The 279434-nt window shown below is 45.5% G+C and overlaps 1 protein-coding gene and 3 long non-coding RNA genes across 5 annotated transcripts; 1 reads left to right on the forward strand and 3 right to left on the reverse strand.

Annotated features, from left to right (window-relative positions):
* Positions 1 to 11138: 11138 nt before the first annotated feature.
* On the reverse strand, positions 11139 to 95825 carry LOC138663343 (uncharacterized). The gene is made up of 4 exons (XR_011318167.1): positions 95765 to 95825; positions 87587 to 87684; positions 87297 to 87387; positions 11139 to 14286 (listed from the first exon to the last, which is right to left on the reverse strand). It is a non-coding gene; the product is annotated as an uncharacterized lncRNA (long non-coding RNA).
* Positions 95826 to 105393: 9568 nt separating this feature from the next.
* LOC138663347 (oocyte zinc finger protein XlCOF6-like) lies at positions 105394 to 160403 on the reverse strand. 2 transcript variants are annotated; one of them, XM_069749527.1, is made up of 7 exons: positions 160185 to 160403; positions 158108 to 158257; positions 157799 to 157978; positions 157593 to 157716; positions 157412 to 157509; positions 134527 to 134617; positions 105394 to 108035 (listed from the first exon to the last, which is right to left on the reverse strand). In XM_069749527.1, the coding sequence occupies exons 2-7, from the start codon at positions 158183 to 158185 to the stop codon at positions 106435 to 106437; spliced, it is 2172 nt and encodes a 723-aa protein (XP_069605628.1). In that variant the 5' UTR covers positions 158186 to 158257; positions 160185 to 160403; the 3' UTR covers positions 105394 to 106434. The 2 variants fall into 2 exon arrangements, with proteins under 2 accessions (XP_069605628.1, XP_069605629.1); XM_069749528.1 differs by lacking the exons at positions 157412 to 157509; positions 157593 to 157716; positions 157799 to 157978; positions 158108 to 158257; positions 160185 to 160403 and adding an exon at positions 150995 to 156137.
* Positions 160404 to 180608: 20205 nt separating this feature from the next.
* Positions 180609 to 184120, reverse strand: LOC138663362 (uncharacterized). Its single transcript, XR_011318175.1, has 2 exons — positions 184019 to 184120; positions 180609 to 181786 (listed from the first exon to the last, which is right to left on the reverse strand). It is a non-coding gene; the product is annotated as an uncharacterized lncRNA (long non-coding RNA).
* Positions 184114 to 188622, forward strand: LOC138663361 (uncharacterized). Its single transcript, XR_011318174.1, has 2 exons — positions 184114 to 184245; positions 187445 to 188622. It is a non-coding gene; the product is annotated as an uncharacterized lncRNA (long non-coding RNA).
* Positions 188623 to 279434: the final 90812 nt, after the last annotated feature.

A 279434-nucleotide genomic window follows, 5' to 3' on the forward strand; every position in this document is an offset into this window, starting at 1 on the left:
CTTTTTCATATTAAGGCTAGCTCTCTCAAGAGCCACTTTGGTCTCACTCCAAATCGTAGAGAATTCCCGGGACAAGAAATCCGCTGCCGGTACCCCCGAGGAAAGAGAAATAGGAAGAGGAATGTTCGGATGTTGACCATAGACTACAAAAAAGGGGGTTTTGGAGGAAGACTCGCTGGGAAGATTGTTATATGAGAATTCGGCCCAGGGGAGAAGAGAGACCCAGTCATCTTGGTGTGCATTGGAGAAATGTCGCAGATATGTAGTCAGGACTTGATTAACTCGCTCCACTTGTCCGTTGGACTGAGGGTGATAGGCGGAAGAAAAGTCCAAGTTAACCTTTAATAGACTGCAGAGAGCTCTCCAAAAACGTGAGGTAAATTGTACTCCACGGTCTGAGACGATATGATGAGGAAAACCATGAAGACGGAAGACTTGGTGTAAACAGATCTTTGCCAACTCAGGAGCGGAAGGCAGACCAGGTAATGCGATGAAGTGAGCCATCTTGGAGAACCGATCTACAACAACCAAGATGACAGAGCAATTCGAGGAACAAGGTAGATCAGTGATGAAGTCCATAGCTATATGACTCCAAGGAACGGAAGGCACAGGCAGAGGATGCAGGAGACCGGAAGGAAGCTGCCTAGGGACTTTATTTTTTGCACAAGAAGGACAAGAAGCGATGAATTTGGTGACGTCTTGTCGGAGAGATGGCCACCAGTAATGCCGAGAGATTAGAGAAAGTGTCTTCTTGACTCCTACGTGACCTGCAATTTTGGAGGAGTGACCCCAACGTAAAACTCTCTCCTTGTCTTGGTTAGCCACAAGAGTCTTGCCAGGAGGAGTTGAAATCACTCTAAGAGGAGCAAGAGTGACGATCTTCGCAGGATCAATGATGTGAGCCGGAGAATCCTCTAGGTCCAGAGGCTGAAAGGATCTTGAAAGAGCATCTGCTTTGACATTCTTATTTCCGGGTCGGAAATGAAGTTCAAATTCGAATCGTCCGAAGAATAAAGACCATCTGGCCTGTCGTGGATTTAGTCTTTGGGCAGACTGAATATAGGCCAGATTCTTGTGGTCTGTGTAAATGGTGAATGGATGAAGAGCCCCCTCAAGGAGATAACGCCATTCCTCCAAGGCTAGCTTGATAGCCAAAAGTTCTTTATCTCCAATAGAGTAGTTACGCTCAGGAGCGGAAAAGGTTTTAGAAAAAAAACCACAGGTCACCAAACGTCCGGACGAGGATCTTTGCAAAAGTACAGCACCAGCTCCAATAGAGGATGCGTCGACCTCAAGGACAAACGGTCTATTAGCATCAGGACGATGAAGCACAGGGGCCGTAGCGAAGCTTTGTTTAAGAGACAGAAAGGACTCTTCAGCCTCAGGGGTCCAAAGACTGGAGTTGACTCCCTTGCGAACTAGAGCAGAGATAGGCTTGGTCATGGAAGAAAAATGAGGAATAAATTGTCTATAGTAGTTGGCAAAGCCAAGAAAACGTTGGATTGCTTTTGTTCCAAGAGGACGAGGCCAATTCAGGACAGCAGAAACCTTCTCTGGATCCATCTCTAAGCCAGATCTTGAGACAATATATCCCAGGAAGGGAAGAGAAGATTGTTCAAAGACGCACTTCTCAATCTTAGCGAACAGATGATTCTCTCTTAGCCTTTGCAGAACACGACGGACATCTCGCCTGTGAGTGGAGAGATCCGGAGAAAAGATGAGAATGTCGTCAAGGTAAACTACGACCGAGGAGTAGATAAGATCCCGAAATACATCGTTCACAAATTCCTGGAAAACCGCGGGGGCGTTGCAGAGACCAAACGGCATAACCAAGTACTCGTAGTGACCGTCACGAGTATTGAAGGCAGTCTTCCACTCATCGCCTGCACGAATACGAACCAAATTATATGCGCCACGTAGATCTAATTTGGTAAAAATTTGCGCACCCCGAAGACGGTCGAAGAGTTCCGGAATGAGTGGCAGAGGATATTTGTTCTTCACCGTGATGTTGTTTAGGCCTCGATAATCAATGCAGGGACGGAGAGAACCGTCTTTCTTCTTCACGAAAAAAAACCCTGCTCCGGCCGGAGAAGAAGACTTGCGAATGAATCCTTTAGCAAGATTTTCTTGAATGTACTCAGACATAGCTTGAGTCTCAGCAGGAGAGAGAGGATAGATCCTGCCCCTGGGCGGGTTAGTTCCAGGCACGAGATCTATGGGACAATCATAGAGCCGGTGAGGCGGAAGACCCTCAGCCTCCTTCTTGTTGAAGACATCAGAATAAGCGCTGTAGACACAGGGTAAGGCGGGAAAAGAAGAGGAAGGAGAAGAATTAGAGGAAGATCCCACAGGACGCACCGGCAGCAGACAACGTTCCCGACAAAGCTCACCCCAGCGCAAGATATTACCATTGCGCCAATCTAAAATGGGCTCGTGGTTCCGTAACCAAGGAAGACCTAAGAGCATAGGATGAGACAGACCCGCTAAAACATAAAATGCAATTCTCTCCTTGTGTAGAGCCCCAACCTGAAGTTCCACCTCAAGTGTTACTTGAGTAATGGTCTCCTGTAGCGGTTTACCATCCACAGATGCAAGAATCACAGGAGCCTCTAAGGTTTTGACTGGAACGGAGAATTTCAAAACCTCCTCCAACCTAATAAAATTCCCTGCTGCGCCCGAATCCACATACGCATCCAGAGAAATGCCTTTGCCCGCAATATGCAAAAGAACGGACAAAGTAAGGGGTTGAGAGGGATCACACACACCTAGGGAGGCCTCTCTTACCTGACCTAGGCGGAGGAGTTTTCCGGACGTTCAGGGCAAGAGCGTAATAAATGAGCAGCACTCCCGCAGTAAAAGCATAACCCCTGAGTGCGCCTCTCTTTACGACGTTGTTCGGACATCTTAAGACGGTCCACTTGCATAGGTTCCGGTGCGGACGCCTGAGAGGAGGTTCTAGGCTGAGGACTGAGTGGCTTACGGGTGGCAGAAGAAGGACGAAGAGACCTCCGCTCACGGGCGCGTTCTTGGAACCGAAGGTCAATACGGGTAGCTAAGGAAATTAATTCCTCCAAAACAGTAGGGGTGTCCCGACCGGCTAACTCATCTTTTATGCGCCCAGAGAGGCCCCGCCAAAAAGCACCCACCAACGCCTCATTGTTCCAGCCCAAGTCAGAGGAGAGTGTGCGGAACTGAATAGCGTACTGGCCTACGGATAACGACCCCTGATGGAGAAAAAATAGAGCTTCAGTTGTAGAGGCCAGACGTCCAGGTTCGTCAAAGACAAGACGGAAAGTCTCCAAAAATTCAGACAACCGGGAGACTAGAGGATCGTCTCGCTCCCAGAGTGGATTAACCCAAGCCAAGGCGTCACCCTCCAGATGGGAAATCAAAAACGCAACTTTGGACCGATCCGTCGGGTAATGCTGGGGCAGAAGCTCAAAGTGAAGACGGCATTGGTTTAGAAATCCTCGGCAGGACTTAGGATCCCCATTGTACCGAGGCGGTTTAGCCAAGCGGGGTGGAGGGTGGGACGCAGGAGCAGACGTAGAAGCGGCTGTCTGGATGGAAAGCAGCCGATCGTCAATAGAAGACATATAACTAAGTATATGGGCCTGGGTGTCACGCTGCTGAGCTAACTCTTGCTGTAAGCCAACGAGTAGAGCGGCGTTGCCAGGATCGGAGGACTGGAGCGTGGACAAACGAGAATCCATAGCTTTCATAAAAGACATCATGCGGGACTGATTCTCTCGCAAAAAGAGTAGCTCTTTCTGCGCAGCAGAGGCCCCAGCGGGGTCCATGGCCTTTGCTTACTGTAAGTACTCGGGCAGAAATCCGAGAGTGGACCCTCTGGGTCGTGACTCTAGAGCCCCCGGGGGTCGAGCGGACCAGATGGAATCACCCCCTATACAGGGAGTGTTAGGAGCAGGACCTCGGGGGAATGGAGACACAACAGCTAGAGCCAAAGGGGCGACCCAAGAAAAAGAAGGAAACCAAAGGCTATAAGGATGGCAGGGAATAATAGGAAAACAAGACTTAACTGAAAATGACTGGAACACGGAACGGCAGAACACAGCAGGAACACGGACTGGCAGGACTCAGCAGGAACACGGACTGGCAGGATACAGCAGGAACACGGACTGGCAGGATACAGCAGGAACACGGACTGGCAGTATACAACAGGAACACGGACTGGCAGGATACAGCAGGAACACGGACTGGCAGGATACAGCAGGAACACGGACAGGCAGGACACAGCAGGAACACGGACTGGCAGGATACAGCAGGAACACGGACAGGCAGGACACAGCAGGAACACGGACAGGCAAGACACAGCAGGAACACGGGCTGGCAGGACACTAAGACAAAGTAAAGACTGGGCTGAGAGAAGACACTGGTGCAGGGGAGCCTAGGGCATAGGGACACTGACGGCAGACAGTGCACCTACAAAGCAAAGGCGTCTTACCTAGGGAGACGCCGGGAAGAAATACCCGATGGGCGCCGCCATGTTGGGGCGGAGCCACCGGGTCGCGACCTCCCAGAAGGCTCTGCGATGGAGGAGACGCGACCGCGCATGCGCAGAGGGACCGGACGAGCGAAGGAGGAAGCAGAGCGGTGCTGGACAGGATCGCGAGTGCGCCGAGGGATGGGAGAAGCCGGGTAAGTATGCGCAGCGTGCGCAGCGTACGTAACATGCAAGAGCAAATATATACAGTCAGGAGTAACATAGTAACATAGTAACATAGTTAGTAAGGCCGAAAAAAGACATTTGTCCATCCAGTTCAGCCTATATTCCATCATAATAAATCCCCAGATCTACGTCCTTCTACAGAACCTAATAATTGTATGATACAATATTGTTCTGCTCCAGGAAGACATCCAGGCCTCTCTTGAACCCCTCGACTGAGTTCGCCATCACCACCTCCTCAGGCAAGCAATTCCAGATTCTCACTGCCCTAACAGTAAAGAATCCTCTTCTATGTTGGTGGAAAAACCTTCTCTCCTCCAGACGCAAAGAATGCCCCCTTGTGCCCGTCACCTTCCTTGGTATAAACAGATCCTCAGTGAGATATTTGTATTGTCCCCTTATATACTTATACATGGTTATTAGATCGCCCCTCAGTCGTCTTTTTTCTAGACTAAATAATCCTAATTTTGCTAATCTATCTGGGTATTGTAGTTCTATTGTGTAGTGCAAAGATAGGGTATAGATAGGTTGCAATTACCGTGTTATGTAGCATGTGACCACAGGAAGGCGCTGATGGATCACAGGTCCAAATCTTAGTTACAGGCTTTCCGCGCTTGGTCAGCTAATGTCTCCTCTGGCCATCAGAAAAACTAAAGGTACCATCACACTAAGCGACGCTGCAGCGATACTGACAACGATGTCGATCGCTGCAGCGTCGCTGTTTGGTCGCTGGAGAGCTGTCACACAGACAGCTCTGCAGCGACCAACGATCCCGAAGTCCCCTGGTAACCAGGGTAAACATTGGGTTACTAAGCGCAGGGCCGCGCTTAGTAACCCGATGTTTACCCTGGTTACCAGCGTAAACGTAAAAAACAAAAACAAACACTACATACTTACATTCTGGCGTCTGTCCTCTCCGGCGCTCTGCTTCTCTGCACTGAGCGCCGGCCAGAAAGCAGAGCGGTGACGTCTGTTGTGAATTCTGTGGCTGAATTCACTCCTGTGGTCACAAGTGGTACTGCAGCTTCTGAGCTTCCTCCCTCAGGTGTTCTGGTGAGCTCGTTAACTGCTTCATTACTTAACTCCGCCTGATGCTGCTATCCTTGCTCCTTGTCAATGTTTCAGTGTTGGATCTGAGCTTCTCCTGATTGTTCCTGTGACCTGCTGCTCTGTATAGCTAAGTGCCTTTTGCTTTTTTGTTGCTTTTTTTCTGTCCAGCTTGTCTTTTGTTTTGCTGGAAGCTCTGAGACGCAAAGGGTGTACCGCCGTGCCGTTAGTTCGGCACGGTGGGTTTTTTTTGCCCCCTTTGCGTGGTTTTGCTTTAGGGTTTTTTGTAGACTGCAAAGTTCGCTTTACTGTCCTCGCTCTGTCCTAGAATATCGGGCCCCACTTTGCTGAATCTATTTCATCCCTACGTTTTGTCTTTTCATCTTACTCACAGTCATTATATGTGGGGGGCTGCCTTTTCCTTTGGGGAATTTCTCTGGGGCAAGTCAGGCCTATTTTTCTATCTTCAGGCTAGCTAGTTTCTTAGGCTGTGCCGAGTTGCCTAGGTAGTTGTTAGGCGCAATCCACAGCCGCTTTTAGTTGTGTTTAGGATAGGATCAGGTGTGCAGTCTACAGAGTTTCCACGTCTCAGAGCTCGTTCTTGTATTTTTGGGTATTTGTCAGATCACTGTGTGCGCTCTGATCGCTAAGCACACTGTGTTTCTGGATTGCCTTCATAACACCTGTCATTAGCAAACATAACAGACGTCACCGCTGTGCTGTGCTTTCCGGCCGCTGCGCTTACACAGTGCAGAGAAGCAGAGCACCGGAGAGGACAGACGCCAGAATGTAAGTATGTAGTGTTTTTTTTTTTACATTTACGCTGGTAACCAGGGTAAACATCGGGTTACTAAGCGCGGCCCTGCGCTTAGTAACCCGATGTTTACCCTGGTTACCAGTGTGTGACGCCGATTCAGCGATGTCGGCGGGAGGTCAAGCGACGAAATAAAGTTCTGGACTTTCTGCGCCGACCAACGATGGCACAGCAGGATCCAGATCGCTGCTGCATATCAAACTCAACGATATCACTAGCCAGGACGCTGCAACATCACGGATCGCTAGCGATATCGTTCAGTGTGACGTTACCTTAAGTCCAAAATGAGGGGCTGCCTTATTTCTCCTAGGCTGCTACCTCACACATTTGCTCCCACCCCTGGGTGGTGCAGCCTCTCTTCTCCCATCTCTGAGAACATGATTTTCTGTCCAGAACCGTGGCTGGCCCATAACTTTGCGGCCAAAGCTCTGAATGGGTTGGTTGTACCGCCACTAGATTCCGCTGGATGTTATCTGTGCAGAGACTAAATTTGCCTACCGTATGTAATTCCTGTTAGCTATGCTTTATATCTCCATAATCCAGAGTGCTACATGTGGCTAAATAATATGGGCACATGGGGAAAGGAACGATGATTTGGATTATGTGCTTGGCTAGTCTCAGAGATATTGCATTCTGCTATTATAAATCATTTTCCAAATTCAATACCTCAGAGCTTGCTGCGACTTGTTGTACCATGTGCTTAGCTGGCTTGCAGCTGCAGAATATTTCACACCATTCTGTCAAGAGCTTCCAAGAGCTTGAATTAATTAAAGGTAAACAATGATCCTGGGGAATGAATGCCAAGGGTGGGGGCACATTTTAGGAGTGGAGAAACATTTAATTTGTCCCTCACAGTCTTCCATAGTGTATTGCAGTCCCTCTGTGGAGACATTGGGGTCAGCGGGTGCTCTAGACCGCTAACCGAAATCGCATGGACCAGAGCTCATCCCGCTGAATGCCCGCTCTCTTTTTACCATGTGCATAATACTACTCAGACAACACAGGATGAGGATAAAACAATGTGGCAATTCTTTATTGAACCACAAAACAGGCAAATAACACATAGATAAGTATTATGAATTTTCGTGCTGATACACCTGGGTAAAATTGAAAAATAACTGGTGAACAGTGTGAGCTAGCTTTGGGCCTTGTACCTGTTCACACTAGTCAGTACAAAGAGGACCCATAAGACAGTATAACATATAGAATGATCTGTGGGCAGTGTGGATAAAGGGGGGAAATGAACAGGATTAAAATACTGTAGACCTTACGCCTATTCACACTAGTTTAATTGTGAAAGATGCCCAGTAAAGGTACCTTCACACTCAGCGACGCTGCAGCGATACCGACAACGATGTCGATCGCTGCAGCGTCGCTGTTTGGTCGCTGGAGAGCTGTCACACAGACAGCTCTCCAGCGACCAATGATCCCGAAGTCCCCTGGTCAGCCGGTCAGCCGGAAAGCAGAGCGGTGACGTCACCGCTCTGCTTTCCGGCCGGTGCTCACGTAGTACACACCTGCGCAAGGCAAGATTGCCAATATTGCGGCCAGCATGCAGCCAGCGGGTAAGGAAAGGGTGAATGAAACACCTGAAAACTCCGCCCATATGACCGAAAACCGGTCCCGCCAAATTCAGGTGACAGGTTCCCTTTAAGAACTTGAATCCTTTGGTCGGACTTTACTTTATCGGTGTTTTTTATTTAATAAATGCTTTTTTGTATTTTGCAGACAGTAGTTTTTCGAATTTTGCATGTAATTAGGAATTCCTGTCAATATTTCCAGATTTTGTACAATACTTTTATTGCTCTGATCTATATATTTACATAGTTCTTTATTGTGTATAATTGCACAACTTTTTCTTGTGGAAATAAGGGTTAATGAATACAGCCCTTTTATCTAACAGTACCTACCAGTATTTATATGCACAACTAACTTTTAGGGTATGTGCACACGTTCTGGTTTTTTCGTGTTTTTTTTCGCAATAAAAACGCATACATAAGCATCCTATAATTTAGAATGCATTCTGCAATTTTTGCGCACATGATGCATTTTTTCCACACAAAAAAACGCATCGCGGTAAAAAAAGCAGCATGTTCATTAATTTTGCGGATTTTTTTCGTTTTTTCGGCTATATAATGCAATGGGGAAAAAACGCATCAAAAACGCACAAAATACGCATCAAAAACTCATAAAAAAGCATGCGGATTTCTGGCAGAAATGTCCGGTTTTTGTCAGGAAATTTCTGCTAGAAATACTAACGTGTGCACATACCCTTACAATTAAACATGTGTGAATAGGCACATCCTACAGATCATTCTATATGTTATACTATCTTATGTGTCCTCTTTGTACTGACTGGTGTGAACAGGTACAAGGCCCTAAGCTTGCTCACACTGTTCACCAGTCAATTTTCAATTTTACCAAGGTGTATCAGCGCGAATATTCATAATACTTATTTAGTTTTCCGGTAATTGTTTTATTCGCTGCAGATAAAACCTTAACACTTGCGCCACTATTTTCATTTTATACTTCTAAATAACACATAGAACAGTACCAGCAAAATACCCAAGATGGTGCAAATTACAGTCTCACCCACTGACTTGCTAGGATAAGAGCAGCTGTGACTTCAGAGCTTCCAGGGCCAACTACCTCGACCTCTCCCTCAGACAGGGAGGAGGTAATGACAAGCTGATGAAGCTGACAGTCTATTGAGGTACAAGGCCAGGTGCCGGGAAGGTCACAACCTGGCTTCTCCGAACATCTCCATGGAGCCAGGTGACCGGTGAGTCCCATTCCTGGCTTTCACAAATGTATCCATGGGCCTCCAGTGACCGGTGGGTCCAAATCCTGACTACCCCAAATGTATTCATGGGTTCAGTGATGGTCAGTGAAGCAGATGTATATTCTTTTAGCTGGGGCCTGGCTGGAATCCTGTAGAATGTCAGATCTGTGTCACTCGTGATAGAGCCACGATCTGGCAGCTATCCTGTAAAGTGTTCCTAGCTGTGGTAAATATAAAGAGTCTCTGGTTCTTTGGATCTCTCGGCTGTCTGGATGCATATTGTTAGAGGCATATCCCACGTATATAGCTCACAATTGTTGTCTTTCAAGCCAGCATCCAGAGGTCAAGAGGAAGACATGATGAGGTTAACTGGTATCGTTTGACCATTTAATCTATTTGCATAGTTCTTATTCCTTTGTTTTGTAAGTCAACAAGCCACAAGACCCACACAATGGTCATTCAATAAATAAAGCAAACATCCATTGTTCAATGACCCTGCATCAGTGTCTTGCAAAGAAAGCAGACAATAAGTTGTAGGAGCTGATGTAAGAGGCAAACATTAGCCATTTAAAATGATCAAAAATCAACGTTTAAGACTCATGACAACAGTGTATGGTTTTTGACCAACTGAAGAATAGCATAAATTCAAAAGTCGTCATATAGATAACAGTCTATTCCTCCTGGCTTACTGAAAATAGACATCTGGTTAATTAAAATAAAATGCTGTGTCATCACACTTTCATTTAAATTTTTGCTAGACCTTGCACTTAGTGCATAGACTTTATGAGTATAGAAGTCCCACTTCCTAACAATTTTAAAAGAATGTTTATGAGACCCTCCTTTATGTCTAATACAGGGTGTATCAGAGTCCCTCTTTCTTCTAATTCTTGGAAGTTCTTGCATTGTCTGCATAGGATTTGTGATTTTCAGAGTCCCTTCATAAAGTAAAAAGGATGTGTCTCACTATGTCACACACCACATGTCCAGATAAGGCTAGGTTCACATTGCGCTAGGTGAGTCCGTCTAACGGACACGTTTTTAAGTAGTAATAACGCAATGTAATGCACATACAAACGCGCCCATAGACTTGCATTGTCTGACACATCATGACGCATGCCAAAATTGGCATGCGTTTGTCACATAACGTTTTTTTCTGACGGACCTTGGAACGCGGCTTGCAGCGTTTTCGGGTCCGGCCAAGTTAACGCAATACTAACGGAAGCGTTAATTCTGCCATAGAAGGCTATGGCAAACGCAGCCAGACGCAAATCATGAAAAATTTCCAACTAGAACCATACGTTTTAATAGCGTTTGAGGGTGGTCCATGTGGTCATGTGACAGGTCATGTGACAGGAAATATGATTGCGGCCATTAAAGGAGGAATATCCCATTGCACACATTTTTCCTGAGGCCTGCTGCACGTGAGAAAGTGTCTTGCAAGACATCACAGGAAATGTAAGTACATTACTATATATTATATATCTCAGTATACATCATGGAAGTCTGTATTGTCCGTCAGATGTGTGTGTACTAATGTATTGCTTTGTTGCACGCAGATGTCGGATAGTGATGGAAGCAGCAGCGTGTCCGCGGTGTTTTCATCGCAATCGGTAGGCTTGCACTTTTAAAACCCACAGTAATGTTGTGTGAAACTCTAGTGTATTGAGCTAAGCACGTGTATAAAAAAATCATGTTTTTATTGCACATAGGAGTCTTCGGAGCCCGAGGCTGCTAGCCCCCCACCCCCCCCCCCAAAAAAAAAAAAAAGGCTAAACCCACAAAGGTACATGGCACACATTTTTAGTTTTGCAGGCATAAATTTATTGATCCAACAAATGTAATTTTTTTTTCCTTTTAAATACACAATAGGTTGTGGCACACGGAAGACACAAGAGAAAGAAGGTTCCTCGCCGTCTGTCGTCGCCACAACTGCCAGTGGTAAACATAAAACTAGAATTTTTCTATCCAAAATTCATCTACAATCTATATATTCACTTTCTATCTACTATATCTATAAACTATCTATCCACTATCTATCTTGCTCTCTCTATCTATGTATCCATCTATCTATGTATCTATCTATTGCTCTATCTATCTATGTATCTATCTATGTATCTATGTTTCTATCTATCTGTCTATGTATTAATCTATCTATCTATCTATCAATATATCTATCTATCGCTCTATCTATATATGTATCTATCCATGTATGTATCTATTTATCGCTCTATCTATCTGGTTATCTATCTATGTATCTCTGTATCTATCAGTCTAGCCATCGAGAGAAATTGAACCTTTCAACATAACGCTTTGTTTTTAAATAGTCCAAGTCAGTGACAAAAAAAACAAAAGGATTGTGGTTGACGAAGAGCCGTTGACCATTCACAACGAGACACTGATCAACCTTGTGGAAGCCAACCCCTCCATATGGGACCAAAGTGACAGCTCCCACCATGACATCGTGAAGAACCGCAAGTTGTGGGATCAAATTATATGTCACTTTGATCCCTGATACATGGAGAAGTCATCAACCTCTAAGAAAAAAATTGGTAAATATTGGTGACGTTAAATTACAAAATGTAAAGAATGCAGTCAAATTTTTTTTTTACATGCTAAAAATCTTAAAAAACTAAAAAACAAAAAATTAACTTTATCTATTCTATCTATCTACTATCTACCTATCCACTTGTTGTCTACTATCTATCTCTCAACTCTCAACTATCTATACACTATTTCTCTATCATCTATCTAATATCTATCATCTATCTAATAAGTACTATCTATCAACTATATATCTACTATCTATATATCAACTATCTTAACTATCCACAATTTTTCAACTATCAATATATCTATGAACTATCTATCTACTATTTAATATATATATATTTTTTTATGTTTTATTTTTTAAAAATTTAAAGCCGATGCTGTCCATACCCGTTGGAAATCGATCAGGGATCGCTTTGTCCGTGACTATCGCAACAGTCAGAATGCACCAAGCGGATCAGGTGGCAAACGGGTGACCCCATATGTGCATTACGAGCAATTGCTCTTTCTGCAGAAAACATTGTCTCAGCGCTCGTAAGTACAAATTGGTGTGTGTGCGAGAAAAAATTGTGTAAAGAAAAAAAATTAAATATTTTTTTGTGTTACAGCACGATATGCAGTACCGCTGCGCCTACACAGGCAGAGGAACTGGAGCCATCTCCACTGGAACCAAGCCAGCAGACGGGCGCTGAAGATGTGTCTGGCATCAGCGAGCCACGATCTGTGGAGAGAAACACTGTTGCTGCTGGTGTGAGTGCCCGGTTGCAATCTCAGCATGGACGCAAGCGAGCATCACAAAAAGATGTAGCTGATGCCAATAATGTCGATGGACTCCAACGGGTAGAGGACATGTGTCGTACTGAACTAAAAGACCTGAGGCGGGAAATTACCGACTTGCAATCCCGCGAGTCTGTATATTCTGCAAATGAGTGGAAGCTCCTTTTTTTGTCCTATGTGCCTGTTGCTCAAAATATCCCGGCACATAGAAACCTTCTGTTTAGGCAAAGACTAAATGAGCTTCTTGAGGAATTTGTGGGCCCCCATGAACCCGCTCCATCGAGAACAAGAAGCATGGACATGCCAGCCTACAACCCTCAATACAGAGGTCGGGGTGAAACGAGCATGGAACATCAGAGACAAAGTAGCAGTCCAGCATACAGTTGGGCAAACAATATGCCCGAACAATACCAAAGTCTATAGTACTGTTCACTGTCCCCAGCCAGGTGCAATTACTGCGTTTCAAGTTTTGTTGGTTATTTTTTTTTTGCACCCAATTTTGTGTGTATGTTTTTTTACATCCCTATGGGATATCGTATGTACATGTCTAGCAACAGTTTGTTTTGAAAAATTACTAAACATTTAGTAAACTGTTCAAAATTTAAGTTTCTTGTATGACTTTAACTTTTAACACAACATAATAACATGAATAACTTTTTACACGACATAAGGTTATGGGAACTAAAACAAACAAAAAAAGCCCCACACATTTAAGCAAAACATCTGGCTACAACTTCAGACTTCAATTTCACACGTGTCTGTCTTGCCAGGGAACATGGCCATCATGTGTGAAGTAATGTGCAAATTGATCACAAATCCTCATTATTTGAGCTGTAGACCGAACAGCACTCGATTCAATGCTAATGAGGTTCAACTCACATTCATTGGGGTCAACCACCTGGGGTTCATGTCTAGCAACAAAATTGTGCAGACAGATGCATGCCTTCACTACACGGTCCACATTTTCCGGTTGCAGTTGCATGCAAGTCAGTAAAATTCTCCACTTTAATGTCAAAATCCCAAAGGCACACTCCACATAACGTCTTGCCCGGCTCAAGCGATAATTAAAAATGCTCCTTGTGGAGTCTAGACTACGGCTGGAGTACAGCTTGAGGAGATTTTGGCCGAGTTGGAACGCCTCATCACCAACCAAAACATTGTGCAAACTTGGGTCTTCGGTCCCCGGCAGAGGTCGTGATGAGGGTATGTTAAAATTGTTACTGTACATACAAACATCTCCCCATGTTGGAGTCTCTGAAGACTCTGGAATCGTTTGTTCGGCCATACGCACCAATATCCACAGCAACAAAACGGTTCCTGGCATCCGCAATCGCCATCAATACTATGGAAAAATATTTTTTATAGTTGTAGTACAGCGATCCACTATGCGTTGGTTTCTGAATACGAATGTGCTTGCCGTCCACGGCACCAATACAATTGGGGAAATTAGCCACATCCTCGAACTGTTGGGAAATCGCTAGCCACATTTCTGATGTCGGTATTGGTAGCACAAGTGGTTGCAAGTTGTTCCAAATGGCATCACAGGTTTTCAGAACCAGTTAGGAAATTGTTGACTTCCCAAGTCTAAATTGGTAATGCAGTGACGCAAAAGATTCTCCGGTAGCCAGATATCTGTCGGCATTCATAAAGAAAAAAAAAATCGTTTAGGATTTTTAAAGACAACTAAAAGACTAGTTACAATAGAATATACAATTGCTAAACATTATGCCCCACGATAGATGACTACCTAGATCTAGTCTTTGTCAATAGAATGTTAAAAAATGTATAATTATCTCACAGTCACTACTAAACGTTGCTCCGCACAGATGCTTTCACGGAAAGTGCTACGATGATGATGTATCTCATCCTTCACATGTGAGAGCAGAACATCAAAGGTCTCAATGGACATCCGTAGATAGCGTTGGAATTTGAAGGGATGATTCCGAAGCTGAACATACAGGGTGTGAAAGGCACCATATGTATTCCGCAAGAAATTCACTTCGTGGATCCAATATCTCCTTTGCGAACTACGCTTTCTCTGCCCAAGTCGCAACCGCATCAAGCGAAATCGAACGAGCTCAGACACAAACATCTTGCTAGCAGAAGTTCACTCAATGCTTTCAAAATGGAGAATGAGTCTGCACCCACACCAGACACTGACAAAAGGAGAAAAAAAAAAAAAAAAACTTTATTGACAGTGACAAACGCAGACAAACGGATACTTCGCGAACGGACATCAAAATGAGAAAAACGCGGTCACATACGTTAACACAAGCATTAACGTGACGCCGATTTTTCGACAATTTTGCACCTTTTCTGTACATGCGTTTAACAGATCTGTTTAACGCCATGTACTTGACGCAATGTGAACCTAGCCTAAGGCTGGTTTTACACTTGCGTTTTGATCTGCAGCGTTTTAAACGCATCTGCAAGTGCAGGAAAAAACGCATGTAAATGCGTACAAACGCAGCGTTTTTTTTAGACGCATGCGTTAACGCATGCATCTAAAAAAATGCAGCGTTTGAATGCGTTTACATGCGTTTTTTCTTGCGTTTGCTTTTTTTGTGCAAGAGAAATTTCACAAGAGCAAAAACAAGATAACCAGACACCACCAATGGGACTAGAGAGGGCGTATATGATGCGCTCTCTATATATAGACCCTAGGGCTACTAAAATTTTAACAGCTTGCTATTGTATCCTGTGTCATGATGGATCTTCGCATGGAGAGCTTTTATTTCAACCTGGATTTCAGCTTCAAGATGTTTCTTGCCTGTGCTTTTGCTTGGGAGCAAGACCGAAACCGCAAAAGATGGAGGAGACAACGTAGGCGTTTTTGGAGGCACCCCATTATTGAAGTGCGTGAGAGCCGTGGAGCCTATCACACGCTCTATGCCGAGCTGAATGCCAACCCGGACAAATTCCAGGAGTACACGAGAATGTCGCAAGAATCGTTCCGGGATTTGCTGTCTTGTGTCCAAGGAGCCATACGGCGACAGGACACCCAGCTCCGTAGAGCGATTCCACCCAAGGAACGTCTGCTGGTGACATTAAGGTACGTTCAAAATCTAAACCAATGACAGTCCAAATTTTGGTTATTCTGACATGTATTTTTTGTGTATTTTCCTCTTCTTTTTTAAACCACACCATAAAAAGAGTAGATTGTAATGTTGTTTTTTGTTTGTGTTTTTCTTCTAGATTTCTTGCCACAGGGGGGAGTTTATCTTCCCTCCACTTCCAATACCGGCTTGGAATATCCACCCTGTCCGGATTAGTTGTGGACACCTGTCGGGCTTTATGGAATGTACTCCGTGATGAGTTTATACCACTACCCACCGCGGACATGTGGCGTGAAATTGCAGAAAAATTCTGGAATGTGTGTGATTTCCCCAACTGTTTATGAGTGGTGGATGGAAAGCACATCCGCATTATCAAACCTGCCAGAACCGGATCGGAGTTTTTCAACTACAAAAAATATTTTTCTGTAGTGCTCATGGCAATAGCTGATGCGGACTGTCGCTTCATCGCCGTGGACATTGGAGCTTTTGGCCGTGGCAACGATTCCCAGACTTTCAAGAGCTCGGATATGGGCCGGCGTGTGTATGGCAACAATTTTAATTTTCCCCTTCCACAGCCTCTCCCCAACACTCAAGGCCCACCGCTGCCATTTGTTATGGTTGGGGATGAGGCCTTCCAGATGTGTGAAAATCTACTGAAGCCCTATTCCAGTCGGGACTTGGACCACACTAGAAGGATCTTCAACTACAGACTGACCAGGGCCCGAAAAACAGTAGAGTGTACTTTTGGCATTCTGGTCGCTAAATGGCGCATTCTTGCATCAGCCATAAATCTAAAAGTGGAAAAAGTTGACGAGGTGGTCAAAGCCTGTGTGGTTCTCCACAATTACATAATTACTAAGGAGCGACCCCACATTGAATTGGATGAACCAGTTGCACACCCACTGCCTGATTTCCAGCATCACCCGCTGCGGTCAACTGCAGCCATTGGTCTCATGCGGGACCAATTTGCTGCCTATTTTGATTCTGATATTGGATGGGTGTCATGGCAGGACAATGTTGTGTAAATGTCCTGTTGTATCTTTATCTGTACCAGTATGTTTCTACATTGAAAATAATATTTCACATTAATAAACTTTAGTGTTGGTTGTGTTGACCGTGTCTCCTATCTTTTTCCTCTCCAAACCAAGGTTGTCCAAAAACGGGCAGTATTAGATCTGTATTTAATATCATTTTTTGTAACCCAAAACCAGGAGTGGGTGATACAGGCAGAGGTGCTAGTTATTATGTTAATATCATAATTGACCTCTAATTGTTCCACTCCTTGTTGTGGTTTACAAATACTGATATAAAACACTGGCCACATACTGCTAGTAATGGCAGCCATGTTGCTTTATTGGTAAGCTTGTTGACGTCATTGCGTCATGATTCTATTCTCATGTATCCATTGGACATAAAATGGAGAGACAATCACTGTCACGCTATCTATACTCATCAAGTCAGGTGTCAGAAATAATGAATTCATGATAAACATATACAGGCTCATGAATTCACTATTTCTGACACCAGGGCAGGTGAGCATAGATATGTAGCGTGTGACAACCATTGTCCCCTAATTTGCTGTGTAATAGATTATGTATAAAGAAGAGAAAATGGTGATTATACAAGGCAGTTATCTATTCAACAGGTCAGGTGTCATAACTTATGAGTTTTTGGACACCTGACCTGTTTAGTAGAGGGCTGCACTGTATTTCCACCATTTTCTCTTCATACTGCCACACTAGGCATATACAAAAAGAGATTATGGAGATACATGTTCTATTTTTTGGGCCACCTCATATCTGTATACTAAAGACACACATATAGCTGCAGTCTTGTATTTTTAACTACTGGAGATATGTTGTGGCCCAAAGAATACGTGTGTGGCGAAGTTTCTTGGCGCACGGTGTGTGTTGCCAGCGGCGATAGACACAATAAACCAAACATAATTGGGGCAAATCAAACTTATTTTAGTTTGTTAAAGTCAAAAACTTATTTTTTTGTACCGCGCCGGCTTGGGGTAGTGATGTAAACGGGGGGTGTGAAGAACTGAGGCCTGGCTAACCGTGGACGACGCAGAGGTGGCAGGAGAAGGGGCAATAAAACTAGAAGGGTCTGGAAGTTCGAGGATGGGGCTTGACACATGAGAGGCTTGAGACGCACTGGAAGGGTGAGACAAAACTGACAATACAGACACATCGGTAGGTGAAGGGGGAGGAATACTAAGAGTTTTTTTTTCTGAGTTTTTTCTGGGTTTTGCCAGGTAGAGGGACGTTGAGGTGGGCTCATATGCTGTAGCGTGGTGGCGGGTGACCCGTCAGGGTCCGGCTGCATTAGCTCACAGTCCATAGCGCTTGTCGAGTGCTCGGCCATGCCAGAGTCCTGCTGCGTCGTGGTGGGGGGGTACATAAATCCCTGCCAGGGTCCTGCTGCATCGTGGTGGGGGCGGTCCTGAAAGCCATGCCTGGGTCCTGCTGCATCGTGGTGGGGACGGTCCTGAAAGCCACGCCTGGGTCCTGCTGCATCGTGGTGGGGGCGGTCCTGAAAGCCACACCTGGATCCTGCTGCATCGTGGTGGGGGCGGTCCTGAAAGCCACGCCTGGTTCCTGCTGCATCGTGGTGGGGCCGGTCCTAAAAGCCACGCCAGGGTCCTGCAGCATCGTGGTGGGGCCGGTCCTAAAAGCCACGCCAGGGTCCTGCTGCATCGTGGTGTCAGTGGAGGAGGTCCAAGCCGGAGCAGTGGTTGTCACAGTGGCGGTGGGATGTCCAACTGCACTCGTCATGGTGTTGGCGCTGTAGTGGAGTCCGCCTGTGGAAGGAATTGAGGTGGCCGTGCAGTGGTATGCAGCAGAGGTCGGCATTGAGGTTAATCGTGACAGTGACGGCACAGTTGGATATGCCGCCACTGTCTGCTGTAAATACCGACTCTGCTGCATAGCCTGCACAAAAGCAGCATTGCAGGCCTGCATCACACTGAGCTGGAGATCAGGGGTAAGGTGTTCCGACATGCCCTGCTCAATTTGGTTAAAAAAATGATGAGCTGGCCTCTGGAGGTCGGCTTTCACTTGATCAAGGCTTTTGGTGACCTCCTGGATACGGCAATTCAAGAGGTTATGAGAAACATCCATTCGGTCACCTAAAGCCTTGATTGCTTCGTGTAAAACCGAGCTCAAGTGCAAAAACTCAGGCATGAGTGACCTGTCCGAAGCCCTCTGTCACTGCCGGGATGAGCCCAAAAAAAAGAGTGCAGTGGAAGAGGACTGCGAAAGGGGAAGACCTGATGGGCCAGCTCCCTGGTGTCCAGTTATTGTGGAAGGCCCACCTGCTGCTGCGCTGCTGGATGGCTGGGACGGGTCCGTGGCTGCCGGATGAAGGACCGCTCCAGAACCTGGGCCGACAGTCGTGCTGTGTGTGCTGTGAAAAAAGGAAACAGAAAATTAATACCAAAAAATAACCAGACGCTAAATCCTGTGGAATTTTAAAATACAGATTATGTCAATACAATACAACAGAAAGCATGTGAGAAAAACTTACGTTCTCTGGACAAGGACCGGTCTTAAAAATGACAGCACGCGATGATATTTGTACGGTCTGATCCTTGCTCCTGAACCACTTGCAGCACGACTCTCTTGGCGCATGTCCTTGTTGAAGCGGTCCTTCATGGAACGCCAACGTGTTTTTACTTTGTCCACTGTTAAAAAAAAAACACATTATGGTCAGGAAATGGACTTTTGGCCGTGCAAAGACAACTGTGTGTGATGAGAGAAACTCCGAAGAGTTTCTTTCATCACACACAGTCAAGAGAGCACGGCCAAGTTCTCTGCTGCTTCACACTGCAGTGCAATACTTACCAAAAGCACTACGGACCCGTGGCGGGGCGTTATCCCACCCATCTCACAACGCTTCGGCCACCTCATTCCGTAAACGGCGGAGCGTGCTGTTCATCGAATGCAGTGGATCCCGGCTGTCCCACAACGGAACTCGCTCCTGGACCAGTGTTATTAGGAGGTCGTTGTCGATAAGGTCATCGTCCCGTCGTCAAACCTAAAAATTAAAGAAAATCATTACAGTTTGCTCAATCACATAAGGAAAAGAAAGAGAACAGATGCTGAGAAATGGCATAAATACGAAAGTCAACATACAAAAGGATTCTAGAAGAAAAATTTAAAGAAATACGAGTGTAAAGGAAGGAAGATTCAAGAATATTACAATGAGGACAGTCAGCCTTGTATACATACCCGCTGCCGTCTTCCCACCGGAGCTTGACTCCGCTGCTCCTGCCCGGTCTGTGCCTCAGTAGAAGTGCTCTAAAAAAAATAAAATTCAAATTGTCACATGTGTCGATGTGACGGTGAATACTTACCAAGCTGAAGAGGCAAATACTCACCTCACTGACATGCTCCACTTCCGACTGACGTGGCTGATATTCCTCATCAGATGAAGACTGCGCAGAAGACATTCTGATGCATGTAGAAAGAAAGAAATGGAAGAAATTAGGACATGTAGAGCCAAAAAATAGAAAATAAAGGCATTGGTTAGGATATACTCACATTGATCTGGGTCTTGTCCTCCAAAATGCGTCCTGCCAGTGTCTTGTCTTCTTGAGAGTCTGATGAGAAGTGTCCTGAAACTTTCCCCAACCTCCCTTTTATCACCTTGATGGTAGGGGGTGGCTTATCAGTGTCTAGACATGGTTATCTTAATTAAAACGCATGCGTTCAAAAACGCATGCAAACGCATGTACGTAAAAACGCATGCGTTTCCATAGACTCCAATGCATTTTTTAGACGCAAATTAAACGCAAACGAACGCATGCGTTTTTATGCATCAAAAAAAGCCTCTGAAAATTACTACATGTTGCATTTCTGCGACTTAACGCATGCAGCAAAAAAACGCATGCGTCGTTAAACGCGGCCAAACGCGCACAAAAAAAAACGCGTTTTTAATGTTAAACATAGGAAAAATAACGCATGTATTTTTTTGCGGTATAAACGCTGCAGATCAAAACGCAAGTGTGAAACCAGCCTAAGGTTTTTTTCACCATGGAAAGCAATGAGAAAATGGAAAAATGCAGCAAAGAGGCTACGTGTAAACACAAACTAAAGGGTGAAGGAAGCTTATTTTTTCTCTTTTTTAAATTGCCTTATATACAAGAAAGAATGTTTTTACTTGTAAAACACATTTTATTTTCGTAATTCAAATGCTGAACCAGCAAATCACAATGGCGCTAGTCACAATGTGCCTGAAGGCAAAGCAGGAGGCAATCCGACGACAGGTGTGGTGTGTAAAACTGCTTTAGAACCGATAAATACATGAACAGTAAAATATCGATTGCTGTGCTGAGAGCAGTGGCGTAGGAAGGGGGGTGCGGGGGGGCGGTCCGCCCCGGGCGGCACAATGCGGGGGGCGGCCGGCGCTGCAGGAGAAGAAAAAAAAAAAAAAAAAGACGCCCCTTTAAATCTTCGGGCGGCGCCGTCCGCCGCCACGACCAGGGCCAGCTCCCCCCACCACCGGACCCCGCCCCCCGCTCTATACTCACCTCTCCTGGTTCCTGCGGCGCCGGCAGCTGCAGCGTCCTCTGACTCTGCGACGTCTCAGAGCAGAGGGCGCGATGACGTCACTACTGTGCGCGCCGCTCTGCCTCTCTGTCCTGAGCGTCGCAGAGCCGGAGAGACGCTGACTGGCTGCACCGGACCTGCGCTAGGAACGGGAGAGGTGAGGATTTTACTTTTTTTTTTTTTTTCTTTATGTCTGACTGTCTGGGGCTGGGGCAATGCTGGACACACTGGGGCAATACTGGAGACCATGGGGCAGATTGCTGGACACACTGGGGCAATACATGAGACCATGGGGCAGATTGCTGGACACACTGGGGCAATACATGAGACCATGGGGCAGATTGCTGGACACACTGGGGCAATACAGGAGACTATGGGGCAGATTGCTGGACACACTGGGGCAATACTGGAGACCATGGGGCAGATTGCTGGACACACTGGGGCAATACAGGAGACCATGTGACAGAATGCTGGACACACTGGGGCAATACAGGAGACCATGGGGCAGATTGCTGGACACACTGGGGCAATACAGGAGACCATGTGGCAGAATGCTGGACACACTGGGGCAATACAGGAGACCATGGGGCAGATTGCTGGACACACTGGGGCAATACAGGAGACCATGGGGCAGATTGCTGGACACACTGGGGCAATACAGGAGACCATGGGGCAGAATGCTGGACACACTGGGGCAATACAGGAGACCATGGGGCAGATTGCTGGACACACTGGGGCAATACTGGAGACCATGGGGCAGAATGCTGGACACACTGGGGAAATACTGGAGACCATGGGGCAGAATGCTGGACACACTGGGGCAATACAGGAGACTATGGGGCAGATTGCTGGACACACTGAATACTGGAGACCATGGGGCAGATTTCAGGACACATTGAGGCAATGCTGGAGACCCTGGGCAGACTTCTGGACATACTGGGGCAATACTGGAGACCATGGGGCAGATTGCTGGACACACCGGGGCAATACTGGAGACCATGGGGCAGAATGCTGGACACACTGGGGCAATACAGGAGACCATGGGGCAGATTGCTGGATACACCGGGGCAATACTGGAGACCATGGGGCAGAATGCTGGACACACTGGGGCAATACAGGAGACCATGGGGCAGATTGCTGGACACACTGGGGCAATACTGGAGACCCTGGGGCAGATTTCTGGACACATTGAGGCAATGCTGGAGACCCTGGGGCAGACTTCTGGACACACTGGGGCAATGCTGGACACTGGGGCAGATTGCTGGACACACTGGGGGTAATATGCTGGACACACTGGGGCAATGCTGGACACTGGGGGTAATATGCTGGACACACTGGGGCAGACTGCTGGACACACTGGGGAAAGGCTGGACACTGGGGCAGATTGCTGGACACACTGGGGGCAGTGCTGGACATACTGGGGCAGATTGCTGGACACACTGGGGGTAATATGCTGGACACACTGGGGCAGATTGCTGGACAACATGGGGGTAATATGCTGGACACACTGGGGCAGATTGCTGGACAACATGGGGGTAATATGCTGGACACACTGGGGGCAGGACTTGAGGCATGGGCAGAATGTAGATACGGGGCATGATTGGAGACACGGGGCAGGATTGGATCATGGGGCAGGACGGATACGATGGAGGCTGGTGGGGCAGGATGTGGAGATCATATGGGGTAGAATGGATACTCATGAGGGCAGGATGCGAGAACATATGGCTGGAGCCAGGAATGAGAAACGGGGCCAGGGTGGGGAATATTATTACCATAGGGGCTAATTAAGGGATATTATTACTGCAGTGATGTATTTATTTTATTTTTTGAGTATACTGTTTTAAATGGGGGGGGCGGTCCTGTTACTGTGCAGAGTGACACTATATCACCTTTTTTTCTTCATGTGATGTAATGTAGAAGTTGTGAAAAATTAAGTAATGTGTTCTGCAAGCGGAGCTCGAGATAACTGTGTTATTTCCTGCAGAAACGAGTCCTGGCTGGAAGGAATGATGGCGGTCTGTGCTGGATGAAAGATGAAGGACTTCACCTAGAGACGTCACTGGTGAGTCAGTGTTACCTATACACTGACACTATACACTGTATACTATATAGAGGTCCTGTGTATAATGTCACCAGTGATCTCTGTATTACCTCTACACAGACACTGCATACTAAGTACAGATCTCCTGTGAATACTGGCACTTATGGTGATAGTATTGTGGTTTTTTTTATTACTGATCAGTATTGTAGTATTCAGTCACTATGTGGTGGTAATATGTGGTCTGGAAATGGTGTTGTGGTATTTGTCCCTTGTATGTAGTATTATTCGGTCACTATGTGGCCTGGTCATGGTGTGGTGGTATTAAGTCACAGGTGTGGCATGTGGGGGTGACACCATTAGGCCCAGTTTAAGTTCTACAAAACAGGAAAACCGTTTTTGGTAACCTTTGAGTGTATTGAGCCGGGGGGGGGAGGGGGCGCCAAACTCGGGAACAGCCCCGGGCGGCAAAAGCTCTAGCTACGCCTCTGGCTGAGAGGCACTTACAGGTGCACGTGTGGTCCTGTAAAGGGTGGTTGGACTTGTGTGGTAGTTTCCTGCCCAATGTCCACTTGTATCAGATGCGGGAGCGTCCTCCCAAAGCTGCAACACCCGGTGAAAACGCTGGTGTTCACAGCGGTTAGCCTCAGCCGATGGCGCCGCTGTAGGAGTAGCGTGGTGAGCGGGGGTGTCACGATATGGTATGAAATATCATAAGTAGTTCTCTTGCTAGCCTGCGTGGGCTAAGCCCCCCTTCTTGGAGTGATACTGCAACAGTTTGTAGCTGCAAATTCCTGGCTTTCCTTCTCAGAGAGTGTGGGGGTTAGGAGAGCCAAAAGTATTTACGACCGGCATTTCCTGTGTAAGATCTTGTTCAGCTATAAGTGAAGTAGAAACTTTGAGGATCCATGAAAGATTCTTTGTTTAGTTTTTGTTAGATATTAGGCAAACGATTTAAGCTAGAAATACGAAAATATATATTCTTATTCTCACTCGGTGTATCTACCCACCCCTTGAAACACGGGCTTCTAACTCCATCTGGTAAAGAAGTATGGATTTCTCTGTAAATATGTATCCCAGATAGGACATATTTGATCTCATTAGAATGCTCACGTTAATCCGAGATGAATGATGGATTTGTTAGGACTATAACATGTTTTGTAGCGGAGTTATCGAAATTAGATATACATTAGAAAAAATGAGTTGACTGAAGAGGTAGGAGGGACGAGGTGATCCAACCCCTTTCTGGGATGTTACAGGCTTAAGCTATAACTGTCTGCACACATCCCCAGCTTCCTTCTTGTCCTATTTTCCTGGAAGAGCTGAGTACATCCCATGAGCTGGGACGTATGGAAAACTGCCCTAGCCTGGTTGCCTGTCATGCTTTGAACATGTGAGTGTTACTTTTTCTCATTTATTCCCTTTATGTTATAATTACCCTTGTACATATTTGCAATTGTCTCATTTGTAACATCTTTATAAAATACTAGCTGAAGAGCCCGGCGTTGCCTGGGCATAGTAAATATCTGTGGTTAGTTATAGCACCTCACTTCTCTTATTTTCCCATCACGCCTCTCATTTTCCCAATCACATCTTTCATTTTCCCCCTCACATCTCTCATTTTCTCTCTCACATCTCTCATTTTCCCCCTCACTCCTCTCATTCCCCCCTAACACTTGTCATTTCAACCTCACATTTGTCATTTTCTGATCACTCCATTATTTTTCCTCACTCCTCTCATTTTGCACTCACACCTTTTCATTTTCACCTCACACCTCTCATTTTCACCTCATCACCTCAGTATATACATGGTTGTCATCTCCCTTATATATAGTATACATCTGTATGTCATCTCCTGTATATAGTATATACCTGTATGTCATCTCCCCTGTATATATTATATACCTGCTGTGTGTCATCTCCCCTATATATAGTATATACCTGAATGTCATCTCCTCCTGTATATAGTATATACCTGTGTGTCATCTCCCCTGTATATAGTATATATCTGTGTCATCTCCTCCTGTATATAGTATATACCTGCATGTCATCTTCTATATATAGCATATACCTGTATGTCATCTCCTCCTGTATATAGTATATACCTGTAGGTCATCTGCTCCTGTATATAGTATATACCTGTAGGTCATCTGCTCCTGTATATAGTATATACCTGTGTCATCGCCTCCTGTATATAGTATATACCTGTATGTCATCTCCTCCTGTATATATATGTACCTGTATGTCATCTCCTCCTCTATATAGTATATACCTGTGTGTCATCTCTCCTGTATATAGTATATATCTGTGTGTCATCTCCCCTGTATATAGTATATACCTGTGTGTCATCTCCTCCTGTATATAGTATATACCTGTAGGTCATCTCCTCCTGTATATAGTATATACCTGTAGGTCATCTGCTCCTGTATATAGTATATACCTGTAGGTCATCTCCTCCTGTATATAGTATATACCTGTGTGTCATCTCCTCCTGTATATAGTATATACCTGTGTGTCATCTCCTCCTGTATATAGTATGTACCTGTATGTCATCTCCTCTATATAGTATATACCTGTGTGTCATCTCCCCTGTATATAGTATATACCTGTAGGTCATCTCCTCCTGTATATAGTATATACCTGTAGGTCATCTGCTCCTGTATATAGTATATACATAGTTAGTAAGGCCGAAAAAAGACATTTGTCCATCCAGTTCAGCCTATATTCCATCATAATAAATACCCAGATCTACGTCCTTCTACAGAACCTAATAATTGTATGATACAATATTGTTCTGCTCCAGGAAGACATCCAGGCCTCTCTTGAACCCCTCGACTGAGTTCGCCATCACCACCTCCTCAGGCAAGCAATTCCAGATTCTCACTGCCCTAACAGTAAAGAATCCTCTTCTATGTTGGTGGAAAAACCTTCTCTCCTCCAGACGCAAAGAATGCCCCCTTGTGCCCGTCACCTTCCTTGGTATAAACAGATCCTCAGCGAGATATTTGTATTGTCCCCTTATATACTTATACATGGTTATTAGATCGCCCCTCATTCGTCTTTTTTCTAGACTAAATAATCCTAATTTCGCTAATCTATCTGGGTATTGTAGTTCTCCCATCCCCTTTATTAATTTTGTTGCCCTCCTTTGTACTCTCTCTAGTTCCATTATATCCTTCCTGAGCACCGGTGCCCAAAACTGGACACAGTACTCCATGTGCGGTCTAACTAGGGATTTGTACAGAGGCAGTATAATGCTCTCATCATGTGTATCCAGACCTCTTTTAATGCACCCCATGATCCTGTTTGCCTTGGCAGCTGCTGCCTGGCACTGGCTGCTCCAGGTAAGTTTATCATTAACTAGGATCCCCAAGTCCTTCTCCCTGTCAGATTTACCCAGTGGTTTCCCGTTCAGTGTGTAATGGTGATATTGATTCCCTCTTCCCATGTGTATAACCTTACATTTATCATTGTTAAACCTCATCTGCCACCTTTCAGCCCAAGTTTCCAACTTATCCAGATCCATCTGTAGCAGAATACTATCTTCTCTTGTATTAACTGCTTTACATAGTTTTGTATCATCTGCAAATATCGATATTTTACTGTGTAAACCTTCTACCAGATCATTAATGAATATGTTGAAGAGAACAGGTCCCAATACTGACCCCTGCGGTACCCCACTGGTCACAGCGACCCAGTTAGAGACTATACCATTTATAACCACCCTCTGCTTTCTATCACTAAGCCAGTTACTAACCCATTTACACACATTTTCCCCCAGACCAAGCATTCTCATTTTGTGTACCAACCTCTTGTGCGGCACGGTATCAAACGCTTTGGAAAAATCGAGATATACCACGTCCAATGACTCACCGTGGTCCAGCCTATAGCTTACCTCTTCATAAAAACTGATTAGATTGGTTTGACAGGAGCGATTTCTCATAAACCCATGCTGATATGGAGTTAAACAGTTATTCTCATTGAGATAATCCAGAATAACATCCCTCAGAAACCCTTCAAATATTTTACCAACAATAGAGGTTAGACTTACTGGCCTATAATTTCCAGGTTCACTTTTAGAGCCCTTTTTGAATATTGGCACCACATTTGCTATGCGCCAGTCCTGCGGAACAGACCCTGTCGCTATAGAGTCACTAAAAATAAGAAATAATGGTTTATCTATTACATTACTTAGTTCTCTTAGTACTCGTGGGTGTATGCCATCCGGACCCGGAGATTTATCTATTTCAATCTTATTTAGCCGGTTTCGCACCTCTTCTTGGGTTAGATTGGTGACCCTTAATATAGGGTTTTCATTGTTTCTTGGGATTTCACCTAGCATTTCATTTTCCACCGTGAATACCGTGGAGAAGAAGGTGTTTAATATGTTAGCTTTTTCCTCGTCATCTACAACCATTCTTTCCTCACTATTTTTTAAGGGCCTACATTTTCAGTTTTTATTCTTTTACTATTGATATAGTTGAAGAACAGTTTGGGATTAGTTTTACTCTCCTTAGCAATGTGCTTCTCTGTTTCCTTTTTGGCAGCTTTAATTAGTTTTTTAGATAAAGTATTTTTCTCCCTATAGTTTTTTAGAGCTTCAATGGTGCCATCCTGCTTTAGTAGTGCAAATGCTTTCTTTTTACTGTTAATTGCCTGTCTTACTTCTTTGTTTAGCCACATTGGGTTTTTCCTATTTCTAGTCCTTTTATTCCCACAAGGTATAAACCGCTTACACTGCCTATTTAGGATGTTCTTAAACATTTCCCATTTATTATCTGTATTCTTATTTCTGAGGATATTGTCCCAGTCTACCAGATTAAGGGCATCTCTAAGCTGTTCAAACTTTGCCTTCCTAAAGTTCAATGTTTTTGTGACTCCCTGACAAGTCCCCCTAGTGAAAGACAGGTGAAACTGTACAATATTGTGGTCGCTATTTCCTAGATGCCCGACCACCTGCAGATTTGTTATTCTGTCAGGTCTATTAGATAGTATTAGGTCTAAAAGTGCTGCTCCTCTGGTTGGATTCTGCACCAATTGTGAAAGATAATTTTTCTTGGTTATTAGCAGAAACCTGTTGCCTTTATGGGTTTCACAGGTTTCTGTTTCCCAGTTAATATCCGGGTAGTTAAAGTCCCCCATAACCAGGACCTCATTATGGGTTGCAGCTTCATCTATCTGCTTTAGAAGTAGACTTTCCATGCTTTCTGTTATATTTGGGGGTTTGTAACAGACCCCAATGAGAATTTTGTTACCATTTTTCCCTCCATGAATTTCAACCCATATGGACTCGACATCCTCATTCCCTTCGCTAATATCCTCCCTTAAAGTGGACTTTAGACAAGACTTTACATAGAGACAAACCCCTCCTCCTCTCCGATTTTTACGATCCTTTCTAAACAGACTGTAACCCTGTAAGTTAACTGCCCAGTCATAGCTTTCATCTAACCATGTCTCGGTTATTCCCACTATGTCAAAGTTACCTGTAGATATTTCTGCTTCTAGTTCTTCCATCTTGTTTGTCAGGCTTCTGGCGTTTGCGAGCATGCAGTTTAGAGGATTTTGTTTTGTTCCAATCTCCTCACTGTGGATTGTTTTAGAAATGTTCTTACCTCCCTTCAGAGTATGTTTTCCTGGGTCGTCTTTGTTCGAGTCTAATGTTTTTCTTCCCGTCCCCTCTTCTTCTAGTTTAACGCCCTCCTGATGAGTGTAGCGAGTCTTCTGGCGAATGTGTGTTTCCCAGGTTTGTTGAGGTGTAGTCCGTCTCTGGCGAGGAGTCCATCATACCAATAATTCACACCGTGGTCCAGGAATCCAAATCCTTGTTGTCTGCACCATCGTCTTAGCCAGTTGTTTGCATCAAGGATCCTGTTCCATCTCCTGGTGCCATGCCCGTCTACTGGAAGGATAGATACCTGTGTGTCATCTCCTCCTGTATATAGTATATACCTGTGTGTCATCTCCTCCTGTATATAGTATGTACCTGTATGTCATCTCCTCCTCTATATAGTATATACCTGTGTGTCATCTCTCCTGTATATAGTATATATCTGTGTGTCATCTCCTCCTGTATATAGTATATACCTGTGTGTCATCTCCTCCTGTATTAGACCTCGTTCACACGTTATTTGCTCAGTATTTTTACCTCAGTATTTGTAAGCTAAATTGGCAGCCTGATAAATCCCCAGCCAACAGGAAGCCCTCCCCCTGGCAGTATATATTAGCTCACACATACACATAATAGACAGGTCATGTGACTGACAGCTGCCGTATTTCCTATATGGTACATTTGTTGTAGTTTGTCTGCTTATTAATCAGATTTTTATTTTTGAAGGATAAGACCAGACTTGTGTGTGTTTTAGGGCGAGTTTCGTTTGTCAAGTTGTGTGTGTTGAGTTGCGTGTGGCGACATGCATGTAGCGACTTTTGTGAGATGAGTTTTGAGTGGCAACATGCGTGTAGCAACTTTTTGTGTGTCGAGTTGCATGTGACAGGTTAGTGTAGCAACTTGTGTGCAGCAAGTTTTGCGCATGGTGAGTTTTGCGCGTGGCGAGTTTTGTGTGGTGCCTTTTGAGTATGTGCAAGATTTGTGTGAGGCAAATTTTGCATGTGGCAATTTTTCCGCGTGTGCAAGTTTTGCGTGTGGCGAGTTTTCCATGAGGTGAGTTTTGCACTTGTGGCGAGTTTTGCAAGAGCCTAGTTTTTGCATGTGGCGAGTTCTGCGCGTGGCGAGTTTTGAGCGGCGACTTTTGTGTTTCGACTTTTATGTGGCGAGGTTGGAGAATGTGTGGTGAAATGTGTGCTGAGGGTGATATGTGTTCAAGCACGTGGTAGTGTGTGGCACATTTTGTGTGTGTGTTCATATCTCCGTGTGTGGTGAGTATCCCATGTCGGGGCCCCACCTTAGCAACTGTACGGTATATACTCTTTGGTGCCATCGCTCTCACTCTTTACATCCCCCTTGTTCACATCTGGCAGCTGTCAATTTGCCTCCAACACTTTTCCTTTCATTTTTTCCCATTATGTAAATAGGGGCAAAATTGTTTGGTGAATTGGAAAGCACGGGGTTAAAATTTCACCTCACAACATAGCCTATGACGCTCTCGGGGTCCAGACGTGTGACTGTGCAAAATTTTGTGGCTGTAGCTTCGACACCTCCAACACTTTTCCTTTCACTTTTTTCCCCATTATGTAGATAGGGGCAAAATTGTTTGGTGAATTGGAAAGCACGGGGTTAAAATTTCACCTCACAACATAGCCTATGACGCTCTCAGGGTCCGGACGTGTGACTGTGCAAAATTTTGTTTCTGTAGCTGCGACGCCTCCAACACTTTTCCTTTAACTTTTTCCCCATTATGTAGATAGGGGCAAAATTGTTTGGTGAATTGGAAAGCGCAGGGTTAAAATTTCACCTCACAATATAGCCTATGACGCTCTCGGGGTCCAGACGTGTGACTGTGCAAAATTTTGTGGCTGTAGCTGCGACGGTGCAGATGCCAATCCCGGACATACATACACACATACACACATTCAGCTTTATATATTAGATTTTTGATAAAGCACTGCCTAATTGTTATGGAATATAATATTTAATATTAGATCGTTCTCCTGTTCTAAACCGTACCCTAAGTCTTCTGAAGAGAAATACGCTACTGTTACTGTTGTGTTGGGTTAGCTTCGGACCCATGTAATCGAAGCTGGTGGCAGCGATAGTGTGCTGACTGTTGAGTTATGCGGTAGCGACTGCGGCGTTGATAATTATTGTCCTTGCCTGAGTGGGAGTAGTTATCGCGTCGCTGCAGCGTGCCCAATAGCCAGTACATAGCAGGCAGCCTTTCTGGTGACTAATTACCCAGGGTGCAGTACCTAATCTGACCTGAGAGTAAGGGGGGCGCCAGAGAGCTGCAACCTAGAATAAGCCCCTGCTGTAAACTAAGTGGTCAATAGCCTTGTGTGTGTTTTCTCATCACATTGCTAGCAGTGGAGGGATAACTAAGATAAGCCCCCCTGCACATGGGATAGTTGTCTGTTGGCCCAAAGTCACCCCGAATCGTGACAATTGGGGCCAGCGGTCAGGGGAATCCTGACAGGGGGCGTGACTGATCAGTGACGTCACCTGTCCTTTAATGACGGACATGTGTAGGGGCCAATCCTCCTGAACATTTTATTTACGCTTTTGGATGTTTTGTTGTCACTCCTTAAAAGTGGCATAATACTCCGACAACATTGATCCCAAAAGTGACCTGAGAGTCAGAGATGCATCCAGCCATCTTCCCCATGCTGTTCTCATTCCAATTTAGCAGTTTTCATCCATTTCAGCAATTTTCCTGCCCCCTCAGTCTTCCTGGAAAAGTCTGCTGAGCATGCAACCTGTTGACTCAAATATCGAGCACTCAAGTATTTTAGTGCTCGCTCATCGCTAATAATGACTGCTATCTGTGTGGGATTTTTGATGTTTAAAAGGGTTATCAACTACTTGGACAACCCCTTCTTATTCCTCATGATTGGTCTATTTAACCCCTTAAGAACCTGGGTTATTTCCGTTTTTGAGTTTCCGTTTTTTGCTCCCCTTCACACAGCCATAGCTTTTTTATTTTTCCGTCAATATAGCCATGTGAGGGCTTGTTTTTTGCAGGACAAGTTGTACTTTTGAAAGGAACCATTTATTTTACCATACCATGTAAGGGAAAATGGGAAAAAAATCCAAATGCGGTGAAATTGCAAGAAAAGTGCAATTCCACAACAGTTTATTTATTTTTTTACTTTTTTACCATGTTCACTAAAAGCTAAAACTGTCCTGACATTATGATTCTCCTGGTCATTACAAGCTCACAGACACTAAACTTTATTTAAGTGGGGAAAAAAAATTCCAAAGTTTGTAAAAAAAAAGTTGCCATTTTCCAAGACCCATAGCCTCTCCATTTTTCGGGACCTGGGGCTGGATTAGGGCTTATTTTTTGCGCAGTGGTCTGACGTTTTTATTGTTACCATTTTGGTGTAGATACAATCTTTTGATTTCCCGTTAATACATTTTTGCATTTTATTGCAATGTTGCAGCGACCAAAAAAAACATAATCCTGGTGTTTCAATTTTTTTTCTCGTTACACCGTTTACCGATTGGATACATTCTTTTTATATATATTGATAGAGCAGGCGATTCTGAATGCGGTGATCCCAAATATGTGTATATTTGTTGTCTTTTTTATTACTTTTTTGTTTTTGAATGGGGCGAGAGGGGGTGATTTGAACTTTTATACTTTTAAAAACATTTTTTTTATTATCTACTTGCTTCAATAGTCCCCATGGGAGACTAGAAGCTGCACTTTTCTGATTGCTTCTGCTACATAGAGCAGGGCTGCAGCTCTGCTCTATGTAGCAGATATGCTCACTTGCCATGAGCGCCAACCGATGGGCGATGCTCATAGCTTTACGGCTATGACAACCACAGGAGTCTCCTGCTGACCACGGGTTGTCATGCCAACCCATTGGCGACCCATGGTCATGTGGGAGGACGCTATCCTTCATTGGAAGTTAAGGGGTTAAAATAAAAATATTTATAGTCACCTCACATGCTGGATTGGCTTCTCCCCTGTGTGGATTCTATGATGTTTAACAAGTTGTGATTTCTTCACAAAACGTTTTCCACATTATGAACAGGAAAAGGCTTCTGCCCTGTGTGGGTTCTCTGGTGTTTATTAAGATACGATTTACGGATAAAGCATTTCCCACATTTTGAACATGAAAAAGGCTTCTCTCCTGTGTGGGTTCTCTGGTGTCTAACAAGGAGATATTTCTCTACAAAATATTTCTCACATTCTGAACAGGAAAAAAGCTTCTCCCCTGCGTGGGTGCTCTGGTGTTTATCAAGATCCGATTTCCGGATAAAGCATTTCCCACATTTTGAACAGGAAAAAGGCTTCTGCCCTGTGTGGGTTCTCTGGTGTCTAACAAGATCTGATTTCGCCACAAAACATTTTCCACATTCTGAACAGAAAAAAGGCTTTTCTCCTGTGTGGATTCTTTGGTGTTTATCAAGATGATATTTCAAATTAAAACATTTCCCACATTCTGAACATGAAAAGGACTTCCTTACTTTAGGAGCAGTTTGCTTTTTAATGCCTCTTTTGGGTCTTTGATTTTCCTTAGTAGTCGGTACTGAATCAGATGACAGATCTTTGCTGTGAAGGGATGATAGTATATCTGGAGTAATAGCATTTACTTCAATTGTATCCTGTGAGATCTCAAGATCATCTGATTTTAAAATTGAAGATGTCAGCTGTCCCTCTGATCTCCAGGTACAGTCATCTGTCATAAAACCAATTATTTTTCAATAAAATATCCTTGATCTTTATATTTTTGAACATTTCTCCTAAAACGGTCTGGAAAAATGGTAAGGTGGCTTATATACGCGAGTATTTTTTTTGTGCTGAAATCACTCCCCTCAGCTTATACTCGAGTGAGGTGTCCAGAACATGGAGGGGGAGAGGCCGCGCCGGAGCAGCGGGTCACAGAGGTAGGACCCGGCTGCTGCAGCTAACTCCAGTGCCCACTGCTAAAAAGAAATGAATATCCATTTCTCTGTAAAAGCTCACGCAGTGTCAGCTGCAGCAGCCGGTCCTGCAGCTGCCGGGAGGTCACGTGTGCTGCTACTTAACAAAGATGAATATTCAGAATGAGGGTATGCGTCCACGTTCAGGATTGCATCAGGATTTGATCAGGATTTAACGCATGTAAAATCTGCACCAAATCTGCACCTGAGGTCACTGGCAGGTTACCTGCGTTTTTCATGCGTTTTTTTCATGCGGATTTGTGTGTTTTTGTAAGCTCAATAAAGATATACCAAAAAAAAAGGGTGATGTCATTTCTTGTCCAACCTCTTCATTTACATACTCCATTGAAGAATAATGTTTACACACACAGACAGATAGATGATAGATAACAGATAAATAGATGATAGATACAATAGATCTATCTATTTTCTATCTATCTATCTATAAATATATCTATCGATAGATACACTGTATCTATAGATAGATATATCGATAGATAGATAAATAGATGATAGATAATAGATAGATACGATAGATAATACCAAGCCCGATGTTTAGTATATCTATCGATATATCTATCTATAAATATATCTATAGATAGATTATCCATCTATCTATCTATATAATCATCTAAGGGTTACTTCCGTCTGTTTGTCTGTCTTTCTGTCTAACGGAAATCCCGAGTCGCTGATTGGTCGCGGCCGGATGTCCGGCCACGAATTGGCCCCTCCCTACTCCCCATCCCGGACCAACTTTTTTACTATTGATGCTGGCTATGCAGCATCAATAGTAAAAAGATATAATGGTAAAAGTAATAAAAAATCATGCTATTCTGACCTTCCGTCGCCTCCGCAGCTTTCTAGCTCCTCCCGATGCTCTCGGCAGCTTCCGTTCCCAGAAATGCATTGCGAAATTACACAGATGACTTAGCGGTCTCTGGCAAAGAGAGCCAAGTCATCTGGGTAATTTCGCAATGCATCTCTCGGAACGGAAGTTGCCGGCCGCATCGTGAGGAGCGGGACAGCTTCGTTGGACAACGGAAGGTGAGTATATAACTATTTTTAAATTATTTTTGTGGGCTGTGTTATTTACTACGTGGCTGCTATATACTACGTGGCTGTGTTATATACTACGTGACTGTGCTATATACTACGCGGCCGGCCGCGACTAATCAGCGATATTGGCATGGAATTTAACCCCCACTCACAGCGCGACGTACATACACACATACATATTCTAGAATACCCAATGCGTTAGAATCGAGCCACCATCTAGTATATGTATAATCATCTAAGGGTCTGTTTGAGAATAATGGAAATCCCGCGTTGCTGATTGGTCGCTGAAGGCTGGCGCGACCAATCAGCGATAGGTGCAGTCCGGCCGTGAATTGGGGCGGGATTTAAACCACTCTTCGCTGATTGGTCACGGCCGGCCGGCTGTGACCAATCAGCGATATTGCAGCGGGATTTAAACACCACTTCGTAAATAAACTACATACATATTCTAGAATACCCGATGCGTTAAAATCAGGCCACCATCTAGTAGATATATAATAGCAAGGCCGATGTTTATGAATGAAAGTTTAATTTAAAAAAAAAAAAAAAATTGGAAAAAAAATGGCGTGGGCTCCTGCGCAATTTTCTGCGTCATAGGGGGAAAGCCGATGGCCGGGGGCCAATATTTGTAGCCTGGGAATGGGGTAATACCCATGGCCCCTCCGAGGCTATGAATATCAGCCCACAGCTGTCTACGTAGCCTTTACTGGCTATAAAGATAGGGGGACCCCCCCAAAAAAAAAGATCTGTAAGATGCGCCAATTCTGGCACTTAGCCCCTCTCTTCCCACGCCCGTGTAGCGGTGGGATATGGGGTAATAAGGGGTTAATGTCACCTTGCTATTGTAAGGTGACATTAAGCTGGGTTAATAATGGAGAGGCGTCAATATGACGCCTATCCATTATTAATCCTAGCGTAGTGAAAGAGTTAAAAACAAAAGATACAGCTTGAAAAAAGTATTTTAATATTCTTCATATAACCATACTTGATCACCTGCAAAAAATTAAAAATAATAAACCGTATACTCCCTGTCCGACACAGTCCAATTAATAACGAGTATCCCACGACGATCTCCCCTATAGAACAGTGACATCGGGTGATGTCACTGCTCTATAGGACCTCCAGTGACACACTGACAGGAGACAATGGCATCGCCGCTTTGTAAATAGACATGCTGCGTTCTGAAAAGACATGCCGCATGTCCGTTTACGCGGGTCTGCCGCCTGCGTGTTTTACCACATAGAGGAGACGAGATTTCATGAAATCCCCTCCACTATGCTGTAACATCTGGACGCTGCGTGTTTGACGCTGCGGCTCTACGCAGCGTCAAACACGCAGCATTTCCTGAACGTGGAAACATACCCTGAAGTAGCGGCACACATTACCACCTGGCGTTTGACGCTGTGTGCGCTACTTAATATTTACTGCCCCACACACATAGTTCCGGCATTGGGAGCGGTGAGTATTCCGGAAGCTGTGCTCTGCTTGTGAGCAGCGCATGACATCTCTGCCATGCAATGCAAACAAGCATAAAGCAGCTGCTGGCATCGAGACAAGATGCTGCGAGGGAGTGCAGGAAGGTAAGTGTAATAGTTTATTTGTTTTATGATGGGGGCCAATCATACAAGGAAAGGGATGGGGCCGTGCATACAAGGATAGGGATGGGGCCGTGCATACAAGGATAGGGATGGGGCCGTGCACACAAGGATAGGGATGGGGTCGTGCATACAAGGATAGGGATGGACTGGTGCATACAAGGATAGGGATAGACTGGTGCATACAAGGATAGGGATAGACTGGTGCATACAAGGATAGGGATGGGGCCGTGCATACAAGGATAGGGATGGGGCCGTGCATACAAGGATAGGGATGGACTGGTGCATACCAGGATAGGGATAGACTGGTGCATACAAGGATAGGGATGGGGCCGTGCATACAAGGATAGGGATGGACTGGTGCATACAAGGATAGGGATGGGGCCGTGCATACAAGGTTAGGGATGGGGCCGTGCATACAAGGATAGGGATGGGGCCATGCATACAAGGATAGGGATGGGGCCGTGCATACAAGGATAGGGATGGGGCCGTGCATACAAGGATAGGGATGGGGCCGTGCATACAAGGATAGGGATGGGGCCGTGCATACAAGGATAGGGATGGACTGGTGCATACAAGGATAGGGATGGGGCCGTGCATACAAGGATAGGGATGGAGCTGTGCATACAAGGATAGGGATGGGGCCGTGCATACAAGGATAGGGATGGGGCCATGCATACAAGGATAGGGATGGGGCCGTGCATACAAGGATAGGGATGGGGCCGTGCATACAAGGATAGGGATGGGGCCGTGCATACAAGGATAGGGATGGGGCCGTGCATACAAGGATAGGGATGGGGCCATGCATACAAGGATAGGGATGGGGCCGTGCATACAAGGATAGGGATGGAGCTGTGCATACAAGGATAGGGATGGGGCCGTGCATACAAGGTTAGGGATGGGGCCGTGCATACAAGGATAGGGATGGGGCCATGCATACAAGGATAGGGATGGGGCCGTGCATACAAGGATAGGGATGGGGCCGTGCATACAAGGATAGGGATGGGGCCATGCATACAAGGATAGGGATGGGGCCGTGCATACAAGGATAGGGATGGGGCCGTGCATACAAGGATAGGGATGGACTGGTGCATACAAGGTTAGGGATGGGGCCGTGCATACAAGGATAGGGATGGAGCTGTGCATACAAGGATAGGGATAGACTGGTGTATACAAGGATAGGGATGGAGCCGTGCATACAAGGATAGGGATGGACTGGTGCATACAAGGATAGGGATGCACTGGTGCATACAAGGATAGGGATGGGGCCGTGCATACAAGCATAGGGCTGGGGCCGTGTATACAAGGATAGGGATGGGGCCTTGCATACAAGGATAGGGATGGGGCCGTTCATACAAGGATAGGGATGGGGCCGTGCATACAAGGATAGGGATGGGGCCGTGCATACAAGGATAGGGATGGGGCCGTGCATACAATGATAGGGATGGACTGGTGCATACAAGGATAGGGATGGGGCCGTGCATACAAGGATAGGGATGGACTGGTGTATACAAGGATAGGGATGGGGCCCTGTATGCAAGGATAGGGATGGGGCCGTGCATACAAGGATAGGGATGGACTGGTGCATACAAGGATAGGGATGGGGCCGTGCATACAAGGATAGGGATGGGGGCCGTGCATACAAGGATAGGGATGGGGCCGTGCATACAAGGATAGGGATGGGGCCGTACATACAAGGATAGGGATGGGGCCATGTATACAAGGATAGGGATCGACAGGTGCATACAAGGATAGGGATGGGGCCGTACATACAAGGATGGGGCAGTGCATACAAGGATAGGGATGGGGCCGTACATACAAGCATAGGGATGGCGCCGTGCATACAAGGATAGGTATGGGGCCGTGCATATAGGGATGGGGTCATGCATACAAGCATAGGGATGGGGGCCAATCATACCAGGATAGGGATAAGGAGCCTTGCATACAAGAATAGAGATGAGGAGCCTTGCATACAAGGATAGGGATGAGGAGCCACGCATACAAGAATAGGGATGGGGGGACAATGCATACCCGGCTTATACTTGAGTCAATAAGTTTCCCACTTTTTTTTAGGTAAAATTAGTTGCCTCGGCTTATACTCGGGTCGGCTTATACTCGAGTATATACGGTATGTAAAAATAGCTTTATTGATTTATTCTCATTTGCACAAGGAAAGACTAGAAGCAATGGGATGAAACTGAAGTGGAGGAGACACAGATGGATATTAGAAAAAAACCTTTTGACAGTGAGGGTGATCAATGAGTGGAACAGGCTGCCACAAGAGGTGGTGAGTTCTTCTTCAATGGAAGTGTTCAAATAACAATATGACTTTTATAAACCAATCCATCTATATCTACTTTCACAAAGTCAAATCTTCCCGTCACTTCTGAGCCTTTCAGTGTGCCCAAATCAAAATTAGGACCCATGTAGTTGTCATTATTATTGTGAGAAGAACCCACTTAATTTACGGTGTGTGTCTCTTGGAGCGCAATCTGGGCACTATGTGGTGAGTAATAAAATGGTATATTCGAAGTTTTCACTCTCCAACATCCACTGCATGCTAATTTTTGGAAAGTGGCTGTGGAGTCAAAATAGTCACTACTATAGACTAATTCACTGAAGGTTAATGTAGCACCCCAGGAAACCGGTTGCTACAGTGATGTTGCTTTTCTTCTTCCGGGGAAAGTAATGTCATGATCAGAGGCAAGAAGGTTCACTTCACCAGGTAAGCCACCCACATGCAACAAATTCTGAATCCAGGCCAGGAGGGGGAGCTCAAGACCCGGATTCAGGGGAACATCCTCCAGCTATATGTATCCTGACCTGTAGGAGGAGTTAGTTGGAAAGGAACACTGAAGTGGAAGGACATCTAGGAGAGCCGCAGAGCAGGAGAGAGGTCTGACAGTCACGAGGGAGCTGCAGCCTCTGGAAAGGAGAAAGAACCTGGAGGGTTGGATATGGAGTACCTGGAGAGGAAAGGAGCAAAGGAGAGGAACAGAGCTCAGAGGGGAACTGTGACCGGGCACCCTCAAAGCCGAAGCGCAGGAACCAGGTACCGGGAGCCCGAGGCTTTTGTGGAACTCTAGGACACAGAGCAGGACCGGAGGGCCAGGAACTGTATGTAATTGGCCCACATCTCGCCTGAGACGCAGCAGCACCTAAGGAGCCCGGGGCGTGATAGAGTCCCTGTAAAAAAGCTCGAGTTGCCCTTCGTGCAGGTACCTGTCCCAGGACTAGGGGAACCTGGAGTACACTGTAGGAAACTTCAGGCAGCAGGGAATTCATCTTCAAGACGCGCTAGAGGAAAGGCTCACAGACCTCACATGGAGAAGGGGACCCTCCACTGCTTCTGAGCTGGCCATACCACCACCCATGCCTGGTGCCCTGGCTGTGGCCAGCCAACTGCAGTAAACCAGGTAAAGACTTACAACTTGTGTCCTATCTTATTCACCGGCACATACCATTCACGCCTTACATCTTAGGACCCTGCTTCACCTGTGGGAAGTGTAACATCAGTGCTGCCACAACATCCCCCATAGGACTCCTTTAATGCAGCATCGGTCCCACTATTGACCAAACTCCAAAGGTGGAGTCACGACAGACTTTAAACACTTTTCCCTTAACCCCTTTCTGCCAATGGACGTACTATTCCGTCCATGTGGGGTGGGCCCTACTTCCCAAGGACGGAATAGTACGTCCAGCGCGATCGGCCGCGCTCACAGGGGGAGCGCGGCCGATCGCGGCCGGGTGTCAGCTGCCTATCGCAGCTGACATCCGGCACTATGTGCCATGAGCGGTCACGGAACGCCCCCGACACATTAACATCCGGCACACCGCGATCAAACATGATCGCGGTGCGCCGGCGGTACAGCGAAGCATCGCGCAGGGAGTGGGCTCCCTGCGGGCTTCCCTGAGCCCCCCGCAGCAACGCGATGTGATCGCGTTGCTGCGAGGGTCTCCTCACCTCCCTCCCTGCTCCAGATCCGGATCCAATATGGCCGCAGCATCCGGGTCCTGCAGGGAGGGAGGTGGCTTCACAGAGCATGCTCAGAGCAGGCACTGTGAAGCCTGCAGTGCTGCAAGTCAGATCGTTGATCTGACAGAGTGCTGTGCACACTGTCAGATCACCGATCTGTGATGTCCCCACCTGGGACAAAGTAAAAAAGTTAAAAAAAAAAATTTCCACACATGTAAAAAAAAAATAAAAAAAAAATTCTTAAATAATGAAAAAAATATATATATTATTCCCATAAATTCATTTCTTTATCTAAATAAAAAAAACAAACAATAGAAGTACACATATTTAGTATCGCCGCGTCCGTAACGACCCCACCTATAAAACTATATCACTAGTTAACCCTTTCAGTAAACACCGTAAGAAAAAAAAAAAACGAGGCAAAAAACAACGCTTTATTATCATACCGCCGAACAAAAAGTGGAATAACACGCGATCAAAAAGACAGATATAAATAACCATGGTACCGCTGAAAGCGTCATATTGTCCCGCAAAAAAAGAGCCGCCATACAGCATCATCAGCAAAAAAATAAAAAAGTTATAGTCCTGAGAATAAAGCGATGCAAAAATAATCATTTTTTCTATAAAATAGTTTTTATCGTATAAAAGCGCCAAAACATAAAAAAAGGATATAAATGAGGTATCGCTGTAATCGTACTGACCCGAAGAATAAAACTGCTTTATCCATTTTACCAAACGCGGAACAGTATAAACACCTCCCCCAAAAGAAATTCATGAATAGCTGGTTTTTGGTCATTCTGCCTCACAAAAATTGGAATAAAAAGTGATCAAAAAATGACATGTGCCCGAAAATGTTACCAATAAAAACATCAACTCGTCCCGCAAAAAACAAGACCTCACATGACTCTGTGGACCAAAATATGGAAAAATTATAGCTCTCAAAATGTGGTAACGCAAAAAATATTTTTTGCAATAAAAAGCATCTTTTAGTGTGTGACGGCTGCCAATCATAAAAATCCGCTAAAAAACCCGCTATAAAAGTAAATCAAACCCCCCTTCATAACCCCCTTAGTTAGGGAAAAATTAAAAAATTTTAAAAATGTATTTATTTCCATTCTCCCATTAGGGCTAGGGTTAGGGCTAGGGTTAGGGCTAGGATTAGGGTTAGGGCTAGGGTTAGGGTTAGGGCTAGGGTTAAGGCTACAGTTAGGGTTGGGGCTAAAGTTAGGGTTGGGGCTAAAGTTAGGGTTTGGATTACATTTACGGTTGGAAATAGGGTTGGGATTCGGGTTAGGGGTGTGTCTGGGTTAGAGGTGTGGTTAGGGTTACCGTTGGGATTAGGGTTAGGGGTGTGTTTGGATTATGGTTTCAGTTATAATTGGGGGGTTTCCACTGTTTAGGCACATCAGGGGCTCTCCAAACGCTACATGGCGTCCGATCTCAATTCCAGCCAATTCTGCGTTGAAAAAGTAAAACAGTGCTCCTTCCCTTCCGAGCTCTCCCGTGTGCTCAAACAAGGGTTTACCCCAACATATGGAATATCAGCATACTCAGGACAAATTGGACAACAACTTTTGGGGTCCAATTTCTCCTGTTACCCTTGGGAAAATACAAAACTGGGGGCTAAAAAATAATTTTTGTGGGAAAAAAAATGATTTTTTTATTTTCATGGCTCTGCGTTATAAACTGTAGTGAAACACTTGGGGGTTCAAACTTCTCACAACACATCTAGATAAGTTCCTTGTGGGGTCTAGTTTCCAATATTGGGTCACTTGTGGGGGGTTTCTACTGTTTAGGGACATATGGGGCTCTGCAAAGGCAATGTGACGCCTGCAGACCAATCCATCTAAGTCTGCATTCCAAATAATGCTCCTTCCCTTCCAAGCTCTGCCATGCACTCAAACGGTGGTTCTCCCCACATATCGGGTATCAGCGTACTCAGGACAAATTGGACAACAATATTTAGTGTCCAATTTCTCCTGTTACCCTTGGAAAAATACAAAACTGGGGGCTAAAAAATAATTTTTGTGGAAAAAAAATATTTTTTATTTGCGCGGCTCTGCATTATAAACTGTAGTGAAACACTTGGGAGTTCAAAGCTCTCACATCATATCTAGATGAGTTCCTTAGGGGGTCTACTTTCCAAAATGGTGTCACTTGTGGGGGGTTTCTACTGTTTAGGTACATTAGGGGCTCTGCAAACGCAATGTGACGTCTGCAGACCATTCCATCTAAGTTTGCATTCCAAATGGCGCTCCTTCCCTTCCGAGCCCTCCCATGTGCCCAAACGGTGGTTCCCCCCCCCCAGATATGGGGTATCAGCGCACTCAGGACAAATTGGACAACAACTTTTGGGGTCCAATTTCTCCTGTTACCCTTGGGAAAATACAAAACTGGGGGCTAAAAAATAATTTTTGTGGGAAAAAAAAGGATTTTTTATTTTCACGGCTCTGCGATATAAACTGTAGTGAAACACTTGGGGGTTCAAAGTTCTCACAACACATCTAGATAAGTTCCTTGGGGGGTCTAGTTTCCAATATGGGGTCACTTGTGGGGGTTTCTACTGTTTAGGTACATATGGGGCTCTGCAAACGCAATGTGACGCCTGCAGACCAATCCATCTAAGTCTGCATTCCAAATGATGCTCCTTCCCTTTCGAGCTCTCCCATGCGCTCAAACGGTGGTCCCCCCCCACATATCGGGTATCAGCGTACTCAGGACAAATTGGACAACAATATTTAGGGTCCAATTTCTCCTGTTACCCGTGGAAAAATACAAAACTGGGGGCTAAAAAATAATTTTTGTGGAAAAAAAAAGTTTTTTATTTGCGCGGCTCTGCGTTATAAACTGTAGTGAAACACTTGGGGGTTCAAAGCTCTCACATCATATCTAGATGAGTTCCTTAGGGGGTCTACTTTCCAAAATGGTGTCACTTGTGGGGGGTTTCTACTGTTTAGGTACATTAGGGGCTCTGCAAACGCAATGTGACGCCTGCAGACCATTCCATCTAAGTCTGCATTCCAAATGGCGCTCCTTCCCTTCCGAGCCCTCCCATGTGCCCAAACGGTGGTTCCCCCCCCCCACATATGGGGTATCAGCGCACTCAGGACAAATTGGACAACAACTTTTGGGGTCCAATTTCTCCTGTTACCCTCGGGAAAATACAAAACTGGGGGCTAAAAAATAATTTTTGTGGGAAAAAATTTTTGTTTTATTTTTACGGCTCTGCATTATAAACTTCTATGAAGCCCTTGGTGGGTCAAAGTGCTCACCACACATCTAGATAAGTTCCTTAGGGGGTCTACTTTCCAAAATGGTGTCAATTGTGGGGGCTTCCATGTTTAGGCACATCAGGGATCTCCAAACGCAACATGGCGTCCCATCTCAATTCCTGTCAATTTTGCATTGAAAAGTCAAACGGCGCTCCTTCCCTTCCGAGCTCTCCCATGCGCCCAAACAGTGGTTTACTCCCACATATGGGGTATCAGCGTACTCAGGACAAATTGTGCAACAACTTTTGGGGTCCAATTTCTTCTCTTACACTTGGGAAAATAAAAAATTGTGGGCGAAAAGATAATTTTTGTGAAAAAATATGATTTTTTAGTTTTACGGTTCTGCATTATAAACTTCTGTGCAGCACTTGGTGGGTCAAAGTGCTCACCACACCTCTAGATAAGTTCCTTAGGGGGACTACTTTCCAAAATGGTTTCGCTTGTGGGGGGTTTCAATGTTTAGGCACATCAGTGGCTCTCCAAACGCAACATGGCATCCCATCTCAATTCCAGTCAATTTTGCATTGAAAAGTCAAATGGCGCTCCTTCGCTTCCGAGCTCTGTCATGCGCCCAAACAGTGGTTTACCCCCACATGTCGGGTATCGGCGTACTCAGGACAAATTGTACAACAACGTTTGGGGTCCATTTTCTCCTGTTACCCTTGGTAAAATAAAACAAATTGGAGCTGAAGTAAATTTTTTGTGAAAAAAAGTTAAATGTTCATTTTTATTTAAACATTCCAAAAATTCCTGTGAAACATCTGAAGGGTTAATAAACTTCTTGAATGTGGTTTTGAGCACCTTGAGGGGTGCAGTTTTTAGAATGGGGTCACACTTGGGTATTTTCTATCATATAGACCCCTCAAAATGACTTCAAATGAGATGTGGTCCCTAAAAAAAATGGTGTTGTAAAAATGAGAAATTGCTGGTCAACTTTTAACCCTTATAACTCCCTACCGAAAAAATTTTTGGTTCCAAAATTGTGCTGATGTAAAGTAGACATGTGGGAAATGTTACTTATTAAGTATTTTGTGTGACATATCTCTGTGATTTAATTTCATAAAAATTCAAAGTTGGAAAATTGCTACATTTTCAACATTTTTGCCAAATTTCCGTTTTTTTTTCACAAATAAACGCAGGTAATATCAAAGAAATTTTACCACTATCATGAAGTACAATATGTCTCGAAAAAACAGTGTCAGAATCACCGGGATCCGTTGAAGCGTTCCAGAGTTATAACCTCATAAAGGGACAGTGGTCAGAATTGTAAAAATTGGCCCGGTCCATAACGTGCAAACGACCCTTGGGGGTAAAGGGGTTAAAAGACCGTTCCCCTTTAACGTTGAGGCCCAGGGCCATGGACCGGGTCGCAGCTACCATGACATTCCCCCTCGAGACCTGACCTGGTACCGAGTACCCCACTGCCCTGGGGGCGACTCATTATCATTTCCAAAATGGAGTCACTTTCTGAGGTTTTCTACTGCTCTGGTTTTCTGCATTTTGTCATATTAAGGCTTGTGAAAATGGTGTGTACCATCTCGCCTGGGATCCGCACCTGCCACCTCTACTTATGTCACCAGGCATGGCCTCATTCATTCTGTAGGCAGCACTGGAGATGGAAGAGATATCGGAACCAGAAGCTCTGGATGGTGCAGGCTCTGTTCAGCCACTTAGATTAGGGTTGCTGTGAACTGTAGTACCATCCAGTCAGGCATTATGGGTGTGTGTGTTGTCCATCTGGAGTAATCTGCTTCCTGCTTTCGCCAATTGGAAAGCACCCCACCCTACTAAAGATCAAAGCAAATTTCAGGAAGATGCCAGATACAGCCTTGTTCTCCTCTGGTTCAGTCCTTTCTGTGCTCAGCTGCTGTGACCCCTTAGTGACTAATCTTGCTTCTTATGATTTTGTATTTTCTCTGCCCTCGTGGATCTGACCCAACTTCGTCATCTCACCTCACTCCACAGAACAGCAGGTAACACCATGGCCCAAGCCTAGGGATCCCTGTGTAAGAACAGATCCATGTAAAGAATGTTGAGCAAGGCAATCCTTGGGATCTGCAAAGCTAAGTAGATAGTGCCAAGCCTGATTGTGGGAGCCATATTTTGAGCTGCCAGGTAACCAATACATTTTGTCTGGAATCTATTCCAACAAGATATGCATTAAAATAGCTAAATAGTGCTCCTTCCCTTCTTAACCCTGCCATGTGCCCAGACAGTAGTGTACGACCGTACAACCGTATACAGGGTATTGTTGGATTCAAGAGAGGTTGGAAAATAATTTGTGAGGTCCATTTGTTTCCTATTATCCTTTGTGAAGAATTCCAAAGTTCTCACCACAAAAAACGACATGTCAGATGTGAAAAATGGGAGTATGTTGGGCAGTAACTACTGTAGTCAAAAACTGTGACTATGGACAATAACACATCTATCAAAATGTTCAAACTCAGCAGTCTTCATCAGTAAAATATGAGTAGTGGTATAAACTCTCTGGAATAATTAGAGTATGGTGCTCGGTGGCTCTTGGCAATCTAAACTATCGTAAGGGCCAATATTTTCTATAAGATGAGTTTCAAGAAAAAATATTAGACATTTAAAGAGAACTTCTTATAATACTGCAGAGCTGGGGCATCTTCAATTTAGATCTCGCACATTTGGAAGAGGTAATGGAGACTTTAAAAAAAAAAAAAAAATACCAGGGAGTGGGGTGAATCTATGAAACCAGGGCTCGAGTCATGCCAACACATCTTCTGCAGGCGTGAATAAATGTACCGTATATACTCGAGTATAAGACGAGATTTTCAGCCCATTTTTTGGGGCTGAAAGTCCCCCTCTCGGCTCATACTCGAGTCATACCCAGGGGTCGGCAGGTGAGGGGGAGCGGGGGCTGTGTAATAATACTCACCTACTCCTGGCGCAGTCCCTGCTTCTTCCAGCGCTGCAGCTTCTTCCTGTATGAGCGGTCACATAGCACCGCTCATTACAGAAATGAATATGCGGCTCCACCTCCCATAGAGGTGGAGCCGCATATTCATTACTGTATATGAGCGGTAACGGTGACCGCTCAATACAGGAAGAAGATGCAGCGGTGGAAGAAGCAGGGACACAGCGCCAGGAGCAGGTGAGTATACGGGGAGGGGGAGCGCAGCGCGATATTTACCTCTCCTCGGTCCGGTGCGGCTCCGTCTTCAGGGTCCTCTGGCAGTGACGCTCAAGTCAGAGGGCGCGGTGACGTAGTCAGTGCGCGCACTTTGCTGAACGTCAGTGCCGAAGACGGAGCCGCACGAGGAGCAGGTAAATATTGCCAGTGCCGGGGTCCTGAGCGAAGAGAGCGGAGTATGTGATTTTTTCTTTTTAATGGCAGCAAAAGCAAATTGGGCAAGTGGCTGTGCGGAGCATCTTATGCGGCCATAACACTTGTGCAGCACTATAAGGGGCAAGTGACTGTGCGGAGCATCTTATGGGGCCATAACACTTGTGCAGCACTATAAGGGGCAAGTGACTGTACAGAGAATCTTATGGGGCCATAACACTTGTGCAGCATTATATGGGGCAAGTGGCTGTGCGGAGCATCTTATGGGGCCATAACACTTGTGCAGCACTATATGGGGCAAGTGACTGTGCGGAGCATCTTATGGGGCCATAACACTTGTGCAGCACTATATGGGGCAAGTGACTGTGCGGAGCATCTTATGGGGCCATAACGATTGTGCAGCACTATAAGGGACAAGTGACTGTACGGAGCATCTTATGGGGCCATAACACTTGTGCAGCACCATAAGGGGCAAGTGGCTGTGCGGAGCATCTTATGGGGCCATAACACTTGTGCAGCACTATAAGGGGCAAGTGACTGTACGGAGAATCTTATGGGGCCATAACACTTGTGCAGCATTATATGGGGCAAGTGGCTGTGCGGAGCATCTTATGGGGCCATAACACTTGTGCAGCACTATATGGGGCAAGTGGCTGTGCGGAGCATCTTATGGGGCCATAACACTTGTGCAGCACTATAAGGGGCAAGTGGCTGTGCGGAGCATCTGTATGGGGCCATAACACTTGTGCAGCACTATATGGGGCAAGTGACTGTGCAGAGCATCTTATGGGGCCATAACGCTTGTGCAGCACTATAAGGGGCAAGTGGCTGTGCGGAGCATCTTATGGGGCCATAACACTTGTGCAGCACTATATGGGGCAAGTGACTGTACGGAGCATCTTATGGGGCCATAACGCTTGTGCAGCACTATAAGGGGCAAGTGGCTGTGCGGAGCATCTTATGGGGCCATAACACTTGTGCAGCACTATATGGGGCAAGTGACTGTACGGAGCATCTTATGGGGCCATAACGCTTGTGCAGCACTATATAGGGCAAATATCTCTATGGAGCATCTTATGGGGCCCTTATTACCCTTTATGCAGGATTATATGGGGCATATTTTAATATGGAGCATCTAATGGGGCCCATCAAACTTTATGGAGCATTATATGGGGCTCCTGATTCAATATGGATATTCAAAAACACGTAACCTACTGATGTCTCAATTAATTTTACTTTTATTGGTATCTATTTTTACTTTTGAAATTCACCGGTAGCTGCTGCATTTTCCACCCCAGGCTTATACTCGAGTCATTAAGTTTTCCCAGTTTTTTGTGGCAAAATTAGGGGGGTCGGCTTATACTCGGGTCGGCTTATACTCGAGTATATACGGTCAGCGTCGGACTGGAGTACCTTGGGCCCACCAGAGAAAAATCATTCTTGGGGCCCACCACGCAGTTTAAAAATACCACCCAGGATAGATCCTACATACTACACCACACAGGAGAGCTGACAGATCCTCTATATACTACACCACACGGGAGAGCTGACAGATCCTCTATATACTACACCACACAGGAGAGCTGACAGATCCTCTATATACTACACCACACAGGAGAGCTGACAGATCCCCTATATACTACACCACACAGGAGAGCTGACAGATCCTCTATATACTACACCACACAGGAGAGCTGACAGATCCTCTATATACTACACCACACAGGAGAGCTGACAGATCCTCTATATACTACACCACACAGGAGAGCTGACAGATCCTCTATATACTACACCACACAGGAGAGCAGACAGATCCTCTATATACTACACCACACAGGAGAGCTGACAGATCCTCTATATACTACACCACACAGGAGAGCTGACAGATCCTCTATATACTACACCACAAGGGAGAGCTAACAGATCCTCTATATACTACACCACACAGGAGAGCTGACAGATCCTCTATATACTACACCACACGGGAGAGCTGACAGATCCTCTATATACTACACCACACAGGAGAGCATACAGATCCTCTATATACTACACCACACAGAAGAGCAGACAGATCCTCTATATACTACACCACACAGGAGAGCTGACAGATCCTCTATATACTACACCACACAGGAGAGCTGACAGATCCTCTATATACTACACCACACAGGAGAGCAGACAGATCCTCTATCTACTACACCACACAGGAGAGCTGACAGATCCTCTATATACTACACCACATGGGAGAGCTGACAGATTTTCTATATACTACACCACACAGGAGAGGGGACAGATCCTCTGTATACTACATCACACAGGAGAGCTGACAGATCCTCTATATACTACACCTCACAGGAGAGCTGTCAGATCCTCTATATACTACACCACACACGAGAGCTAACAGATCCTCTATATACTACACCACACAGGAGAGATGACAGATCCTCTATATACTACACCACACAGGAGAGCTGACAGATCCTCTATATACTACACCACACAGGAGAGAAGGCAGAACCTCTATATACTACACCACACAGGAGAGCTGACAGATCCTCTATATACTACACCACACAGGAGAGCTGACAGATCCTCTATATACTACACCACACAGGAGAGCTGACAGATCCTCTATATACTACACCACACAGGAGAGCTGACAGATCCTCTATATACTACACCACACAGGAGAGCATACAGATCCTCTATATACTACACCACACAGAAGAGCAGACAGATCCTCTATATACTACACCACACAGGAGAGCAGACAGATCCTCTATGTACTACACCACACAGGAGAGCTGACAGATCCTCTATATACTACATCACACAGGAGAGCTGACAGATCCTCTATATACTACACCTCACAGGAGAGCTGTCAGATCCTCTATATACTACACCACACACGAGAGCTAACAGATCCTCTATATACTACACCACACAGGAGAGATGACAGATCCTCTATATACTACACCACACAGGAGAGCTGACAGATCCTCTATATACTACACCACACAGGAGAGAAGGCAGAACCTCTATATACTACACCACACAGGAGAGCTGACAGATCCTCTATATACTACACCACACAGGAGAGCTGACAGATCCTCTATATACTACACCACACAGGAGAGCTGACAGATCCTCTATATACTACACCACACAGGAGAGCTGACAGATCCTCTATATACTACACCACACAGGAGAGCAGACAGATCCTCTATATACTACACCACACAGGAGAGCTGACAGATCCTCTATATACTACACCACACAGGAGAGCTGACAGATCCTCTATATACTACACCCCAAGGGAGAGCTAACAGATCCTCTATATACTACACCACACAGGAGAGCTGACAGATCCTCTATATACTACACCACACGGGAGAGCTGACAGATCCTCTATATACTACACCACACAGGAGAGCATACAGATCCTCTATATACTACACCACACAGAAGAGCAGACAGATCCTCTATATACTACACCACACAGGAGAGCTGACAGATCCTCTATATACTACACCACACAGGAGAGCTGACAGATCCTCTATATACTACACCACACAGGAGAGCAGACAGATCCTCTATATACTACACCACACAGGAGAGCTGACAGATCCTCTATATACTACACCACACAGGAGAGCTGACAGATCCTCTATATACTACACCACACGGGAGAGCTGACAGATCCTCTATACACTACACCACACGGGAGAGCTGACAGATCCTTTATATACTACACCACACAGGAGAGCTGACAGATCCTCTGTATACTACACCACACAGGAGAGCTGACAGATCCTCTATATACTACACCTCACAGGAGAGCTGTCAGATCCTCTATATACTACATCACACGGGAGAGCTGACAGGTCCTCTATATACTACACCAAACAAGAGAGCTGACAGATCCTCTATATACTACACCACACAGGAGAGCAGACAGATCCTCTATATACTACACCACACAGGAGAGCTGTCAGATCCTCTATATACTACACCACACAGGAGAGCTGACAGATCCTCTATATACTACACCACACAGGAGAGCTGACAGATCCTCTATATACTACACCACACAGGAGAGGGGACAGATCCTCTGTATACTACATCACACAGGAGAGCTGACAGATCCTCTATATACTACACCTCACAGGAGAGCTGACAGATCCTCTATATGCTACACCACACAAGAGAGCTGACAGATCCTCTATATACTACACCACACAGGAGAGCTGACAGATCCTCTATATGCTACACCACACAAGAGAGCTGACAGATCCTCTATATACTACATCACACGGGAGAGCTGACAGGTCCTCTATATACTACACCAAACAGGAGAGCTGACAGATCCTCTATATACTACACCACACGGGAGAGCTGACAGATTCTCTATATACTACACCACACAGGAGAGCTGACAGATCCTCTATATACTACACCGCACAGGAGAGCTGACAGATCCTCTATATACTACACCACACGGGAGAGCTGACAGATTTTCTATATACTACACCACACAGGAGAGGGGACAGATCCTCTGTATACTACATCACACAGGAGAGCTGACAGATCCTCTATATACTACACCTCACAGGAGAGCTGTCAGATCCTCTATATACTACACCACACACGAGAGCTAACAGATCCTCTATATACTACACCACACAGGAGAGCTGACAGATCCTCTATATACTACACCACACAGGAGAGATGACAGATCCTCTATATACTACACCACACAGGAGAGCTGACAGATCCTCTATATACTACACCACACAGGAGAGCTGACAGATCCTCTATATACTACACCACACGGGAGAGCTGACAGATCCTCTATATACTACACCACACAGGAGAGCTGACAGATCCTCTATATACTACACCACACAGGAGAGATGACAGATCCTCTATATACTACACCACACAGGAGAGCTGTCAGATCCTCTATATACTACACCACACAGGAGAGCTGACAGATCCTCTATATACTACACCACACGGGAGAGCTGACAGATCCTCTATATACTACACCACACAGGAGAGGGGACAGATCCTCTGTATACTACATCACACAGGAGAGCTGACAGATCCTCTATATACTAAACCTCACAGGAGAGCTGTCAGATCCTCTATATACTACATCACACGGGAGAGCTGACAGGTCCTCTATATACTACACCACACAGGAGAGCTGACAGATCCCCTATATACTACACCACATTGGAGAGCTGACATCCTCTATATACTACACCACACGGGAGAGCTGACAGATCCTCTATATACAACACCACACAGGAGAGCAGACAGATCCTCTATATACTACACCACACAGGAGAGCTGACAGATCCCCTATATACTACACCACACAGGAGAACTGACAGATCCTATATATACTACACCACACGGGAGAGCTGACAGATCCTCTATATACTACACCACACAGGAGAGCTGACAGATCCTCTATATACTACACCTCACAGGAGAGCTGACAGATCCCCTATATACTACACCACACGGGAGAGCTGACAGATCCTCTATATACACCACACAAGAGAGCTGACAGATCCTTTATATACTACACCACACAGGAGAGCAGACAGATCCTCTATATACTACACCACACAGGAGAGCTGACAGATCCTCTATATACTACACCACACAGGAGAGCTGACAGATCCCCTATATACTACACCACACAGGAGAGCTGACAGATCCCCTATATACTACACCACACGGGAGAGCTGACATCCTCTATATACTACACCACACGGGAGAACTGACAGATCCTCTATATACTACACCACACAGGAGAGCTGACAGATCCTCTATATACTACACCACACGGGAGAGCTGACAGATCCTCTATATACTACACCACACAGGAGAGCTGACAGATCCTCTATATACTACACCATACAGGAGAGCTGACAGATCCTCTATATACTACACCACACGGGAGAGCTGACAGATCCACTATATACTACACCACACAGGAGAGCTGACAGATCCTCTATATACTACACCTCACAGGAGAACTGACAGATCCTCTACATACTACACCACACAGGAGAGCTGACAGATCCTCTATATGCTACACCATACAAGAGAGCTGACAGATCCTCTATATACTTCACCACACAGGAGAGCAGACAGATCCTCTATATACTACACCACACAGGAGAGCTAACAGATCCCCTATATACTACACCACACAGGAGAACTGACAGATCCTATATATACTACACCACACGGGAGAGCTGACAGATCCTCTATATACTACACCACACAGGAGAGCTGACAGATCCCCTATATACTACACCACACAGGAGAACTGACAGATCCTCTATATACTACACCACACAGGAGAGCAGACAGATCCTCTATATACTACACCACACAAGAGAGCTGACAGATCCTCTATATACTACACTAAACAGGAGAGCTGACAGATCCTCTATATACTACACCACACAGGAGAGCTGACAGATCCTCTATATACTACACCACACAGGAGAGCTGACAGATCCTCTCTATACTACACCACACGGGAGAGCTGACAGATCCTCTATATACTACACCACACAGGAGAGCAGACAGATCCTCTATATGCTACACCACACAAGAGAGCTGACAGATCCTCTATATACTACACTAAACAGGAGAGCTCACAGATCCTCTATATACTACACCACACAGGAGAGCTGACAGATCCTCTATATACTACACCACACAGGAGAGCAGACAGATCCTCTATATGCTACACCACACAAGAGAGCTGACAGATCCTCTATATACTACACTAAACAGGAGAGCTGACAGATCCTCTATATACTACACCACACAGGAGAGCTGACAGATCCTCTATATACTACACCACACAGGAGAGCTGACAGATCCTCTCTATACTACACCACACGGGAGAGCTGACAGATCCTCTATATGCTACACCACACAAGAGAGCTGACAGATCCTCTATATGCTACACCACACAAGAGAGCTGACAGATCCTCTATATACTACACCACACAGGAGAGCAGACAGATCCTCTATATGCTACACCACACAAGAGAGCTGACAGATCCTCTATATACTACACTAAACAGGAGAGCTCACAGATCCTCTATATACTACACCACACAGGAGAGCTGACAGATCCTCTATATACTACACCACACAGGAGAGCCGACAGAGCCTCTATATACTACACCACACAGGAGAGCTGACAGATCCTCTATATACTACACCACACGGGAGAGATGACAGATCCTCTATATACTACACCACACTGGAAAGCTGACAGATCCCCTATATACTACACCACACGGGAGAGCTGTCAGATCCTCTATATACACCACACAAGACAGCTGACAGATCCTCTATATACTACACTACACAGGAGAGCTGACTGATCCTCTATATACTACACCACACAGGAGAGCTGACAGATCATCTATATACTACACCACACAGGAGAGCAGACAGATCCTCTATATACTACACCACACGGGAGAGATGACAGATCCTCTATATACTACACCACACAGGAGAGATGACAGATCCTCTATATACTACACCACACAGGAGAGCTGACAGATCCTCTATATACTACACCACACAGGAGAGCTGACAGATCCTCTATATACTACACCACACAGGAGAGCTGACAGATCCTCTATATACTACACCACACAGGATAGCTGACAGATCCTCTATATACTACACTACACAGGAGAGCTGACAGATCCTCTATATACTACACTATACAGGAGAGCTGACAGATCCCCTATATACTACACCACACGGGAGAGCTGTCAGATCCTCTATATACTACACCACACAAGAGAGCTGACAGATCCTCTATATACTACACCACACAGGAGAGCAGACAGATCCTCTATATACTACACCACACAGGAGAGCAGACAGATCCTCTATATACTACACCACACAGGAGAGCTGACAGATCCTCTATATGCTACACCACACAAGAGAGCTGACAGATCCTCTATATACTACACCACACAGGAGAGCTGACAGATCCTCTATATGCTACACCACACAAGAGAGCTGACAGATCCTCTATATACTACACCACACAGGAGAGCAGACAGATCCTCTATATACTACACCACACAGGAGAGCAGACAGATCCTCTATATACTACACCACACAGGAGAGCTGACAGATCCTCTATATGATACACCACACAAGAGAGCTGACAGATCCTCTATATACTACACCACACGGTAGAGCTGACAGATCCTCTATATACTACACCACACAGGAGAGCTGACAGATCCTCTATATACTACACCACACAGGAGAGCAGACAGATCCTCTATATACTACACCACACACGAGAGCTGACAGATCCTCTACATACTACACCACACACAGCCACACAGGAGAGCAGACAGATCCTCTATATACTACACCACACAGGAGAGCTGACAGATCCCCTATATACTACACCACACAGGAGAGCTGACAGATCCTATATATACTACACCACACGGGAGAGCTGACAGATCCTCTATATACTACACCACACAGGAGAGCTGACAGATCCTCTATATACTACACCACACAGGAGAGCAGACAGATCCTCTATATACTACACCACACAGGAGAGCTGAAAGATCCCCTATATACTACACCACACAGGAGAGCTGACAGATCCTATATATACTACACCACACGGGAGAGCTGACAGATCCTCTATATACTACACCACACAGGAGAGCAGACAGATCCTCTATATACTACACCACACAGGAGAGCTGACAGATCCTCTATATACTACACCACACAGGAGAGCAGACAGATCCTCTATATACTACACCAAACAGGAGAGCTGACAGATCCTCTATATACTACACCACACGGGAGAGCTGACAGATCCTCTATATACTACACCACACGGGAGAGCTGACAGATCCTCTATATACTACACCACACGGGAGAGCTGACAGATCCTCTATATACTACACCACACAGGAGAGCTGACAGATCCCCTATATACTACACCACACAGGAGAGCTGACAGATCCTCTATATACTACACCACACAGGAGAGCCGACGGATCCTCTATATACTACACCACACAGGAGAGCAGTCAGATCCTCTATATACACCACACAAGAGAGCTGACAGATCCTCTATATACTACACCACACAGGACAGCAGACAGATCCTCTATATACTACACCACACAGGAGAGCTGACAGATCCTCTATATACTACACCACACGGGAGAGCTGACAGATCCTCTATATACTACACCACACGGGAGAGCTGACAGATCCTCTATATACTACACCACACAGGAGAGCTGACAAATCCTCTATATACTACACCACACAGTAGAGCTGACAGATCCTCTATATACTACACCACACAGGAGAGCTGACAGATCCTCTATATACTACACCATACAGGAGAGCTGACAGATCCCCTATATACTACACCACCCGGGAGAGCTGACAGATCCTCTATATACACCACACAAGAGAGCTGACAGATCCTCTATATACTACACCACACAGGAGAGCAGACAGATCCTCTATATACTACACCACACAGGAGAGCTGACAGATCCTCTATATACTACACCACACAGGAGAGCAGACAGATCCTCTATATACTACACCACACAGGAGAGCAGACAGATCCTCTATATACTACACCACACAGGAGAGCTGACAGATCCTCTATATACTACACCACACGGGAGAGCTGACAGATCCTCTATATACTACACCACACAGGAGAGCAGACAGATCCTCTATATACTACACCACACAGGAGAGCTGACAGATCCTCTATATACTACACCACACAGGAGAGCTGACAGATCCTCTATATACTACACCACACGGGAGAGCGGACAGATCCTCTATATACTACACCACACAGGAGAGCTGACAGATCCTCTATATACTACACCACACAGGAGAGCTGACAGATCCTCTATATACTACACCACACGGGAGAGATGACAGATCCTCTATATACTACACCACACGGGAGAGCTGACAGATCCTCTATATACTACACCACACAGGAGAGCAGACAGATCTTCTATATACTACACCACACAGGAGAGCTGACAGATCCTCTATATACTACACCACACAGGAGAGCTGACAGATCCTCTATATACTACACCACACAGGAGAGCTAACAGATCCTCTATATACTACACCACATAGAAGAGCTGACAGATCCTCTATATACTACACCACACAGGAGAGCTGACAGATTCTCTATATACTACACCACACGGGAGAGCTGACAGACCCTCTATATACTACACCACACAGGAGAGCTGACAGATCCTCTATATACTACACCACACAGGAAACTGAGAGATCCTCTATATACTACACTACACAGGAGAGCTGACAGATCCTCTATATACTACACCACACAGGAGAGATGACAGATCCTCTATATACTACACCACATAGGAGAGCTGACAGATCCTCTATATACTACACCACACAGTAGAGCTGACAGATCCTCTATATACTACACCACACAGGACAGATGACAGATCCTCTATATACTACAACCCACAGGAGAGCTGACAGATCCTCTATATACTACACCACACAGGAGAGCTGACAGATCCTCTATATACTACACTACACAGGAGAGCTGACAGATCCTCTATATACTACACCACACAGGAGAGCTGACAGATCCTCTATATACTACACTACACAGGAGAGCTGACAGATCCTCTATATACCACACCACATAGGAGAGCTGACAGATCCCCTATATACTACACCACACGGGAGAGCTGTCAGATCCTCTATATACTACACCACACAAGAGAGCTGACAGATCCTCTATATACTACACCACACAGGAGAGCTGACAGATCCACTATATACTACACCACACAGGAGAGCTGACAGATCCCCTATATACTACACGGGAGAGCTGACATATCCTCTATATGCTACACCACACAAGAGAGCTGACAGATCCTCTATATACTACACCACACACAGCCACACAGGAGAGCAGACAGATCCTCTATATACTACACCACACAGGAGAGCTGACAGATCCCCTATATACTACACCACACGGGAGAGCTGACAGATCCTCTATATACACCACACAAGAGAGCTGACAGATCCTCTATATACCACACCACACAGGAGAGCTGACAGATCCTCTATATACTACACCACACAGGAGAGCTGACAGATCCCCTATATACTACACCACACAGGAGAGCTGACAGATCCCCTATATACTACACCACACAGGAGAGCTGACAGATCCTCTATATACTACACCACACAGGAGAGCTGACAGATCCCCTATATACTACACCACACAGGAGAGCTGATAGATCCTATATATACTACACCACACGGGAGAGCTGACATCCTCTATATACTACACCACACGGGAGAACTGACAGATCCTCTATATACAACACCACACAGGAGAGCTGACAGATCCTCTATATGCTACACCACACAAGAGAGCTGACAGATCCTCTATATACTACACCACACAGGAGAGCTGACAGATCCTCTATATATTACACCACACAGGAGAGCTGACAGTTCCCCTATATACTACACCACACAGGAGAACTGACAGATCCTCTATATACTACACCACACGGGAGAGCTGACAGATCCTCTATATACTACACCACACATGAGAGCTGACAGATCCTCTATATACTACACCACACAGGAGAGCTGACAGATCCTCTATATACTACACCACACAGGAGAGATGACAGATCCTCTATATACTACACCTCACAGGAGAGCTGACAGATCCTCTATATGCTACACCACACAAGAGAGCTGACAGATCCTCTATATACTACACCACACAGGAGAGCAGACAGATCCTCTATATAATACACCACACAGGAGAGCTGACAGATCCGCTATATACTACACCACACAGGAGAACTCACAGATCCTGTATATAATACACCACACACGAGAGCTGACAGGTCCTCTATATACTACACCACACAGGAGAGCTGACAGATCCTCTATATACACCACACATAAGAGCTGACAGATCCTCTATATACTACACCACACAGGAGAGCAGACAGATCCTCTATATACTACACCACACAAGAGAGCTGACAGATCCCCTATATACTACACCACACGGGAGAGCTGACAGATCCTCTATATACACCACACAGGAGAGCTGACAGATCCTCTATATACTACACCACACAGGAGAGCTGACAGATCCTCTATATACTACACCACACAGGAGAGCAGTCAGATCCTCTATATACACCACACAAGAGAGCTGACAGATCCTCTATATACTACACCACACAGGAGAGCTGACAGATCCTCTATATACTACACCACACAGGAGAGCTGACAGATCCTCTATATGCTACACCACACAGGAGAGCAGAGAGATCCTCTATATACTACACCACACAGGAGAACTGACAGATCCTATATATACTACACCACACGGGAGAGCTGACAGATCCTCTATATACTACACCACACACGAGAGCTGACAGATCCTCTATATACTACACCACACAGGAGAGCTGACAGATCCCCTATATACTACACCACACATGAGAGCTGACAGATCCTCCATATACTACACCACACAGGAGAGCAGAGAGATCCTCTATATACTACACCACACAGGAGAACTGACAGATCCTATATATACTACACCACACGGGAGAGCTGACAGATCCTCTATATACTACACCACACACGAGAGCTGACAGATCCTCTATATACTACACCACACAGGAGAGCTGACAGATCCCCTATATACTACACCACACAGGAGAGCTGACAGATCCTCTATATGCTACACCACACAGGAGAGCTGTCAGATCCTCTATATACTACACCACACACACGAGAGCTGACAGGTCCTCTATATACTACACCACACGGGAGAGCTGACAGATCCTCTATATACTACACCACACAGGAGAGCTGTCAGATCCTCTATATACACCACACAAGAGAGCTGACAGTTCCCCTATATACTACACCACTCAGGAGAGCTGACAGATCCTATATATACTACACCACACAGGAGAGCTGAAAGATCCTCTATATACTACACCACACAGGAGAGCTGTTGGAATAAGTTTAAATGCAACAACTCCATTCCTGTTGTAGTCTGCATTGAATGTCTATGAGTGTTCATTTGTCAGCTATGCTGTGATTGTTAAAGTTTGTACAAAAAGGTCAGAGGACTCTCACTGATTGCATCATTCTGCTGCTGTTTCCTTCACAGAGAGACATGTGTTACATGGACTAGATTATATCGGTAGTTACTGTCAAAGCTTTCTTATTTTGTTCCAGTTCAAGCTGCATATATTAAACACAGTTTGCCTTACGTTGGATTCTGCTGCTTATATGAAGTAACACGCGCTGCTGTGGTAATACTCCGGCTAACAGGTTATGGGCCCAGCCACCGGAAAGTAAATGGTAAAAAGCCCAGTCACCGGAATAAGCAGCGAGCCAAGCGCAGACAGCACAGAGGAACCCCCGGAATACAAGGACACCGGAACGCAAAGGTACCGCAGTGTACAGAGCACCGGACAGCGCAGCTTAAAGGGCCAGTAACAAAAAAAAAAAAAAGGTACAAGAGACAAGAATGTCTACAGAAAGGAATGCAGTGAAGTACACAGTGCCAAGTCTCACAAATCACAATTACAGCTCCTGGAAATTCAAGGTAAAGATGTTACTTATAAGAGAGGGTACATGGAAATGTATTGAACAGCCTGTGCCTGACCCAGTACCGGGTGATTGGCTAGAGACTGATCAGAAAGCACAAAGCACTATTTCCCTCAGCATAGATGATAACCAGATTGTACATGTATGCAAATGTGATACTGCAAAGAAAATGTGGGAAGAATTACAGAAAGTGCATGAAAGGTCAAATCTCAGCAATAAGCTATATCTTATGAGAAAGCTGTATCAGTCTAAATTAAGTGATGGCCAGCATATGCAGGACTATATCAGAAACACCCTAGAGATTGTGGAGCGCCTAAGGGGTATTGGTGAAGAAATTAAAGATTTTCATGTTGCTGCATTACTATTAAGTGGTCTTCCAGAAAGTTATGACACGCTTGTGACTGCATTAGATGCCAGACCAGATGATGAACTCACACTAGAATATGTGAAAGGGAAACTTGCAGATGAATACAAGAGAAAGTCAGAGACTATTAGCAATAATATATGCAAAGCAGAAGCAGCATTAAAGACACAGTACTTTTCTAAAGCTCAGAGTCATTTAAAGGAAACTCGTGAATGTTTTGTCTGTAAAAAGCCTGGTCACCTTAAAGCAGACTGCAGAGTGTGGAAAGCAAGAATGAATCAGTTTAAAAAGCAGGACAGTCATCAAAAGGTTAAAACAGCTGTAAAGAAGGAAGATGCATGTATTGCGACTGCATTTGGGGTCAGCACAAGCCCATATGCAAACCATGTTTGGTGTATTGACTCTGGAGCGACTGCTCACATGACACGTGATAAAGATTTCTTCATTAATCTAGATGAAAGCAAGTCTGAAAAGGTAATTTTAGCTAATGGTCACTATATGACATCAGAAGGAATAGGAGATGGTTATCTCCATTGTCAAGTTCAATCCTCAGCACAAGTCAGAAAAATCCCAGTTAAAGACGTGCTGTATGTTCCCAAACTTGAAAGTAACCTTTTATCTGTAAAGAAGCTTGCACAACAGGGAAATATAGTTACATTTAAGGATGACAGATGCATCATTTCAAAGAAGGGTCATACCCTTGCCGAAGGAAAAATCAAAGATGAACTTTATCAGCTGAAATGCAATGAAACTGTTTACAGTGCTAGACAAGATTTTCATAAGGACTGTATTCATGTGTGGCACAGACGCCTAGGCCACAGAGATCCAGAAGCAGTAAAGAAACTAGCTCAACTTGCAAATGGTATTGCAATCAACCAGTGTAATCAAACAATGAAGTGCACAAGTTGCCTAAAAGGGAAAATGTCCAGAAAATCGTTTCCTAAAGTAAGCACTACTAAATCTGCACAGATACTGGATTTGATACATACAGATGTGTGTGGTCCAATGAGTGTTCTTACTCCCAGCAAGAAGAGATATTTTCTCACATTCATTGATGATTATTCCAGATATACTGTTACTTACCTACTTCAAAGTAAAGATGAAGTTCCACAGAAACTTGAAGAATATCTTGCTGCAGTTCTTAACAAATTTGGAAGAATACCAAAGGTACTGCGAGCAGATAATGGAACTGAATATACAAGTGGTAAAGTGCAAACCATCCTGAAAAAGAATGGAATCGTGTTCCAGACAACCGTTCCATACAACCCAGAGCAGAATGGCACAGCAGAGAGAAAGAACCGAACTCTTTGTGAAAGTGGAAGAAGTATGCTATTTGATGGAAACCTACCTACAACATATTGGGGAGAAGCCATCATGACTGCTACCTATCTTCAAAATCGACTGCCAAGTAAAGCTACAAGTAAAACTCCATATGAGCTATGGAACTGTGAGAAGCCCAACCTGAAGCATCTCAGGATATTCGGAAGCAAAACTTTTGTGCATGTTCCCAAAGAAAAACGTTCTAAGTGGGAATCTCATGCAAAGGAAGGAGTTCTTGTGGGGTACAGTGAAACTCAGAAAGGATACAGAATCCTGCACCCACAGACCAACACAGTAACAATCAGCAGAGATGTAGTGATTGATGAAAACTCAGTATCGCTCAAATTTCATGAGGTTACGCAAATAATTCAACCTAAGGAACAAGAATTTCAGTCAGTGATTCCAGACATTGAAGAGAATCTCAAAGAAAATACTGAAGTCTGGATATGCTCTGAAAGTACTGAAAAGGAAACAGAAGAACCAAGCCAACCTCAGGAGATCAGAAGATCAGGAAGATCAAATAAAGGAATTCCAGCTAAACGCCTTTCTTATATGGTCAGATCAATTCCAGAAGAAGAGCCACAGTCATGGCAGGAAATGCAAAAACTGCCTATTCATAAGAAGCAAAAATGGATAAAAGCTGCTGATGAAGAAATGGAATCCCTTCATAAGCTCAAAACATGGGAGCTCACAGAGCTACCTCAAGGCAAGAAAGCAATTGGATGTAAGTGGGTCTTTAAGAACAAATATGACTCCGAAGGTAATGTTCACCGTTTTAAAGCAAGATTGGTCGCAAAAGGATATTCACAAAAATATGGTGAAGATTATGATGCTACTTTTGCTCCAGTTGCCAAGCAAACTACATTCAGAACTTTATTATCCATAGCTGCTGTTCAGCAGATGAAAGTAAGACATTTTGACATCAAAACAGCCTTTCTACATGGAGACATTGAAGAAGAGCTGTACATGACTCAACCAGAAGGCTATGTTAAAAGGGGTAAAGAGAACCTTGTTTGCAGAATGCAAAAATCTCTCTACGGCCTTAAGCAATCAGCAAGAGCATGGAACACTAAGATGAACAAAGTGTTAATCGACGAAGGATTTAAAAGGTCTCAAGCGGATCCATGTTTGTATACAAAAGGTGTATCACAAGATTGGATGTATGTTATTCTATATGTGGATGATGTAATAATAGCGCATCAAGAAGAGAGAGAAATTTCAAAACTAGGTCAAATTCTGAACAAGCATTTCGAGACCAAGGACCTTGGAGATGTGACATACTATTTGGGAATCCAAATCCAGAGAGAGGAAGATGGAAGTTTTCTTCTTAATCAAAATTCTAAAATCTCCACAGTTCTAAACCAGTTTGGAATGTCAGAAGCCAAAGGCATATCAACTCCAATGGATCCATCTTACCTAAAATTGGAAGGAGAAGAAGATCTGCTACCCACAAATGACAGTTACAGACAAGCAGTGGGGGCACTTCTATACATAGCAACCACAACCCGTCCAGATATCTCAGCCACAGTGGGAATTCTCTGCCGACGTGTAAGCAAGCCACGCCAAAGAGATTGGAATGCAATTAAGAGACTTCTTCAGTATCTTAAGGCAACCCAAGAGTTAAGTCTAAAGATTTCTGCATCAGGAGATCTAATTCTCAGAGGATATGTAGATGCAGATTGGGCTGGAGACTCAAGTGATCGAAGATCAACAAGTGGTTACTTGTTCAAGTTAGGACACACTTCAATCTCATGGTCCAGTAGAAAACAAGTGTCAGTTGCATTGTCTTCTACAGAAGCAGAATATACATCAGCTGCTCATGCAAGTCAAGAGTTAATTTGGTTGAAGCAACTTTTGGAAGAATTCGGCAAACCACTAGCTGAACCAACTGTTATCTATGAGGACAACCAAGGATGTATCAAGCTCGCCAGCAGTGAAAGGATAAGTGCAAGAACAAAGCACATTGATGTTAAACATCATCACTTGCGTGACTTAGTAGAGCGTGAAGTTCTAAAGTTCGTTTACTGTGAATCTGACAAGATGTTAGCAGATGTTTTGACAAAGCCATTGTCAAGAGCCAAGTTTGAAGAATTCAGAACTGCAATGGGACTAACAGGATAAGCAGTTGTTGAGTGGGGGTGTTGGAATAAGTTTAAATGCAACAACTCCATTCCTGTTGTAGTCTGCATTGAATGTCTATGAGTGTTCATTTGTCAGCTATGCTGTGATTGTTAAAGTTTGTACAAAAAGGTCAGAGGACTCTCACTGATTGCATCATTCTGCTGCTGTTTCCTTCACAGAGAGACATGTGTTACATGGACTAGATTATATCGGTAGTTACTGTCAAAGCTTTCTTATTTTGTTCCAGTTCAAGCTGCATATATTAAACACAGTTTGCCTTACGTTGGATTCTGCTGCTTATATGAAGTAACACGCGCTGCTGTGGTAATACTCCGGCTAACAAGAGCAGACAGATCCTCTATATACTACACCACACAGGAGAGCTGACAGATCCTCTATACACTACACCACACAGGAGAGCTGACAGATCCTCTATATACTACACCACACGGGAGAGCTGACAGATCCTCTATATACTACACCACACGGGAGAGCTGACAGAGCCTCAATATACTACACCACACACAGCCACACAGGAGAGCAGACAGATCCTCTATATACTACACCACACACGAGAGCTGACAGATCCTCTATATACTACACCACACAGGACAGATGACAGATCCTCTATATACTACACCACACAGGAGAGCTGACAGATCCTCTATATACTACACCACACAGGAGAGCTGACAGATCCTCTATATACTACACCACACAGGAGAGCTGACAGATCCTCTATATACTACACTACACAGGAGAGCTGACAGATCCTCAATATACTACACCACACAGGAGAGCGGACAGATCCTCTATATACTACACCACACAGGAGAGATGACAGATCCTCTATATACTACACCACACAGGAGAGCTGACAGATCCTCTATATACTACACCACACAGGAGAGCTGACAGATCCTCTATATACTACACTACACAGGAGAGCGGACAGATCCTCTATATACTACACCACACAGGAGAGCTGACAGATCCTCTATATACTACACTACACAGGAGAGCTGACAGATCCTCTATATACTACACCACACAGGAGAGCTGACAGATCCTCTATATACTACACCACACAGGAGAACTGACAGATCCTCTATATACTACACCATACAGGAGAGCTGAGAGATCCCCTATATACTACACCACACGGGAGAGCTGTCAGATCCTCTATATACACCACACAAGAGAGCTGACAGATCCTCTATAAACTACACCACACAGGAGAGCAGACAGATCTTCTATATACTACACCCCACGGGAGAGCTGACAGATCCTCTATATACTACACCACACAGGAGAGCTGACAGATCCTCTATATACTACACCACACAGGAGAGCTGACAGATCCTCTATATACTACACCACACAGGAGAGCTGACAGATCCTTTATATACTACACCACACCACACGGGAGAGCCGACAGATCCTCTATATACTACACCACACGGGAGAGCTGACAGATCCTCTATATACTACACCACACAGGAGAGCTGACAGATCCTCTATATACTACACCACACAGGAGAGCTGACAGATCCTCTATATACTACACCACACAGGAGAGCTGACAGATCCCCTATATACTACACCACACAGGAGAGCTGACAGATCCTCTATATACTACACCACACAGGAGAGCTGTCAGATCCTCTATATACTACACCACACACGAGAGCTGACAGGTCCTCTATATACTACACCACACGGGAGAGCTGACAGATCCTCTATATACTACACCACACAGGAGAGCTGTCAGATCCTCTATATACACCACACAAGAGAGCTGACAGATCCTCTATATACTACACCACACAGGAGAGCTGACAGTTCCCCTATATACTACACCACTCAGGAGAGCTGACAGATCCTATATATACTACACCACACAGGAGAGCTGACAGATCCCCTATATACTACACCACACAGGAGAGCTGACAGATCCTCTATATACTACACCACACAGGAGAGCTGTCAGATCCTCTATATACTACACCACACACGAGAGCTGACAGATCCTCTATATACTACACCACACGGGAGAGCTGACAGATCCTCTATATACTACACCACACAGGAGAGCTGTCAGATCCTCTATATACACCACACAAGAGAGCTGACAGATCCTCTATATACTACACCACACAGGAGAGCTGACAGTTCCCCTATATACTACACCACTCAGGAGAGCTGACAGATCCTATATATACTACACCACACAGGAGAGCTGACAGATCCTCTATATACTACACCACACAGGAGAGCAGACAGCTCCTCTATATACTACACCACACAGGAGAGCTGACAGATCCTCTATATACTACACCACACAGGAGAGCTGACAGATCCTCTATATACTACACCACACGGGAGAGCTGACAGATCCTCTATATACTACACCACACGGGAGAGCTGACAGATCCTCTATATACTACACCACACACGAGAGCTGACAGATCCTCTATATACTACACCACACAGGAGAGCTGACAGATCCTCTATATACTACACCACACAGGAGAGCTGACAGATCCTCTATATACTACACCACACAGGAGAGCTGACAGATCCTCTATATACTACACCACACAGGAGAGCTGACAGATCCTCTGTATACTACACTACACAGGAGAGCTGACAGATCCTCAATATACTACACCACACAGGAGAGCGGACAGATCCTCTATATACTACACCACACAGGAGAGCTGACAGATCCTCTATATACTACACCACACAGGAGAGCTGACAGATCCTCTGTATACTACACTACACAGGAGAGCTGACAGATCCTCAATATACTACACCACACAGGAGAGCGGACAGATCCTCTATATACTACACCACACAGGAGAGCTGACAGATCCTCTATATACTACACCACACAGGAGAGCTGACAGATCCTCTATATACTACACCACACAGGAGAGCTGACAGATCCTCTATATACACCACACAGGAGAGCTGACAGATCCTCTATATACTACACTACACAGGAGAGCTGACAGATCCTCTATATACTACACCACACAGGAGAGCTGACAGATCCTCTATATACTACACCACATAGGAGAGCTGACAGATCCTCTATATACTACACCATACAGGAGAGCTGACAGATCCTCTATATACTACACCATACAGGAGAGCTGAGAGATCCCCTATATACTACACCACACGGGAGAGCTGTCAGATCCTCTATATACACCACACAAGAGAGCTGACAGATCCTCTATATACTACACCACACAGGAGAGCAGACAGATCTTCTATATACTACACCACACGGGAGAGCTGTCAGATCCTCTATATAAACCACACAAGAGAGCTGACAGATCCTCTATAAACTATACCACACAGGAGAGCAGACAGATCTTCTATATACTACACCCCACGGGAGAGCTGACAGATCCTCTATATACTACACCACACAGGAGAGCTGACAGATCCTCTATATACTACACCACACAGGAGAGCTGACAGATCCTCTATATACTACACCCAGGCGCGGACTGGCCCAGGTAGCAGGAATGCATATGCCCCCCGGGCCGGTGCCTAAGCAGCTGCACAGGGCCGCTGGAGGATTAGCAGTAGCAGTGATTGCAAGACATAGCGCCACCTGTAGTGCGCGGTGGCGTCATCCCGCCAGCAGCCGACATGTAGGCTGCAGGGGTATGTGAGGAGCAGGCTCCTGTGCGGCGCTGCCACTCTGAGGGAGAGAGCCAGCAGCAATCAAGATGAAAGGTCAGACTCAGCATACCGGCCTGTGTGTGCATGGAGCTCCAGCTTCTCCTGCTCTTATCTGTTATCCCGGCAGAGAAGGAGAGACGGGGGAGGTGCTGGACAGTGCAGAGCTGTGAGCAGGAGAAACTGAAGAGCTGCACATGGACATCAGCCGCCCCTGCACCACAGAGGAGAGTGTGTGATGTGTGTATGAGCCTGGTATCTGGTGTGTTGTGTATGTGATGGCTGCATGCATGTGTGTGATGGCTGCATGCATGTGTGTGATGGCTGCATGCATGTGTGTGATGGCTGCATGCATGTGTGTGATGGCTGCATGTGTGTGATGGTTGCATGCATGCATGCATGTGTGTGTGATGGCTGCATGCATGTGTGTGATGGCTGCATGCATGTGTGTGATGGCTGCATGCATGTGTGTGATGGCTGCATGCATGTGTGTGATGGCTGCATGCATGCGTGTGATGTCTGCGTGAACAGGGGCGGATTATAAGAGGGTCAATATAGGCGGTAGCCCAGGGCCAAGTGGTGGGGGGGTGGGGGCCTGGGCTACCGCACAGATTGCCCGCCACCATCAGGGCATTACTGCCTGTGCCCTGACTGGCGTATCATATATGGGCCCGGTTGGCAGAGAGAGGGGGCCCGCATCGGGCCCCGTCTCATCTGCTCACCGGGCCCCTACCGGCGCTGTGGCGGTTTCCTATTGACGTGCGGGCGCGTGCCCGCACGTCAATAGTTAACAACAACAGCCGCCAGCCAATTGGAGGCTGGCAGCTGAAGTCGGCCGCAGGTGCACGCGCAGCGCACACGTCGCTGGCGTCTGACGTCATTGTGAGTCGCCGGCGAATGCGCGCTGCTGGAGGGAGCTCGCCGCCTGGAGCGCTGGTAAGGTGAGAACTCAGTTTTTTGATTGCTGGACACACTGGGGCAATGCTGGACACACTGGAGCAGATTGCTGGACACACTGGGGGTAATATGCTGGACACACTGGGGCAGATTGCTAGACATACTGGGGCAGATTGCTGGACACACTGGGGGCAATGCTGGACACTGGGGCAGATTGCTGGACACTGGGGCAGATTGCTGGACACTGGGGCAATATGATGGACATACTGGGGCAGATTGCTGGACACACTGGGGGTAATATGCTGGACACACTGGAGCAGATTGCTGGACACACTGGGGCAGATTGCTGGACACACTGGGGCAATATGCTGGACACACTGGAGCAGATTGCTGGACACACTGGGGGTAATATGCTGGACACACTGGGGCAGATTGCTGGACACACTGGGGGCAATGCTGGACACTGGGGCAGATTGCTGGACACACTGGGGCAGATTGCTGGACATACTGGGGCAGATTGCTGGACACACTGGGGGTAATATGCTGGACACACTGGGGCAGATTGCTGGACATACTGGGGCAGATTGCTGGACACACTGGGGCAGATTGCTGGACACACTGGGGCAGATTGCTGGACACTGGGGCAGATTGCTGGACACTGGGGCAATATGATGGACATACTGGGGCAGATTGCTGGACACACTGGGGGTAATATGCTGGACACGCTGGGGCAGATTGCTGGACACACTGGGGCAGATTGCTGGACACACTGGGGCAGATTGCTGGACACACTGGGGCAGATTGCTGGACACTGGGGCAGATTGCTGGACACTGGGGCAATATGATGGACATACTGGGGCAGATTGCTGGACACACTGGGGGTAATATGCTGGACACGCTGGGGCAGATTGCTGGACATACTGGGGCAGATTGCTGGACACACTGGGGCAGATTGCTGGACACACTGGGGCAGATTGCTGGACACACTGGGGCAGATTGCTGGACACTGGGGCAATATGATGGACATACTGGGGCAGATTGCTGGACACACTGGGGGTAATATGCTGGACACACTGGGGCAGATTGCTGGACATACTGGGGCAGATTGCTGGACACACTGGGGCAGATTGCTGGACACACTGGGGCAGATTGCTGGACACTGGGGCAGATTGCTGGACACTGGGGCAATATGATGGACATACTGGGGCAGATTGCTGGACACACTGGGTAATATGCTGGAAACGCTGGGGCAGATTGCTGGACATACTGGGGCAGATTGCTGGACACACTGGGGCAGATTGCTGGACACACTGGGGCAGATTGCTGGACACACTGGGGCAGATTGCTGGACACTGGGGCAATATGATGGACATACTGGGGCAGATTGCTGGACACACTGGGGGTAATATGCTGGACACGCTGGGGCAGATTGCTGGACATACTGGGGCAGATTGCTGGACACACTGGGGCAGATTGCTGGACACACTGGGGCAGATTGCTGGACACTGGGGCAGATTGCTGGACACTGGGGCAATATGATGGACATACTGGGGCAGATTGCTGGACACACTGGGGGTAATATGCTGGACACACTGGGGCAGATTGCTGGACACACTGGGGCAGATTGCTGGACACACTGGGGGTAATATGCTGGACACGCTGGGGCAGATTGCTGGACACACTGGGGGTAATATGCTGGACACACTGGGGCAGATTGCTGGACACTGGGGGTAATATGCTGGACACGCTGGGGCAGATTGCTGGACACACTGGGGGTAATATGCTGGACACACTGGGGCAGATTGCTGGACACACTGGGGCAGATTGCTGGACACTGGGGAAGATTGCTGGACACTGGGGCAGATTGCTGGACACTGGGGCAATATGATGGACATACTGGGGCAGATTGCTGGACACACTGGGGGTAATATGCTGGACACGCTGGGGCAGATTGCTGGACACACTGGGGGTAATATGCTGGACACGCTGGGGCAGATTGCTGGACACACTGGGGGTAATATGCTGGACACACTGGGGCAGATTGCTGGACACACTGGGGCAGATTGCTGGACACTGGGGCAGATTGCTGGACACACTGGGGCAGATTGCTGGACACACTGGGGCAATATGCTGGACATACTGGGGCAGATTGCTGGACACACTGGGGCTGATTGCTGGACACACTGGGGCTGATTGCTGGACACACTGGGGGTAATATGCTGGACACACTGGGGCTGATTGCTGGACACACTGGGGCAGATTGCTGGACACACTGGGGCAGATTGCTGGACACACTGGGGCAATATGCTGGACATACTGGGGCAGATTGCTGGACACACTGGGGCAGATTGCTGGACACAGTGGGGGCAATGCTGGACACACTGGGGGTAATATGCTGGACACACTGGGGGTAATATGCTGGACAGACTGGGGGTAATATGCTGGACACACTGGGGGTAATATGCTGGACACACTGGGGCAGATTGCTGGACACACTGGGGCAGATTGCTGGACACACTGGGGCATATTGCTGGACACACTGGGGCATATTGCTGGACACTGGGGCAATATGCTGGACACACTGGGGTTAATATGCTGGACACACTGGGGGTAATATGCTGGACACACTGGGGGCAGGACTGGAGGCATGGGCAGAATGTAGATACGGGGCATGATTGGAGACATGGGGCAGAATGAAAGACATGGGGCAGGATTGGATTATGGGGCAGGATGGGGAGATCATATGGAGTAGAATGGATACTCATGAGGGCAGGATGCGAGAACATATGTCTGGAGCCAGGAATTAGATATACGGGGCCAGGATGGGGATTATTACCATAGGGGCTAATTAAGGGATATTATTACTGCAGTGATGTATTTATTTTATTTTTTTTAGTATACTGTTTTAAATGGGGGGGGGAGGCAGGCCTGTTACTGTGCAGAGTGACACTATGTCGCCTTTTTTTCTTCATGTGGTGTTGTGTAGAAGTTGTGAAAAATTAAGTAATGTGTTCTGCAAGCGGAGCTCGAGATAACTGTGTTATTTCTTGCAGAAACGAGTCCTGGCTGGAAGAAATGATGGCAGTCTGTGCTGGATGAAAGATGAAGGAGTTCACCTAGAGACATCACTGGTGAGTCAGTGTTACCTATACACTGACACTATACACTGTATACTATATACAGAGGTCCTGTGTACAATGTCACCAGTGATCACTGTATAACCTACACATTATATACAGAGCTCCTGTGTATAATGTCACCAGTGATCACTGTATTACCTATACATTATATACAGAGCTCCTGTGTATAATGTCACCAGTGATCACTGTATTACCTATACATTATATACAGAGCTCCTGTGTATAATACCACCAGTGATCACTGTATTACCTATAAATTATATACAGAGGTCATGTGTACAATGTCACCAATGATCTCTGTATTACCTCTACACAGACACTGCATACTAAGTACAGATCTCCTGTGAATACTGGCACTTATGGTGATAGTATTATGTTTTTTTGTTTTTTTTATTACTGATCAGTATTGTACTATTCAGTCACTATGTGGTGGTAATATGTGGTCTGGAAATGGTGTTGTGGTATTTGTCCCTTGTGTGTGCTATTTGGTCACCAAGTGGTGGTAATATGTGGTCTTGACATGCTGCGGTGGTATTTGTTCCTTGTATGTGATATTATTCGATCACTGTGGTTGTAATTTGTGGTCTGGTCATGGTGCAGTGGTATTTGTTCCTTGTATGTGATATTGGTCAAAATATTCCTAAATTGTATTGCATATTTTAACAAAAATTTAATAGGTTACAGTAGAGTAGGGCCCGGCCCTTTTTCTGGAATAATCTGGTTCAGGTATATCGTGACCCCCGTCACATGACCCCCGTCACATGACCGAGGGGGCCCACAGTGTCTGAACAGCCCGGGGCCCTGGCTACCGTTAATCCACCCCTGGCTGCCTGTGTGTGTGATGGCTGCATGTGTGTGATGCATTTGTGTCAGTTGCGTGTGTGTGTGATGGCTGCGTGTGTGATGCATTTGTGTCAGAGCTGCGTGTGTGTGAGCTGCATGCGTGTGTGTGAGCTGCGTGCGTGTGTGTGAGCTGCGTGCGTGTATGTCATTATATAGTGGGGCTGTGTGTGTGTGTGTGTGTCATTTTACAGTGGTGCCGTGCGTGTCATACATTATGGCTGTGCGTATGTGTCATTATACAGTGGGGCTGTGTGTGTATGTGTCATTGGTGCATTCACTCTGTGTCATTCTATGTGACTGTAGACTTGTGCATCTCACATTGCTCGCAGAGCTGTGGTTATTTGGCATGTGTCTGGCTGCAAGTTTGTAATTGGCATACATGCGGTCACATGCCGACAAGACTTGCATGGCGAATGCAACTGTATTGAACAAGGCCCAAAACCGTCTAGTCGAAATGTGGCTGGGAATATATATATTGCATGATTGTGGTCACAAGACCACCTGTTGCCGGCACCAGAGAATCCTCATAACGCACAGTGCGCACGATATGAGGATTCACACATAGTGACTGTAGACATGTAGCATTATATCCGACAACCCCTTTAAGGATGAGCCGCTCCTCATGGGCCACTGCTGTGTGCTTGCCCCCCAGGCCAAAATTTGCCAGTCAGCCCCTGACTACACCACACAGGAGAGCTGACAGATCCTCTATATACTACACCACACAGGAGAGCTGACAGATCCTTTATATACTACACCACACCACACGGGAGAGCCGACAGATCCTCTATATACTACACCACACGGGAGAGCCGACAGATCCTCTATATACTACACCACACAGGAGAGCTGACAGATCCTCTATATACTACACCACACAGGAGAGCTGACAGATCCTCTATATACTACACTACACAGGAGAGCTGACAGATCCTCTATATACTACACCACACAGGAGAACTGACAGATCCTCTATATACTACACCATACAGGAGAGCTGAGAGATCCCCTATATACTACACCACACGGGAGAGCTGTCAGATCCTCTATATACACCACACAAGAGAGCTGACAGATCCTCTATAACCTACACCACACAGGAGAGCTGACAGATCCTCTATATACTACACCACACAGGAGAGCTGACAGATCCTCTATATACTACACCACACAGGAGAGCTGACAGATCCTCTATATACTACACTACACAGGAGAGCTGACAGATCCTCTATATACTACACCACACAGGAGAGCTGACAGATCCTCTATATACTACACCACACAGGAGAACTGACAGATCCTCTATATACTACACCATACAGGAGAGCTGAGAGATCCCCTATATACTACACCACACGGGAGAGCTGTCAGATCCTCTATATACACCACACAAGAGAGCTGACAGATCCTCTATAACCTACACCACACAGGAGAGCAGACAGATCTTCTATATACTACACCCCATGGGAGAGCTGACAGATCCTCTATATACTACACCACACAGGAGAGCTGACAGATCCTCTATATACTACACCACACAGGAGAGCTGACAGATCCTCTATATACTACACCACACAGGAGAGCTGACAGATCCTTTATATACTACACCACACCACACGGGAGAGCCGACAGATCCTCTATATACTACACCACACGGGAGAGCTGACAGATCCTCTATATACTACACCACACAGGAGAGCTGACAGATCCTCTATATACTACACCACACAGGAGAGCTGACAGATCCTCTATATACTACACCACACAGGAGAGCTGACAGATCCCCTATATACTACACCACACAGGAGAGCTGACAGATCCTCTATATACTACACCACACAGGAGAGCTGTCAGATCCTCTATATACTACACCACACACGAGAGCTGACAGGTCCTCTATATACTACACCACACGGGAGAGCTGACAGATCCTCTATATACTACACCACACAGGAGAGCTGTCAGATCCTCTATATACACCACACAAGAGAGCTGACAGATCCTCTATATACTACACCACACAGGAGAGCTGACAGTTCCCCTATATACTACACCACTCAGGAGAGCTGACAGATCCTATATATACTACACCACACAGGAGAGCTGACAGATCCCCTATATACTACACCACACAGGAGAGCTGACAGATCCTCTATATACTACACCACACAGGAGAGCTGTCAGATCCTCTATATACTACACCACACACGAGAGCTGACAGATCCTCTATATACTACACCACACGGGAGAGCTGACAGATCCTCTATATACTACACCACACAGGAGAGCTGTCAGATCCTCTATATACACCACACAAGAGAGCTGACAGATCCTCTATATACTACACCACACAGGAGAGCTGACAGTTCCCCTATATACTACACCACTCAGGAGAGCTGACAGATCCTATATATACTACACCACACAGGAGAGCTGACAGATCCTCTATATACTACACCACACAGGAGAGCAGACAGCTCCTCTATATACTACACCACACAGGAGAGCTGACAGATCCTCTATATACTACACCACACAGGAGAGCTGACAGATCCTCTATATACTACACCACACAGGAGAGCTGACAGATCCTCTATATACTACACTACACAGGAGAGCTGACAGATCCTCAATATACTACACCACACAGGAGAGCGGACAGATCCTCTATATACTACACCACACAGGAGAGCTGACAGATCCTCTATATACTACACCACACAGGAGAGCTGACAGATCCTCTATATACTACACCACACAGGAGAGCAGACAGATCCTCTATATACTACACCACACAGGTGAGCTGACAGATCCTCTATATACTACACCACACGGGAGAGCTGACAGATCCTCTATATACTACACCACACAGGAGAGCTGACAGATCCTCTATATACTACACCACACAGGAGAGCTGACAGATCCTCTATATACTACACCACACAGGAGAGCTGACAGATCCTCTATATACTACACCACATAGGAGAGCTGACAGATCCTCTATATACTACACCACACGGGAGAGCTGACAGATCCTCTATATACTACACCACACAGGAGAGCTGACAGATCCTTTATATACTACACCACACCACACGGGAGAGCCGACAGATCCTCTATATACTACACCACACGGGAGAGCCGACAGATCCTCTATATACTACACCACACAGGAGAGCTGACAGATCCTCCATATACTACACCACACAGGAGAGCTGAAAGATCCTCTATATACTACACCACACAGGAGAGCTGAAAGATCCTCTATATACTACACCACACAGGATAGATCCTCTATATACTACACCACACAGGAGAGCTGACAGATCCTCTATATACTACACCACACAGGAGAGCTGACAGATCATCTATATACTACACCACACAGGAGAGCTGACAGATCCTCTATAAACTACACCACACAGGAGAGCTGACAGATCCTCTATATAATATACCACACAGGAGAGCTAACAGATCCTCTATATACTACACCACACAGGAGAGCTGAAAGATCCTCTATATACTACACCACACAGGATAGATCCTCTATATACTACACCACACAGGAGAGCTGACAGATCCTCTATATACTACACCACACAGGAGAGCTGACAGATCCTCTATATACTACACCACACAGGAGAGCTGACAGATCCTCTATATACTACACCACACAGGAGAGCTGACAGATCCTCTATATACTACACCACACAGGAGAACTTACAGATCCTCTGTATACTACACCACACAGGAGAGCTGACAGATCCTCTATATACTACACGACACAGGAGAGCTGACAGATCCTCTATATACTACACCACACGGGAGAGCTGACAGATCCTCTATATAATATACCACACGGGAGAGCTGACAGATCCTCTATATAGTAACATAGTAACATAGTTAGTAAGGCCGAAAAAAGACATTTGTCCATCCAGTTCAGCCTATATTCCATCATAATAAATACCCAGATCTACGTCCTTCTACAGAACCTAATAATTGTATGATACAATATTGTTCTTCTCCAGGAAGACATCCAGGCCTCTCTTGAACCCCTCGACTGAGTTCGCCATCACCACCTCCTCAGGCAAGCAATTCCAGATTCTCACTGCCCTAACAGTAAAGAATCCTCTTCTATGTTGGTGGAAAAACCTTCTCTCCTCCAGACGCAAAGAATGCCCCCTTGTGCCCGTCACCTTCCTTGGTATAAACAGATCCTCAGCGAGATATTTGTATTGTCCCCTTATATACTTATACATGGTTATTAGATCGCCCCTCAGTCGTCTTTTTTCTAGACTAAATAATCCTAATTTCGCTAATCTATCTGGGTATTGTAGTTCTCCCATCCCCTTTATTAATTTTGTTGCCCTCCTTTGTACTCTCTCTAGTTCCATTATATCCTTCCTGAGCACCGGTGCCCAAAACTGGACACAGTACTCCATGTGCGGTCTAACTAGGGATTTGTACAGAGGCAGTATAATGCTCTCATCATGTGTATCCAGACCTCTTTTAATGCACCCCATGATCCTGTTTGCCTTGGCAGCTGCTGCCTGGCACTGGCTGCTCCAGGTAAGTTTATCATTAACTAGGATCCCCAAGTCCTTCTCCCTGTCAGATTTACCCAGTGGTTTCCCGTTCAGTGTGTAATGGTGATATTGATTCCTTCTTCCCATGTGTATAACCTTACATTTATCATTGTTAAACCTCATCTGCCACCTTTCAGCCCAAGTTTCCAACTTATCCAGATCCATCTGTAGCAGAATACTATCTTCTCTTGTATTAACTGCTTTACATAGTTTTGTATCATCTGCAAATATCGATATTTTACTGTGTAAACCTTCTACCAGATCATTAATGAATATGTTGAAGAGAACAGGTCCCAATACCGACCCCTGCGGTACCCCACTGGTCACAGCGACCCAGTTAGAGACTATACCATTTATAACCACCCTCTGCTTTCTATCACTAAGCCAGTTACTAACCCATTTACACACATTTTCCCCCAGACCAAGCATTCTCATTTTGTGTACCAACCTCTTGTGCGGCACGGTATCAAATGCTTTGGAAAAATCGAGATATACCACGTCCAATGACTCACCGTGGTCCAGCCTATAGCTTACCTCTTCATAAAAACTGATTAGATTGGTTTGACAGGAGCGATTTCTCATAAACCCATGCTGATATGGAGTTAAACAGTTATTCTCATTGAGATAATCCAGAATAACATCCCTCAGAAACCCTTCAAATATTTTACCAACAATAGAGGTTAGACTTACTGGCCTATAATTTCCAGGTTCACTTTTAGAGCCCTTTTTGAATATTGGCACCACATTTGCTATGCGCCAGTCCTGCGGAACAGACCCTGTCGCTATAGAGTCACTAAAAATAAGAAATAATGGTTTATCTATTACATTACTTAGTTCTCTTAGTACTCGCGGGTGTATGCCATCCGGACCCGGAGATTTATCTATTTTAATCTTATTTAGCCGGTTTCGCACCTCTTCTTGGGTTAGATTGGTGACCCTTAATATAGGGTTTTCATTGTTTCTTGAGATTTCACCTAGCATTTCATTTTCCACCGTGAATACCGTGGAGAAGAAGGTGTTTAATATGTTAGCTTTTTCCTCGTCATCTACAACCATTCTTTCCTCACTATTTTTTAAGGGGCCTACATTTTCAGTTTTTATTCTTTTACTATTGATATAGTTGAAGAACAGTTTGGGATTAGTTTTACTCTCCTTAGCAATGTGCTTCTCTGTTTCCTTTTTGGCAGCTTTAATTAGTTTTTTAGATAAAGTATTTTTCTCCCTATAGTTTTTTAGAGCTTCAATGGTGCCATCCTGCTTTAGTAGTGCAAATGCTTTCTTTTTACTGTTAATTGCCTGTCTTACTTCTTTGTTTAGCCACATTGGGTTTTTCCTATTTCTAGTTCTTTTATTCCCACAAGGTATAAACCGCTTACACTGCCTATTTAGGATGTTCGTAAACATTTCCCATTTATTATCTGTATTCTCATTTCTGAGGATATTGTCCCAGTCTACCAGATTAAGGGCATCTCTAAGCTGTTCAAACTTTGCCTTCCTAAAGTTCAATGTTTTTGTGACTCCCTGACAAGTCCCCCTAGTGAAAGACAGGTGAAACTGCACAATATTGTGGTCGCTATTTCCTAAATGCCCAACCACCTGCAGATTTGTTATTCTGTCAGGTCTATTAGATAGTATTAGGTCTAAAAGTGCTGCTCCTCTGGTTGGATTCTGCACCAATTGTGAAAGATAATTTTTCTTGGTTATTAGCAGAAACCTGTTGCCTTTATGGGTTTCACAGGTTTCTGTTTCCCAGTTAATATCCGGGTAGTTAAAGTCCCCCATAACCAGGACCTCATTATGGGTTGCAGCTTCATCTATCTGCTTTAGAAGTAGACTTGCCATGCTTTCTGTTATATTTGGGGGTTTGTAACAGACCCCAATGAGAATTTTGTTACCATTTTTCCCTCCATGAATTTCGACCCATATGGACTCGACATCCTCATTTCCTTCGCTAATATCCTCCCTTAAAGTGGACTTTAGACAAGACTTTACATAGAGACAAACCCCTCCTCCTCTCCGATTTTTACGATCCTTTCTAAACAGACTGTAACCTTGTAAGTTAACTGCCCAGTCATAGCTTTCATCTAACCATGTCTCGGTTATTCCCACTATGTCAAAGTTACCTGTAGATATTTCTGCTTCTAGTTCTTCCATCTTGTTTGTCAGGCTTCTGGCGTTTGCGAGCATGCAGTTTAGAGGATTTTGTTTTGTTCCAATCTCCTCACTGTGGATTGTTTTAGAAATGTTCTTACCTCCCTTCTGAGTATGTTTTCCTGGGTCGTCTTTGTTCGAGTCTAATGTTTTTCTTCCCGTCCCCTCTTCTTCTAGTTTAACGCCCTCCTGATGAGTGTAGCGAGTCTTCTGGCGAATGTGTGTTTCCCAGGTTTGTTGAGGTGTAGTCCGTCTCTGGCGAGGAGTCCATCATACCAGTAATTCACACCGTGGTCCAGGAATCCAAATCCTTGTTGTCTGCACCATTGTCTTAGCCAGTTGTTTGCATCAAGGATCCTGTTCCATCTCCTGGTGCCATGCCCGTCTACTGGAAGGATAGAAGAAAAAACTACCTGTGCATCCAGTTCCTTTACTTTCTTCCCCAACTCTTCAAAGTCCTTGCAGATTGTCGGTAGGTCCTTCCTTGCCGTGTCATTGGTGCCAACATGTATCAGAAGAAATATACTACACCACACAGGAGAGCTGATAGATCCTCTATATACTACACCACACGGGAGAGCTGACAGATCCTCTATATACTACACCACACAGGAGAGCTGACAGATCCTCTATATACTACACCACACAGGAGAGCTGACAGATCCTCTATATACTACACCACACGGGAGAGCTGACAGATCCCCTATATACTACACCACACAGGAGAGCTGACAGATCCTCTATATACTACACCACACAGGAGAGCTGACAGATCCTCTATATACTACACCACACAGGAGAGCTGACAGATCCTCTATATACTACACCACACAGGAGAGCTGACAGATCCTCTATATACTACACCACACAGGAGAGCTGACAGATCCTCTACATACTACACCACACAGGAGAGCTGACAGATCCTCTATATACTACACTACACAGGAGAGCCGACAGATCCTCTATATACTACACCACACAGGAGAGCTGAAAGATCCTCTATATACTACACCACACAGGATAGATCCTCTATATACTACACCACACAGGAGAGCTGACAGATCCTCTATATACTACACCACACAGGAGAGCAGACAGATCCTCTATATACTACACCACACAGGAGAGCTGACAGATCCTCTATATACTACACCACACAGGAGAGCTGACAGATCCTCTATATACTACACCACACAGGAGAGCAGACAGATCCTCTATATACTACACCACACAGGAGAGCTGATAGATCCTCTATATACTACACCACACAGGAGAGCTGATAGATCCTCTATATACTACACCACACAGGAGAGCTGATAGATCCTCTATATACTACACCACACAGGAGAGCAGACAGATCCTCTATATACTACACCACACAGGAGAGCTGACAGATCCTCTATATACTACACCATACAGGAGAGCTGACAGATCCTCTATATACTACACCACACAGGAGAGCGGACAGATCCTCTATATACTACACCACACAGGAGAGCAGACAGATCCTCTATATACTACACCACACAGGAGAGCTGACAGATCCTCTATATACTACACCACACAGGAGAGCAGACAGATCCTCTATATACTACACCACACAGGAGAGCTGATAGATCCTCTATATACTACACCACACAGGAGAGCTGATAGATCCTCTATATACTACACCACACAGGAGAGCTGACAGATCCTCTATATACTACACCATACAGGAGAGCAGACAGATCCTCTATATACTACACCACACAGGAGAGCTGATAGATCCTCTATATACTACACCACACAGGAGAGCTGATAGATCCTCTATATACTACACCACACAGGAGAGCTGATAGATCCTCTATATACTACACCATACAGGAGAGCTGACAGATCCTCTATATACTACACCACACAGGAGAGCTGACAGATCCTCTATATACTACACCACACAGGAGAGCAGTAATGTAAGTCCAGTGTGTGTAGTAAAATACTTACCGGTGGCCATATTCCACTGCAATGAAGACACAAGCAACGACACAGCGGCAGAAGACGGTGACTGCTGCATATTTTATTACACACAGGGAAGCTTTCTGTTGGGGGCGAGACATTGTTTTTATTAGTACGATTTTGGGATAGATGTAATGTTTTCATCATTTGTTATAGCTTTTTTTGTGGAATTGTGGCGAACAGAAAAAAGGACATTTGGCATTTGTTTCTTTTTACGGTGTTTTCTGATCAAGTTAATTGTTTTTATAGATTGATCGATCGGACTTTTCTGAACCTAGCAATACCAAATATTTGTTGTTTTTTTATTTTTAAAATATATTTATTTTCAATGGGATAAAAAGGTTGATTTGAACTTTTAGGAATTTTTTTATTTTCTTTTTACCTTTCACTGGTACAGTTAGCCCCCTTAGGCTATGTGCACACGTTGCGGATTCTTTGCGGATCCGCAGCATTTTATGCAGTGCAGAAACGCTGCAGATCCGCAATTGATTTATAGTACAATGTAAATCAATGAGAAAAAAAAAGGCTGTGCACACTTTGCGGAAAATCCGCTGCAGAAACGCTGCGGTTTAAAAGAAGTAGCATGTCACTTCTTTTTTGTGAACCTTCAGCGTTTTTGTACCCATTCCATTATAGAAAACATCAGGGGTAAAAACCGCAGCAAATCCGCAAGAAAACCGCAGCAAAAACGCACAAAAAACGCTGCGGAACCGCACAAAAAAATGCGACAAATCCGCAGGTGTGTTTTCTGCCAGGAGAGGCAGAATCTGTACCAGAAATTCCTAAGCCTAATCCGTAACATGTGCACATAGCCTTAGAGGACATGAAGATGCAATCTTGCGATCGCATGTGCTATTATATATAGTGATGCCACAGCATCCCTGCATATAGAAGAAATTATGGTCTCTTTTAAAGGGAACCTGTCACCCCATTTTTCAGTATGAGATAAAAATACTGTTAAATAGGGCCTGAGCTGTGCGTTACAATAGTGTATTTTGTGTACCCTGATTCCCCACCTATGGTGCCGAAATACCTTACCAAAGTCGCCGTTTTCGCCTGTCAATCAGGCTGGTCTGGTCAGATGGGCGTGGTGACATCGCTGTTTCTTCCCCCAGATCTTGCATATCTTTCCGTTGGTGGCGTAGTGGTTTGCGCATGCCCAACAGGCAAATCCACTGCGCAGGTGAAGAAAAAACGCGCGATCGGCGCTATTTCCCTGGTGATCGGTGGGGGCAGCCATCTTCATGAGGCCGCGCGTGCGCAGATGGAGTCCTCTGCTGCCCGGGGCTTCAGGAAAATGGCCGCGCGGCCTCATTAAGATGTCTGCCCCCACCAATCACCAGGGAAGTAGCGCCGATCGCGCATTTTTTCTTCACCTGCGCAGTGGATTCAGCAGTTGGGCATGCGCAAACCACTACGCCAGCAATGGAAAGATATGCAAGATCTGGGGGAAGAAACAGCAATGTCACCATGCCCATATGACCTGACCAGCCTGATTGACAGGCGAAAACGGCGACTTTGGTAAGGTATTTCGGCACCATAGGTGGGGAATCAGGGTACACAAAATACACTATTGTAACGCACAGCCCAGGCCCTATTTAACAGTATTTTTATCTCATACTGAAAAATGGGGTGACAGGTTCCCTTTAAAGCTCGGCTACAGGAAGAAGACCCCTGGCTGTCATTAAAACCCATCGGCGACCCACGATCACCTCATGGGCACCAATGGGTGAGAGAATGATACGCACGCATGCTGGCATGTGTTATATGCTGCAGTCAGAGATTGACACTGGCATTTAACACGCGCCATACATGTAAGGCAGATGTCGTAAAGGTGTTAATCACCTGAGGACCCCCTTCACCACTGTGTCACCCAATATCCTATGGGCCCCCTCCCCCACTGTTTCACCTCTATTTTCCTGTGGCCCCCTCCCCCACTATTTTCCCTCTAATTTCCTATGGGCCCCCTCCCCCACTGTGTCACCCAATATCCTATGGGCCCCCTCCCCCACTGTTTCACCTCTATTTTCCTGTGGCCCCCTCCCCCACTATTTCCCCTCTAATTTCCTATGGGCCTGCTCAGAGAGTGAAAGGGGAGCCACAGTAAGGCTACGTGCGCACGATGCAGATTTTGCTGCAGATCCGCAGCGTTTCCGCTGCAGATCCGCAGCGTTTCCGCAGCTGCGGGTCAGCAGGAGTTTCCCATGAGTTTACAGTACCATGTAAACCTATGGGAAACCAAAAACGCTGTGCCCATGCTGCGGAAAAAAACGCGCAGAACACAGCGGTTTATATTCCGCAGCATGTCACTTCTTTCTGCGTTTTCTGCAGTGGTTTTACAACTGCCCTTATGGAAAACCGCAGTGGAAAACGCAGAAAAAACGCAGTAAATCCACAATAAATCCGCAGCGGTTTTCCACTGCGGATTTATCAAATCTGCTGCAGAAAAATCCGCAGTGGACCCAGAATACGTGTGCACATACCCTAAAATAGAGGTAGGGGAGGGGGCCCACAAGAAAATTAGAATATCACTGTGGGCCCCCTCCCCTGTGTCACCTATAGGATGCATGGGGCCCCCTCCCCTAACTGCCTCTGTGGCCGGAGATCTACTCAGGGTGCCGGCATCATAGAGTTATGTACTTACGGTCACACGGACTGCAGCCATCAGACTCCCTCTGCTCCAATGCCATGCCGTGTACTGCTTGGGTAGTAGGACTCCTGACCAATCACAGCACAGCTCCTTGCCTGAGCTGTGCTGTGAGCTCACACAAAGAAAACTAACGCTGATTGGCTGAATTGCAACCAATCAGCGTTTACACTGCTGCGCAGGGCTTTGTAAAAGAGGAGCAGAGATCATACCCAGCACAGGAGACAGGTGACAGCGGGGTCAGCTGCTGTGTGCGGGTCTCCTCTCAGCCTCACAGTCAGCTGTTCCTCTGACTGTGGTGGCTGAAGTGAGGGTCGGCACTCTGCACACACAGCTCTCCTGGCAGAGGAATGGCAGCGGCAGCAGGTGATGTGAAGGAGCTGCTCCTGCACTTCCCATCGCCTGTGCAGTCTGCCAGCCGGTGCCGGCTATATAATAAAGTGCGCACTGATGGTGCACCCTACGAGCATGCAGGGCAGGCACACATGAAGGAGGCAGGAGCTGGGGGCGGGGCCCACCGGAGGATTCTCCGGTGTCCCGGAGCCCCAGTCCGACCCTGTATACGGTATATTACAGACATGAACCACGCACAGCTTAGAGATACATCATGGCACAGGTGTAATGCTTTTTATGTAGTTTATCACAATCCTCCTTGAAATCAGCTAGTTTTTAATACAAATTGAAAAGTCAGGAGAAAGGGAAACTCTGCTGTATTTGTACAGAAATTCACACTCGGCCTCACTGCACATTTAACCCCTTCATGACCGGGGGATTTTTCGTTTTTCCGTGTTCGTTTTTCGCTCCCCTCCTTCCCAGAGCCATAACTTTTTTATTTTTCCGTCAATTTGGCCATGTGAGGGCTTATTTTTTGCGGGACCAGTTGTACTTTTGAACGACATCATTGGTTTTAGCATGTCGTGTACTAGAAAACGGGAAAAAAATTCCAAGTGCGGTGAAATTGCAAAAAAAGTGCAATCCCACATTGGTTTTTTGTTTGGCTTTTTTGCTAGGTTCACTAAATGCTAAAAATGACCTGCCATTATGATTCTCCAGGTCAGTACGAGTTCATAGACACCTAACATGACTAGGTTATTTTTTATCTAAGTGGTGAAAAAAAATTCCAAACTTTGCTAAAAAAAAAAAAAAAAAAAAAAAAAAATTGTGCCATTTTCCGATACTCGTAGCGTCTCCATTTTTCATCATCTGGGGTCGGTTGAGGGCTTATTTTTTGCGTGCCGAGATGACGTTTTTAATGATAGCATTTTGGTGCAGATACGTTCTTTTGATCGCCCCTTATTGCATTTTAATGCAATGTCACGGCGACCAAAAAAACGTAATTTTGGCATTTCGAATTTTTTTCCCGCTACGCTGTTTAGCGATCAGGTTAATACTTTTTTTTAATTGATAGATCGGGCGATTCTGAGCGTGGTGATACCAAATATGCGTAGATTTGATATTTTTTTTATTGATTTATTTTGATTGGGGCGAAAGGGGGGTGATTTAAACTTTTATGTTGTTTTTATTTTTTTCACATTTTTTTAAACTTTTTTTCTTAACTTTTGCCATGCTTCAATAGCCTCCATGGGAGGCTAGAAGCTGGCACAGCATGATCGGCTCTGCTACATAGCAGGAATCTGCTGATCGCTGCTATGTAGCAGAAATGGAGGTGTGCTGTGAGCGCCGACCACAGGGTGGCGCTCACAGCCACCGCTCATCAGTAACCATAGAGGTCTCTGGGACCTCTATGGCTACAATATACAAGCATCGTCGACCCCCGATCATGTGACGGGGGTCGGCGATGACGTCATTTCCGGCCGCCCGGCCGGAAGCGGTAGTTAAATGCCGCTGTCTGCGTTTGACAGCGGCATTTAACTAGTTAATAGGTGCGGGCAGATCGCGATTCTGCCCGCACCTATTGCGGGCACATGTCAGCTGTTCAAAACAGCTGCGGATGGAAATAAGACACCCCAGGCTGGAGAATAGTACAGTCGGGCATCAGCTCAATAGGATCATCCTCAGGGCGGTTCTGGGATCTACGACTGGGGCTGGAGTCAGTAAGATGGAACTCCCAGGCACCTTTGCAAGATGGAATCGGACAAGGGGCTGACAGGGAGCTGGTGATGCAGGAAGTATGGAAGGACACGGATTGTCCACAGAGATGGCATGGATTACCAGGAGAGAAGGAGAGGTTATAGAGGAAATGGAGTCTGCCCAGAAGGCAGGGAAAGTGCAAGAGATGATGCTTTGTGTGAAATGTGCTGCAAAAGTGATGGGTGCCCATTTTATCAGTAAAGTTGAACTGTTTGAAAAGGACTGTGACGCTGCAGTGTTTTATGGAACCTGGAATCCTGGAGCTGGAGTGAAAGAGACCGAGGGAACTCCAGCAAATGAAATGAGTACTCTGCTGCACACATCACACACACAAACAGAAAGGACTCTGTATTTCATCTGCGGGGCGCCAGGGTGTGGAAACACTACAGCTCATTGCCACGACTATCACCCTGGCCGCCTTACACCTGCAGGTTGTAAGAGCTATACAAAAGGGTTTTCACAATTTCACAAAGCCATTTAAATATTTTCGGATGGAGGAGAATGTTATGCCCTATCGGCAAAATGGGGATCACATGATTGTGCCACATCCGAACTACACCATTGATAAAGCAGCCACAGCCGGTGACTGAGAAGAATCTGTGACTTCTTTGTAGTTAGTGGTCACTACTCACCTGGGTAGTCATATATAGGAATCTCCTCTTTACACCGCTCATCACCCCTCACATATGTCTCTGTAATATTAATATAGGGCAGATCTTCACCCTGAAACAAATATTGTAAAAGTCACAGACAGATGGAGAAAGTCACATCAATAATCAGCTCTAATCCTGCCATCTCCACCGTTCTCATGACACCAGTATGAAACATATAATACTGGTGGATAACACAAGACTGAGCACAAGATCTTCACAGCTGTCTACACATCATGGGGGAGATCTCATGACACCTTCTCTCCATCTACCTGATGATCCTGAGGAACATTGGGATCTTCTTGTTTACAGTCCTGTGGAAGAAGAGGACGGGGACATCTCTCGGGTGTTGTCCTCTTACTGGATAGATCTGGAGGAAACACACACAGGGACTGAATTCATTCCTTACATACAGATAATACAGATAATTATAGGCCGTGTGTATTTAATCCTATTTCCTGGTGATGTGAAGGGTTGGGGAATGTCCATCATGACGTCCTTGTACGCATCTTTGTGTCCTTCTAAATACTCCCACTCCTCCATGGAGAAATAGACGGCGACATCCTGACACCTTATAGGAACCTGACACATACAATGATACCGTCATCCCCCAGGGGTTCTCTGTCTTGGTGTTGCTTCTCTGATATTCCAAATGGATGATGTTTAAAATTCTCTTGATGATGTAAATATACTATATGTAGTTAATCTTTATATATTCATAATCATTATATGTATTTAATCCTTATATGTACTTATTAAGCTTTGTATGTTAAGTACATAAATGAAAGTGTACGCATTCATACTATTCAATTATACTATTCCTTGAATTTTGTAATTTGCAATAAAATTGCGTTGTATTGCAAGTATTAGCCTTCTTTAAAGCCGTATCTGAACCTTAGTGTCAAAAACGTGGCAAATAAAATTGCCAAATTCTCCTGTAAACCATCATACCATTAAAAATACAAGTTGATTTTAATGGGCCCATCCAGTATGTGGGTTACAAGGCGTAATGGGGTGCATATGACTATGCAGTAGGGCTGGCCTTCCTGCCAATGTGTAAAGCAAAGGAGTACGGATGTACAAAATGAATATTGTGAAGTGGACTTTCATGGGCCCATCAAGTATGTGGGTTCCAAGGCGTAATGGGATGCATATGACTGACTATATAGAAGGGCTGGCCTTCCTGCCAATGTGTAAAACAAAGGAGTATGGATGTACAAAATGAATATTGTGAAGTGGATTTTCATGGGCCCATCAAGTATGTGGGTTCCAAGGCGTAATGGGATGCATATGATTATGCAGCAGGGCTGGCATTCCTGCCAATGTGTAAAACAAAGGAGTACGGGAGTACACAATGAATATTGTGAAGTGGATTTCATGGGCCCATCCAGTATGTGGGTTCCAAGGCATAATGGGGTGCATATGACTATGCAGCAGGGCTGGCCTTCCTGCCAATGTGTAAAACAAAGAAGAATGGAGTACAAAATGAATATTGTGAAGTGGATTTCATGGGCCCATCCAGTATGTGGGTTCCAAGGCATAATGGGGTGCATATGACTATGCAGCAGGGCTGGCCTTCCTGACAATGTGTAAAACAAAGAAGTATGGAGTACAAAATGCATATTGCGAAGTGGTTTTCATGGGCCCATCCAGTATATGGGTTCCAAGGCGTAATGGGGTGCATATGACTGACTTTGCAGCAGGGCTGGCTTTGCTGCCAATGTGTAAAAAAAAAAGGAGTACGGGAGAACAAAATGAATATTGTGAAGTGAATTTGCATGGGCCCATCCAGTGTGTGGGTTCAAAGTCATATTGGGGTGCATATGAATTGATAGCAGGGCTGGCCTTGCAGTCAATGCAACATTTTTTCAGGAGGCCCTCCTGGACATCTTATGACAGGGGTATTGTGGAGCGTTGTAATTCTTGGCAGTCCATCCACTCACAGCATAGGCTACAACAGCTTAGGAGACCCACTGTTTAATAATGGCCCTTTAGGAAGATTAATGCTGCCTGATGCACCAGTAAAAATATGCTCTGTGACTTTAAGGCTAAAGGTACCTTCACACATAACGATATTGTTAACGATATCGTTGCTTTTTGTGACGTAGCAACGATATCGTTAATGAAATCGTTATGTGTGACAGCGACCAACGATCAGGCCCCTGCTGGGAGATCGTTGGTCGCTGAATAAAGTCCAGAACTTTATTTCGTCGCTGGACTCCCTGGAGACATCGCTGGATCGGCGTGTGTGACACCGATCCAGCGATGTCTTCACTGGTAACCAGGGTAAACATCGGGTAACTAAGCGCAGGGCCGCGCTTAGTAACCCGATGTTTACCCTGGTTACCATGCTAAAAGTAAAAAAAACAAACAGTACATACTTACCTACAGCTGTCTGTCCTCCAGCGCTGCGCTCTGCACTCCTCCTGTACTGGCTGTGAGCCGGAAAGCAGAGCGGTGACGTCACCGCTCTGCTTTCCGGCTCCCAGACAGTACAGGAGGAGAGCAGAGAAGCAGAGCGCAGCGCTGGAGGACAGACGGCTGTAGGTAAGTATGTACTGTTTGTTTTTTTTTACTTTTAGCATGGTAACCAGGGTAAACATCGGGTTACTAAGCGCGGCCCTGCGCTTAGTTACCCGATGTTTACCCTGGTTACCGGCATCGTTGGTCGCTGGAGAGCGGTCTGTGTGACAGCTCTCCAGCGACCAAACAGCGACGCTGCAGCGATTCGGATCGTTGTCGGTATCGCTGCAGCGTCGCTAAATGTGAAGGGGCCTTAACCGCACACGTTGCAGTATTGCTGTGGAAATTTCCGCGGCAATTCCGCAACTCCTGCCGCGGGTATATCGCATGCAGAATTGGCATGCGCTTTCCCGATAAACACTAGCGTTTTGCAAGCGTAGTTAGCTTGCAGAATGCTAGCGTTTTCCAAGCGATCAGTAGCATCGCTTGGAAAAGTGACTGACAGGTTGGTCACACTTGTCAAACATAGTGTTTGACAAGTGTGACCAACTTTTTACTATTGATGCTGCCTATGCAGCATCAATAATAAAAAGATCTAATGTTAAAAATAATTAAAAAAATAATAAATCGTGATATTCTCACCTTCTGGCGTCCCCGACAGCTGTTCCCTCTCTCTTTTTTAAACTAAAAAATAATTATATTCTCACCTTCCAGCGTCCCCAGCATGACGTAGCGGTCTCGCGAGCCCGTACGTCATCACAGGTCATTTTTGCAATGCATTACTGGGACCGGAGCATCGCGAGGAGCAGGAAGCCTGCCGGGGGGATACTGGAAGGTGAGAATATCATTATTTTTTATTTCAATTATTTTTTTTAACAATTATATGGTACCTAGGGCCTGGAGGAGAGTCTCCTGTCCTCCACCCTGGTTACCAACCGCACATGATCCGCTTACTTCCCACATGGTGTGCATAGCCACATGCGGAAATTAAGCTGATCAATGCATTCCTATGTAGGTGCGGAATCCCCACGATTCCGCACAAGGAATGAACATGCTGCGTTTTTTTCCGGAATGTGATTCCGCTGCGGAAAAAAAGCATGTGCACAAAAAATGCGGAATGCATTCTAATAATAGGATGCTTAATGTATGCGTTTTTTCGCGGCTTTATCGCGTTTTTAATAGCGAAAAAACGCAAAAATTCCTAAACGTGTGCACACAGCCTAAGACTCCCTCCATAAATGAAACAAGAAGGGTCTGCTTATGTGTCACATACGACATGGGCAGCTAGGGTTGTTAAATGTTACAATGACATTTTCTAGTGAATGTATTTGTAGTGGTTGAAAGCAATGTTAAAGTTGAAAAACGCTTCAAAAACGCTGCGTCTAAACTAAGCCCAAGTAGGGGAGGAAATTTGTGGTCTGGGGTTAATTATTTGGCCTTACAGGCAAGTCATTAACTTACAAAGGATGTGCCTTAACATATTTCCTAGCAAAATCCGTTTTGGTTTCGTTTTAGTGTGTTTTTTGTGTCACCAAGAAAAATGGCATGAATCTCAGAAAAAATTGTTTAAAGCTGTGAACTAGGAGTCAGGAATGCTGCCAGGGGGGATCCCCATGATGTCCATGTGTCATTTGAGCAGTGTTTCCATCATTTTCAGATGTTTTTAGACCTTAAAAGGACCCCCGGGGGGAATCGCGGTAAAAATACTCGGGTCTCCCATAGACTTACTTTGGGCTCGTTGCTCGGGTCGAATACCCAAGTATTCCAATTTGCTCAACCAGAGCAACGAGCACCCGAGCATTTTAGTGCTCGCTCATCACTAATAATGTGCTGTCAGTAAATAGAATGGCAAGGGAATGTATAATGGGTGCTGGGCCTAATATGTATGGAGATAAACATGAAAAAGGACACATTATACATGTAGAGGGGGAGTGGTGAAGAATGTGTTTCCTCTATGAGCAACCTATTAATGTGTGTGAATATTAGCGGTGAGCTGTAAAGTGTTAAAGTGTGGATAAACACTTAAGGAAAATGAAAATATGGTGGGTTGTGGCTTGAGCTCTGGCAATGTAGGAGGCAGAAGGTCTGAGCTCCCAGCCTGGCATCTTAAAAGCGACTCACAAAGCCTACAAGAATATTATCTAACTGACTCTTCCTGATCCAGAACAGTTTCTCATCGTGCCTGGACCATTTTGATACCAAAATCGGGGGTTTTGGACAAATAAATCAGAAGACACAGTGTTTTAAAATCTGAGGACAACAGCGGTGCAGGAGAGGCGGAGGGATCCTCTCTTTCATCATTTAATCTTTCTGGAGTGCTTCTGCGCCATAGTGCCAGCGTTACCCACACAGAGGACACACAAGACGGACTTCCCCGAATCAAGGGACCCACAGCAACCTCTTAAGGTGAGGCACAATGGGAATGGGATAACCGCGGCAGGTCTGCAACTCACTGGGCTGTGCTTACCTCGAGGTGCAGAAAGTAGATCCAGCCGCATCCAGGCGCCATCTTGCAACAGACCCAGGCTCAGACGTGACAGCAGCTCTTGGCGCTCCTCGCATCTAGTTGCAGCATGACAAAGAAGAGACTGCAGAGTCTGCCAGTGAGCCTCTTGTGAGGAGCCCTGTGGTCAGTGACTGATCCAGTGTTGCCCACTGGGACCCATCAAGGAGCGGTGCAAAGAATCCAGCAGCGGCCTACCCTAAAGTACAAGGGAACCCTCCCAGCAGGACTAACCAAGGGACGGTGTAGGGAAGGCCCTAAGCATAACAGAATAAAGGGGGGCTTGGTGCTGCTCAGTGCTGACAGGGAGGATACGCCTATAAACCAATAGCCCTGCATTTCCTCCTATAATATTCACACAACACCCTGTTTGGGATGACAGTCAGATAATCACTGAAGCAATTTAACCTATATACCGGAGGCAACAGTACTGTATTGAGCGCCTAGGTTACATGGAGAAGTGGAGTAGTGTAAATCTGGATTTGGATACAAAATTATTTCCAAAACTTTAAACATCCCAAGGAGCACTGTGCAAGCGATCATATTGAAATGGAAAGAGTATCATACCACTGCAAATCTACCAAGACCCAGCCGTCCCTCTAAGCTTTCATCTCAAACAAGGAGAAGACTAATCAGAGATGCAGCCAAGAGGCCCATGATCACTCTGGCCTTTATGGAAGAGTGACAAGAAGAAAGCCATTTCTCAAAGATATCCATAAAAAGTGTCGTTTAAAGTTTGCAACAAGCCACGTGGGAGACACACCAAATATGTGGAAGAAGGTGCTCTAGTCAGATGAAACCAAAATTGAACTTTTTGGCAACAATGCCAAATGATATGTTTGGCATATAGGCAACACAGCTCATCACCCAGAACACACCATCCCCACTGTCAAACAAGGTGGTGGCAGCATCATGGTTTGGGCCTGCTTTTCTTCAGCAGGTACAGGGAAGATGGTTAAAATTGATGGGAAGATGGATGGAGCCAAATACAGGACCATTCTTCAAGAAAACCTGTTGGAGTCTGCAAAAGACCTGAGACTGGGACTGAGATTTGTCTTCCAACAAGACAATGATCCCAAATATAAAGCAAAATCTTCAATGGAATGGTTCACAAATAAACATATCCAGGTGTTAGAATGGCCAAGTCAAAGTCCAGACCTCAATCCAATCGAGAATCTGTGGAAAGAGCTGAAAACTGCTGTTCAAAAATGATCTCCATCAACCCTCACTAAGCTCGAGCTGTTTGCCAAGGAAGAATGGGCAAGAATTTCAGTCTCTCGATGTACAAAATTGATAGAGACATACCCCAATCGACTTGCAGCTGTAATCACAGCAAAAGGTGGCGCAACAAAGTATTAAGTTAAAGGGGCCGAATAATATTGCACGCCCCACTTTGTTTTTGAATTTCCACAAAAATTTAAAATAACCAATAAATTTCGTCCAACTTCACAATTGTGTTCCACTTGTTGTTGATTCTTCACCAAAAATTTGCATTTGGTATCTTTATGTTTGAAGCATGATATGTGAGAAAAGGTCGAAATGTTCCAGGGGGCCGAATACTTTTGGAAGGCACTGTACTTTATCAAGGACAATGTTAGCACTAAAAACGTATATGTGAAGAGGTGGGAGTCCGACCTTGGTACAGACTTGCGAACTGAACAATGGGACAGCGCTATAAAAAAACACATGCCAGTCAAACATATCTATGGCGTTCCAGGAGTCCTACTTTAAAATAATGACAAGATGATATCTGACAGCCATCAGATTGTCACATATAAACCAGGAACACTCTCCCTTATGTTGGAGAGACTGCGGACAACGGGGTACTCTCTTTCACTTATTTTGGGGTTGTCCAATAATAAAAAATCTCTGGTTCCAGGTATCGCACCATATTAACTCCTTTTCTGAAAACTTTGTGATCACCCCTCAAAGGGCGCTTCTTTCCCTCGACATGGAGCAATTTGACCCCTCGGTTAGAAATGTCATCATACAGATCCTTCTAGTTGTCAAAAATGCATTGGCACTCTGGTGGAAAAAACCCAAAAGATCCAAATTCTCAGATATTTTGGACAAAATTCACCAACATAGCGCTGTGGAATGGAGATTTGCGGCTAACAATAGCAGTGTTTACAAACATTTTAAGAAATGGAAGATCTGGAACAGCAAATTTAAGGTTTAAAATTGCCATTTGGTGCCTCTTTCCTCAAAATTGTATACTTTTAAGTATGACATCTACGTACAACATTCTTCAAATTGCAAATCAGTATTTGTTAGAGACTGTTATTAGGCTTCTCTAATTTTATTGATCCCTTCCTCTGTCTACTGTTAACCCTTCCCTACCCTCATTTCCCTAATCCCAGTTTTTAATACAAAACCAAATAAAAATATTTTAAAAAGAAAACTGAAAATATGGGACTAGTTTATGCAATGTTACTGTGCAAAAAGGGAAATAATAAAAGTGCAGATGTGCTGCTAAGTATTAAACTAATGATTATCCCAATTGTAGAAGATGTTTTTTGCTGTTATTGTGAACAGTTAAGTAAGTTAAAGATTAAATGATGTCTTAGGGTATGTGCACACATTGCGGATTCTCTGCGGATCCGCAGAGTTTTTTACAGTGCAGAAACACTGCAGATCCGCAATTGATTTACAGTACAATGTAAATCAATGTGAAAAAAAATGCTGTGTACACTTTGCAGAAAATCCGCTGCGGAAACGCTGCGGTTTAAAAGTAGTAGCATGTCACTTCTTTTTTTATGAATCTGCAGCGTTTTTGTACCCATTCCATTATAGAAAACTGCAGGGGTAAAAAACGCAGCAAATCCGCAAGAAAACCGCAGCCAAAACGCACAAAAAACGCTGCGGAACCGCACAAAAAATGCGACAAATCCGCAGGTGCGTTTTCTGCCAGGAGAGGCAGAATCCGCACCAGAAATTCCTAAGCCTAATCCACATCGTGTGCACATACCCTAAAAGGACTAAAGTTAAAGACGACAGATTTCCTTTGTATTTTAGAGATATATATATATTTGCATTTTTTACATTTTGAAAAGTACAAAAAGGAAAAGGCGGTGATGAAAATGTTTGGGCAACGCTTGGAGATGTGTGCGCTCAGATAACTTTGACCCAGGTTTCACACCTTAATTAACCTGTTAGGGTTATGGCTTGTTCACTATCATTGTTAGGAAAGGTCAGGTGATGCAAATTTACCAACTTTGTAAAAACCCGGCCTCCTCCAACCTTGTGCCAAAAAACAGCAGCCATGGGCTCTAAGCAGCTGCCGAGCTCTGACAATGGTGGAGGCCACAAAGCAGGAGAAGGATAGAAGAAGATAACAAAGTGTTTACAAGTTGCCCTTTCCTCAGTCCTAAATGTAATTAAGAAATAGCAGTTACCAGGAACAGTGGAGGTCAAGATAAGGTCTGGAAGACCAAGCAATATATTTCTAATATTAATGCGCCAGTAATGGGGAATCTCCACATACCTTCACCTGCAGAGCCGCACACCACATATATGGGTAAACCCACATATATGGCTGCTCTGTGTGCACAGGACCTGTGATGAGGTCACAGGAGGGGAGGAGTCACGGTCACATGATCAGGGGTCTCAGTGTATGCAGGACTCTGCTGTGCTGGTTGTCATGGTGCTGGATGAGGGGAAGTTTATGTGTGGGGTCAGGAGGGGTTTACAGTGTGGATGTATCTGAGCCGTGTGTGTACGAGGTGTACGGAGCAGAGCCGTGTGTGTACGGAGCGGAGCCATGTGTCATATATGGAGTGAAGCCGCCTGTGTCCAGGGTGTGTTGAGTGGAGCTGTGTGTGTGCAGGGTGTACGGTGCGGAGCCGTGCGTGTACTGTATGTACAGAGCAGAGTTGTTTGTGTATGGACAGGAGCCATGTTTGTACAGAGCGAAGCTGTGTGTCTACGACATGTACTGAGCAGAGCTGTGTGTATGAGGTGTATGGAGCGGAGCCGTGTGTGTACGAGGTGTATGGAGCGGAGCCGTGTGTGTATGAGGTGTATGGAGCTGAGCTTTGTTCGTTTAATAAGTAGATTTTTTTTATAAAACAATGATTGGATCCATTAGAAAAATGAAGAAAAGTTCATAGCACACAAAAATATGTATGAGATTATAGAAGAGAAAACAAGCATTCATTGGTTCTTACATATGGTCTTGAGGTTGTTGTGGTCAGTGTTGGAGGTTCTCAAGGTATGAGAGCTCTGTCTGAACAGGAGTTAGGTCGGCGTATGTACTATTTTGACCCATAGACTTACATTGGTTGCTCTTTTTCCTGTCTCTTAACCACATATGGCGATTTACCGCTATATTCATATCCTCTACCATATTAGAACAACACTAGTAACTTATGGAATATGATTTTTAATTATTTGTACATTACCTCATTTTGAAATACTTAAGCCTATAGCCTATGACCTTTAGGAACCATTTACTATCTCTAAATAGCCACATATTGACAGTTCTGACAAAAGCCCTATAGTTCTGACAGAGAACAGATGTATCTACCAAAGTCCTCAGAATAACTCAGTCGCCCACTAACCAGAGTTAGACTTAACTGCATGTTAAGTAATCTATATTTTTCATTATTGAAATAGATATTTTGCATTCCCCCTGATTATGATTTGAGAAGTATTATAATCAATCCTAAACTTATTCTCTCACCATTCATATCACATTCATTCTTTATTCTGAAAACTTTGTATCAACCCCAAAATCGAAGGTGAGCTAAGCCCACCGGCATCAGGGGCTTATCTACAGCATTCTGTAATGCTGTAGATAAGCCCCCTTTGTATCCTGAAAGATGAGAAAAAGAGGTTAGATTATACACACCTGGGCGGGCGGTCCGATCTGATGGGCGTCGCGGTCCGGGGCCTCCCATCTTCTTACGATGACGCCATCTTCTTGTCTTCATGCTGCGGCTCCGGCGCAGGCGTACTTTGTCTTCCCTGTTGAGGGCAGAGCAAAGTACTGCAGCGCCCAGGAGCTGGGCCTCTCTGACCTTTCCCGGCGCCTGCGCACTGCAGTATTTTGCTCTGCCCTCACAGGAAGACAAAGTACGCCTGTGCCAGAGCCGCAGCGTGAAGACAAGAAGAGGACATCATCTTAAGAAGATGGGAGGCCCCGGAAAGGACAGTGACGCCCATCGCACCAGACCACAGCGGGACCACCCCTGGGTGAGTATAATATAACCTCTTTTTTTATCTTTCAGGTTAAATCGGGGGCTTATCTACAGCATTACAGAATGCTGTAGATAAGACCCTGATGCCGGTGGCCTTAGCTCACCTTCGATTTTGGGGGTGACAGGTTCCCTTTAACAAACCCTTGTCTTTCTTTATCTCATTTGTCCACATATCCCAAGGAAAATTATTTGTGACAAACTGAACTGTATCGGGAGGATTTTCAGATTTCTTGTGCCTGTTGATGTAATATTTATACTTCCTTCCTTTTTTGAGAGTTTTCACATTTTCCGCAATACAATGTAAACCTATTGTCAGACTTTCAGCATGTACACAAGATGAAAAGAATGCAGAAACAACTTCTTTTTCTTACATAACAGGGAAACAAATTTTGTTAGCGCTTTCTGGTGTCACCAAGTCATGGATCGTGTGTACATTCTCCACTCTGGCATGTCATGAGGTATGATTATGGAAACATGAATAATTAATGACTTTATCCTGTCCAGGTAGACACATTACCTTAGAAACATTTAAGCATGACTAAATGTCTAATTGTTCAGTGTTTGTGCCATCAAATGCAAAATCCGTGTCCTGTAATTGATAATATAGCAATTGTGCATGACTAACAGGAATTCCCAGAACAGTTATAGGAACCAGGGTTTCTTCTCTTCCCGACAACCATTGTTCTATTCCCATGTTAATGAGATGTGATTGACACTGGGGATATATAGAAGTTAGACATGATAAAAGTCCATATCATAGTCATAAACACTCCATCTCGAAATAAAGGTTTAGATTGGAATTGATTGATTTGGAAAGGAGTAGATGGTTGAAACCTTGTCTACTGCTGATAATCCATTTCACATCTTTACATTGTTTGTAGTTATTTTTACTTAAAACGCAACATTGGTAAAGTCCAGAATCCTAAGGAGGTGGATTATCTACAGAAAAAATAATATTCTTATTCAACCAACTCACATTACCGGATTCACCTCTGTGTATAACATTTATTGGACCATTTGAAAAACTTCCCAAAATAATCTATCTATCTATGATCCATGTTAATGGAGATTCTCAAGGTAACTCTAACCTTGTGTTGCATTTTAATAATAAAGGAGACATATTTTCTTGACTATGTATTGCTTGTGGTGTAACCCTTACTTCTGGAGCTAGAGTATTTGTTACTGTAAAAACTACAGATACCTGTACTTGTACTGGTTCTCTGTAAGTTCAATATTTTTACCCAATCTTCATCTCCTTCTGTAACAGAAAGTAATGAAGGATTCAAAATTTTCCCAAAAGTTGTGTCATTAACCAAATATCTGTTTTGGATCTTACATCTTTCCGTTTTGTGATCACATCATTTGTAATATCACCTGAGCACACAGCTTTTTCTTCACCTCTTACCTCTATATTCCAGTATAACACATCTGAAGGATTACATTTCCATGTGCCTATCTTATTATTGTGTACGATAATCTCCTTGTAACTGTATAAACCCATCTTAGGTCCTGTGGTAGCATGTAATATTATGTCAGTGTCATGTATGAAGTGTAGTTCAATATAGCATTTTACACCATAACCCATGCAAGTGTTTCCGGTAATATTTACTGAATCGTCCAGTATTTCTTTATCTATTAGGTCTTGTAGACTAGATCCTCTTGGTTTCTGTGAATGTAGAGTTCTTTTGAAAGGTTCATTAATTTCACAAATATTCGTTCCATGATATAAAATATCTTCTGCATAGATCACAGTTGAAATAGTACAAAGTAGCAGAAATTTAATTCCCATCAGAGAGTAGCTTTTCCTGGGAAATGTCTTCTCCTGAAGGATTGATGTTGAATCCCTTCCATCAAGGACATGCTGTTTCATATTCCAGCTCCTATTAGAATCCATTTCTTCCTAAAAGAAATGCAGTATCATTATTTTGCAACATACAATTTGCATTGATCGACATGTACCCACACTCTTTGTTGTCTGCAGGTATTTTTAACAACATTAGATGCTTGTTGTACAAGAATCATACCTTGTCCCATGGTTTCGATTATCTCAAAGGGACCTTCCCAGTTACTTTCCCAAGGTCCACTCATCCTGAAAGTTTTAATCAACACTAGAGCCCCTTTCTTGAATTTGGATTCATATGGTGGCTCCATTCTCTGCATTCTTGATGCAACATGTGGAAGAATAGTTTTCCGGCAACAATTGCAACCATTTGGACCTTGCAACAGCATCTTTTTGAGGTGTGAACAAAAATGGTTCAAGTGGAAAAATCAATGGCATTTTGTTCCTGTCATTAGTTCAAAAGGAGTAAATTGAGTTGTGGAAGAAGTTGTTCCTCTCACACTCAACAGTACCAAAGGTACGGCATCGACCCAAGTATTGCCTTTGTCCAATAACATTTTGGCAATTCTGGATTTTATTGGTCTATTCATCCTTTCCACAATAACAGCAGACTGTGAATGGTAAGGTACAAGGAATTGTTGTTGTTCGCCTAGAATAGTACAAACTGCTTGCATGATTTTTCCTGTAAAGTGACTTCCTCGATCAGAGGAGATCATTCTTGGGATCCCCAATTACAAAAGACATGATAAACTAATGCTCTAACTGTAGACAAAGCATCATCTTTCCTGACAGGTAATATTTCAACCCATTTAGAAAAAACATCTACTACAACCAATGCATACTTGAGACCATTTTTACCTGATGGTAACGATCCAATGTAGTCGATTTGTAACATAGACCATGGACCGTCTGTAGGTGAGGTTCGGAGTAGTGGCGGTTTCTGTCCTTTTGGTCTTGGATACATTTGGGCAAAAATGAGACATAATTGAACAATACGTTATACAGTCTCTTCCCAGTAAAATATCTCTCCGAGAATGCCTAACAATTTCTGTTGACCCATGATTATATTTTCTGAACTCAACCTGTAGATGTTTTGGTACAACAGGACGCAACTCCCCGTTTAAGTCATGGCACAAAACCCCGTTTTCAAAAACAAAGGGAGGTTCTGGATCAACCCGGGAAGCAACAAGAGATGTGTCTTTTTCTTGTTCTTCCACAAAAGAAGTGATATGTGTGTCTGTTCTTTGAACTGCTAAAATCTCAAAAGTTTCAGGGTGAAAGAGGCGTAGCTAGAGCTTTTGCTGCCCGGGGCTGTTCCCGAGTTTGCCCCATTCCCCCCCCCCCCCCTCCGGCTCAATACACACAAAGGTTACCAAAAATAGTCAGGACAACACGCACAGAAACAAAACTCTTTATTGTTTAACTGGCGACATGCACGCTGTTTAACTGGCGATGACAGCGACATGCACGCTGGGACTGACGTCAGCTGCCAGCCTCAGATTGGCTGGCGGCTGTTAACTATTGACGTGCGGGTGCGGGCCCGCACGTGAATAGCGTTAAAGGGAACCTGTCACCCCATTTTTTCAAGATGAGATAAAAATAGCGTTAAATAGGGGCAGAGCTGTGCTTTACAGTAGTGTATTTTTTGTGCCTTTATTCCCCACCTATGCTGCCGAAATACCTTTGTAAAGTCGCCATTTTGGGCTGTCACTCACGCTGGTCTGGTAATATGGGCGTGCTGACATCGCTGTTTCTCCCCCAGATCTTGCTCATCTTTCCGTTGGTGGCGTCGTGGTTTGCGCTTGCTCATCAGCCGAATCCACTGCGCAGCTGAAGAAAAAGAGCGCGATTTGCGCTATACAATGGATTATCGTTGACGGCGGCCATCTTCCGGAGGCCGCGCGTGCGCAGATGGTAGTGCTCGGCTTCCCGGGGCTTCAGGAAAATGGCCACGGGATGCCGCGCGTGCACAGATGGAGATCGCAGTGGCCATTTTCCTGAAGCCGAGATGCAAACTCGGCTTCAGGAAAATGGCCGCCGCGATCTCCATCTGCGCACGCGCGGCATTCCGCGGCCATTTTCCTGACTCCCCGGGAAGCCGAGCACTACCATCTGCGCATGCGCGGCCTCCGGAAGATGGCCACCGCCAGCGATAATCCATTGTATAGCGCAAATCGCGCTTTTCTTCAGCCAGCGCCGGCCGCAGCCCGGTGACCCACCCCCCGCATTGTGCTGCCCGGGGCGGCCCGCCACCCCGCACCCCCCTTCCTACGCCACTGGGGTGAAACACTTCTTTTTCTGTCAGGGCTGCCTCTTTGGCTAAAGTATCTGTGGTTGCATTTCCAACAGATAATTCATCAGATTTTTTTATGGGCAGGGACTTTGACAATAGCAAAACCATTAGGGTTTTTTGATGCTATTTCAAAAATTGTTTTCAGTGTGTCACTATGTACAAGAGTCTTATTAGAAGAATCTACATAACCTCTTTTCCTCAAACTGGCAACTTGTGTACCTGTCTGATTCTGCTCTCAAGAATTTTCTGCACTGCCATTTTAAGTGCCCAGGTATACCACAAAAATAACAATGGATATTGTTCCTTTGTGTAGTATTTTTACCTCTATGATCAATATAATCTCTGTTCTTGGATGCTACTGTGGGTCTAGGTTTCAGCTGATTTCTTTCTCATGAACTACAGCTATTTTAGTCAAAAACTGTTGTTTCTTGCAATGATGGATGAGCACTAGCCAATTGCTCTGAGGCAGGCTCTAAATATTTGAACTTTTTTTTTACAAAAAATCTGATCATGGATGTTGGCTCCGGTTGAGGCCTAAGATTCATCACCATCCTAAAGGCCTGTTCAAATTTTACCAAAAATGCAAATGGGTCAACATTAATATTAGTTCGTACATTTTCCAGGACATCAATTGTAGGAGTGGCTTCACCGGTCGTAAACAGTATTAATTGTCTAAGTCTGTCTTCTTTTGTGCTATGTGTCAATTCATTATCATTTAATCTGGGTGTGGTCTGTAACCTTTTTCCCATATGTGAGGGTAACCATACTTTGAATATATTGTTTTTTTTGTTCATCATTAAGATTTAATTCATCTGTGTTTGATTCAAAAATGTCCACATTATAAAAGGCATCCATCTTGTCATTGAAGTTAGGAACGTCTTTTACAATTTTCATTAACTGATTGTGTATTTTCAGATTAATTTGTGCTGCTCTGTCATATAATTTTTTCTGTTGTAGTTCATCTGCCTGTAAATCTTCTACTGAAACATCTGGATTTTGTGTGCCTGGTAAAAATAATGTGGCGCATTGTCTTCCTGTTTGTTTGATCGTGTAACAACAGAAGCCTTTTTTATAGCTTGGTGCAATTTGGACAATAATTCTGTTTAAGTATCAATTTGATCTTCCAATTGTTCATTATGTTCTGACAATATCAAACAATTTGGACAATCGAAGTAATCCCCGTCAGACTCTAGTGTGTCAGTATGACCAATGTGTTGTGTGATAGTACATGCTTTATGTGTTCGTGTTTCAGTTTTCTCAAAGACTAAATTATTGTACACTCAGACCATGTACATTCCATTTTGAAGCTTTCTCTGTAACTTGTTTTACTAAGAAAAACCTCTTATCAATTTTAAGATTCTCTGCTTCACATTGGCTATACAAACTAGACCATAATTGTGAATCTGTATGGCTATGATCAAACAAACTCTATAATACTTTTCTTAGAATAATCATGAATAAAATCCATTTTCTCACATATGGAATGTCTTTTCCTCTAGTGGATTGATCCAATGGTCAATGGATGGTCCTCCGTATCTTTACTGACTCCTCAGACCTCCGCCTGGATGGGACACATGCAGCTCTTTATGGTTGGAGACACAAATCTTCACTCCTCTGTAGGCTCTGTCTGATCCTTGTGACATGAAATAGTGGAATTCCTGCACCTTGAACAACAGGTGTTTAGCAGAGCTCTCCTCCCCCTGTGTGCAATCGAAAGGAATCCACCCAAAATAGCACAAAAATCAGATATGGCTGGGCTCCCCAAAATGTTAGAAAAAAATAACACTTTCTTACTTTTTTTTTGTTTCAATAATTTTTATTTCGAGAATAACACAATGGTCTCCCAACATGGGAGTTTTGAAAGTACAAAAACTGCACTTATATCAACAAAAACATAGTATAACAAATAAAGGACATTTGTGCATATTAGTTTGAGACAAGACTAAGACAGGACAGATACAAAAGGGTAAGTACATTAGGGTAGGAGCATTATAAATCCACTTTATAATAATTTTTCCTCATAATAATAAACATCAGGCCGACACCGACATAGGCTAATTTTTAGGTCATCAACTCACAGAGTAAGAAGAAGAAAGAAGAAAAAAAAAAAAGGGGTGCAGCAATTCGGTCCATCTAGGGACTACCAGTCAATGCCTCACGGAGAAAGTGTAAGAGCAAGCGTCATTTGATCTCCGGGGTTTAAGTCTAGCCACGGAGACCAGATTTGAAAAAAGGAATTCCAGCCGTCAGTTCTCGTCGCTTGAATACGTTCATACATCATGATAGGGTTCATTTTGTCTTTAACCTGGGACATTGAGAGTGAGGAAGTCCTCCACTTTGATGCTATGTGTATTTTGGTCGCCATTCCCAATAAAATCACCAACCTATATAGGTTTTTGGAAACCCCCGGTGGTTTTAATCCGAGTAGGAATGTCAGTGGTATCCCATTTCCGTACATCCTATCAACCAAGAACTTCACCTCCCACCACAGGCCAACCCCCACCGGGCATGTCCACCATATGTGTCTCATGTCCCCAGGCGCATCACAACCCCTAAAACATTTGTCTAATATCTGAGGATAAATGGCATGCAGCCTCGTGGGTACCTGATATGTTCTATGGAGGACTTTGAGGGAAGATTCGACCATGGATACCTGATGGGAGCCCTTTGATAAAGCGTCACAACAGCGTTGCCATTCCTCTAGTGATATTTCGAACCCCAGATCTTCCTCCCATTGCCGCATAAATCTACGTTTTTTCTCCTCTTGTGTAGTGGCAAAGGAAGAGTATAATAAAGAGATAACCCCTTTCCCCAGGGGATTGCTTGAACATTTTTCTTCAAATCCAGTTAGTCTAAAAGAATACCTGCCTGGTACACTTCTCCTAACAAAATCAAAGATCTGATTCATGCGAAACGCTTCTCTAACATTGGGGGTTCATGTTTTGGATAAATTCCTGTCTAGATAAGGCGACATTAAATGGGGAGCAGAGTTGTTTTATTGTAGTTAGGCCTTTCAAGATCCACCAGGAAAAGGGTTGGGGTCAAGCCCCGGAGGACACATTGGGCTATTAAATAACGAATTTAGTCTTACTTTTTTTTTTTAAGGGAACCTGTCACCCCAAAAATCGCGGTTGAGGGAAGCCCACCGGCATCAGGGGCTTATCTACTGCCTTCTGTAATGCTGTAGATAAGCCCCCGATGTTACCTGAAAGAGGAGAAAAAGACGTTAGATTATACTCACCCCGCTGCTGGTCCGGTCAGATGGGTGTCTCTGGTCCGCTGCGGCGCCTCCCATCTTCATTCCAAGAAGTCCTCTTCTGATCTTCAGCCACGGCTCCGGCACAGGCATACTTTGTCTGCCCTGTTGAGGGCAGAACAAAGTACTGCAGTGCGCAGGCGCCGGGCCTCTCTGACCTTTCCAGCGCCTGCGCACTGCAGTACTTTGTTCTGCCCTCAACAGGGCAGACAAAGTACGCCTGCGCCGGAGCGGTGGCTAAAGATCAGAAGAGGACGTCTTGAAATGAAGATGGGAGGCGCCGCAGCGGACCAGAGACACCCATCCGACCGGACCAGCAGCGGGAACGCCCCTAGGTGAGTATAATCTAACCTCTTTTTCTCCTCTTTCAGGTAACATCGGGGGCTTATCTACAGCATTACAGAATGCTGTAGATAAGCCCCTGATGCCAGTGGGCTTACCTCACCCGCGATTTTCGGGGTGACAGGTTCCCTTTAAGTAAGAGCACGGTGAGGATAGAAAGGAACGCAATATTGAATTATGTGGATAATACAAATCTTGTTTAATGTTTATTCAAAAAGTGATTACAAAAATGAAGAAAAGTTCATAGCACCCAAAAATAAGTATTAGATTATAAAAGAGAAAACAAGCATTCAGTGGTTCTTACATATGATCTTGAAGTTGATGTGGTCCGGGTTGGAGATTCTTAAAGTATGAGAGATCTCCTGAACAAGAGTTAGGTCGGCTTATATACTATTTTGACCCATAGACTTACATTGGTTTCTATTTTTCCTGTCTCAGAACAACATAAGATGTTCTGCCGCTATGTTCATAGCCTCTACCATATTAGAAGAATACTAGTAACTTGCGGAATATGAATATTAGTTTTTTGTACATTACCTCATTTTGAAATGCTTAAGCATATAGCCTATGACCTTTAAGAACCATTTACTATCTCCAAATAGCCACATATTGACAGTTCTGACAAAAGCCCTATAGTTCTGACAAACAGAGAACAGATGTATTGGCCAAAATCCTCAGAATAACTAATTCCATCAATATACAGAGTATCTATTTGCTAGTTATAACCTGCATATGTTACGTAATCTACATTTTATTATTATTGAAATACTAATATTTTACAGTGGCTTACCCTCCTTCTGGAGTGTGTCAATGACTGCCTTCTAGACATCTGTCCAGTCAGCAGTCTTCCTCATGATTGTGGAGCCTACTGAACCAGACTAAGGGACCTTTTTTAAATGTTTAGGAAGCCACTGCAGGTGTTTTTATTCTAATTTACTGACATAATAACTTTTGGGTTTTCATTGGCTGTAGGATATAGTCATCAACAGAAATAAACGCTTGAGATAGATCACTCTGTAATGACTAATATAAGAGTTTAATTTTTTGCATTGAAGAACTGAAATAAATTAACTTATTGATAATATTCTAATTTAGTTAGAAGCACTTGTATGTGACTATGTAAAAACAATTAAGAACGTAAAAAAAAAAGCTTCTCCCCTGTGTGAACTCTTTGGTGGCTAGAAAGAGATGGTTTCTTCACGAAACATTTCCCACATTCTGAAAATTAAAAAGGCTTCTCCCCTGTGTGGGTTTTCTGGTGGCTAACAAGATTCGATTTCTGGTTAAAACATTTCCCACATTCTGAACAGGAAAAATGCTTCTCCCCTGTGTGGGTTTTATGGTGGCTATCAAGATTCACTTTCCTGGTAAAACATTTCCCACATTCTGAACAGGAAAAAGGCTTCTCCCCTGTGTGGGTTTTCTGGTGGCTAACAAGATTCGCTTTGCTGGTAAAACATTTCCCACATTCTGAACAGGAAAAAGGCTTCTCCCCTGTGTGGGTTTTATGGTGGCTATCAAGACTCGCTTTACTGGTAAAACATTTCCCACATTCTGAACAGGAAAAAGGCTTCTCCCCTGTGTGGGTTTTCTGGTGGCTAACAAGATGTGATTTCTGGTTAAAACATTTCCCACATTCTGAACATGAAAAAGGCTTCTCCCCTGTGTGGGTTTTCTGGTGGCTAACAAGATTCGCTTTGTGGTTAAAACATTTCCCACATTCTGAACAGGAAAAAGGCTTCTCCCCTGTGTGGGTTTTATGGTGGCTAACAAGACTCGCTTTGTGGTTAAAACATTTCCCACATTCTGAACAGGAAAAAGGCTTCTCCCCTGTGTGGGTTTTATGGTGGCTAACAAGACTCGCTTTCTGGTTAAAACATTTCCCACATTCTGAACAGGAAAAAGGCTTCTCCCCTGTGTGAGATCTATGATGTCTGACAAGAAATGATTTAGCTAGAAAACATTTCCCACATTCTGAACAAGAAAAAGGCTTATCCCCTCTGTGGGTTTTCTTGTGGCTAACAAGATTCGCTTTGTGGTTAAAACATTTCCCACATTCTGAACAGGAAAAAGGCTTCTCCCCTGTATGAGATCTATGATGTCTGACAAGAAATGATTTAGCTAGAAAACATTTCCCACATTCTGAACAGGAAAAAGGCTTCTCCCCTCTGTGGGTTTTCTGGTGGCTAACAAGATTCGCTTTGTGGTTAAAACATTTCCCACATTCTGAACAGGAAAAATGCTTCTCTCCTGTGTGGGTTCTTTGGTGGATAACAAGCTGGTCTTTTCGAATAAAACATTTCCCACATTCTGAACAGGAAAAAGGTTTCTCACCTGTGTGAGTTCTTTGGTGGGTAACAAGATGCTCTTTTCGAATAAAACATTTCCCACATTCTGAACAGGAAAAAGGCTTCTTCCCTGTGTGAATGCTCTGGTGACTGACAAAATCTGATTTCTGGTTAAAACATCTCCCACACTTGGAACAAGAAAATCTGTTGTCTGCTTTGTGAAGTTTTTGTTGTTTGAGAAATGACTTTTCTAGGGGAAAACTATTTCCATATTCTGAAAATGAAAATGTCTTCATTGCTTTAGAAGCAGTTCGATTTTTAATGCTTATTTTGTGACTTTGATTTTCATTAGTACTAGGCAATGAATCAGAAGACAGGACCTGTTCCAAATGATCAGATGACAGATCTTTGCTGTGAAGGGATGATGGTATATTTGGAGTAATGGCATTTACTTCAATTGTATCCTGGGGGATCTCAAGATTATCTGATTTAAACATTGAAGATGTCAGCTGTCCTGCTGATCTCCTGGTACGGTCATCTGCCAAGAATAAAACCAATTATTATTTTAGAATAAAATATCCTTGAATTCTATATTTTTGAACATTTCTACTTAAACGGTCTGTAAAAATGGTAAGTTATGCAAAATTATTAAATTATTCACCAAGACAATGACAGTTTACAGTTTACAGACTGTGCTCAAAACCACATTAAACATTATTTTACGGCATGTGTATCTCCTGGAGCACAATCTGGGCACTATGTGTTGGGTAATAACTTGGGAAATTTGCAATTTTCACTCTCCAACATCCACTGCGCATGCTAATATCTGGAATAGGGTTGAGCGAAATGGATCGTTCATTTTCAAAAGTCGCCGACTTTTGGCAAAGTCGGGTTTCATGAAACCCGACCCGATCCCAGTGTGGGGTCGGCCATGCGGTACGCGACTTTCGCGCCAAAGTCGCGTTTCAATGACGCGACAAGCGCCATTTCTCAGCCAATGAAGGTGGACGCAGAGTGTGGGCAGCGTGATGACATAGGTCCTGGTCCCCACCATCTTACAGAAGGGCATTGCAGTGATTGGCTGATCTGAGCATAGGGAGAGGTTGCTGCCGCTTCGTCAGAAGCAGGGATAGCGTTAGGCAGGGTCCATTAACCCCCAAACCGCTTGTGCTGTAGCGATATCCACTGTCCAACACCAACTTTTGTTTGTAGGGACAGTGGAAGCTACATTTTTTTCCTCAGCGCTGTAGCTCATTGGGCTGCCCTAGAAGGCTCCCTGATAGCTGCATTGCTAACCTAACGATCCCTGTGTGGCTTATTTATAATTAAAAAAAAAAAAAAAAAAAAAAAGGTTCCTCGCATCATGTTCTCATACACTTTATGCAGTATTAGCCCTCTGTGTCTGTACTGCTACATACTTAGGCAGTTAACTGGTTCATGCAGCTTTACATGAACACCTGAGCCTTACACTATAGCTGGTCCGAATAACTAAAGCAATTGTTACCATCCACCTCTCGTGTCTCCCCTTTTCCCCATAGTTTGTAAGCTTGCGAGCAGGGCCCTCACTCCTCCTGGTATCTGTTTTGAACTGTATTTCTGTTATGCTGTAATGTCTATTGTCTGTACAAGTCCCCTCTATAATTTGTAAAGCGCTGCGGAATATGTTGGCGCTATATAAATAAAAATTATTATTATTATTATTATTATATTATTGTGTGTACGCCGCTGTGCAAACCAACTGCTTTTTTCAAAGCACAAATCCTGTAGTTCCTTCCTTTCTGCACAGCTATCTTGTTTGTTTGTCCACACTTTTGATTTACTTTGTGCAGCAGTCCACTCCTTGTTATTGCTGCCTGCCATACCTGGCTGAGATTACTGCAGGAAGATAGTAATTGTAGGACAGTCCCAGTTTTTTTTTTTTTTTTTTTAATTCTCCCTGAAAAAAAATAAATAGTGGGAGATTAATCTTGGCATTTGTGCTCGAGTTCCAGTCGTGTGTGCCATCTCTCTCCAATTGTGGGGCACAGAAAGCCTAGTGTCTATAATCCTTTTTTTTTTTAATTCTCCCCAAAAAAAAAATAGTGGGAGATTAAGATTGGCATTTCTACTAGAGTGCCAGTCCTGTGTGTGCCATCTCTCTCCAATTTTGGGGCACAGAAAGCCTAGTGTTTTTATTTTTTATTTTGGTTTTTAAATTCTCCCTGAAAAAAAAATAAATAGTGGGAGATTAATATTGGCATTTGTGCTTCTGTGCCAGTCGTGTGTGCCATCTCTCTCAAATTGTGGGCCACAGAAAGCCTAGTGTCTGCTTTTTTTTTTTTTTTTTTGGTTTTTAAATTCTCCCAAAAAAAAGAAATTGTGGGAGATTAAGATTGGCATTTCTGCTAGAGTGCCAGTCCTGTGTGTGCCATCTCTCTACAATTTTGGGGCACAGAAAGCCTAGTGTGTAATACTGGCCCTGATTTCATGGCAATTCTCCCTAACCAAAAAAAAGTAGAGGGAGATTAAGATTGGCATTTCTGCTAGAGTGCCAGTCCTGTGTGTGCCATCTCTCTCCAATTTTGGGGCACAGAAAGCCTAGTGTGTAATACTGGCCCTGATTTATTGGCAATTCTCCCTAACCAAAAAAAGTAGTGGGAGATTAAGATTGGCATTTCTGCTAGAGTGCCAGTCCTGTGTGTGCCATCTCTCTCCAATTTTGGGGCACAGAAAGCCTAGTGTGTAATACTGGCCCTGATTTCATGGCAATTCTCCCTAACCAAAAAAAAGTAGAGGGAGATTAAGATTGGCATTTCTGCTAGAGTGCCAGTCCTGTGTGTGCCATCTCTCTCCAATTTTGGGGCACAGAAAGCCTAGTGTGTAATACTGGCCCTGATTTCTTGGCAATTCTCCCTAACCAAAAAAAGTAGTGGGAGATTAAGATTGGCATTTCTGCTAGAGTGCCAGTCCTGTGTGTGCCATCTCTCTCAAATTGTGGGCCACAGAAAGCCTAGTGTGTAATACTGGCCCTGATTTCTTGGCAATTCTCCCAAAGATTAAGATTGGCATTTCTGCTAGAGTGCCAGTCCTGTGTGTGCCATCTCTCTCCAATTTTGGGGCACAGAAAGCCTAGTGTGTAATACTGGCCCTGATTTCTTGGCAATTCTCCCTAACCAAAAAAAGTAGTGGGAGATTAAGATTGGCATTTCTGCTAGAGTGCCAGTCCTGTGTGTGCCATCTCTCTCAAATTGTGGGCCACAGAAAGCCTAGTGTGTAATACTGGCCCTGATTTCTTGGCAATTCTCCCTAACCAAAAAAAGTAGTGGGAGATTAAGATTGGCATTTCTGCTAGAGTGCCAGTCCTGTGTGTGCCATTTCTCTCCAATTTTGGGGCACAGAAAGCCTAGTGTGTAATACTGGCCCTGATTTCTTGGCAATTCTCCCTAACCAAAAAAAGTAGTGGGAGATTAAGATTGGCATTTCTGCTAGAGTTCCAGTCCTGTGTGTGCCATCTCTCTCCAATTGTGGGCCACAAAAAGCCTAGTGTGTAATACTGGCCCTGATTTCTTGGCAATTCTCCCTAACCAAAAAAAGTAGTGGGAGATTAAGATTGGCATTTCTGCTAGAGTGCCAGTCCTGTGTGTGCCATCTCTCTCAAATTGTGGGCCACAGAAAGCCTAGTGTCTGCTTTTTTTTTTATTTTGGTTTTTAAATTCTCCCTGAAAAAAAAATAATTAGTGGGAGATTAATATTGGCCTTTGTGATTCTGTGCCAGTCTTGTGTGTGCCATCTCTCTCAAATTGTGGGCCACAGAAAGCCTAGTGTCTGTTTTTGGTTATTTTGGTTTTTATTTCTCCGTGAAAAAAAATAAATAGTGGGAGATTAATATTGGCATTTGTGCTTGAGTGACAGTCCTGCGTGTGTGGCATCTCTCTCATTTTGTGCCACAGAAAACCGAGTGTGTAACATTGTGCCTGATTTTCCTTGCAGTCTCACCCACCTATAAAGGGATATCTAAAGCCTACAGAAGTTTGAGTTCACCTTGTAAGTTGTTTTACAGTAACAAATACCGTTTCTTTGGTTACGTTTTTAAAACAATAAGGAAGTCTGGTGGAAGAGGTCGTGGCCGTGGGCGTTCATTGCCAACTGGTAATGATGGTAGTGGTGGTGGAGCATCAGGTGGTCGTGGGAAAAACAATATAGCACCTAAGTCTCGAGCTGTGGAGCCAGGTTCGTCGTCTGGCTACACAAGGCCTTGAACGCTCCCTTTTCTGGGAGTAGGAAAACCGCTTTTAAAGCCGGAGCAGCAAGAGTAAGTTTTGGCTTTCCTTGCTGACTCAGCCTCTAGCTCTTTTGCCTCCTCTTCTGAAACTGGTAAATGTAAAAGCAGCGCGTTGTTAGTGGATGTTCACGCTCAGGGACAAGTCGCTCCATTGTCCTGTACAGCAAAAACAACAACAGAGAAGGATGCGTCAGGCGACACAACGGGTTACTCCATGGAGCTCTTTACACATACCGTTCCTGGGTTAGAAAGTGAAACAGTTAACAGGCCATGCCCATTACAAGTTGAATCGGACATGGAGTGCACAGATGCACAGCCACAGCCAGATTACTATGCTGTTCCTTTGACTCAAACCACAACATTGCCCTCGCAGTGTACTGATCCAGAATCAGACCCTGATGAGACTATGGTGCCCCGTCACGAACGCTATACCACCGGCTTACACGGTGACACAGACGAAGTTGCACACGAGATAGAAGAGGAGGTCATAGATGACCCAGTTGTTGACCCTGATTGGCAGCCATTGGGGGAACAGGGTGCAGGCGGCAGTAGTTCTGAAGCGGAGGAGGAGGGGCCGCAGCAGGCATCAACATCGCAACAGGTTCCATCTGCCGGGCCGGTATCTGGCCCAAAACGCGTGGCAAAGCCAATACCTGTTGGAGGACAGCGTGGCCATCCGGTTAAAGCTCAGTCTGCAATGCCTGAAAAGGTATCTGATGCTAGAAAGAGTGCAGTCTGGCATTTTTTTTAAACAACATCCAATTGATCAGTGCAAAGTCATCTGTCAAAAATGTTCAACCAGCTCTCCAGTCCAGCTCACCCTACATGAGACTCTCGCTAGAAAAAGGAAGTACTTAGCCTCGCATCCGCATACACAGGGTTTGAACGCCCACATAGCTAGACTAATCTCGTTAGAGATGATGCCCTACCGGTTAGTTGAAAGCTAAGCTTTCAAAGCCCTGATGGACTACGCTGTACCACGCTACGAGCTACCCAGTCGACACTTCTTTTCGAGAAAAGCCATCCCAGCCCTCCACCAGCATGTTAAAGAGCGCATCGTCCATGCACTCAGGCAATCTGTGAGTACAAAGGTGCACCTGACAACAGATGCATGGACCAGTAGGCATGGCCAGGGACGTTACGTGTCCATCACAGCACACTGGGTGAATGTAGTGGATACAGGGTCCACAGGGGACAGCAATTGTGGGACAGTTCTGCCTAGCCCACGGTCTAGGAAACAGTTGGCTGTAGCCGTTCGCACCCCCTCCTCCTCCTCCTCGTCCTCCTGCAGAAGCGAGAGCTTGTCCACAGACTGAAGTCGCACAACTACTCCATCCGCAGCTGCCACTGTTGCACACCAGGTGTCCCATTATGGGGCAGCTACTGGCAAGCGTCAGCAGGCTGTATTGGCTATGAAGTGTTTGGGCGACAACAGACACACCGCGGAAGTTCTGTCCGAGTTCTTGCAGAAAGAAACGCAGTCGTGGCTGGGCACTGTAGATCTTGAGGCAGGCAAGGTAGTGAGTGATAACGGAAGGAATTTCATGGCTGCCATCTCCCTTTCCCAACTGAAACACATTCCTTGCCTGGCTCACACCTTAAACCTGGTGGTGCAGTGCTTCCTGAAAAGTTATCCGGGGTTATCCGACCTGCTCCTCAAAGTGCGCGGACTTTGCTCGCATATCCGCCGTTCGCCCCCGTACACTCCAGCCATATGCAGATCTATCAGCGGTCTTTGAACCTTCCCCAGCATCGCCTAATCATCGACGTTGCAACAAGGTGGAACTCCACACTGCACATGCTTCAGAGACTGTGCGAACAGAGGCGTGCTGTTATGTTTTTGTGGGAGGATACACATACACGGGCAGGCAGTCGGATGGCAGACATGGAGTTGTCAGGTGTGCAGTGGTCGAAGGTACAAGACATGTGTCAAGTCCTTCAGTGTTTTGAGGAATGCACATGGCTGGTTAGTGCAGACAACGCCATAATAAGCATGAGCATCCCCCTAATGCGTCTGCTGATGCAAAGTTTGACGCACATAAAGGAGCAGGCGTCTGCAGCAGAGGAAGAGGAAAGCCTTGATGACAGTCAGCCATTGTCTGGTCAGGGCAGTGTACAGGACGAGGTAGCGGGCGAACAGGAGGAGCAGGAGGACGAGGAGGATGATGGGGATGAGTATTTTTTTAATGAGGAAGCTTCTCCGGGGCCAATAGCAACTGGTGGCGTTGCAAGGCCGGGTTCAGGTTTTTTTAGGGAGACAAGTGACGTAGATTTGCCTGAAACTGCCCCTCAACCCAGCACAACCGCAGATTTGACAACTGGAACTTTAGCCCACATGGCGGATTATGCCTTACGTATCCTGAAAAGGGATCCACGCATTATTAAAATGATGACCAATGACGATTACTGGTTGGCCTGCCTCCTTGATCCTCGCTATAAAGGAAAATTGCAAAATATTATGCCACATAAGAACCTGGAACAAATATTAGCAACCAAACAATCAACTCTTGTTGACCGTTTGATTCAGGCATTCCCAGCACACGAGCTGCAGGGGGCAGCAGGCCAGAGGTGTTAGAGGTGAACAAATCAGAAGTGGCGTTGGACAGAGGGGTTTTCTGACCAGGTTGTGGAGTGATTTTGCTATGACCGCAGACAGGACAGGTACTGCAGCATCAATTCAAAGTGACAGGAGACAACATTTGTCCAGTATGGTTACTAACTATTTTTCATCCCTTATCGACGTTCTCCCTCAACCGTCATTCCCATTTGATTACTGGGCATCCAAATTAGACACCTGACCAGAATTGGCAGAATATGCATTGCAGGAGCTTGCTTGCCCAGCAGCTAGTGTGCTATCAGAAAGAGTATTCAGTGCTGCTGGTTCAATATTAGCCGAAAAAAGGACTCGTCTGGCTACCCAAAATGTTGATGATCTAACCTTCATTAACCCCTTTCTGACATCGGACGTACTATCCCGTCCATGTGGGGTGGGCCCCTATGACCATGGACGGGATAGTACGTCCAGCGCGATCGGCGGCGCTCATGGGGGAGCGCCGCCAATCGCGGCCGGGTGTCAGCTGCCTATCGCAGCTGACATCTGGCACTATGTGCCAGGAGCGGTCACGGACCGCCCCCGGCACATTAACCCCTGGCACACCGCGATCAAAGATGATCGCGATGTGCCGACGGTACAGGGAAGCACCGCGCAGGGAGGGGAGGGAGGTGGCTTCACAGAGCCTGCTTAGAGCAGGCACTGTGAAGGCTGCAGCGCTGCATGTCAGATCAGTGATCTGACAGAGTGCTGTGCAAACTGTCAGATCACTCATCTGTGATGTCCCCCCCTGGGACAAAGTAATAAAGTAAAAAAAAAAATTTTCAAATGTGTAAAAAAAAATAAAAAAAAATATTCCAAAATAATGAAAAAAAAAAAAAATATTATTCCCATAAATACATTTCTTTATCTAAATAAAAAACCAAAACAATAAAAGTACACATATTTAGTATCGCCGCGTCCGTAACGGCCCGACCTATAAAACTGGCCCACTAGTTAACCCCTTCAGTAAACACCGTAAGAAAAAAAAAAAAAAACGAGGCAAAAAACAACGCTTTATTCTCATACCGCCGAACAAAAAGTGGAATAACACGCGATCAAAAAGACAGATATAAATAACCATGGTACTGCTGAAAACGTCATCTTGTCCCGCAAAAAACGAGCCGCCGTACAGCATCATCAGCAAAAAAATAAAAAAGTTATAGTCCTGAGAATAAAGCGATGCCAAAATAATTATTTTTTCTATAAAATAGTTTTTATCGTATAAAAGCGCCAAAACATAAAAAAGTGATATAAATGAGGTGTCGCTGTAATCGTACTGACCCGAAGAATAATACTGTTTATCAATTTTACCAAACGCGGAACGGTATAAACGCCTCCCCCAAAAGAAATTCATGAATAGCTGGTTTTTGGTCATTCTGCCTCACAAAAATCGGAATAAAAAGCGATCAAAAAATGTCACGTGCCCGAAAATGTTACCAATAAAAACGTCAACTCGTCCCGCAAAAAACAAGACCTCACATGACTCTGTGGACCAAAATATAGAAAAATTATAGCTCTCAAAATGTGGTAACGCAAAAAATATTTTTTGCAATAAAAAGCGTCTTTCAGTGTGTGACGGCTGCCAATCATAAAAATCCGCTAAAAAACCCGCTATAAAAGTAAATCAAACCCCCCTTCATCACCCCCTTAGTTAGGGAAAAATTAAAAAAATGTATTTATTTCCATTTTCCCATTAGGGTTAGGGCTAGGGTTAGGGTTAGGGCTAGGGTTAGGGCTAGGGTTAGGGCTAGGGTTAGGGCTAGGGTTAGGGCTAGAGTTAGGGCTAGGGTTAGGGCTAGGATTAGGGTTAGGGCTAGGGTTAGGGCTAGGGCTACAGTTTGGGTTGGGGCTAAAGTTACAGTTAGGGTTTAGATTACATTTACGGTTGGGAATAGGGTTGGGATTAGGGTTAGGGGTGTGTCTGGGTTAGAGGTGTGGTTAGGGTTACTGTTGGGATTAGGGTTAGGGATGTGTTTGGATTAGGGTTTCAGTTATAATTGTGGGGTTTCCACTGTTTAAGCACATCAGGGGCTCTCCAAACGCGACATGGCGTCCGATCTCAATTCCAGCCAATTCTGCGTTGAAAAAGTAAAACAGTGCTTCTTCCCTTCCGAGCTCTCCCGTGTGCCCAAACAGGGGTTTACCCCAACATATGGGGTATCAGCGTACTCAGGACAAATAGGACAACAACTTTTGGGGTCCAATTTCTCCTGTTACCCTTGGGAAAATACAAAACTCGGGGTTAAAACATATTTTTTGTGGGAAAAAAAAAGATTTTTTATTTTCACGGCTCTGCGTTATAAACTGTAGTGAAACACTTGGGGGTTCAAAGTTCTCACAACACATCTAGATTAGTTCCCTGGGGGGTCTAGTTTCCAATATGGGGTCACTTGTGGGGGGTTTCTACTGTTTAGGTACATTAGGGGTTCTGCAAACGCAATGTGACGTCTGCAGACCATTCCATCTAAGTCTGCATTCCAAATGGCGCTCCTTCCCTTCCGAGCTCTGCCATGCGCTCAAACGGTGGTTTCCCCCAACATATGGGGTATCAGCGTACTCAGGACAAATTGGACAACAACTTTTGGGGTCGAATTTCTCCTCTTACCCTCGGGAAAATACAAAACTGGGGTCTAAATATAATTTTGGGGGGAAAGATTTTTTTTTTTAATTTTCACGGCTCTGCGTTACAAACTGTAGTGAAACACTTGGGGGTTCAAAGCTATCACAACACATCTAGATGAGTTCCTTAGGGGGTCTAGTTTCCAAAATGGTGTCACTTGTGGGAGGTTTCTACTGTTTAGGTACATTAGGGGCTCTGCAAATGCAATGTGACACCTGCAGACCATTCCATCTAAGTCCTCATTCCAAATGGAGCTCCTTCCCTTCCGAGCCCTCCCATGCGCCCAAACAGTGGTTCCCCCCCACATATGGGGTATCAGCGCACTCAGGACAAATTGCACAACAAATTGTGGGGTCGAATTTCTCCTGTTACCCTCGGGAAAATACAAAACTGGGGGCTAAAGAATAATTTTTGTGGGAAAAAATTTTTGTTTTATTTTTACGGCTCTCCATTATAAACTTCTGTGAAGCCCTTGGTGGGTCAAAGCGCTCAGCACACATCTAGATAAGTTCCTAAGGGGGTCTACTTTCCAAAATGGTGTCACTTGTGGGGGGTTTCTACTGTTTAGGTACATTAGGGGCTCTGCAAACGCAATGTGACACCTGCAGACCATTCCATCTAAGTCTGCATTCAAATGGCACTCCTTCCCTTCTGAGCCCTCCCATGTGCCCAAACAGTGGTTCCCCCCACATATGGTGTATCATTGCACTCAGGACAAATTGGGCAACAAATTTTGGGGTCCAATTTCTCCTGTTAACCTCAGGAAAATACAAAACTGGGGGCTAAAAAAATAATTTTTGTTGGAAAAAAATTTTGTTTTATTTTTACGGCTCTGCATTATAAACTTCTGTGAAGCACTTGGTGGGTCAAAGTGCTCACCACACCTCTAGATAAGTTCCTTAGGGGGTCTACTTTCCAAAATGGTGTCACTTGTGGGGGGTTTCTATGTTTAGCCACATCAGGGGCTCTCCAAACGAAACATGGCGTCCCATCTCAATTCCAGTCAATTTTGCATTGAAAAGTCAAATGGCACTCCTTCGCTTCCGAGCTCTGCCATGCGCCCAAACAGTGGTTTACCCCCACATGTGGGGTATTGGCATACTCAGGACAAATTGTACAACAATGTTTGGGGTCCATTTTCTCCTGTTACCCTTGGTAAAATAAAACAAATTGGAGCTGAATTAAATTTTTTGTGAAAAAAAGTTAAATGTTCATTTTTATTTAAACATTCAAAAAATTCCTGTGAAGCACCAGAAGGGTTAATAAACTTCTTGAATATGGTTTTGAGCACCTTGAGGGGTGTAGTTTTTAGAATGGTGTCACACTTGGGTATTTTCTATCATATAGACCCCTCAAAATGACTTCAAATGAGATGTGGTCCCTAAAATAAAATGGTGTTGTAGAAATGAGAAATTGCTGGTCAACTTTTAACCCTTATAACTCCCTAACAAAAAAAAATTTTGGTTCCAAAATTGTGCTGATGTAAAGTAGACATGTGGGAAATGTTACTTATTAAGTATTTTGTGTGACATATCTCTGTGATTTAATTGCATAAAAATTAAAAGTTGGAAAATTGCGAAATTTTCATAATTTTCGCCAAATTTCCGTTTTTTTCACAAATAAACGCAGGTACTATCAAAGAATTTTTACCATTGTCATGAAGTACAATATGTCACGAGAAAACAATGTCAGAATCACCAGGATCCATTGAAGCGTTCCAGAGTTATAACCTCATAAAGGGACAGTGGTCAGAATTGTAAAAATTGGCCCGGTCATTAACGTGCAAACCACCCTTGGGGGTAAAGGGGTTAAAATGAAACACTACTGGATTTCGAATTGTTTTGCCCCACCTTTCCCGGCTGACACCTAGCTTTCCTATGAAAAGGTCTTGCTTGTGGACTGCTCTGACTGACTTTTCCAATCTCGTAATTTGCAGCAGCTGTTTGTCCAGCATACGACATGTTTACACCTCCCTAAATGGCCAAACTCCCCCCACGGGGCCGTGGTCTCGCCACTTGGTGCAAGCACCCGTGAGAGTGCCGTTTGTTTGAAGAGGTGGGTGTGCACGCTTTTGGTCGACGGCACTGCCACTGGGTCCCTCATAGTACAATAAAGTGTCTCTGGCGGTGGTGGTGCGCACCCAACGTCAAACACACCGTTGTAACATGAGGGGCCCTGGGCCTGTACCGCCGGCCACAAGAGAGTTCCCCCCCAGCTCAAACAGTTGCAAAATTATCTCTCACAGCTCCACCAATGTTTAGTTTATGCGCTGACATCCTTCAATGCCTGGCACTGACAATACCAATGTGTTGACATGTATGATGCTACTTAAAATAGTCAGGGGCGGTGTCCTATATTTACACCAGTAAATACTTTGCGCCAAATTACTAGGTCTGAAACTAAGCAGAGGAGCCCACCCCTATACTTAAGTATGCCACCCTTTTGTGTTTTGGTTTTGTTGTATTGTGAGACATTAACATCTATTTATTTTTTGTGAGTACTAACTGTCAGACACTCATTACAATCGGCCTCCGCTGACAACACCAATGCTGCCTGTGTACCCCTGCAAGATAATTCCAAGTGCATAGAGCATACTTTTCTTATGTTAGGCCTACTAAGCCTGTCTGCGGTCCCTCCTTCCAATAGTCCTCCACTGACCACACCACTGCTGCCCGTGTACCCCTGGAACCTATTTTAAAGTGCCTACAGCCCACTTTTGTTATGTTAGGCCTACTAAGCCTGTCTGCGGTCCCTCCTTCCACTAGTCCTCCACTGACCAGACCACTGCTGCCCGTGTACCCCTGGAACCTATTTTAAAGTGCCTACAGCCCACTTTTGTTATGTTAGGCCTACTAAGCCTGTCTGCGGTCCCTCCTTCCACTAGTCCTCCACTGACCACACCACTGCTGCCCGTGTACCCCTGGAACCTATTTTAAAGTGCCTACAGCCCACTTTTGTTATGTTAGGCCTACTAAGCCTGTCTGCGGTCCCTCCTTCCACTAGTCCTCCACTGACCAGACCACTGCTGCCCGTGTACCCCTGGAACCTATTTTAAAGTGCCTACAGCCCACTTTTGTTATGTTAGGCCTACTAAGCCTGTCTGCGGTCCCTCCTTCCAATAGTCCTCCACTGACCAGACCACTGCTGCCCGTGTACCCCTGGAACCTATTTTAAAGTGCCTACAGCCCACTTTTGTTATGTTAGGCCTACTAAGCCTGTCTGCTGTCCCTCCTTCCACTAGTCCTCCACTGACAACACCACTGCTGCCCGTGTACCCCTGGAACCTATTTTAAAGTGCCTACAGCCCACTTTTGTTATGTTAGGCCTACTAAGCCTGTCTGCGGTCCCTCCTTCCACTAGTCCTCCACTGACCACACCACTGCTGCCCGTGTACCCCTGGAACCTATTTTAAAGTGCCTACAGCCCACTTTTGTTATGTTAGGCCTACTAAGCCTGTCTGCGGTCCCTCCTTCCACTAGTCCTCCACTGACCAGACCACTGCTGCCCGTGTACCCCTGGAACCTATTTTAAAGTGCCTACAGCCCACTTTTGTTATGTTAGGCCTACTAAGCCTGTCTGCGGTCCCTCCTTCGAATAGTCCTCCACTGACCAGACCACTGCTGCCCGTGTACCCCTGGAACCTATTTTAAAGTGCCTACAGCCCACTTTTGTTATGTTAGGCCTACTAAGCCTGTCTGCTGTCCCTCCTTCCACTAGTCCTCCACTGACAACACCACTGCTGCCCGTGTACCCCTGGAACCTATTTTAAAGTGCCTACAGCCTACTTTTGTTATATTAGGCCTACTAAGCCTGTCTGCGGTCCCTCCTTCCACTAGTCCTCCACTGACCAGACCACTGCTGCCCGTCTACCCCTGGAACCTATTTTAAAGTGCCTACAGCCCACTTTTGTTATGTTAGGCCTAATAAGCCTGTCTGCGGTCCCTCCTTCCACTAGTCCTCCACTGACCACACCACTGCTGCCCGTGTACCCCTGGAACCTATTTTAAAGTACCTACAGCCTACTTTTGTTATGTTAGGCCTACTAAGCCTGTCTGCGGTCCCTCCTTCCACTAGACCTCCACTGACCAGACCACTGCTACCCGTGTACCCCTGGAACCTATTTTAATGTGCCTACAGCCTACTTTTGTTATGTTAGGCCTACTAAGCCTGTCTGCGGTCCCTCCTTCCACTAGTCCTCCACTGACCAGACCACTGCTGCCCGTGTACCCCTGGAACCTATTTTAAATTGCATAGAGCATTCTTTTTTTAATTGTAGGCGTACTAAGTCTGTCTGCGGTCCATAATTGAAATTGTCCTCCACTGAACAGACCAATGCTACCTGTGTACCCCTGTAACCTTTTTTAAACTGCATTGAGCCAAATTTTGTGTTTAAGGCCTACTACCTGTGTCTGTCTGCGCCACTCAATACAGCTGTCTTCCTCTGAAAAAAGCTGAGCGTCAATAGTCTGGTTTTCAGCCTATAGGAATTTGAAAACTGCATTGGGGCTACTACTTCGGTAGGGCCTACTAACGGTGTCTGCCGCTCCAAGGTGTTCTCCAGGTTGCCTCTCCATTGCTTCAATCTTCATGCTCGTCTTAAGTAGTTGTTGAAACAACACTACATTAGGCCTACAAGTTGGGTCTGGGTCGTAGAGACAGTGTCTGCCGCTCCAAGGTGTTCTCCAGGTTGCCACATAATCGAAGCTGCATAGAGCCTATTTTGTTATTTTACGCCTACTAAGTCTTTCTGCAGTCCCTCCTTCCAATTGTCCTCCACTGAGCACACCAATGCAGACCGTGTACCCATGTAACCTTTTTTAAACCTGCGTCGAGCCAACTTTGTGGTGTAAGGCCTACTTGTAGTGTCTGGCTGCGCCACTCAATACAGCTGTCCTCTTTACAAAAAATGACCAACAATTATCTGGTTTTCAGCCTATCGGAATTTTAAAACTGCAGTGGGTCTACTAGTTGGGTTGGGGCCTTCTATCGGTGTCTGCCGCTCCTTGCTGTTCACCAGTGAACAAAGCTGTGCTGCCTGTTTACTACTGTTGCCAATTTTGAACTGCATTTAGACTACTTACTGATTTGGGCCTACTCTCTGTCTCAGCCTCTCATTACAGTTGTCCTCCACTGCAATGCCCCCTGGTTAGTCCTGTTACCAATTTTGAACTGCATTTAGCCCACTTTATTCTTTGGGCCCATATCTGTTTCCCCCTCATCCTGCCCATTGCCCAGCCAGTGATAGATGAGTCTGCTGGTACATTGACCCATAACGCAACATTCCCCGTGCACGCTACACTGCAAGATTGTGACTCTGCTGAAAGTCAGGTTCCCCTTCCCGCATACCATACCACCTTACACGGGGACAAAGAGGAAGGTGCAGATGAAGGTGCAGGTTCCTTCATCAGGTGGGGGGAGGAATACTCGTTGGCGACGTCACTGGCACAGGGCCCCTCATAGTACGCAAAAGTGTCGCTGCCGGTGGGAGGCGCCCCCGCCGTGCAAACACACCGCCGTACTTTGAGGGGCTCTGTGCCAGTGCTAATGCCAACGAGTGGGCCCCCCCTGCTTGCTCAGGATCACAGCACTTGCAAAGTTGAAATACTTACCTCTCCCTGCTCCACTGCCGTGACGTGGTCCACATTTCCTGGGCCCACTAAATACTTGAACCAGCCCTACCCACCACAACTTTAGCCAAATGACCCCCAATTTCCAATGCCTTACTATTATTATAAGGTAAATTTAGATTGACAAGCTTCAGTAACAAGAATGTATGTTTTTTGCCAATAAAATGGGCACTGTAGGTGTTTTCCTGGCCTCCACACACTGCCGACTATGCTCCCCCATTGACTTGCATTGGGTTTCGTGTTTCGGTCGATCCCCGACTTTTCGCGATAATCGGCCGATTCCACTCGACTCGACTTTTGAGATAGTTGGGTTTCGCGAAACCCGACTCGACTCTAAAAAAAAGTCAAGGTCGCTCAACCCTAATCTGGAAACTGCAGTGCAGTCAAAATAGTCACTATTCCTATAGATTAATTTATTGAGGGTTATAATTTACAAAATGGAGTCACTTTTCATCTGATCTGGTTTTCTGCAATTTTGTCATAATTAGGGATTCTGCAAATGGTGTGCCCCATCTCCTCTGGGATCTGCTCCTGCAACGTCTGCTTCGGACACCAGACGCGGCTTACTAATTCTGCAGGCGATGCTGGTAACAGAGGTGGGGTTGGAACCAGAAGCTCTTGGCGGTACAGGCTCTTCCCAGCCACTAAGATTAGGGTGCCTGGCATCTGTAGTACCATCCAGTCTGGCAGTATGGGTGTTTGTGCTATCAGCTGCAGTAATCTGCTCCCTGTTTTAGCCAATTGGAAAGCACCACACCTTTTTAATCAGATAAATTTGTATTAACCATAACAAGATTTACAACAGATCACATGTTCATACTCATTTTATGTTTTACAGTAAATTAACCCCCCATGGAGACCATATCAGGAGCAAACAATATTTTGTCCATAGTTCACAATATCAGAGTTCCCGTTTACCATAAGTTGTACTCTATAATACTATATACTAGTATACCATAAATTAATCCTATCCAACCACGGCTGCAATAATTTATGGAAGAAATCCAGCTTGTCTCTCCTGGTGTAAATACTTATCAAGTTGAATTATGTGGTTCATTTGAGCAATGAATTCGGAGGCTCCTCTCTAACCCAATATTTTGCAATCAGTTTCCTTGCAGCAAATGATAATCTTGCAATTACAATTTTAGCCGTATTGCCAGTTAATATTTCGTCCACATACCCTAATATAGATATCAACGGATCCCTAGGGATAATGTACCCATACACCACTCCAATGAAGTTCAACACTACAATCCAATAGGAGGACAATCTGGGACAATCCCAAAGCAGATGCAATATGTCCGTCTGAGATTGAGAACACCTCGGGCAATCAGAATTGGACTTCGAAAGCACCACACCTTACTACAGCTTGAAGCATATTGCTGGAATCTGCCAGATACAGCCTTGATCTCCTCTAGTTCAGTCCTCTGTGCTCAGCTCCCGGCTTGTGTATTTGTTTGCTGTTGTTACCCCAGCCTGTTTACTGACTACTCCTATGTCTCCTGAGTTAGTATTTTCTCTGGCCTCGTGGTTCTGACACGGTTATCTGTCTATTCTTCTTCCCATCTTACTCCACAGAACAGTAGGTAACACTGTGCTTTAAGCCTGGGGGTCTCTGTGTAAGTCCAAATCCATGTAGGGGTTAAAGAAGTTAAAGGGTAATGGGCAAAACTGTGACTATAGACAATAACACATCTACTGAAATGATCAAGCTGAACAATCATCCTCAGGAAAAAGAAATGAATAGTGGTGAAACTTCTCTGGAGTAATTGGAGTATGGGACTCGGTGGCTCTAAGCAATAAAAACTATCGTAAGGACCAATATTTTCTGTCAGATAAATGTCAAGAAGAAATATTAGACATTTAAATAGAACTTTTTATAATAGCGCAGAGCTGAGGAATCTTAAATTTAGATCTCAGGCATTTGGTAACTGAAACCTTTTTCTAAACACCACCAGGGAGCTACAGACTCAGATAAGTGAGGCAGGCCGATCCCACCACATTCAAACTATCATGCAGAATGAACATGTATCAAAAAAAAAGTTACATTCTCAACAACAACATAGGTATGAGGGGAGAACTCCAACACTAAACCGGAGTTGCACTCATTTATGGTGGACTACTGGAGCTACTATGAGTCCTGACCAGAAGAGTAGAGAAAGAATTAGCGCCCCCATTTCAGGAGAGATTACTGCACAATCCGAATTACCGTACATACTCGAGTATAAGCCGACCCGAGTATAAGCCGAGACCCCTAATTTTTCCCTAAATTTGGGCAAACTTAATGACTCGAGTATAAGCCTAGTGTGGAAAATGCAGCAGCTACCGGTAAATGTCAAAAATAAAAATAAATACCAATAAAAGAAAAATTAATTGAGACATCAGTAGGTTAAGTGTTTTTGAATATCCATATTGAATCAGGAGCCCCATATAATGCTCCATACAGTTCATGATGGTCCCCATAAGATGCTCCATACAAAATACACCCCATATAATGCTGCACAAATACTGATTATGGCCCCATAAGATGCTCCATACAGTCATTTGCCCCATGTAATGCTCCATAAATGCTGATTATGGCCCCATAAGATGCTCCATACAGTCATTTACCCCATGTAATGGTCCATAAATGCTGATTATGGCCCCATAAGATGCTCTGTTCTGTCTCCGCCATCAAATATTGTTACCCCGATTATCTGTTTGCATAATTGCAGGTTTCTCAGTATGGATATATTCATACCTTTGTTTGTGATGCTTTGGCTCCCTCTAGCGGTCAGAGTTATGTTGGCAGTTCCATTTTCTGTTTTTGGCATTTTCCATTTCTCATTCTCCTCCCCCTTTGCAATGCATTATGGTAGCTCAGCCTCCATTTCCCTCCATTTCCCTTTCACTTCCTTCAGTCTGCTTTCAAGGAAAGACGCTTGTACTTCATCCCCCTTGCGATTGCATTGCCGGTATGTCTTTATGTTTTCTCTAGATAATCCCTGCTCTATATTAGCCTAGCTTAACCAGTTGTACTTCTAGTTCAGTTACTAGCCTTCTAAATGTTATGCATAATGTACATCATGTGTAGTATGTATTTGTTCTATACCATGCACTGATTCTATGTATATCATTGTTCACAGTTTCACCGCATCAATATACCACTACGTTCAATAAAGCACAGACTCAACCACAGTCTCCTTATTGGACCCCGGTATAGCGGTTTAGCTGACTGTTTAGCTACGTGTGAGCCTGCCTCATCTAGTGAGGACAGAACATGCTCCATACAGTCATTTGCCCCATATGCTGTTGCTGTGATAAAAAAAAAAATCAATCACATACTCACCTTTCGTCGCTCAGGCCCCCGGCACTTTTTATATTCACTTGCTTCTCTTTCCACCGCCGCCAGCCGCCGCTACATTCCCCATCCACTGCACTGACTGCACAGGCAGATGGCGGCGCGCACTAATTGCGTCACCGTGCCCTCTGATCTGAGCATCAGTGCAGTGGACGGGGAACGTAGCGGCGGTGGAACGGGGAGCAGGTGAATATCGCGCACTGCTTATACTCATCTGCTCCTGGCGCGGTCCCTGCTTCCCTGACGTCGGCAGCTTCTTCCTGTAGTGAGCGGTCACATGGTACCGCTCATTACAGTAATGAATATGCGGCTCCACCCCTATGGGAGTGGAGTTGGGTCCATATTCATTACTGTAATGAGCAATACCATGTGACCGCTCACTACAGGAAGAAGCTGCCAGCGCTGGGGAACCAGGGACACCGCGCCAGGAGCAGGTGAGTATGCTTAGACAGCTGCCACTCCACCTCTCCTGCCGACCCCTGGGTATGACTCGAGTATAAGCCGTGAGGGGCAAGTTCAGCCTAAAAAAATGGGCTGAAATTCTTGGCTTCAACTCAAGTATATACGGCATTTAGGATTGAAAACATAATGTATTTTATGACATGGAGTGAATCCATGAAACCAGGGCTCGAGCCATGCCAACACATCTTCTGCAGGCGTCAATAAATGTACATTGGGTACAAAAAGTATTCAGACCCCTTTACATTTTTCACTCTTTGTTTCATGGCAGCTATTGCGTAAATTCAAAAAGTTCATTTTTCTCATTAATGTACACTCTGCGCCCCATCTCGACTGAAAACAAAACAGAAATGTAGAAATTTTTGCAAATTTAATATAAAAGAAAAACTGAAATATCATATGGTCATAAGAATTCAGACGCATTGCTCAGACACTCATATTTAAGTCACATGCTGTCCATTTCCTTGCGATCCTCCTTAAGATGGTTCTACGCCTTCATTGGAAACCAGCTGTGTTTAATTAACCCCCGAAGCCTTTTTCAGTTTTGCGTTTTCGTTTTTCACTCCCCTTTTTCTTAGAAACATAACTTTTTTATTTTTCCATCAATATGGCCATGTGAGGACTTGTTTTTGCGGGACAAGTTGTACTTTTGAATGACACCATTGATTTTACCATGTTGTATACTAGAAAACTGGAAAAAATTCCAAGTGCGGTGAAATTTAAAAAATAAATGTGCAATCTCACTCTTGTTTTTGTTTGGCTTTTTTGCTACGTTCACTAAATGCTGAAACTGACCATCCATTATGATTCTTCAGGTCATTACGAGTTCATAGACACCAAACATGTCTAGGTTCTTTTTTATCTATGTGGTGAAAAAAAAAACAAACAAACAAACTTTGTTAAAAAATAAAAGGTTGGGTGAGCGCTTATTTTTTGCGCACTGAGCTGACGTTTTTAATGATACCATGTTGGTGCAGATACGATCTTTTGATCGCCCGTTATTGCATTTTAATACAATGTCGCAGCAACCAAAAAAACATAATTCTGGTGTTTTGACTTTTTTTCTCGCTATGTCGTTTAGCAAATCAGATTAATCCTTTTTTTTATTGATAGATCAGGCGATTCTGAGCGCAGCAGGGCCAAATATGTGTATGTTTGATTTTATTTTTATTTTGTATGGGCAAAAGGGTGGGGGGGATTTTAATTTTATATTTTTAAAAACTTTTTTGGTTTTACTTTTGGCATGCTTCAATAGTCTCCATAGGAGACTAGAAGCTGCCACAACCTGATTGGCTCTGCTACATAGAGGCGATGTTCAGATCATCTCTATGTAGCTGATTTCCTCACTTGCTATGAGCGCCGACCACTGGGTGGCGCTCACAGGAAGCCGGCACTGATAACCATAGAGGTTTCCAGGAGACCTCAGATTGTCATGCCAACACACCGGTGACCCGCGATCACCTGACGAGTTGTCACTGGTGTGCGTATTTCCTTCGCGATTGCCAGAAGCGAAATTTAAATGCCGCTTCAGAGTTTGAAGCGGCATTTAACTGGTTAATAGCCGTGGCTGGATCTCAATTCCACCCGTGGCTATTGCGGGCACATGTCAGCTGTTCAAAACATGATGAAAGATGTGGGCTCACCACCGGAGCCCACATCAAAGGGAGGAAGTCTGACATCGGCGCACTAGTACGCCCGATGTCAGTAAGGGGTTAAACTGATAGGAATTGATTTGGAAAGGCACACACCTGTCTATATAAGACCTCATAGCTCACAGTGCATGTCAGACCAAATGAGAATCATGAGGTCAAAGGAACTGGCCAAGGAGCTCAGAGACAGAATTGTGCCAAGGCACAGATCTGGCCAAGATTACAAAATAATTTCTGCAGTACTCAAGGTTCCTAAGAGCACAGTGGCCTCCATAATCCTTAAATGGAAGAAGTTTGGGACCATCAGAAGTCTTCCTAGACCTGGCCGTCCGCCAAATTGTGCAATCGTGGGAAAAGAGCCTTGGTGAGAGAGGTAAAGAAGAACCCCAAGATCAGTGTGGCTGAGCTCCACAGATGCAGTAGGCGGATGGGAGAAAGTCAACTATCACTGCAACCCTCCACCAGTCGGGCCTTTATCGCAGAGTGGCCCGGAAGCCTCTCCTCAGTGCAAGACATATGAAAGCCCGTATAGAGTTTGCTAAAAAAACACATGAAGGACTCTCAGACTATGAGAAATAAGATTCTCTGGTCTGATGAGACAAAGATGGACCTTTTTAGTGAAAATTCAAAGCGGTATGTGTGGAGAAAACCAGGCACTGCTCATCACCTGCCCAATACAATCCCAACATGATGACCGCATCATGTTATGGGGGTGTTTTTCAGCTGCAGGGACAGGATAACTGGTTGTCATTGAAGGAAACATGAATGCGGTCAAGTACTGAGATATCCTGGATGAAAACCACTTTCAGAGTGCTCTGGACCTCAGACTTGGCCGAAGGTTCACCTTCCAACAAGACAATGACACTAAGCACTCAAAGGAGTGGCTTCAGAACAACTCTGTGACCATTCTTGACTGGCCCAGCCAGAGCCCTGCCCTAAACCCAATTGAACATCTATGGAGAGGCCTGAAAATGGCTGTCCACCAACGTTCACCATCCAACCTGACGGAACTGGAGAGGATCTGCAAGAAAGAATGGCAGAGGATCCCCAAATCCAGGTGTGAAAAACTTGTTACATCATACCCAAGAAGACTCATGGCTGTAATAGCTGTAAAGGTGCTTCTACTCAATACTGAGCAAAGGGTCTGAATACTTACGACCATGTGATATTTCATTTTTTCTTTTTTAATAAATTTGCAAAAATCACTACATTCCTGTTTTTTTCAGTCAATATGGTGTGCAGAGTGTACATTAATGAGAAAAAAATGAGCTTTTTTGAATTTACTGTTATTGTACAGAAATTCGCACTTGGCCCTCACTGCACATTTAATGTTGTCAATCATAAAAGCGAAGTTTGGTCAGAAAGACTGGACCTGGTCTTGTAGGGACCATATGAGCACATTCAGCAGCACAGAAGGGAGAGAAGGTAGATTCATCCAATATCAGGGATCTAAAAATGGCCCAAGCGATCCATAACAGGATGACCAGCCAGAGACATAATATTAGGAAAGGTGTAATCTGTCACAGTCTGTTTAGGCATTTCACTTTAGAATATAAACGAGATCCCACCAGATTAAGACTCAATATATTAGAACAAATATCAGAACGTGTGTCTAATAGGTCCCAAAGACTTGTGAATAAAGAATCCTATTGGATTTTGAAACTATCCACACTTAAACCGGAGGATTTTCCCTGTACTATATTTTTCTTTATATGGATTTTATTGTGCATCCAATATGCATTTTACATCTATTTGTATTGTTTTGTATACGAAGAAAAGTTTTAACAAAAAACTGCACCAAAGGTGCGGTTTAATTAATGAATTAAGCAATTGGATCAGTGACGCCGTTCTGGAGGATATAAAACATCCACAATGTATCATTTGTATATGCCTGATTGCCCTTAACTGGGGATATGGGGATATATTCACATGCAGGAGTCTGCTACAGACTCAGTCTGCTGCAATTCATCTTTTAACTTCCATCTTTTAAATTACATCTTTTTAATTATGATTCTGAATTAGACTGAATTGTAGAATGCATTTGGCTACTCATCACTACTACAATATTATCATCATCTGCACCATCTAATCGAGCTGTTCTCCTCTTCCCACAGGTATGCACTGACTTTACCCAGCTCTCCCTGCTCCTGATTGTCTCTGTATATTGCACTGATTTTTCTATGCTTCCCCTGGATCTGAGTGTCTTGATGCTGCACATATAATCCTTTTTAGTATGCTTCTTACCTATCAGCTTGTTTTCCATGACCTGTCTTCATGTACCTCTGTGTTATCCTGGCATCTCTTTGAGTGGTCACTCCAACCCCTCCCTCTCTTTATGACCTCTGCTTAAGTCTCTACATCTGGTCTCCCATACCCAGCCACCTCCTCATTCACACCTGATTGCCCTTAACTGGGGATATATTCACATGCAGGAATTTGCTACAGACTCAGTCTGCTGCAATTCATCTTTTAACTTCCATCTTTTTAATTATGATTCTGAATTAGACTGAATTGGACTGGAATTGACTGGAAGGTAACAGAACACCGACCACTACAATGTTTCGGTTTCTTTTCTCTTTCACCCCCATACTACTTTACTTCTTACAATCTCCTGCAATCCCTCCACCTAGTAAGGAAATAGTCATTTCTTCCTCCATCCTCCCCAGCCATCTCACCTTCTCCTCAGAACTGTTCCTCCACATACAATCCTTTTTCTCCAGACACACACGGCCGCATCATGTCCTATCCTGCTCCCACCTTCTAATATTCTGTCTGCTACTCCTCATCGCTGGTGACATATCCCCAAATCCCGGCCCTCCCCAACTCATCCCCACACTCGTTTCTAACCCCCTGCCACGATCCTCCGCACGTTTTCCCAACCATGACAACCTCATACCCATTCATCCAGCCCCCACTCCCCTGCTCCCGCTACTTGGAGCACTATGGAACGCACGCTCCATCTGCAACAAACTGCCATTTATCCATGACCTCTTCATCACCAACAAACTCTCCTTCCTCGGCCTCACCGAAACCTGGCTCACCCCCTCTGACTCGGCCTCTCCAGCTGCGCTCTCCTATGGCGGATTCCACCTCTCTCACACCCCTCGCCCCAGCAACAAACGCGGTGGAAGAGTTGGCTTGCTCCTGTCCGACACCTGCTCCTTCACTCCAATCCCGCTACCACCCTCCGCTTCTCTTCCCTCATTTGAGGTGCACTCTGTCCGCATCTATTCCCCCTCCAACCTCCAGCTGGCTGTCATCTACCGCCCCCCAGAACTAGCCATCTCCACCTTTCTCGACCACTTCCCCACCTGGCTACTTCATTTGCTCTCTGTTGATATCCCCACTATCATCATGGGTGATTTCAATGTCCCCATTGACACTTTCACCTCAGCTGCCTCTAAACTTTTATCACTGACTGCTTCCTTCGGCCTCACTCAATGGTCCCCTGAGGCCACTCACAAAGATGGCCACACGCTGGACCTCATCTTCACCCGCCTCTGCTCCCTTACTAATCTCACTAACACACCCCTCCCCCTGTCTGACCACAACCTACTGACATTCTCGTCCCTCTCCTCTCCTAGTGTGCAGCCCCCACTCCACAAACTCACTCACCCTTGCAGAAATCTCAAACATCTCAACTTACAATCACTCTCGGAGTCCCTTCTCCCTCTCACAGACATACCCTCCCTTCATGACACAGATGCTGCTGCCACTTTTTATAACACCACAATAACAGCAACACTCAATTCGGCCGCCCCGCTCATGCATAGTAAAACTCGTACAATTAACAGGCGGCCCTGGCTGACCAGCCTGACCAAAGAATTGAGACGGGCTTCCAGGATTGCTGAGCGGAGATGGAAGCGATCCCACTCTGCCGACCACTTCACTGCATACAAGCAGTCCCTCGCCAGCTTCAAGTCTGCGCTCACTGCCGCAAAACAAACTTACTTCTCATCTCTCATATCCTCCCTGTCCCACAACCCTAAACAGCTTTTCAACACTTTCAATTCTCTACTCCGTCCCCCCACACCTCCTCCCTCCCCCCTCATTTCTGCTGATGACTTCGCCTCTTTCTTTAAACAGAAGATCGATACGATCAGAGAAAGCTTTGGCCCACAGCACCCACTACCCCTCTTAGCTGCTCAACCCTGCTCCTCAAAAACCAGCTTCTCCACCATGACAGAAGATCAGCTCTCCACCCTCCTGTCAAGATCACACCTCACCACCTGCACGCTTGACCCGCTCCCATCCCACCTCATCCCTAACCTTTCCACGGTCTTCATCCCAACCCTAACGCACCTCTTCAACCTCTCACTCACAACAGGTGTCTTTCCCTCATCCTTCAAGCATGCCAAGATCACACCCATCCTCAAAAAGCCCTCCCTCGACCCATCCTCTGTGTCTAGCTATCGCCCAATATCTCTTCTCCCTTATGCCTCCAAATTGCTGGAGCAACACGTCCATCTTGAACTGTCCTCCCACTTCTCCTCCTGCTCCCTCTTTGATTGGTTACAATCAGGCTTCCGTTCCCATCACTCTACTGAAACTGCCCTAACTAAAGTCACCAATGACCTACTAACTGCCAGGAGCAGGCGACACTACTCTGTCCTCCTTCTCCTGGACCTGTCTTCTGCCTTTGACACTGTAGACCACTCCCTTTTGCTACAAATCCTCTCATCTCTTGGCATCACAGACTTGGCCCTTTCCTGGATCTCGTCATATCTGACAGACCGAACATTCAGTGTCTCCCTCCCCCACACCACCTCCTCACTTCGCCCCTTGTCAGTTGGTGTTCTTCAAGGCTCTGTTCTAGGACCCCTACTCTTCTCCATCTACACTTTCGGCCTGGGACAGCTCATAGAATCCCACGGTTTGCAGTACCATCTCTACGCTGATGACACGCAGATCTACCTCTCCGGACCTGACCTCTCCTCCTTACTTACCAAAATCCCGCAATGTCGGTCTGCTATTTCATCCTTCTTTTCTGCTCGCTTTCTACAACTGAACATGGACAAAACAGAATTCATCATCTTTCCCCCATCTCACTCTACCCCTCCACCAGACCTATCCATCAATGTCAATGGCTGCTCACTATCCCCAGTCCCACACGCCCGGTGCCTCGGGGTGATCCTCGACTCTGCCCTCTCTTTCAAGCCACATATCCAAGCCCTTGCCTCCTCCTGTCGTCTCAAACTCAAAAATATTTCCCGGATCCGTACTTTCCTTGACCGCAACACTGCAAAAACGCTAGTGCATGCCCTTATCATCTCCCGCTTCGACTACTGCAACCTCCTACTCTCTGGACTCCCCTCTAGCACTCTGGCACCACTCCAATCCATCCTACACTCTGCTGCCCGACTAATCCACCTGTCCCCCCGCTATTCCCCAGCCTCTCCCCTGTGTCAAGCCCTTCACTGGCTTCCTATCGCCCAGAGACTCCAGTTCAAAACCCTCACACTGACATACAAAGCCATCCACAACCTGTCTCCTCCATACATCTGTGACATGGTCTCCCGGTACCTACCTACACACAACCTCCGATCCTCTCAAGACCTCCTTCTCTACTCCCCTCTCATCTCTTCTTCCCATAACCGCATCCAAGAATTCTTCCGTGCTTCCCCCATACTCTGGAACTCTCTACCCCAACACATCAGCCTCGCGCCTACCATAGAAACCTTCAAAAAGAACCTGAAGACTCATCTCTTCCGACAAGCCTACAGCCTGCAGTGATCCTCAACCTACTGAACAGCCGCACAGCCAGCTCTTCCCTCTCCTAGTGTATCCTCACCCATCCCCTGCAGACTGTGAGCCCTCGCGGGCAGGGTCCTCCCTCCTTATGTACTCGTGTGCCTTGTTATTTGCTCATGTTTAATGTATTTGTCTATATTTGCCCCATATTCACATGTAAAGCGCCATGGAATAAATGGCGCAATAAAAATGTATAATAATAATAATATGCCTGAGGAAGGAGCTGGTTCACATCGGAAATGGGTAGAATATTAAAATGAAAAGTTTGGGTTTTTTTTACGTTTATTTGTTTTGATAGCCAACTTTATGGCTCAGCACTTGGCAGCGCTTTTCAAAGCCCTGATTTTTTCCTTCCTCCCATATCAGGGATTTTGGAAGCCAAAAGCATCATTACCCTCCGTTTTCTCATCATAATATTTTTCTAACTTGTCAGCACATTCTACGTACGCTGTCATTTGGCTTTGTAGTTTACAGATCTGGGCAGGTAACGGTCAGAGTCTTCTAATCTCAGGGGGTAGTTGGATCCTCCAGGTGGTAAGTTCTATAGAAAAGGGCTTTAAATGCCCAAAGTCACTTGGACAGTTTTGGGTGGAGAAGAATGTTGTGGTCTAGAGGCAAAATGGTGATCACACGATTGTGATACGGCCGCACTACACCTCCGATAAAGCAGCCACAGCCGGTGACTGAGAAGAATCTGTGACTTCTCTGCATTTAGTGGTCACTACTCACCTGGGTAGTCATATGTAGGAATCTCCTCTTTACACCGCTCATCACCCCTCACATATGTCTCTGTAGTATTAATATGGGTCAGATCTTCACCCTGAAATAAATATTGCAAAAGTCATAGACAGATGGAGAAGTCACATCTATGATCAGCTCTAATCCTGCCACCTCCACTGTTCTCATAACACAAGTATAAAACATATAATACTGGTGGATAAAGCAACACTGAACACAAGACCTTCACAGCCATCTACACATTGTGACAGAGTCACTGGTAAGCTGATAGAGGGGAGATATGTGTCACTGCGCTTAACGGCGTCAGTGATGTGAAACCAGAGCATTTTTTCTCCAGCACACTACGTGTTGTGAGAGTTACGTTGCATAAACAGGCCTTGTTTTATGTGGAGAGCGGGTGGGAGAAGGTCCACTTTATCTCCCCTGGCAGACCTGCCAGGACCTGCATGAGGACATGATCATGTGATCAATCACATAATGGGGAAGTTACAGGCTTGGGTTGAAATAACCGAGCTCTACAGGCAGTCTGGGTTCAGCTAGCCTGGAGAGAGGAACCTCCAGAGGCTTTGTGGCTCGTCGAGTACAGACTGAACCTGGCCTGCTCCAGAGCGGGGGGCCACCCACAACATACGGACTGTGCTGCAGCATTTTTGTACTCCTTTATCGTTTTGTTCCTGTTTTATCCAAGAAGGCTGAGTTTGTTTTCCCCACAAGTTGGTTTATGCTGCCTTACAATAACTCAATGAGGATTTAAAGAGACGTTGTTCCCATTTTTCCTACCTCTGTGTGCCACCACGTGAGTGAAATACCACAACATCATAAAGCCTCTTGCACACGTCCGTGTCTCCGGTACGTGAGGTGACAGTTTTCACACGTACCGGAGACACGTACACACGTAGACCCATTCAAATGAATGGGTCTGTGCACGTTAGTGTGTTTCCATGGACCGTGTGACCCGCAAGTAGTCATGTCTGTTTTTTACTTTCAGCATGGACGGAAAAACGTACTGCACATGTGCACATGGAGAACACACATTTGTGTCCTCCGTGTGACACACATCAGCACCAGGGAAGAAGCGCTACAGTAACCGCTGTTCCTCGGCGGCAGGTGCTGAAGACGGCTCTCATCATTCTCCCCTGCTCTGCTGGCAGTCGGCGTGAGCAGAGGAGAAAGATGAGAGTTATATTAAAGTCGGAATGATGACAGCAGGTGGGGGCTTTTGGGACTATTACTCCCATCATCTGACAAATGCTGCCGCTAATAACAGTGACAGCAGAAGCGGATGATCGGGGATTTTCCTCACCAGCCACCTGCAATATATCGAAATAAATAAATGAAAAACCCGGTGTGGGTTCCCCCCTATTTTCTTGAACCAACCAAGCAAAACTCACAGCTGGGGGCTGCAACCCTCAGCTGTCAGCTTCAGCAAGGTTAGTTATCAAGAATAGAGGGGCACCCATGCTATTTTTAAAATTATTTAAATAAATAATTTTAAAAAATGGCATGGTGTCCCCCCCATTTTTGACAACCAGCCTTGCTAAAGCTCATAGCTGGGGGCTGGTATTCTCAGGCTGTTAAGGGGTCATGGATATTGACCCCCCAGCCTAAAAACAGCAGCCTGCAGCTGCCCAGAAAAGGTGCACCTATTAGATGTGCCAATTTTTGCGCTTTGCCCGACTCTTCCCACTTGCCCTGTAGCGGTGGCAAGAGGGGTTAATATTTGTAGGGTTGATTTCATCTTTGTATTGTCAGGTGACATCAAGCCACAGCTTAATAATGGAGAGGTGTCTATAAGACATCTCTCCATTACTAATCCTATACTTATATGGTAAATAAAGACACAGCCTGAATAAAGTCCTTTATTTGAAAAAAAAAACACAGACTCCTTTAATATTCTCAATTAAACCATACTTACGACCTCCCCTAATTCCACCGAAGTCCTCGATCTCCTGTTATAAAAATAAAATAACAGAACAACAATATACCATACCTGTCTGTCATTCTGTCCCACGCTGTAATCCATGTCTGGGGGATAATTAGTTTTCAACCTGGACAGTGCTAAGATGTGACCGTCCAGGCTGAAAACCACTGGTGACTGAGCTGATGAGAGCGCAGCATCATTTACCAGCGGTGACATCATCGAGGCCGGGCTGAACTGCGGTGACCTCAGGACAGTGGGAAAATGCTATATCTGGGTAAAAGAAGTCTAAATTCCTCAATAGGGGTTACCCCCACAAAGCGTTAACACAACCCATGATCCCACTAGGAGTCGCAATAACACTATGAGTAGCCGGGTCCCTTTTGTACATCATTATCACCCTTCAGCCTATATTAGCCATAGAACCATTTGTGTTGTGAATTCTGTGGCAGAGCTCCCTCCTGTGGTCACAAGTGGTACTTCGGCTGATTCTCTCTGGGAGCTTCCGTTTGTGGAGGAAAGTGGTACTGCGGCTTCTGAGTTTCCTCCCTCAGGTGATCTGGTGAGGTCGTTAGGTGCTTCTCTACTTTACTCCACCTAATGCTTTGATCCTTGCTTCCTGTCAATGTTCCAGTGTTGGACTTGTTTTTCCCTGGATCATTCCTGTGGCCTGCTGCTCTGCATAGCTAAGTTCTTCTTTGCTATTTGTTTGCTATTTTTTCTGTCCAGCTTGTCTATTTGTTTTGCTGGAAGCTCTGGGACGCAAAGGGTGTATCTCCGTGCCCTTAGTTCGGTACGGAGGGTCTTTTTGCCCCCTTTGCGTGGTTTTCTTTAGGGTTTTGTGTAGACCGCAAAGTTATCTTTCCTATCCTCGCTCTGTTAAGAAAGTCGGGCCTCACTTTGCTGAATCTATTTCATCCCTACGTTTGTCTTTTCATCTTAACTCACAGTCATTATATGTGGGGGCTGCCTTTTCCTTTGGGGTATTTCTCTGAGGCAAGGTAGGCTTATTTTCTATCTTCAGGCTAGTTAGTTTCTCAGGCTGTGCCGAGTTGCATAGGCGGAGTTAGGCGCAATCCACGGCTGCCTCTAGTGTTGTTTGGAGAGGATTAGGGATTGCGGTCTGCAGAGTTCCCACGTCTCAGAGCTCGTTCTATGATTTTGGGTTATTGTCAGATCACTGTATGTGCTCTGACCGCTATGTCCATTGTGATACTGAATTGCCTATCACAACACATTTGCAAACATTGGTATCTCTTACAGACGGCCGATCCCACAATTGAAGATTTCAAAAACCCTTTTCAGATGAGCACGCAATGTACGTGACACCTTAGTCAGAGCTGACACTGGCCCTACTCGTACATCCAATACACGTTTCTTGCGGAATCCCAAAATGGGCACTTTCCCCTGCCTCAACTGCAATCAGTGCAACAAAGTTCTGAAGGGAGACACTATCCATCATCCATACACTGGGAAGAGATACAATATCAATCAATTTCTCACCTGTGACTCCAATTTCGTAGTATATTTGATTAATTGCCCCTGTGGCCTAATTTACCTGGGTGAGACTACCCAATCGGTCAAAGACAGAATTTCGAAACATAAGTCTACCATCAGGTACAACAACCTTTTACTTTCCATTCCACAACACATTTTCTCTAAGGGCCATAACGTGGCACAATTAAGGTTTCAAGTGATCGACCATGTCTCACCCTCCCTTCCCCCACAGGGGGAGCGACCGCATCTCAATAATAACACAGGATCTATGAGCTAAACACTCTGACTCCAAAAGGACTTAACAGAGACTATGATTTGCAATCCTTTATGTAATCCTTCATGTAATTGTTTGATATTGATTTTGCTTTTATGCCAGAGTATCATTTAATGCAATATGTTATCTATTTCTTATTACAGCCGTGCACATATATCAGAATTTTGGCATCTTTTTTCTTTTTGCAGAGCCGCATGAACTGAATATCTTCTGCACTTCATCTCCACTGTGTCACTTCTTCACCGTGGATCCATAGATTCCCCACTGCAACCTTCAAGTCTCCACCCACCAATCTGTAACACACCGATCACCACTCTACCTGGAGCGCACATCTCCTAGTTCCGGCAGATAGAACGCATAGCGCCGCTGGTTCCAGCTCCTAACACGCAAACGTCACTTCTGGTTAGCTGCTCCCGGCAAGTGGAACGCATAGCGCCGCTGGTTCCAGCTCCTGACACGCAAACGTCACTTCCAGATAGTCGCTTCTGGCAAGTGGAACGCATAGCGCCGCTGGTTCCGGCTCCTGACACGCAAACGTCACTTCCGGTTAGCCGCTCCTGGGAAGTGGAACGCATATCGCCGCTGGTTCCGGCTCCTGACATGCAAACGTCACTTCCGGTTAGCCGTTCCCGGCAAGTGGAACGCATAGCACCGCTGGTTCCGGCTCCTGACACGCAAACGTCACTTCCGGTTAGTCGCTTCTGGCAAGTGGAACGCATAGCGCCGCTGGTTCCAGCTCCTGACACGCAAACGTCACTTCCGGTTAGTCGCTTCTGGCAAGTGGAACGCATAGCGTCGCTGGTTCTCGCTCCTGACATGCAAACGTCACTTCCGGTTAGCCGCTCCCGGCAAGTGGAACGCATAGCGCCGCTGGTTCCAGCTCCTGACACGCAAACGTCACTTCCTGTTAGCCACTTCCAGCAAGTGTAACGCATTGCGCCGCTTGTTCCGGCTCCTGACACGCAAACGTCACTTCTGGTTAGCCGCTCCCAGCAAGTGGAATGCATTGAGCCGCTTGTTCCAGCTCCTGACACGCAAACGTCACTTCTGGTTAGCTGCTTCCGGCCCTCGAACACAGCAATAAGGCGCACACATAGCCAGGAATTAATAGGGACCCCAGGCACGCCACGATCACCCTCCAGACCTGCGGTGGATACCGTGTCTTTGCACATAGCTCCTGATGTATTGGTAAGTTTATGCACTGTTAGGCCCCACTCTTTTTGAGTACCTCGGTGATATTAACCTACTGTACATATTATCTACAAATAGACCATTAAACGGCCCCCACAAATCAGTATGCCTGGCTTATCCTATAAATTGGTAGGTGTTTTTTCTCTCCTTGCTGACACACCTGGCTTATTAATTGAGGCAAAACACCACTTCATATGCACCCCTTTTCCTACCCCCGATTCCAGCGCACTCTTAAAGGGTTAAAATCATATGCCCAGCTCTTACTTCTAATAGGTATGTTGGTGTTATATCAATGTCTTACCAGCTTCTAGCTCTCTTATGCATGCTGCAACCTCCTCTGTACGTTGATATGGGTCGATTATGTTGGATAACCTTACTGTGGTATTTATGTCACTCACTGTGACCTTCCTGTATGATTGTCGCTAATTTCTTTATATGGTTTCTTTATTGTTTATTCTGCTTTATTTTGTAGTACACTGATGAAGGTCTTGAAAGACCGAAATGTTTGTGGTGACTACTGTATGTATCTCACAATACATTAAAACTGTTTTTTCATCACATCCACCCGAGTGTGCCAAGTATTACTATATAAGTGGGAAAATGCCAGTGATGAGGTCACCGCTAGCCATTGAGACTGCGCTCGCAGCAGCTCATTCACAAGTTGTTCTGCCCATCTTAATGTGCAGAGAGTTAATTATCATGTTATTCAAGTTGTGGCCACTGGAGGTCATCAGTTGCCTACTTTTCATGTTGTTTACCAACCTTTCCCTCCTAAGAGCAATGTCTTATGGGTTAGTTCCACCCACATTCTTCTTGTGAAGACAAGCTTCAGTAGCCATTTTTCCTCAGATCTGCAGAGAGGCACACATGCTCCTGTCTCACTTACTTTCTTACCCCTGTCCTAACGGATCTCGGTACGTTTATAAAGGTTTAATGCATCTTATGTTAGTATTTAAGCCTTATGCAGCTCCTATAGTCAGATATAGTTAAGCAGACGTGCTTTGCAGCTTGCAGTTAGGTTAATGTGTACTCTGCATTAAGATAGATGCATTCTTGTATAGAATAGGGCAGTGCTGTTAGAATTACTGTGTAATGCACTCTGTATAATTCTTGCTGTTATGTCCCAGTTATTTATGTGATTGCACCCTGTATGTGCATATACTGAAATGCTGTTATTCTTTACAGTTTTTCACCAGTCATCCACTATGATCAGTCATCCACTATGATCAGTCATCCACTATGATTATTCACTGAACATCCACTTTGTACATCAACATCATTCACTATTCAATCATCTACTATGAATACTGTCCACCATTGTTGTTCAACGTTATAGTTTTGGTTATCATCACCCTAATAAATAAGACTTAAGCATCAACACAGTCTGTTTACTGGGATGTGGATGAAGGTTTAGCCGTATGTTGGAATCCACACAGCATCCTACGTGGAGGAAGACAGAACAGTGAAAAACGAGACCGCCAGTCGCAGGCGGTGATTGTAAAGTAAGAACAGATTAGCTGCCTTCAGTGAAACTGATAGCCGGTCGCAGGCTGTAGTTGTTCAGACTGTACGGAACCGCTAACACCCACACTGCTCCGCATTCGGGTATCACAGCAGCCACCATACAGCCGCGGGACTATACTGCAGCCCGCCAAGAGGAGCTCACCGCACCTAGACTCAGTTTCCCGCCAAAACACTCAGCAGTAAGCAGCTAAGCGCACAATGTCTCGAAACAGCACATCCTCACTCAAGACGAGGTCACGAGCAAGCTCTAACAGGTCATCATTAGCAGAGCTGGCTGCTGTCGGTCGTGCTGAAGCAGCCAAAGCGAGGTCCTCCTTTGCCGAGAAAGAAATGCATCTAAAGCTGAGACAAGCAGAGCATGAGGCAGAAAAGGTACGTTTGCAGGCAGAAAAAACTGCAAGCCGAAACCGCACGTTTGCGGGCAGAGCATGAAGCAGAAGGTGCGTGCCTGCAAGTGTCTCTAGAAAGACTTATGGTAGACAAAGAGGCAGCAGCTGCAATAGCTAAGGCAGAGTACTTGGAAGCCATGAAGGATCCTGATTATGAGAGACGCAGCAACGTTCTTGGAACAGATCTAGAGCAGCAAGATCCAGCTCAGCGCGTCGCAGAGTACGTTCATCGACACTCCAGCATGGACAACACCCTCGACAGACTACAACGATCAGCCTACGCCGATTATCATCGATCCAACCCCGAACTTCACTACTACAAACAAGAAGACGTCCAACACAGAGGAGTCGACCACAGCTACCGTTCCACTGAGAAGAAGGTACAGCTCCCACCTCACCTTAAAGAGACATCTTCTTCACCAGAAAGGTACTATGCAGACTGTCCGAAGCCATGAGCGTCTCACAGGTATGGTGACGCACCACACACTAGACATGGCTATAACATACCGGCTCGTACCAACACTGATCAAGCCACCATAGACTTGACAAAGTTCTTTGCCCGCCGAGAACTGGTAACAAAAGGACTTGTAAAGTTCACTGACAAAGCCGAAAACTACAGGTCGTGGCGAGCTTTGTTCCAGAACGCCATTCAGGGACTGGACCTTTCTAGTAGTGAGGAGTTAGATCTCCTGGTAAAGTGGCTTGGAACTGAATCGGTCGAGCATGCTAAAAGACTAAGAGACATTAACATAGAATACCCACACATAGGTTTACGTAAAGTGTGGGAAAGACTTGACGAATGCTATGGGTCCGTAGAAGTAATAGAGAATGCTTTATTCAAAAGAATTGATGATTTCCCTAAGATAGGGCCCAAGGGTTATCAAAGACTTAGAGAATTGAATGATTTATTGATAGAGTTACAGGTCGCCCAGAAGGAAGGTCACTTGGCTGGATTGGCATTCTTAGACACTGCTAGGGGTGTCAATCCAATAGTACAAAAACTTCCTTACAATCTTCAAGAAAGGTGGATTATACATGGTTCACGGTATAAACAAATTCATAACGTACCATTCCCTCCATTTGCTGTATTTGTTGAGTTTGTCACCCAGGAAGCCAAGATCAGAAATGACCCTAGTTTTGATTTCACTCTGTCATGTTCCACTACCCCTGGTGTCAAACCCAGTAAGACACCCGTGGCAGTCCATAAAACTGATATTGATTCCACAGGTCCTCCACACAAGACAACTAAGCCCCCTACGGAAGAGAGCAAACCTCAGGATGTCAGTAAGCAGTGTCCTCTACACAGAAAACCACATCCTCTACTAAAGTGCAGAGCCTTCAGGGAGAAGACTTTAGAGGATCGCAAAGGTTTCCTCAAGGAAAACAACATCTGCTTCAAATGCTGTGCTACGACCTCTCACTTCGCCAGGAACTGTGGAGCTAGCGTGAAATGTGCAGAATGCAGCAGCACGGATCACAATACAGCCTTGCATCCTGAACCACCTCCAGGAGTGTTGTCACAAGCAGAGGAGCACGATGAGAAACAGAAGAACACCGACGAAGACACCCCTGCGGTCACCTCTCAATGTACGGAGATCTGTAAGGGACACAAGGGAGGAAGATCCTGCTCAAAAATCTGCCTTGTCCGAGTCTATCCAACAGGCCACAGAGACAAAGCGCTCAAGATATATGCAATCCTAGATGACCAAAGTAATAGGTCTTTAGCCAGGTCCATCTTCTTTGACAACTTCAGCATTGTAGGCCCCGGTTCTCCCTACTCCCTTAGGACATGTTCAGGTACCGTCGAGACGGCGGGGAGGAAAGCAACCGGATACAAAGTGGAGTCCATGGATGGCCAGACCTGTCTGTCACTACCGACCATCCTGGAGTGCAACCAGATTCCTGACAACAGGTCTGAGATACCTTCACCAGAGGTGGCAACGTATCACCCCCACCTGAAGCGTATAGCCCACCTGATACCTAAGTTGGAACCAGAAGCGCCAATAGCTTTACTTCTGGGAAGAGATATACTACGAGTCCACAAGACTAGAGAATATATCAACGGCTCACTTAATGCTCCATACGCGCAGAGGCAAGACCTTGGATGGGTCATTGTAGGAGATGTCTGTCTAGGAGGAGCACACAAGCCGGTCTCAGTCAACAGTATGCTTACCAGCACACTAGAAAATGGACGTCCATCTCTCTTCCAGCCGTGTCACAATAGTCTGCTGGTAAAGGAACTACCGAGCAGCACTCCCCTACCTTGCCCTTTCTCAGTTCCTATCAACGAAGACCACGCCTGTGAAGGTGAACAAGACCACATAGGATGTACAGTCTTCCACAGGACGAAGGAAGACAACAAGGTAGCGATGTCTATAGAAGACAAGATATTCCTGGACATCATGGACGAACAAATAGTCAAGGATACGGCGAATAGTTGGGTCGCACCTTTACCATTTCGGCCTCAGAGGAGACGCCTACCCAACAACAAGGAATTGGTCTACAGAAGATTCATCTCCCTTAGGCTGGTTTCACATTGGCGTTTTTTCGGGTGCGTTTTTGCGGTAAAAAACGCAAAAAAACGCATGGTGAAAAAACGCATGTAAACGCGTGTAAACGCTGCGTTTTTTTGACGCATGCGTTTTTGCATGTGGTGAAAAAAACGTGGCGTTTTACCGCGTTTACATGCGTTTTTTCATGCGTTTGCGTTTTTTAAACGCATGCAGAAAAATGTGTGACAACTGCCAATCATCAAAATAAAGTAAAAAATCCACTATAAACAGAAATAGTTAGGGTTAGGGGTAGGGTTAGGGGTAGGGATCATAACCCTAACCCTAAAGGGATCCTACCCCTAACCCTACCCCTAAGGGATCCTAACCCTACCCCTAACCCTACCCCTAAGGGATCCTAACCCTACCCCTAACCCTACCCCTAAACATAAAGGGATTAGGGTTAGGGTTAGGATCCCTTAGGGTTAGGGGTAGGGTTAGGGTTAGGATCCCTTAGGGTTAGGGGTAGGGTTAGGTTCCCTTTATCACCTTTATGCTGGGGGGTGGCATATCAGTGTGTTTTCTGGTTTTTTAATAAAAAAACGCATGCGTTTTTTACCGCAAAAAACGCATGTACCAAAAAACGCATGCGTCCCCATTGACTCCAATGTATTTTTTGACCCAAAAAAAACGCCTGAAAACGCATGCGTTTTTTTTTGGTCCAAAAACGCTTCTAAAAATACTACAAGTAGCATTTCAGAAAATGAACGCATGCAGTAAAAAAACGCATGCGTCAAAAAACGCGACCAAACGCGTACACAAAATAACGCATGCGTTTTCAATGTTAAAGATAGGGAAAAAAAACGCATGCGTTTTTTTGAAAAAAAACGCTGCAGACAAAAACGCAAGTGTGAAACCACCCTAAGACACAAGCTTCAGAAGTCACCTGAGACGAAGGAACATTTCTTTACCTTCATGGGAAAGATATTCCAGAACAACCACGCAGAGATTGCACCTGCACTTCGACACGGAGAGGAGTGTTGGTACCTGCCCATCTTCGGAGTGTACCATCCTAAGAAGCCAGGTCAAATTAGAGTGGTATTCGACTCAAGTGCCAAATGCGAAGACGTGTCATTGAATGATGTCTTACTGTCGGGCCCAGACCTCAACAACAGACTTCTGGAAGTATTACTCTGTTTCCGTAGAGATTCAGTGGCATTTATGGCCGACATACAACAGATGTTCCACTGTTTTCTCGTCAAAGAGGAACACAGAAACTACCTGAGGTTCTTCTGGTACCGTGACAACGACCCGGACGAAGACATCGCAGAGTACCGGATGCGGGTACACATCTTTGGGAACAGTCCTTCCCCAGCGGTCGCAATCTACGGCCTCCGACATTCTGCCAAAAAGGGTGAAGAAGAGTATGGCTCGGACGTCAGGTCCTTTGTGGAAAAGAATTTTTACGTGGATGACTGTTTGAAGTCCACACCGACAAGTGAGGCTGCAATCAGTCTACTAAAGAGGACTCGTGACATGCTCGCTCAGTCTAACCTAAGGTTACACAAGATTTCTTCCAACAGCCGAGAGTTGATGGAAGCCTTTCCCTCTGAAGACTATTCCAGCGATCTAAAGGTTTTAGACCTCAGCATCGACCCCCTTCCTATGCAGCGGAGCCTTGGATTGCTGTGGGACCTGAAGACAGATACCTTCACCTTTCAGATCAGCAAGGATGAGAAACCCTTCACGCGCAGAGGAGTTCTTTCCTTCGTGAATAGTTTATACGACCCCTTGGGGTTCATAGCTCCAGTAACCATCCAAAGAAAGCTGATGCTCAGGGACTTCACCCAAGACACTACTGATTGGGATGATCCACTTCCAGCGGGAAAGGCTGACCTGTGGGCAGAGTGGAGGAAGTCTCTTGAAGCCCTGACCAACTTTCGTGTGAAACGACCGTATGCTCCTGTGCCATCCACAGAGGTCAAAACGCAAACACTTTGTATTTTCTGTGATGCATCAGTCAAAGCGATTGCAGCAGTAGCGTACCTCAAATCCACAGACGTAAGCAGACAATGCCATATCGGGTTCGTTATGAGCCGGACGAAATTGGTGCCACTTCGTGAACACACGATACCCAGACTGGAACTCTGTGCTGCTGTCCTCGCAGTTGAGTTGGCCGAGCTGGTCTCGGATGCGATGGGCCTGAAGATCGGGGATGCAGAGTTCTACACCGATAGCAAGGTGGTACTGGGGTACATCTGTAACGAGACACGACGCTTCTACATCTACGTCAGCAACCGGGTACTTCGGGTAAGAAGATCCACCGACCCTAATCAGTGGCACTACGTACCTACTCATCACAATCCTGCGGACCACGCGACTAGATCCGTTGCACCCAGTCATCTGAAGGACACTTCATGGTTCACAGGTCCTACCTCTTTGTACCGTTCGATGTCCCACATCAGCAGGCCTGAAACTTTCGAACTAGTGGGTCCAGACACAGACAAAGAGATCCGACCTCAAGTGTCTGCTCTACATACAGAGATTTCAAGCTGCCACCTCGAATCTCACCGGTTCAGCAGGTTCTCCACATGGAAGTCACTTGTTCGAGCTATAGCTTGTCTATTTCATGTAACCCAGTCCTACAAGTCAGCACTACCTGATAGCCAGAGACGTTGTAAAGGTTGGCATCACTGCAGGCTTGCGTTTACTGCTCCCGACCTGGAAAGAGCCAAGGTTATAATACTTTGTGCCATACAAAGAGAAACCTATGGCAGAGAAATAGACAACCTCAACAAGGGACAACCCATTCCTGAGGTCAGTGGGCTGAGGAAGCTCGATCCGATTGTCGATCAAGAAGGGCTGCTGAGAGTCGGTGGTCGTCTTCAAGAAGCTGAGGTAGAAGTTTCAGAGAAGCACCCGGTGATAATTCCTGGACGTCATCACGTAACAACCCTGCTGATTCAACACCATCATGTCTTGGTGAGACACCAAGGCCGTTTGTTCAATGAAGGAAACCTAAGGGCAGCTGGACTATGGATAGTTGGAGCTAAGAGAAGAGTGAGCAAACTCATCTTCGACTGTGTTACGTGTCGCAAACTCCGGGGCACATTCCAAAATCCGAAGATGGCCAATCTTCCACCCGACAGACTCAGTTCTGAACCTCCCTTCACCAACGTTGGACTAGATGTATTCGGTCCTTGGTCTGTGGCTACACGACGGACTAGAAAAATACTTACGGAAGCAAAGTGTTGGGCGGTTCTATTCACGTGTCTGTCCGTCAGAGCCGTTCATATCGAAGTAATCGAATCGATGGACACATCAAGTTTTATAAACGCACTTCGACGCTTCATCGCAATCAGAGGACCTGTGAAGCATATTCGTTCTGACCGAGGTACGAATTTCGTCGGAGCGGCAAGAGAACTCCAAATCCCTTCCAATCTGGACATCGATAATGTGGAAAGGTATCTAGGTGAGCAAGGATGTACCTGGACCTTCAATCCACCACACTCTTCGCACATGGGAGGTGCGTGGGAAAGGATGATAGGGATAGCACGCAGAATATTAGACTCTATCTTCTTGCAAGCTAACACCAGACTTACACAATAGAGTTTATCCACGTTCTTGGCAGAGGTCTCAGCCATCATGAATGCCAGGCCACTGACAGCACTTTCTAGTGATTCTGGAGATCCATCCATCCTTACTCCTGCAATGTTACTCACACAGAAAACCTGTGTCCCGAAAGCTCCACTCGGAGAATTCAATGACAAAGACCTCTACAGACGACAATGGAGGCAGGTACAAAGCGTGTCCAACGTCTTCTGGAATAGATGGAGGAAACAGTATCTTTCCACTCTGCAAAGCAGGACAAAGTGGCAGAAAGACCGCCCAAACATTCAATCTGGCGATGTTGTACTCGTCAAAGACAGTCAGTCACATCGGAACGAGTGGCCACTCCGCCTAGTCATTAAGACCCTGCCCAGTAAAGATGGGAAAGTGCGGAAAGTAGAGGTCAGAGTGTGCAAGCTTGGAGAAAACAAACTGTTCCTCAGACCCGTTACCGAGCTTGTATTATTATTTTCCCCAAAAGAACCTAATTGTGGCATCTGTTGACGCCAAGCGGGGAGTGTTCTGCCCATCTTAATGTGCAGAGAGTTAATTATCATGTTATTCAAGTTGTGGCCACTGGAGGTCATCAGTTGCCTACTTTTCATGTTGTTTACCAACCTTTCCCTCCTAAGAGCAATGTCTTATGGGTTAGTTCCACCCACATTCTTCTTGTGAAGACAAGCTTCAGTAGCCATTTTTCCTCAGATCTGCAGAGAGGCACACGTGCTCCTGTCTCGCTTACTTTCTTACCCCTGTCCTAACGGATCTCGGTACGTTTATAAAGGTTTAATGCATCTTATGTTTGTGTTAGTATTTAAGCCTTATGCAGCTCCTATAGTCAGATATAGTTAGGCAGATGTGCTTTGCAGCTTGCAGTTAGGTTTAATGTGTACTCTGCATTTAGATAGATGCATTCTTGTATAGAATAGGGCAGTGCTGTTAGAATTACTGTGTAATGCACTCTGTATAATTCTTGCTGTTATGTCCCAGTTATTTATGTGATTGCACCCTGTATGTGCATATACTGAAATGCTGTTATTCTTTACAGTTTTTCACCAGTCATCCACTATGATCAGTCATCCACTATGATCAGTCATCCACTATGATTATTCACTGAACATCCACTTTGTACATCAACATCATTCACTATTCGATCATCTACTATGAATACTGTCCACCATTGTTGTTCAACGTTATAGTTTTGGTTATCATCACCCTAATAAATAAGACTTAAGCATCAACACAGTCTGTTTACTGGGATGTGGATGAAGGTTTAGCCGTATGTTGGAATCCACACAGCATCCTACGTGGAGGAAGACAGAACACCAGTGGTTTTCAGCCTGGACGGTCACATCTTGGCACCGTCCAGGTTGAAAACTATTTAGCCCCCAGACATGGATTACAGCGTGGGACAGAAAGACGGACAGGTACGGTATATTGTTGTTTTTTTTATTTTACTTTTATTATAGATCGAGGGCTTCGGTGGAATTAGACAATGCAGTAAGTATGGTATCATTGAGATTATAAAGGAGTCTGTGTCATTTTTTCAATTAAAGGATTTTATTCTGGCTGTGTCTTTATTTACATACAGTACAGACCAAAAGTTTGGACACATTCTCGTTTAAAGATTTTTCTGTATTTTCATAACTATGAAAATTGTAAATTGACACTGAAGGCATGAAAACTATGAATTAACACTTGTGGAATTATTTACTTAGCAAAAAAGTGTGAAACAACTGAAAATATGTCTTATATTCTAGGTTCTTCAAAGTAGCCACCTTTTGCTTTGATGACTGATTTGCACACTTTTGGCATTCTCTTGATGAGCTTAAAGAAGTAGTCACCGGGAATGGTCTTCCAACAATCTTGAAGGAGTTCCCAGAGATGCTTAGCACTTGTTGGCCCTTTTGCCTTCACTCTGCGGTCGAGCTCACCCCAAAACATCTTGATTAGGTTCAGGTCTGGTCACTGTGGAGGCCAGGTCATCTGCGTAGCACCCCATCACTCTCCTCCTTGGTCAAGTAGCCCTAACACAGCCAGGAGGTGTGTTTGGGGTCATTGTCTTGTTGAAAAATAAATGATGGTCCAACTAAACGCAAACCGGATGGAATAGCATGCCGCTGCAAGATGCTGTGGTTGACATGCTGGTTCAGTGTGCCTTCAATTTTGAATAAATCCCCAACAGTGTCACCAGCAAAGCACCCTAACACCATCACACCTCCTCCTCCATGCTTCACGGTGGGAACCAGGCATGTAGAGTCCATCCGTTCACCTTTTCTGCGTCGCACAAAGACACAGTGGTTGGAACCAAAGATCTCAAATTTGGACTCATCAGACCAAAGCACAGATTTCCACTGGTCTAATGTCCATTCCTTGTGTTCTTTAGCCCAAACAAGTCTCTTCTGCTTGTTGCCTGTCCTTAGCAGTGGTATCCTGGCAGCTATTTTACCATGAAGGCCTGCTGCACAAAGTCTCCTCTTAACAGTTGATTTAGAGATATGTCTGCTGCTAGAACTCTGTGTGGCATTGACCTGGTCTTTAATCTGAGCTGCTGTTAACCTGCGATTTCTGAGGCTGGTGACTCTGATAAACTTATCCTCAGAAGCAGAGGTGACTCTTGCTCTTCCTTTCCTGGGGTGGTCCTCATGTGAGCCAGTTTCTTTGTAGCGCTTGATGGTTTTTGCCACTGCACTTGGGGACACTTTCAAAGTTTTCCCAATTTTTCGGACTGACTGACCTTCATTTCTTATAGTAATGATGGACACTCGTTTTTCTTTACTTACCTGCTTTTTACTTGCCATAATACAAATTCTAACAGTCTATTCAGTAGGACTATCAGCTGTGTATCCACCAGACTTCTGCACAACACAACTGATGGTCCCAACCCCATTTATAAGGTAAGAAATCCCATTTATTAAACCTGACAGGGCACACCTGTGAAGTGAAAACCATTCCAGGTGACTACCTCTTGAAGCTCATCAAGAGAATGCCAAGAGTGTGTAAAGCAGTCATCAAAGCAAAATGTGGCTACTTTGAAGAACCTAGAATATAAGACATAATTTCAGTTGTTTCACACTTTTTTGTTAATTATATAATTCCACATGTGTTCATTCAAAGTTTTGATGCCTTCAGTGTGAATTTACAATTTTCATAGTCATGAAAATACAGAAAAATCTTTAAATGAGGTGTGTCCAAACTTTTGGACTGTACTGTATAACTATAGGATTAGTATTGGATAGGTGTCTTATAGACACTTTTCCATTACTAAGCCATGGGCTTGATGTCACCTGACAATACAAAGGTGACATCAACCCCACAAATATTAACCGCAATTGCCACCGCTACAGGGCAAGACGGAAGACCTGTGCAAAGCACCAGAATTGGCGCATCTAATAGATGTGCCTTTTCTGGGCAGCTGTGGGCTGCCGTTTTTAGGCTGGAGGGGGGCCAAAGCAATGGCCCCTTACCAGCATGAGAATACAAGCCCCCAACTGTGAGCTTTAACAAGGCAGGTTGCCAATAATGCGGGGGACCCCATGCCATTTTTTAAAAACTGGTTTTTACGTACCGGTAATAGGATTTTACAGAGTCCACGACAGCACCCATACGAGAGAGGGGATCCGCCCACCATCTGGACAGGAACCTACAGGATTTAAAGGGGCGGTCCCCCTCACCACTCCAGTTTGTGTTTCAGAGTATAAGGGACACCGCCATTGAGTTAGTACACAATCATAAATACTTAAACATTACTAAATACCATCACCTTCTAGAGAGTGACAATTAAAAGCACACCTTCCAATAGAGTGCAGGAAACCAGTGATTAACTACGGGGGGGAATGTGCGGGTGCTGTCGTGGACTCTGTAAAATCCTATTACCGGTACGTAAAAACCGGTTTTCCTATCGCCACGACAGCACCCATACGAGAGACTTTAAAAGACCAATCACCTGGGAGGGACTACAGCACTAAGTACTGAACGGCCAAAGTCTAAATTGGCCTTACATGATAGATCAAGACGGTAATGATTATAAAAGGTGGAAGGAGATGACCATGTTGCCGCCTTACATATCACGTCTATGGAGACGTCCGTTCTCTCCGCCCAGGATGAGGCCATGGCTCGGGTGGAGTGGGCCTTGATGCCTTCTGGTGGAATTTGACCTTTGGCAGTATAGGCAAGGCATATCGCATCTCTGATCCATCTGGCAATAGAGCCCTTTGTTACACTCGCCCCCTTCCTTGGATTCTGAAAGGAAACAAACAGAGCCCTACTCTGCCTCCAAGGTTCTGTTTTGTGCAGGTATTGTAATACTGCTCTTCTAACGTCTAGCATATGACATTTCTGCTCCTCTGCTGAAACTGGATTATCACAAAATGATGGTAAATATATTTCTTGACTTCTATGGAATTTAGAAGCTACCTTTGGCAGATATGCTGGATCCGGTTTTAAAACTAACCTATCCTGAAAGACCATTAGATAAGGAGGGTCTACCGACAACGCTTGCATATCACTCACTCTTCTAGCAGAAGTCAAGGCCACTAGCAGAGCCGTCTTTAAAGTTAAATTTTTAATGGAGACAGAATCTAATGGCTCAAAGGGGGGTTCTGTTAAAGCATCCAAAACCAAATTTAGATCCCATGGCGGTAATCTAACAATATGTACAGGGTTACTACGTTCCATAGCTCTCATGAATCTAGATACCCATCTATTTCCTGCCACATTGCTATTATATAATGCCCCCAGGGCAGATACCTGAACTCTAAGGGTATTTACCGCCAAACCCAATTCTCGGCCTTTCTGCAAGAATTCCAGAATAGCCGGAATTGGAATTTTATCCGTAAAGGGCTGTTGATAAAAGGCAAGGAATTTTTTCCAGATTTTACAGTAAATTTTAGTAGTGACTTCTTTCCGGCTACTTAAAAGGGTAGATATTAAAGCGTCAGAAAAACCCCTCCTTTTTAATAATTCCCTCTCAAATTCCATGCCGTCAAATGCAGAGATTCCACATTCGGATAACGAAATGGACCCTGAGAAAGGAGTTCCGGACTCACCGGCAACACCCAGGGGTCGGTCACGGACATTGCCCTGAGTAAGGAGAACCATGCCCTTCTGGGCCAGAAGGGGGCAATTAGGATTACTCTCGCCCCCTCCTTCCTGATCTTCCTGAGAACTAGAGGGATCAGACATAGTGGGGGAAATGCGTAGGCTAGAGGGAAATCCCAATGAATCTGAAGGGAGTCTACTACAGAAGGTTTGTCCGCTACCCGAAGGGATGCAAACTTCTTGGTTTGTCTGTTTTCCCTCGTAGCAAACAGATCTATAACAGGTAACCCCCAGAGACCCACTATCTGTTTGAAAACTAGCCGATTTAGGACCCACTCTCCCTGACGCAGAGAATGACGGCTGAGGTAATCTGCCTCTATGTTGTGTTCTCCTCGTATGTGAACCGCTGAAAGAGAATGAAAATGAGCTTCGGCTATGTTGAATATGTCTGCGGTGGTGATCATCAGAGACTTTGACCTCGTTCCTCCCTGATGGTTGAGATATGCGACCACTGTCGTGTTGTCCGACTGAACTCTTACATGCGAGCCCCGCAGGAACGGTAGCCATCTGAGCAGGGTATTTTTTACTGCCATAAGCTCCTTCTAATTTGAGGATCTTTGGGCCTCTAAGCGAGACCATTGTCCTTGAGCCAAAACCTCTCCTATGTGAGCTCCCCATCCTATTGGACTGGCATCGGTTGTGACCGTGTTGTCTGGAACTATTTCCCAATGTACCCCTTTTGCCAGATGTTCCATATTTAGCCACCATTCTAGACTCTTTAGAGTGGTGGTAGATAGCTTGAGTCTTCCGCTTAAGTGACCTTGAAGACTCCTCTCTGTATCCAGGACCTGGGCTTGCAATATCCGAGTGTGGAATTGAGCCCACTGAACAGCCGGTATGCATGATGTTAACGATCCCAATAGGGACATTGCGTCTCTTAAGGTCAGATCCGGTTTCTTTATCACAGCCCTGACTTTGTGTATAATCTTCTGCTTCTTTTCCTCTGGAAGAAAACACAGCTGATGTTCTGAATTTAGCAAAATACCCAGGAAAATCTGATTTGTTGATGGGTTTAGTTTTGACTTCTCTAAGTTGACCAGCCAACCTAGGTCCTGTAGGGAAGATATTATACAGTTTAGGCGATCTTTACACTGAACAAACGAATTACCCACTACTAGGAAGTCATCCAAGTAGGGTATAACTAATGTATCCTGTTCTCTGATATGAGCCATTACTTCCGCAATGACTTTAGTAAACACTCTTGGCGCCATAGATAATCCAAATGGCATTGCCGTAAACTGAAAGTGCCTGACCTGATTGTTTAAGCACACCGCCATTCTGAGGAACCGTTGGTGATCTTCGTGAATGGGCAGATGGTAGTACGCATCTTTTAGATCCAGGACTGTCATATAACACCTGGGAAAAAGAAGTTTAGTCGCTGATTTAATTGATTCCATCTTAAAAGCATGGTATTGTAGGAATTTGTTCAGTTTCCGTAAATTTATGATGGTTCGAAAGGAACCATCAGGTTTGGAGATTAAAAATAAAGGGGAATAGAATCCTTCCCCCTCCTGCTCTTTTGGAACCTCTACAATAACTTCTTTCTGTCTCAGTGTCTGAATCTCTTTTTCCAGGGCCTTCTGTTGGTCTAAGGAACCAGAGCAGTCAATATATAATAATTTGAAGGTTTTTCCCGGAACTCTAATCTCAATCCTGACCTAATTATACCCAGGATCCAATTACTGGAAGTTATCCTGGCCCACTGAGTATAGAAATGTTTTAGTCTGCCCCCTACAGGAAGATTTGAATTAACGATAGTTTCGCCTACGTCTTGAGGAAGATGATGTATTGAAGTCTGAACTTCTCTTCTTCGGCTCTGGCGCCTCCCAATTTCGGGCTGAGTAGGGTCTCCGGTACGGGAAGCGTCTCTTGAAGGTATTCCTAAAGGTGGGATTGAACACTTTAGGAAAACCTCTATTCCTATCTTCAGCCTTAGCTAGGATGTCATCTAGCACCGGGCCAAATAAGTACTCACCCCTGCATGGAATGGTACATAGTTTAGCTCTAGCCTGTGCGTCTCCTTTCCAGGTTTTAAGCCATAAAGCCCGCCGGGCAGCATTTGAAAGTCCTGCTGATCTGGCCGCCAGTTTCAAGGAATCCACCGAGGCATCCGCCAAATACGCCACACCATCCCGAATCTGGGACAGTGAATCCAGCAACTTATCACGAGGTATTTTAGTTTTAAGCTGCTCCTCCAGCTGGGCTACCCAGACCATAACTGATCTGGCTGTGCAGGTACCTGCGATTGCTGGTTTAAAAGCACCTGACGATGCTTCCCAAACTTTTTTAAGAAACATGTCTGCTTTCCTATCCGAAGGGTCTTTCAGAAGACCTACATCCTCCAGTGGTAAGGTGCCTGATTTAGATGTGGAGGCCACAGCCGCATCCACTTTAGGTATTTTCACCCACTCTGCTAGGACTTTATCATCAAAAGGGTACCTTCTCTTTGCTGATGATGGTAGGAAACCCTTATCCTGTTTGTCCCACTCACGCTTAATAAGGTCCTTCACAGTATCTACCACAGGAAACGATTTACGGCTTCTCTGGCACAACCCTGCAAACATTAAGTCCTGGGTTGACCTTGGCTCTTTGTTCTCTACAACCCCCATGGTTGTGCGAACTGCCTTAACCAGTACGTCCATTCCATCTACTGAAAAACAAGGTCTCCCTTCTTCGTCCGAAGAGGACGGTGATGATGAACGTGAGCATTCACCTTCCTGCAACAACGGACTGGATCCTGGTGATACTTCCCTGGATCTCTCATGCCGACTGCTTCTAAGGGAACAATCAATTTCCTCCCTTATAACTGCTCTGAGATCTGATGCACGAAGGGGAGCCTCTTCTTCTAAGGTCTGGCAAATACAAGTTTGGCAGAGCCTTTTCTGATAACTATCAGGTAAGGGAACTGTACATAGGGCACATTGCCTGTGCTTAGATTTGGCTGATTTCTTTGCCTAAAACAAAGCACAATGACAGACAGACTATATCAGCTACCAGGTGATTTTCGTCATGACACTCACCAAGGCTGAACTGAGCAGTACCGGTCTCTGAGGGGAATCCGTATGTGACGTTGAGGCACCCGCATGCTGCTGCCCCCGTACCACACTGCTGCTGCTTTTGGAGCGGCTGCTGTCGCTCTTCTTGCGCTGGTCAGGCACCTCCACCTGAAGGTGCTCTGTGTCCGCAACCGAGGACATTTCTTTGCCGCACGTTGCTCTGCAGCCTCTGCCGCTTAATACCAGCAGCCGCGCCTCCTCCCCCAGCCTCCCCCGGAAGTCCTACCTTCCACTTCCGGGTCATCGGTATGAAGGGACGCTGAGCCAGCCGCGCTCACGCGACCCAGGGCGGCACTGCCCGACCCCTGGGATCGCATCCGTACGGCCAGACGAGGAGGGGTCTGAAAAAGAACACCCCCGACGCTGCTTCCAGAGTCCCCGATTCTGCCGTTCTCAAGGATACCGCGCAGAGGCCTGGTGGACCTGGGTAAGAGACATCCTGCAGGGTCCTACCATCCGGACAGGAACCCAAACTGGAGTAGTGAGGGGGACCGCCCCTTTAAATCCTGTAGGTTCCTGTCCAGATGGTGGGCGGATCCCCTCTCTCGTATGGGTGCTGTCGTGGCGATAGGAAAATGATTTATTAAAATATTTTAAAAAAACACAGCATGTGGACCCCAGTGTGAGGATATGGCCGCTAACTAAAGACTATAGGAGAAATGGATGTAGAGTGGAGACATAAAGACTTTTTCCTGTATGGACCACCGGTTACATCAATATTATTGTACTTTAATAGTTACTTTGCCTGATGTGTTTTATTAGTTATTTTCTTGCTGTGTTTTATTAGTGATTTTCTTGCTCATCAGTTCATGCTCAGGAATCAATGTATCTATTCAGTGGCAGTCAGCAGAGGAAGATGAGCAGACTAGAGCTTATGTAAACCTAAGGCGAGTTGTTGGAGGGATTTCGATGGAAGAGGATCCAAGCTGGAATGGATGGATGATCTATGGAGCTTTGGAGATTGTTGGCTGGAGGGGTATCCATGAGCTACGGTCAGGATAGCCATCGTCTGGAGGAACATAGGCTGTGACTGCACACTATACCAGCTGGAGATACAAAATCTGTGGGCCAACCAAAAGTTGGGAGACAGTGGGCATCGCCTGGTATGGAGCCAGTGGAACTACTGATCTCAGATTGGGAACTTGTGGACTGAGGACATTGTATGTTGGTCATCTATCTGGATTTGTTGTACAACCATGGATGTATGGAATAAAAAAATTAGTAGCATCGTTAACCTGCCTAGGTGATTTTTATAACCCACAACCTCAGATCTTCACACCCTCCATTCTTGATAACCAACCTTGCTGAAGCTGACAGTTGAGGGTTGCAGCCCCCAGCTGTAAGTTTTGCCTGGTTGGTTCAAGAAAATAGGGGGGAACGCTCACCAGGTTTTTCATTCATTTATTTCATTATATCACAAGTGGCAGCTGAGGAATACCCCGATCATCCGCTCCTGCTGTCACTGTTATTAGCGGCAGCAAGTGTCGGATGATGGGAGTAAGAGTCCCAAAAGCCCCCACCTACTGTCATCGCTCAGACTTTAATATAACTCATCATTCTCTCCTGCTCACGCCGATCGCCGGCAGAGTAGGGGAGAATGATGAGAGGCGTCTTCAGCACCCGCCACCGGGGAACAGCGCTTACAGTAGCGCTTCTTCCCAGGTGGCCATCTGTGTGGTACTGATGCAGCACACGGTTGCCACACATGTGCCGCAAGTATTACACACATGGACACTGATATCTCCGGTATTGGTTTTTCCGGGATCGGAAATAAAAGGAAGTGTGAAATCGGCCTAAGGGAGATCTCATGACACTTTCTCTCCATCTACCTGATAATACGGAGGAACATTGGGATCTTCCTGTTTACAGTCCTGTGGAAGAAGAGGATGGGGACATCTCTCTGGTGTTGTCCTCTTACTGGATAGATCTGGAGGAAACACATACAGGGACTGAGTTCATTCTTTACATACAGATAATTATAGGCTGTGTGTATTTAGTGCTATCTATTACCTGGTGATGTGAGGGACTGGGGAACCTCCATCATGGAGTCCTTGAACAGATCTTTGTGTCCTTCTAAATACTCCCACTCCTCCATGGAGAAATAGACAGCGACATCCTGACACCTTATAGGAACCTGACACATACAATGATACCGTCATCCCCCAATCCCTTCATAGCGTTACTGTATAATGTCCCAGCATTCCCAGCAGTGTCACCTCTCCAGTCAGCAGCTCAATCATCTTGTATGCGAGTTCTAGGATCTTCTGGTCATTGATGTTCTCATGTATCAGGGGGTGAGGTGGAGGCTCCATGATTGGACTTAGGGGTCTTCCCCATCCCTCAGACACAGGGTCCTGACAGCGCTCACTAGAGGTCTTCTTCACTACTGTATAGTCCTGGTTATGGAGAGACATATTAATAAATCTCACTACAGATATTTCCAGAGTCCTCACCTCTCCAGTTCTGTCCATCTGTTATTCCCATAGATAAGAATGATGTAATGTGACATCATCAGAATCTCTCACCTCTCCAGTAAGCCGGAAGAGGATCTCTAGGGTGAGGTGTAATATCCTCTCCGCCATCTTGTCTTTGTCCATATCCATCTTTGATGGGTAAATCAGGAAAATTCTCTTATACAGAAGATCTTCACTGAGAGGATCTGATATTGTAGAGACCTGAATGAGAAGAAGATGAGCCGATGTAACATCATAAATATCCTGTGTAATAATACAATTACTGGAGATAATAAGGGAAACATGAGATTTATTATTTTACAGCATTTAGTTTCCTTCTTTACATCTACTAATAAAACCTATATATTTACGTCACAGACAACAAGCAGTTTATTCCTCGGAGTCGGCAGCTGAATACGTTCCTCATAGACTCATCTTCTATAACGCTAATTCTCGTCTCATTTACCGACACTGGAATCGGCATTAGCAATACTGCAGGAGATATTCATTACACGTGACAGGAGAAATAACTACTTCATGATGAGGACGACATCTTCATCTCCTACTTCGGCTCTAGAAACCTATTTGTCCAGAGTCGGTCACTGACTCCATCACCACCGGCCGTCTATATGAAGGTTTCCCGTCTTTCCCGCACTGTAATCTTCTATCACGTTAGATCTCAGCTCTGATTCACACATAAGTTTGAGGCTTTTATAAGAGACTAGATGGTGGCCCGATTCTAACGCATCGGGTATTCTAGAATATGTATGTAGTTTATTTATGAAGATTTTAGAATAATACATTGAATACACAGGATTCGGCCGGCCGCGACCAATTAGCGAAGTGTGGTTCAAATCCCGTGCCAATTCGCGGCCGGACTGCGCCGGTCGCTGATTGTTTGCGGCCGGCCACATAGTATATAGCACAGCCCACGTAGTATATAGCACAGCCCACGCAGTATATTGCACAGCTAACATAGTACATTGCACAGCCCACGTAGTATATTGTACAACCCACGTAGTATATTGTACAGCCCACGTAGTATATTGTACAGCCCACGTAGTATATTGTACAGCCCACGTAGTATATTGTACAGCCCACGTAGTATATTGTACAGCCCACGTAGTATATTGTACAGCCCACGTAGTATATTGCACAGCCCACGTAGTACATTGCAAAGCCCACATAGTACATTGCAAAGCCCACATAGTACATTGCACAGCCCACGTAGTACATTGCACAGCCCACGTAGTATATAGCACAGCTCACGCAGTATATTGCACAGCCCACACAGTATATTGCACAGCTGACATAGCATATAACACAGCCACATAGTTTATAACAGGCCACGTAGTGTATAACACAGGCCACGTAGTGTACATAAAAAAGGCCAGGTAGTGTATAACACAGCCCACGTAGTATATTGCACAGCCCACGCAGTATATTGCACAGCCCATGCAGTATATTGCACAGCCCATGCAGTATATAGCAATGTGGGCATCATATCCCTGTTAAAGAAACGAATTAAAATAAAAAATAGTTATATACTCACTGACCGCTACGTCATCATCTCGCGAGACCGCAATGCATGGAGCGGTCACTGAAGTGTCGCGAGGAGTGGGAAAGGCCGGTTCTGGATCCAAGGGGCTGACGGACAGTAAGTATATAACGATTTTTTTTTCTTTTTTTAATTATTTTTAAAATTAGATCTTTTTACTATTGATGCTGCATAGGCAGCATCAATAGTAAAACGTTGGTCACACAGGGTTAATAGCCACGTTAACGGAGTGCGTTACATCCCGGCATAATGCGGTCCATTAGCGCTGCCATTAACCCTGTGTGAACGCTGACTGGAGGGGAGTATGGAGCGAGCACTGACTGCGGGGAGGAAGGAGCGGCCATTTTGCCGCCAGACTGTGCCCGTCACTGATTGGTCGCGGCAAAACAGCCACGACCAATCAGCAACTTGGGATTTCCGTTACGGACAGAAAGACAGACGGAAGTGACCCTTACAGAATTATATAGTAGATTGTTGGTAAGAATGTAGGCCAATGTCTCCATGTAGTTTCTTTTTCTCAGGATATGATGGATTTTCTTTGGTACTTTCCCCCCAATTAGAAGGGACACCTGTGGATATTGGGGTCTTTACCTGCTACAGTCCTGGTGGGATTTACTCGGTAAAGTGGCCGTTGGACAAATATCACCATCAATTACCCTCAGACTGAAGGAACATCGCTCCTCTATTCGGATCTATGGATCCAGGATGAAATCCACTGCGGCCCCTGCAAGAAAAGAAGGAGAAAGAGCAGAAGTTGGGGGAGACCACCGAGGCCTGAGATTTCTACGGCTGCTCTGTGCGCACAGGACCTGTGATGAGGTCACAGGAGGGGAGGAGTCAGGGTAAATGCTAGAGTGTATGGGCTCCTTCCAGGTGTGACGTCATTTCCGGGGGCGTGTCCTATCGGGAGGGGGCGTGTTTTCAGGGTTGAGCCTAGAGTGTATGGGCTCCTTCCAGGTCCTGACTGCAGCCCATACAGTGTAGCCGGCTCACTACTGAAGATGCTAGAGTGTATGGGCTGCAGTCAGGTATATATTCTTGAAGATATCAGACTTTATGGGCTGCTGCCTGGCCCTGACTGCAGTAAATACATGACACTAGACTGTATGTGCTCCTTCAAGGTATAAATTATTAAAACCAGCAGAATATATGGGCTCCTGCCAGGTCCTGACTGCAGCCCATACAGTCTAGTCACCTCACTGGTGAAGACACTAGACTGTACGGGCTCCTGTCAGGTATATATTATTGTAGATACAGACTGTACGGGCTCCTGTCAGGTATATATTATTGTAGATATAGACTGTACGGGCTCCTGTCAGGTATATATTATTGTAGATATAGACTGTACGGGCTCCTGTCAGGTATATATTATTGTAGATATAGACTGTACGGGCTCCTGTCAGGTATATATTATTGTAGATATAGACTGTATGGGCTCCTGTCAGGTATATATTATTGTAGATACAGACTGTACGGGCTCCTGTCAGGTATATATTATTGTAGATATAGACTGTACGGGCTCCTGTCAGGTATATATTATTGTAGATACAGACTGTATGGACTCCTGTCAGGTATATATTATTGTAGATATAGACTGTACGGACTCCTGTCAGGTATATATTATTATAGATATAGACTGTACGGGCTCCTGTCAGGTATATATTATTGTAGATATAGACTGTACGGGCTCCTGTCAGGTATATATTATTGTAGATATAGACTGTACGGGCTCCTGTCAGGTGTATATTATTGTAGATATAGACTGTACGGGCTCCTGTCAGGTGTATATTATTGTAGATACAGACTGTACGGGCTCCTGTCAGGTATATATTATTGTAGATATAGACTGTACGGGCTCCTGTCAGGTGTATATTATTGTAGATACAGACTGTACGGGCTCCTGTCAGGTATATATTATTGTAGATATAGACTGTATGGGCTCCTGTCAGGTATATATTATTGTAGATATAGACTGTATGGGCTCCTGTCAGGTATATATTATTGTAGATACAGACTGTACGGGCTCCTGTCAGGTATATATTATTGTAGATATAGACTGTACGGGCTCCTGTCAGGTGTATATTATTGTAGATACAGACTGTACGGGCTCCTGTCAGGTATATATTATTGTAGATATAGACTGTACGGGCTCCTGTCAGGTATATATTATTGTAGATACAGACTGTACGGGCTCCTGTCAGGTGTATATTATTGTAGATATGGACTGTATGGGCTCCTGTCAGGTATATATTATTGTAGATACAGACTGTACGGGCTCCTGTCAGGTATATATTATTGTAGATATAGACTGTACGGGCTCCTGTCAGGTGTATATTATTGTAGATACAGACTGCACAGGCTCCTGTCAGGTATATATTATTGTAGATACAGACTGTACGGGCTCCTGTCAGGTATATATTATTATAGATACAGACTGTACGGGCTCCTGTCAGGTATATATTATTGTAGATACAGACTGTACGGGCTCCTGTCAGGTATATATTATTGTAGATATAGACTGTACGGGCTCCTGTCAGGTATATATTATTGTAGATATAGACTGTACGGGCTCCTGTCAGGTATATATTATTGTAGATACAGACTGTATGGGCTCCTGTCAGGTATATAGTATGGTAGATACAGACTGTACGGGCTCCTGTCAGGTATATATTATTGTAGATATAGACTGTATGGGCTCCTGTCAGGTATATATTATGGTAGATACAGACTGTACGGGCTCCTGTCAGGTATATATTATTGTAGATACAGACTGTACGGGCTCCTGTCAGGTATATAGTATGGTAGATACAGACTGTACGGGCCCCTGTCAGGTATATATTATTGTAGATATAGACTGTACGGGCTCCTGTCAGGTATATATTATTGTAGATACAGACTGTACGGGCTCCTGTCAGGTATATAGTATGGTAGATACAGACTGTACGGGCTCCTGTCAGGTATATAGTATTGTAGATATAGACTGTACGGGCTCCTGTCAGGTATATATTATTGTAGATACAGACTGTACGGGCTCCTGTCAGGTATATATTATTGTAGATACAGACTGTACGGGCTCCTGTCAGGTATATATTATTGTAGATATAGACTGTACGGGCTCCTGTCAGGTATATATTATTGTAGATATAGACTGTACGGGCTCCTGTCAGGTATATATTATTGTAGATACAGACTGTACGGGCTCCTGTCAGGTATATATTATTGTAGATATAGACTGTACGGGCTCCTGTCAGGTATATATTATTGTAGATATAGACTGTACGGGCTCCTGTCAGGTATATAGTATTGTAGATACAGACTGTACGGGCTCCTGTCAGGTATATATTATTGTAGATATAGACTGTACGGGCTCCTGTCAGGTATATAGTATTGTAGATACAGACTGTACGGGCTCCTGTCAGGTATATATTATTGTAGATATAGACTGTACGGGCTCCTGTCAGGTATATAGTATTGTAGATACAGACTGTACGGGCTCCTGTCAGGTATATAGTATTGTAGATATAGACTGTATGGGCTCCTGTCAGGTATATATTATTGTAGATATAGACTGTATGGGCTCCTGTCAGGTATATATTATTGTATATACAGACTGTACGGGCTCCTGTCAGGTATATATTATTGTAGATATAGACTGTACGGGCTCCTGTCAGGTATATATTATTGTAGATATAGACTGTACGGGCTCCTGTCAGGTATATAGTATTGTAGATATAGACTGTATGGGCTCCTGTCAGGTATATATTATTGTAGATATAGACTGTACGGGCTCCTGTCAGGTATATAGTATTGTAGATATAGACTGTACGGGCTCCTGTCAGGTATATATTATTGTAGATATAGACTGTATGGGCTCCTGTCAGGTATATATTATTGTAGATACAGACTGTACGGGCTCCTGTCAGGTATATATTATTGTAGATATAGACTGTACGGGCTCCTGTCAGGTGTATATTATTGTAGATACAGACTGTACGGGCTCCTGTCAGGTATATATTATTGTAGATATAGACTGTACGGGCTCCTGTCAGGTGTATATTATTGTAGATACAGACTGTACGGGCTCCTGTCAGGTATATATTATTGTAGATATAGACTGTATGGGCTCCTGTCAGGTATATATTATTGTAGATATAGACTGTATGGGCTCCTGTCAGGTATATATTATTGTAGATACAGACTGTACGGGCTCCTGTCAGGTATATATTATTGTAGATATAGACTGTACGGGCTCCTGTCAGGTGTATATTATTGTAGATACAGACTGTACGGGCTCCTGTCAGGTATATATTATTGTAGATATAGACTGTACGGGCTCCTGTCAGGTATATATTATTGTAGATACAGACTGTACGGGCTCCTGTCAGGTGTATATTATTGTAGATATGGACTGTATGGGCTCCTGTCAGGTATATATTATTGTAGATACAGACTGTACGGGCTCCTGTCAGGTATATATTATTGTAGATATAGACTGTACGGGCTCCTGTCAGGTGTATATTATTGTAGATACAGACTGCACAGGCTCCTGTCAGGTATATATTATTGTAGATATAGACTGTATGGGCTCCTGTCAGGTATATATTATTGTAGATACAGACTGTACGGGCTCCTGTCAGGTATATATTATTATAGATACAGACTGTACGGGCTCCTGTCAGGTATATATTATTGTAGATACAGACTGTACGGGCTCCTGTCAGGTATATATTATTGTAGATATAGACTGTACGGGCTCCTGTCAGGTATATATTATTGTAGATATAGACTGTACGGGCTCCTGTCAGGTATATATTATTGTAGATACAGACTGTATGGGCTCCTGTCAGGTATATAGTATGGTAGATACAGACTGTACGGGCTCCTGTCAGGTATATATTATTGTAGATATAGACTGTATGGGCTCCTGTCAGGTATATATTATGGTAGATACAGACTGTACGGGCTCCTGTCAGGTATATATTATTGTAGATACAGACTGTACGGGCTCCTGTCAGGTATATAGTATGGTAGATACAGACTGTACGGGCCCCTGTCAGGTATATATTATTGTAGATATAGACTGTACGGGCTCCTGTCAGGTATATATTATTGTAGATACAGACTGTACGGGCTCCTGTCAGGTATATAGTATGGTAGATACAGACTGTACGGGCTCCTGTCAGGTATATAGTATTGTAGATATAGACTGTACGGGCTCCTGTCAGGTATATATTATTGTAGATACAGACTGTACGGGCTCCTGTCAGGTATATATTATTGTAGATACAGACTGTACGGGCTCCTGTCAGGTATATATTATTGTAGATATAGACTGTACGGGCTCCTGTCAGGTATATATTATTGTAGATATAGACTGTACGGGCTCCTGTCAGGTATATATTATTGTAGATACAGACTGTACGGGCTCCTGTCAGGTATATATTATTGTAGATATAGACTGTACGGGCTCCTGTCAGGTATATATTATTGTAGATATAGACTGTACGGGCTCCTGTCAGGTATATAGTATTGTAGATACAGACTGTACGGGCTCCTGTCAGGTATATATTATTGTAGATATAGACTGTACGGGCTCCTGTCAGGTATATAGTATTGTAGATACAGACTGTACGGGCTCCTGTCAGGTATATATTATTGTAGATATAGACTGTACGGGCTCCTGTCAGGTATATAGTATTGTAGATACAGACTGTACGGGCTCCTGTCAGGTATATAGTATTGTAGATATAGACTGTATGGGCTCCTGTCAGGTATATATTATTGTAGATATAGACTGTATGGGCTCCTGTCAGGTATATATTATTGTATATACAGACTGTACGGGCTCCTGTCAGGTATATATTATTGTAGATATAGACTGTACGGGCTCCTGTCAGGTATATATTATTGTAGATATAGACTGTACGGGCTCCTGTCAGGTATATAGTATTGTAGATATAGACTGTATGGGCTCCTGTCAGGTATATATTATTGTAGATATAGACTGTACGGGCTCCTGTCAGGTATATAGTATTGTAGATATAGACTGTATGGGCTCCTGTCAGGTATATAGTATGGTAGATACAGACTGTATGGGCTCCTGTCAGGTATATAGTATTGTAGATATAGACTGTATGGGCTCCTGTCAGGTATATAGTATTGTAGATACAGACTGTACGGGCTCCTGTCAGGTATATAGTATTGTAGATATAGACTGTATGGGCTCCTGTCAGGTATATAGTATTGTAGATACAGACTGTATGGGCTCCTGTCAGGTATATAGTATGGTAGATACAGACTGTACGGGCTCCTGTCAGGTATATAGTATTGTAGATATAGACTGTATGGGCTCCTGTCAGGTATATAGTATGGTAGATAAAGACTGTACGGGCTCCTGTCAGGTATATATTATTGTAGATATAGACTGTATGGGCTCCTGTCAGGTATATATTATTGTAGATATAGACTGTATGGGCTCCTGTCAGGTATATAGTATGGTAGATATAGACTGTATGGGCTCCTGTCAGGTATATAGTATTGTAGATACAGACTGTACGGGCTCCTGTCAGGTATATAGTATTGTAGATATAGACTGTATGGGCTCCTGTCAGGTATATAGTATGGTAGATATAGACTGTATGGGCTCCTGTCAGGTATATAGTATGGTAGATATAGACTGTATGGGCTCCTGTCAGGTATATAGTATGGTAGATACAGACTGTACGGGCTCCTGTCAGGTATATATTATTGTAGATATAGACTGTATGGGCTCCTGTCAGGTATATATTATTGTAGATATAGACTGTATGGGCTCCTGTCAGGTATATAGTATGGTAGATATAGACTGTATGGGCTCCTGTCAGGTATATAGTATTGTAGATACAGACTGTATGGGCTCCTGTCAGGTATATAGTATGGTAGATATAGACTGTATGGGCTCCTGTCAGGTATATATTATTGTAGATATAGACTGTATGGGCTCCTGTCAGGTATATATTATTGTAGATATAGACTGTATGGGCTCCTGTCAGGTATATAGTATGGTAGATATAGACTGTATGGGCTCCTGTCAGGTATATAGTATTGTAGATACAGACTGTATGGGCTCCTGTCAGGTATATAGTATGGTAGATATAGACTGTATGGGCTCCTGTCAGGTATATAGTATGGTAGATACAGACTGTACGGGCTCCTGTCAGGTATATAGTATTGTAGATATAGACTGTATGGGCTCCTGTCAGGTATATAGTATGGTAGATACAGACTGTACGGGCTCCTGTCAGGTATATATTATTGTAGATATAGACTGTATGGGCTCCTGTCAGGTATATATTATTGTAGATATAGACTGTATGGGCTCCTGTCAGGTATATAGTATGGTAGATATAGACTGTATGGGCTCCTGTCAGGTATATAGTATTGTAGATACAGACTGTATGGGCTCCTGTCAGGTATATAGTATGGTAGATATAGACTGTATGGGCTCCTGTCAGGTATATATTATTGTAGATATAGACTGTATGGGCTCCTGTCAGGTATATATTATTGTAGATATAGACTGTATGGGCTCCTGTCAGGTATATAGTATGGTAGATATAGACTGTATGGGCTCCTGTCAGGTATATAGTATTGTAGATACAGACTGTATGGGCTCCTGTCAGGTATATAGTATGGTAGATATAGACTGTATGGGCTCCTGTCAGGTATATAGTATGGTAGATACAGACTGTACGGGCTCCTGTCAGGTATATAGTATTGTAGATATAGACTGTATGGGCTCCTGTCAGGTATATAGTATGGTAGATACAGACTGTACGGGCTCCTGTCAGGTATATATTATTGTAGATATAGACTGTATGGGCTCCTGTCAGGTATATATTATTGTAGATATAGACTGTACGGGCTCCTGTCAGGTATATATTATTGTAGATATAGACTGTACGGGCTCCTGTCAGGTATATATTATTGTAGATACAGACTGTACGGGCTCCTGTCAGGTATATATTATTGTAGATATAGACTGTACGGGCTCCTGTCAGGTATATATTATTGTAGATATAGACTGTACGGGCTCCTGTCAGGTATATATTATTGTAGATATAGACTGTACGGGCTCCTGTCAGGTATATATTATTGTAGATATAGACTGTACGGGCTCCTGTCAGGTATATAGTATTGTAGATATAGACTGTACGGGCTCCTGTCAGGTATATAGTATTGTAGATATAGACTGTATGGGCTCCTGTCAGGTATATAGTATGGTAGATACAGACTGTACGGGCTCCTGTCAGGTATATAGTATTGTAGATATAGACTGTATGGGCTCCTGTCAGGTATATAGTATGGTAGATACAGACTGTACGGGCTCCTGTCAGGTATATAGTATTGTAGATATAGACTGTATGGGCTCCTGTCAGGTATATAGTATGGTAGATACAGACTGTACGGGCTCCTGTCAGGTATATAGTATTGTAGATATAGACTGTATGGGCTCCTGTCAGGTATATAGTATGGTAGATACAGACTGTACGGGCTCCTGTCAGGTATATATTATTGTAGATATAGACTGTATGGGCTCCTGTCAGGTATGTATTATTGTAGATATAGACTGTATGGGCTCCTGTCAGGTATATAGTATGGTAGATACAGACTGTACGGGCTCCTGTCAGGTATATATTACTGTAGATATAGACTGTACGGGCTCCTGTCAGGTATGTATTATTGTAGATATGGACTGTACGGGCTCCTGTCAGGTATATATTATTGTAGATATGGACTGTACGGGCTCCTGTCAGGTATATATTATTGTAGATATAGACTGTACGGGCTCCTGTCAGGTATATATTATTGTAGATATAGACTGTACGGGCTCCTGTCAGGTATATATTATTGTAGATACAGACTGTACGGGCTCCTGTCAGGTATATATTATTGTAGATACAGACTGTACGGGCTCCTGTCAGGTATATATTATTGTAGATATAGACTGTACGGGCTCCTGTCAGGTATATATTATTGTAGATATAGACTGTACGGGCTCCTGTCAGGTATATATTATTGTAGATATAGACTGTACGGGCTCCTGTCAGGTATATATTATTGTAGATATAGACTGTACGGGCTCCTGTCAGGTATATATTATTGTAGATATAGACTGTACGGGCTCCTGTCAGGTATATATTATTATAGATACAGACTGTACGGGCTCCTGTCAGGTATATATTATTGTAGATATAGACTGTACGGGCTCCTGTCAGGTATATATTATTGTAGATATAGACTGTACGAGCTCCTGTCAGGTATATATTATTGTAGATATAGACTGTACGGGCTCCTGTCAGGTATATATTATTGAGCATACATATTAGTCCATATAGTATACAAGAACACATCCAAAGTACATAAACACAAAAGAGATCCCTCGCATAAAAATAAGAGAGATCACATGAATGTATAGTTCAAAAACATAGAAATTTTTATTAAACACATACAATATAAAAATCCTCAACCAATAAGGTCATACAGTTAAAAATACCTCCGATCTAAAGAACAGCAAGTCTCATGCAATGATGTAAATAAACTCCTATAACATTGCTTACACATGGCCCACCTAAATGGTAATTGGCCTAAATAATAGCATAATAATGTGGTAAGTACAAAGCCTACATACGGGAATAACTGTATATATCTAATACAGCACACAACTGCTACCAAATTTACACAGAACAAGAGTGTATAATGTCTATAAATATACCGCAATAATGCATTACTAACTATGCATGATGGTGCTATAAATATGCCAATAAAAGGTAGCCACTAGAACTGCATATATGTACAAACTATACTAACTATATGCAGGGGAAACTATATATAGGGGAAATAAGAAGAAAATCGCAATATGATTGTATGGTACAATTACATAGGTAAATCCTATAAATATGCCGCGATGCAAAAAATGCTACCGCTACTGCAAGAGGGCGATGTATATATATAAAGTCAAGTCTTAGACTAAATAGCCCCGATATCTATCAAAACCGATAGTATGATGGCAAACTAAATGTGCCGCGATGCAAAAAATGCTACCGCTGCTACAAAAGGTGATGTGTATATATAAAGTCAAGTTTTAGACCAAATAGCCCCAATCCCTATAAAAACCGATAGTATAATGGCAAACAATCCCCTTACATACCCCTTTGGCCACTAGAAAATAAATCCCGAGTAGGAGATGAAATATAATTACCACATAAATCAAAGCGCAGGACCTGCTGACTGCCCGACGCGCGTTTCGATAGAATATCTTCTTCCGAGGATGCGGATTCTTATCACAGAAGTACAACATGAGCACATTTTAACTTTTTTGCGGTAGCATTTTTTGCATCGCGGCACATTTAGTTTGCCATCATACTATCGGTTTTGATAGATATCGGGGCTATTTAGTCTAAGACTTGACTTTATATATATACATCGCCCTCTTGCAGTAGCGGTAGCATTTTTTGCATCGCGGCATATTTATAGGATTTACCTATGTAATTGTACCATACAATCATATTGCGATTTTCTTCTTATTTCCCCTATATATAGTTTCCCCTGCATATAGTTAGTATAGTTTGTACATATATGCAGTTCTAGTGGCTACCTTTTATTGGCATATTTATAGCACCATCATGCATAGTTAGTAATGCATTATTGCGGTATATTTATAGACATTATACACTCTTGTTCTGTGTAAATTTGGTAGCAGTTGTGTGCTGTATTAGATATATACAGTTATTCCCGTATGTAGGCTTTGTACTTACCACATTATTATGCTATTATTTAGGCCAATTACCATTTAGGTGGGCCATGTGTAAGCAATGTTATAGGAGTTTATTTACATCATTGCATGAGACTTGCTGTTCTTTAGATCGGAGGTATTTTTAACTGTATGACCTTATTGGTTGAGGATTTTTATATTGTATGTGTTTAATAAAAATTTCTATGTTTTTGAACTATACATTCATGTGATCTCTCTTATTTTTATGCGAGGGATCTCTTTTGTGTTTAGGTATATATTATTGTAGATATGGACTGTACGGGCTCCTGTCACGTGTATATTATTGATGTCAGAATGTATGGGCCCCTGTCAGGTATATATTAGTGATGGTATCAGAATGTATGGGCCCGTCAGGTATATATTAATGATGGTATCAGAATGTATGGGCTCCTGTCAGGTATACAGTGGGGCAAAAAAGTATTTAGTCAGTCAGCAATAGTGCAAGTTCCACCACTTAAAAAGATGAGAGGCGTCTGTAATTTACATCATAGGTAGACCTCAACTATGGGAGACAAACTGAGAAAAAAAAATCCAGAAAATCACATTGTCTGTTTTTTTTACATTTTATTTGCATATTATGGTGGAAAATAAGTATTTGGTCAGAAACAAAATTTCATCTCAATACTTTGTAATATATCCTTTGTTGGCAATGACAGAGGTCAAACGTTTTCTGTAAGTCTTCACAAGGTTGCCACACACTGTTGTTGGTATGTTGGCCCATTCCTCCATGCAGATCTCCTCTAGAGCAGTGATGTTTTTGGCTTTTCGCTTGGCAACACGGACTTTCAACTCCCTCCAAAGGTTTTCTATAGGGTTGAGATCTGGAGACTGGCTAGGCCACTCCAGGACCTTGAAATGCTTCTTACAAAGCCACTCCTTCGTTGCCCTGGCGGTGTGCTTTGGATCATTGTCATGTTGAAAGACCCAGCCACGTTTCATCTTCAATGCCCTTGCTGATGGAAGGAGGTTTGCACTCAAAATCTCACGATACATGGCCCCATTCATTCTTTCATGTACCCGGATCAGTCGTCCTGGCCCCTTTGCAGAGAAACAGCCCCAAAGCATGATGTTTCCACCACCATGCTTTACAGTAGGTATGCTGTTTGATGGATGCAACTCAGTATTCTTTTTCCTCCAAACACGACAAGTTGTGTTTCTACCAAACAGTTCCAGTTTGGTTTCATCAGACCATAGGACATTCTCCCAAAACTCCTCTGGATCATCCAAATGCTCTCTAGCAAACTTCAGACGGGCCCGGACATGTACTGGCTTAAGCAGTGGGACACGTCTGGCACTGCAGGATATGAGTCCATGGTGGCATAGTGTGTTACTTATGGTAGGCCTTGTTACATTGGTCCCAGCTCTCTGCAGTTCATTCACTAGGTCCCCCCACGTGGTTCTGAGATTTTTGCTCACCGTTCTTGTGATCATTCTGACCCCACGGGGTGGGATTTTGCGTGGAGCCCCAGATCGAGGGAGATTATCAGTGGTCTTGTATGTCTTCCATTTTCTAATTATTGCTCCCACTGTTGATTTCTTCACTCCAAGCTGGTTGGCTATTGCAGATTCAGTCTTCCCAGCCTGGTGCAGGGCTACAATTTTGTTTCTTGTGTCCTTTGACAGCTCTTTGGTCTTCACCATAGTGGAGTTTGGAGTCAGACTGTTTGAGGGTGTGCACAGGTGTCTTTTTATACTGATAACAAGTTTAAACAGGTGCCATTACTACAGGTAATGAGTGGAGGAAAGAGGAGACTCTTAAAGAAGAAGTTACAGGTCTGTGAGAGCCAGAAATCTTGATTGTTTGTTTCTGACCAAATACTTATTTTCCACCATAATATGCAAATAAAATGTTAAAAAAACAGACAATGTGATTTTCTGGATTTTTTTTTCTCAGTTTGTCTCCCATAGTTGAGGTCTACCTATGATGTAAATTACAGACGCCTCTCATCTTTTTAGGTGGTGGAACTTGCACTATTGCTGACTGACTAAATACTTTTTTGCCCCACTGTATATTAGTGATGGTATCAGAATGTATGGGCTCCTGTCAGGTATATATTATTGATGTCAGAATGTATGGGCTCCTGTCAGGTATATATTAGTGATGGTATCAGAATGTATGGGCTCCTGTCAGGTATATATTATTGATATCAGAATGTATGGGCTCCTGTCAGGTATATATATTATTGATGGTATCAGAATGTATGGGCCCCTGTCAGGTATATATTATTATTGATATCAGAATGTACGGGCCCCTGTCAGGTATATGTTATTGATGATATCAGAATGTATGGGCCCCTATCAGGTATATATTATTGATATCAGAATGTATGGGCTCCTGTCAGGTATATATTAGTGATGATATCAGAATGTATGGGCCCCTGTCAGGTATATATTAGTGATGATATCAGAATGTATGGCCCCCTGTCAGGTATATATTACTGATGATATCAGAATGTATGGGCCCCTGTCAGGTATATATTACTGATGATATCAGAATGTATGGGCCCCTGTCAGGTATATATGCTGCGATTGTTCTCGTATGCCGATTCGGCATGAAAAAATAATCACAGATGTGATCTGCCCCATAGATTAACACTGGTCCGAGTGCCATGCGATGTTTTCTCACATAGCGCTCGTCCGTATTCTACGCTAGTGTGACCCCGGCCTTAAACTTATGAAGAGACACAGACCACCTGCAGCTCAGCCTTCATCAATATTTAAATTACAAGTTTTTCACCATCCAAAAAATGCTATTTTTTACCTAGTTCCATAGGTTTCTTAAAGGGAACCTGTCACCAGGTTTTCCCAATATATTGTACCACCAGAACCTATATGCCCTTATACACACCCTTCTACAGTGCTGTACCGTACATACCGTATATACTCGAGCATAAGCCGAGATTTTCAGCCCACTTTTTTGGGCTGAAAGTGACCCTCTCGGCTTATACTCAAGTGATTGTCGGCGGGGGAGGGGGAGCGGCGGCTGTCACATACTCACCTGCTCCCGGCGCGGTCCCTGCATGTCCGATGGTCTCCGGGCAGCTCTTCCTTTGTTCAACGGTCACGTGGAACCGCTCATTAATGAATATGGATGCATATTCATTACTTTAATGAGCTGTCCGTGACAGCTGAACATAGGAAGACGCTGCCGACTCCCGGAGACCATCTGACAGTGAGAAGCTGCCAGGGACCGCGTCGGGGGCAGGTGAGTATGACGGGGGAGGTGAGCATTGCGCGATATTCACCTCTCCCCTTTCCACCGCTGCGGGCCGCTCTGTCCTATGGCTGTGACTGTTTAGGTCAGAGGGCACAATGATGTAGTTAGTGTGCGCGCTGCCCTCTGCCTGAACAGTCAGTGCAGAGGATGGAAGACAGAGCAGCGCGCAGCAGTGGAAAGTGCCGGGGGCCTGAGCGAAGAGAGGTGAGTATGTGTTTTTTTTTTATTTTATTCGCAGCAACAGCAAATGGGGCATAATGTGTGGAGCATCTCATGGGGCATAATGTGTGGAGCATCTCATGGGGCATAATCTATGGAGTAAAATCTATGGAGCATCTTATGGGGCCATCAACCTTTATGCAGCATTGTATGGGGCAAAAGTTTCTATGAAGCATCTTATGGGGCCATTATTAACATTTGTGCAGCATTATATGGGGCATATTTTAATATGGAGCATCTTATGGGGCCATCATAAACTTTATGGAGCATTATATGGGGCTCCTCATTCAATATGGATATTCAAAAACACTTAACCTATTGATGTCTCAATTAATTTTACTTTTATTGGTATCTATTTTTATTTTTGACATTTACCAGTAGCTGCTGCATTTTCCACCCTAAGGCTTATACTCGAGTCATTAAGTTTTCCCAGTTTTTTTGTGCCAAAATTAGGAGGGGGGGGGGGGTGGTCAGCTTCTACTCGAGTATATACGGTATGTCCCTAAGCCAACGTGCATAATGTAAATAACTTCTTATACTCACCTACGGGGCGGTCCGGTGTTATGTTTGGCACTGGTCTTCATCAGGCACAGTCCTTCCCGTGGATGATGTGTTCTACATCATCCACACAACCTCCCTCATCACGCTTCTGTGCAGGAACACTTCTCTGCCGAGCACAAAGCAAAGTACTGCAACGGGCAGAAAGAAGTGCGATGCACAGGAGCACGATGGAAGACACCGTGTGGATGACATAGGACGCGTCATCGACTCAAAGAAAGAAGGACGGTGATAGAAGAGGAGAAGGCCCCGGATTAAGACTAGCAAAGCCCATTGTATGGGGCTAGGCAAGTCTTAAGGGCATACAGATAGTGGTTGTGCTTTATAAAATGCTGTATATAAGGGTATACAGGCAGTGGGCCTACTATATATACACAGCATTCTAGAATGCTGTATATAAAGGCATATAGATAGTGGTCGTACTTTATGTGGGGGGGACAGAAACAATGATTGAATACCCTGTAGTAAGTGAACGGCTACAGTGCAAGAAAATAAAGGGTACTTAGTTAACACTTTTTTGGGGGCCTGAGAAAGGAGTCAGAAAAGAGCATCGGGGCGGACGCGCTGCTGTGAATGTCAGTGTCTATATCTAGCACGGCATAATTTTCATAACCAGCAGAGGGAAAGCTGACAGCTGATGTTAATATTCTGGAAAGGAGCCAATAACCATAAAGGTTCCCAGGCTATTAATATCAGCTCACAGCTGTTTGCTTAGCCCTTACTGGCTATTTTACAGTGGGACACAAAATATTGACATGGGGTCCCCCTATAAAAGCTGTAGGCTGATATTAATAGTCTGTGAAGAGGCCATGGATATTGGCAGCCCCAGAGGCTAAAAACCATCAGCTCTCAGCCATCCCAGAAATGGCGCATCTTATAGATCTGCCAATTCTGGTACTTAGCCTCGCTCTTCCCACTTGCCCTGTAGCAGTGGGGCTCAGATTTGTGGGGTTGATGTCACCATTTTATTGTCAAGTAACATCAAGCCCACAGGTAAGTAATGGAGAGGCATCTATCAGACACCTCTCCATAAGTAAGCTGGCCTACTGTCACCTTACAATACAAAAGGTGACATTAACCCCTTATTACCCCATATGCCACCGCTACAGGGCAGTGAGAACAGAGGCTGAGTGCCAGAATTGGCGCATCTTACAGATGCACCTTTTCTGGGGTGGCAATAACCATGGTCCCTCTCTAGGCTATAATATCTGTCCTCAGTCACTGACTTTCCCTCTGTGGCACAGAAAATTGTGTGGGAGCCCACGCCAGTTTTTTCAGTGAAAACATTTTTATTAAATACATACAGGTCCCAAATTTTACACACACACATACTACTAACCGTATTAGTCACTGACCTATATAAATCTAACCGTTCTGCAATGGTTTACTGTATGTAAACCATGTCTCCTATCCTGCAATGATTTGACAGAAGCCGACAAATTAACTATTTGTAAATATTATAAGCTGTCAGTGTGATTTTACTGTACACTGCACCTGAATTGCAAGCCTTTAAAAGGACACCATTGCGTATTTCTCGCAAGTCAAACTGATGGCCCGTGTGGTATGAGTTTTTCTTGCATAAACAGACTTTCATTGGGGATTCTCGGCTGATATACGGTGCAAATCGCAGCATAGTGCAATTTCACTCGCACATATAATACGGCCGTGAACAAAAAAAAGTGATGGGAGCTGCCCAACAGATTAACATTGGTCCGAGCGCTATGCAATTTTTTTTTCTCGCATAGCACTCGTCCGTATTCCTCTCTAGTGTGACTCCGGCCTTAACCCCTCTGTGACCTTAGACGTACTATCCCGTCGAGGTGCCCTGGGCTTATCTGACCCTGGACGGGATAGTACGTCATAGCCGATCGGCCGCGCTCACGGGGGGAGCGCGGCCGATCGCGGCCGGGTGTCAGCTGCTTATCGCAGCTGACATCCGGCACTATGTGCCAGGAGCGGTCACGGACCGCCCCCGGCACATTAACCCCTGGCACACCGCGATCAAAGATGATCGCGATGTGCCGGCGGTGCAGGGAAGCACCGCGCAGGGAGGGGGCTCCCTGCGGGCTTCCCTGAGCCCCCCGCAGCAACGCGATGTGATCGCGTTGCTGCGAGGGTCTCCTCACCTCCCTCCCTGCTCGAGCCCCGGATCCAAGATGGCCGCGGATCCGGGTCCTGCAGGGAGGGAGGTGGCTTCACAGAGCCTGCTCAGAGCAGGCACTGTGAAGGCTGCAGCGCTGCATGTCAGATCAGTGATCTGACAGAGTGCTGTGCAAACTGTCAGATCACTGATCTGTGATGTCCCCCCCTGGGACAAAGTAAAAAAGTAAAAAAAAAAATTTCCAAATGTGTAAAAAAAATAAAAAAAAATAATCCAAAATAATGAAAAAAAAAAAAAAATATTATTCCCATAAATACATTTCTTCATCTAAATAAAAAAAAAAAAACCAATAAAAGTACACATATTTAGTATCGCCGCGTCCGTAACGACCCGACCTATAAAACTGTCCCACTAGTTAACCCCTTCAGTAAACACCGTAAGAAAAAAAAAAAAAAAACGAGGCAAAAAACAACGCTTTATTATCATACCGCCGAACAAAAAGTGGAATAACACGCGATCAAAAGGACAGATATAAATAACCATGGTACCGCTGAAAGCGTCATATTGTCCCGCAAAAAAAGAGCTGCCATACAGCATCATCAGCAAAAAAATAAAAAAGTTATAGTCCTGAGAATAAAGCAATGCAAAAATAATTATTTTTTCTGTAAAATAGTTTTTATCGTATAAAAGCACCAAACCATAAAAAAATGATATAAATGAGGTATCGCTGTAATCGTACTGACCCGAAGAATAAAACTGATTTATCAATTTTACCAAACGCGGAACGGTATAAACGCCTCCCCCAATAGAAATTCATGAATAGCTGGCTTTTGGTCATTCTTCCTCACAAAAATCGGAATAAAAAGCGATAAAAAAATGTCACGTGCCCAAAAATGTTTTCAATAAAAACATCAACTCGTCCCGCAAAAAACAAGACCTCACATGACTCTGTGGACCAAAATATGGAAAAATTATAGCTCTCAAAATGTGGTATTGCAAAAAATATTTTTTGCAATAAAAAGGGTCTTTCAGTGTGTGACGGCTGCCAATCATAAAAATCCGCTAAAAAACTCGCTATAAAAGTAAATCAAACCCCCCTTCATCACCCCCTTAGTTAGGGAAAAATTAAAAAAATGTATTTATTTCCATTTTCCCATTAGGGCTAGGGTTAGGGCTAGGGCTAGGGTTGGGGCTACAGTTAGGGTTGGGGCTAAAGTTAGGGTTAGGGTTTAGATTACATTTACAGTTGGGAATAGGGTTGGGATTAGGGTTAGGGGTGTGTCAGGGTTAGAGGTGTGGTTAGGGTTACCGTTGGAATTAGGGTTAGGGGTGTGTTTAGATTAGGGTTTCAGTTATAATTGGGGGGTTTCCACTGTTTCGGCACATCAGGGGCTCTCCAAACACGACATGGCGTCCGATCTCAATTCCAGCCAATTCTGCGTTGAAAAAGTAAAACAGTGCTCCTTCCCTTCCGAGCTCTCCTGTGTGCCCAAACAGGGGTTTACCCCAACATATGGGGTATCAGCATACTCAGGACAAATTGGACAACAACTTTTGTGGACCAATTTCTCCTGTTACCCTTGGGAAAATACAAAACTGGGGGCTAAAAAATAATTTTTGTGGGAAAACAAAAAGATTTTTTATTTTCACGGCTCTGCGTTATAAACTGTAGTGAAACACTTGGGGGTTCAAAGTTCTCACAACACATCTAGATTAGTTCATTGAGGGGTCTAGTTTCCAATATGGGGTCACTTGTGGGGGGTTTCTACTGTTTAGGTACATTAGGGGCTCTGCAAACGCAATGTGACGCCTGCAGACCAATCCATCTAAGTCTGCATTCCAAATGATGCTCCTTCCCTTCCGAGCCCTCCCATGCGCCCAAACGGTGGTTCCCCCCCACATATCGGGTATCAGCGTACTCAGGACAAATTGGACAACAACATTTAGGGTCCAATTTCTCCTGCTAACCTTGGAAAAATACAAAACTGGGGGCAAAAATATAATTTTTGTGAAAAAATTTTGTTTTATTTTTATGGCTCTGCATTATAAACTTCTGTGAAGCCCTTGGTGGGTCAAAGTGCTCACCACACATCCAGATAAGTTCCTTAGGGGGTCTACTTTCCAAAATGGTGTCACTTGTGGGGGGTTTCAATGTTTAGGCACATCAGTGGCTCTCCAAACGCAACATGGCGTCCCATCTCAATTCCTGTCAATTTTGCATTGAAAAGTCAAATAGCGCTCCTTCCCTTCCGAGCTCTCCCATGCGCCCAAACAGTGGTTTACTGCCACATATGGGGGATCAGCGTACTCAGGACAAATTGGACAACAACTTTTTGGGTCCAATTTCTCCTGTTACCCTTGGTAAAATAAAACAAATTGGAGCTGAAGTTAATTTTTTGTGTAAAAAAGTTAAATGTTCATTTTTATTTAAACATTCCAAAAATTCCTATTAAACACCTGAAGGGTTAATAAACTTCTTGAATGTGGTTTTGAGCACCTTGAGGGGTGCAGTTTTTAGAATGGTGTCACACTTGGGCATTTTCTATCATATAGACCCCTCAAAATGACTTCAAATGAGACGTAGTCCCTAAAAACAAAATGGTGTTGTAAAAATGAGAAATTGCTGGTCAACTTTTAACCCTTATAACTCCCTAACAAAAAAAAAAATTGGTTCCAAAATTATGCTGATGTAAAGGAGACATGTGGGAAATGTTACTTATTAAGTATTTTGTGTGACATATCTCTGTGATTTAATTGCATAAAAATTCAAAGTTTGAAAATTGCGAAATTTTCAAAATTTTCGCCAAATTTCCGTTTTTTTCACAAATAAACGCAGGTACTATCAAAGAAATTTTACCACTATCATGAAGTACAATATGTCACGAGAAAACAATGTCAGAATCACCAGGATCCGTTGAAGCGTTTCGGAGTTATAACCTCATAAAGGGACAGTGGTCAGAATTGTAAAAATTGGCCTGGTCATTGACGTGCAAACCACCCTTGGGGGTAAAGGGGTTAAAGGGAAAATCATTCAAAATTTGAAAATTTCAAATTTTTTAAAATTTCTGATATTTTTACAAAATAAAGCAAAACATTTACCCAAGTTTATCATTAGCCCAAGTTTACCATTATCATAAAGTCTAATATGTCAGGAAAAAAAACAACCTCAAAATCAATGGAATATGTTGAAGCATTCCAGAGTTATTACTACATAAAGTGACACTGGTCAGATTTTAAAAAATTGGCCCCGTCACTGAGGGGTTAAATGCTTGTACAAGTGAACATTGTTTCAAAAGTGGTTTACCTGTCTAAGACTGGTTTCACACCAGCGTTCGGCAGCCTTCTTCCTCCGTTAAGCCCCACCCACTGCTACACCTCTTCTTTCAGCTCCGCCTACGTCTGCATGCATCCCCTATCATTAACATTGGGTACACAGGCACGTGTCGTTTTGACGATGCACTGAACTGCGTCGAACGCAACATGTTGCATTTTGTTGCGGTCGGCGCAGCATTAAAACAACGCATGCAGCGGCATCTGCTTGGCCTGCGTACCCAATGTTAAAGATAGGGTATGCAGGACGCATGCAGACGTAGGCGGAACTGAAGGAAGAGGTGCAGCATTGTGCGGGGCTTAACGGAGGAAGAAGGCTGCCATCCGCAGCCCTGCCGAATGCTGGTGTTAAACCAGCCCAAGGCTGTTATTATAGCACCTTACGTCTTACGCTAGGTTCACATTGCGTTAGTGCAATCCGTTAAGCGCATAGCGCTAGCGGATTGCGCTAACGCAATGTTTCTAGAGGGTCGGCGTTCACCCTCCCCGCTAGCGCAGATCCCTGATCTGCGGTAGCGAGGAACGGGCCTCAAAAGAACGGCACATCGCTAGCGCGTGCCGAAAATGGCATGCGCTAGTGATGCGCTTCAGCTAAAAGTAACATTGCTGTCCATGGGTGCGCTAACGGACCCGTTGCACGGCGTTAATTTCGACATTTTCGCCGTGCAACGCAGTCCGTTAGCGTTAACCCATTAACGCAATGTGAACCTAGCTTTACACAGATACATCATGGGCTTGTCCTGCCCTACGCATGAAATGAAAGACAAATACAATGTGGAGACTTAATCAGAGCAATGTTTTATTTACATTCAGAACTGGTTTAAGAGGTAAACAATTACCGTTTCTCACAGAAATCTCAGACTTTTACTTATAGAAATACTGAATAAATATCATTTTAACAATAGATATAGAAATATTTCTAATTTTATAAAACTGCCTTTTTTTGCATAGAAAAACTTTATGCCTTTCCTTGTTTCATTTTATGCCTTTGCTTGTTTCATTTTATGCATTTCTAAAGTATTGTAAAAATGTAATATGCTGTTGGTGCATGCGGGCAGGACTGTCGGTAGGGCATGCGGCTCTGAAGCCCCCCCCCCGGGCCTGCCTCCGGTGTCTGAGATTTCGGTGTCCCGGACCTGAGATCATAATACCGGCCTTGAATTGTGAAGGACACGGCAGCCGATCCTGAGAAACATCCAAGGTGGGAATGCCCCATCATGTCGAAGAGAGTCTGCTAGATCCAGGCCTAGCAGACCAGTACTGGTGGGTTCATGGATGCCAGGAGGGAGCTGGCCTAAAGGAAGGTCTCGTCTTTTCCTGGCGGGTCAGGAAGTTGTCCCGTCTTTTTTTTTTTTTGGACAGAACATTTCCAGAAGAACCAAATTTGAACAGATCTCTTGGGAGGCAGACTTTAGTCCTCTGTTGCAGAAGCGAAGTACTCTTAAACTGATAGGCGCAGAGTAGGACGCACTAGAAAGTTGGCGTGCATGATTGTTCAGGGCGCTGGCGGTGTGGACCGGCCACCAGAGAAGGCCTAGACCAAAGCCTGGATATTTTAAGAGCAAGGTCACTGGAGCCTCTGAAAAACGTGGAGGCTGCATGAATAGGAAGGTTTCCTCAGGAGACGTCCACATTGCTCAGGGGAAAACTAGGACATATTTGTCCTGTGTTTTGGTTTTTTTTTTAAAGTAGCCCCCTTACTGCCTCGTAGGATATACCAGTCCTTAAGATCACAAATCCTTTTTCGCAGAGCGATGATGAAGACGGGCATGGAATAACCTGGACGCAGAGAGGCGAGAGGGTAGGGCGATTCGTGGCATGAACGGTCCTCCGGGGAACCCCAAACACTCTTGATGTGTTAGGGCCTTGCCTCGTAGACCACAGATGATATGGTAGTGACAATTCTAGGTGGGAGATTAGAGTGACAATTCCACTGTCGCCCTCAAAAGCCATATCTGGGAAGAAAAAAAAAAATTAAAAAGAAAAATCGTTAATAAAAAACCTCCCAAAACCTAAGGCCTAAACTGGGCTGGGCGGTCCAGACCCATGTCTTCCTCCTACTGACATTAAGTTAAAACAGATTAGCTTCGTGCTAGTTGGTGGTGTACCCTCCTCTACAGGAAATACCTAAAATTTTTTTTTGCATAGCATAAGCAGCATACACCCATTTTTTTTTGTGTACCCCAATGAAGCATTAGCTCCCCCACATCAACCAGAAGGCCACACAGCATAACCTCACTCCTCCAGTCAGAAACCTCCACCTCACATTAACCAGCGGACCCCACAGGATAAACCCAAAGCCCACCAGACATTCCCTCCCACAAGCGTAAATCCCCATATGACGCCCCCTGCCCCCAACCATAAATCCCATCAGACACCCCCCCAATCGGATGCCACCCCAGCTTAACCCCCCAGCATAAACCCCCATCGGACGTCCACCCCTCCTCCAAGCATTACTCCCATCGCACACCACGCCCACCCAATAATAAACCCCCACCAGACGGCCAAACCCCCACAGGATGTGGACACCCCCATCCAGCACACACCCCCATCAGACGCGGACACCCCACCCAGCACAAACCCCCCATCGGACGTCCACCCCCGACCCAGCCTAAGCCCTCATCAGCCCCCCAAACCCAACCCATAAGCAGGTCGCCCCCCAATAAAGGGGATCCCTCCGTAAGCGGCAGGTCGCCTCCCCACGTCCCACCACAGGCAGGTCGCCTCCCCACGTCCCACCACAGGCAGGTCGCCTCCCCACGTCCCACCACAGGCAGGTCGCCTCCCCACGTCCCACCACAGGGGTCCCCCAATAGCCTGCAGCAGGTCTCCCCCCACATCCCACAAGCAGATAGCCCTCAAATCCCACCACAGGGGTCCCCCACTAAAAGGGGTCCACCCCGTAAGCAGGTCACCTCCAAACCCCACCACAGGGGTCCCCCCCAACAGCCAGCAGGTGCCCCCCAAAATCCAACCACAGGGGTCCCCCACAATAGTCAGCAGCAGCAGGTGCCCCCCAAAATCCCACCACAGGGGTCCCACCACAATAGCCAGCAGCAGCAGGTGCCCCCCACAACAGCCAGCAGCAGTAGGTGCCCCCCCCAAATCTCACCACAGGGGGTCCCCCACAACATCCAGCAGCGGTGCCCCCCCAAAAAGCCCACGACGGGGGTCCCCCACAACAGCCAGCAGCAGCGGTGCCCCCCCAAAAGCCCACCACGGGGATCCCCCACAACAGCAGCGGTGCCCCCCCCCACAAAGCCCACCACGGGGGTCCCCCACAGCAGCAACGGTGCCCCCCCACAAAGCCTACCACAGAGGTCCCCCACAGCAGCAGCGGTGCCCCCCCCCACCACGGGGGTCCCCCGCAACAGCCGGCAGCAGCGGTGCCCCCCTCCCCACAAAGCCCACCACAGGGGTCCCCCACAGCAGCAGCGGTGCCCCCCCCACAAAGCCCACCACGGGGGTCCCCCACAGCAGCAGCGGTGCCCCCCCACAAAGCCCACCACGGGGGTTCCCCACAGCAGCAGCGGTGCCCCCCCACCACAGGGGTCCCCGACAGCAGCAGCGGTGCCCCCCCACAAAGCCCACCACGGGGGTCCCCCACAGCAGCAGCGGTGCCCCCCCCAAAGCCCACCACGGGGGTCCCCCACAGCAGCAGCGGTGCCCCCCCCCACAAAGCCCACCACGGGGGTCCCCCACAGCAGCAGCGGTGCCCCCCCCCACAAAGCCCACCACGGGGGTCCCCCACAGCAGCAGAGATGGCCCCCCCACAACAGCCGGCCGGCAGCAGCGGTGCCCCCCCCCCACAAAGCCCACCACAGGGGTCCCCCAAAGCAGCAGCGGTGGTCCCCCACAGCAGCAGAGGTGGCCCCCCCACAACAGCCGGCCGCCAGCAGCGGTGCCCCCCCCCACAAAGGCCACCACAGGGGTCCCCCACAGCAGCAGCGGTGCCCCCTCCCCACAAAGCCCACCACGGGGGTCCCCCACAGCAGCAGCGGTGCCCCCTCCCCACAAAGCCCACCACGGGGGTCCCCCACAGCAGCAGCGGTGCCCCCCCACAAAGACCACGGGGGTCCCCCACAGCAGCAGCGGTGCCCCCCACACAGACAAGCAGGTCGCCCACCACAGAGCCTCCCCCCAATAGCGAGCAGCAAGTAGCATTTTTTCACCCTGAAACCACTAACCTCCATGTGCCATGGCGTCCACAAGATATAATCATGCTGCTTTGCTTTGCCGCCTTCATGATGTGACTGAAAACACGCCCCCTCCCGATAGGACACGCCCCCCGGAAATGACGTCACACCTGGAATGAGCCCATACACTCTAGCATTTACCGTGTTTTCAGTCACATCATGAAGGCGGCAAAGCAAAGCAGCATGATTATAGCTTGTGGACGCCATGGCACATGGAGGTTAGTGGTTTCAGGGTGAAAAAATGCTACTTGCTGCTCGCTATTGGGGGGAGGCTCTGTGGTGGGCGACCTGCTTGTCTGTGTGGGGGGCACCGCTGCTGCTGTGGGGGACCCCCGTGGTGGGCGACCTGCTTGTCTGTGTGGGGGGCACCGCTGCTGCTGTGGGGGACCCCTGTGGTAGGCTTTGTGGGGGTGCACTGCTGCTGCTGTGGGGGACCCCTGTGGTAAGGGGGGGCACCGCTGCTGCTGTGGGGGACCCCCGTGGTAGGCTTTGTGGGGGGGGGGCACCGCTGCTGCTGTGGGGGACCCCCGTTGTGGGCTTTGTGGGGGCGGGCACCGCTGCTGCTGTGGGGGACCACCGTGGGGGACCCCCGTTGTGGGCTTTGTGGGGGGGGCACCGCTGCTGCTGTGGGGGACCCCCGTGGTGGGCTTTGTGTGGGGGGGGCACCGCTGCTGCTGTGGGGGACCCCTGTGGTAGGCTTTGTGGGGGTGCACTGCTGCTGCTGTGGGGGACCCCTGTGGTAAGGGGGGGCACCGCTGCTGCTGTGGGGGACCCCCGTGGTAGGCTTTGTGGGGGGGGGGGGCACCGCTGCTGCTGTGGGGGACCCCCGTTGTGGGCTTTGTGGGGGCGGGCACCGCTGCTGCTGTGGGGGACCACCGTGGGGGACCCCCGTTGTGGGCTTTGTGGGGGGGGCACCGCTGCTGCTGTGGGGGACCCCCGTGGTGGGCTTTGTGGGGGGGGCACCGCTGCTGCTGTGGGGGACCCCGTGGTGGGCTTTGTGGGGGGGCACCGCTGCTGCTGTGGGGGACCCCCGTGGTGGGCTTTGTGGGGGGGGTCACCACTCTTGTTGTGGGGGACCCCTGTGGTGGGCTTTTTGAGGGGGGCACCGCTGCTGCTGGCTGTTGTGGGGGACCCCCGTGGTGGGCTTTTTGAGGGGGGCACCGCTGCTGCTGGCTGTTGTGGGGGACCCCCGTGGTGGGCTCTTTGGGGGGGGCACCGCTGCTGCTGGCTGTTGTGTGGGACCCCTGTGTTGGGCTTTTGGGGGGGACCGCTGCGGTTGTGGGGGACCCCGTGGTGGGCTTTTAGGGGGGGCGCTGCTGCTGGCTGTTGTGGGGGACCCCCGTGGTGGGCTTTTTGGGGGGCACCGCTGCTGCTGGCTGTTGTGGGAGACCCCCATGGTGAGCTTTTTGGGGGGGCAGCGCTGCTGCTGGCTGTTGTGGGGAACCCCCGTGGTGGGCTTTTGGGGGGCACCACTGCTGCTGGATGTTGTGGGGGACCCCTGTGGTAGGCTTTTTGGGGGGGACCGCTGCTGCTGGCTGTTGTGGGGGACCCCTGTGGTGGGCTTTCGGGGGGCACCGCTGCTGCTGGCTGTTGTGGGGGACCCATGTGGTGGGCTTTTTGGGTGGGCACCGCTGCTGCTGGCTGTTGTGGGGACCCCCGTGGTGGGCTTTCTGGGGGGGCACCGCTGCTGCTGTGGGGGACCCCCGTGGTGGGCTTTTGGGGGGCACCGCTGCTGCTGTGGGGAACCCCTGTGGTGGGCTTTTTGGGGGGTGGCACCGCTGCTGTTGTGGGGGATCCCCGTGGTGGGCTCTTGGGGGGCGCTGCTGCTGGCTGTTGTGGGGGACCCCCGTGGTGGGCTTTTTGGGGGGCACCGCTGCTGCTGGCTGTTGTGGGGGACCCCTGTGGTGAGATTTTGGGGGGACCTGCTGCTGGCTGTTGTGGGGGACCCCTGTGGTGAGATTTTGGGGGGGACCTGCTGCTGGCTATTGTGGGGGACCCCTGTGGTGGGATTTGGGGGGGGGGCACCTACTGCTGCTGGCTGTTGTGGGGGACCCCCTGTGGTGGACTGTTGTGGGGGGCACCTACTGCTGCTGCTGGCTATTGTGGTGGGATTTTGGGGGGCACCTGCTGCTGCTGACTATTGTGGGGGACCCCTGTAGTTGGATTTTGGGGGGCACCTGCTGGCTGTTGGGGGGGGGCCCCTGTGGTGGGGTTTGGAGGTGACCTGCTTACGGGGTGGACCCCTTTTAGTGGGGGAGACCTGTGGTGGGGTTTGAGGGTGACATGCTTGTGGTTCGGTTTGGGGGGGTGTGACCTGTCTATTGGGGGGGACCCATGTTGTGGGATTTGAGGGCTATCTGCTTGTGGGATGTGGGGGGAGACCTGCTGCAGGCTATTGGGGGACCCATGTGGTGGGATGTGGTGGTGACCTGCCTGTGGTGGGACGTGGGGAGGCGACCTGCCTGTGGTGGGACGTGGGGAGGCGACCTGCCTGTGGTGGGATGTGGGGAGGCGACCTGCCTGTGGTGGGACGTGGGGAGGCGACCTGCCTGTGGTGGGACGTGGGGAGGCGACCTGCCTGTGGTGGGACGTGGGGAGGCGACCTGCCTGTGGTGGGACGTGGGGAGGCGACCTGCCGCTTACGGAGGGATCCCCTTTATTGGGGGGCGACCTGCTTATGGGTTGGGTTTGGGGGGCTGATGAGGGCTTAGGCTGGGTGAAGTGGACGTCCGATAAGAGTTTAGGCTGGGTCGGGGGTGGACGTCCGATGGGGGGTTTGTGCTGGGTGGGGTGTCCGCGTCTGATGGGGGTGTGTGCTGGATGGGGGTGTGTGCTGGATGGGGGGGCCACATCCTGTGGGGGTTTGGCCGTCCGGTGGGGGTTTATTATTGGGTGGGCGTGGTGTACGATGGGAGTAATGCTTGGAGGAGGGGTGGACGTCCAATGGGGGTTTACCCTGGGGGTTTAAGCTGGGGTGGCATCCGATTGGGGGGGGGGGGGTGTCTGATGGGATTTATGGTTGGGGGCAGGGGGCGTCATGGGGATTTACGCTTGTGGGAGGGAATGTCTGGTGGGCTTTGGGTTTATCCTGTGGGGTCCGCTGGATAATGTGAGGTGGGGGTTTCTGACTGGGGGAGCGAGGTTATGCTGTGTGGCCTTCTGGTTGATGTGGGGGAGCTAATGTTGGGGTACACAAAAAAATGGGTGTATGCTGCTTATGCTATGCAAAAAAAAAAAATTTAGGTATTTCCTGTAGAGGAGGGTACACCACCAACTAGCACGAAGCTAATCTGTTTTAACTTAATGTCAGTAGGAGGAAGACATGGGTCTGGACCGCCCAGCCCAGTTTAGGCCTTAGGTTTTGGGAGGTTTTTTTATTAACGATTTTTCTTTTTAATTTTTTTTTTTTCTTCCCAGATATGGCTTTTGAGGGCGACAGTGGAATTGTCACTCTAATCTCCCACCTAGAATTGTCACTACCATATCATCTGTGGTCTACGAGGCAAGGCCCTAACACATCAAGAGTGTTTGGGGTTCCCCGGAGGACCGTTCATGCCACGAATCGCCCTACCCTCTCGCCTCTCTGCGTCCAGGTTATTCCATGCCCATCTTCATCATCGCTCTGCGTAAAAGGATTTGTGATCTTAAGGACTGGTATATCCTACGAGGCAGTAAGGGGGCTACTTTAAAAAAAAAAAAAAAAACACAGGACAAATATGTCCTAGTTTTCCCCTGAGCAATGTGGACGTCTCCTGAGGAAACCTTCCTATTCATGCAGCCTCCACGTTTCCAGAGGCTCCTGTGACCTTGCTCTTAAAATATCCAGACTTTGGTCTAGGCCTTCTCTGGTGGCCGGTCCACACCGCCAGCGCCCTGAACAATCATGCACGCCAACTTTCTAGTGCGTCCTACTCTGCGCCTATCAGTTTAAGAGTACTTCGCTTCTGCAACAGAGGACTAAAGTCTGCCTCCCAAGAGATCTGTTCAAATTTGGTTGTTTTGGAAATGTTCTGTCCAAAAAAAACAAACGACGGGACAACTCTCTGACCCGCCAGGAAAAGACGAGACCTTCCTTTAGGCCAGCTCCCTCCTGGCATCCATGAACCCACCAGCACTGGTCTGCTAGGCCTGGATCTAGCAGACTCTCTTCGACATGATGGGGCATTCCCACCTTGGATGTTTCTCAGGATCGGCTGCCGTGTCCTTCACAATTCAAGGCCGTTATTATGATCTCTGGCCCGGGACACCGAAACCTCAGACACCGGAGGCAGGCCCGGGGGGGGGGTTTCAGAGCCGCATGCCCTACCGACAGTCCTGCCCGCATGCACCAACAGCATATTACATTTTTACAATACTTTAGAAAGGCATAAAATGAAACAAGCAAAGGCATAAAGTGAAACAAGGAAAGGCATAAAGTTTTTCTATGCAAAAAAAGGCAGTTTTATAAAATTAGAAATATTTCTATATCTAATGTTAAAATGATATTTATCCAGTATTTCTATAAGTAAAAGTCTGAGATTTCTGTGAGAAACGGTAATTGTTTACCTCTTAAACCAGTTCTGAATGTAAATAAAACATTGCTCTGATTAAGTCTCCACATTGTATTTGTCTTTCATTTCATGCGTAGGGCAGGACAAGCCCATGATGTATCTGTGTAAAGCTAGGTTCACATTGCGTTAATGGGTTAACGCTAACGGAATGCGTTGCACGGCGAAAATGTCGAAATTAACGCCGTGCAACGGGTCCGTTAGCGCACCCATTGACAGCAATGTTACTTTTAGCTGAAGCGCATCACTAGCGCATGCCATTTTCGGCACGCGCTAGCGATGTGCCGTTCTTTTGTGACGGACCTCGGACGCTGCTTGCAGCGTCCGAGGCCTGTTCCTCGCTACCGCAGATCGGGGATCTGCGCTATCGGGGAGGGTGAACGCCGACCCTCTAGAAACATTGCGTTAGCGCTATGCGCTTAACGGATTGCACTAACGCAATGTGAACCTAGCGTAAGACGTAAGGTGCTATAATAACAGCCTTGGGCTGGTTTCACACCAGCATTCGGCAGGGCTGCGGATGGCAGCCTTCTTCCTCCGTTAAGCCCCGCCCAATGCTGCACCTCTTCCTTCAGTTCCGCCTACGTCTGCATGCGTCCTGCATACCCTATCTTTAACATTGGGTACGCAGGCCAAGCAGATGCCGCTGCATGCGTTGTTTTAACGCTGCGCCGACCGCAACAAAATGCAACATGTTGCGTTCGACGCAGTTCAGCGCATCGTCAAAACGACACGTGCCTGTGTACCCAATGTTAAAGATAGGGGATGCATGCAGACGTAGGCGGAGCTGAAAGAGGTGTAGCAGTGGGTGGGGCTTAACGGAGGAAGAAGGCTGCCGAACGCTGGTGTGAAACCAGTCTTAGACAGGTAAACCACTTTTGAAACAATGTTCACTTGTACAAGCATTTAACCCCTCAGTGACGGGGCCAATTTTTTAAAATCTAACCAGTGTCACTTTATGTAGTAATAACTCTGGAATGCTTCAATATATTCCATTGATTTTGAGGTTGTTTTTTTTTCCTGACATATTAGACTGTATGATAATGGTAAACTTGGGCTAATGATATACTTGGGTTAATATGTTTTGCTTTATTTTGTAAAAATATCAGAAATTTTAAAAAATAGAAATTTTCAAATTTTGAATGATTTTTCCCTTTAAGGCTGGAGTCACACTAGAGAGGAATACGGACGAGTGCTATGCGAGAAAAAAAAAATTGCATAGCACTCGGACCAATGTTTTTGTTTTTTTTTCACGGCCGTATTATATGTGCGAGTGAAATTGCACTATGCTGCGATTTGCACCGTATATCAGCCGAGAATCCCCAATGAAAGTCTGTTTATGCAAGAAAAACTCATACCACACGGGCCATCAGTGTGACTTGCGAGAAATACGCAACGGTGTCCTTTGAAAGGCTGGCAATTCAGGTGCAGTGTACAGTAAAATCACACTGACAGCTTACAATATTTATAAATAGTTACTTTGTCGACTTCTGTCAAATCATTGCAGGATAGGAGACATGGTTTACATACAGTAAACCATTGCAGAACGGTTAGATTTATGTAGGTCAGTGACTAATACGGTTAGTAGTATGTGTGTGTGTAAAATTTGGGACCTGTATGTATTTAATAAAAATGTTTTCACTGAAAAAACTGGCGTGGGCTCCCACACAATTTTCTGTGCCACAGAGGGAAAGCCAGTGACTGGTGACATATTATAGCCTAGAGAGGGACCATGTTTATTGCCACCCCAGAAAAGGTGCATCTGTAAGATGCGCCAATTCTGGCACTCAGCCTCTGTTCTCACTGCACTGTAGCGGTGGCATATGGGGTAATAAGGGGTTAATGTCACCTTTGTATTGTAAGGTGACAGTAGGCCAGCTTACTAATGGAGAGGTGTCTGATAGATGCCTCTCCATTACTAACCTGTGGGCTTGATGTTACTTGACAATAAAATGGTGACATCAACCCCACAAATCTGAGCCCCACTGCTACAAGGCAAGTGGGAAGAGCGAGGCTAAGTACCAGAATTGGCAGATCTATAAGATGCGCCATTTCTGGGATGGCTGAGAGCTGATGGTTTTTAGCCTCTGGGGCTGCCAATATCCATGGCCTCTTCACAGACTATTAATATCAGCCTACAGCTTTTATAGGGGGACCCCATGTCAATATTTTGTGTCCCACTGTAAAATAGCCAGTAAAGGCTAAGCAAACAGCTGTGAGCTGATATTAATAGCCTGGGAACCTTTATGGTTATTGGCTCCTTTCCAGAATATTAACATCAGCTGTCAGCTTTCCCTCTGCTGGTTATGAAAATTATGCCGTGCTAGATATAGACACTGACATTCACAGCAGCGCGTCCGCCCCGATGCTCTTTTCTGACTCCTTTCTCAGGCCCCCAAAAAAGTGTTAACTAAGTACCCTTTATTTTCTTGCACTGTAGCCGTTCACTTACTACAGGGTATTCAATCATTGTTTCTGTCCCCCCCCACATAAAGTACGACCACTATCTATATGCCTTTATATACAGCATTCTAGAATGCTGTGTATATATAGTAGGCCCACTGCCTGTATACCCTTATATACAGCATTTTATAAAGCACAACCACTATCTGTATGCCCTTAAGACTTGCCTAGCCCCATACAATGGGCTTTGCTAGTCTTAATCCGGGGCCTTCTCCTCTTCTATCACCGCCCTTCTTTCTTTGAGTCAATGACGCGTCCTATGTCATCCACACGGTGTCTTCCATCGTGCTCCTGTGCATCGCACTTCTTTCTGCCCGTTGCAGTACTTTGCTTTGTGCTCGGCAGAGAAGTGTTCCTGCACAGAAGCGTGATGAGGGAGGTTGTGTGGATGATGTAGAACACATCATCCACGGGAAGGACTGTGCCGGATGAAGACCAGTGCCAAACATAACACCGGACCGCCCCGTAGGTGAGTATAAGAAGTTATTTACATTATGCACGTTGGCTTAGGGACATACCGTATATACTCGAGTAGAAATAGACCACCCCCCCCTACCTAATTTTGCCACAAAAAACTGGGAAAACTTAATGACTCGAGTATAAGCCTTAGGGTGGAAAATGCAGCAGCTACTGGTAAATGTCAAAAATAAAAATAGATACCAATAAAAGTAAAATTAATTGAGACATCAGTAGGTTAAGTGTTTTTGAATATCCATATTGAATGAGGAGCCCCATAAAATGCTCCATAAAGTTTATGATGGCCCCATAAGATGCTCCATATTAAAATATGCCCCATATAATGCTGCACAAATGTTAATAATTGCCCCATAAGATGCTTCATAGAAACTTTTGCCCCATACAATGCTGCATAAAGGTTGATGGCCCCATAAGATGCTCCATAGATTTTACTCCATGAGATGCTCCACACATTATGCCCCATGAGATGCTCCACACATTATGCCCCATTTGCTGTTGCTGCGAATAAAATAAAAAAAAACACATACTCGCCTCTCTTCGCTCAGGCCCCCGGCACTTTCCACTGCTGCGCGCTGCTCTGTCTTCCATCCTCTGCACTGACTGTTCAGGCAGAGGGCGGCGCGCACACTAACTACGTCATCGTGCCCTCTGACCTAAACAGTCACAGCCAGAGGACAGAGCGGCCCGCAGCGGTGGAAAGGGGAGAGATGAATATCGCGCAATGCTCACCTCCCCCGTCATACTCACCTGCTCCTGACGCGGTCCCTGGCAGCTTCTCACTGTCAGATGGTCTCCGGGAGTCGGCAGCGAGTATGTGACAGCCGCCGCTCCCCCTCCCCCGCCGACAATGACTTGAGTATAAGCCGAGAGGGTCACTTTCAGCCCAAAAAAGTGGGCTGAAAATCTCGGCTTATACTCGAGTATATACGGTATGTACGGTACAGCACTGTAGAAGGGTGTGTATAAGGGCATATAGGTTCTGGTGGTACTATATATGGGGAAAACCTGGTGACAGGTTCCCTTTAAGAAACCTATGGAACTAGGTAAAAAATAGCATTTTTTGTATGGTGAAAAACTTGTAATTTAAATATTGATGAAGGTTGAACTGCAGGTGGTCTGTGTCTCTTCATAAGTTTAAGGCCGGGGTCACACTAGCGTAGAATACGGACGAGCGCTATGTGAGAAAACATCGCATGGCACTCGGACCAGTGTTAATCTATGGGGCAGATCACATCTGTGATTATTTTTTCATGCCGAATCGGCATACGAGAACAATCGCAGCATATATACCTGACAGGGGCCCATACATTCTGATATCATCAGTAATATATACCTGACAGGGGCCCATACATTCTGATATTATCAGTAATATATACCTGACAGGGGCCCATACATTCTGATATCATCACTAATATACACCTGACAGGAGCCCGTACAGTCTATACAGTAATATATACCTGACAGGGGCCCATACATTCTGATATTATCACTAATATACACCTGACAGGGGCCCGTACATTCTGATATCAGTAATATATACCTGACAGGGACCCATACATTCTGATATCATCAGTAATATACAGGTCCTTCTCAAAAAATTAGCATATAGTGTTAAATTTCATTATTTACCATAATGTAATGATTACAATTAAACTTTCATATATTATAGATTCATTATCCACCAACTGAAATTTGTCAGGTCTTTTATTGTTTTAATACTGATGATTTTGGCATACAACTCCTGATAACCCAAAAAACCTGTCTCAATAAATTAGCATATTTCACCCATCCAATCAAATAAAAGTGTTTTTTAATAACAAACAAAAAAACCAACAAATAATAATGTTCAGTTATGCACTCAATACTTGGTCGGGAATCCTTTGGCAGAAATGACTGCTTCAATGCGGCGTGGCATGGAGGCAATCAGCCTGTGACACTGCTGAGATGTTATGGAGGCCCAGGATGCTTCAATAGCGGCCTTAAGCTCATCCAGAGTGTTGGGTCTTGCGTCTCTCAACTTTCTCTTCACAATATCCCACAGATTCTCTATGGGGTTCAGGTCAGGAGAGTTGGCAGGCCAATTGAGCACAGTAATACCATGGTCAGTAAACCATTTACCAGTGGTTTTGGCACTGTGAGCAGGTGCCAGGTCGTGCTGAAAAATGAAATCTTCATCTCCATAAAGCATTTCAGCCGATGGAAGCATGAAGTGCTCCAAAATCTCCTGATAGCTAGCTGCATTGACCCTGCCCTTGATGAAACACAGTGGACCAACACCAGCAGCTGACATGGCACCCCACACCATCACTGACTGTGGGTACTTGACACTGGACTTCAGGCATTTTGGCATTTCCTTCTCCCCAGTCTTCCTCCAGACTCTGGCACCTTGATTTCCGAATGACGTGCAAAATTTGCTTTCATCAGAAAAAAGTACTTGGGACCACTTAGCAACAGTCCAGTGCTGCTTCTCTGTAGCTCAAAAGTGGCTTTACCTGGGGAATGCGGCACCTGTAGCCCATTTCCTGCACACGCCTGTGCACGGTGGCTCTGGATGTTTCCACACCAGACTCAGTCCACTGCTTCCTCAGGTTCCCCAAGGTCTGGAATCGGTCCTTCTCCACAATCTTCCTCAGGGTCCGGTCTCCTCTTCTCGTTGTACAGCGTTTTCTGCCACATTGTTTCCTTCCAACAGACTTACCATTGAGGTGCCTTGATACAGCACTCTGGGAACAGCCTATTTGTTGAGAAATTTCTTTCTGGGTCTTACCCTCTTGCTTGAGGGTGTCAATGATGGCCTTCTTGACATCTGTCAGGTCGCTAGTCTTACCCATGATGGGGGTTTTGAGTAATGAACCAGGCAGGGAGTTTATAAAAGCCTCAGGTATATTTTGCATGTGTTTAGAGTTAATTAGTTGATTCAGAAGATTAGGGTAATAGGTCGTTTAGAGAACCTTTTCTTGATATGCTAATTTATTGAGACAGGTTTTTTGGGTTATCAGGAGTTGTATGCCAAAATCATCAGTATTAAAACAATAAAAGACCTGACAAATTTCAGTTGGTGGATAATGAATCTATAATATATGAAAGTTTAATTGTAATCATTACATTATGGTAAATAATGAAATTTAACACTATATGCTAATTTTTTGAGAAGGACCTGTATACCTGACAGGAGCCCATACATTCTGATATCAATAATAATATATACTTGACAGGAGCCCATACATTCTGATATCATCACTAATATACACCTGACAGGGGCCCGTACATTCTGATATCATTAATAATATATACCTGACAGGGGCCCATACATTCTGATATCATCACTAATATATACCTGACAGGGGCCCATACATTCTGATATCATCACTAATATATACCTGACAGGAGCCCATACATTCTGATATCAATAATAATATATACATGACAGGAGCCCATACATTCTGATATCATCAATAATATATACCTGACAGGGGCCCATACATTCTGATATCATCACTAATGATCACTGTGTCTCTTCATAAGTTTAAGGCCGGGGTCACACTAGCGTAGAATACGGACGAGCGCTATGTGAGAAAACATCGCATGGCACTCGGACCAGTGTTAATCTATGGGGCAGATCACATCTGTGATTATTTTTTCATGCCGAATCGGCATACGAGAACAATCGCAGCATATATACCTGACAGGGGCCCATACATTCTGATATCATCAGTAATATATACCTGACAGGGGCCCATACATTCTGATATCATCACTAATATACACCTGACAGGAGCCCGTACAGTCTATACAGTAATATATACCTGACAGGGGCCCATACATTCTGATATTATCACTAATATACACCTGACAGGGGCCCGTACATTCTGATATCAGTAATATATACCTGACAGGGGCCCATACATTCTGATATCATCAGTAATATATACCTGACAGGAGCCCATACATTCTGATATCAATAATAATATATACTTGACAGGAGCCCATACATTCTGATATCATCAATAATATATACCTGACAGGGGCCCATACATTCTGATATCATCACTAATATATACCTGACAGGGGCCCGTACATTCTGATATCATCACTAATATATACCTGACAGGGGCCCATACATTCTGATATCATCACTAATATACACCTGACAGGGGCCCGTACATTCTGATATCATCAATAATATATACCTGACAGGGGCCCATACATTCTGATATCATCACTAATATATACCTGACAGGGGCCCATACATTCTGATATCATCACTAATATACACCTGACAGGGGCCCGTACATTCTGATATCATCAATAATATATACCTGACAGGGGCCCATACATTCTGATATCACTAATATATACCTGACAGGAGCCCATACATTCTGATATCAATAATAATATATACATGACAGGAGCCCATACATTCTGATATCATCAATAATATATACCTGACAGGGGCCCATACATTCTGATATCATCACTAATATATACCTGACAGGGGCCCGTACATTCTGATATCATCAGTAATATATACCTGATAGGGGCCCATACATTCTGATATCATCAGTAATATATACCTGACAGGGACCCGTACATTCTGATATCAATAATAATATATACCTGACAGGGGCCCATACATTCTGATATCATCACTAATATATACCTGACAGGAGTCCGTACAGTCTGTATCTACCATACTATATACCTGACAGGAGCCCGTACAGTCTGTATCTACAATAATATATACCTGACAGAGGCCCATACATTCTGACATCATTAATATATACCTGACAGGAGCCCGTACAGTCTGTATCTACCATACTATACACCTGACAGGAGCCCATACAGTCTGTATCTACAATAATACATACCTGACAGGAGCCCGTACAGTCTGTATCTACCATACTATATACCTGACAGAGGCCCATACATTCTGACATCATTAATATATACCTGACAGGAGCCCATACAGTCTGTATCTACAATAATATATACCTGACAGGCGCCCGTACAGTCTGTATCTACAATAATATATACCTGACAGGAGCCCGTACAGTCTGTATCTACAATAATATATACCTGACAGGAGCCCGTACAGTCTGTATCTACAATAATATATACCTGACAGGAGCCCGTACAGTCTATATCTACAATACTATATACCTGACAGGAGCCCGTACAGTCTGTATCTACCATACTATATACCTGACAGGAGCCCATACAGTCTAGTGTCTTCACCAGTGAGCTGACTAGACTGTATGGGCTGCAGTCAGGACCTGGCAGGAGCCCATATATTCTGCTGGTTTTAATAATTTATACCTTGAAGGAGCACATACAGTCTAGTGTCATGTATTTACTGCAGTCAGGGCCAGGCAGCAGCCCATAAAGTCTGATATCTTCAAGAATATATACCTGACTGCAGCCCATACACTCTAGCATCTTCAGTAGTGAGCCGGCTACACTGTATGGGCTGCAGTCAGGCACCTGGAAGGAGCCCATACACTCTAGGCTCAACCGAGGAGTCAGGGGTCACATGATCAGGAGCCTCTGCTGTGCTGGTTGTCATGGTGCTGGATGAGGGGAAGTTTATGTGTGGGGTCAGGAGGGGTTTACAGTGTGGATGTAGCAGAGCCGTGTGTGTACGAGGTATACGGAGCAGAGCTGTGTGTGTACGAGGTGTACGGAGCAGAGCCTTGTGTACGAGGTGTACAGAGCAGAGCCGTATGTACGAGGTGTACGGAGCAGAGCCGTGTGTGTACAAGGTGTACGGAGCGGAGCCGTGTGTGTACGAGGTGTACGGAGCAGAGCCGTGTGTGTACGAGGTCTATGTAGCGGAGCCGCGTGTGTACGAGGTGTACGGAGCAGAGCCGTGTGTGTACGAGGTGTACGGAGCGGAGCCGTGTGTACGAGGTGTACGGAGCAGAGCTGTATGTGTATGAGGTGTACGGAGCAGAGCTGTGTGTGTTTATGAGGTGTACGGAGCAGAGCCTTGTGTACGAGGTGTACGGAGCAGAGCCGTGTGTGTACGAGGTGTACGGAGCAGAGCCGTGTGTGTACAAGGTGTACGGAGCGGAGCCGTGTGTGTACGAGGTGTACGGAGCAGAGCCGTGTGTGTACGAGGTCTATGTAGCGGAGCCGCGTGTGTACGAGGTGTACGGAGCAGAGCCGTGTGTGTACGAGGTGTACGGAGTGGAGCTGTGTGTACGAGGTGTACGGAGCGGAGCCGTGTGTGTACGAGGTGTACGGAGCGGAGCCGTGTGTGTACGAGGTGTACGGAGCAGAGCCGTGTGTGTACGAGGTGTACGGAGCAGAGCCGTGTGTGTACGAGGTGTACGGAGCAGAGCCGTGTGTACGAGGTGTACGGAGCAGAGCCGTGTGTGTACGAGGTGTACGGAGCAGAGCCGTGTGTACGAGGTGTACGGAGCAGAGCCGTGTGTGTACGAGGTGTACGGAGCGGAGCTGTGTGTGTACGAGGTCTATGTAGCTGAGCCGTGTGTGTGTGAGGTGTTAGACTTAACTGCATATGTTAAGTAATCTATATTTTTCATTATTGAAATAGATATTTTGCAGTTCTCCTGATTATGATTTGAGAAATATTATAATCAATCCTAAACTCATTCTCTCACCATTCATATCACATTCATTCTTTATTCTGAAAACTTTGTATCAACACCTGTATTGAATGACATCTCAGCTTTGAAAATTATATAAAAATTAAACCAGAGATATATTTTTCCATTTTATCTCTCTTGAAATATCTCTTTTCATTTCTGTCTTTATCTTTTTCTAAATTGTCTTAATTTTACACATAACTATTTGATATATTATACACAGCAAAACTACAATAAATATAATAACAATCAGATTAGATAATACATTTCCTGCTGCCATTTTCGCTGAAGACTGGGACCAACTAGTTAGTGATTTTCCTAAATTTCTCCACCAAGATGAGCCTGACATACTCGTCCATTCATGTTCAATATAATTTTAATTCCCTTGCTCATGTCTGAATACAGTTTCAGCTTATTTTAATTGATTTGTTAACACATTTAAAGGGAACCTGTCACCCCCAAAATCGAAGGTGAGCTGAGCCCACCGGCATCAGGGGCTTATCTACAGCATTCTGTAATGCTGTAGACAAACCTCCTTTGTATCCTGAAAAATGAGAAAAAGAGGTTAGATTATACTCACCTGGGAGGGCGGTCCGATGGGCGTCGTGATCCGGTCTCCCATCTTCTTACAATGACGTCATCTTCTTGTCTTCATGCTGCGGCTCCAGTGCAGGCGTACTTTGTCTTCCCTATTGAGGGCAGAGCAAAGTACTGCAGCGCCCAGGAGCCGGGCCTCTCTGACATTTCCCGGCGCCTGCGCACTGCAGTACTTTGCTCTGCCCTCAACAGGGCACACAAAGTACGCCTGCGCCAGAGCCACAATGTGAAGACAAGAAGAGGACATCATCGTAAGAAGATGGGAGGAAAGGACAGTGACGCCCATCAGACCGGACCACAGCGGGACCACCCCTGGGTGAGTATAATATAACCTCTTTTTTTATCTTTCAGGATAAATCGGGGGCTTATCTGCAACATTACATAATGCTGTAGATAAGCCCCTGATGCCGGTGGCCTTAGCTCACCTTCGATTTTGGGGGTGACAGGTTCCCTTTAACAAACCCTTGTCTTTCTTTATCTCATTTGTCCACATATCCCAAGGAAAATTATTTATTTGTGACAAACTGAACTGTATCGGGAGGATTTTCAGATTTCTTAAGCTTGTTGATGTAATATTTAAACGTCCTTTTTTGAGAGTTTTCACATTTTCCTCAATACAATATAAACCTATTGTCAGACTTTCGGCATGTACACAAGATGAAAAGAATGCAGAAACAACTTCTTTTTCTGACATAACTTGGAAACAAATCTTGTCAGCGCTTACTGGTGTCACCAAGTCCTGGATCGTGTGTCCATTCTCCACTCTGGCATGTCATGAGGTATGATTATGGAAACATGAATAATTAATGACTTTGTCCTGTCCACGTAGACACATTACCTTAAAAATAACATTTAAGCATGAAGAAATGTCTAATTGTTCAGTGTTTGTGCCATCAAATGCAAAATATGTGTCCTGTAATTGATAATATAGCAATTGTGTTTGACTAACAGGAATTCCCAGAACAGTGATAGGAACCAGGGTTTCTTCTCTTCCCGACAACCATTGTTCTATTCCCATTTCCATGTTAATGAGATGTGATTGATACTGGGGATATCTAGAAGATTTTTTCCAGTTAGACATGATAAAAGTCCATATCATAGTCATAAACACTATATCTCGTAATAATGGTTTAGATTGGAATTGATTGATTTGGAAAGGAGTAGATGGTTGAAACCTTGTCTACTGCTGACCATCCACTTCACATTGACATCTTTACATTGTAGTTATTTTTACTTAAAACGCAACACTGGTAAAGTCCAGAATCCTAAGGAGATGGATTATCTACAGAAAAAATAAATTTCTTATTCAACCAACTCACATTACCGGATTCACCTCTGTGTATAACATTTATTGGACCATTTGAAAAACTTCCCAAAAAGAATCTATCTTTGGTCCATGTCAACAGAGATTCTGTAGGTAATTCTAACCTTGTGTTGCATTTTAATAATAAAGGAGACATATTTTCTTGACTATGTACTGCTTGTGGTGTAACCCTTACTTCTGGAGCTAGAGTATTTGTTACTGTAAAAACTACAGATACCTGTACTTGTACTGGTTCTCTTTAAGTTCCATATTTTTACCCAATCTTCATCTCCTTCTGTAACAGAAAGTAATGAAGGATCCAAAATTTTCCAAAAAAGTTGTGTCGTTAGCCAAATATCTGTTTTGGATCTTCCATCTTTCCGTTTTGTGATCATATCATTTGTAATATCACCTGAGCACACAGCTTTTTCAACTGTATAAACCCAGTCTTAGGTCCTGTGGTAGCATGTAATATTATGTCAGTGTCATGTATGAAGTGTAGCTCAATACAGCATTTTACACCATAACCCATGCAAATGTTTCCGGTAATATCTACTGAATCATCCGGTATTTATCTATTAGGTTTTGTAGACTACACCATGTTCCAAATTATTATGAAAATGACATTTTTCTCGGATTTTCCTAAATGGTCGGTGCAAATGACAGTCAGTCTAATAAAAGTCATCACCCGTTAGATTATATATATCGAATTTTATTGAAGAAACCTCCCAATGATAACAGCATAATCTCCAAAATGAATAAAAACTCAAAATGAACTGTTCCAAATTATTAGGTACAGTAGAATTTCTAAACATTTTATATGTTTTAAAGAACTGAAAATGCTCATTTGTGGAATTTGCAGCATTAGGAGGTCACATTCACTGAACAAAAAGGCTATTTAACTCCAAAACCTCCTAACAGGCCAAGTTACATGTTAACATAGGAACCCTTCTTTGATATCACCGTCACTATTCTTGCATCCATTGAACTTGTGAGTTTTTGGAGAGTTTCTGCTTGTATTTCTTTGTATGAAGTCAGAATTGCCCCCCAGAGCTGCTGTTTTGATGTGAACTGCCTCCCACCCTCATAGATCTTTTGCTTGATGATACTCCAAAGGTTCTCTATAGGGTTGAGGTCAGGGGAAGATGGTGGCCACACCATGAGTTTATCTCCTTTTATGCCCATAGCAGCTAATGACTCAGAGGTATTCTTTGCAGCATGAGATGGTGCATTGTCATGCATGAAGATGATTTTCCTCCTGAAGGCACGTTTCTGCTTTTTATACCATTGAGGAAAGTTGTCAGTCAGAAACTCTATATACTTTAGCGAGGTCATTTTCACCTTCAGGAACCTTAACCGGTCCTACCACCTGTTTCCCCATGATTCCGATGCAAAACATGACTCCTCCACCTCCTTGCTGACATCGCAGCCTTGCTAGGACATGGTGGCCATCCACCAACCATCCACTACTCCATCCATCTGGACCATCCAGGGTTGCTTGACACTCATCAGTAAACAAGACTGTTGGAAAATTAGTCTTCATGAATGTCTGGGCCCACTGCAACCGTTTCTGCTTGTGAACACTATTTAGGGGTAGCCGAATAGTAGGTTTATGAACCACAGCAAGCCTTTGAAGGATCCTATACCTTCAGGTTCGAGTGACTCCAGAGGCTCCAGCAGCTTCAAATATCTGTTTGCTGGTTTGTAATGGCTTTTTAGCAGCTGCTCTCTTAATCCGATGAACTTGCCTGGCAGAAACCTTCCTCATTATGCCTTTATCAGCACAAACACGTCTGTACTCAGATTCAACCACAAATCTCTTAACAGTACGATGATCACACTTAAGTTTTCGGGAAATATCTAATGTTTCCATCCCTTGACCAAGGCATTGCACTATTTGATGCTTTTCGGCAGCAGAGAGATCCTTTTTCTTTCCCATGTTACTTGAAAACTCTGGCTTGCTTAATAAGGTGGAACATCATTTTTAAGTAGTTTTCCTTTAATTAGAATCACCTAGAAAACTAATTATCACATGTGTTTAAGATTGATTTTAGTGATCCATTAAGCCCTGAGACACAATACTATCCACAAGTTTATTTGAAAAACAAAACAATTAAATCGTTATGACACTTAAATACAATTTGCATAACAATTTGGAACACAGTGTAGATCCTTTTGGTTTCTGTGAACGTAGAGTTCTTTTGAAAGATTCATTCATTTCACTAGTATTCGCTCCATGATGTAAAATATCTTCTGCGTAGATCACAGTTGACATAGTACAAAGTAGCAGAAATTTAAAGGGAACCTGTCACCCCGTTTTTTGAGATTGAGCTATAAATACTGTTAAATAGGGCCTGCGCTGTGTGTTCCTATAGTGTATGTAGTGTACCCCGATTCCCTATGTATGCTGAGAAATAACTTACCAAAGTCGCCGTTTTCGCCTGTCAATCAGGCTGGTCAGGTCGGGAGGGCGTGGTGACATCGGTGGTTCTTCCTCAGCTTTACGTTGGTGGCGTAGTGGTGTAGTGGTGAAGACACAGCGCGCGATCTGCGCTGTAATCCCTTGCATCGGTGGGGGCGGCCATCTTCCTGGGGCCGCGCGTGCGCAGATCGAGTGCTCTGCTGCACGGGGCTTCAGGAAAATGGCCGCGGGATGCCGCGCGTGCGCATTAGAGATCGCGGCGGCCATTTTCCCAAAGCCGAGTTTGCATCTCGGCTTTGGGAAAATGGCCGCCGCGATCTCTAATGCGCACGCGCGGCATCCCGCGGCCATTTTCCTGAAGCCCCGTGCAGCAGAGCACTCGATCTGCGCACGCGCGGCCCCAGGAAGATGGCCGCCCCCACCGATGCAAGGGATTACAGCGCAGATCGCGCGCTGTGTCTTCACCACTACACCACTACGCCACCAACGTAAAGCTGAGGAAGAACCACCGATGTCACCACGCCCTCCCGACCTGACCAGCCTGATTGACAGGCGAAAACGGCGACTTTGGTAAGTTATTTCTCAGCATACATAGGGAATCGGGGCACACTACATACACTATAGGAACACACAGCACAGGCCCTATTTAACAGTATTTATAGCTCAATCTCAAAAAACGGGGTGACAGGTTCCCTTTAATTCCCATCAGATAGTAGCTTTTCCTGGGAAATGTCTTCTGAAGGATTGATGTTGAATCACTTCCATCAACGACATGGTGTTTCATATTCCAGCTCTTATTGGAATCCATTTCTTACTAAAAGAAATGCAGTATCATTATTTTGCAACATACAATTTGCATTGATTGACATGTACCCACACTCTTTGTTGTCTGCGGGTATTTTTAACCACATTAGATGCTTGTTGTACAGGAATCATACCTTGTCCCATGGTTTCGATTATCTCAAAGGGACTTTCCCAGTTACTTTCCCATGGTCCACTCTTCCTGAAAGTTTTAATCATCACTAGAGCCCCTTTCTTGAATTTGGATTCATATGGTGGCTCCATTCTCTGCATTCTTGATGCAAATGTGGAAGAATAGTTTTCCGGCAACAATTGCAACCATTTGGACCTTGCAACAGCATCTTTTTGAGGTGTGAACAAAAATGGTTCAAGTGGAAAAATCAATGGCATTTTTCTTCCTGTCATTAGTTCAAAAGGAGTAAATTGAGTTGTGGAACAAGTTGTTCCTCTCACACTCAACAGTACCAAAGTTACGGCATTGACCCAAGTATTGCCTTTGTCCAATAACATCTTGACAATTCTGGATTTTATTGTTCTATTCATCCTTTCCACAATACCAGTGGACTGTGGATGGTAAGGTACAAGGAATTGTTGTTGTTCCCCTAGAATAGTACAAACTGCTTGCATGATTTTTCCTGTAAAGTGACTTCCTCGATCAGAGGAGATCATTCTTGGGATCCCCAAGTACAATAGACATGATAAACTAATGCTCTAATTGTAGACAAAGCATAATCTTTCCTGACAGGTAATATTTCAACCCATTTAGAAAAAAAACATTTACTACAATCAATGCATACCTGAGACCATTTTTACCTTATGGTAACGGTCCAATGTAGTTGATTTGTAACGTTGACAAAGGAAAAAATACTGTGCTCAAAAAACAAACACTAAGTTTAAAAATGGGGTATACTGTGTATGCCTAGTGAGCACTACACTCACAACCTGCCTGGCTGTGGGGGTTGGCACCCTACAGGGAAACGTTATGGCACCCCCACTCCGCGGTGGCTGTCCCTGGATGTCCTGATGTACCCTATGATAACCACGGGGCACCCACTACCCACAGCCTAGGACCCACTGCAGGCTAGACAAAGATACTCCTGCACTAAAGGAATACTAGATCCCCATATTTAAAAACAAATGTAAAGAACACATAAGGCGAACAGGCAATGATGTGCTATTGAGGGAGTCTTTTTGGGGCACAGTCTTTTATAGGTTCATTATACCAGTCATGGCTAATCCCACCAACTATGGCTGAACCAATTGAACAGTGTCACCCGGAGATACACAGATGTGTGACCACATGTATCGATACCATAGTCCAAACACTTATCTCCCTCTATGCGTCGTTTGCCACAGACCACAGCACCTCTACGCGTTTCGCCCCATGCGGGCTCCTCAGGAGGCAAGATTCATTGATGCAGTGTGTCCTGATGCGGTGTCATGGCTACGCAGCCCTCATGTCCCACGCTTTTTAATGAATCTTGCCTACAAACTGGTGAATCTGGTTGTAGCATCAAATCAAGATTTGTGACACTTAATTGAGCTCCTGTATCAATAAGAAATACAACATTCGGTCTTGATACATTTCCTTTGATAAATGGTCTTCCAGAGTCATCCAATTTAACGAGTCACAAATTCCAATGGATGGGGTGTAGGAGTAGTCTATGATTGTCAGAAGATGGAGGAGATGGGAGAAGACCAATGTCCTTTTTAAAAGCACTTGGAATTCTGTCCCTGGACTCAGCCTCCTTCACTGTCGTCTCTCTGATCTGTCTGATTAATGGTGCATACGGTGACTGCGTTTGTCTGTTGTCAGTGTGAGTAGGTGCAGAAGAATGTAATGGAGGTGCAGAAGGTTTGGTGGATGATTTTGGCACGAGTCCATTTTCCCTTCCAAGCTTGCCTGTTCCTTGTGTACCTGTCTGATTCTGCTCTGAAGAATTTTCTACACTGCCATTTTAAGTGTCCAGGTATACCACAAAAATAACAATGAATATTGTTCCTTTGTGTAGTATTTTTACCTCTATGATCAATATAATCTCTGTTCTTGGATGTTACTGTGGGTCTAGGTTTCAGCTGATTTCTTTCTCATGAACTACAGCTATTTTAGTCAAAAACTGTTGCTTCTTGCAATGATGGCTGAGCACTAGCCAATTGCTCTGAGGCAGGCTCTAAATATTTGAACTTTTTTTTACAAAAAAATCTGATCATGGATGTTAGCTCCGCATGAGGCCTAAGATTCATCACCATCCTAAAGGCCTGTTCAAATTTTACCAAAAATGCAAATGGGTCAACATTAATATTAGTTCGTACATTTTCCAGGACATCAATTGAAGGAGTGGCTTCGCCGGTCATAAACAGTATTAATTGTCTAAGTCTGTCTTCTTTTGTGCTATGTGTCAATTTATTATCATTTAATCTGGGTGTGGTCTGTAACCTTTTTCCCATATGTGAGGGTAACCATACTTTGAATATATTGTTTTTTTGTTCATCATTAAGATTGAATTCATGTGTTTAATTCATAAATTCAAAGCCATGAGTCTGACCAGACGTGTCTGACCATCTTAGAAATTGCATTTTTAAATTGCAGTTTTTTAATTGCTATGAATTAGACTAGAGTTCCATGGGGCATTTGACCATTCATCACTGCTGTATTTTCATCATCCTCATCACCACCTGTATCATATAATCCATTTGTTTTGTCTACCCACAGGTATGCTTCACCCAGCTTTCCTGCTTTCTGTGTATATGAAGTGCATATAATTCCCACCTGGTATGCTTCACCCTGCTTTCCTGCTTTCTGTGTATATGAAGTGCAGGGCCGCCATCAGGGCATTACAGCCGTGACTGGCGTAAGGGGCCCGGTGAGCAGAGGGGGCCCGCATCGGGCCCACTCTTACCTGCTCACCGGGCCCCTACCGGCAGCCGCAGGCTGAACCGGGCCCTTAGCGGCGGCCGGCGCTGCAGCTGTACGCTATTGACATGCGGGCCCGCGCCCGCACGTCAATAGTTAACAGCCGCCAGCCGCAGTGTGCAGGTCGCCGGCGTCTGACGTCATTGTCAGTCGCCGGCGAGTGCACAGTGCAGCTGCGTGGAGAGATCAGGAGCGCGGCAGGTAAGTAGAACTTTTTTTTTCTATTAAGAGCGGCGATCGGGGGGGGGGGGGGGGGGGTGTTTGGGCAGAAGGCAGCTGGACACAGGGGGGCAGTAAAGCTGGACACAGAGGGGGCAGAAGGCAGCTGGACACAGGGGGGCAGAAGGCAGCTGGACACAGAGGGGGCAGAAGGCAGCTGGACACAGGGGGGCAGAAGGCAGCTGGACACAGGGGGGCAGAAGGCAGCTGGACACAGGGGGGGCAGAAGGCAGCTGGACACAGGGGGGCAGTAAAGCTGGACACAGGGGGGCAGAAGGCAGCTGGACACAGGGGGGCAGAAGGCAGCTGGACACAGGGGGGCAGAAGGCAGCTGGACACAGAGGGGGCAGAAGGCAGCTGGACACAGGGGGGCAGTAAAGCTGGACACAGGGGGGCAGAAGGCAGCTGGACACAGAGGGGGCAGAAGGCAGCTGGACACGGGGGCAGAAGGCAGCTGGACACAGAGGGGGCAGAAGGCAGCTGGACACGGGGGCAGAAGGCAGCTGGACACAGATGGGGCAGAAGGCAGCTGGACACAGAGGGGGCAGAAGGCAGCTGGACACGGGGGCAGAAGGCAGCTGGACACAGGGGGGCAGAAGGCAGCTGGACACAGAGGGGGCAGAAGGCAGCTGGACACAGGGGGGCAGTAAAGCTGGACACAGAGGGGGCAGAAGGCAGCTGGACACAGAGGGGGCAGCTGGACACAGGGGGACATAAGGCAGCTGGACACAGAGGGGGCAGAAGGCAGCTGGACACAGGGGGGCAGAAGGCAGCTGGACACAGATGGGGCAGAAGGCAGCTGGACACAGAGGGGGCAGAAGGCAGCTGGACACAGGGGGGCAGAAGGCAGCTGGACACAGGGGGGCAGAAGGCAGCTGGACACAGAGGGGGCAGAAGGCAGCTGGACACAGGGGGGCAGTAAAGCTGGACACAGGGGGGCAGAAGGCAGCTGGACACAGAGGGGGCAGAAGGCAGCTGGACACAGGGGGGCAGAAGGCAGCTGGACACAGGGGGGCAGAAGGCAGCTGGACACAGAGGGGGCAGAAGGCAGCTGGACACAGGGGGGCAGTAAAGCTGGACACAGGGGGGCAGAAGGCAGCTGGACACAGAGGGGGCAGAAGGCAGCTGGACACAGAGGGGGCAGAAGGCAGCTGGACACAGGGGGGCAGAAGGCAGCTGGACACAGAGGGGGCAGAAGGCAGCTGGACACAGAGGGGGCAGAAGGCAGCTGGACACAGGGGGGCAGTAAAGCTGGACACAGGGGGGCAGAAGGCAGCTGGACACAGAGGGGGCAGAAGGCAGCTGGACACAGGGGGACAGAAGGCAGCTGGACACAGAGGGGGCAGAAGGCAGCTGGACACAGGGGGGCAGAAGGCAGCTGGACACAGATGGGGCAGAAGGCAGCTGGACACAGAGGGGGCAGAAGGCAGCTGGACACAGAGGGGGCAGAAGGCAGCTGGACACGGGGGCAGAAGGCAGCTGGACACAGGGGGCAGAAGGCAGCTGGACACAGGGGGGCAGTAAAGCTGGACACAGGGGGGCAGAAGGCAGCTGGACACAGAGGGGGCAGAAGGCAGCTGGACACAGGGGGGCAGAAGGCAGCTGGACACAGGGGGGCAGAAGGCAGCTGGACACAGAGGGGGCAGAAGGCAGCTGGACACGGGGGCAGTAAAGCTGGACACAGGGGGGCAGAAGGCAGCTGGACACAGAGGGGGCAGAAGGCAGCTGGACACAGGGGGGCAGAAGGCAGCTGGACACAGGGGGGGCAGAAGGCAGCTGGACACAGGGGGGCAGAAGGCAGCTGGACACAGAGGGGGCAGAAGGCAGCTGGACACAGAGGGGGCAGAAGGCAGCTGGACACGGGGGCAGAAGGCCGCTGGACACGGGGGCAGAAGGCCTCTGGACACAGGGGGGCAGAAGGCCGCTGGACACAGGGGGGCAGTAAAGCTGGACACAGAGGGGGCAGAAGGCAGCTGGACACAGAGGGGGCACAAGGCAGCTGGACACGGGGGCAGAAGGCCGCTGGACACGGGGGGGCAGTAAAGCTGGACACAGAGGGGGCAGAAGGCAGCTGGACACAGGGGGGCAGAAGGCAGCTGGACACAGAGGGGGCAGAAGGCAGCTGGACACAGGGGGGCAGAAGGCAGCTGGACACAGAGGGGGCAGAAGGCAGCTGGACACAGGGGGGCAGAAGGCAGCTGGACACAGAGGGGGCAGAAGGCAGCTGGACACAGAGGGGGCAGAAGGCAGCTGGACACGGGGGCAGAAGGCAGCTGGACACAGAGGGGGCAGAAGGCCGCTGGACACAGGGGGGCAGTAAAGCTGGACACGGGGGGGGCAGAAGGCCGCTGGACACAGAAGGGCAGTAAAGCTGGACACGGGGGGCAGAAGGCTGGACACAGGGGGGCAGTAAAGCTGGACACAGAGGGGGCAGAAGGCTGGACACAGAGGGGGCAGTAAAGCTGGACACAGGGGGCAGTAAAGCTGGACACGGGGCAGTAAATCTGGACACAGAGGGGGCAGTAAATCTGGACACAGAGGGGGCAGTAAATCTGGACACAGAGGGGGCAGTAAATCTGGACACAGAGGGGGCAGTAAAGCTGGACACAGAGGGGGCAGTAAAGCTGGACACGGGGGGGCAGTAAAGCTGGACACAGAGGGGGCAGTAAAGCTGGACACATGGGGGGCAGAGAGCTGGACACATGGGGGGCGGAAAGCTGGACACGGGGCAGAGTGCTGGACAGAGATGGGGCAGAGTGCTGGACAGAGATGGGGCAGAGTGCTGGACAGAGATGGGGCAGAGTGCTGGACAGAGATGGGGCAGAGTGCTGGACAGAGATGGGGCAGAGTGCTGGGCAGAGTGCTGGACAGAGATGGGGCAGAGTGCTGGACAGAGATGGGGCAGAGTGCTGGACAGAGATGGGGCAGAGTGCTGGACAGAGATGGGGCAGAGTGCTGGACAGAGATGGTGCAGGATTGGAAACAGATGGGGCAGGATGGATACGATAGAGACAGATGGGGCAGGATGGGGAGATCATATGGGGTAGAATGGATACTCATGAGGGCAGGATGGGAGAACATATGGCTGGAGCCTGAAATGAGACACACGGTGGCCAGGATGGCGAATATTACCATAGGGGCTAATTAAGGGATATTATTATTGCAGTGATGTATTTATTTTATTTTTTGAGTATACTGTTTTAAATGGGGGGGCGGTCCTGTTACTGTGTAGAGTGATACTATGTTGCCTTCTTCATGTGGTGTAATGTAGAAGTTGGGAAAATTAAGTAATGTGTTCTACAAGCGGAACTCGAGATAACTGTTATATTTCCTGCAGAGACGAGTCCTGGCTGGATAAAGTGATGGCGGTCTGTGCTGGATGAAAGATGAAGGACTTCACCTAGAGACGTCACTGGTGAGTCAGTGTTACCTATACACTTACACTATACACTGTATACTATATACAGAGGTCCTGTGTACAATGTCACCAGTGATCACTGTATTATCTATACATTATATACAGAGCTCCTGTGTGTAATGTCACCAGTGATCACTGTATTACCTGTACACAGACACTGCTTACTAATTACAGATCTCCTGTGCATAATGGCACTGATGGTGATAGTATTGTGGGTTTTTTTTGTATTACTGATCAGTATTGTAGTATTCAGTCATTGTTGGTAATATGTGGTCTGGTCATGATGTGGAGGTAATATGTGGTCTGGTCATGGTGTAGCGGTATTTGTTCCTTGTATTTTATATTATTCGATCACTGTGGTGGTAATATGTCATCTGGTCATAGTGTTGTGGTATTTGTTCCTTGTATGTAGTATTATAGGTCATTTTAAAAATTGAAAAATAAATAAAAATATACCTAAATTGTATTGCATATTTTAACAAATATTTAGTAGGTTACAGTAGAGTAGGGCCCGGCCAAAAGTGTCTACCTTGTTGTGGTGGCGGCTTAAAAAATCTTTTGGCCAAAACAAAAGCTGCCGGCTATATGTGTGATCTGGTGATGGGAACTGTCAATGTGTGATAGGTGAGAAGTGGAGATTTTCCAAGAGAGAGTGGTGGGACTGTGGACAGTTCGTGGGGTGGAGCCTGGAGGCGGGGCTGGGGTGGAGCCTGGAGGTGGGGCTGGGGTGGAGCCTGGGCGGAGTTTCAAGGGGGCCCCGAAAATTTTGCCAGTATGGGGCCCTGAAATTTCTAGTGGCAGCCCTGATGAAGTGCATATAATTCCCACCTGGTATGCTTCACCCAGCTTTCCTGCTTTCTGTGTATATGAAGTGCATATAATTCCCACCTGGTATGCTTCACCCAGCTTTCCTGTTTTCTGTGTATATGAAGTGCATATAATTCCCACCTGGTATGCTTTCCTTACCTGTTATTTTCTATCCATATGTACTTCACTCCTCTCTTGCGTCTTCCTTGCATACCTGAGTAGCCATCTACCCCACCCCCTCTTTATGACCTGGCTTAACTGTGAACATGTGCTCTGGACACACACGCCCACATCCCCTCTCTCAGCTGTGAGCCCTTAGGTGCCCATAAATTCAAAGCCATGAGTCTGACCAGAAGTGTCTGACCATCTTAGAAATTGCATTTTTAAATTGCAGTTTTTTAATTGCTATGAATTAGACTAGAATTGGACTGGAATTGACTGGAAGGTAAAGGAATAGAAATCCACTATAATGTTTCGGTTTCTTTTAACATTCACCCCCATACTACTTTATTTCTTCCTATCTCCTGTAATCACTCCACCCAGTAAGGAACTAGTCATTTCTTCCTCAATCCTCCCCAGCCACCTCACCTCCTCCACAGAACTGTTCCTCCACATACAATCCATTCTCTCCAGGCACACACGGCCACATCAGGACCTATCCAGCTCACACCTTCTAACGCTCAGTCTGCTGCTCCTCATTGCTGGTGACATATCCCCAAATCCTGGCCCTCCTCATCACATTCCCACACTCATTTCTAATCCCCTGCCACGATCCTCTATACGTCCTCGCAACCTCAATAACCTCATACCCATTCATCCAGCCCCCACTCCCCCAATTTCCCTATCTGGAGCACTATGGAACGCACGCTCTGTCTGCAATAAACTTTCATTTATCCATGACCTCTTTATCAATAACAAACTCTCCTTCCTCGGCATCACTGAAACCTGGCTCACCCCTTCTGACACAGCCTCCCCTGCGGCACTCTCTTACGGTGGCTTCCACCTTTCTCACACACCCCGCCCCAGCAGCAAGCATGGCGGAGGAGTTGGTTTTCTCCTGTCAGATAACTGCTCCTTCACCCCAATCCCACTGCCACCCTCTGTTACCCTCCCTTCCTTTGAGGTGCACTCTGTGCGCATCTACTCCCCCTCCAACCTCCAACTGGCTGTCATCTACCGTCCCCCAGGGCCAGCCACCACCTTCTTTGACCACTTCACCACCTGGCTACTCCATTTCCTCGCCGCTGACATCCCCACTATCATCATGGGCGACTTCAACATCCCCATTGACACTTCCCTCTCAGTTGCCACTAAACTTCTATCTCTCACTTCCTCCTTTGGCCTCACTCAATGGTCTTCTACAGCCACCCACAAAGATGGTCACACACTGGACCTCATTTTCACCCGCCTCTGCTCCCTATCTAACCTCTCAAACTCACCTCTTCCTCTTTCTGACCACAACCTACTCACATTCTCTTCCCTTTCCACTCCTTGTCTACAACCCCCACCCCACAAACTCTCACACCCTCGCAGAAATCTTAAACACCTTGATCTTCACTCACTCTCTGAATCCCTCCTCCCTCTCACAGACATAAGCTCCCTACACAATGTGGATGATGCTGCCGCTCTATATAACACCACAATAGCTGCAGCTTTGGAATCTCTTGCCCCTCTCACACATACCAAAGCTCGCAAAATCAACAGACAACCCTGGCACACCAGCATGACCAAAGAACTGAGGCGAGCTTCCAGAGCTGCTGAGCGCAGCTGGAAAAGATCCCACTCCAACGAGCACTTCATCACATTCAAACAGTCCCTCACTACTTTCAAAACAACGCTCGCCACAGCAAAACAAACCTACTTCTCATCTCTCATATCCTCCCTGTCTCACAACCCCAAACAGTTATTCAACACCTTCAACTCTCTCCTCCGTCCCCCAGCACCTCCTCCGTCCCCACTCATCTCAGCTGAAGACTTTGCCTCATTTTTCAAGCAGAAAATTGAGAACATCAGAGACAGTTTTAATAAACAACCCCCAGAACCCTTCCTCCCAACTACCCAGCCCTCCACCTCCAAAACCAACTTCTCCACCATTACAGAAGACGGACTCTCCACTCTACTCTCAAGATCGCATCTCACCACCTGTGCACTTGACCCACTCTCATCCCACTTCATCCCAAACCTCACCACAGTCTTCATCCCAACCCTAACCCATCTCTTCAACCTATCACTAACAACTGGCATTTTCCCCTCAAGCTTTAAACATGCCTCAATCACACCTATCCTCAAAAAGCCCTCTCTTGACCCATCCTCTGTATCTAGCTATCGCCCTATATCACTTCTCCCCTTTGCCTCAAAACTACTGGAACAACATGTCCATCTTGAACTGTCCTCCCATCTATCTTCCTGCTCCTTCTTCGACCCCTTTCAATCAGGCTTCCGGTCACACCACTCCACTGAAACTGCCCTAACTAAGGTCACCAATGACCTATTAACCGCCAAGAGCAAGCGACACTACTCTATCCTCCTCCTCCTGGACCTGTCCTCTGCCTTTGACACAGTGGACCATTCCCTGCTGCTGCAGACCCTCTCATCCCTTGGAATCACAGAATTGGCCCTATCCTGGATCTCATCATACCTAACTGACCGTACATTCAGCGTCTCCCACTCACACACCACCTCCTCACCTCGCCCCCTATCTGTCGGAGTCCCGCAAGGTTCAGTTCTAGGACCCCTGCTCTTCTCCATTTACACCTTTGGCCTGGGACAGCTCATAGAATCTCACGGCTTTCAGTATCATCTCTACGCTGATGACACACAGATCTACATCTCTGGACCAGATATCACCTCCCTACTAACCAGAATCCCTCAATGTCTGTCTGCTATTTCATCCTTCTTCTCCACTAGATTTCTAAAACTTAACATGGACAAAACAGAATTCATCATCTTTCCCCCATCTCACACGACCTCCCCAACGAACCTATCCATTACAGTAAACGGCTGCCCGCTCTCCCCAGTCCCACAAGCCCACTGTCTTGGGGTAATCCTTGACACTGATCTCTCCTTTAAACCACATATCCAAACCCTTTCCACTTCCTGCCGCCTCCAACTCAAAAATATTTCACGGATCCGCACATTCCTAAACCAAGAATCTGCAAAGACCCTAGTCCATGCCCTCATCATCTCCCGCCTTGACTACTGTAACCTCCTGCTCTGTGGCCTCCCCTCGAACACTCTTGCACCCCTCCAATCTATTCTAAACTCTGCTGCCCGACTAATCCACCTGTCCCCCCGCTATTCCCCGGCCTCTCCCCTCTGTTAATCCCTGCACTGGCTCCCCATCACCCAGAGACTCCAGTACAAAAGCCTAACCATGACATACAAAGCCATCCACAACCTGTCTCCTCCATACATCTGTGACCTCGTCTCCCGGTACTTTCCTGCACGCAACCTCCGATCCACACAAGATCTCCTTCTCTACTCCCCTATTATCTCCTCTTCGCACAATCGCATACAAGATTTCTCTCGTGCATCCCCCCTACTCTGGAATTCTCTACCACAACATATCAGACTCTCGCCTACCATCGAAACCTTCAGAAAGAACCTGAAGACCCACCTCTTCCGACAAGCCTACAACCTGCAGTAACCACCGATTGACCAAACCGCTGCACGGCCAGCTCTACCCTCACCTACTGTATCCTCACCCATCCCTTGTAGATTGTGAGCCCTCGCGGGCAGGGTCCTCTCTCCTCCTGTACCAGTTGTGACTTGTATTGTTCAAGATTATTGTACTTGTTTTATTATGTATACCCCTCCTCACATGTAAAGCGCCATGGAATAAATGGCGCTATAATAATAAATAATAATAATAATAATAATAATAAAAATGTCAACATTATAAAAGGCATCCATCTTGTCATTGAAGTTTGGAACGTCTTTTACAATTTTCATTAACTGATCGTGTATTTTCAGATTAATTTGTGCTGCTCTGTCATGGAATTTTTTCTGTTGTAGTTCATCTGCCTGAAAATCTTCTACTGAAACATCTGGATTTTGTGTGTCTGGTAAAAATGATTTGGCGCATTGTCTTCCTGTTTGTTTGATCGTGTAACAACAGAAGCCTTTTTTATATCTTGGTGCAATTTGGACAATAATTCTGTTTAAGTATCAATTTGATCTTCCAATTGTTCATTATGTTCTGACAATATCAAACAATTTGGACAATTGAAGTAATCCCCGTCAGACTCTTGTGTGTCACCTTGTGTGTCAGTATGACCAATGTCTTGTGTGATAGTACATGCTTTATGTGTTTGTGTTTCAGTTTTCTCAAAAACTAAATTATTGTACACTCAGACCATTTTGAAGCTTTCTCTGTAACTTGTTTTACTGAGAAAAGCCTTATCAATTTTAAGATTCTCTGCTTCGCATTGGCTATACAAACTAGACCATAATTGTGAATCTGTATGGCTATGAACAAACTTAAACTCTAATACTTTTCTTAGAATAATCATGAATAAAATCCATTTTCTCACATATGGAATGTCTTTTCCTCTAGTGGATTGATCCAATGGTCAATGGATGGTCCTCCGTATCTTTACTGACTCCTCAGACCTCCGCCTGGATGGGACACATGTAGCTCTTTATGGTTGGAGACACAAATCTTCACTCCTCTGTAGGCTCTGTCTGATCCTTGTGACGTGAAATAGTGGAATTCCTGCGCCTTGAACAACAGGTGTTTAGCAGAGCTCTCCTCCCCCTGCGTGCAATCGAAAGGAATCCACCCAAAATAGCACAAAAAACAGATTTGGCTGTGCTCCCCAAAATGTTAGAAAAAAATAACACTTTCTTACTTTTTTTTTTTTAAGTAAGAGCACGGTGAGGATAGAAAGGAACGCAATATTGAATTATGTGGATAAAACAAATCTTGTTAATGTTTATTCAAAAAGTGATTACAAAAATGAAGAAAAGTTCATAGCACCCAAACATAAGTATTAGATTATAAAAGAGAAAACAAGCATTCAGTGGTTCTTACATATGGTCTTGAAGTTGATGTGGTGCGGGTTGGACATTCTTAAAGTATGAGAGATCTCCTGAACAAGAGTTAGGTCGGCTTATATACTATTTTGACCCATAGACTTACATTGGTTTCTATTTTTCCTGTCTCATAACAACATAAGATGTTCTGCCGCAATGTTCATGGCCTCTACCATATTAGAAGAACACTAGTAACTTGCGGAATATGAATATTAGTTTTTTGTACATTACCTCATTTTGAAATGCTTAAGCATATAGCCTGTGATCTTTAAGAACCATTTACTATCTCCAAATAGCCACATATTGACAGTTCTGACAAAAGACCTATAGTTCTGACAGAGAACAGATGTATTGGCCAAAATCCTCAGAATAACTAATTCCCTCAATATACAGAGTATCTATTTGCTAGTTAGAACCTGCATATGTTACGTAATCTACATTTTATTATTATTGAAATACTAATATTTTACAGTGGCTTACCCTCCTTCTGGAGTGTGTCAATGACTGCCTTCTAGACATTTGTCCAGTCAGCAGATGTGGAGCCTACTGAAACAGACTAAGGGACCTTTTTTAAATGTTTAGGAAGCCACTGCAGGTGTTTTTATTCTAATTTACTGACATAATGACTTTTGGGTTTTCATTGGCTGTAGGATATAGTCATCAACAGAAATAAACGCTTGAGATAGATCACTCCGTAATGACTAATATAAGAGTTTAATTTTTTGCATTGAAGAACTGAAATAAATAAACTTTTTGATAATATTCTAATTTATTTAGAAGCACTTGTATGTGACTATGTAAAAACAATTAAGAACTTAAAAAAGCTTCTCCCCTGTGTGAATTCTTTGGTGGCTAGAAAGAGATGGTTTCTTCACGAAACATTTCCCACATTCTGAGCAGGAAAAAGGCTTCTCCCCTGTGTGGGTTTTCTGGTGGCTAACAAGATTCGATTTCTGGTTAAAACATTTCCCACATTCTGAACAGGAAAAAGGCTTCTCCCCTGTGTGGGTTTTATGGTGGCTATCAAGACTCGCTTTCCTGGTAAAACATTTCCCACATTCTGAACAGGAAAAAGGCTTCTCCCCTGTGTGAGATCTATGATGTCTGACAAGAAATGATTTAGCTAGAAAACATTTCCCACATTCTGAACAGGAAAAATGCTTCTCCCCTCTGTGGGTTTTCTGGTGGCTAACAAGATTCGCTTTGTGTTTAAAACATTTCCCACATTCTGAACAGGAAAAAGGCTTCTCCCGTGTGTGGGTTTTCTGGTGGCTAACAAGATTCGATTTGTGGTTAAAACATTTCCCACATTCTGAACAGGAAAAAGGCTTCTCCCCTGTGTGGGTTTTCTGGTGGCTAACAAGATTCGCTTTGTGGTTAAAACATTTCCCACATTCTGAACAGGAAAAAGGCTTCTCTCCTGTGTGGGTTCTTTGGTGGGTAACAAGCTTCTTCACTGTGTGAATGCTCTAGTGACTGACAAAATCTGACAAAATCTGATTTCTGGTTAAAACATCTCCCACACTTGGAACAAGAAAATCTATTGTCTGCTTTGTGAAGTTTTTGTTGTTTGAGAAATGGCTTTTCTAGGGGAAAACTATTTCCATATTCTGAAAATGAAAATGTCTTCATTGCTTTAGGAGCAGTTCGATTTTTAATGCTTATTTTGTGACTTTGATTTTCATTAGTACTAGGCAATGAATCAGAAGACAGGACCTGTTCCAAATGATTAGATGGCAGATCTTTGCTGTGAAGGGATGATGGTATATTTGGAGTAATGGCATTCACTTCAATTGTATCCTGCGGGATCTCAAGATTATCTGATTTAAACATTGAAGATGTCAGCTGTCCCTCTGATCTCCTGGTACGGTCATCTGCCAAGAATAAAACCAATTATTATTTTAGAATAAAATATCCTTAAATTCTATATTTTTGAACATTTCTATTTAAACGGTCTGTAAAAATGGTAAGTTATGCAAAATTATTAAATTATTCACCAAGACAATGACAGTTTACAGTTTACAGACTGTGCTCAAAACCACATTAAGCATCCATGCTTTTGGCATTACTATTGTGAGAAGAAACCACTTATTTACGGCATGTGTATCTCCTGGAGCACAATTTGGGCACTATGTGTTGGGTAATAACTTGGGAAATTTGCAATTTTCACTCTCCAACATCCACTGCGCGTGCTAATATCTGGAAACTGCAGTGCAGTCAAAATAGTCACTATTCCTATAGATTCATTTATTGAGGGTTATAATTTACAAAATGGGGTCACTTTATAGGGATTTCATCTGCTCTGGTTTTCTGCAATTTTGTCATATTAGGGATTCTGCAAATGGTGTGTCCCATCTCCTCTGGGATCTGCTCCTGCAACGTCTGCTTCGGACACCAGACGCGGCTTACTAATTCTGCAGGCGATGCTGGTAACAGAGGTGGGGTTGGAACCAGAAGCTCTTGGCGGTGCAGGCTTTTCCCAGCCACTAAGATTAGGGTGCCTGGCATCTGTAGTACCATCCAGTCTGGCAGTATGGGTGTTTGTGCTATCAGCTGCAGTAATCTGCTCCCTGTTTTAGCCAATTGGAATGCACCACACCTTTTTAATCAGATACATTTGTATTAACCATAACAAGATTTACAACAGATCACATGTTCATACTCATTTTATGTTTTACAGTAAATTAACCCCCCGATGGAAACCATATCAGGAGCAAACAATAATTCGTCCATAGTTGACAATATCAAACCGAGTTGCAGTTTACCATAAGTTGTACTCTATAATACTATATACTGATAGAACATTAATCCTATCCAACCACGGCTGCCATAATTTATGGAAGAAATCCAGCTCGTCTCTCCTGGTGTAAATACTTATCTCAAGTTGAATTATGTGGTTCATTTGAGCAATGAATTCGGAGGCTCCTCTCTAACCCAATATTTTGCAATCAGTTTCCTTGCAACAAACAATAATCTTGCAATTACAATTTTAGCAGTATTGTCAGTTAATATTTCCTCCACATACCCTAATATAGATATCAACGGATCCCTAGGGATAACGTACCCATACACCACTCCAATGAAGTTCAACACTACAATCCAATAAGAGGACAATCTGGGACAATCCCAAAGCAGATGCAATATGTCCGTCTGAGATTGAGAACACCTTGGGCAATCAGAATTGGACTTCGAATGCACCACACCTTACTAAAGCTTGAAGCATATTGCTGGATTCTGCCAGATACAGCCTTGATCTCCTCTAGTTCAGTCCTCTGTGCTCAGCTCCCGGCTTGTGTATTTGTTTGCTGTTGTTACCCCAGCCTGTTTACTGACTACTCCTATGTCTCCTGAGTTAGTATTTTCTCTGGCCTCTTGGTTCTGACACGGTTATCGGTCTATTCTTCTTCCCATTTTACTCCACAGAACAGCAGGTAACACTGTGGCCCAAGCCTAGGGGTCTCTGTGTAGGTCCAAATCCATGTAGAGAGGTTAAAGAAGTGAAAGGGTAATGGGCAAAACTGTGACTATAGACAATAACACATCTACTGAAATGATCAAGCTGAATAATCATCCTCAGGAAAAAAAAAATGAGTAGTGGTGAAACTTCTCTGGAGTAATTGGAGTATGGGACTCGGTGGCTCTAGGCAATATAAACTATCGTAAGGACCAATATTTTCTGTCAGATAAATGTCAAGAAGAAATATTAGACATTTAAATATAACTTTTTATAATAGCGCAGAGCTGAGGGATCTTAAATTTAGATCTCAGGCATTTGGTAACTGAAACCTTTTTCTAAACACTACCAGGGAGCTACAGACTCAGATAAGTGAGGCAGGCCGATCCCACCACATTCAAACTATCATGCAGAATGAACATGTATATAAAAAAAAAAGTTACATCCTCAACAACAACATAGGTATGAGGGGAGAACTCCAACACTAAACCGGAGTTTATGGTGGACTACTGGAGCTACTATGTGTTAGGGGTCGAGTTCCCACCTCTGCACGGGGGGAATCTCGGTCCGTCTCCGCTGCGATCTCCCATTCTTCTCCTGCCGCAGTGGAGCCTGCTCAGCAGAGAGGTCGGTTCCAGCATCTTGCTCAGTCCCACTCTGTACAAAGAGTTACTGCTGCTTTTCCTGCTTCTGCCATTGAAGTCAGTGCTGGGCAGCGGCGAGCAGACGCTTCTAGGACTAAGTCCTGCTTTTCTTGTTCTGAGCATGCCCAGAGTAAGATCTCCCAGTGGAGATCGAGGGTCACATGGTCAGATACTGCAGCTAAGTCCATTGGTCCTTTCAGGAAGGTCCTGTAAGTGCTAGGACTAAGTCCTGCTTTGCACACACTGAGCATGCCCAGGGCAAGATCTCTCAGTGGAGATTTAGGGTCACATGCTCAGGTATGGCAGTCTCTCATTGGTCATTCTAGGAAGATCTTTTGCTTGCTGCAGCTATATAAGGCTCGCATGGCCGCACGGCCATGCGCCAGTATCAATTCTAATATGTGCTTTGCGCCAGTGTGGTTATGCATGTATCTGTTCAGGAACCCAGCTGAAATAAGCCCCTAGAATGCTGGCACCTCCGGCGAGGAGATTGTGTGAACGTGATTCAGGGACCTGGCTGAAATAAGCCCCTAGAATACCGGCACCTCCGGTGAGGAGATTGCGTGTGTGCTTAACCAATGACTGCTATCAGTTCAGCAGTAAGCTTGTGCTCCTGTGAGGCTAACAGGGCACAGTGCTTTCCTCTCGCGGCTGCTCTGTGAGGTAACAGAGCTAGTCTATACCGCCAAACAGTGCCACCATTCACTAGCAGCAGGTTCTCCTGCACGGTGGACCCCGGGCTGCGAACGCACCATTTATAATAAACATCTATTTTTACTCGGTGCGTTCCGCTAGCCCTAACAACTATGAGTCCTGACCAGAAGAGTAGAGAAAGTATTAGCGCCCCCATTTCAGGAGAGATTACTGCACAATCCGAATTACCGTATATACTCGAGTATAAGCCGACCCGAGTATAAGCCGAGACCCCTAATTTTGCCACAAAAAACTGGGAAAACTTAATGACTCGAGTATAAGCCTAGTGTGGAAAATGCAGCAGCTACCGGTAAATGTCAAAAATAAAAATAGATACCAATAAAAGAAAAATTAATCGAGACATCAGTAGTTTAAATGTTTTTGAATAGCCATATTGAATCAGGAGCACCATATAAGGCTGGAGTCACACTCAGCGTAAGACAATACGGTCCGTATATTACGGCCGTAATACGCTGAAAAGTCCCCAAAATAGTGGTCCGTAGCTCCTCCGTAGGCAGGGTGTATCAGCGTATTTTGCGCATGGCATCCTCCGTATGTAATCCGGATGGCATCCGTACTGCGTGTTTTTCTCGCAGGCTTGCAAAACCGACATACGGCTATACAAGGGATCCATGTGTAAAAAAAACACATATACTGTCTATATATATATATATATATATATATATATATATATATATACCGTATATACTCGAGTATAAGCCGACCCGAGTATAAGCCGACCCCCCTAATTTTGCCACAAAAAACTGGGAAAACTTATTGACTCGAATATAAGCCTAGGGTGGAAATGCAGAATTACCGGTGAATTTCAAAAATAAAAATAGATCATTATTGCCCCATAGCTGTGCCATATAGTGCTCTGCACCGTTCATTATTGTCCCATAGCTGTGCCATATAGTGCTCTGCACCGTTCATTATTTCCCCATAGCTGTGCCAAATAGTGCTCTGCACCGTTCATTATTGCCCCATAGCTGTGCCATATAGTGCTCTGCACCGTTCATTATTTCCCCATAGCTGTGCCATATAGTGCTCTGCACCGTTCATTATTTCCCCATAGCTCTGCCATATAGTGCTCTGCACCGTTCATATTTCCCCATAGCTGTGCCATATAGTGCTCTGCACCGTTCATTATTTCCCATAGCTGTGCCATATAGTGCTCTGCACCGTTCGTTATTTCCCCATAGCTCTGCCATATAGTGCTCTGCACCGTTCATATTGCCCCATAGCTGTGCCATATAGTGCGCTGAACCGTTCATATTTCCCCATAGCTGTGCCATATAGTGCTCTGCACCGTTCATATTTCCCCATAGCTGCCATATAGTGCTCTGCACCGTTCATATTTTCCCATAGCTGTGCCATATAGTGCTCTGCACCGTTCATATTTCCCCATAGCTGTGCCATATAGTGCTCTGCACCATTCATATTTCCCCATAGCTGTGCCATATAGTGCTCTGCACCATTCATATTTCCCCATAGCTGTGCCATATAGTGCTCTGCACCGTTCATTATTGCCCCATAGCTGTGCCATATAGTGCTCTGCACCGTTCATTATTGCCTCATAGCTGTGCCATATAGTGCTCTGCACCGTTCATATTTCCCCATAGCAGTGCCATATAGTGCTCTGCACCGTTCATTATTTCCCCATAGCTGTGCCCCATATAGTGCTCTGCACCGTTCATATTTCCCCATATCTGTGCCCTATATGCTCTGCACTGTTCACATTTCCCCATATATGCTCCACATAAATCTGTGCCACTGCTGCTGCTGCAATAATAAAAAAAAAATGCCATACTCACCATTCTTGCTTGCAGCTCCCCAGCGTCCGGTCCCGGCGTCTCTCTGCACTGACTGATCAGGCAGAGGGCGGCGCGCACACTATATGCGTCATTGCGCCCTCTGACCTGCACAGTCAGAGTGGAGAGACGCCGGGAAGATGGAGCGGCGCCCGGCGGCTGGAACGGGGACAGGTAAATATGCTATACTGACCTGGTCCCGGCGTCCGGCTCCTTCTCCCGCACAGCTGGTCTTCGGTGCCGCAGCTTCTTCCTCTATCAGCGGTCACCGGCACCGCTGATTAGAGAAATGAATAGGCGGCTCCACCCCTATGGGAGGTGGAGCCGCCTAATCATTTCTCTAATGAGAAAACACGCCCACAGAAGCAGGAAGACCTGACACCACAACAATAGGAGCCCTTAAAGGGACCACACTTCTTATTTTTCACACTATCTAGAAAACGCAGTTTGAGAAAGACCCGAGGCAGGGTCGAAACGTTACTACTTCGTTTATACTCCCTGCTGTGTGTGTATATATATGAAAATTTTGTCTCAACACATGTGAATAAATACATCACATTTTTGCAAAGATATACCATAAGAGTGCGGCTGATTTTTCTATATTGGACTTGTTGTTGGGTTTTTCCCAAGTACAGCCAGCACCAACCTAAGATAGCTGAGTGCGCTCCTTTTTTCTTAATGTACTTTTGAATGACACCATTGATTTTACCATGTTGTGTACTAGAAAACGGGAAAAAATTCCAAGTGCGGTGAAACTTTAAAAAATAAAAGTGCAACCTCACATTTTTTTTTGTTTGGCTTTTTTGCTACCTTCACTAAAAGCTGAAACTGACCGGCCATTATGATTCTCCAGGTCATTACGAGTTCATAGACACCAAACATGTCTAGGTTCTTTTTTATCTATGTGGTGAAAAAAAAAAGTTGTTAAAAAATAAAATTTGCGCCATTTTCCGATACCCTTAGCGTCTCATTTTTCGTGATCTGAGGTTGGGTGAGCGCTTATTTTTTTAATCCTTTTTTTATTGATAGATCAGGCGATTCTGAGCGCAGCAGGGCCAAATATGTGTATGTTTGATTTTATTTTTATTTTATTTTGTATGGGCAAGGGGGGGGGGGATTTTAATTTTTAAATTCTTAAAATCTTTTTTTGTTTTACTTTTGGCATGCTTCAATAGTCTCCATAGGAGACTAGAAGCTGCCACAACCTGATTGGCTCTGCTACATAGAGGCGATGTTCAGATCATCTCTATGTAGCTGATTTACTCACTTGCTATGAGCGCCGACCACTGGGTGGCGCTCACAGGAAGCCGGCACTGATAACCATAGAGGTTTCCAGGAGACCTCAGATTGTCATGCCAACACACCGGTGAGCCGCAATCACCTGACGAGTTGTCACCGGTGTGCGTATTTCCTTCATGATTGCCAGAAGCGAAATTTAAATGCCGCTTCAGAGTTTGACAGCGGCATTTCACTGGTTAATAGCCGTGGCTGAATCTCGATTCCACCCGTGGCTATTGCGGGCACATGTCAGCTGTTCAAAACATGATGAAAGATGTGTGTTCACCACCGGAGCCCACATCAAAGGGAGTAAGTCTGACATCGGCGCACTATTACGCCCGATGTCAGTAAGGGGTTAAACTGATAGGAATTGATTTGGAAAGGCACACACCTCATAGCTCACAGTGCATGTCAGACCAAATGAGAATCATGAGGTCAAAGGAACTGGCCAAGGAGCGCAGAGACAGAATTGTGGCAAGGCACAGATCTGGCCAAGGTTACAAAAGAATTTCTGCAGTACTCAAGGTTCCTAAGAGCACAGTCGCCTCCATAATCCTTAAATGGAAGAAGTTTGGGACCATCAGAAGTCTTCCTAGACCTGGCCGTCCGCCAAATTGTGCAAACGTGGGAGAAGAGCCTTGGTGAGAGAGGTAAAGAAGAACCCCAAGATCAGTGTGGCTGAGCTGCACAGATGCAGTAGGCGGATGGGAGAAAGTCAACTATCACTGCAGCCCTCCACCAGTCAGGCCTTTATGGCAGAGTGGCCCAGAAGCCTCTCCTCAGTGCAAGACATATGAAAGCCCGCATAGAGTTTGCTAGAAAACACATGAAGGACTCTCAGACTATGAGAAATAAGATTCTCTGGTCTGATGAGACAAAGATGGACCTTTTTAGTGAAAATTCAAAGCGGTATGTGTGGAGAAAACCAGGCACTGCTCATCACCTCCCCAATACAATCCCAACATGATGAAACATGATGGTGGCCGCATCATGTTATGGGGGTGTTTTTCAGCTGCACGGACAGGATGACTGGTTGTCATTGAAGGAAACATGAATGCGGCCAAGTACTGAGATATCCTGGATGAAAACCACTTTCAGAGTGCTCTGGACCTCAGACTTGGCCGAAGGTTCACCTTCCAACAAGACAATGACACTAAGCACACAAAGGAGTGGCTTCAGAACAACTCTATGACCATTCTTGACTGGCCCAGCCAGAGCCCTGCCCTAAACCCAATTGAACATCTCTGGAGAGACCTGAAAATGGCTGTCTGTTGTGAATTCCGCTCTTGGGTTCCCTCCAGTGGTTGTAGGTGGGAATGCAGTTGTCTCTGAGTCGCAGTCCTGGCCAGGTGTATCTGATGATTACAATTCTGACTGGGATATTTAGGTGTGCAGGATGTTATGATTAGGCAATTCAGTACCACAGTGAACATAGAGGTCAGAGCACATACAGTGATCTGACAATAATCCAAAAACATAGATTGAGCTCTGAGACGTGGGAACTCTGTTGACCGCAATCCCTAATCCTATCCAACAACACTAGAGGCAGACGTGGATTGTGCCTAACGCTACCTATGCAACTCGGAACAGCCTGAGAAACTAGCTAGCCTGAAGATTGAAAATAAGCCTACCTTGCCTCAGAGAAATACCCCAAAGGAAAAGGCAGCCCCCCACATATAATGACTGTGAGTAAGATGAAAAGACAAACGTAGGGATGAAATAGATTCAGCAAAGTGAGGCCCGACTTTCTGAACAGAGCGAGGATAGGAAAGATAACTTTGCGGTCAACACAAAACCCTAAAAACCACGCAAAGGGGGCAAAAAGACCCTCCGTACCGAACTAACGGCACGGAGGTACACCCTCTGCGTCCCAGAGCTTCCAGCAAACAAATAGATAAGCTGGACAGAAGAAAAGCAAACAAAATAGCAAAGGAAAACTTAGCTATGCAGAGCAGCAGGCCACAGGAACGATCCAGGAGGAAAACAAGTCCAATACTGGAACATTGACAGGAAGCCAGGATAAAAGCGCTAGGTGGAGTTAAGTAGAGCAGCACCTAACGACCTCACCACATCACCTGAGGGAGGAAACTCAGAAGCCGCAGTACCACTTCCCTCCACCAACGGAAGCTTACAGAGAGAATCAGCCGAAGTACCACTTGTGACCACAGGAGGGAGCTCTGCCACAGAATTCACAACAGTAACCCCCCCTTGAGTAGGGGTCACCGAACCCTCACCAGAGCCCCCAGGCCGACCAGGATGAGCCACATGAAAGGCACAAACAAGATCGGGAGCATGGACATCAGAGGCAAAGACCCAGGAATTATCTTCCTGAGCATAACCCTTCCACTTAACCAGATACTGGAGTTTCCGTCTTGAAACACGAGAATCCAAAATCTTCTCCACAATATACTCCAACTCCCCCTCCACTAAAACCGGGGCAGGAGGGTCAACAGAAGGAACCATAGGTGCCACGTATCTCCGCAACAATGACCTATTGAATACGTTATGTATGGAAAAAGAATCTGGAAGGGTCAGACGAAAAGACACAGGATTAAGAACCTCAGAAATCCTATACGGACCAATGAAACGAGGTTTAAACTTAGGAGAGGAAACCTTCATAGGAATATGACGAGAAGATAACCAAACCAGATCCCCAACACGAAGTCGGGAACCCACACAGCGTCTGCGATCAGCAAAACGTTGAGCCTTCTCCTGGGACAAGGTCAAATTGTCCACTACCTGAGTCCAAATCTGCTGCAACCTGTCCACCACAGTATCCACACCAGGACAGTCCGAAGACTCAACCTGTCCTGACGAGAAACGAGGATGGAACCCAGAGTTGCAGAAAAATGGCGAAACCAAGGTAGCCGAGCTAGCCCGATTATTAAGGGCGAACTCAGCCAAAGGCAAAAAGGACATCCAGTCATCCTGATCAGCAGAAACAAAACATCTCAGATATGTTTCCAAGGTCTGATTGGTTCGTTCGGTCTGGCCATTAGTCTGAGGATGGAAAGCCGAGGAAAAAGACAAGTCAATGCCCATCCTACCACAAAAGGCTCGCCAAAACCTCGAAACAAACTGGGAACCTCTGTCAGAAACGATATTCTCTGGAATGCCATGTAAACGAACCACATGCTGGAAGAACAATGGCACCAAATCAGAGGAGGAAGGCAATTTAGACAAGGGTACCAAATGGACCATCTTAGAAAAGCGATCACAGACCACCCAAATGACTGACATCTTTTGAGAAATGGGAAGATCTGAAATAAAATCCATAGAGATATGTGTCCAAGGCCTCTTCGGGACTGGCAAGGGCAAAAGCAACCCACTGGCACGAGAACAGCAGGGCTTAGCCCGAGCACAAATCCCACAGGACTGCACAAAAGTACGCACATCCCGCGACAGAGATGGCCACCAAAAGGATCTAGCCACCAACTCTCTGGTACCAAAGATTCCAGATACCAGCCAAGACCGAACAATGAACCTCAGAGATAACTTTATTCGTCCACCTATCAGGGACAAACAGTTTCTCCGCTGGACAACGATCAGGTTTATTAGCCTGAAATTTTTGCAGCACTCGCCGCAAATCAGGGGAGATGGCAGACACAATTACTCCCTCTTTGAGGATACCCGCCGGCTCAGATACACCCGGAGAGTCGGGCACAAAACTCCTAGACAGAGCATCCGCCTTCACATTTTTAGAGCCCGGAAGGTATGAAATCACAAAGTCAAAACGGGCAAAAAACAACGACCAACGAGCTTGTCTAGGATTCAACCGCTTGGCGGACTCGAGATAAGTCAAGTTCTTATGATCAGTCAAGACCACCACGCGATGCTTAGCTCCTTCAAGCCAATGACGCCACTCCTCGAATGCCCACTTCATGGCCAGCAACTCTCGGTTGCCCACATCATAATTTCGCTCAGCAGGCGAAAACTTCCTGGAAAAGAAGGCGCACGGTTTCATCACTGAGCAATCAGAACCTCTCTGCGACAAAACAGCCTCTGCTCCAATCTCAGAAGCATCAACCTCGACCTGGAACGGAAGCGAAACATCTGGTTGACACAACACAGGGGCAGAAGAAAAACGACGCTTCAACTCTTGAAAAGCTTCCACAGCAGCAGAAGACCAATTGACCACATCAGCACCCTTCTTGGTCAAATCGGTCAATGGTTTAAGAAACTAGAAAAATTGCAGATGAAGCGACGATAAAAACTAGCAAAGCCCAGGAACTTTTGCAGACTTTTCAGAGATGTCGGCTGAGTCCAATCATGGATGGCTTGGACCTTAACAGGATCCATCTCGATAGTAGAAGGGGAAAAGATGAACCCCAAAAATGAAACCTTCTGCACACCAAAGAGACACTTTGATCCCTTCACAAACAAAGAATTAGCAGGCAGGACCTGAAAAACCGTTCTGACCTGCTTCACATGAGACTCCCAATCATCCGAGAAGATCAAAATGTCATCCAAGTACACAATCAGGAATTTATTCAGGTACTCTCGGAAGATGTCATGCATAAAGGACTGAAACACTGATGGAGCATTGGCAAGTCCGAATGGCATTAATAGATACTCAAAATGACCCTCGGGCGTATTAAATGCAGTTTTCCATTCATCGCCTCGCTTAATTCGCACAAGATTATACGCACCACGAAGATCTATCTTGGTGAACCAACTAGCCCCCTTAATCCGAGCAAACAAATCAGATAACAACGGCAAGGGGTACTGAAATTTAACCGTGATCTTATTTAGAAGGCGGTAATCTATACAAGGTCTCAGCGAACCATCCTTCTTGGCTACAAAAAAGAACCCTGCTCCTAATGGCGACGATGACGGGCGAATGTGCCCCTTCTCCAGGGACTCCTTCACATAACTGCGCATAGCGGCGTGCTCAGGCACAGATAAATTAAACAATCGGCCTTTTGGGAACTTACTACCAGGAATCAAATTGATAGCACAATCACAATCCCTTTGCGGAGGTAGGGCATCGGACTTGGGCTCATCAAATACATCCCGGTAATCAGACAAAAACTCTAGAACCTCAGAAGGGGTGGATGACGAAATTGACAGAAATGGAACATCACCATGTACCCCCTGACAACCCCAGCTGGACACCGACATGGATTTCCAATCTAATACTGGATTATGGACTTGTAGCCATGGCAACCCCAACACGACCACATCATGCAGATTATGCAACACCAGAAAGCGCATAACCTCCTGATGTGCAGGAGCCATGCACATGGTCAGCTGGGTCCAGTACTGAGGCTTATTCTTGGCCAAAGGCGTAGCATCAATTCCTCTCAATGGAATAGGACACTGCAAGGGCTCCAAGAAAAACCCACAATGCTTAGCATACTCCAAGTCCATCAAATTCAGGGCAGCGCCTGAATCCACAAATGCCATGACAGAATACGATGACAAAGAGCAGATCAAGGTAACGGACAGAAGAAATTTTGACTGTACAGTACCAATGGTGGCAAACCTAGCGAACCGCTTAGTGCGCTTAGGACAATCAGAGATAGCATGAGTGGAATCACCACAGTAAAAACACAGCCCATTCAGACGTCTGTGTTCTTGCCGTTCAACTCTGGTCAAAGTCCTATCGCACTGCATAGGCTCAGGTTTAAGCTCAGGTAATACCGCCAAATGGTGCACAGATTTACGCTCACACAAGCGTCGACCAATCTGAATGGCCAAAGACATAGACTCATTCAAACCAGCAGGCATAGGAAATCCCACCATGACATCCTTAAGGGCTTCAGAGAGACCCTTTCTGAAAATAGCTGACAGCGCAGATTCATTCCATTGAGTGAGCACGGACCACTTTCTAAATTTCTGACAATATAACTCTATCTCATCCTGACCCTGACAAAGAGCCAGCAAATTTTTTTCTGCCTGATCCACAGAATTAGGCTCATCGTACAGCAATCCGAGCGCCAGGAAAAACGCATCGATATTACTTAATGCAGGATCTCCTGGCGCAAGAGAAAATGCCCAGTCCTGAGGGTGGCCACGCAAAAAAGAAATAATGATCAAAAGCTGTTGAACTGGATCACCAGAGGAGCGAGGTTTCAAGGTCAGAAATAGTTTACAATTATTTTTGAAACTCAGAAACTTAGTTCTATCACCAAAAAACAAATCAGGAATAGGAATTCTTGGTTCTAACATAGATTTCTGATCAATAGTGTCTTGAATCTTTTGTACTCTTGCCGAGAGCTGATCCACACATGAAGACAGACTTCTAATGTCCATTGCTACACCTGTGTCCTGAGCCACCCAAATGTCTAAGGGAAAAAATAGGCAAAACACAGTGCAGAGAAAAAAAAATGGTCTCAGAACTTCTTTTTTCCCTCTATTGAGAATCATTAGTACTTTGGCTTCCTGTACTGTTATGATTAGGCAATTCAGTACCACAGTGAACATAGAGGTCAGAGCACATACAGTGACAATAATCCAAAAACATAGAACGAGCTCTGAGACATGGGAACTCTGTTGACCGCAATCCCTAATCCTATCCAACAACACTAGAGGCAGCCGTGGATTGCGCCTAACGCTACCTATGCAACTCGGCACAGCGTGAGAAACTAGCTAGCCTGAAGATTGAAAATAAGCCTACCTTGCCTCAGAGAAATACCCCAAAGGAAAAGGCAGCCCCCCACATATAATGACTGTGAGTAAGATGAAAAGACAAACGTAGAGATGAAATAGATTTAGCAAAGTGAGGCCCGACTTTCTGAACAGAGCGAGGATAGGAAAGATAACTTTGCGGTCAACACAAAACCCTAAAAACCACGCAAAGGGGGCAAAAAGACCCTCCGTACCGAACTAACGGCACGGAGGTACACCCTCTGCGTCCCAGAGCTTCCAGCAAACAGATAAGCTGGACAGAAGAAAAGCAAACAAAATAGCAAAGGAAAACTTAGCTATGCAGAGCAGCAGGCCACAGGAACGATCCAGGAGGAAAACAAGTCCAATACTGGAACATTGACAGGAAGCCAGGATAAAAGCACTAGGTGGAGTTAAGTAGAGCAGCACCTAACGACCTCACCACATCACCTGAGGGAGGTAACTCAGAAGCCGCAGTACCACTTCCCTCCACCAACGGAAGCTTACAGAGAGAATCAGCCGAAGTACCACTTGTGACCACAGGAGGGAGCTCTGCCACAGAATTCACAACAGCAGGATCCTTTAGCCCTTGCCAGTTGTCAATGTTCCTTGTGAAGTGTTGCTAATTTTTCCAGCGTGGTTAAACCCTTGACCGATTTGACGAAGAAAGGCGCTGATGTGGCGAATTGGTCCTCCTGCCTTTCAGGAGCTTAAACGTCGATTTACTTCTGCTCCAGTGTTGCGCCAACCGGATGTTTCTCTTCCGTTTTAGGTTGAGGTTGAGATTGGGGCAGGGGCCGTTTTGTCTCAGAGGGATCCTGTTGGTTCCTTAATGAAACTGTGTGCCTTCTTTTCCCGTAAGTTTTCGCCTGCTGAACGCAATTATGATGTTGGCAATCGGGAGTTGTTGGCTATGAAGTGGGCATTTGAAGAGTGGCGACATTGGCTTGAGGGAGCTAAGCACCGTATTGTGGTCTTGACCGATCATAAGAATTTGATTTACCTCGAGTCTGCCAAACGGCTGAATCCTAGACAGGCTCGATGGTCCTTGTTTTTTTCCCGTTTTGATTTTGTGGTCTCGTACCTTCCGGGTTCTAGGAATATTAAGGCTGATGCCCTCTCTAGGAGTTTTTTGCCTGATTCTCCTGAGGTCTTAGAGCCAGTCGGTATTCTGAAAGAGGGGGTGGTCCTTTCTGCCATTTCCCCTGATTTACGACGGGGTCTTCAGGAATTTCAGGCTGACAAACCTGACCGCTGTCCTGTGGAGAAATTGTTTGTTCCTGACAGATGGACTAGTAGAGTGATTTCTGAGGTTCGCTGTTCCGTGTTGGCTGGTCATCCTGGCATTTTTGGTACCAGAGATTTGGTTGGTAGGTCCTTTTGGTGGCCTTCATTGTCACGTGATGTGCGTTCTTTTGTGCAGTCCTGTGGGACTTGTGCGCGGGCCAAGCCTTGTTGTTCCCGTGCTAGTGGGTCATTATTTCCCCATAGCTGTGCCATATAGTGCTCTGCACCGTTCATTATTTCCCCATAGCTCTGCCATATAGTGCTCTGCACCGTTCATATTTCCCCATAGCTGTGCCATATAGTGCTCTGCACCGTTCATTATTTCCCATAGCTGTGCCATATAGTGCTCTGCACCGTTCGTTATTTCCCCATAGCTCTGCCATATAGTGCTCTGCACCGTTCATATTGCCCCATAGCTGTGCCATATAGTGCGCTGAACCGTTCATATTTCCCCATAGCTGTGCCATATAGTGCTCTGCACCGTTCATATTTCCCCATAGCTGCCATATAGTGCTCTGCACCGTTCATATTTTCCCATAGCTGTGCCATATAGTGCTCTGCACCGTTCATATTTCCCCATAGCTGTGCCATATAGTGCTCTGCACCATTCATATTTCCCCATAGCTGTGCCATATAGTGCTCTGCACCATTCATATTTCCCCATAGCTGTGCCATATAGTGCTCTGCACCGTTCATTATTGCCCCATAGCTGTGCCATATAGTGCTCTGCACCGTTCATTATTGCCTCATAGCTGTGCCATATAGTGCTCTGCACCGTTCATATTTCCCCATAGCAGTGCCATATAGTGCTCTGCACCGTTCATTATTTCCCCATAGCTGTGCCCCATATAGTGCTCTGCACCGTTCATATTTCCCCATATCTGTGCCCTATATGCTCTGCACTGTTCACATTTCCCCATATATGCTCCACATAAATCTGTGCCACTGCTGCTGCTGCAATAATAAAAAAAAAATGCCATACTCACCATTCTTGCTTGCAGCTCCCCAGCGTCCGGTCCCGGCGTCTCTCTGCACTGACTGATCAGGCAGAGGGCGGCGCGCACACTATATGCGTCATTGCGCCCTCTGACCTGCACAGTCAGAGTGGAGAGACGCCGGGAAGATGGAGCGGCGCCCGGCGGCTGGAACGGGGACAGGTAAATATGCTATACTGACCTGGTCCCGGCGTCCGGCTCCTTCTCCCGCACAGCTGGTCTTCGGTGCCGCAGCTTCTTCCTCTATCAGCGGTCACCGGCACCGCTGATTAGAGAAATGAATAGGCGGCTCCACCCCTATGGGAGGTGGAGCCGCCTAATCATTTCTCTAATGAGAAAACACGCCCACAGAAGCAGGAAGACCTGACACCACAACAATAGGAGCCCTTAAAGGGACCACACTTCTTATTTTTCACACTATCTAGAAAACGCAGTTTGAGAAAGACCCGAGGCAGGGTCGAAACGTTACTACTTCGTTTATACTCCCTGCTGTGTGTGTATATATATGAAAATTTTGTCTCAACACATGTGAATAAATACATCACATTTTTGCAAAGATATACCATAAGAGTGCGGCTGATTTTTCTATATTGGACTTGTTGTTGGGTTTTTCCCAAGTACAGCCAGCACCAACCTAAGATAGCTGAGTGCGCTCCTTTTTTCTTAATGTACTTTTGAATGACACCATTGATTTTACCATGTTGTGTACTAGAAAACGGGAAAAAATTCCAAGTGCGGTGAAACTTTAAAAAATAAAAGTGCAACCTCACATTTTTTTTTGTTTGGCTTTTTTGCTACCTTCACTAAAAGCTGAAACTGACCGGCCATTATGATTCTCCAGGTCATTACGAGTTCATAGACACCAAACATGTCTAGGTTCTTTTTTATCTATGTGGTGAAAAAAAAAAGTTGTTAAAAAATAAAATTTGCGCCATTTTCCGATACCCTTAGCGTCTCATTTTTCGTGATCTGAGGTTGGGTGAGCGCTTATTTTTTTAATCCTTTTTTTATTGATAGATCAGGCGATTCTGAGCGCAGCAGGGCCAAATATGTGTATGTTTGATTTTATTTTTATTTTATTTTGTATGGGCAAGGGGGGGGGGGATTTTAATTTTTAAATTCTTAAAATCTTTTTTTGTTTTACTTTTGGCATGCTTCAATAGTCTCCATAGGAGACTAGAAGCTGCCACAACCTGATTGGCTCTGCTACATAGAGGCGATGTTCAGATCATCTCTATGTAGCTGATTTACTCACTTGCTATGAGCGCCGACCACTGGGTGGCGCTCACAGGAAGCCGGCACTGATAACCATAGAGGTTTCCAGGAGACCTCAGATTGTCATGCCAACACACCGGTGAGCCGCAATCACCTGACGAGTTGTCACCGGTGTGCGTATTTCCTTCATGATTGCCAGAAGCGAAATTTAAATGCCGCTTCAGAGTTTGACAGCGGCATTTCACTGGTTAATAGCCGTGGCTGAATCTCGATTCCACCCGTGGCTATTGCGGGCACATGTCAGCTGTTCAAAACATGATGAAAGATGTGTGTTCACCACCGGAGCCCACATCAAAGGGAGTAAGTCTGACATCGGCGCACTATTACGCCCGATGTCAGTAAGGGGTTAAACTGATAGGAATTGATTTGGAAAGGCACACACCTCATAGCTCACAGTGCATGTCAGACCAAATGAGAATCATGAGGTCAAAGGAACTGGCCAAGGAGCGCAGAGACAGAATTGTGGCAAGGCACAGATCTGGCCAAGGTTACAAAAGAATTTCTGCAGTACTCAAGGTTCCTAAGAGCACAGTCGCCTCCATAATCCTTAAATGGAAGAAGTTTGGGACCATCAGAAGTCTTCCTAGACCTGGCCGTCCGCCAAATTGTGCAAACGTGGGAGAAGAGCCTTGGTGAGAGAGGTAAAGAAGAACCCCAAGATCAGTGTGGCTGAGCTGCACAGATGCAGTAGGCGGATGGGAGAAAGTCAACTATCACTGCAGCCCTCCACCAGTCAGGCCTTTATGGCAGAGTGGCCCAGAAGCCTCTCCTCAGTGCAAGACATATGAAAGCCCGCATAGAGTTTGCTAGAAAACACATGAAGGACTCTCAGACTATGAGAAATAAGATTCTCTGGTCTGATGAGACAAAGATGGACCTTTTTAGTGAAAATTCAAAGCGGTATGTGTGGAGAAAACCAGGCACTGCTCATCACCTCCCCAATACAATCCCAACATGATGAAACATGATGGTGGCCGCATCATGTTATGGGGGTGTTTTTCAGCTGCACGGACAGGATGACTGGTTGTCATTGAAGGAAACATGAATGCGGCCAAGTACTGAGATATCCTGGATGAAAACCACTTTCAGAGTGCTCTGGACCTCAGACTTGGCCGAAGGTTCACCTTCCAACAAGACAATGACACTAAGCACACAAAGGAGTGGCTTCAGAACAACTCTATGACCATTCTTGACTGGCCCAGCCAGAGCCCTGCCCTAAACCCAATTGAACATCTCTGGAGAGACCTGAAAATGGCTGTCTGTTGTGAATTCTGCTCTTGGGTTCCCTCCAGTGGTTGTAGGTGGGAATGCAGTTGTCTCTGAGTCGCAGTCCTGGCCAGGTGTATCTGATGATTACAATTCTGACTGGGATATTTAGGTGTGCAGGATGTTATGATTAGGCAATTCAGTACCACAGTGAACATAGAGGTCAGAGCACATACAGTGATCTGACAATAATCCAAAAACATAGATTGAGCTCTGAGACGTGGGAACTCTGTTGACCGCAATCCCTAATCCTATCCAACAACACTAGAGGCAGACGTGGATTGTGCCTAACGCTACCTATGCAACTCGGAACAGCCTGAGAAACTAGCTAGCCTGAAGATTGAAAATAAGCCTACCTTGCCTCAGAGAAATACCCCAAAGGAAAAGGCAGCCCCCCACATATAATGACTGTGAGTAAGATGAAAAGACAAACGTAGGGATGAAATAGATTCAGCAAAGTGAGGCCCGACTTTCTGAACAGAGCGAGGATAGGAAAGATAACTTTGCGGTCAACACAAAACCCTAAAAACCACGCAAAGGGGGCAAAAAGACCCTCCGTACCGAACTAACGGCACGGAGGTACACCCTCTGCGTCCCAGAGCTTCCAGCAAACAAATAGATAAGCTGGACAGAAGAAAAGCAAACAAAATAGCAAAGGAAAACTTAGCTATGCAGAGCAGCAGGCCACAGGAACGATCCAGGAGGAAAACAAGTCCAATACTGGAACATTGACAGGAAGCCAGGATAAAAGCGCTAGGTGGAGTTAAGTAGAGCAGCACCTAACGACCTCACCACATCACCTGAGGGAGGAAACTCAGAAGCCGCAGTACCACTTCCCTCCACCAACGGAAGCTTACAGAGAGAATCAGCCGAAGTACCACTTGTGACCACAGGAGGGAGCTCTGCCACAGAATTCACAACAGTAACCCCCCCTTGAGGAGGGGTCACCGAACCCTCACCAGAGCCCCCAGGCCGACCAGGATGAGCCACATGAAAGGCACAAACAAGATCGGGAGCATGGACATCAGAGGCAAAGACCCAGGAATTATCTTCCTGAGCATAACCCTTCCACTTAACCAGATACTGGAGTTTCCGTCTTGAAACACGAGAATCCAAAATCTTCTCCACAATATACTCCAACTCCCCCTCCACTAAAACCGGGGCAGGAGGGTCAACAGAAGGAACCATAGGTGCCACGTATCTCCGCAACAATGACCTATGGAATACGTTATGTATGGAAAAAGAATCTGGAAGGGTCAGACGAAAAGACACAGGATTAAGAACCTCAGAAATCCTATACGGACCAATGAAACGAGGTTTAAACTTAGGAGAGGAAACCTTCATAGGAATATGACGAGAAGATAACCAAACCAGATCCCCAACACGAAGTCGGGGACCCACACAGCGTCTGCGATCAGCAAAACGTTGAGCCTTCTCCTGGGACAAGGTCAAATTGTCCACTACCTGAGTCCAAATCTGCTGCAACCTGTCCACCACAGTATCCACACCAGGACAGTCCGAAGACTCAACCTGTCCTGACGAGAAACGAGGATGGAACCCAGAGTTGCAGAAAAATGGCGAAACCAAGGTAGCCGAGCTAGCCCGATTATTAAGGGCGAACTCAGCCAAAGGCAAAAAGGACATCCAGTCATCCTGATCAGCAGAAACAAAACATCTCAGATATGTTTCCAAGGTCTGATTGGTTCGTTCGGTCTGGCCATTAGTCTGAGGATGGAAAGCCGAGGAAAAAGACAAGTCAATGCCCATCCTACCACAAAAGGCTCGCCAAAACCTCGAAACAAACTGGGAACCTCTGTCAGAAACGATATTCTCTGGAATGCCATGTAAACGAACCACATGCTGGAAGAACAATGGCACCAAATCAGAGGAGGAAGGCAATTTAGACAAGGGTACCAAATGGACCATCTTAGAAAAGCGATCACAGACCACCCAAATGACTGACATCTTTTGAGAAATGGGAAGATCTGAAATAAAATCCATAGAGATATGTGTCCAAGGCCTCTTCGGGACTGGCAAGGGCAAAAGCAACCCACTGGCACGAGAACAGCAGGGCTTAGCCCGAGCACAAATCCCACAGGACTGCACAAAAGTACGCACATCCCGCGACAGAGATGGCCACCAAAAGGATCTAGCCACCAACTCTCTGGTACCAAAGATTCCAGATACCAGCCAAGACCGAACAATGAACCTCAGAGATAACTTTATTCGTCCACCTATCAGGGACAAACAGTTTCTCCGCTGGACAACGATCAGGTTTATTAGCCTGAAATTTTTGCAGCACTCGCCGCAAATCAGGGGAGATGGCAGACACAATTACTCCCTCTTTGAGGATACCCGCCGGCTCAGATACACCCGGAGAGTCGGGCACAAAACTCCTAGACAGAGCATCCGCCTTCACATTTTTAGAGCCCGGAAGGTATGAAATCACAAAGTCAAAACGGGCAAAAAACAACGACCAACGAGCTTGTCTAGGATTCAACCGCTTGGCGGACTCGAGATAAGTCAAGTTCTTATGATCAGTCAAGACCACCACGCGATGCTTAGCTCCTTCAAGCCAATGACGCCACTCCTCGAATGCCCACTTCATGGCCAGCAACTCTCGGTTGCCCACATCATAATTTCGCTCAGCAGGCGAAAACTTCCTGGAAAAGAAGGCGCACGGTTTCATCACTGAGCAATCAGAACCTCTCTGCGACAAAACAGCCTCTGCTCCAATCTCAGAAGCATCAACCTCGACCTGGAACGGAAGCGAAACATCTGGTTGACACAACACAGGGGCAGAAGAAAAACGACGCTTCAACTCTTGAAAAGCTTCCACAGCAGCAGAAGACCAATTGACCACATCAGCACCCTTCTTGGTCAAATCGGTCAATGGTTTAAGAAACTAGAAAAATTGCAGATGAAGCGACGATAAAAACTAGCAAAGCCCAGGAACTTTTGCAGACTTTTCAGAGATGTCGGCTGAGTCCAATCATGGATGGCTTGGACCTTAACAGGATCCATCTCGATAGTAGAAGGGGAAAAGATGAACCCCAAAAATGAAACCTTCTGCACACCAAAGAGACACTTTGATCCCTTCACAAACAAAGAATTAGCAGGCAGGACCTGAAAAACCGTTCTGACCTGCTTCACATGAGACTCCCAATCATCCGAGAAGATCAAAATGTCATCCAAGTACACAATCAGGAATTTATTCAGGTACTCTCGGAAGATGTCATGCATAAAGGACTGAAACACTGATGGAGCATTGGCAAGTCCGAATGGCATTAATAGATACTCAAAATGACCCTCGGGCGTATTAAATGCAGTTTTCCATTCATCGCCTCGCTTAATTCGCACAAGATTATACGCACCACGAAGATCTATCTTGGTGAACCAACTAGCCCCCTTAATCCGAGCAAACAAATCAGATAACAACGGCAAGGGGTACTGAAATTTAACCGTGATCTTATTTAGAAGGCGGTAATCTATACAAGGTCTCAGCGAACCATCCTTCTTGGCTACAAAAAAGAACCCTGCTCCTAATGGCGACGATGACGGGCGAATGTGCCCCTTCTCCAGGGACTCCTTCACATAACTGCGCATAGCGGCGTGCTCAGGCACAGATAAATTAAACAATCGGCCTTTTGGGAACTTACTACCAGGAATCAAATTGATAGCACAATCACAATCCCTTTGCGGAGGTAGGGCATCGGACTTGGGCTCATCAAATACATCCCGGTAATCAGACAAAAACTCTAGAACCTCAGAAGGGGTGGATGACGAAATTGACAGAAATGGAACATCACCATGTACCCCCTGACAACCCCAGCTGGACACCGACATGGATTTCCAATCTAATACTGGATTATGGACTTGTAGCCATGGCAACCCCAACACGACCACATCATGCAGATTATGCAACACCAGAAAGCGCATAACCTCCTGATGTGCAGGAGCCATGCACATGGTCAGCTGGGTCCAGTACTGAGGCTTATTCTTGGCCAAAGGCGTAGCATCAATTCCTCTCAATGGAATAGGACACTGCAAGGGCTCCAAGAAAAACCCACAATGCTTAGCATACTCCAAGTCCTTCAAATTCAGGGCAGCGCCTGAATCCACAAATGCCATGACAGAATACGATGACAAAGAGCAGATCAAGGTAACGGACAGAAGAAATTTTGACTGTACAGTACCAATGGTGGCAAACCTAGCGAACCGCTTAGTGCGCTTAGGACAATCAGAGATAGCATGAGTGGAATCACCACAGTAAAAACACAGCCCATTCAGACGTCTGTGTTCTTGCCGTTCAACTCTGGTCAAAGTCCTATCGCACTGCATAGGCTCAGGTTTAAGCTCAGGTAATACCGCCAAATGGTGCACAGATTTACGCTCACACAAGCGTCGACCAATCTGAATGGCCAAAGACATAGACTCATTCAAACCAGCAGGCATAGGAAATCCCACCATGACATCCTTAAGGGCTTCAGAGAGACCCTTTCTGAAAATAGCTGACAGCGCAGATTCATTCCATTGAGTGAGCACGGACCACTTTCTAAATTTCTGACAATATAACTCTATCTCATCCTGACCCTGACAAAGAGCCAGCAAATTTTTTTCTGCCTGATCCACAGAATTAGGCTCATCGTACAGCAATCCGAGCGCCAGGAAAAACGCATCGATATTACTTAATGCAGGATCTCCTGGCGCAAGAGAAAATGCCCAGTCCTGAGGGTGGCCACGCAAAAAAGAAATAATGATCAAAAGCTGTTGAACTGGATCACCAGAGGAGCGAGGTTTCAAGGTCAGAAATAGTTTACAATTATTTTTGAAACTCAGAAACTTAGTTCTATCACCAAAAAACAAATCAGGAATAGGAATTCTTGGTTCTAACATAGATTTCTGATCAATAGTGTCTTGAATCTTTTGTACTCTTGCCGAGAGCTGATCCACACATGAAGACAGACTTCTAATGTCCATTGCTACACCTGTGTCCTGAGCCACCCAAATGTCTAAGGGAAAAAATAGGCAAAACACAGTGCAGAGAAAAAAAAATGGTCTCAGAACTTCTTTTTTCCCTCTATTGAGAATCATTAGTACTTTGGCTTCCTGTACTGTTATGATTAGGCAATTCAGTACCACAGTGAACATAGAGGTCAGAGCACATACAGTGACAATAATCCAAAAACATAGAACGAGCTCTGAGACATGGGAACTCTGTTGACCGCAATCCCTAATCCTATCCAACAACACTAGAGGCAGCCGTGGATTGCGCCTAACGCTACCTATGCAACTCGGCACAGCGTGAGAAACTAGCTAGCCTGAAGATTGAAAATAAGCCTACCTTGCCTCAGAGAAATACCCCAAAGGAAAAGGCAGCCCCCCACATATAATGACTGTGAGTAAGATGAAAAGACAAACGTAGAGATGAAATAGATTTAGCAAAGTGAGGCCCGACTTTCTGAACAGAGCGAGGATAGGAAAGATAACTTTGCGGTCAACACAAAACCCTAAAAACCACGCAAAGGGGGCAAAAAGACCCTCCGTACCGAACTAACGGCACGGAGGTACACCCTCTGCGTCCCAGAGCTTCCAGCAAACAGATAAGCTGGACAGAAGAAAAGCAAACAAAATAGCAAAGGAAAACTTAGCTATGCAGAGCAGCAGGCCACAGGAACGATCCAGGAGGAAAACAAGTCCAATACTGGAACATTGACAGGAAGCCAGGATAAAAGCACTAGGTGGAGTTAAGTAGAGCAGCACCTAACGACCTCACCACATCACCTGAGGGAGGTAACTCAGAAGCCGCAGTACCACTTCCCTCCACCAACGGAAGCTTACAGAGAGAATCAGCCGAAGTACCACTTGTGACCACAGGAGGGAGCTCTGCCACAGAATTCACAACAGCAGGATCCTTTAGCCCTTGCCAGTTGTCAATGTTCCTTGTGAAGTGTTGCTAATTTTTCCAGCGTGGTTAAACCCTTGACCGATTTGACGAAGAAAGGCGCTGATGTGGCGAATTGGTCCTCCTGCCTTTCAGGAGCTTAAACGTCGATTTACTTCTGCTCCAGTGTTGCGCCAACCGGATGTTTCTCTTCCGTTTTAGGTTGAGGTTGAGATTGGGGCAGGGGCCGTTTTGTCTCAGAGGGATCCTGTTGGTTCCTTAATGAAACTGTGTGCCTTCTTTTCCCGTAAGTTTTCGCCTGCTGAACGCAATTATGATGTTGGCAATCGGGAGTTGTTGGCTATGAAGTGGGCATTTGAAGAGTGGCGACATTGGCTTGAGGGAGCTAAGCACCGTATTGTGGTCTTGACCGATCATAAGAATTTGATTTACCTCGAGTCTGCCAAACGGCTGAATCCTAGACAGGCTCGATGGTCCTTGTTTTTTTCCCGTTTTGATTTTGTGGTCTCGTACCTTCCGGGTTCTAGGAATATTAAGGCTGATGCCCTCTCTAGGAGTTTTTTGCCTGATTCTCCTGAGGTCTTAGAGCCAGTCGGTATTCTGAAAGAGGGGGTGGTCCTTTCTGCCATTTCCCCTGATTTACGACGGGGTCTTCAGGAATTTCAGGCTGACAAACCTGACCGCTGTCCTGTGGAGAAATTGTTTGTTCCTGACAGATGGACTAGTAGAGTGATTTCTGAGGTTCGCTGTTCCGTGTTGGCTGGTCATCCTGGCATTTTTGGTACCAGAGATTTGGTTGGTAGGTCCTTTTGGTGGCCTTCATTGTCACGTGATGTGCGTTCTTTTGTGCAGTCCTGTGGGACTTGTGCGCGGGCCAAGCCTTGTTGTTCCCGTGCTAGTGGGTTGCTTTTGTCATTGCCAGTCCCTGAGAGGCCCTGGAAGCATATTTCGATGGATTTTATTTCTGATCTTCCGGTCTCCCAGAAGATGTCTGTTATCTGGGTTGTTTGTGACCGGTTCTCTAAGATGGTTCATTTGGTGCCCTTGCCTAAATTGCCTTCCTCTTCAGATTTGGTTACGTTGTTTTTTCAGCATGTGGTTCGTTTGCATGGTATTCCGGAGAATATTGTGTCCGACAGAGGTTCCCAGTTTGTTTCTAGGTTTTGGCGGGCCTTTTGTGCTAGGCTGGGCATTGATTTGTCTTTTTCTTCTGCATTTCATCCTCAGACAAATGGCCAGACCGAACAAACTAATCAGACCTTGGAGACTTATTTGAGATGCTTTGTGTTTGCTGATCAGGATGATTGGGTGGCCTTCTTGCCATTGGACGAGTTTGCCCTTAATAATCGGGCTAGTTCTGCTACCTTGGTTTCGCCTTTATTTTGTAATTTTGGTTTTCATCCTCGTTTTTCTTCTGGGCAGGTTGAGCCTTCTGACTGTCCTGGTGTGGATTCTGTGGTGGACAGGTTGCAGCAGATTTGGGCTCATGTGGTGGACAAGTTGGTGTGGTCTCAAGAGGAGGCTCAACATTTTGCTAATCGTCGTCCGTGTGTTGGTTCCCGGCTTCGGGTTGGGGATCTGGTCTGGTTGTCTTCCCGTCATGTTCCTATGAAGGTTTCTTCTCCTAAGTTTAAGCCTCGGTTTATTGGTCCTTATAGGATTTCTGAGATTATTAATCCGGTGTCTTTTCGACTGGCGCTTCCTGCCTCTTTTGCTATCCATAATGTCTTCCATAGATCTTTGTTGCGGAGATATGTGGAGCCCGTTGTTCCCTCTGTTGATCCACCGGCCCCTGTGTTGGTTAATGGGGAGTTGGAATATGTTGTTGAGAAGATTTTGGATTCCCGTTTTTCGAGGCGGAAGCTTCAGTACCTGGTCAAATGGAAGGGTTATGGCCAGGAGGATAATTCTTGGGTTTTTGCCTCTGATGTCCATGCTGCTGATTTGGTCCGTGCCTTTCATCTGGCTCGTCCTGATCGTCCTGGGGGCCCTGGTGAGGGTTCGGTGACCCCTCCTCAAGGGGGGGGGGGTACTGTTGTGAATTCTGCTCTTGGGTTCCCTCCAGTGGTTGTAGGTGAGAATGCAGTTGTCTCTGAGTCGCAGTCCTGGCCAGGTGTATCTGATGATTACAATTCTGACTGGGATATTTAGGTGTGCAGGATCTTTTAGCGCTTGCCAGTTGTCAAAGTTCCTTGTGAAGTGTTGGATCACTTTCTGGCTTCTCCTGCTTGCTGCCAAATTCAGCAAAGGATAAGTTTTTGGTTTTTGTATCTGTGGCACACTGCTGTGTGCTTGTTTCAGTTTTATTCCTGGTCTGATTGTAGGATTCACTGGAGTTGCAGATTGACGCTCCTACATCTTTAGTTAGATGTAGGAAGTTTTTGTATATTCTGCTGTGGATGTTTTTGAAGGGTTTTAATACTGACCGCACAGAACTCTGTCCTATCCTGTCCTATTTAGCTAGAGTGGCCTCCGGTGCTAAATCCTGTTTTTCTGCCTGTGTATGTTTTTTTCTCTCCGACTCATCGCCAATATTTGTGGGGGGCTGTCTATCCTTTGGGGATTTTCTCTTAGGCAAGATAGTATTCCTATTTCCATCTTTAGGGGTATTTAGTCCTCCGGCTGTGACGAGGTGTCTAGGTGTGTTAGGTACACTCCACGGCTACTTCTAGTTGCGGTGTTAAGTTCAGGATTGCGGTCAGTATAGTGGCCTGTTGTGAATTCTGTTGTCGGGCTCCCTCCTGTGGTCATGAATGGTACTTCGGCTGGTTCTGTCCATGGACTTTCTCTGGTGGCTGTGGGTGTTTCTGAGTTTCCTTCCACAGGTGACGAGGTTAAATCATTAGCTGGCTCCTCTATTTGACTCCACTTAGATCTTTGCTCCATGCCACCTGTCAATGTTCCAGTATTGGTCTAGTTCTCTCCTGGATCGTTCTTGTGACCTGTCTTCCCAGCAGAAGCTAAGTGACTGCTTGTTTTTCTCTGGTTTGCTATTTTTCTGTCCAGCTTGCTATTTGGATTGTTGTATTGCTTGCTGGAAGCTCTGGGACGCAGAGGGAGCGCCTCCGCACCGTGAGTCGGTGCGGAGGGTCTTTTTCGCCCTCTGCGTGGTCTTTTTGTAGGTTTTTGTGCTGACCGCAAAGCTACCTTTCCTATCCTCAGTCTGTTCAGTAAGTCGGGCCTCACTTTGCTTAATCTATTTCATCTCTGTGTTTGTATTTTCATCTTTACTCACAGTCATTATATGTGGGGGGCTGCCTTTTCCTTTGGGGAATTTCTCTGAGGCAAGGTAGGCTTTATTTTTCTATCTTTAGGGCTAGCTAGTTCCTTAGGCTGTGCCGAGTTGCATAGCAAGCGTTAGGAGCAATCCACGGCTATTTCTAGTGTGGTTGATAGGATTAGGGATTGCGGTCAGCAGAGTTCCCACGTCCCAGAGCTCGTCCTATATTATCAGTAACTATCAGGTCATTCCGTGTGCTCTTAACCTCCAGGTCCATTATTGTCCTGACCACCAGGTCATAACAGTACAGGTGGCCCAAAGTACTAATGCATCTCAATAGAGGGATAAGAGAAGTTCTGAGACCATTTTTTTGTCTTTGCAGTGTGTTTTGTCTCTCTTTTCACCTTTACATCTGGGTGGTTCAGAACACAGGTGTAGACATGGACATTCAAGGTCTGTCCTCTTTGATGGATAATCTCACTATAAGTGTACAAAACATTCAAGATTTTGTGGTTCAGAATCCGATGTCAGAGCCTAGGATTCCAATTCCTGATTTGTTTTTTGGTGATAGATCTAAGTTCTTGAATTTCAAATATAATTGTAAATTGTTTCTTGCCTTGAAACCTCGCTCCTCAGGTGACCCTGTTCAACAAGTAAAGATCATTATTTCTTTGTTACGTGGTGACCCTCAAGACTGGGCGTTTTCCCTTGCGCCAGGAGATCCGGCATTGCGTGATGTTGATGCGTTTTTCCTGGCGCTTGGATTGCTTTATGACGAACCTAATTCAGTGGATCAGGCAGAGAAAATCTTGCTGGCTCTGTGTCAGGGTCAGGATGAAGCGGAGATATATTGTCAGAAGTTTAGAAAGTGGTCTGTGCTCACTCAGCGGAATGAATGTGCCCTGGCAGCAATCTTCAGAAAGGGTTTCTCTGAAGCCCTTAAGGATGTCATGGTGGGATTTCCCATGCCTGCTGGTCTGAATGAGTCTATGTCTTTGGCCATTCAGATCGATCGACGCTTGCGTGAGCATAAAGCTGTGCACCATTTGGCGGTACTATCTGAGCATGGGCCTGAGCCTATGCAATGTGATAGGACTTTGACCAGAGCTGAACGGCAAGAACACAGACGTCGGAATGGGCTATGTTTTTACTGTGGTGATTCCACTCATGCTATCTCCGATTGTCCTAAGCGCACTAAGCGGTTCGCTAGGTCTGACACCATTGGTACGGTACAGTCTAAATTTCTATTGTCCGTTACTCTGATTTGTTCTTTGTCATCCTATTCTGTTATGGCATTTGTGGATTCAGGCGCTGCCCTGAATTTGATGGACTTGGAGTATGCTAGGCGCTGTGGTTTTTTGTTGGAGCCCTTGCAGTATCCTATTCCATTGAGAGGAATTGATGCTACGCCTTTGGCCAAGAATAAGCCTCAGTACTGGACCCAATTGACCATGTGCATGGCTCCTGCACATCAGGAGGATATCAGCTTTCTGGTGTTGCATAATCTGCATGATGTGGTCGTTTTGGGGTTGCCATGGCTACAGATTCATAATCCAGTATTGGACTGGAAATCTATGTCTGTGTCCAGCTGGGGTTGCCAGGGGGTACATGGTGATGTTCCATTTTTGTCTATTTCGTCTTCCACTCCTTCTGAAGTTCCAGAGTTTTTGTCGGATTATCGGGATGTATTTGATGAGCCCAAAGCCAGTGCCCTACCTCCTCATAGGGATTGCGATTGTGCAATTAATTTGATTCCTGGTAGTAAGTTTCCTAAGGGCCGATTGTTCAATTTATCTGTGCCAGAACACGCCGCTATGCGGAGTTATATAAAGGAATCCTTGGAGAAAGGCCATATTCGCCCGTCATCATCACCGTTAGGAGCAGGGTTCTTTTTTGTGGCCAAGAAGGATGGTTCTTTGAGACCTTGTATTGATTACCGCCTTCTCAATAAAATTACAGTCAAATTTCAGTATCCTTTGCCGTTGCTGTCTGATTTGTTTGCTCGTATTAAAGGGGCTAGTTGGTTCACCAAGATAGATCTTCGAGGGGCGTATAATCTTGTGCGTATTAAACAAGGCGATGAATGGAAAACAGCATTTAATACGCCCGAGGGCCATTTTGAGTACCTGGTTATGCCATTCGGGCTTTCCAATGCTCCATCAGTATTTCAGTCCTTTATGCATGACATCTTCCGAGAGTACCTGGATAAATTCCTGATTGTGTATTTGGATGATATTTTGGTCTTTTCGGATGACTGGGAGTCTCATGTGAAGCAGGTCAGAATGGTGTTCCAGGTCCTTCGTGCGAATTCCTTGTTTGTGAAGGGGTCAAAGTGTCTCTTTGGAGTTCAGAAGGTTTCATTTTTGGGGTTCATTTTTTCCCCTTCTACTATCGAGATGGACCCTGTTAAAGTCCAAGTCATTTACGATTGGACTCAGCCGACATCTGTGAAGAGCCTGCAAAAGTTCCTGGGCTTTGCTAATTTTTATCGGCGCTTCATCGCTAATTTTTCTAGTGTTGCTAAACCGTTGACTGATTTGACCAAGAAGGGTGCTGATGTGGTCAATTGGTCTTCTGCAGCTGTAGAGGCTTTTCAGGAGTTGAAGCGTCATTTTTCTTCTGCCCCTGTGTTGTGCCAGCCAGATGTTTCGCTCCCGTTTCAGGTTGAGGTTGATGCTTCTGAGATTGGAGCAGGGGCTGTTTTGTCGCAAAGAAGTTCTGATGGCTCGGTGATGAAGCCATGTGTTTTCTTTTCTAGAAAGTTTTCGCCTGCTGAGCGCAATTATGATGTTGGTAATCGAGAGTTGTTTGCCATGAAGTGGGCATTCGAGGAGTGGCGTCATTGGCTTGAAGGAGCCAAGCATCGCGTGGTGGTCTTGACAGATCACAAGAATTTGACTTATCTTGAGTCTGCCAAACGATTGAATCTGAGACAGGCTCGATGGTCGTTATTTTTCTCCCGTTTTGATTTTGTGGTTTCGTACCTTCCGGGCTCTAAGAATGTGAAGGCTGATGCCCTGTCAAGGAGTTTTGTGCCTGACTCTCCGGGTGTTCCTGAGCCGGCGGGTATTCTCAAAGAGGGGGTAATTTTGTCTGCCATCTCCCCTGATTTGCGGCGGGTGCTGCAAAAATTTCAGGCTGATAGACCTGACCGTTGCCCAGCAGAGAAACTGTTTGTCCCTGATAGATGGACTAGTAGAGTTATCTCTGAGATTCATTGTTCAGTGTTGGCTGGGCATCCTGGAATCTTTGGTACCAGAGATTTGGTGGCTAGATCCTTTTGGTGGCTGTCTTTGTCACGGGATGTGCGTTCTTTTGTGCAGTCCTGTGGGACTTGTGCTCGGGCTAAGCCCTGCTGTTCTCGTGCCAGTGGGTTGCTTTTGCCCTTGCCGGTCCCGAAGAGGCCCTGGACGCATATTTCTATGGATTTTATTTCGGATCTCCCCGTCTCTCAAAAGATGTCGGTCATTTGGGTGGTGTGTGATCGCTTTTCTAAGATGATCCATTTGGTACCTTTGTCTAAATTGCCTTCCTCCTCTGATTTGGTGCCATTATTTTTCCAGCATGTGGTTCGTTTACATGGTATCCCGGAGAACATCGTTTCTGACAGAGGTTCCCAGCTTGTTTCGAGGTTTTGGCAATCTTTTTGTGCTAGGATGGGCATTGATTTGTCTTTTTCCTCGGCTTTCCATCCTCAGACAAATGGCCAAACCGAACGAACTAATCAGACTTTGGAAACATATCTGAGATGCTTTGTTTCTGCTGATCAGGATGATTGGGTGTCCTTTTTGCCGTTGGCTGAGTTCGCCCTTAATAATCGGGCCAGCTCGGCTACTTTAGTTTCGCCGTTTTTCTGCAATTCTGGTTTCCATCCGCGTTTCTCTTCAGGGCAGGTTGAGTCTTCGGACTGTCCTGGTGTAGATACTGTGGTGGATAGGTTGCAGCAGATTTGGACTCATGTGGTGGACAATTTGACATTGTCCCAGGAGAAGGCTCAACGTTTCGCTAACCGCCGGCGTTGTGTGGGTCCCCGACTTCGTGTTGGGGATTTGGTTTGGTTGTCGTCTCGTTATGTTCCTATGAAGGTTTCCTCTCCTAAGTTTAAGCCTCGTTTCATTGGTCCATATAAGATTTCTGAGGTTATCAATCCTGTGTCATTTCGTTTGGCCCTTCCTGCTTCTTTTGCCATCCATAATGTGTTCCATAGGTCGTTGTTGCGGAGATTCGTGGCGCCTGTGGTTCCATCCGTTGATCCTCCTGCCCCGGTGTTGGTTGAGTGGGAATTGGAGTATGTGGTGGAGAAGATTTTGGATTCTCGTATTTCGAGACGGAAACTCCAGTACCTGGTCAAGTGGAAGGGTTATGGTCAGGAAGATAATTCCTGGGTTTTTGCCTCTGATGTTCATGCTGCCGATCTGGTTTGTGCCTTTCATTTGGCTCGTCCTGGTCGGCCTGGGGGCTCTGGTGAGGGTTCGGTGACCCCTCCTCAAGGGGGGGTACTGTTGTGAATTCTGTTGTCGGGCTCCCTCCTGTGGTCATGAATGGTACTTCGGCTGGTTCTGTCCATGGACTTTCTCTGGTGGCTGTGGGTGTTTCTGAGTTTCCTTCCACAGGTGACGAGGTTAAATCGTTAGCTGGCTCCTCTATTTGACTCCACTTAGATCTTTGCTCCATGCCACCTGTCAATGTTCCAGTATTGGTCTAGTTCTCTCCTGGATCGTTCTTGTGACCTGTCTTCCCAGCAGAAGCTAAGTGACTGCTTGTTTTTCTCTGGTTTGCTATTTTTCTGTCCAGCTTGCTATTTGGATTGTTGTCTTGCTTGCTGGAAGCTCTGGGACGCAGAGGGAGCGCCTCCGCATCGTGAGTCGGTGCGGAGGGTCTTTTTGCGCCCTCTGCATGGTCTTTTTGTAGGTTTTTGTGCTGACCGCAAAGCTACCTTTCCTATCCTCAGTCTGTTCAGTAAGTCGGGCCTCACTTTGCTTAATCTATTTCATCTCTGTGTTTGTATTTTCATCTTTACTCACAGTCATTATATGTGGGGGGCTGCCTTTTCCTTTGGGGAATTTCTCTGAGGCAAGGTAGGCTTTATTTTTCTATCTTTAGGGCTAGCTAGTTCCTTAGGCTGTGCCGAGTTGCATAGGGAGCGTTAGGAGCATTCCACGGCTATTTCTAGTGTGGTTGATAGGATTAGGGATTGCGGTCAGCAGAGTTCCCACGTCCCAGAGCTCGTCCTATATTATCAGTAACTATCAGGTCATTCCGTGTGCTCTTAACCTCCAGGTCCATTATTGTCCTGACCACCAGGTCATAACAGTGGCCACCTTCTCCAGTGAAAGTTCTCATGCAGCTCCAAGGTCACCGGATCATAATAGATGTCCACCAACGTTCACCATCCAACCTGACGGAACTGGAGAGGATCTGCAAGGAAGAATGGCAGAGGATCCCCAAATCCAGGTGTGAAAAACTTACATCATTCCCAAGAAGACTCATGGCTGTAGTAGCTGTAAAGGTGCTTCTACTCAATACTGAGCAAAGGGTCTGAATACTTACGACCATGTGATATTTCAGTTTTTCTTTTTTAATAAATTTGCAAAAATTACTACATTCCTGTTTTTTTTTAAGTCAATATGGGGTGCAGAGTGTACATTAATGAGAAAAAAATGAGCTTTTTTGAATTTACCAAATGGCTGTTATTGTACAGAAATTCGCACTTGGCCCTCACTGCACATTTAATGTTGTCAAACAAAAAATCGAAGTTTGGTCAGAGAGACTGGACCTGGTCTTATAGGGACCATATGAGCACATTCAGCAGCACAGAAAGGGAGAAGGTGGATTCATCCAATATCAGGGATCTAAAAATGACCCAAGCGATCCATAATGGGATGACCAGGCAGAGACATAATATTAGGAAAGGTGTAATCTGTCACAGTCCGTTTAGACATTTCGCTTTAGAATATAAACGAGATCCCACCAGATTAAGACTCAATATATTAGAACAAATATCAGAAAATGTGTCTAATAGGTCCCAAAGACTTGTGAATAGAGAATCCTATTGGATTTTTAAACTATCCACACTTAAACCGGAGGATTTTCCATGTACATATATTTTTCTTTATATGGATTTTATTGTGCATCCAATATGTATTTTAAATCTATTTGTATTGTTTTGTATACGAAGAAAAGTTTTAACACAAAAAATTGCACCATATGCATGGGGAGCACGGTGGCACAGTGGTTAGCACAGCAGCCTTGCAGCGCTGGACGTTATGATCAGGCGGCCTTGGAACAACATGAAAAAACCTTCGCTGGAGTAGTGGTAACTATACAGACCGCTAACCCTGAACTTATCACAGACACTAGATGTAGCCGTGGGGTGTACCTATCCAGACCTAGACACCTCGACACAGCCGGAGGACTAATTAACCCTAAAGATGGAAAATAGGAAAACTGACTTGCCTCAGAGTAGACCCCCAAAGTATAGGCAGCCCCCCACAAATAATGACGGTGAGTAGGAGAGGAAAAGACACACGCAGGAGGAAAACAGATTTAGCAAAGGAGGCCACTTCTACCTAGATAGGGAAGTATAGTACAGGATACTGAGCGGTCAGCACAAAATCTACAAAATATCCACAGCAGAAAAATACAAAAAAATCCACCACCTAACTAAAGGTGTGGAGAGTATATCTGCAACTCCAGCGAATCCAACCAGACTGAGAAAACAACAGGACAGTCGAAGCTGGAACAAAATAGAAACTATGAACAGCACGAAAAAATAGACACACAGCCTGTGAGCCTAAGAAAAAGAATAAGACACTTATCTTTAGCTGAAATGGCAGCAGGCAGGAGAGGCCAGGCAGAGAACCATTACTGGAAATAGAACATTGACAACTGGCAGGAACTAATGAGTCCTGCAAAGCTAAATACCCCAGTCAGCTTTGCAATTAGCAGATACACCTGTCCAATCCTGCAGTCCAGGCCCAACTGCATTACCATCTACAACCACCGGAGGGAGCCCAAAAGCAGAATTCACAACAGCTGGAGTCCTGGGTTCAAACCCCACCAAGGACAACATCTGCAAAGAGTTTGTATGTTCTCTCCGTGTTTGCGTGGGTTTCCTCCGGGTACTCCGGTTTCCTCCCACATTCCAAAGACATACTGATAGGGAATTTAGATTGTGAGCCCAAATCGGGACAGCGATAATAATGTGTGCAACCTGTAAAGCGCTGCGGAATATGTTAGTGCTATATAAAGATTATTATTATATGCACGGTTTAATTAATGAATTAAGCAATTGGATCAGTGACGCCGTTCTGGAGGATATAAAACATCCACAATCATTTGTATATGCCTGAGGAAGGAGCCTGAGGAAGGAGCTGGTTCACATCGGAAATGAGCAGAGTATTAAAATGAAAAGTTTGGTTTTTTTTTACGTTCATTTGTTTTGATAGCCAATTTTATGGCTCAGCACTTGGCAGCGATTTTCAAAGCCCTTATTTTTTCCTTCCTCTCATATCAGGGAACAGCATCATTACCCTCCATTTTCTCTAAATGGCTCATCGCAATATTTTTCTAACTTGTCAGCACATTCTACGTACACTGTCATTTGTAGTTTACAGATCTGGGGAGGTAACGGTCAGAGTCTTCTAATCTCAGGGGGTAGGTGGATCCTCCAGGTTGTAAGTTCTATAGAAAAGGGCTTTCAATGCCCAAAGTCACTTAGACAGGTTTGGGTAGAGAAGAATGTTGTGGTCTAGAGGCAAAATTGTGATCACACGATTGAGATATGGCCAAACTACACCACCGATAAAGCAGCCACAGCCGGTGACGGAGAAGAATCTGTGACTTCTCTGCATTTAGTGGTCACTACTCACCTGGGTAGTCATACGTAGGAATCTCCTCTTTACACCGCTCATCACCCCTCACATGTCTCTGTAGTATTAATATGGGTCAGATCTTCACCCTGAAACAAATATTGTAAAGGTCACAGACAGATGGAGAAGTCACATCTATGATCAGCTCTAATCCTGCCATCTCCACCGTTCTCATAACACAAGATAAAACATATAATACTGGTGGATAAAGCAACACTGAAAACAAGACCTTCACAGCCATCTACACAGAGTCACTGGTAAGGTGATATAGAGGAGATATGTGTCACTGCGCTTAACGGCGTCAGTGATGTGAAACCAGAGCATTTTTTCTCCAGCACACTACGTGTTGTGAGGGTTAAGTTGCATAAATAGGGCTTGTTTTATGTGGACCTTCACAGAGCGGGTGGGAGAAGGTCCATCTCCCCTGGCTGACCTGCCAGGCCCTGCATGAGGTCATGATCATGTGATCAATCACTTGATGGGGAAGTTACAGGCTTGGGTTGAAATAACCGAGCTCTACAGGCAGTCTGGGTTCAGCTAGCCTGGAGAGAGGAACCTCCAGAGGCTTTGTGGCTCGTCGAGTACAGACTGAACCTGTCCTGCTCCACAGCGGGGTGCCACCCACAACATACGGACTGTGCTGCAGCATTTTTGTATTCCTTTATCGTTTTGTTCCTGTTTTATCCAAGAAGGCTGAGTTTGTTTTCCCCACAAGTTGGTTTATGCTGCCTTACAATAACTCAATGAGGATTTAAAGAGACAGTGTTCCCATTTTTCCTACCTCTGTGTGCCACCATGTGAGTGAACTACCACAACATCATAAAGCCTCTTTCACACGTCCATGTCTCCAGTACGTGAGGTGACAGTTTTCACACGTACCGGAGACACGTACACATGTAGACCCATTCAAATGAATGTCTGTGCACGTCAGTGTGTTTCCATGGACCGTGTGTCCCGCAAGTAGTCATGTCCTTTTTTTACTGTCAGCATGGACGGAAAAACGTACTGCACATGGAGAACACACTCTTATGTCCTCCGTGTGACACACATCAGCACCGGGGAAGAAGCGCTACAGTGACCGCTCTTCCCCGGCGGCAGGTGCTGAAGACGGCTCTCATCCTTCTCCCCTGCTCTGCTGGCAGTCGGCGCGAGCAGAGCAGAAAGATGAGAGTTATATTAACCCCTATCTGACCTCGGACGGGATAGTACATTAAAATGCAATAACGGGCGATCAAAAGATCGTATCTGCACCGAAATGCTATCATTAAAAACGTCATCTTGGCACGCATAAAATAAGCCCTCAACGGACCCCAGATCACGAAAAATGGAGACGCAATGGGTATCGGAAAATGGCGCAATTTTTTTTTTTAGCAAAGTTTGGATTTTTTTTTCACCACTTAGATAAAAAATAACCTAGTCATGTTAGGTGTCTATGAACTCGTACTGACCTGGAGAATCATAATGGCAGGTCAGTTTTAGCAGTTAGTGAACCTAGCAAAAAAGCCAAACAAAAAACAAGTGTGGGATTGCACTTTTTTTGCAATTTCACCGCACTTGGAATTTTTTTCCCGTTTTCTAGTACAAGACATGCTAAAACCAATGATGTTGTTCAAAAGTACAACTCGTCCCGCAAAAAATAAGCCCTCACATGGCCAAATTGACAGAAAAATAAAAAAGTTATCGCTCTGGGAAGGAGGGGAGTGAAAAACGAACACGGAAAAATGAAAAATCCCAAGGTCATGAAGGGGTTAAAGTCGGAATGATGACAGCAGGTGGGGGCTTTTGGGACTATCATCATCTGACAAATGCTGCCGCTAATAACAGTGACAGCAGAAGTGGATGATCGGGGATTTTCCTCACCAGCCACCTGCAATATATCGAAATAAATAAATGAAAAACCCGGTGTGGGTTCCCCCCTATTTTCTTGAACCAACCAAGCAAAACTCACAGCTGGGGGCTGCAACCCTCAGCTGTCAGCTTCAGTAAGATTAGTTATCAAGAAAAGAGGGGTACCCACCCTATTTTTTAAATTATTTAAATAAATAATTTAAAAAAATGGCGTGGGGTCCCCCATTTTTGACAACCAGCCTTGCTAAAGCTCATAGCTGGGGGCTGGTATTCTCAGGCTGTTAAGTGGTCATGGATATTGACCCCCCAGCCTAAAAACAGCAGCTTGCAGATGCCCAGAAAAGGCGCACCTATTAGATGCGCCAATTTTTGTGCTTTGCCCGACTCTTCCCACTTGCCCTGTAGCGGTGGCAAGAGGGGTTAATATTTGTGGGGTTGATTTCATCTTTGTATTGTCAGGTGACATCAAGCCCACAGCTTAGTAATGGAGAGGTGTCTATAAGACATCTCTCCATTACTAATCCTATACTTATATGGTAAATAAAGACACAGCCAGAATAAAGTCCTTTATTTGAAAAAAAAGACACAGACTCCTTTAATATTCTCAATTAAACCATACTTACGACCTCCCCTAATTCCACCGAAGTCCTCGATCTCCTGTAATAAAAATAAAATAACAGAACAACAATATACCATACCTGTCTGTCATTCTGTCCCACGCTGTAATCCATGTCTGGGGGATAATTAGTTTTCAACCTGGACAGTGCTAAGATGCAACCGTCCAGGCTGAAAACCACTGGTGAATGAGCTGATGAGAGCACAGCATCATTTACCAGTGGTGACATCATCGAGGCTGGGCTGAACTGCGGTGACCTCAGGACAGTGGGAAAATGCCAATACTGGGGAAAAGAAGTCTAAATTCCTCAATAGGGGTTACCCCCACAAAGCGTTAACACAACCCATGATCCCACTAGGAGTCGCAATAACACTATGAGTAGCCGGGTCCCTTTTGTACATCATTATCACCCTTCAGCCTATATTAGCCATAGAACCATTTGCAAACATTGGTATCTCTTACAGACGGCCGATCCCACAATTGAAGATTTCAAAACCCTTTTCAGATGAGCACGCCATGGGCGGACATACCGCCGGTTCAACCGGTGCAGCTGCACCGGGGCCCGGAGGCTCTGGGGGGCCCCTGCAGGGCGGCCAGGGACGCTGCTACCATTAGGCGATTTGACTATCAGGCGGCAGAAGAGAGGGCGGCAGACTCTATAGTAAGTGAATTTGTGCTGCTAGTTTTTTTTTTTTTTTTTTCTAAAACTCCGGGGTCAAGTGCCCGCCCCCCCCTCCTCCCCGCCCTCCCTCCTTCCCGCCCCCCCCCTCCTTCCCGCCCCCCCCCTCCTTCCCGCCCCCCCCCTCCTCCCTCCCTCCCTCCTTCCCGCTCCCCTCCCTGAAGACGTAATACTCACCTTCCTCCAGCGGTGGCTGCAACTGCGTCCCAGCGCCGGCAGCGCGTCCGGTCTTCAGCGGTCACATGGTACCGCTAATTTAAGGTCATGAATATGCGCATATTCATGACCTTAATTAGCGCTATCATGTGACCGCTGAAGACAGGAAGGAAGACGCTGCAGAAGAGATGCCAGGAAGGAAGTTCTGTTCTGTGCTGCGCGGTGAGAGGTAAGTATGACAGGGAAAAAGGATGTGGAGCCATGCACGCAGGGAAAAAGGATGTGGAGCCATGCACGCAGGGAAAAAGGATGGGGAGCCATGCACGCAGGGAAAAAGGATGGGGAGCCATGCAAGCAGGGAAAAAGGATGTGGAGCCATGCACGCAGGGAAAAAGGATGGGGAGCCATGCACGCAGGGAAAAAAGATGTGGAGCCATGCACGCAGGGAAAAAGGATGGGGAGCCATGCACGCAGGGAAAAAGGATGGGGAGCCATGCACGCAGGGAAAAAGGATGGGGAGCCATGCACGCAGGGAAAAAGGATGTGGAGCCATGCACGCAGGGAAAAAGGATGTGGAGCCATGCACGCAGGGAAAAAGGATGGGGAGCCATGCACGCAGGGAAAAAGGATGTGGAGCCATGCACGCAGGGAAAAAGGATGGGGAGCCATGCACGCAGGGAAAAAGGATGGGGAGCCATGCACGCAGGGAAAAAGGATGGGGAGCCATGCACGCAGGGAAAAAGGATGTGGAGCCATGCACGCAGGGAAAAAGGATGTGGAGCCATGCACGCAGGGAAAAAGGATGGGGAGCCATGCACGCAGGGAAAAAGGATGGGCAGCCATGCACGCAGGGAAAAAGGATGGGGAGCCATGCACGCAGGGAAAAAGGATGGGGAGCCATGCACGCAGGGAAAAAGGATGGGGAGCCATGCACGCAGGGAAAAAGGATGGGGAGCCATGCACGCAGGGAAAAAGGATGTGGAGCCATGCATGCAGGGAAAAAGGATGTGGAGCCATGCACGCAGGGAAAAAGGATGTGGAGCCATGCACGCAGGGAAAAAGGATGTGGAGCCATGCACGCAGGGAAAAAGGATGTGGAGCCATGCACGCAGGGAAAAAGGATGTGGAGCCATCCACACAGGGAAAAAGGATGTGGAGCCATGCACACAGGGGAGAAGAATGGGGGAGCCATGCACGCAGGGTGGGAGGATAGGGGAGGCATGCACGCAGGGGAGAAGGATGGGGGAGCCGTGAACGCAGGGGAGAAGAATGGGGGAGCCGTGAACACAGGGGAGAAGGATGGGGGAGCCGTGAACACAGGGGAGAAGGATGGGGGAGCCGTGAACGCAGGGGAGAAGAATGGGGGAGCCGTGAACGCAGGGGAGAAGAATGGGGGAGCCGTGAACGCAGGGGAGAAGGATGGAGGAGCCGTGAACACAGGGGAGAAGGATGGGGGAGCCGTGAATGCAGGGGAGAAGGATGGGGGAGCCCAGCACGCAGGGGAGAAGGATAGGGGAGCCATGAACGCAGGGGAGAAGGATGGGGGAGCCCAGCACGCAGGGGAGAAGGATGGGGGAGCCATGCACACAGGGGAGAAGAATGGGGGAGCCATGCACGCAGGGTGGGAGGATAGGGGAGGCATGCACGCAGGGGAGAACGAATGGGGGAGCCTTGAACGTAGGGGAGAAGAATGGGGGAGCCGTGAACGCAGGGGAGAAGGATGGGGGAGCCGTGAACGCAGGGGAGAAGGATGGGGGAGCCGTGAATGCAGGGGAGAAGGATGGGGGAGCCCAGCACGCAGGGGAGAAGGATGGGGGAGCCGTGAATGCAGGGGAGAAGGATGGGGGAGCCCAGCACGCAGGGGAGAAGGATGGGGGAGCTGTGAACACAGGGGAGAAGGATGGGGGAGCCCAGCACGCAGGGGAGAAGGATGGGGGAGCCGTGAACGCAGGGGAGAAGGATGGGGGAGCCCAGCACGCAGGGGAGAAGGATGGGGGAGCCGTGAAAGCAGGGGAGAAGGATGGGGGAGCCGTGAACGCAGGGGAGAAGGATGGCGGAGCCGTGAACGCAGGGGAGAAGGAATTACGGGAGCCGTGAACGCAGGGGAGAAGGATGGGGGAGCCATGCACACAGGGTGGGAGGATGGAGTATAAATATGGAGTATAAATACTAGGCCCTATAGGGGGGACACAGTGTGAGTGGACAGTGTGAAGAGGGGGCCGGTATAGAAAGGAGAGGTCAGTGTGAAGAGCATGTACCATAAGAGGGACAGTGTGGGGGTCATATTTTGTGCAGACAATATAGTGATGGGCAATTTTTTATTCCGGAGCATTATAATGACACTTGTATCTTTAAGGGCATCTTGTGGAGACTTTCTGCAAAAGAGCGGAAAAGATGGAAGTCTGCAGAGACGGCTGTGGCTGAGAAAACTCATCATGGGATCTGGACAAGATGAAGAAAAGAAGAACAGCTCCAGACACGACGTTATCTATAAGGTACCTGGATATAAATGTTATTTGTGATACTAACTAATTCTCATGTTTTTATTTATGTTAGGAGCCATTTTTCCGTTCGCCTCAGGCAGCAGAGAGGCTAGGTTCACCCCTGAGGGCGGCTAATATAGAGGGCAATCTGACCAGCCTATCCAGCCCCGAGGCTCCGGGGGCCCCCTGGCCAGATTGCCCTCATGTGCGGCAGGCATGGAGCAATCCCTGCAGCTCCGCTGCCTGCAAGAGAAAATGGCAACGGATCTGCAGGGAATGGATGCTTCCTGCTTCCTTTCTCACACAGACAGCAGCGGCTCAGCTGAATGACATCATCATTCCGCGCTGCGGCTGTGCGAGACAGGAAGCTGCCGCACACTGGCTTCTGCACACTCATGCCTGGAAGGAAGCTGCAGCTGTGCAGGACCTCAATCACCCCCTGAACAGGAGGTAAAGAACGGTCTGAATGTGACGGATTGTTTGCAGAGTAAACAGGGGAGACAGGGGCAGCAGTCAGAGACTAGAAGCAGTGATTTACTGACTGTGACCCCCGGAGCTTTGTGTTCTCTGGTCAGTGCAGGATTTTCATCCACACACAGCAGGGACCAGAGAGTTCAGAGCTCAGGAACACAGTCACTAAATCACTGGGTCTATTCTCTGACGGGACTCCAGTCATCACTGCAGTATCAGATCCAGGCTGGGACTGACCCCTGAGCCCATCCCCCAGTGAAGACTTTTTCACATATACTGTATCTGTTGCATTGCATTAAACACACATATAAGGGTATGTTTCCACTGTCAGTAAACTCTGGGGATTGGACGCTGTGTACATCCGCAGCATCCAGTCCGCAGCTCCTGATGTTACAGCATAGTGCATGAGATTTCAAGGAATCCAATGTCCACTATGTATGCAGCGGCACCCGCAGCTTCCCTGCAGAGACGGACATGCGGCACATCTTTCTAGACTGTAGCATGTCTATTTATCTTGCGGAGACGCTCAGTCTCCACAAGATAAATATCACAGTCCAATGTATAGGATGCGGTGATTCCGCATGTGTTCAATGAACACATGCGGAAGCATCACTCGTACAAAAGCCGGCAGCGCTTTGGACCGAGCGGACATTTGCTGCATCCAAAGCGCTGCCGATTCCTGACCGTGGAACCATACCCTTATACATTAATGTATACTATGTCACATATGCAGTAGACACAGGTGTTTATTATACATGGGCATATTCTACAGTATATATATATATATATATATATATATATATATATATATAATTAGCTTTGTCGCCTTTAAAGAAGGGGGGGCCCAAACACATTTCCTGCACAGGGGCCCCAAGCTGTCTGTGTCCGCCCCTGGAGCACGCAATATACGTGACACCTTAGTCAGAGCTGACACTGGCCCTACTCGTACATCCAATACACAACGTTTCTTGCGGAATCCCAAAATGGGCACTTTTCCCTGCCTCAACTGCAATCAGTGCAACAAAGTTCTGAAGGGAGACACTATCCATCATCCATACACTGGGAAGAGATACAATATCAATCAATTTCTCACCTGTGACTCCAATTTCGTAGTATATTTGATTAAGTGCCCCTGTGGCCTACTTTACCTGGGTGAGACTACCCAATCGGTCAAAGACAGAATTTCGAAATATAAGTCTACCATCAGGTACAAGAAGCTTTTACTTTCCATTCCACAACAACTTTTCTCTAAGGGCCATAACGTGGCACAATTAAGGTTTCAAGTGATCGACCATGTCTCACCCCCCCTTCCACCGCAGGGGGAGCGACCGTATCTCAATAATAACACAGAGGGAAGCGTACTGGATCCATGAGCTAAACACCCTGACTCCCAAAGGACTTAACAGAGACTCTGATTTGCAATCCTTTATGTAATCATTCATGTAATTGTTGTTTGATATTGATTTTGCGTTTATGCCAGAGTATCATTTAATGCAATATGTTATCTATTTCTTATTACAGCCGTGCACATATATCAGAATTTTGGCATCTTTTTTCTTTTTGCAGAGCCGCATGAACTGAATATCTTCTGCACTTCATCTCCACTGTGTCACTTCTTCACCGTGGATCCATAGATTCCCCACTGCAACCTTCAAGTCTCCACCCACCAATCTGTAACACACCGATCACCACTCTACCTGGAACGCACATCTCCTAGTTCCGGCAGATAGAACGCATAAAGCCGCTGGTTCCGGCTCCTGACACGCAAACGTCACTTCCGGTTAGTCACTCCCGGCAAGTGGAACGCATAGCGCCGCTGGCTCCGGCTCCTGACATGCAAACGTCACTTCCGGTTAGCCGCTCCCGGCAAGTGGAACGTATAGCGCCGCTGGCTCCGGCTCCTGACATGCAAACGTCACTTCCGGTTAGTCACTCCCGGCAAGTGGAACGCATAGCGCCGCTGGCTCCGGCTCCTGACATGCAAACGTCACTTCCGGTTAGCCGCTCCCGGCAAGTGGAACGTATAGCGCCGCTGGTTCCGGCTCCTGACACGCAAACTGTTATGGACCTGGTGGTTAGGAGCACCCGGCACGACCTGATAGTTAAACTCACGCAGGACAAGCTCTGGGATGTGGGAGCTCTGCTGACCGCAGGCCCTAATCCTATCACAACAACTAGAAATAGCTGTGGAGCGTTCCTGACTCTCCCTAGACGCCTCTTCACAGCCTCAGAGCTAGCTAGCCCTAGAGATAGAAAATAAAGTCTACCTTGCCTCAGAGAAATTCCCCAAAGGAAGAGGCAGCCCCCCACATATATTGACTGTGAGTAAAGATGAAAGTCACAAACGCAGAAATGAAACAGGTTTCAGCAAAGGGAGGCCAGACTTACTAAACAGACAGAGGATAGGAAAGGTATCTTTGCGGTCAGCACAAAAAACTACAAAAGACCACGCAGAGTGTGCAAAAAGACCTCCGCACCGACTCACGGTGTGGAGGTGCCACTCTGCATCCCAGAGCTTCCAGCTAGCAGACAAAATCATGATAACCAGCTGGACAAGGAAACAATGAACAAATAATAACTATCAGGAACTTAGCTTCTGCTGGAGAAGACAGGTCACCAGAAAGATCCAAGAGCGAACTGAACCAATGCAGGAACATTGACAGCTGGCATGGAGTAACGATCTGAGTGGAGCTAAATAGTGCAGCCAACCAAAGGATAAACCACGTCACCTGTGTAAGGAACCTCAGAAGCAGCAGCTTCACTCACAGCCACCAGAGGGAGTCCATGGACAGAACTCGCCGAAGTACCATTCACGACCACAGGAGGGAGTTCGACAACAGAATTCACAACAGCAAACATCACTTCCTGTTAGCCACTTCTGGCAAGTGGAACGCATAGCGCCGCTGGTTCCGGCTCCTGACATGCAAACGTCACTACTGGTTAGCCGCTCCTGGCAAGTGGAATGCATTGAGCCGCTTGTTTCGGCTCCTGACATGCAAACGTCACTTCTGGTTAACCGCTCCCGGCAAGTGGAACGCATTGAGCCGCTTGTTCCAGCTCCTGACACGCAAACATCACTTCCGGTTAGCTGCTTCCGGCAAGTGTAACGCATTGAGCCACTGGTTCCAGCTCCTGACACGCAAACATCACTTCTGGTTAGCTGCTTCCGGCAAGTGTAACGCATTGAGCCGCTGGTTCCAGCTCCTGACACGCAAACGTCACTTCCTGTTAGCCACTTCTGGCAAGTGTAACGCATTGAGCCGCTTGTTCCGGCTCCTGACACGCAAACGTCACTTCTGGTTAGCTGCTTCTGGCCCTCGAACACAGCAATAAGGTGCGCACATAGCCAGGAATTAATAGGGACCCCGGGCACGCCACGATCACCCTCCAGACCTGCGGTGGATACCGTGTCTTTGCACATAGCTCCTGATGTATTGGTAAGTTTATGCACTGTTAGGCCCCAACCTTTTTGAGTACCTCAGTGATATTAACCTACTGTACATATTATCTACAGATAGACCATTAAACGGCCCCCACAAACCAGTACGCCTGGCTTATCCTATAAATTGGTAGGTGTCTTTTCTCTCCTTGCTGACATACCTGGCTTATTAATTGAGGCAAAACACCACTTCATATGCACCCCTTTTCCTACCCCAAATTCCAGCGCACTCTTAAAGGGTTAAAATCATATGCCCAGCTCTTACTTCTAATAGGTACGTTGGTGTTATATCAATGTCTTACCACCTTCTAGCTCTCTTATGCATGCTGCAACCTCCTCTGTACGTTGATATGGGTCGATTATGTTGGATAACCTTACTGTGGTATTTATGTCACTCACTGTGACCTTCCTGTATGATTGCCGCTAATTTCTTTATATGGTTTCTTTATTGTTTATTCTGCTTTATTTTGTAGTACACTGATGAAGGTCTTGAAAGACTGAAATGTTTGTTGTGACTACTGTATGTATCTCACAATACATTAAAACTGTTTTTTCACCACATCCACCCGAGTGTGCCAAGTATTACTATATAAGTGGGAAAATGCCAGTGATGATGTCACCGCTAGCCATTGAGGCTGCGCTCGCAGCAGCTCATTCACTAGTGGTTTTCAGCCTCGACGGTCACATTTTGGCACCGTCCAGGTTGAAAACTATTTAGCCCCCAGACATGGATTACAGCGTGGGACAGAAAGACGGACAGGTATGGTAGATTGTTGTTTTTTTTATTTTACTTTTATTATAGATCGAGGGCTTCGGTGGAATTAGACAATGCAGTAAGTATGAAGACACAAAAGAGAATGGTAAAACCAAAAACACTCAGTTTGAAAAAATGTTTGCAGTAATCCGCAAGTGCTAGTAAAAGATGTAAATAACAGGGTATTTGGTTGATACGTTTTTTGCAAAAAATGTATACTAAGCTGCTCTACCAATCTTCACGGTATACCCTTATCAGAGCAGTCCTAACTAATGTATGCAATCCCTATCTGATGTATTTAAAAACCTGATCATCTGTATATTACCTGTGTGAACAGGGTTCAGAGAGGAAAAATCCATTTTTAAATCCATCCGTTTTTAAATACATCAGATAGGGATTGCATACATTAGTTAGGACTGCTCTGATATGGGTATACCGTGAAGATTGGTAGAGCAGCTTAGTATACATTTTTTGCAAAAAACGTATCAACCAAATACCCTGTTATTTACATCTTTTACTAGCACTTGCGGATTACTGCAAACATTTTTTCAAACTGAGTGTTTTTGGTTTTACCATTCTCTTTTGTGTCTTCAGGTTTCTTGGTGGTGTGTGAACATGTTCTTACAGACTTGTTCACTGTGCAAGTAGCCCATGTGTTCCTGTTTCCTGTAATGCAGTAAGTATGGTATCATTGAGATTATAAAGGAGTCTGTGTCATTTTTTCAATTAAAGGATTTTATACTGGCTGTGTCTTTATTTACATATAACTATAGGATTAGTAATGGATAGGTGTCTTATAGACACTTCTCCATTACTAAGCCATGGGCTTGATGTCACCTGACAATACAAAGGTGACATCAATCCCACATATATTAACCCCAATTGCCACCGCTACAGGGCAAGTGGGAAGACCTGGGCAAAGCACCAGAATTGGCGTATCTAATAGATGTGCCTTTTCTGGGCAGCTGTGGGCTGCCGTTTTTAGGCTGGAGGGGGGCCAAAAGCAATGGCCCCTTACCAGCATGAGAATACAAGCCCCCAACTGTGAGCTTTAACAAGGCAGGTTGTCAATAATGCGGGGGACCCCATGCCATTTTTTTTAAAATGATTTATAAAAATATTTAAAAAAAAAAAACACAGCATGTGGACTCCAGTGTGAGGATATGGCTGAGGATATGGCCGCTTACTGAAGACTATAGGACAAATGGATGTAGAGTGGAGACATAAAGACTTTTTCCTGCATGGACCACCGGTTACATCAATATTATTGTACTTTAATAGTTACTTTGATTGATGTGTTTTATTAATTATTTTCTTGCTGTGTTTTATTTGTGATTTTCTTGCTCATCATTTCATGCTCAGGAATCAATGTCTCTATTCAGTGGCAGTCAGCAGAGGAAGATGAGCAGACTAGAGCTTATGTGAACCTAAGGCCAGTTGTTGGATGGATTTCGATGGAAGAGGATCCAAGCTGGAATGGATGGATGATCTATGGAGCTTTGGAGCTTGTTGGCTGGAAGGGTATCCATGAGCTACGGTCAGGATAGCCATCGTCTGGAGGAACATAGGCTGTGACTGCACACTATACCAGCTGGAGATACAAAATCTGTGGGCCAACCAAAAGTTGGGAGACAGTGGGCATCGCCTGGTATGGAGCCAGTGGAACTACTGATCTCAGATTGGGAACTTGTGGACAGAGGACATTGTATGTTGGTCATCTACCTGGATTTGTTGTACAACCATGGATGTATAAAATAAAAAAAATTACATCAAAACATAGATACAACAAGCATAAGTAACCGGTCTGAGCCAGAAGCATCGCTATACTTGCTTCTCCAGTATTATATAGCAATTTCAAGAATAGTGGACAAACAAATACTACTACCAAAATATGAGTGCATCAAAGCACTCACAGACCACTATGGCACACAAAGATGTAATAAAATCAATAAAGTTTATTGAAATACCATTTAAAAACAATACAAAAATACCATATGAGGATATCAAAAAGACTCAGACAAAATTCCATATTTAAGCAGCAAATGTAATAAAGTGTCTTATGGAGAGCATATTAATACCATATCCATTATACATTTGATCAAGCAAAAGAAGACTCATATACATATCCTTTAAGGTCCTAATCTCATGTATACAACCCGGATAGTGAGAGCTCAATTGCACTGAACACCTATGGAGTAGTAGTGAATAAATTTAATGCTTACCCATGATGAATACCGCTGCAGGAATACCCCGACGCGCGTTTCGCCAATGACGTGCTTTCTCAAGGGGAGTGTGTACTGTGCCCCCACCTTACCTCCTTAAATAGCCCCTGCATGTTCCGGTTGGCCAATCATATGTCGCATGTGAGGACGCTCGACCAAGACGCCAGGTGCATTAAGTTCGATACTCCATTCCAGCGCGTGTTAGAGGAAATGCCTCATAGACGTCATTAAACGCGCGCCGGAAATTGCAGGAGACCTTCATCAATGCAAGGGACAAGGTGCGCGAACACGCATGCGCACATCGGCGCCATTTTATAGAAGCCCATAAGGAACTGCCATCTTTCCTTGTCCTAAAACAATCAACTGCGCTTGCGCACCCGAGCGCTATCTTACATACGGTACCACCAAAATAACAAGTGAGTGCGCGTGCGTGTTTCAGCGCCATTTACACAGAGTCCACCAGAGCACACCAGGAGGTGATTAACCAGGTGCGCTTTTCGCATATATGTGTAGGCTTTGAAGAGGGTATTAGTAAATTAACAAAGAATGAGGTGCACAAACACGCATGCGCATATCAGCGCCATTTTAAAGGAGCCCATATGGAGCTATAATCTCTCGTCCTAAGCTGGTAAACTGCGCTTGCGCGCCCGAACGCTATCCTATATACGATACTCCATAATGTGTGATCTCAAAAGATGGTGTTACCTAATCTAAAGAAAAGTTGGTTGACATTGGTAGATGTTTAAACGTGTATACATAAAGTATAGTGTAAATTTATTGTATAAACAATCTGGGAGCGGAACAGAATATACAATTTCATGCAATCTTTTATTCAACGTTTCGGCTCAGCCTGAGCCTTTATCACGTGATCGCTGTGAAGAAAAGAAACATACGTAGAGCACAACAAAAATTAAATAAATATGGGAAAAAAAACAAACGAAAAAATTGGACAAACATATGGTATAAACATATGGTATAATCGCATCGGTGAAACAAGTTGTCCAGGATTAGCGATAGGTCTAGTGGGTCCACCCACAGCATCCGCCATATATATAGATATGCCATTAGAAAAGGACAAAAGGTAGGAGACGAGACGAGTCAGAAATGTAGCATCAAGACATGGTGACACAGGGTAGTATAACGATCTTGAGTGCCCTGTGGGTAGTGTCAGTGTCATGTCAGGGGGTTGCTATGTTAACTAATAAACATGCCGCAGTTAATACTGTGAAGGAAGAGCTCTGTGTTGCATGTAGGTGGGGACTAATGGGCACCTGCATATAGGTAATATGGAGGGGGAAGTATATTAAAGAGGCAAATGTGACCGGATAAACAAATAAAGCGCATGTCGGTGGGTTTCTATGATAATGGGTACACACACTGAAGTTATAACTTTAAATATTGTGCTCAGTGCTGCATATCGGTGGGGACTGTCAGGTGGCCACATGTGGGCAGTATAAATGGGAAAGCATACTATATTAGGGAGGTGAGTAAAACAGTACTAAAGATGTAGAGGAGACTGGGCCTGCTCATAAAAATATGCGTCCAACGAAATGTATATAAGTACCTCTGAAAATAATCATATCCTAAAGAACTATCTCACATGTGGAAGGGAACCTATCCCAGTATGTGTATGCATGTATGCGCCACAGAAGAGATTGTCTACAGATGTACAGGGTAAAAAACGGCTAGACGTATAGCAATATGTTGGTGCATGTATGCAGGCAAAAGGGTAACTCACCTAAATTCAAAGAGGGGAGTGGATCTAATGTCGCCTAGTATTAGCGAGTCTAGAACAAGATAACAAAGAGGTTAGATAACTTTCAAAGAAAAAAGAAAAAACAAATGCTCATAACAACCAGTCAATTTCCCTGTTAAGACCCTTTGGGGCCAAGGTATCCAATTTATGGATCCAGTAAGTCTCACGCGACCTAAGCAATTTGATGTGATCACCCCCTCGCCTAGGACGGGGGACATGCTCAATGACTTGAAATTTTAATTGGGCCACTGTGTGTCTGAATGTTGAGAAATGGTCTGGTAAGGGTAGCCAATTTTTGCCACATCTGATGGTAGATTTATGGCTGGCAATTCGTTCCTTGATATGTTGTGTGGTTTCACCCACATATAGGAGCCCACAAGGGCATTTGATCAAATAGATAACGAAATTGGAGTTGCACGTGAAAAAACCTTGTACGGGATAGGATTTGCCAGTCAAAGGGTGGGTTATACAGTCCGATTTTATGTTGGAACACGCTGCGCAGCTAAGGCAGGGGAAGGTGCCATGACATCGTGTAGTCAGGTACGTCTGTGTGGTAGCAGGGCGTGCACTGCCCAGGTCTGCCCTAACCAGCCTATCCTTAATGTTGGTGGGTCTTTTACTACACATAAGTGCCGGTTCCCTGAACGGAGGGATGTCAGGGTATGCCTTTGCCAAAACGGACCAGTGTCTTCTGATGATAGAATAGACCTTAGGCATAAGTGGGTGGAAGACATGGACAAAAGGGACCCTCTCTGTGGGCCTATTGCATGGAAGTGGAGAAGGGGGTGAGAGTGTCCGTGTCTTCTCCTCAGTGAGGAGTCTAGTGGGATAGCCTCTAGTCTGGAATTTCTGTGTCATTTTGTCTAACCTGTCATTTAAAGTACTGGTGTCAGAGACAATCCGGGCAACCCTGTTAAACTGGGACCGTGGCAAACTGTTCTTCATGGCCTGAGGATGGCAACTGGTGTAATGTAAAAGACTATTACAGTCAGTTGGTTTGCAGTATACATCCGTGGATAAGACCCCCAAGGTGTCCTTAGAGACCAGAGTGTCTAGAAAGGGTACTGATACAGTGTCATGATGGATGGTAAACTGTAATTCAGGAAAAATCGAATTCAGATAGGTATGGAAGGATATAAGCGTATCGGAGGTGCCCGTCCAAATGAGAAAGATGTCATCAATATAGCGATGATATCCCACAGCGTGGCGAGTGAAAAGACTGTTAGTGAATACATGGGTAATCTCGAAGTAATTCATGAACGCGTTAGCATAAGCCGGCGCAACGTTCGAACCCATTGCTGTCCCGCACTTCTGGATGTAGAACGTATCTCTGTACAGGAAGTAATTTTTAAAAAGTACCAGATGAAGTAAGTCTAGGCAAAATTGAATAGCATCATCTGACATAGAGGATTGACTAAGCAAGTGCCTCGTGGCCTCAATGCCCTTGGTGTGCTGGATAGACGTATAGAGACTGTTCACGTCGAGAGTAACAAGGGTGCTATCAGATGGAACAGTTGTTTGATTACATTTAAGAAGTGCCCTGTGTCCAGGAGAAATGACCGAGTTGATTTGATCAGAGGTGTCAAGACTTTTTCCAGAAAGACCGAGAGGGGAGACAAAATAGAATCTGTCAAGGCCACAATAGGCCTGCCGGGCGGGTTTTGAAGTGATTTATGGATCTTTGGTAGTACATAAAAAACCGGTGTGACCGGGTTAGGGTTAATGAGGAAAGTGGCTGTTTTCTGATCAATGGTATGTTGTGCCAAGTACATGTCTACAACTCTGCGAATTTTAAGACTAATGCTGGTGAGTGGGTCCCTAGGTAAGATACCGTAGGTGTTAGAGTCTGATAACTGACGATTGATCTCGTCCATGTACTGTATGCGATTCATCACCACGATTGCTCCCCCTTTGTCGGCCGGCTTTACAATAATGGAATTGTTGGTGTGAAGAGAAGAGAGTGCTTGTCTCTCAGTGGGAGAGGTATTAGAGTGTGAAGGAAAAAGACCAAGACGTTGTTGGTGAGTTAGAGAGTTTACCTCCTGGTCTACCAGGGAGATAAATGTCTCGGTGGCGTGGTATGTCCGAGGTGGACAGAAGTTGCTCCGATTGTAGAGACCAAGAGAAGAAATAGAAAGTGAAGAAACCACGTCACCCTCTGTGGGGTTTACCGATTCACGCGTATCCGTTTTATTTAAGCCAATATGAGTCTTTAGTCTGACTGCCCGGTAAAAACGTTCGAGGTCCATTTTCAACTGGAAAGCGTCCTAGGGTGGTGTAGGGCAGAACGAAAGTCCTTTCTGCAGAACTGAAAATTCAGCAGGGGAGAGAAGATGATCCGATATATTGATCACCAGATTGGTGGTCTCACCTGTGATCGCGTTGTCATTCTTTCGTTTGGATCGCCTTGTGGGTCTCCTTGATGATGTCCCCCCCTGAGTCCTTTGGATAAAAAACGTTGGCGGTTGGAGGTAGTTGAGGAGTCGCTTTCCGAGCTGTACGATCCATTTCTGCGTGGGTATCGTGGGCGACGCCAGGCGGAGGAAGAGGAGACGGTCCATTTGTAGACCCTGTTGTTGGCGTAATCCTCGGAGTCCCTCTGAAACTTCTGGCGTTTGCGCTCCTGGAGAACTTTTTGGTGTTCCGTCAAGGCTTTCTCCGTCTTGGTTTTCAAGGAAGACCACTCAGCCGAGGAAAGAGTTGTGGAAAGTTGTGCTTCTATGGTCTGAATATTCTGTTTTGTCTCAGATATGGCTTTTTGGAGAAACTCTATAGTTAATATAATTATGTCAAGGGAGCATTTGTTAAGTATTTTCTTGTACTTTTCGCAGTACTCGGGGTTATCAGAGAAGAGGGTGGGGTGTAAATTACATCTGAGCCCCCTGGGTATTTTGTTCTGTCTATGGTATTCTGTAGGGTAGTGCAGTGAAGATTGTAGGAAATTAACCTTGTGTTTGCACCCTATTCTGTTAGCCCACTGGCTATGTTGTTCTGTTTTGTTCTGACGCACTATTCATAGTAACATAGTTAGTAAGGCCGAAAAAAGACATTTGTCCATCCAGTTCAGCCTATATTCCATCATAATAAATCCCCAGATCTACGTCCTTCTACAGAACCTAATAATTGTATGATACAATATTGTTCTGCTCCAGGAAGACATCCAGGCCTCTCTTGAACCCCTCGACTGAGTTCGCCATCACCACCTCCTCAGGCAAGCAATTCCAGATTCTCACTGCCCTAACAGTAAAGAATCCTCTTCTATGTTGGTGGAAAAACCTTCTCTCCTCCAGACGCAAAGAATGCCCCCTTGTGCCCGTCACCTTCCTTGGTATAAACAGATCCTCAGCGAGATATTTGTATTGTCCCCTTATATACTTATACATGGTTATTAGATCGCCCCTCAGTCGTCTTTTTTCTAGACTAAATAATCCTAATTTCGCTAATCTATCTGGGTATTGTAGTTCTCCCATCCCCTTTATTAATTTTGTTGCCCTCCTTTGTACTCTCTCTAGTTCCATTACATCCTTCCTGAGCACCGGTGCCCAAAACTGGACACAGTACTCCATGTGCGGTCTAACTAGGGATTTGTACAGAGGCAGTATAATGCTCTCATTATGTGTATCCAGACCTCTTTTAATGCACCCCATGATCCTGTTTGCCTTGGCAGCTGCTGCCTGGCACTGGCTGCTCCAGGTAAGTTTATCATTAACTAGGATCCCCAAGTCCTTCTCCCTGTCAGATTTACCCAGTGGTTTCCCGTTCAGTGTGTAATGGTGATATTGATTCCCTCTTCCCATGTGTATAACCTTACATTTATCATTGTTAAACCTCATCTGCCACCTTTCAGCCCAAGTTTCCAACTTATCCAGATCCATCTGTAGCAGAATACTATCTTCTCTTGTATTAACTGCTTTACATAGTTTTGTATCATCTGCAAATATCGATATTTTACTGTGTAAACCTTCTACCAGATCATTAATGAATATGTTGAAGAGAACAGGTCCCAATACTGACCCCTGCGGTACCCCACTGGTCACAGCGACCCAGTTAGAGACTATACCATTTATAACCACCCTCTGCTTTCTATCACTAAGCCAGTTACTAACCCATTTACACACATTTTCCCCCAGACCAAGCATTCTCATTTTGTGTACCAACCTCTTGTGCGGCACGGTATCAAACGCTTTGGAAAAATCGAGATATACCACGTCCAATGACTCACCGTGGTCCAGCCTATAGCTTACCTCTTCATAAAAACTGATCAGATTGGTTTGACAGGAGCGATTTCTCATAAACCCATGCTGATATGGAGTTAAACAGTTATTCTCATTGAGATAATCCAGAATAACATCCCTCAGAAACCCTTCAAATATTTTACCAACAATAGAGGTTAGACTTACTGGCCTATAATTTCCAGGTTCACTTTTAGAGCCCTTTTTGAATATTGGCACCACATTTGCTATGCGCCAGTCCTGCGGAACAGACCCTGTCGCTATAGAGTCACTAAAAATAAGAAATAATGGTTTATCTATTACATTACTTAGTTCTCTTAGTACTCGTGGGTGTATGCCATCCGGACCCGGAGATTTATCTATTTTAATCTTATTTAGCCGGTTTCGCACCTCTTCTTGGGTTAGATTGGTGACCCTTAATATAGGGTTTTCATTGTTTCTTGGGATTTCACCTAGCATTTCATTTTCCACCGTGAATACCGTGGAGAAGAAGGTGTTTAATATGTTAGCTTTTTCCTCGTCATCTACAACCATTCTTTCCTCACTATTTTTTAAGGGGCCTACATTTTCAGTTTTTATTCTTTTACTATTGATATAGTTGAAGAACAGTTTGGGATTAGTTTTACTCTCCTTAGCAATGTGCTTCTCTGTTTCCTTTTTGGCAGCTTTAATTAGTTTTTTAGATAAAGTATTTTTCTCCCTATAGTTTTTTAGAGCTTCAATGGTGCCATCCTGCTTTAGTAGTGCAAATGCTTTCTTTTTACTGTTAATTGCCTGTCTTACTTCTTTGTTTAGCCACATTGGGTTTTTCCTATTTCTAGTCCTTTTATTCCCACAAGGTATAAACCGCTTACACTGCCTATTTAGGATGTTCTTAAACATTTCCCATTTATTATCTGTATTCTTATTTCTGAGGATATTGTCCCAGTCTACCAGATTAAGGGCATCTCTAAGCTGTTCAAACTTTGCCTTCCTAAAGTTCAATGTTTTTGTGACTCCCTGACAAGTCCCCCTAGTGAAAGACAGGTGAAACTGCACAATATTGTGGTCGCTATTTCCTAAATGCCCGACCACCTGCAGATTTGTTATTCTGTCAGGTCTATTAGATAGTATTAGGTCTAAAAGTGCTGCTCCTCTGGTTGGATTCTGCACCAATTGTGAAAGATAATTTTTCTTGGTTATTAACAGAAACCTGTTGCCTTTATGGGTTTCACAGGTTTCTGTTTCCCAGTTAATATCCGGGTAGTTAAAGTCCCCCATAACCAGGACCTCATTATGGGTTGCAGCTTCATCTATCTGCTTTAGAAGTAGACTTTCCATGGTTTCTGTTATATTTGGGGGTTTGTAACAGACCCCAATGAGAATTTTGTTACCATTTTTCCCTCCATGAATTTCAACCCATATGGACTCTACATCCTCATTCCCTTCGCTAATATCCTCCCTTAAAGTGGACTTTAGACAAGACTTTACATAGAGACAAACCCCTCCTCCTCTCCGATTTTTACGATCCTTTCTAAACAGACTGTAACCCTGTAAGTTAACTGCCCAGTCATAGCTTTCATCTAACCATGTCTCGGTTATTCCCACTATGTCAAAGTTACCTGTAGATATTTCTGCTTCTAGTTCTTCCATCTTGTTTGTCAGGCTTCTGGCGTTTGCGAGCATGCAGTTTAGAGGATTTTGTTTTGTTCCAATCTCCTCACTGTGGATTGTTTTAGAAATGTTCTTACCTCCCTTCAGAGTATGTTTTCCTGGGTCGTCTTTGTTCGAGTCTAATGTTTTTCTTCCCGTCCCCTCTTCTTCTAGTTTAACGCCCTCCTGATGAGTGTAGCGAGTCTTCTGGCGAATGTGTGTTTCCCAGGTTTGTTGAGGTGTAGTCCGTCTCTGGCGAGGAGTCCATCATACCAGTAATTCACACCGTGGTCCAGGAATCCAAATCCTTGTTGTCTGCACCATCGTCTTAGCCAGTTGTTTGCATCAAGGATCCTGTTCCATCTCCTGGTGCCATGCCCGTCTACTGGAAGGATAGAAGAAAAAACTACCTGTGCATCCAGTTCCTTTACTTTCTTCCCCAACTCTTCAAAGTCCTTGCAGATTGTCGGTAGGTCCTTCCTTGCCGTGTCATTGGTGCCAACATGTATCAGAAGAAATGGGTGGACGTCCTTGGAGCTGAAGAGCTTTGGTATCCTATCGGTCACATCCTTGATCATCGCACCTGGAAGGCAGCATACTTCTCTTGCAGTTATGTCCGGTCTGCAGATGGCTGCTTCGGTGCCTCTCAGTAGTGAGTCTCCCACCACCACCACTCTTCGTTGCTTCTTGGCTGTACTTTTTGCTGTCACTTGTTGCTGTGTGCCCTTTTCTTTTTTGCTTGCTGGTATTGCTTCATTCTTAGGTGTGCCATCTTCATCCTCTACAAAGATTTGATATCGGTTCTTCAGTTGTGTGGTTGGTGATTTCTCCATGGTCTTCTTGCTTCTTTTGGTCACATGCTTCCACTCATCTGCTTTTGGAGGTTCTCTGACACTTTTTGCACCTTCTGTGACCAGTAGAGATGCTTCTGTTCTGTCTAGAAAGTCTTCATTCTCTTTGATGAGTTTCAAAGTTGCTATTCTTTCTTCCAGACCCCGCACCTTTTCTTCTAAAAGGGCCACTAGTCTACACTTCTGACAGGTGAAATTGGATTCTTCTTCTGGTCGATCTGTGAACATGTAGCACATGCTGCAGCTCACCATGTAGGTTGTCACATCTGCCATGTTGCTCCTAGATCCTGCTGACTTGCTGTGTGTTTTCCTTCTTGTGTAATCTACTCAGCCAAGCTCTCTTGCAATAATGTCCTACAGGCAAAAATTCCCAACGATCTTCTAGCTTAGGGAGACTTCGCTTCTCCCAGAAGGCACCTGGAATATGCAAATTAGCCTCCTGAAGCTTGAATCCCTGGTTTTACAGTGTCGCTTCTACCCACAGGGCACTCAAGATCGTTATACTACCCTGTGTCACCATGTCTTGATGCTACATTTCTGACTCGTCTCGTCTCCTACCTTTTGTCCTTTTCTAATGGCATATCTATATATATGGCGGATGCTGTGGGTGGACCCACTAGACCTATCGCTAATCCTGGACAACTTGTTTCACCGATGCGATTATACCATATGTTTATACCATATTTTTGTCCAATTTTTTCGTTTGTTTTTTTTCCCATATTTATTTAATTTTTGTTGTGCTCTACGTATGTTTCTTTTCTTCACAGCGATCACGTGATAAAGGCTCAGGCTGAGCCGAAACGTTGAATAAAAGATCGCATGAAATTGTATATTCTGTTCCGCTCCCAGATTGTTTATACAATAAATTTACACTATACTTTATGTTACCTAAGAGAGTGCGGTGAATTTTATATTTACTATAGTTGAGACCTTTGGTCTAATACACCAGCACCTCGCTATAGGCTGAGTGCACTCCATTACGTTCTTTCTATACTACTTATTCTTGGAGTCCGCACCGGCCGCTCCCTTGCATCAGTGCATAGTAATTTTCCATGTCTGCCGACACCTTTGCATATGATGAAACCACCAGCTCCACCATATTATCCCATGTGACGAGTTCGAGTGAATTCCTCATGACCCCGGTGCATGAACTGAGGACCAGGGACTTTGAAAAAGAGAGACGTAGGTTAATTTCCTACCATCTTCACTGCACTACCCTAGCAGAATACCATAGACAGAACAAAATACCCAGGGGGCTCAGATGTAATTTACACCCCACCCTCTTCTCTGATAACCCCGAGTACTGCGAAAAGTACAAGAAAATACTTAACAAATGCTCCCTTGACATAATTATATTAACTATAGAGTTTCTCCAAAAAGCCATATCTGAGACAAAACAGAATATTCAGACCATAGAAGCGCAACTTTCCACAACTCTTTCCTCGGCTGAGTGGTCTTCCTTGAAAACCAAGACGGAGAAAGCCTTGACGGAACACCAAAAAGTTCTCCAGGAGCGCAAACGCCAGAAGTTTCAGAGGGACTCCGAGGATTACGCCAACAACAGGGTCTACAAATGGACCGACTCCTCTTCCTCCGCCTGGCGTCGCCCACGATACCCACGCAGAAATGGATCGTACAGCTCGGAAAGCGACTCCTCAACTACCTCCAACCGCCAACGTTTTTTATCCAAAGGACTCAGGGGGGGACATCATCAAGGAGACCCACAAGGCGATCCAAACGAAAGAATGACAACGCGATCACAGGTGAGACCACCAATCTGGTGATTAATATATCGGATCATCTTCTCTCCCCTGCTGAATTTTCAGTTCTGCAGAAAGGACTTTCGTTCTGCCCTACACCACCCTGGGACGCTTTCCAGTTGAAAATGGACCTCGAACGTTTTTACCGGGCAGTCAGACTAAAGACTCATTTTGGCTTAAATAAAACGGATACGCGTGAATCGGTAAACCCCACAGAGGGTGACGTGGTTTCTTCACTTTCTATTTCTTCTCTTGGTCTCTACAATCGGAGCAACTTCTGTCCACCTCGGACATACCACGCCACCGAGACATTTATCTCCCTGGTAGACCAGGAGGTAAACTCTCTAACTCACCAACAACGTCTTGGTCTTTTTCCTTCACACTCTAATACCTCTCCCACTGAGAGACAAGCACTCTCTTCTCTTCACACCAACAATTCCATTATTGTAAAGCCGGCCGACAAAGGGGGAGCAATCGTGGTGATGAATCGCATACAGTACATGGACGAGATCAATCGTCAGTTATCAGACTCTAACACCTACGGTATCTTACCTAGGGACCCACTCACCAGCATTAGTCTTAAAATCCGCAGAGTTGTAGACATGTACTTGGCACAACATACCATTGATCAGAAAACAGCCACTTTCCTCATTAACCCTCACCCGGTCACACCGGTTTTTTACGTACTACCAAAGATCCATAAATCACTTCAAAACCCGCCCGGCAGGCCTATTGTGGCCTCGACAGATTCTATTTTGTCTCCCCTCTCGGTCTTTCTGGAAAAAGTCTTGACACCTCTGATCAAATCAACTCGGTCATTTCTCCTGGACACAGGGCACTTCTTAAATGTAATCAAACAACTTGGCACTGTTCCATCTGATAGCACCCTTGTTACTCTCGATGTGAACAGTCTCTATACGTCTATCCAGCACACCAAGGGCATTGAGGCCACGAGGCACTTGCTTAGTCAATCCTCTATGTCAGATGATGCTATTCAATTTTGCCTAGACTTACTTCATCTGGTACTTTTTGAAAATTACTTCCTGTACAGAGATACGTTCTACATCCAGAAGTGCGGGACAGCAATGGGTTCGAACGTTGCGCCGGCTTATGCTAACGCGTTCATGAATTACTTCGAGATTACCCATGTATTCACTAACAGTCTTTTCACTCGCCACGCTGTGGGATATCATCGCTATATTGATGACATCTTTCTCATTTGGACGGGCACCTCCGATATTCTTATATCCTTCCATACCTATCTGAATTCGATTTTTCCTGAATTACAGTTTACCATCCATCATGACACTGTATCAGTACCCTTTCTAGACACTCTGGTCTCTAAGGACACCTTGGGGGTCTTATCCACGGATGTATACTGCAAACCAACTGACTGTAATAGTCTTTTACATTACACCAGTTGCCATCCTCGGGCCATGAAGAACAGTTTGCCACGGTCCCAGTTTAACAGGGTTGCCCGGGTTGTCTCTGACACCAGTACTTTAAATGACAGGTTAGACACAATGACACAGAAATTCCAGACTAGAGGCTATCCCACTAGGCTCCTCACTGAGGAGAAGACACGGACACTCTCACCCCCATCTCCACTTCCACGCAATAGGCCCACAGAGAGGGTCCCTTTTGTCCATGTCTTCCACCCACTTATGCCTAAGGTCTATTCTATCATCAGAAGACACTGGTCCCTTTTGGCAAAGGCATACCCTGACTTCCCTCCGTTCAGGGAACCGGCACTTATGTGTAGTAAAAGACCCACCAACATTAAGGATAGGCTGGTTAGGGCAGACCTGGGCAGTGCACGTCCTGCTACCACACAGACGTACCTGACTACCCGACGTCATGGCACCTTCCCCTGCCTTAGCTGCGCAGCGTGTTCCAACATCATAAAATCGGACTGTATAACCCACCCTTTGACTGGCAAATCCTATCCCGTACAAGGTTTTTTCACGTGCAACTCCAATTTCGTTATCTATTTGATCAAATGCCCTTGTGGGCTCCTATATGTGGGTGAAACCACACAGCATATCAAGGAACGAATCGCCAGCCATAAATCTACCATCAGATGTGGCAAAAATTGGCTACCCTTACCAGACCATTTCTCAAAATTCAGACACACAGTGGCCCAATTAAAATTTCAAGTCATTGAGCATGTCCCCCATCCTAGGTGAGGGGGTGATCACATCAAATTGCTTAGGTCGCGTGAGACTTACTGGATCCATAAATTGGATACCTTGGCCCCAAAGAGTCTTAACAGGGAAATTGACTGGTTGTTATGAGCATTTGTTTTTTCTTTTTTCTTTGAAAGTTATCTAACCTCTTTGTTATCTTGTTCTAGACTCGCTAATACTAGGCGACATTAGATCCACTCCCCTCTTTGAATTTAGGTGAGTTACCCTTTTGCCTGCATACATGCACCAACATATTGCTATACGTCTAGCCGTTTTTTACCCTGTACATCTGTAGACAATAATCTCTTCTGTGGCACATACATGCATACACATACTGGGATAGGTTCCCTTCCACATGTGAGATAGTTCTTTAGGATATGATTATTTTCAGAGGTACTTATATACATTTCGTTGGACGCATATTTTTATGAGCAGGCCCAGTCTCCTCTACATCTTTAGTACTGTTTTACTCACCTCCCTAATATAGTATGCTTTCCCATTTATACTGCCCACATGTGGCCACCTGACAGTCCCCACCGATATGCAGCACTGAGCACAATATTTAAAGTTATAACTTCAGTGTGTGTACCCATTATCATAGAAACCCACCGACATGCGCTTTATTTGTTTATCCGGTCACATTTGCCTCTTTAATATACTTCCCCCTCCATATTACCTATATGCAGGTGCCCATTAGTCCCCACCTACATGCAACACAGAGCTCTTCCTTCACAGTATTAACTGCGGCATGTTTATTAGTTAACATAGCAACCCACTGACATGCGCGTTACACACTGCGAGGTTGCGACGCGTCACTTCCGGTTTACGCCGCGCACTTCCGATGCGGCGGCCCGGGCTCTCATAAATGGAATCAGTGCGGTCCCCCATGCACGCCGGACACAGCTAGGTGCGGGAGCGCCGCTTACCTACCAGGACACCACAGGTAACATGGGGCCACTTGGGCATACTCTCGTTCCGACCAACCCAACACCAAACCCCCCCCCTTTCCCATCCCCCACCCCCCCGACCCAGCCACAGTGGGACCAGCCTGACTTACATTTTTTACCCTTTCAGATCCATGCTTTTGACTGCTTCAGGTGGACTCTTACATATCATTAGGTATTACATAAGTCTCTATGGGCACGGCATTGGGCTATCCCCTTGTCTTACACTGACTGGCTTTTCTACACAATACAGGATCTCCATGTGAACTACTATTAGTTACTTATGCATATATATTGAAATAAGGTAAACTTTATGCCAGCTCAGAATATTACTAACGGGGAACCTTCACACACTATACGCTTTAGGGGGCATATGGTTCTGGTCACTTGTGTTTGCACCCTATTCAGTTAGCCCACTGGCTATGTTGTTCTGTTTTGTTCTGACGCACTATTCAGTGTCGCTTCTACCCACAGGGCACTCAAGATCGTTATACTACCCTATGTCACCATGTCTTGATGCTACATTTCTGACTTGTCTCGTCTCCTACCTTTTGTCCTTTTCTAATGGCATATCTATATATATGGCGGATGCTGTGGGTGGACCCACTAGACCTATCGCTAATCCTGGACAACTTGTTTCACCGATGCGATTATACCATATGTTTATACCATATGTTTGTCCAATTTTTTCGTTTGTTTTTTTTCCCATATTTATTTAATTTTTGTTGTGCTCTACGTATGTTTCTTTTCTTCACAGCGATCACGTGATAAAGGCTCAGGCTGAGCCGAAACGTTGAATAAAAGATCGCATGAAATTGTATATTCTGTTCCGCTCCCAGATTGTTTATACAATAAATTTACACTATACTTTATGTTACCTAAGAGAGTGCGGTGAATTTTATATTTACTATAGTTGAGACCTTTGGTCTATTACACCAGCACCTCGCTATAGGCTGAGTGCACTCCATTACGTTCTTTCTAAACGTGTATACAGTTATTAAGAGAAATACACATGTCATGTGCAATACATTAATTCATATAACAACCTAAAAAGAAGAGGCATATACAAAAAATAAAAATAAAAGTACTAAGTAATTCCCTGGTACAGAAGTGCCCCACTATCCAGATAACACACACAAGTGCAATATACTTGATATGGTACTAATAAAATGTAAACAAATATATAGAAAAAGATAATAATATCAAAAATTATTATCATATGAAAAACATATAAAAATACAATATACATTATATAATATAATGCTGACAAAAATTATTATAGCAATTAGTGAGGACATCCAATAAGTGAGCACTTATGTTAAAAATATTACTTTCGTGCATCAGCACCATCAATATCAATAGTGATGGTATAGAAAAAAGCATACACTAAGTGATCACTAGTGTTTAAAATATTGATTTCATGCATCAGCATCGTCCATATTAACCAACGGGTGGGTACG

This window comes from Ranitomeya imitator, chromosome 2 (assembly GCF_032444005.1).
Source record: "Ranitomeya imitator isolate aRanImi1 chromosome 2, aRanImi1.pri, whole genome shotgun sequence".
Classification (NCBI taxonomy): domain Eukaryota; kingdom Metazoa; phylum Chordata; class Amphibia; order Anura; family Dendrobatidae; genus Ranitomeya; species Ranitomeya imitator.

Bases quoted from the DNA above. Each gene is read 5' to 3' on its own strand.
- LOC138663347 (XM_069749527.1), bottom strand. From the start codon at position 158,185: ATGGATATGGACAAAGACAAGATGGCGGAGAGGATATTACACCTCACC. The intron at 157,510-157,592 runs GTAATAGATAGC...TGTTTCCTCCAG, and splicing joins CCAGTCCCTCACATCACCAG to ATCTATCCAGTAAGAGGACA. The intron at 108,036-134,526 runs GTGAGTAGTGAC...TATTCTTGGCAG, and splicing joins TCCTACATATGACTACCCAG to ATGACCGTACCAGGAGATCA.